Raw genomic sequence first — 288,358 nt, forward strand, 5'->3', positions numbered from 1 at the left:
CTTTTGAGTATAACATTTTTGTTGAAACTGCTCCAGAATTTTGTTGAAACTGTTTCGTTTTACGAAAAGAAAACACTCTCGCGGATGAGCATTCTAAATTAGTTATTAAATTTGCGTTTCGACTTCGTCTCATCAGAACCCGACAATAACTTAGTGATAGGACTAAGCTAGTGCCGGATTGACGCTAGCTCCAACAACGGAGATACAATTGGTGCTCCTTCCTTCTCCTTAGTGGTGAACAATTTTGGACAAAAACTATTTTGTCTGCATTAAGGAGAAAATTGTTTAAAAGCATCTCTGTGCGTGAAGAGCACAAAACCTATAGTTAAATTAGTTGGAGAATTTGCGTTTCGACTTTGTCTTATCTGAATCCTCATAAATCTTGCGGGACATCACGATTGACTAGGGGTTCGCTCAGGGACACAAATTGTGTCTCCGTTTTTTGGAGCTAGCGTCACTAAATTAGTATCGGGTTCTGATGAGACAAAGACGAAACGCAAATTCTATAACTAATTTAGTTATAGGTGTTGCGCTCTTCACGCGCAAAGAAGGTTTTTTAAACAATTTTCTCCTTAATGCAGTAAAAAAAGTTTTTACCAAAATTGTTCTTCACTAAGGAGAAATATAGCATAGAGCGTTCAAAGTATCATAAACAAACTGTCACAATTGTCGGAATATGTTATGCCTTACAACAGCGGACATCTCAACTCAACAATTAATTTTTACCTACGTGCTCTATTGTAAATAATCACAAATCTTTCAACTTTAAAAAATTGTGGAAAGTATATTGTTTGTATAGCTGTATTTAGCATACATTGATTGAAATATGTAGTTGATTTTGAGCTGGTATTACCGACGAACCACATGAGACAAAAAATGCTCCCGAGGTTGTCCTAATAGTTTAAATTGAACTATCTTGTTACACTAGTGGCATCTATAATGGTTCGCGTAATTGTCTACGCCGACAATACAACAGATCGTCAAATTCAAAGTGCTCTAAGTAACCACAAGCATTAAACCAATGCACAATACTGGCTATACATTTGCACTAATATTGCATTGAAATTCCATTGTGGCATTTACGATGCAATCAAGCTCTATATTAGCATTATGAGTGCATATTGGCTTAGTCGAAATATAGCATCGTCGCTTGCTCTATCTACGTATATAAAGCTAATATAACACATACATGCTTCAAAAATCTTTAATGCTTTACCTATGGATTTAGTGCTATTATACAGTCAATATCAAGCCAATATATTGCCATTGTTATGCTGTGGGTTTTTTAGTTATGCAAATTCTCTTGAAAATTATATTTGGAATATTTCATTACATTCGAACATATGCCAGAAAGCCTAGGTAGCAAAGGCAGCGCACATGCCGTGACTCGGAGATTTGCTAAGGGTAATTTTCGTAAAATATTATTCATATCTTGCGAGAACAAAATTTCGTTAGGGATATTCATTCAATGCACTCCCGTCTATGTCAATTACAGTTCAAAACAGAATTTTAATGTTTTTTCTGTATGTTCCTTATACCGAAAGGAAAAAATAAGAGAGAGCTGCAAAAGAAAATTGAAGAAATTGACAGCTAATTGAAGCTTTCCAATAGCATGACTAGTGCCGATTTGAGGCTTATAAATATGACACTTATTCATTAATGCTATATAGTAGCATTAGTGATGCGAAAGTCACTCTCTGTTAGGAAATAGCACTATATTTCGCCTTTTGGCATAATATCAGCATTGCACTAATGCTATTATATAGCATCAATGTATAAGTGTCACATTTGAAAGCCTAATATCGGAACTACTGAGAAAGCTTCAATTGGCTGTCAGTTTCCGTGATGTTTTTGCAGCGCTTTCTTATATTTCCCTCTCGGCATGACGAACAAAAACAAATATAGTTCTGTTAAGAACTTAATTGAATCCCTTCTAATGCATTGAATGAATATCTTTAACTGAATTTTGTTCTCACACGATAGGAATAATGTTTTACGAAAATTACCTTTAGTAGGGGTGACCGAGGATGGTTGAAACAGTTTTTTTTTTGTTTTTATTAGATAAATAAACAAAAACTGTCATTAGATGATTGCTTATTTTTTCATTTCTTATTTCTGTTTATGCTATATCAAATTACGTCAGATTAAATAGTGCAAATCACTATCAAAGCATCAATATATTGATTTTTATAATGGTGTTCTCTTTGTTTCAACTCTCCCCCTACCGAGGTAAGTTGAAACAGCAATCAATGCACAAAGTTTCTGAATATAAATTTAGCAGGAATTTTGAGATTTTACTAAAATTATACCACTTAGTCTTATTATGCCTTAGGAAAATTTTCGTAGTTTGTAAGCACCTTCTTTTTGTCAAAACAACAGTCAAGGTGGTTCTAATTTTATCAAAATCAAAAAGAATTCTTTTTAATTCTTCTAGATAGAGCCATACGATGTGTGCAGTTCGATGAAGACATATAAGCTCTATCTGTTGTATTCAAATAACTTTTTAGGTATTGATTTGAAACTGAAGTAGTCTTCAGACAACTTTAAGATTGTTTTAAAACGAATAATTTGTTTCATGGCACCACATATCTAACTATTATCGTTGAAAAGTTATGAGCACTTTTTCGTCAAAAAATTGGCTTCTTGGGAATACCTATATCATTCATTGGGGCAAACAAAAGATAACTCTTCTTCAACTACAAATGTGGTCATGATTCGAGATATAATTGAGTAAAAATGGCGTGTCCGATATTTTTCAAATTTCGCAAAATTGATTTCAAAATCAATTTTTGATATTATAGGGGAAAGTGGCCCAATTCGGACCAACAGCTGTTTCTCAGCTATGCTAAGGTATAGCTAAATATTTATATCTTTTGAATAATAGAAGCAAGAGTTTTGATGTGTTGGAACAAAATGTTCGTCTTTCAAAACTCTTGAAAATATCTAAAGGGATGTGTTATAAAAAATGTAAACTGCAGAAGTTACAGTAAAAATTTGGTTTTTCATGAATGAATTTCATGAATGTGATATGTTTCAATTAGTGTTACGGTGGAAAATATCAAATATATAGGTTCGTTTTCAAGCTAAAATGTTGCACTTTACAAGATTTTTCTGTTATTTATTATAGTGGATAGGGTGGTTCTAAATGTATGTAAATAAATCAGAAAATTTACTTTTTAATGCTTCGAGATAGTTTCAATGCCTTCCAGAAAATTGAAGAAAATACAATTTAAAAAACCTTGTCGAAAACGATGGAACTCTATGTCCTGTACTTTTCATTTTACAAGAAATTTACCGGAAAAATAAGGGCATTTCTTAAAAATTGGCTTTATTCACATAACTTTTTCAGAAATACTTTCAGATATGTTGAGGGAGAAGAGTGTGTCTTAATATACTGAACCTCTAGCTTCTTTCATTCTAAAGTTGTATATATTTTATTAAAAATGAACTATTTTTGAGTAAATATTGCAAGATATACAAAAATACCATATTTGCCGTTTTTTGTTGGCCTGAACTACAAAGCTTGAAATTTCTTATGACAGCAACGGTATTTAATGTTAAATACCCTAGTTGAAAATAATGGTATTTGAAAAAGTTTATTTTTTCATATAAAAGTCCTAACTTTAAAACGAAAAAAGTTTTGTAGTTGATGTATAAAAACACATTATTCGCACTAAAATAATTTTCAAGTTGTCGAAAGGGTGTTTTAGTGTAAAATAAAAACTTCAAAAGTTGTAGAAATAAAACCGTTTTTTAAGGAACACTCTAAAGCTTACATTTGGATTTGTCGTACAATAGAAAGTATAAAAGATACAGTATATGTTTCTTCAGCAAATTTTTCTAAAACGTGTTGTTCTACAACTTCATCGAAGACAGTCATGCTCTATATCGAAACGTTAAACAGTTCAATTCTAAATCTTACTAAAATTAGAACCAGTCTAGCTTCTGATTAACGGGTTATACATAAAGTTGTGGCGAAAAAGTGAACGATCGCGATTTTTTTAAGGATTCTTTGCAAATTTTTGGTTGAAAAAGCGAAAGACTATTAGTTGGTAGCACTATCGAAGATAGAAAAAACAAGTTGAATTAAAAAAAAATATTCAAGGTTGTTGGAGTTATGGCCCATCCCCCGAAGCATGTTTTTTGGCAGAAATTTGCGGTGAATGCTCTCCCAGCCGAACCGCTCAACTGAAATCCAAAAACTAAAAAGATTATTGAAGAAAACTTGGATGGATCCGGTTTCCCATAGAAATTTTTTTCTTGCAAAAAAATCATGTTGACCAAAAAATTGAATTTTGTGGTGCTCAAAATTTTAAACAAAAATACACTGCAAAGAATCGAAATTTTTAAAATAAAACCTGTTTTAATCCACCTAGAGGTGCAATTGTGCCTTTCTCATTGCTCCAAACTATGGTTTAGCTGGTTCGTACAATATAACATTATGGAAATGTCTTTCATTCTTATTACACTTAGTAAGTATATATAAGAGCACCTTTTTGCATTCATCGCGGTATCGGTTTGAATCGGAGTTTTCTATGTGATCGCACTCCACAACCCGTAACTCCGGAGCCGGAAGTCGGATCCACACAAAATTCAACAGCAGCTGATGGACCTTTCATTTAAAATCAAGTTTGTCAAAATCGGTTCAGAAAATTCCGAGAAACCGATGTGGACAAATCAACAAATTATGTTTTGCAACCATACTCTTCAACTCGTAATCCAGAACAAGATGTCGGTTGAAAATGAAATTCAATAGTAACCTATGGGAATATTATACCTTTCATTTGAATCTTAGTTTGTAAAAATTGGTTCAACCATCTCCGAAAAACCGATGTGAATATTTTGTTAACAAATCCGCACATACACACACACATACATACATACATACATACATACATACATACATACATACATACATACATACATACACACATACATACACACAGATATTTTGCGATCTCGACGAACTGAGTCGAATGTTATATGAGACTCGGCCCTCCGGTCCTCGGTTAGAAAGTCGGTTTTTGGAGCAATTGCGTAACCTTTCTATATGAGAAAGGCAAAAGAATAGTATTTAATTAGCTTAATCAGCATGAGTTCAATGTTATCTTCATGTGATTATATTTTGAAATGTTGGTGGAATGGGTTTGATAGAGGAGGGAATGGGGGGTTAGTAGAGTGGGAGTGAAGGATGCGTCAGAAATCCTTCATCTTATTTCGGTATACGGGGTTGATGAAGGAAATGCGGGCGTGAGGGTGGTCCAAGAGGAGGGGAGTGATGAAGGAGGGAGGTGTAAGGGCAAGACGGGGGGGGGGGGAGGGGCGGCGACGCAATACTCAACTGCATATTTTGCCTTCCATTTGAGACTTGGCTTGAGAAAATCGGTTCAGTCATCACCAAAGAACCGATGTGACTTTATTTGTGGAATATGCCCGGAATTCCGGACTTCCGGAATCGTCGATAGTGGACAATATATTCAAAGAATGTTTGATTGGCAATCAGTGATCTAGATTTGCGATTAGAAGTAATTTGGTGACCATTTCAATAGTTTTTAGCCTCTGAGGTATTACGATTGTACCGATTTATATGGGAAATTCCAGTGTATCCTTACTAACACCCCTGTAACTCCGAAAGCAAGAGTCAGAACAGAATGAAATTCAGTAGCAGTCAATGGCATTACTGTATCTTTCATTTGAAATCAAGTTTGTAAAAATCGGTAGAGAATTCGTTGGGGAATGGGTGTGATATAAGCTTAGGAACTTGGCGGGTTCCCCGGGGGTGTCATGAACTGTCATAGGTGGCCAATGTGGTCAAAGCTGCTTTGATTGATCATTAGTGATCCAGACCCGCAAACTAGAGTAATGTTACACCAATTTTAATATGTTTTACATCATTTGAACATCATGGTGGTACCAGTTTATATGGGAATTTGCTGTGTGACCGCACTCTTCAACCCGTAACTCCGGAACCGGAGGTCTGATCAACTAAAAATTCAATAGCAGCTTATGGGAGCGTTATACCCTTCAGATGAAACTAAGTTTGCGAAAATCGGTCCAGCCATCTCTGAGAAAATTGTGTGAGGTTAAATGACACACACACATACACACACACATACATACATACACACACACAGACATTTGCCGATCTCGACGAACCGAATCAAATGGTGTATGACACTCGGCCCTCCGGGCCTCGCTTAAAAAGTCGATTTTTACAGTGATTGCATAGCCTTTCTTTATATGAGAAAGGCAAAAAAGTGACCGTTCAAGTACACGAGAATGTAAATACAATCAATTCAAAAAAAATATGAAAATCGGATGAATAGTTTTTGAGATATCACGTTCGCCGCAACGGTTCAAAAAACTTCATTCCGGAAAAATTGCGTTTAATGTTTTGTGTTAACTTCATTCGTGGAAGAACCAGCGGACTGGAAACGGCTGTAATTTAAAATCCAATACTCCGATATTTTCAAAAGTATGAACTTTCATAATATTTAATAATTTTGTTTTCGATTTTTTGAGTTCCAACTTTGTATATAACTCCTTAAACGAAAAGTAGGGCCTTACAAAACACAACAACATTCCTAAACATATTATAAGGCTAAGTTATTTAGTTTTAGCCAAAAGCTAAACTTCCTGCTAAATTGACATTATGGAGCACTGTGCACTGCTTGAACCACCGAAATTACCAAATGAAAAATTGAAAAAAAAATCAATCCACTTATTGTTAAAAATCGGGCGGTTTCCTGTTATCATGGTGGTTTTAATGCTTAACTTTGAACATTTTTTAACTTTTAATGTTCATGCATATCTGATAACTAGTAGTGTCTCATATGATAATTCAAGACTGCAGGGTTTTTACAGTCAAAATCTTCCGCGTAGATAGTCTTTAGAACCGTCATTTTGTGTTATTTCTATTTTTTTTTCATGAGACCAAAACTATTTCTAAATATACGCAAGAAACAACAACATGTCGGTTTGTTGTTTTGTTCAAAAAATTACGTGGGTTCTGGGTTGAGTGGTCGCCTAAAGAGTAGTTTTCTCAATAGTGTACTAGGGACCATTCATAAATTACGTAATGCAAAAATTGCCCAAAATTGACTCCTCTCTCCCTCCATCTAACAAATTGTCACAAATTTGTCTATCCCCTCCTTCCCTATTACGTAACAAATTCCACGAAAAAAAATTGTCAGTTAGAACATGTTACGTAACGATCTAGCTAACTCCCCCTTCCCCATATGTCACAACATGTCGAAACTTCTCGTACCCCCTCCCTCCCCCCCGTTACGTAATTTATGAATGGTCCCCTAGCTGCGAAGTGTCTGCATAACTAAATCATGCTGAATCGACCAGTATGTTGAACACAACTCTCATTATATTCCATTTAATGTTAGTAATACGAGAATAACAAAAAAAAATCAAAGTTTGCAAATACTCAGCACCCTCCCCCTCGTAGTCAAACGAAGGCTTTTGCTATACTCCCTATGCCCCCCATGAGTATACGTGGTTTATGAACCTTTTTGGCGGCGATAGCATCGGGAGCGTGAATGTTTGCATTTTTTTTATCTTGCAGAATTAAACTAAAAGTCGCTCTAACTCGATCTGCACTTCATTCTGCTGTTCAAACTTGAAGAAATCTCTGCTGAAATAGAAAAAGCAGACCGAACGCCTTTAACATGGGGAAACTTATTTGTATTTAGGTGTAGAAAATACACATATACTGTGATCAGTGCTGACATACATGCTTGTAGAACAGCTCATGATTCGAAGAATGATAAACATTATTATTATTCATTTAACGAATTCACAAATATTGGTGCTTCTACTATAACTTCCTTTCATATTATTCACTTCAATCTTTTTGCCAACATCGATAAAAGTAGGCAAATTATCAGATGTGAGAGAGATTTTCCCATACATTGTGGAGAATTGCCTAAACCAACATGGTGTTGTCGCGCACGTGACATCTATAGCTAAATATTTTTGCATAGGCAAACCAATAGCTTACAATACAGTGCAAGTAACATGCCCACGATTCAATCTCAATTCCTTCATTATTTCTGCTGTTACCTATAATAACAACTACGCAAATGTTCCCTAAACTTAAACTATTTCTGGACATTCGACACTACTTTGCACTAAAATCCTCCTTTAACCAAACCACTGACCACGCACCTGTTCCCACTCATTCAACATTGACGCAAAAGACCGATGAGCAAAAGTAAAAAAAAAATAAAGATGAAAAGTAATTTAAGGAGGAAAATAAATTACTTTTAAATGATGACTCATTGCAGCCTGGCCCCGGCACCAACAATCACAAAGTCGGAAAGAAGAGTTCGCCTTCATTATAACTGGGACCGGCTTTCCCGCGACAAGGAAACTAGGTTGAACGCGAAAATTTTCGCGAACCTCCAGCGCAAAAAGTTTACAGACATCGCTATATGCTCTATAATGTATGTATGTCTAACCACCCACCTGCTATTCGGAACTCGCCCGTTTCGTTATTCTGAGTAATCGTCGTAGCCCCACTATTAACGAGTGCTCAATTTTTCCCTCTTCCGCCCATCGTTAGAAGGCGAAAAAAATGGAAATAAGTAGAAAAAAAATAACAAACTCATTCAGCAAACTCTATAGGCTACTCCTGTGCTCACTCAACTACTCAATTTGGGTTTGAAAAATTGCGTTTATTGGAAATTGATGACTCCCGCGTCTATATGGAACTGTGCTCACTGCACGCCATGCCATTAGATTGCCTCCTCCATTTCCCTAGCTGTTAGCACCAGTAGAATGACAGCGATTTTATTTTGGAACGGTAACAGATTGTCATTCATAGGCGAGGGGCGGTGATCGAGATGGAACTTGAGCTTTCGAAGCATTTTCTGTTTTTTTAGTTTAGACCTATGTAAAAAGTTGCAATTTTCCAATGGAGAAAATTTGAAGTACATAAGGTGTGTTTACATACTTGATAAACATTGATTTGTTCATTCCTTATAAATCTTATGTCATCATAATCTGTATTGCTATATGTCTGCCTCTCAGTCCAGCCCATAAAATTCAACCACCGGCCCGCATTCCATCATCACATGCTAATCTAGAAACGTATTTTTTATTGTTTCCTCGTTTCGCTCTATGACAACAATTACTATTTTCCGTCTAACTTGCTATCGGATCCTAAGCTGCGATAACGGGATACCTTCTAGGACGAAAAAATAGCCAAATAATGACACATCCCATCAATCTTCGGCTACTTTCCTTCGCTCTGCATACCACTGAATCGCATGCTCTGTCCTAAAACGGTCTTGAAAAAATGTTCGAACTAGCCGAAAAGCAATGGCCATAACGGCAAAAAAAAGATCCAGCCTATAACTTAGCCAGTAGCGGAGGCCTCATACAGCGGCGCCTCCCAGAAATCACTATTTCGTTCTAGACCTGTGGTGGACGTTCAAATCATTATCAATCACCATTATCACCCAATCCAGCGAACGGCCAACAGCAGCAAGTGCATGAAAATAAAAAGAAACGTCAAGCCCACCACCACTCGCCTAAATCACGGCGTAAAGCAAAAAGTGTATCATCCTCAATCATCCTCGTCCTTATCCGCAATCATCGCCACCATCATCAACAGCAGCCGCAATCGTAGTAAAGCAGCTATCAAGTGTAAAAAAGTGCTATCGCAAATGTCAATTATTTTAGATACGTTTTAATCGATTAATCGATGAAGCAGAAGGAAAGAGTTTTTTCACCATTATTTTGCTACTCCAACAAGAACCAGAACTATTAAAAAAACAACATAGGGCAACAGAGATGCGGCAAAACCAACAGATTTATCAAAGCTAAGAGAAAATATAAAACCAAAAAGAGCGATGCGAAATGAAACCAAGAAGGAAAAACTGGCTAGAGCCGACTTTCAATCAAGTGGATGTCTTTTTTGTTGCGGCCATTTACTACAGCCACCCACGAATTGGCGCCAGAGGGATGGCCAGAAAAAAAACTAGGGAAACAAAAAAAGAAAAACTCAAGCTGATAAGAATAACACCATCAAACGTGTAAGGTATAAGTAACCGACAGTTGCCAACTAGTTATTGAATGGGACATTGTTGCCAGAATTTCGGAGACCAGTGTTTTCATTTTTAGTGCCTAGTATTCTTTTGGCAATTTAAAAATTATTTTAGGGTGCATAATTTGTTATACATCAACTACTAAACTTTTTTTTCGTTTCAAAGTTATGAAAACTTTTACATAAAAAATATTACTTTTTTTCGATTATGGCATTTTACATTAAATGCCGTTGCTGTCATATGAAATATCATGCTTTGTAGTATAGATGACCAAAAAATGGCAAATACGATTTTGTTGTGTATCTTGCAACATTTACTCAAAAAATAGTTTCATTTTTATTAAAAAGTATATGAAACTTCACAACGAAAGAAGTTTCGGAGGTTCAGTATATTAAGACAAACTGTTCTCCTTGAAAACATCTGAAATTATTTCTAAAGTCATCTTAATGGAAAATCAAAACTGAAAAGGTTATACAAAATAAAACCATTTTTTGTTATGTTACTATGTTTTAATTGCCGCAAGGTTCTACTGTATCGATTTTGTTGGCTATTTTCGGCAAATTTGAGACTAAGAGAAACGAAAGCAATGAAATTGAAAGACGGATAGGTATTCTAGAGCGTATCAGTTATAAACTTAGAACGGAAAACTAGAACTAGGCAGGCTCATATGGGCATGATCGAAAGGAAATGTGAAGAATTCTTTGCCTTCTGCAGAGTAGGAGTTGAGCGTTGCATCCAAGTCTACTGCATGGTCTATGGCAGAACATAACTCATCATGATGTTTTACCCGCCGGCGTCGAAAATAGCCAACAAAATCGATACAGCAAAACCATTTTTTAAGAAACACCCTGATTTCCAATGGCTTCGACAAAGTTTTTTAAATCTTGATTTTCCTCAATTTTCTAGAAGACTGAAACTCTACCTCGAATCATAAAAAGTTAATGTTATTATTAATATTAGAACCACCCTACTTTAATACTTAGAATGATAGAAAAAATAATTTAATCATATTACCAATAGTCTATTCATGACAAACCAAAATTTTAATATTACTTTTGCCGTTTTCACTTTTTGCTTACATATCTGCTTTTTGCTTTAGATGGTTTTCATAGTTTTTGGAGACAATTTTTTTTCAAAGCTCTTGAACAAAACACTCTCGAAAACCAAAATCGATGACACACACACATATAAAATAGACTTTGTTAGTATTTCTGCTACTCACAAAGATTCCCTTTCCTCTACAACTCGCATTCGCCCATCAGGCACCTGAAACTTCTAGAAAACAAAATCTGGCAATCAAATAGTAGTTGATAGCCAGATTTGAATCTCCTAAAAACACCTCTTTACTATCCGTGCTATAACGAAACATATCCTTCAAGTCGGAAAATGGTATATATATAAAGGCTTCACACGCATGATGAATGAGACGATTTCGTGTGCCTCACCGCCACACAGTGGTCCCAAACCCAAAAACCTGTTTTAATCCACCTATCGGTTCAATTGTGCCTTTCTCATTAATCCAAACTACACGTAAAAAATCGTGAATGATGTGCCATGAATCCTGGAACAATCACGTTTTTACGTTATGACAACAGAACCATGAACAAAATCATGTGTTTTATAATTATGTTTAATTTCTCCTCAGTAACGCCCCCATAACGCTTATTTTGGTGGAACTATTTGTTTTTGTTTTGTGAACTTCAGTCATGGTTTCTGCCAAGTAACAAAACCAGCTCATCATTGTACAGCCACCCACGATTTGTGCAATCGCATATGCTATGCTATGCTATGCTTCAGTCACGGTTTCCGCCAAGTCATTTCTAATGCGATTTTCAGAACGCGTAATATTTCACAACTTTAAGAACTTTATTCATAAAACCAAAGGTTGACTCATAACGATTTTCATAGATATAGGAGCTTTAGTTCACAAAATCAAAATATTCTGGATATGTTCTCGTGAACTATTTCGCGAAATTCAAAATTGTATTCATGAATCCATTTAGTTCTCGTGAACTAATTCATGATCTCTAATATATTATGCTGGATCCAATATCCGTGCTCGTAAAATAGTTCACGAAATCATGAAATATAATTCATGTATTCGTGAACTGGTTCATGATATCTAGTATAAGTCACAACTCACGTTCATTTTTGTGAAATAGTGCGCGAAATCATTAAATATTATTCGTGAACTGGTTCATGATGCCTAGTACATGATTTACAATCTATTTTGCGTACTGGTGATTACATGCAGCATGATAATGAAATTTTCCCGTGAACTCTTTCACAAAATTTGGAGAATTATTCCTGGAATCATTTTTATTCTATGCACTGTTTTATAACATGTCCAGCTGCTAGTGACCATAGCAATAGACACGAGCATTAGATACATTGAAGTCTTTTTTATGCGGTTTTTATGCGACTTTTTTATGCGGATTTTCAAAGTTATGCGGTTTTTTATGCGGTACGGCACGCATAAAAAAAATTCAGTGTATAAAAAAACTATTAGGACCTCGAACATCGTTATTCGTTTGATAAGGTTAATGGTGATGTCTGGATAGGAACCGCCAAATGCGCTGAGAAACCCAAATAGTGTGCGTGATATAATTCACAGAACAAGATATCGCGAATCAGTCACATTTTTATGATCCAGTTCATATCGTCACGTTATTCCGAATATAAAACCAATAGTAACCAAAAAGTAATAGAACACATTTAGGCGAAGAAAATTTACGAACATCATGGTAAAACTGCTGATATCATGAACATTAGTCATATTGCTATTCGTGTCAAATTTGGAAGTAAGTTCTAAAATAAAACATTACGATAACATGAACAGAAATTACGAAAATCATGACTAAGATCCTGAAATTATGAACATGAATTACTCTATTAATAACTAAAATATTATGACAACATGAACAGCAGTTACAAAAATCATTACCTAGATCCTGAAATCATGAATACAAATCACACAACTCGTGATAAAAATATCTAAAATCGTGACTAAGATCCTGAAATCATGAACATGAATCACTCTACTCTTAACTAAAATATCACGATAACGTGAATAGAAGTTACAAAAATCGCGACAAAGATCCTGAACTCATGAATTTTAATCCCGCTAGTCTGACAGAAAAATGCGATAGTAAACTCATGAATAAGATAGCACAATAACGTGATGAGAAATCACAAGAATCGCGAATAAGCTCTTGAGATCATGAACATCATTTGACTGTTGGCTGTTTATTCCCAAATAATGAACTAGAATCACAACAAAAACTAAACATGTTCAGGGAACAACAACATTACCCTAATCTAACATTCTAATGTAACGCCATGTATATATTCGGGGCTAACTAGTTTTTTGAAAACACAGATAGTTGCATGAATTCGAGGTTTATTATTCATAATTTCAGGAACTTGGTCATGGTTTTCGTAAATTGTTCAGTTCGCGAAATCGTGACCTTTTGTTTTTTTTTTCGTGTACGATTCCATGGCTGGTTATGTTCAATATAATGGTGTAAATGTCCATTACATATTCAATACAATTTGCACATACATATAATGGATCGGCAGTCACGAACTTGAGAAGCTATGTGTCGAAGCTGAAACACTAGAAACCAGCAGCGGATCCACAGGAGGAGAGTTCGGGGGGTCCGAAAAAAAGTTTCAACTTGTTAACAAATTTTAAATCAGTTTCAATTTTAAAGTAGTTTGCTAACTCAAAATCATTTCAAACCCAATTTTTCACTGGTTTTACAGACCTAATAGGGAAATTTATTTTGGAGGAACTAGGAAATTTGCTTCGGGAAGGGGGGGGAATTGTTGTGGGAAGGTGGGTTTAGGGAAGGATGGTGTGTGATGGGGCGATAGACCGGGATTACGTTAACGATGTTCAAAGTAATTGCATAACCTTTCTATATGAGCAAGGCAAAACATTAAGGTGTACTTAAAAATACTGAACATCACATTTTTCGCTTAAACTAACATAACAAACTAACAAAACGCACCAGGGCTTCAAGATTTCGTATACTTCAACCCGTAACACAGGAACCAGAATTCCGACTCAAAGGAAATTTAAAAGCATTCAATAGGAATATTCTAGCATTCATTTGAGACTGATTTTGTGAAAATTAAGTCAGACATTTCTGAGAAGCAGATGTGAATTCAACTCAGGAACATAACCACTTTCCCGAAGCTTCCGGTCCCGCCGAAGTTGTCCAATGTGGTCAACGTGGATTTGATTGGGCATCAGTGAGCTGAATCTATAAATCCAAACATTTTCGAACACATTTTATGAAGTTTTGCATCTTTTAGATACCATGCTGATTCCGATTTATATGGGAATTTCATGTGTGACCCCACTCTTCAACCTGTAACTCCGGAACCAAAAGTCGAAATTAAATAAAACTCAATAGCAGCCTATGGGATGTTGTTCAGCTATTCCTGAGTAACCGATGTGCTTATTTTTGGCACATGCATACATACACAGTCACACACACATATGCACACATAGACATTTGCCGCGACAGACGCTCAAAAGTATTTATTGGCTTTAGATAACGGTTTCTAGCCTAGCTATCTTTAGCAAAGTCTCATGAAAAGTAATAACACATATAATTTTTTTCCATTAAACACTACAAAATATTCTTTGTTCCGCAACCATATACAGCTAATAATTTTGAGTAACTTTGCTGAAGATATTCAACATATATTTTACAGACGATAAAGGGGCAGGGGTACCTAAAAATCAGTATCTGTCGATTTCTCTTCATAATAAATTTGTATCTCTTAGATTTTTTCCAAACTGTTTTCGACATTAGCAGAATACATAACTTTCCTAAACACATCAGAACATTTGGATGTCAATTTTGGGATAGAAACGAAAATCTCAGTAAAAATGTTTTTGCAAGATAACTTTTTTCAAAACTGTGAAACTTTTTTAACCAAAAGCAAACGCGTTGTATTGTGAGCGAGCAAAGGCGCTTTAACTCAGGCCTATTAGCCAGGGTAAGGTGTAAATACCTCTGTCTCATCGCAAAGGACCAAAGGAGTGACATTAACCTTCTTAGCCAAGTCACACCCAACGATTTATTGTATACCTCTTAATGAAACGGTCGGTACGGTTGTCCTCGTTTCTTCCTTTATTAAGATTCAAAAAGATTTGTTAATTAAATAAATTCATTAAATTTAATTACCATATAATTTTGAATCGTTTCAAACCCAACTCTGCGCATTAGGCCTGACCGTTTTAATATTTGCGACATATGAAAATATGTTTCAAGTATTAATTTTGACAAGAAAACACTATAGAATAACTGTAGTGTTTTCCAGGATGCTTTTCAATACTGGTTGTGTAAGGGTTAGAATAGAATAGAAGAGAATAGCAAACGCGTTGTAATGTGTTGAATAAGCAGGTCAAAAATAACGATCGGGCCTTTTTGGGCTCTATCTCTTTTTGTTACAGTATTCTCAATATTCCAAATAAAAATTCGTTTATTTCCAAAGTTAGCCATCAAAATAAATTAGTTATTTCAGAAAAAAAATGTAATTCGGTAGTCACTTACATTTTCTAGGATATACCTAAACGATAGAAATACATTGTATAGTAAAATGTTAAAAAAACGAAGATTAAGGTACCTCTACCAACACATACGTGTAAAGCTAAATAAAATCTTCAGCAAAATTACTCCAAATTAACCAGTAAGCAAGGTTGAAAAAGAAAAAATATTTTTTTATTGTTAAACGAAGAACTTTTTTCTAAAAGTAAAAGTACCCCCTTAAACTGCCAATCAATTTTAATACGTAAGAGCATGTTCAGGAGTGTTTCAGTTCTAGATTCATAATTTTGACAGTTCTATAATATAAAACTGAAAATTTTAAAACTAGAACATGCTGTCCCCAGCAGAAGTTTTAGCGGATGTTCTATTCAGTTGAAAATTCATATCTCGCCATGTCTTCAGCGTTACTGCATTCAAATTTGTTTTTCCCAAGTCTATCGGGTCTAAGTGCCTGTGCTATAAAATTTGCATGTATTTAAAACACGGCGTCTTATAACAATTTTAAATTCTAAAACAAAACTGTTCGAAATTATAAGACAAAACGCTCTGCTGGGGATATGAATGTTTCAGTTCCAGTTCTACTTTGAAACTCCTATACAAAATAAAACGTACCTGAACATGGCCTAAGCAAATTTTTCACGAAACCTGCCAGTGGCTTTATCGCCAAACGTCATCGAAAGCCATAAAATACTTTTAACTTTCTTTTTAGTGCTTGGAACCACCCTGCTTAGCTTATATCTCCAAATTAATAATTATACAAGGTTGCAGAAGAAAAAATATTTGTTGCTGTTGCATGAAACAACAAGATTTTCGAAAATGGGAGTACCCCCTTAACACAAATTTAGTTGCTAACCGATTCAAATGCTTTATTAGTCCTTCGGAAACTGCTGAAGACACCTAACATCATCAAAAGCCAGTAAATACTTTTGATCGTCTTTTTTTAGGTTTGTGACCAATGTGCGCCGCCAAATTTTCAGCATCGTCATTGACCAGCGATGCCAGATTTACAGATATGTCTGTATTTTACAGACTTTTAATGGCCTCCTACAGAATTAATCAGAAATCCACAGACTTTTAAAAGAGTAACAGTGTTTAACAAAATTGCACTAGAACAATTGTATCCAAATTCGAGCGATTCCTTCACAATAGTTTTCTAATTTCAAGCTACTTTTAAAGTAATAACCTAGTGTAAATAGGATTTACACAACCATCTACAGACTTTTACAGACATTTTAATTATTCTGATACAGACATTTCACAAAAACATGTGGCGTCGCTGTCATTGACGCAGTTTGTTTTGTGCCAATTTCCTGCTGTTATGTGTAGATAGCATTGGTATGAGTTATTTAATTTGAACAGAGAATGGGCAAAAATCGAAAACGAAAAAAGCAGTTTTCTTCCTTACAGCGTGTTAGATCTTCATAAAAATTAATCAGCAGTACTGTAGCAACATTCTACATAAGCTGATTGATTTTTATGAAGATCTAACACACAGTAAGGAAGAAAACTACTTTTTTCGTTTTCGATTTTTGCCCATTCTCTATCAAACCTTAAGTTATATCTGCACAGTGTGGCCAACGGCATGTAGCTATGGGATTTGGTGTTGTTTATGAATTTTGTTGAACACCCTTCGAACTATTTGGAAACTTTGCACTCACAGTTCGAGAGCAGTAAAAACAGATGCATTTACGCACTAGAGGCTTTGTTTTAGGTGCGGTAAAACTACCTTTATATTTCTTACATGCTGCTCTCGGTCTTCTACCTGCATTATGTTGGTGCCTTTTTACGCATCTCCAATTGACTCACATCCATCATTGCTGCAACAATACATACAACCTCGATATTTAGAGAATGTAAACAATACACTTCAAATAGAATAGAGATGGGCAAAATGATTCAGTTTAGAGAGTGAATCGTGTCCGATTCACTCACTAAACGGAATCGACTCTTTTGATCGATTCAGTGATTCGTTTCAGAACTTTGAAAAAATGTTTGAGATGAAACGGGAAAATGTATTTATTAGGCGTTTAGGGAGGGCGAGTAAGGTTTTCATTTCAATTGCGATTTTTTTGTTGCAAATTGATCAAAACTTTTGTACATTACAATACACCATTTTAATAACATTATGTAATTTTTCTATGCAAGAATATCGACAAGCGACTCTGTGATGAAGCTTTTTATAGAATACCTCTGGAAAAACACGATTTGCAGTGTTAACTGTCATTCAAAAAGTACTTAACCGATTTATTCCAAACTTTGCATACACATTCTATGTATGAGATATCTAACCCCTAGGTTGAGTTTTCGAGATAATTATTCAATTGAGGGAGTTTTTTACTAATTTAAAGCGAAAAATTGCTATTTTTCACGAAAAATTCCGCAATTTTCAAGATTGGTTTTTTCCCTCGAAATTACAACTAATATCAAATTTAAATTAGTTATGAGTTGATATTTTATTCCGTGTAGACAAACATGTGTTCATCGTGTTTGTTTATTTTGTGATTCATGATCATGGCAAATTCATTCGGTTCTTTTTGGCTATCGTTGAGCTTATAATAAATTGTCACTCCTTCAGTGAATCGCAGCTCTTTAAGGTTGGAGAGAGAATCGGCAAAAATCAAAAACGAAAAAAGCAGTTTTTTCCACACCGAGTGTTAGATCTTCATAAAAATCAATCAGCAGTACTGTAACAACAGTTTACATAAGCTGATTGATTTTTATGAAGACCTAACACTAGGTGTGGAAAAATGCTTTTTTCGTTTGCGATTTTGGCCCATTCTCTCTCCAACCTTAAAAAAGAATCGCGATTCATGCGCTCTTTCTGAAGAGTCGATTCTTTTGATCGATTCGCGATTCATTCGCCCATCTCTAAAAGAGAAACTGTGTGAAATTTGATTAAATTGTGTTATGTGGGAAAAAGTTACAGTTGCAGAGAGTTAGTTTTGAGAAATGCAAATTTTGGTAAGATTCAATTGAATTATAATATTGGAAAAGGGGTATATCCCATATGACATGTGTTGTTCTATTATCCCAAATGCAAAATGTTATTCATTAATCAGTCTGCAACTATAAATATGTTGCCAAACCAAGTCTTTTGTCTAAAACTACTAATTATTTTACCCTTTACTCCTTCATTCCTATGATGTAACGATTTAGTTACAAATTCCTGAAACATTCCAAACCCCCAATCCTTCCTGTCCAATACTCACGAAGAAATAGTCCGAATTCATCGGATTGATTTACTGAGGTTAATTTAAAAGATTACACCATTAAACAGTTCATAACAGGAAATTCTGACAACTCTTGGTACCAGGAAATACCTACCACATGAAAAATAATAAACTAACGGTTGTAAGAGTTGATATACAGGTCGGACCGGAACCAGACCAGAGCAAAATCAAAAACATCAATTGTGAAATGCTGTAGCTATTATATTTGAGTGTAATCAAAATTCAATTACAATGATAACTCGAAGCAAAGTAATCACAAGATTGTAACAAAGCACCGAAGAAAGTTAAATGCGTATAAACTAGTATCTAGTTCACTTAAAGCAAGCAAATGAAATTTCAACTACAGAGTAGATCGAAGCAAAAGCAATACATACACATGCCCTTGTTCTAGTTTCAAGCATTAGAAGTACACCGTGGACGATACCTAATATATCATTTACCGCGCCAGTTTTAGCTGCAAATAAAATTAGGTCATGTATATAGCCCAAAATGAAGCTGACATGTAAGGATAATTAATAACCCATTACCCGGCAAGCACCGTGTTGTGGTCAAGGATCGGACACTTGACTCTGTTCCAAGCAAACGAGCTGGAGGACAGAGAAAAAAAATAGTTTCAAGTACCATTCAATTTTAATCCGCAACAACCAACAGCTGGTGTTAGTGTCGATCGGATACAGACAAAAAAAAATCTGTTGCAAGGGGTAGGTTCATGAGTGACACTTGCAGGCACCGAAAAGTGGCCACCACCAAACATGGTTTTGGTAAGATAAATGGTTCATATGTCCAGGTTGGATGCTGATTGACATGTGAAAAATGACATTCGAGGAAAAAATGGCAAAACAGGAAACGCGGTTCCTGACGTATCCCATAATTTGCGGGTTGTAGGAAATGTAGGCTAAATTGTAAAAAAAATGATCACCAAACTGTAATATAATAAGAACATGCAAAGGAGCAACGAAAACTTGAATAATATTCGCTGTTTGATTTTTGATTAGATTGGTTGAAATGTTTAAAACCTGGCTATTACTTAAGCTGCATTAGGGGCGACAAATGTAATCTATTTATTCTTATTACCGTAGGACATACTCAACGCAACTCAAGCAAATCTTCAAATACAAAACATGCAAAATACTCTTTACAGCCATAACTCCTAGAGAACTTAATGATAAATAGCTTTTATTTATAGGTTCAAAGATTGTAACAATTATTCGCTACTTTTTGCTGACAGATACAGCACACTTGACAGTTTAATATTTGGACTTTTATATACTCTTAACTATAGTAATTTATTATTATCTCTAGTCAATTGGGTACCTCCTAAAGGGTAAGGATTCGATGTGTTGAGCTGCTTGCGCAGAATATTGAAACATGTGTCAATTTACAGGTGAGTGGAGTTAATTTGTTTGCAATTAAATTTTTTTAATAACTAACAAAGACTTCAGAAAACATAAACTACTGGTATATGTTTATTATTATATAACAACATATATAACAAATTTTAGCTTCAATTTGAAGCTAAAACGGATAAACACTGTTCTCATTGTAAACGAGATTAGAATGTTTCCCAAAACAAAATCAGCAATGCGTTTTCGAAAAACCATTTTGATTGATCTATTTGACGGAACAAATTTACACAAGAGTGCCATTAAACCAATTCAGTCAATACAATCCAACCGGATGTCACCTGCTCCGGTGTCACTAATGATATTCGTTTCATCGAATCAACAGTTTTCCATTACCATATCCGATAATATTTAGATTGCGCGTTATAAGCTTAACGCGCTATCAAAAATTCAAACAGTCGAAACGATCCCAATGTCCGATTGCAATTCATGCAAAACGATGTGATATCTACATAACTGCTCCCAGCGCAGCCCACCGATTCCCGCTGACGAAGAGTTTGAAATTGGTTTTGAGTAATTTCCCCGCGACAACATACCGGCCGCCGTTTCCCTTTGACTCATTTCATGCAAACCGTTAGCCGATGGTCATCGCAGTGACCACTCGATTCAAATCCATCGGGGCAAAATTGATGATTTTTGTTATGGACACACGCAACAGCTTATCGGGATTGACTCTCCCCATTCCCCCTTATCACTCTCCCAGTTCCTGGTTGCTCATCTTTGGAGGGGATTCAACTGAATTGTGATTGCAGCTGTACCGTTCCGTAACAGGCTTTTAGTTTTCGCTGATAAAATAAACAACAAAGCGCAGTTGGGACATTCATTCATAGGAGACCGGTTTGTTTTTTTGTTGTTCCTGTTTTCAGTCCAATCGCTGTGATGTGTGCACTCAGTCGTGAGTACTTTTCATTTTATGCACCATTTTAGCCGATTTTTTTAGCGTACATTCTATCTACATATATTGCAATAGGAATGGGAAAAGCAGTTTGATGTTTTGTGTGCATAAAATACCCACGGCTGACTTTGCATCCCAATCAAATGCCTGGCCTTAGTGTGAAGGCTCGCGGCAGGAAGCTGAGTGTCAATTGACATTTGGCCCGTCAGGAGCAGATATCATTCGCTGAATTACTGACACGGAGTAGGGTTGGAGGATTGGTTGGTACTGTTGTATGTACTTGTACGTCAAGTTTGGGTTTGTATATTGAACTTAGATATCGTAATACATGTTAAACACGATTAGCCAAAATCGGATATTCTAATTATCCGGATGTTTTAATGCATTATCGGAATATTTATAACTTGTTCATAATTCGTAATTGTTCCAATTCAAAGAAAATTGACATTGAACGACGCCATCAACTCTTCATTTAAAGTTTCGACTGTCGGTGTAAAGCAGTCTAATGGGAAATGGAATATTTGAAAACTACTCGCACCAAGAGTATAAAAATCAGTGATTCTAACTCATTACAGTAACAGAAATTTTGAAATGTACATGCATAACACGTAAAGCCTGCATTTTAAATGCTGCTCGTTCCATTACAAGACTGCCTCTGTTATTCTTCCGTATTTCCCTGGGTCTAATTGGATTAAAAGCAACAATGTAATTGTTTTCCCACGAAATCACTACCCAGGAAAAGGCGTCGCTAAAGCAAGACAACACAGCGCCCGTTCCCATTTGACAATTTCTCAAGGGTAGCGCCTTCAAAGAAAGAACCTGGAAGAAGAACTGAAGGAGCATTCAACAATAGGTCGCTTCAGTACCGCGCGGGCCTTTCCCAACGCGGAAGCGTATCACAAGTAAAAACAGAATGAAGAGTTCTTTTGTTCCGCGCGTTTGTTCTGATGCTTCCGGCCAGAGCCATCATCCCCGCCAGGGAAATGGACCAAGTGCGCTACAAAAACGGGGTTATCCAACGGTTCCAGCAGAGCAGAAAGGGAAGGAAGTCAGTGCACTTTGAGGCGCCAATGAAGGAAAAGAAAGCCACACACCACGTGCACGTGTAGTTGAAAGGGAAAAAGTGCTGACGGATCCTTGTTTTTGGTCTGACCTTTCCCATAGAGCCCACGGCACGGGATACCAACAAGTGCCCTCTTTCAGAATGATTTTTTTTTGCATTTTACTTGGTGGCTTCTTCCGGTGTAGTCACTCGGTTGGGAATAGGAAGGTACACTCTGTTGCTTCGCTTTTCTTCCGTGGCAAAGACGACCACTTGCTGATCAGGCAGCTTGATATTATTTTTTAGATACCAATCTTGAACATAGTTTGGAGATACAGGCCACCGACGCATGGTGAATAGCTCATCAAAATAGTTTGTGTCATCGGCCTACTTTTGACCATGTCATATCAATGGTTTATATGGTTTAAATCAGAATTGGTATTTATTTAGATTTATATTTTTCATTTTTTATTTACGACTATGATTGAGTCATTTTTTTTCCTTTTATATTGAAAAGATATTCAATTAGCAAGGGGCTGGAAGGTGTGAAGTATTTTTTCAATATTAAGAGCCATAGTGCCAAAGGAAAAGCAAGAATGTGGAGGAAGAAAGTTTAGAAAGGTGTGGAATATGAGTAAGCTTAGCGTTTCCTGGCGACTTAACCCTTTGTCTTCTACCGCAGGAGCCAGGGACCTTTAGAATTTTTATCAAATACTAATCACCTGATTTAGGGGAGAGTGAGGACACTTGATCCTTGGGGATTTTTGATTCTCTGGCCATATCTCATAATCCATACATCAAAATTTACCACAATACAAAAAGTAAATGAAATATTTGGTCGTTTATGATGTTTAAAAAACAAATCCAACGTATATCATTTGGTTTGGAAAAGTTGTGCAATATTTTAGAAAATATGTGTTGATATCCATCTCGAAGATCTTTTTACAATTTTTTAAACGGGTGTCTGATATCGGCGAACTAATTATATATGAATATTTTCAAATACGATTACTTTCAAAGGACTTTTGTCTAGAATAAAAAAAAAGGTTTTTCGAATAAAAAATTTCAAAACACATACAAAAAAAATAAATTTTGCTCACCTCATACAATAGATATCTTTGATCCCTGTAACACTGGGTGCACTTGATCCCTATCATTAGCTCTCTCAAATACTTTCGAAATGTGTAGAAATATAAAAACATCATTTTCATAAAGTACCTGGCACTATTAATTGATCTAAAATGTTTTTTCCGTGAATAAATTATAATATAAGTTACTGAAGGTTGGAGAAGTCAGTTGAACAGCACTGATTTACCGCAAATGCTTGTCTTGACTTTCTACTGTGATTAAAGTTTGTCATGCATCTAAAAAGATAGTCTAATTAATTAATTTGTCAGGACAGGTGATTAGCTGAACATTCATATCTATTAGTCATAGTGTGCTTTGTTTCTTTAGCCCTAGTAGGCAGGGGATCAAGTTACCACACGTTTTTACAAAAACCTTGTTTTGATATGATTTTCAAAATTATTTATATTACTGACAGGGCGTAGTATTCGGATTTACATATTATTCATAGCTCTTACAAATCAAATTGACTACAAAATGGCGAGTTTTTCAAATTAAATTTTTATTTTATTGAAAAGTTATGAGAAAAAAACAAAAGTGGGATCAAGTGTACCCACTCTCCCCTATATATTTAGAAAATTTCATAACGCTGCAAAAAACATTGTGTATTTGTTTTATACCTCGCTTTTGAAATTTTTCTTAAGGGAAAATATCTTAATTTTTTTTAATTTTTTTACCTTTTTGTTTATTTGACACGGCTCAATGCGTTAGCATAACTGAGCCGCTGGTCTTTTATGGTTTTTACAATATGTAAAAATTAAAATTGACTTTCCACTGTCCATCGGGTTATGTTGACGCAGCTTGCTGCTGCGTGTTGAGATGCTCTTCCTTGGCGGTGTAACATTAGTTGCGTTTACTGCCGCACCTTGGGGGTCATTCGGTCCGTCTTCTCTCGCGTTTTCGTTCACGTCCGTATCCTCATCGGTGCTGCATTTATGATGCTCACGGTCGGATATTCTTGTTTTTTTCTTGTACTTACGGGTCGCTGTTGTAAATCCTTCTTCATCGGCATTTAATTCTTTATTGGTGTTGTTGGTTTGGAGGCATTTGGTGTAATCGTTGTTATTTCGCTGTTGGTAATGGGAGTTGGTTTAGTGGTACTGGGCCCGATCTTTGTTGAGCTGGTGTTTGATACTGCCCAGTTCGCAGTCGTTGGTTTAACCACTGGCCGTAGTTTTTTACAATGGAGAATGCAATTACGCACTTTCCCAGTACACGTACTTAGTAGTTGCCAAGCTACCACATGGAAGTGTACTGGCGTGTCGGGCTCGACCAGGGGGCCATACCGACTAAACTCCATTGGGCTCCGCCATCTTTCCTCCAGGAACTACCTTCCGGCATTACTTCCGGGGGGATGGCAGTATTTAACGTACTCACTCACTCTCACTTGATGTTCACACTCACGCACACCCTACATTCCTCTGCCACGCCACGAGGTATCAATAGCGGTACCAACAATCTACGCTAAGCTACGGCCCTTCCATCTCCGCATGGGCAGTCCATACGCAGTCTAATCACTCGCTCTTCCGCCATGCTTCGGCGTGGCTATCGCGGTTGCCATCGCTGTGCCACCCTTGCCTCAGCATGAGCAGATCATTCACTCACTTCTCCGCGCTCAACCATTTCCGCTCTAGCTAACCAATTTCAAGTTAGTCATGCATGTCATCTGCTGCTCGGCGCGCCATATTCCCTGCATCCTGCCGGCAATCTGAGTGGTTGCAGTCAAGATTGCGTTCCACTTCTCCACCGCTTGACACGTCCTCTGTATAAGGATATCCGTGGTTGTGTCCCAGCCGTAGACGTCTAGCATTGCTCTTCTTTCAACGACGAAACGAGGACATACGAACAGTACGTGTTCTGCAGTTTCGTCGACACCCGGGCAGTCAGGGCAGACTGGGGCCTCCGCGTGCCCAAACCTGTGGAGGTACTGTCGGAAACAGCCATGGCCTGACAGGAATTGTGTCAGATGGAAGTGAACTTCCCCATGGGGTCTACCCACCCAGCCCGATATGTTAGGTATCAGCCGGTGGGTCCACCTACCTCCCCCTCGCGCTGCCATCCGGAGTTATCCCACTCGCGCTGCCATCTGGCGACCGAGGCCACCCTGTTACGTCGCGGACTCCTCTATTGCCACGCAACTCAAAACACTCTTCGTCCTCCCGGATGACCAGCCCGACTGGCATCATGCTCGCTATTACGCAGGATGCATCGTGTGATACCGTGCGGTAGGCAGATGAGACACATCAAGCGGTAGGTGCTCTCCAGTTTCCGAAGGTAACTGGTTACTTTCAATGCTCTCGCCCAGAACGGGCCACCGTACCTAAGGATAAATACGACAACACCTGCCAGTAACCTACGTCTACTGGCGTACACCTTAGAGCTGTTGGACATCATCCTCGATAATGCCGCAACAGCCGTCGAAGTCTTCTTGCACGCATAGTCGACATGGCTGCCGAAGGTCAGCTTGTCATCTATGATGGCCCCAAGAATCTTCAGAGTCCGCTTCGAAGTTATCGCGACTTCTCCCACATGGATAACTGCATGTTGTACCGGCTTGCGGTTGTTGACGATAACCACCTCCGTCTTATGTTGGGCGAGTTCCAGGCCTCTCGCGCTCATCCATTCCGCCACAGTGCTAATTGCGTCTGCTGCAGTCAGTTCTACCTTGGGGATTGACTACCCGTAAACCGCCAAGGTTACATCATCGGCGAAGCCGACGATCTTCACACCAGGAGGGAACTTTAGTCTCGGGACCCCGTCGTACATAAGGTTCCGTAATACCGGGCCCATGATCGAGCATTGCGAGACTCCTGCAGTAATAGGAACGCTTCTCTGACCGGTATAGGTCTCGTATAATAGTACACGGTTCTGGAAGTAGTTTTCCAAGATCCGGTACAGGCCCACCGGCAGAATAAGCCAGTGTAACGAGAGCGCGATGGCATCCCAGCTTGCGCATCAAGTGTCACTAACGCACAGTATCGAATACCTTGCCTTTTACGTTGGTTCGCTATCTCGGCGGTCTTTACCACTGAGTTGATAGCGTTCACCGTGGACTTACCCTTTCGAAAACCAAACTGATTACTTGACAGGCCATCCGTACCTTCTGCGTACGAGGTTAACCTGTTGAGGATGATCCTCTCAAGCAATTTGCCCGTCGTGTCGATCAGACAGATTGGTCTGTACGCTGATGGGTCGGCCGGCGGCTTCCCGGCCTTCAGCGACAGTACATACTTCTGCCTTTTCCATCTATCAGGAAAACGGCACTCGTCAAAGCAGCTCTGCATACACTAAAGCTTTGTTCGTTGCTAATAGCCACTCCGAGTAGCTCTTCATTCGTCACCGGTGCCACCATTTCGGCCGCACCCACAGTGCCTTGCGGCGCAGGGGGCCAGGGACTTGTGGTTCGAGACGGGAAGAGTACTTCGGTAATCCTCGCCAACCGGTCCAGTGACCGTTCGAGGGATGAGGAGCCCCCTTTGGTCTTAGCCATCACGATCCTGTAGGCATCACCCCACGGATTCGCGTTGGCACCCTCACACAGGTTATCGAGACACGGTCTCTTGCTGCTCTTGATGACCTTATTAAGGGCCGATTTCGCAGCTCTAAACACTTCACATCGGTCCGCTCTTACCTCATCGCGAGCTCGTTGCGTCCTACATCTAGCATTGAGGCAGCCTGATCGTAGGGCAGCATTCCACCAATATACCGGGTGTCTACCATTTGTTTAGCGGGTTTTCTTCGGCATAGTGGCGTCACACACGCGTGATAGGACAGCTACCAGCACATAACCGCTTGTACTGTCGGTGTTGGCCTCCAGTCCCAGGGCCGCGGTGAAAACTTCGCGTACCTGGCAGGGATTACCCGCCCTCGGATGCTGCACACCATAGTTGATACTAAAGCGTATTGCTAAGTGATCACTATGGGTGTAGCCCTCGTCTACCCTCCAGTCCATGTCTGGAACCAACCCCGGGCTGACAAACGATACATCAATTCATGACTCCACCCCATTCCTACGGAATGTGCTAGTGGAACCCTCATTGACTAGCACTGTGTCGAGTTACACAAGCGCCTTGGCCCCTGTTATTTGTACAGCGGCTTCCCTACTCCACTGTGTCCCTCCTCACCACAGCGACGACACAACTTGCTCCTGTCTGGGCCCTTGCAGTCGTATGACTTGTGGCCTAACTCCAGACACCGATAACACCTGTCCACTGAAGACGGCCGGGGTATGCTTACTGGGCATACTGACCAGCGGATCTTCAGCTTCCCTTTTTCGGTTACATTTTTGGCTTCCGCAACCGGTAGCTTGAAATAGTAACCTCATCCAGTTGCTTGCACTGGAGGGTCACTTCCGCACCCAACGACCTCACCTGAGCGCCGTCTTTCACCAACAAGGCCTCTCCAACAAGGCCTCTCCAACAAGGCCTCTTCTCTGTCCTTGACCTTCTTCGCGGGTTGATGTGTGTTCGGCTTCCGCTTAGATCTACTGACCAGCAAAATGAGAAACCGTACCGTAGTTTTTTTATTAAGGACATTGTAACAAAATGTAGCGACCTGATCAAGATATACAGCTGTCATCAGGTAGAAATTGTGTGTAATTTTTTTTCTAATATTCCGAATGCATTAACTTAGACAAAAAAAACAATATTGGAGTTGATATTCCCGTATATACGCCTACACGATCTTGTCCCAAATTCATTAAATACAGACAACACCTAACACATGAGAATACATGAAGCTTCTTCTCAGGTATGCTTAACGGTCAAAATAGCAACTGCAAAGCGGCGTCAACCACCGCCATATAAACGGTATGACGGCCAACAGTGAGAAAGCTAATACCAATGATGGCGGGTTTACGCTCGTAATCCGCAAGTGCAAGAGGCAATGAATAGCATCTGATCGCGAACACCAAGCCAGCTTTAACCGTTATGTCACCAGATTTTAATACATGAAATTCCGATGCTCCTTTCCATGTTTCAAATTGATACTTAGTGATATCTTAGAATTTCCCAATCATAGCTTTCGGTGAAATAAAATTGACGATGCAGAAAGAGAGGACTCGAGGCTTCTGGAATTTTCGAGTACTACGATACAAATTGTAAATTTCAATATAATTCTAGGACTATGGGTGTCAAAATTCTAGGTTTTTCACAGACTTTATCCCTTCGGAATCGAAGACTAAACAACTGGTAAAAATTAGATCAAGGTGTCATTCTAGGAATCCGTTCCTTTCTTATGCGCTTAAGATATCAAGAATCGATTCCATAATTGAATTTTGGAAACGAGTTGAATTCTGGGTACTTTTTACCATGTGTAACTTTTTGTTAATGTTTTAAGATTATTGTTTAGCTTAAATGCCGAAGAAATATGACAATCGTATATGTATACAGTGAAGACCCGATTTTATCTACGCCCGATTTCATCAGCTTTTTGACCCGATTTTATCAACTTCATATGAAAATTGATAGTTGGTAGTTTGTAATCCTTTCTTGAGCATATTTTTCTTATTTTAGGAATCCAAAATATGCAAAAATATTTTTTTTTATTTTATTTTGCACTGTTAGACCCCCTTAAGGGAAGTTTAATCTATATAATCAGGAAAGGTTATGAAGCTATATCTAGGGACCAAAGAAGAATATGTTAAGAGCTTCGGTTTTTAAAAAAGAAAGAAAAGTATATGTCCCGATTTAATCAATCAGCCTAAAATTCACCAAGGGGCTGATAAAAACGGGTCTTCACTGTATTTCGTATAGGAAGCTCCCCGCACTAACCGGAATCTTTGAAACGACTTACTCCAGGCTTCAAATAGTCATCTACGGTAGACTTGATTCTGTGATCGCCAGGGTGGCCAACCCTACAGATTTTCCCGTAGATCTACGGATTTCTGTCCTTTTTACGTTTCTACGGACTAACTCGTGAAATCTACGGAATTTTCAAAATTTCTTCAGAATTCTACGGAAGTTGGTAAAAATAATACGCATTCGATTTTTCAATCACTTTTCATTTCATGACATCAAATAGAAAATCATGCATGATTTGGATTTCGAAACCGATCGAGCCGTAATTGGTTGATGCATTTGAGTAGGAATAGACAAGAATCCCGACTTATATTTCTGCAAAATTTGCTTGGTATTCAATCTAGAACATTTAAATTAAAGTTCGGTCATTTGGAGTACAGAGCAAAACGAATTCCTATAATGGACGATGAGGGCTTTCTCTCGTGAAGGCAAATGGGGAATACTATTGACACCTTTGAACCAATATTAACTCTGGGTTGAAAAGGTGGATAATTTATACGATGATAAACAAATTCATAAAACATCATCGGACCCTATAACTGAACTTCATCATATTTCTGACGTTAGTGTGACAGATCACCGATGAACTCAACAGATTATTCACTTCGAAATAGTCTGAAATAGTATTATAGGACAGAAGACTGAAGGTGAAACAAACATTGGGATATTTTGCGGAACCAGAAAATTTTGTTCAAATTTGTGCAGTTACTGAAACAAACTCCAAAAACTTTGAACATGTTCGAAGAAATTGCTAGGACATCTGTATTGAGTTATCTATCTATATTTATATCCGGAAATTTAATATTGAACTTTTTACACGAATACGAACCAATACAACAAAGTAGAGCAGTAGAAGAGGCTTTTGTGCCTTAGGTGAGTCTTTTTCGCTCAAAATTGGAATATAACCTTAGGCACAAATCGTCATGCCAACGAAACGATGAATTAATTTTTCGAACTAGAACACACGAGGTAGTTCGACGCGATAAACTTTAGACTTTGCAAGAAAGGTATGCCAGTAATCCGTTTATATACCGAAAATTGGGCGTGACATGTCTCCGAGGAACTACATAATTTACTCACATTTAACGATGAATTCCCAGATGCACTAGTGTCATGTGAAAATAATGGTCTTGACAGAATCAAACTCAATTTTTGAAGTATCTGCTGATCCGACAAAGAGTCGATAGCTGAATTAATACAACTGATTTCTGCAGTAGGGCATTGGTCCACAAGACAGGAGACAAGTAACATTGATTATTATTCATATATAACCAGCTTTCAACCACAATTCGTGTCGGTCGATTGCATTTCACGCCCAGATAATTGGATGAAGGTTAAAGGCTTGTTATCATAATTCAATTTGCCTTTCGCAAAAGCAAGGGTACGAATGATTTTCCTACGGCGAAAATTCAACTAGCCTAAGTTCTAAAGAGCAAGTGGTTTGTGTATTGGTGGCCAATAAGGGAGCATACGATTCTGTAGAAATTATTATCTCGAATAAACTTCACCGTTAATTCTAAGTAACTATTTGTACATTTTCGCATAATTTTAAATAACTATTTGTATAATTTGTTGTTTTCACAAGCCGTGGTTTCTGTCACATAGCTACAGATTTGCAAAAAAACAATGCAAGGTATCCTTGAATATGTTTGCACTCTGGCTGCAAATTCGCGTTTCGAGATATCCAAGAAGGAAATTGAGCTGGTTTTCAATGAAGCGTGGTCCAGCTCAACCTCAGCTTCTAATAAAGGATAGAATGATCACTGAAGTTTCGCATGAAAGTACCTGAAGGGTAGTTTGATTCATAATGCATTTGAAGAAGATACATCCGGACTCCGGTATCGTTAGACTAAATGTCAGCAAGGAATCAATTTTAATTGCACATTAATTTGATCTTGGCAGGGTGTTTACCAAGGAAACTTAAGAAGATTGTATCGAATAACTATACTCTCTGTAACTGAGAATGGTAGGTACTGTTTCGGTTCAGCCGCAAACACTCATATTATTAACGTGAAACGAATACAGTCGCGTTGTTTGCGTATTGCCCGAAATTGAATTCCATATCTGGAATATCCCTTCAGCCACGTGCGCAAGGTATTAATTCCTTTGCGTGTGTTTCTCTCACATTCAGATCACACGTTCTGCATAGAATATATGTTCATGAAAGAGAATTTTCGTAGGAGTCCGGATCATCTACGTTCGCTGTCTATACACATTATGCACATCTCTTTCGTATTGGGATCACTGATAGTGAACTACGCATGTATGGCAAGGGTTACCAAGACATCCAGCATGTTGTTTGGTCATAAGATTCCTTAAAAGTCCAAGCTAGATCTTTCACTGTCCGTATTCGAGATATCTTGGCCAGTTGAGGTCTGCCATACATGTCGCTGATCTATTATTTTTTAAAGATAGTAAATATGCTGATGAGAGTTCTTCCTAAAGTCAATTAATTCTCAGAAATTGAAACTTCATATTTTCGGTTTCTCGTATATACCAGCTATCGAGTTTCTACAGCACAGCTGTTCGTTTCGCATTCAGCGTAAGTTAATAATGCTTGCATGTTTCTCGCTTTCGCGCACCGATAAAAATTATGTTCTCTCCACTCGCCGGTTAAGTACGATAATGAGCCTACTTGCGCCATGTTTATATTCTCATCCCACCCATTTGAAACCGTTAGTAAGAGCAGCGTCCGCCATCTTTGTTCAATGCATTGAGTCAAATAGTAAGGCAACATTAGGGGCTCTCGATTCTAGTCTTCGTTGCGCTCATTCACGAACATTTCACCGTTTTTAAGGCCTTTGCGTTATTATCTTGGTTCTTAACAAGGAAGCAAAGCTGTTGATACTAATTTGTACACATTCCATCGATTGTAGACCAAGTAATTAATGAATTAGTGAGCACCCTCCTTAATATAGTGAAACTAGGCACAACATATAAAGAATTCTCTGTTAATTCTTTTGCGTGTAAAATATAATGTGCATATCTAATCACGACAATACAAAGAATTGTAACTGAACTTATCAAGAGAAGATTTTAACCATAATTATGTTGTTTCATATCTTGATAATTCAAATGAAAACAGAAAAACTGATTTATATTCCAAAGACAAAATGTCAACTATTTCATGATCTAAAACTGGAAAGTGAAGATACTGAAAAAAACACCCCAGGGCTCCAATTTAGCTCTTTATTATCACGAGAAAGTTAAAAACTAATTCTAAGATATTAAAATGCTACAGCAATTGGGATTTCAAAAGAATCCAAATTCACGTATGATATTTCCTCAAAAAAATTGGATTCTGGGGGGTAAACTCAAAATCTACGGATCTAACCTAATTGAAAAGTGGCCACATTGGTGATCGCTCCGTTAATATCCATGTCCGGTGACGGTACATATACGCTGTACTCTAGCGGAAAGATCTTGTTTCAAGCAAGTGTATTTGCTCACTTCTGGTTAGATAATACAAGGGATGGTATAATGGAATATTTTTCCACGGCTTTTCACTTCTTCTATCCTTATTATATTTTTGATTTGTTTCTCTGTTACAGTGCCTCAGTAGAAGATGTCTGGATGACTTAGCGTCAAAAACAAAAGCAGATAAAAATCACAGATCGAAGGAAATTCATTATTCACCAACAGAGCTATAATCTCACGAAATAGTGATGCAAACATTTAACATCGATTTATTTAAAATTAAGTCATGACACTTCGCATTAGATTTGGTATTTTGGAAATTTCAATACATGATATTACAATACAATACCGCGATCAAAATGCCTAGCAGTGAAAAATTCCCGCTTTTTTAAATTAAGATTTTCGATATATATTCATTCAAACTTTACAATGAAAAATAAAATTACTATTTCAATGATTACATTCGACAAAATAGTATAAAACCAAAACTAATTTGTTAGTATAACAGAAGTTATTTTCATTCAACTTTCCACACATCTTATTCTCGTATATTATAAATACTGGTCGCTATATTTAAAGGATGTATCTTTTCGCAAAAAAAAACATGATAATAAAACACACGTGTCCAGATTTTGCCAGTGTCCATTTTTTGTGATTCCCCGATATTTACTAATCGGTACACTACTGCATTGTTGTTCCCACACTTCAATTCATCTTCATCCCACTTCTAACCATGCTCTGTTCCACCAATCAAATACGCTACACTATTCGTAGCTACATCCACATCTCAAAACTACAGACACCCATGCCACCCCACCAGAACCCTTTAGTTCAGGAATCAGATTTTTCGTCGGTGTGAGCACTACTTCCATTCTTTTCGCTCTTGATTATAGAATCGCAATTTTGCTTCCACAGTCTGTTGCCCATGAAAGAGAGAAATTATGTAATTATGTTTAATTGAATTTGAGGAAAATGCTACTTCTGCGATGGTTTCTACCGCTTTTTTCTACACTTTAGCGCGAACGATTGCTTCGCCTGCCATCATACAAAGCCACCGGTTCCTCCGGCTGCACTTTCCCCCGAATCGAGTGGAAGGATTGGAAAGGCAAAAATAAGAACCACCCAACCACACCACCCATTGTCGGGAAATAATAACAATTGTTCCGCGGCGAAGGCGGGCAATTCGGATGGCCCCAATTTCAATTTCAAGAGCTTCGCTGGGGTCATTAAAAAGTGACTAAATGGTGTTTGGGTACTTTGCAAAGCGAAGAAGCAAACGGAATAGATATTAGATTGAAAGGGGTGCTTCGACGGAATTGCTAACAAGATCAACCGTCGCTGAGGGAAGTGCTTTATGGGTTGGTGATATACTCTCAAATAATAAAATTGGACTGAAAAGCGGACACCAGGCACATATCCTACTATTTTAGCCAATTCACAATAGAAGCCACGCACTCAATAGTAGCTCATACACAGGATAAACATTTCAGCACTACAAGTTTGCTTCAAAAAGCCAGTGCAATCGAATTCAACATTCATACGGAAATTGAATCCAGATATAATATTTCCGATCAAATGATGATTCAATTTGGAGTCCATATTCAGACGAGGCATATTCCTCCACGACGGGTGCTGGGACATATGATGTTAGCTAAAGCTGCTGTAGCTACTTTTGAACCGGTTTGCATTTAGTTTAATGTCCCCTTTCCATCCACGATTGTGTATTAGAAGAGTGGATAACGATTGCAACAGGAATACTTTGCCGGTTTACTGTTTTTGACTTTTCACAGAATAATAGGGCAAGATAGACGTAAATTTAATCTCGGGTATTTTTTAATTTGTTTGCTAGTCGCTGCATATCGTCGATTGCGTGTTAATAAGGCGCAGTTTTCAACCCTACACAGCAAATCGTTTCCATAATAGAAATCATAGATATTTTGGTACTGCATTATTAACGACAAAGCAACTTTTCAAAATTAAGAATTTCGAGTTCTGCCTCGACTCTTTTTGATCATTTCATTAAACTTCACGAAGGCTATTTACAGCAAGCGTACTTCGTCGCTGTTGTGCTATCTTATGACAAACGCCATTTTGGGGTAAACTGAGTTAGATATGCCACATTACTTGTTTGAAAAATCTCTACAAAGTGGCGTTTTCAGAATTTAGAAATTCTACTTGGTTACTTAGATATAGCTAGAAACATGATGAGAAATTGCGAGTTTTTTGCTTCAAATCACTATATCTAGGGATTGGCTCAAGTTATATTGAAGTTTTAGACGGTTTTATTTGTGAAAATGTCTGAGGAACACAATGGCATAAATATTTTCGAAAAAAATTATACGAGTTGTGAGAAAAACACAGTTTTAGTTTTGAACTGGAAATAAAAGATATTTGGCAACACTGTAATCAAGAATAACAATTTTTTCTAGATTCCCTGACTCATTTCCTTTAAGATGCATTTCACCGAATGTTTATAGACCATATGAACCCAAAGATATGAATAAAAGTTAAAAAGTGATGATTTTTTTCTATGGAAAATTTTCCATGCACGATTATGACACGTCATACAAATTTTGTCATCAATACACGGCTATGACACGTGTGAGTGCGACTTTTGTTTAGATTCATAGTAAAAACTCGCAACATAGTCAACCGATCTTCGTAATATTTGAGAGATTAATGCAGAATAGATAGAAGCATCAATTGTCTTCTTTGGATTGTTTATACCATTTATAAGTTTCAAGATATTCAATCTCAAACTTTAAAAATCGTTTTTCTCGAAATGTGCTAAATGGCGCTTGTCATAAGATAGCACAACAGCGACGACTTGTTGAGGGAGACAAAATAGTTACAAAGCATGGGTGTGAAGGGCCATGTGTCTCCATTGCGATAAAGGAAATCTGAAAATAGTGATGTAACCAAACAAAACTGTCTATTCATAGAGATGTGGAACGAGAGATCCTAGAGACCCTCTTGCATTCTGAAAAATGACTGTATGCTGTGGTTTGTAGGCGAATGCTATCTTGGGCCAATTTTTCTTCAAAAATAATGAAAGAACCAACGTCAACACCACTAGCGAACAACATCGAGACATGTTCGAAAACTGGTTGCTTCCCAATCTTATTAGACTGAACTACCATCGATTTATTGAGGACGATGTTTAATGTTTAGACAAATTCTATCGAAAAATGGTAGTGTCGACTGACACTGAGAAAAAAGAAAATTCAGCATCGAAATAAAATGTGAAACAAATTTGAAGTCATTGCACTTTCAGTCATCTATTTGTAAATAAACCGCCCTCTGCCAGCAGCACTGCTGACCTACTAATAAAGATGGTATCTCCTTCTTTCCCTAGCGCCTACCCCATGCGCTTAACCTAAGTAGTGCAATTCAAACTGAACACTAAGAAAGTTATTGCAACAGGGGCGGAAAATAACAACCAAAAACTCCCCGCTTTCACGACGATTTTAACGATTTTATTTTTAACGATTTTCGAAATGCCTGTGGTAATTATTTCTGAGCATGCAAAATGAAAACGAATTCGAAATAAGACGTACTCTTTTCGGTGGTAAAACTTTCACCGCAACAGGTTTAATGAAACTATTTACATAAGTATGGTTCTGGTGGGAAGAAATGTGAGTGACCGAAAATAGCTATCGGAAGGGCAGACCATGTTTCGAAAAGCGCTACAATTCTTTTAGAATGTAAAGGTCGGCTAAAAACTTGGGCTTAGGATCTTTGGTATAGGAATCCATGTTAGAACAATCCGTATACAATTACGTTGTCCATTAAAAGTCAGCCGAAAAGTATTCAGTAATGTCTCTTCCACTGCTCTGTGATCAACGCTAATGATGTTGATGCCGTTGGCGAAGACAAAAAGCATGTGAACACTACGATTCCTTTCCACCTCATACATAGATATCTAATGTCAAAAACGAGTGAGATGTCTCTCCGGCTAATTTGACCCATCATGTTGACCCATCCAATGGTAGATGAATCAGCTTAATCAGTTTGTCAGAACTCAATGTTTAAACATTATCTTCCATAGTTCATTTCGTTTCACTGAATCGCACAACGCCTTTAAAATCACAAATATTTGGTGAGCAAGTTGTTTTCCCGTATTGTATCCAGAATTTATCGCAATGTAAGCACCAAAAATTGTAGCAAGTACTAAAATTGACTTTATTCGGAACACCGCTCAATCGAATGGTGGTTGGCTCAAGAACCCCTAGCTAAATATAAACTTGCTTGATTACTTCTAAATTACTCACAAGAGTTTTAAAGTTTGTATGTGAAAATATATGAAATATCAGTAAGGGATATAAAAATTTCAGTGAAAAATGCCAGTGGCATGTTATTCGACCCAAAACTCTTAAATATATAGTTAGTAGTGTAAGGATCAACATTGCCGAAGACTGTAAATTGATCCAATTTCATTGTAAAAATATATTCCAATATAAAGTTATGCGTTGTCTCTCTTTCTTGCACATTAAACTGGCTTAATGTAGCATGGAAAAAAATAAAAATGATCCCACCGAATTAACAAGCACAGCACTTTTTGACTTATTTTTGTGGTCCCAAATGTAGTATGGGAAAATTGATTGCAGCTTCGCTTATACAGATCGCTATTTCACTCAAATTGAAATCTAATGCAATAAAAGAGTATTTCAAAATAAGTTTAACAAGTTTTCAGAAAACTATAACTTACTAGAATATTTTTCAAAAATGTTATAACAATTTTAAGATGGGGGGGTTAAAGTAATCGCAAAAATTTAGTAATTCTGTCAACACTGCAAATGTACCGTCAATACCTGCGTTTCACTCCTAAATATCTCAGAACCTGTTCATCGCAAATACTTGTAGTCCTCGAAGGAGTTTTTCGGAATAATTTTCTTAATTACATCAGGAATCAGAATATATTGGCTCAAATGGCACGTTCCCCGTACATAGTCGGGGATTTGTGCCTTGCCGCGTGTTTTCATCATTTCCTGAGTGGAAGGAAAGCACAAGGAGGTGTGGGGAAGTGGAATGGGAAGGGTGGGAAAAATAACAGCACAAAACAAAAATAAACAACAGGTAAGTTAAACTCACAAGTAGTTCAACTTGCCTGCGAATAAGCCTAAAGCTCTTTACCACATTGGATAAGAAACTTTAGTATGTCTCTGAGTTTCAGTCGTCCAAACATGGTTTCGTCTATATAAGGACGTCTATATAAGGACGGCTGAAGACTCGAAATCGCAATTGCGCTACCGCTGGAGTGGCCGGTGAAAGCCCTGGTCAGCATGCCGCAGTGAAGCTTCGAAAAATGTAAGAGATTTTTCGAAACCACTGGGCATGGTTGTTCTAGAAACGCCTTTGTTTGGCGACACGTTTGTAGATTTCTTCAATAATTGCTGTGCTCGGAAGAAGCCCAGGACCGTATTTTTTCCCTTATCCAACTTGTCGAAATTGGCAGCGCGGGCTCAGGACCAACGAAGTCAATCGTTGCACCTGCCCTGGCCAATTCGTCAACCCATTCATTTCCAGTAATACCGCAATGTCCGGGCACCCAGACAAGGTAGATAGTGTTGACAATGCTAAGTTCTTCGATTTGGGTTCGTCTGAGCTATGGGCCTTGATTGCAGCCTGACTATCGGAGCAGAAGTTTATAACTCTGCCGGACAAACTCAGTTGAAGGGCCGATTGCACCCCGCACATAATCGCAAAGATTTCTGCTTGGAATACAGTACTAGTGAGTGAGATTGTTCCAATCTAATTTCACGACAGTAGACACCAGCACCAGCACGTCCCTCCATCAGAGAACCGTCAGTGTAACAAACCACTTGCGTTTGTTGTTGTCTTTCCATAAAGCCAGACAACCACTCCTCTCGAGAGGGAATCTTCACATGGAATGTCCTGTAAGGAAAACCACAAGTGAGTGTAGTATCGCTGGGAGCAAGAATATCTTCACCCCATGTAACCATTTGTGACTACAATCGTGTATGACTGGTAGCAAGATCAACATGATTACTGTTCCAAAGCCCAGTAACCTGCAGTCTGTATGCACATGATAGTGCTTCTTGTATTAAGTGTATGTGTAATGGTTTGATATTTAGAAGTGCCTCAAGAACAGCAGTCGGAGTCGTGGTAAAAGCACCAGTCAACGCCATGAGCGCCATTCTTTGCAGATGGTTTAGCTTTAACTGGACTGTCACCACCTCTCCCCTCTGCCACCATACAAGGCATCCGTATGACAGTATTGGACGTACAATTGTCGTGTAAATCCAATAGATGTATTCAGGTTTGAGACCCCAGGTCTTTCCAAAAGTTCGTCTGCACTGCCCGAAGGCCATGCACGCTTTCTTGACTCTGAACTCAATGTGAGCAGACCAATTCAGTTTGGAATCCAATATGACTCCAACGTATTTGACTTGATCTGCACACAGTAGCTCAGAATCAAAGAACTGCAAGGGACGAACCCCGGTTGTTATTCGCTTCTTCGTGAAAAGAACCATTGAAGTTTTGCTTGGGCTAACTGATAGTTTAACTTGTCGACACCACTGTTCGACAGCTCTTAATGCCTGTTGCATTAAGTCAAAGATTGTTCCGATGCAAAATCCAGTAATTAGTATTTGGTAATCGTCAGCAAACCCGTAGGTTTGACATCCAAGCTCATTGAGTTTCTTCCACAAGCCGTCAGCTACCAAGTTTCATAACAAATGTGACAGAATGCCGCCCTGAGGACAACCGCAAATACTCAACTTCCGTATCTCAGCCTGTCGCAGTGACGAGCAAAGTATGCGGTTACTAAGCATTGCGTTTATCCAACCCGAGATTCATGCAGGTATCCCATGACCGCGCGTCGCTTCCAGAATAGACTGGAAAGACACATTGTCAAAAGCACCCTCAATATCTAGGAATACACCCAAGCTAGATTGCTTGAGGGAGAAGGACTTCTCAATAAACAACATCGTGAAGCAGAGTGATCGTGGATTTCCCACACTGATATGCATGTTGCATTTTGTGCAGTGGATATTCAACTAAACTAACGTTCCTGATGTGATGATCGATTATCCGTTCCAAAGCTTTCAGAAGAAAAGAACTTAAGCTGAGAGGGGGAATAAATCTAACAGTTATTTCTCGCCATGCTTTCGGGATATACCCGGTTTCGATACATGTTTAAGAATATCAAATCCCTTTTGCAGTAGCACGGGAAGTATTCCATCTTTTCCGGGTGATTTGTATGGAACAAAGCTGTCAACTGCCCACTTGACCAGAATGAGATCTGTGAACATTGCTCAACTCCGGATCGATACAACCTGGAAAGTGTGTGTCGAAGAGACAATTAAGAACATCTTTTTCGTCCGTCACATAAACACCATCTCTGGTTTTTAAGACGTTCATCTGAAAATCATTCGATTTGGAGAGAATTTTATTTAACCTGCTAGCCTCGTTCAGACTAGAGACATTAGTGCATAGGCTTTGCCAGCCAGCCCGTTCTGCAGATCTAAGACATTTCTTATATGCACTACAAGCTGACCTAAAAGCCCTGGAGTCATCACGCTGACGCCGGTTCCAAGCTCTTCTCATAACTTCCTTCATTCTTTCAAGCTCAGCCCTCCACCAAGGGGTTCCCCTAGTCGATTTAACAGTACGAAGTGGACAAGCTTCTTCTTCTTAGGATACTAATATGAATGAGTTTGTCGTATCCACGACGTCATCTAAGTCGTCTAGTTGACTAATTGTTGGAAAATATCCATGAAATTTAGTCGCCAAGTTTTCCAAAAAGAGGTCCCAGTTTGTAGATTTAGGATTACGATATGTTACCACATCGAAGGTGACATCAAAATGATCGAAAAATATATATTTATGATCGGATAGAGACGGTTCAGTTTCATTTGGAACCTACCAATTTCCCAGCTCACGCAAAATTCTATCAGAGCAAAGTGTTATGTCTAACACCTCCTCCCTCCCAGACCTCGCAAAAGTTTGTCGGTTTCCCACATTCAGAATATGGAGATTTGTACTACTTATGTACTCCATCAGTTCAGAGCATCTCAGATTGATGTCTGAGCTGCCCCAAATGATGTGATGAGCATTCGCATCACTGCCGATAATGAGTGGAAGGCCATTTCTGGTACAATATGATACAACGCTTTTGAAATCATCAGAAGGAGATGACTCGTTATGCGGTAGATATGCTGAACAATATATATATATATATATATATATATATATATATATATATATATATATATATATATATATATATATATATATATATATATATATATATATATATATATATATATATATATATATATATATATATATATATATATATATATATATATATATATATATATATATATATATATATATATATATATATATATATATATATATATATATATATATATATATATATATATATATATATATATATATATATATATATTGTCTACGTTTCCGACAGTCAGTGTAACTGTGACAAGACAGATATCGCGAGTTGTAAGCTCCGATATGAGAAACGCGTCAATAGCCTTATTTGCAAGAATGCAAGCACGAGGCATTTCACGTGGGTTAGTCATGCCTGTCTTGTTGTCAGCAATGAAGGCAGTGTTAAGTAACTTTCCAAAATAGAAGTTTCCTTTATGGAAATACGGTTCTTAAATCAATGCTATGGAAGCTTTACCTTCCTGCATGAGTCGAGATATATTCATAGTTGCTGTACGTTTATGCTGGAGATTGATTTGTGCTATTCTAACCATTGCTGATTAGAGAACTGTACATTTCATTTCCAACATAAATTGCACAACAACTAGAGGACACCAAGCGAGTTGGGATGTTAACGCATATAGCGAGCTATATCAGGTTTAAATGGGACACGATCATCTGATTCCCACGATTTGCGAAGAAAATAATGGTCCATTGTGTCAAAGATTCGCATAACACAGTAAGGGCAAAACCCAAAATGCTCCATGCGCGACTGGCATATTTTAGACCCTCCAGTCATGAAGTCCTCGGCACGGACCTACACCTTGACTTAGGGTCTACTACTTTCAGTCGCCTCCTACGACATGGGAGCAGGACCCCAGTGGCTCAATTCTTGGCCAGATACCACATGGCCTCTGGGCAGGTTCATCTGTACACATCGAAATTTGATATTCGAAACTCAACAAAACTTCACCGAACTACCATCAGCCGAGAGTCTCAGCAAACCCCCAGCTAACAAAAATTCGGCAAAATTAAGTGAATCATCGGTGAAAAAAAACTTCGGTGCGTAGAGTGAACGTTCCGCTGCGTAATGCAGCATACTGGGGAGTTCGCCCAACTCTTCCCAGGCTCCGTTCGCCATTGAGAATATTTTAAACCCCCTCAACAATTCTACCCATAGCACGGGTCGCATGACACTATGGAATTGGGGTTCCCTGTTTGGTGGGGTTTCACCACTGGAACAGGTAGTCCGTAGTGTAATTCTTAGCCGGTTGAAACAACCACTACCGATACTACACAGCTTATCTAGGCTGTTCGGTGAAAGAAGCTGACATGGAAGGACAGCTCCATAGATGGCCGAACAGCCGGAAAATCAGTGCAAAAATACGAGCTCGCCAAAAAACTGACCTACTTGACCCCACTCTGCTCTACATATGTGAAACAAGCACTATCTGTCAAATTGGCCCTGGGTTGCCTGCAGCACACTTATACATATAGGGGAAGATGGGATAAAACTCACCCCCGGGGGAAAAAAGCACCCCTTGCTTATATCGAAAACTGCTGAAAATTTCTAGAAAAGGGTAACACCAGTCGGAAGTCCGCCATTGTAAACATACTTTGTCAAAATTTGATAACCGTACGTCAATAGCAGCTCGAGAAATAAACAAAAGAGAATAACGTGCTCTTCTCATGTTATTATCGTGGCTCGTGCAACAAGGATTTCCAGCTCTTATAAATGTAATTTGTACTATTATATCAGTGCATTCCAGTTCTATTTATACCGTTGTTCATTATTCTGTCGCACTATATATGAAAAATCTACTAAATAATTCGTTTTTTGCTAAATTTATATCTCTGCTCCATCGAGGGCAAAATGCCCTCTTCTTTGATTTTGCCGAATCTTTAATCGAAAACAGAAAAATTGTTCTGAAAACCTACTAATTGCATAACCTAAGGCTTTTAATGGCACACTTTTGTGAAATCTCGTCAGCAAACAAAATTACTTTCTTGTTCACCGAGCTTGTTATGCCCCGTTGTTGTGGTGCATTTTACCCCCCGCACAGGTGCGTTTAGCCCCGCTTATTTTTCAAAAAGCAATTTTTAATGATTTTGAAGAATCGAAATTTTTTCATGTTTTTGATTATTTTGCAAAGCGTTATGGATGTGATTACAGAGGAAAATGTTGGCTAAACGATTTTATTAATTAAATTCTCCCAATCGATGTTCTATAGCTGAGTTATGATCATATTTCCTTGGGGGGGGGTGTTTTACCCCATCTTCCCCTACACGCTTCGTAGTTTGAGCTAAGAGTAAGTACGTGCTTACTATTTGGAGACGGAGGGGGGGGGGGGGGTGTTCAATTCGTGAATGATATTAATTTCGTTTAGTAACGCTGCATCGATATTTTTTTGTGTTTCGCGTCCTCATTGCAATATCACAACGTTTACTCGAACGTGGCGGAAGAGATCTCAATATGCGTGTGATAATACCTATAAGGGATTATTCATAAATTCTGCCATGCTATTAGCGGGAAGAGCTATGACAAATTGTGCCATAAAGGGGATGTTACACGCTTTGACGTAATCTGCCGTTTTACGCATGATTGTCCCATGTTTATAGGATATTCCGTTTTATGCAAAATTGTCCCATGTTTATAGGATATTCCGTTTTTCGCATGATTCTCCCATGGTTATAGGATATTCCATGGAACATAGGACACTAATGCGTATAGTGATAGTAATGTGCTTCTATAAAAACAGGAAAAAAAATCATTTCGTTCGTACTAGACCGAGGGGATAAAAAACGTGGAAACATAAAATATAAAATATAAGTATCTTTGCGTAGCATAATTTATGAATGGTCCACAATACCACATTATCAATTTTCTGAAATTTATATAGACTAACGCATTATTTATTGTTCATATTATATTATTGACAGCACTCCCGACGGCCGGCTGTCCGGAGTTCAGGTTGCTTTCGATGAAACATACACTCGATAACCGAGTTTGAACACCTTAGCATCTAGAATATTGACGTACCTGACAGTCAATAAACTATTCAAACTTCTTATGCACCAAAATATACTCTCAGTCGCATCGCTTGCTTGAAACGAAACCTGACTAACTACATACCCACTACCCAATCCATTGTACCTATGGAAGTGTCACCGAGTCGGGGACTTCCTTTGAGTAAGTATCTCAAGTTATGGTAAAGATGGCCGTGTCCCGCAATGGTGGTTCTCAGGCGAAGTTCTTGCTTGGGCTGAATAAATTGTTATTCCCAAATAATTTTCCTCAAGTAGTCTGGCAGGAAATGAGAGTAATCATTCTGCAATCTATGAATTATACCGCAACGCAAATTTGACCTATCCTATATTTTTTTATTTACTCGTTTCGTCATGTGTCAAAATATTAATTATATTCTAGATATATCATTTTTGTGGGTGTATGAGGAGGGACCATCATCAACAAACTAGTTAGCAGGTTCAATCTGTATACCGACGTAGACATACAATTCTGAAAGAAATCAATTTGTTAGTTGATTGGAAACAGGTAAGCAGTATAATGAAGTCTTTGTTAGTTTTTTCAGTAAGTTATTTAATAGTTGCTAATGTAATTTTTGTTTTTAATTCACTAAAAATAACATTTGCCAAGAGCAATACTACAAGTCAATTGCAGGCGAGCCGCGCCTCACAACAATCCTTAACCCGATGGAGCAAACCCTTCTAGTCCTTCTATTCCGTAGTGATTGGTGCTAGATGCACTTGTAAACTAAACAAGAAAAATTAATTGTTAGAGATTATCCTTAGAGACGTACAGAAGAACAACATATCATAAAAGACAATATTTAATGTTAATTTTAGGTTCGACAAACCGTGCTGAGAAACGTAACTCTACAAAATTATTCCAGTGCTATAAATTACTCAAGTAATCTACTACCGATTCCGGTTGGGAAGTTGAAGAACAACTCTTCGACCATTTTCATTCTTCAAATTAGCAGCAGTAGTTGGTAGAGGATAATAGCGCCGCAAAACTTTTCGATTGGTTGCCCAAAAACTGAAAAGCCCTCGCAGTACACATGCACTTCTGCTCCTGACGAATGATGAACAATGATTGCATTCCCCCAAAGTGAGTACGAGTATCCGAAAATATATTTCAAGTGATCACGCAAACAAAAGTTTTCCAGCTCTGGGAAAGTCTTGTTACATATATTAGGTGGATGGGTGGTGGTCGGTCTCGCTCCAAAAATGTGATGTGAAAATTATTAAATTGTTACAAACTGGTTCCTGGTGCCGCGGGGAGAAAAAAGGCACAAGAAGTGAACGAGCCAAACTTTTCGGGCCGAAGAGAGGGCACTTCGGCTAAAAGGGTAAAAGTGTTTTTGAGTGCGCTTTACATAAATCAAAACTCGTCTGCTTGCTGGCTGGCAGCTTCTTCGAACGGTAGTTTGAACAACTACTGGAAAAATTGTACGTTTTTCGGGACTGAGTGCAACTGGAAATGAAAATCTGAACGTATAGAGTGAGAAACAATCCGGAACAGCTTGATGGACACTTTTCGCTACAAGGAGGTAATTGGGATCCCCACTCCGCTGGCGTAGATTAAGGGGCAAATTCAGGCACTAACTGCATTCAACCACTAACAAACTCGGTCTAAGCTGTTGTAAAATTACGAAATTCAATTATCACACGCTCTTTCGTCCGAACAGTAATCATCATCATCGTCAATAGACCGGTTGCATGTAAAAGCTGCTTCTGTGGCAAGCTGAAAATAACAAAGTTTCAACTTGCATTATTGAATGCTGTTTACTCCTCCGTGGTAGGATACTGTTCGGACTTGTACTATATAGAAAAAAGACTTCGCATGGCATGACCCATGAACCGGGTGGCAACTGGCAACAACGACGACGACGACTAGAAAGGGACGACGTGGTAAGACAGACCAGATCCCATTTTATAGAAATTCCTTAAAAATTTTGCCGAGGTTATATGCAACCGACATGTCTTAAACGCCTAAAAGGTACATTTTTAAGGACATTTCTCTAGCATTAATTACGATCTGCCTTGCTCGGCTGAACTTTATAACCCCGTCTTCCCCTAAATCCAATCGAACAACGCTCGCTGGCAGTAACAACAACACCCAAACGAACAATCGAACCATGAACTGTGTCGGTAAACTCAGTCATCCCGAAACGGAATAGTTCCGTTGATTATGGTGCGGAGCGTTGAGAGCGATGGGTTGGGAGCAGAGCAAGTGACCCGTTCCTCCCTTTCTCCATCAAGCTGTATGTCCACTGACTGGCCAGTGCATTGTAATCTATTTGACCTCTTTGAAGCTGGAAAATTAAATTGCTTCTGGTGGTGGTAGATACTGCGAGTGATGGAGTTACCTGGTGGTTCATTGCCACAGAGCACCATGCGTCTCGTTTAGGCAGATTTTTTTTTACATTTTGGATTTATTTATTCTTATTTTTGTATTTTTTCATTCAACGTAATACGATAAAGGCATCTAAATCTAAATATTCTTGAGTACAAACCTTCACAGAAAAAAATATTTTGTAATTTTAAGTTTATTTTCATGCACATATTTGGAGCATGAATATAAATGTAAAATTAAGTTACACCAAAAATCCACACGACTTGTCGTGCTTTCTTCAACGAATTTTATTCTAATTCTACACGTGAATTGAAAATTACAGTTTCTTCAAACGGAAAACCAATGCACTTCAATGTATTTTTTACACGCTTTTTGCTGTAAAATGAATGACATGTAATATTACACGAATGCAAGTGTAAAATTGTATGCTTTTTGATTCTCCAATTGAGTGCATTGATTTTAACTTAATTTTCAATCAAAGTTTTGATTCAATCTTTGAATGTTTACATTCGTATTGATTTACATGTCGTTTAAATTTCATTATTTTTTGTGTGTTGTTCTTATCACATCTCGGGATAAATAGAAGTCAAATTAATGTGACACACGATTAAAAGGCGTTATAATTCCGTAATGGTAAACTTTGCTGCGTGATTGGACCACCGAAGATCTCAGGAGAATGATAATTCCTTCCGATTAAAGTGACGCTTGCTCCCATGTGCGACGCTCGTTTGAAAGTGGGCTTAGAATCCAGTACCACTCCAAGATTTACCACGGAACACTATCGGGAAATAGTAAGTTCTGATAAGATGTAATCAAAATAATGGAATCATTGTACTAGAAAGTGGTATCTCAGAACATTTTGTGCGATAATATTTGTCCCGTCATTGTCCCTTTAGTAAGCAATTCGTTAGCGTAAAATAAGAAGAAGAGTGGTTCACAATGGTTTCCTTGTGGGATGCCCGACGTAGCTGACAACGTTTCAAAGTAGTCGTTGCCTAATTTCATACTATGCTCTCAACTAATTAAATTCCATTGGAATTAAAGAAGGAGTGATCTGTTGAATCTAAATTTTGTTAATTTGGCGATAGCGATGCCGTGATTGATTTTGTCAAAAGCGACGGACTGATTGATTTATTATGCATCAATTTTCAAACCTTCCTTGAGTTCCTAAGGGATGAAAGAAGTGGACGATAATAATTCGTCATAATCGATCGATGGGGCATGAATCCATGTTCGTCTTATGAGATATATTGCTTGCATTGAAAGAACACCAGCTCCATCAAATCTTCTATGTTTGTGAAGTGATTTCGCCGAATTCGGAATAGCTTAAGCTTCTTTGTCCATAATGTTCTGAAAAAATATTATTTCGTTGGTAAATAAATCTTATAATATTGCAATAAAATAACTGAGCCTTCTTCTGTGTTTGAATTTAACAACTGCCACTAATTTCGCACATCGAATTTATTTGGCAAATAAAGGAATGCTTTTGTCAAAAACCCTTGCCAAACATGAAACACAATTCCCACCAGCTCCGAAAGGGCACAAGAAAACACTTCTTGTTTGCTATAAGTGATTTATTTATTGCATTCTCGATCTTGAATAATTGATTTATTTTTCGTGTGTCCTGGGTACCTATACCCTCTGCATCAGGAACAACTTGTTCACGGCTGGCCCAACACATCGATTGGGTTCCCCTGTGTGAAGAAACTATACCCACTACCTACCGTCTCATCGCCTTTGGTTTACGATATTTGTATTCGCCATTGTTGACATACCTAAATACACCCATCCCGTAGGATCCAACGCAGAGAAACAATATAGGAGAGTGCGTGCAGTATGCAGGCAGGGTGAACTGCATCCGCTACATAGAACTACCGGTGCTTGAAGAGTTCAAGTGTGTCTTGAGAGATTTTAGCACTCACGCCCTCGCGCCATGGTGAATGACGATTTTTATCAAAATATTCTATCACAGATAGATAGTGAAGGATCGAAAAAAAAAGATTTCGAAACTTTCAAAAAAAAATATATATGAATTTGAAAATTTGAGTTTTGTCGTTTTTGTTTTTGTTTTTGCATTTTACTACATAAGTTATTTTCCATAGTTTTTTATGCTTATTGGAAGTTAGATCACCTTTGCTATATTTCTCCTTCAGAAGAAGTACATATATCAAACCATTTAGTGCATGAAGGGTACATATAGTTCCATTAAAACTGCTAATGGTGAATACTTATCTGACGCAGATATAATCTTAGCTGTCTTATTCACACATCAAGCTTAGGAGTTTTTGTTCCTGATATTAAAGTTGATTTTAAGAACGTGTCTTTCGAATCCTTTTTGGAAGCAGCTGGTTGTCAAGAAGTACCTTTATATATCATGTAGTGGATATACGCAATGCTTAGCAACCGACGTGTTTTCCATTAAGACAAGTTGATATAAGGAAACTGAATAACTGCGGATGTCCTCAAGTTGGTGTGCTGCCACCACTTCTATGCAATCAAGATCAGGAATTGGTAGCGACTGGCTCAAACAGCGCGTTTTCCATATTGATCGGAGAATTGTGCCTAGCCGTGATTTATCTTTTCATCATTTTCCTGATGTGAAAGATTGGGGAAGTAGTATGATAGGGATAAGGAAAATAATGACACAGAGAACATAGACAATACGTAAGTATTCTTTACTCCCAAGGGAATAAAAGACACTTCTATATGAGCAGATATATCGAGATAACAGAACGACTACACTCTCGAAAAAATATTGTCATTCAAATTCGGCCTTAACCGGTTTAGGTTTTTGATCTTTCGCCGTGATTTTTTGGAAGCCATTAATTAGTTTATAACCCTTTCCCGCGTGAAATTCCATTCCATGATACTGCAAAAATAAAGCTGTATTTTCTCTATAATTAACGTAGCTATCAGAACTTCCCAGCAAACTGCCCACGTACAAGAATTATGGAAATCTAGCCTCATCAAAACTCTCCAAACATTCCTTGGGATTCCACGGAATGTAAAGGAATAGCTTATCTCCGCCAAGTTCTGTTTTACCCAGGTACAGCTTCATTATCTGAAGAGAACCAAACAATAACCAGGGGTTATATATGTTGGGATGCGGGAATAAACGGAAAAGTTTGAATTTTTGTGAAGGTATGTAGCCATATTTTTATGAATTACTTGTTATACGTCTAGCATAGTACAATGTCCAATTTGCAAAATCCACTTGAGAAAATAAAAATATTAATAATTGTCGAAGTTATAGTAATTTCCGCAAAACGCGTTTTTCAAAGAGGTTTGCCGTGACTACGATTCCAGTCCAACAGCTCAACTGAAAGCATAAAATAAAAAATCATTAGTATGTATATGCACCTGTGGTGTCCTTGAACGATTGATTAAAAAAAATCTTCTTTTTGGAAAAGGGGACGATTTTTCCAAAAAGTTTTGTTTTCGATTGAAAGCTTTTTCGGCAATGGTAGTCACCGTAAAGACGTTTTTGAGAAAGCATGATTTTGAAAAAATCGCGATTTAAGTTTCAAGTGCAACCCACGCCTCCGTAAGGGAACAAGATGAAAAACGCTTTAATTTTGCTTCTACTGCTCCGATCTCTAGAAAAATTTGAAATATCATTCTTAAGAAACTGAACTTTACGATAGAAGAAAAAAATCGATTTTTTGGCCGACCTCAACATATGTAACCCCTTAAGCCAAACCCACTGAAACTGGGGATGGAAGAGTTAGGAGGAATAAGAAAGAGACACCCGTGAAGATCTTTAAATAGATTATCCTTTAGCGTAATCGAAAAACGACCTTTCTCCAACCCTGTTTGCATTCGATAAGTATTGAGACTCGAAGACTCTATACAAACCGAAACATTGTTCGAGAGACAATCTCATCAATTTCTTTGATTTTTATCAAAAATTTTACCCATTTCTAAGGGGTTACGCTTCTCGGAACTGTCAGTATTCACACCTGAGTGCGATTTGACTCAATTCTCCAAAAATAAGTGGAAATAATCTACACGCATCAACGGTTAGCTAAAAAAGAGTGAGAATTTGCATTCTAGCAAAGTCCACACAAATTTATCCAATTTTGAATTAAATTTATTAAATTGAATCATAACACAGTAGGACCGCAATTGGGTGCTACATCTCAATGCTTGAATGATTAAAGACGATGTAATTATTATCAGATAACGATGGTTCGAACTCGTTGTGTTTGCCAATTCATACGTAATACCGTCAGAGCAGAGAGTTACATCTAACACCTTTTCTCTGCCCGATCGGGCAAATGTTGGTCGATTTCCCACATTAAGTATCTATATGTGCTACTTAAGTATTCCATCAATTTGGTACTTCTCAAATTGATATCTGAGCTACCATGTGATGGGTATTTTTATCACTGCCAATTATGAGTGGAAACCGATTTTTGCCACCCTTAAATTCATAAGAAGGTAGTGATTCATTATGCGACAAATAAGCTGAACAAAAGACATATTTCCTGTTTGTGTTTTCATATTGACCGTGACAGCACAAATATCACAGTTTGCGAGGTCGGATATAAGACATGCACTATTCGCAAGTATACATGCACGAGGCATTTCACGTGGAATTATAATGTCATTTTTGTTAAAAGCTGCAACGACGGGGTGAAGTAGTTTTCCAACATAGAAATTTCCTTCAAGGAAAAACGGCTCTTGAACTAAAGCTAGGGAAGCTTTTCGTCCCTGCAAAAGGTGGGATAGATTCATAGTTGCTGTCAGAGTTAAAAATAATCGAAGCACTTTTTTGACAGCTGAAAATGAACCTGACGCGACTCGCGGTGAATAGAAAAAAGTTAAAGGGTTGTGTACAGGACACGACCACGGTGACATTAAAAATATAGCTTTTTTATCTATCACACATATCGACACACGTTCTTGTTCACTCGCCTGTTTTCATATGTTACAATTTGCTATATACCCTCCCCATTAAAACATAATTTATTGAAGGTCTTTTAACGGTAATCTATCAATTAATCAAGTATCTCACTAGGTGATTGGCATTATTTGGCTGATCCATCTAGTAAAAATAGGCTGGTCTGTCCAGAAAATATATTCAAAAGAAAAGTTCCATATTGAGAGCTGTGATGAGGAAACCCACGCCCGCCAACGGAAATATACAGATTCTCCATAAATTATGAAATTTCATTTTCCATTTAAATTTTCAATAATGTACTAATGAACTTAAGTAAACAATCTTAAGTGTAAGTATTTCTTGATCGATTAGTGGTGGAAAAATGAAATTATTTGATAAATTACATTGTTATGCAACGTTCGCACTACCAGTTAAAACGGGTTTTTATGCTATCTTGGTGACATTTTTCTTGTTGCTAATTATTAAAACGTGTTATAACTCTGTAGTGTAAACGTTGTATTATTAAACCAATTCTGCAGCGTTTTATGTTATATAGGTGTTTTATGTGGTAATAGGACTGACATAATTATATCTTCAGTACAGCGGTTTGTTTCATAATTTAAAACAGATTTATTTTAAAATTTAAATTAGTATACCCAACCGTATTTGTTGTATACCTTAAAACGCAATTAGAACTGTGTTTTAAATACATAGGGTAGGACAGATATTCTGACTGGTTAAACTGGGAAAACAATTTTAAGTCCAGTAACGCTTAAGACATGGCTTGAATTTGAATCGAAAAAGAACACCCGCTTCAACTGCTGCTGGGACGGTAAGTTCTGTTTTAAAATTTTCCGTTGTGTGCAGTACGAAACAAAAGTGTTTGAAATTAGAAAACAAAAAGTTCTGCTGGGAATGTGATTGTTTCCGATGCAATTACACTCAGATTTTTCACGCAGGGGATACAGGCCATGTAAATGAAAACCGCGTAAATTTAAAAAAACACGTTAATGAAAACCGCGTAAATTTCAAAATCCGCGTAAAAAACCTGAGTGTACTTTCCTATATAAAATACTACGCTGCTGAACAGTGCAATAACTACAGAAGCACGTTGTCAGATGCCTTACTGATAAAAACATATAACCGAAATATGAAACATGAAAACCAATTGGCTCTTTACCCTACGCAGCTACAAAGCGCCGTAAACATGGATTAACAAGTTACAACGCACACGCATGCATAAAAATATATTTTTTTCAAACGCAACACTCTTAAGCAGCACACACCGTATTGAATTAAATCCAAACCACCCCGCCCACCCACTTTGCAAATCATTCTGTGACACCATGATGGTACCCGACAAATCCGCACACGGCCACCGCTGCCGAAAATGCATAGCGTCTACCGCTTATTGTAGTGCCCAGACGCTGCAGCCATGATCTTACCCGTTCGACATAAGAACAAAAACTGATTCAAACGGGTACGCGTCACCTCTATTTATAAACTAACCGTATATGGTTTAGTCACTTAGGTGCGAGTGTGTGCAAATGCCAACGTTACCGAAAATCGATAGCGCTTATTGCATCGCCCGGAGACGACGTTGCTCGTGTGGGATAAGAGCAACAACTGATTTAAACGGACATGCGTTGCTTCTATTTATGACTTTTCGTGTTTCATTGAGCAACTAAGCTGCCCTCTTTTGACGGCTGTGTCTGAGAAATCTGCCTCACGAATGGTAATTTTCCCGTTTTTCGTGAACTTTTTAATTTTACCAATTTCCAAAAGTCTACTTTTATTGGGGAGATATTAAATTATTACCAATATTTAAGTTAGGTGTTTCTGAATCGGTTGGTGTATGAATGATTAAAATCCATCTAGTAATATCGGAGTTATAAGCGTGCAAACCTTACATAGTTTCGTTACATGGGAGATAGTTTAGATTTTAGAATGACACCTAGCCCCAGATAGTGGAGTAAGACATTTTTAATGTCAAAAATATTCATTCAAATATCCATCCTTATTCATTCAGTTGAATATCGTACAATATATTCATTTCGTTAATTATCTAGGAAAATGTTTTCAAATGCCGGTAAAGCATACGAAACAACAATCATCATCGCTTACATTGTGCCAGGGCCTACTTTGATGCGTTTGATTCGTTGCTGCACGGTCGCTTCGTGTAATAATCGGAGACGAATGAAAATCTGCATGGATGAATGGGCGGTTTGTTCGTTTGACGTTTTCAGCTGCGTCACTGAATATTGAAAATGAATGCGGCTGAATATAATCAATCTTCATTCAATGAATTTGAATATTTTTAACTCTGGTTGCTGTACTACTCTAACCATACTCGATCACAGCACTACATACAGTAGCGCTCAAAAGTCTTTTGTGGGTGGCATTTCGTCAGTAATATTGGTATCTCTGTTATCGACAAAGGATTACAGAAAAGTCTAACGACGACAAAATCGCTTGCTATTGTTATAAGGAATCGCAAAAACTTTAGTTCTTAGCTCTAGATCTAAAATTAAGGGAGATAGATTTTCAGCCGTAAACGCTTACCAAAAAGAGGAGTCAACGGGAAACACAGCACATTTTGGTGGTCATGGAGTACCTTTATATATCATGAACTGGATACACGCAATGCTTAGCAACCGGCATCTGTGTTCAACATTAAGACAAGTTGAGATAAGGAAACTGAGTGTATCCTCCAGTTTATGTGCTGTCACCACTTCTACGGAACCTTTTCGCCGATGGCTTGTTGATTATCATTTAACCCATTCATGCCCGTGTTGTTTGTGGACAACAATGTTTTTAAACAGCTATAACTTTTGATTGAGGCCAGATTTCCTCACAAAAACAGATAAGGCTAATTAATGTGACTATTGCCTTTCATTTGAGTTATAGCATTTACATGGATCATCTCTAGAAGCGAAGTTATTGCAATTAGTTTAATTGTATTCCGATGGAGCAGTGCTGCCAGGGACAGTTTGCATTGACATCGAAAAATGATTTTTTCATATATCTTCGTTATGGTGCAATATTATTGAAAACTGATAAAACTTATCAATTGAGACTGTCTTTGGCTACGTTTTCCATGCAATTGGACTATTGTAAATATTCTAGGAGAATTGTATTGAGCATTGGAAGGTAAAAATTGAGCAGCTTCTAGCACTGCAAGGGAAGCACCTATCTTTATGAAAATAGACTTTTCGTGTTTCTTGATCTCACCGTTTTCAAGGAAAATTGTTTTGAAACCCTACATGCACTAGAAAAAAGTTGGGCATGAAAGGGTTAATGATCACCGGTATTTGAATAAACCCACTTTTTTATTTTATGCAGAAAGCATAAGTTCATAAGTTGTTGAGCAATGGTGTCTTCATGTTGAACTGTCAGTTAATCTAGCGTTTTCACGCAATGAAGGATTATAATCGAAGCTCGTCCATTGCAATTCATCGACAATTACTGTCGCAGATCAAGTTAATTACGTTGGGATAATTCTTGACTCAAAACTCAATTGGTTTGCTCACAACAGTTTCAGAATCAAGAGAGCTTACATGGCCTTCGGCAGAATAACCTTTCTGCAATACATGGGGACTCAAACACAAGTACGTTCAGGTGATCTACACAATAATTGTTAGTTTAATAACGTTATAGGAGTGCCGTGTGTGGTGGCAGAAAGGAAAATTCACAACAATTCAGTTAAAGTTAAATCTTCTTTAGAGGATAATCCCGATGGCGATGACGGGTGAGTTCACAACATCTACTGCTGCTCTAGACATAAAATCTCTCTTGGACATAAAATCGCTATTTCTGAAACAAGAAGCACTTTCTTATGCATACAGTCTTATGGTTACTGAGCTCTAGAACAGTAACTGAATATAGACCGCGCAACTAGCCACTCAGGATTGTGGCCCCAATTAATTACTTGGAATGAGCATATGCTTGTTTTTAGTGACCTTGCACTAGAGAAATTCTAGTCAGAGCACTGACTGCACATTGTAAACTCAATGGTTATGTCACCCCTACTATTCAGCGTGCTGAGTATTATTCGTGTGATCTTTGTGAATCCGATTACGGAGCTTCATATCATTTGATATGTAACTTCCCTGCAGTAATGCTATTGCTTATCCGGATTTTCAGTTCTCCATACATAGATGATAATTTGTGCAGGGAGTCAAAACTCAACACAGTGTGATAAATAGCTATAGACTTAATTAGTAAGGTTCATTATTCTTTCGGGAGTAAAAAATGCCGGCTTTTGTATTGTTTTGTATTTTGTTGTCATTTTTCATTTCCCTACCTGTTTTCTTTCAACTTCCTTTTCCTTCCCATCAGAAAAGTGATAAGATATCATAGTAAGGCACAACTCTCCGTATAACATGGGAAACTTGCCAATCCATCCAATGTATTCTGATTCCTGTCATCGAATTTTTAAGATTCCTGTAGAATGTTTTTCACCTTTTCATGAATCTGATTTCGGGATGCTGAAACATTGGAAGCAGGAGAATTCAACTTAGCTATACTCTTCCTTCAGAAGAAAATTTTATCGAACCGTTTTGTGCATGAAGGGCACAATACTTAACGACACTAAAACCAAAAATGTTTAAAAGCTTCCTACGTGACCAACCAAACAAGTGGTCACAAGTAACGCGCCGCAAATACAGAAGTTCTGTCTGCTGATAAATAGATTGGTTTCCGTGAACTATTTAGAAACAATTTTGTTTTTATTCTTCGGCTTTTCGGTCTTTCAAACCAGAACGGATATTGTATACTGCCCGACGTTTCGGCCATTGGTTTTGGCCATTTTCAAGGGAAGTATGTTATCGTTCTACGTTTCTACCGAAAAGCCGATGAATAAAAAACAAAATTATAAAACATTATCCGGTCGTATTTATATACTTTAGAAACAATGATTTCAACAGTATATAACATTTAATCGGGTTTAATCTGACAAACAGATTTTGTAGGTAATCCCAAATTATATCAGAATTATTTATAACACAGTTGTAGTAAGAAATGTTATACGGATTCAAACACAGGTTGAAATAAATACAAAATCTGTTCCATCTCTTTACATAAGGCAATTTTTGAGAAAACCAAAAATGTAATACTGAAAAATTACTTTTGTAGTCATGCGTAAAAGTATGTACATTGGAACAGCTTGATCTAAACAAAATCAAATTTTCACCAAAGAAATATTTTGAACAGTTGAGTACCTTTTTATGAACCCTAAATACTCAATATCTTTCTGTAAAAAAATATTTTATAGAAATCCTATTTCAATAAAAATCGCCTTCCGCCTTTGCGCGACCGGCTGCATTATTTTTCCCCGATGAGAGAAAGAAGCCGGCAACCAGTCAAGCGACCAAACGCTCGGCTTGTCTCCGGAGGGGCTGGCCAGGATGCAATAGCATCTGCACAGCAACACATGTGGCAGTATTGTTCTATAAGAGTGTACTCTTGCTCGACACTGCTAAAGCATATAGCGCGTCCCTTGAGAGAACCAGTATCCAAGGTGCTGGTCGATATTTAAGGCCGCCATGGATGAAGCTCAATTCTAGGCGGTAATTGGGTACTACCGTTGGATATCTGTGATGAGAAATGTAACCAAGACCAAAAGAGCAACATGTACCCTAAATACATGCGCGCAACTGTTTGTAACAACGGATAGCTGTTGATGGTGATTCCGAGAGAATAAGGCCAAGGCAATATACGAGACACCATCAATAAACGTCTTGCAATAGTGAAGTGCAGCACTCCTCCAGTTGAAAGGAAGAGGAAGTTTAACAATGTCAGAAGGGATTAATAATGCAACTGGTATAACAATCGATAAGAGTGTTAAAGCTATGAACGAGATTCAAATGGATACAAATCCACATTCGTAATATCAAAATATTTTCAAACTTTTTCAACATTTCGAATTCAAAATGTGCTCTAGCTAGAATTATTAATTTGATTATTGGATTTTAAACAAACCTCACACTATCGTATCGTCTAGAAGAAAATTCAATGAAACCTTCCTGCAACGGTACGGTACGCTTTGCATTTAATCCAATGTAAATTCCAAAATAGCCCCAAGCTATAAACAAGCAACGCATCAGTGTTTTGCAATTGAGCTACAACCTTACTGGTGACGACACTATGAATTATGCCAGAAGACGATGTATTATTACTGTATGTTTATTTTTGATCTCAAGGATTGACTCGTATCGGTTTTCTAATCCTAAGTATAAACATAAATTGACTGCCACCTTCCCTGAATTTAGACCTTGTCATGTCTTCTTATCATTTTACTGATAGATTTCAAGAGAGAAGGAGAAGTGCAAAAAATAAAACTCAAAGAGCGAGAAAAATAATGGAACAAACAGCAGATATTTCGGATTCCCGAGTACAATCGCATACGAGAAAGCTATTTCCTTGGTCCGCACACTGGCTTCGCCGTAAGAACTAGAGCAGTATAGAAGCCAGTAGCTTCACAAATATATGTGTGTACACAATCTAACACATACTCCATAGATGAGATCATTTTATTCCTAGAGATGGAAGGTAATAGCTCTATTGTTAATTTACAACCTGTCACACGAAGAACATCCACGTACTTACACGATCAACAATACTAGTTTTAATTTCTCGTGTGAATAGGGTAAATGTTTAAAAATCTCATTGTTTTTAGATTTTTCATATCTGATCTATTAAAATATCGTAAAATAAACCAGGTGATAATTAGCTCTACAAACCGTATGCAAAATACGAGCTTATTTCTATATCTCTAGCTCTCACAAGAGTTTAAATGTTTCTATGGTGAAATATATGGAAAATCGGAAATAAAAAATCAAAATTCAACAAAAACTTCCACAGTTACTTTGCATACCTCAAAGCCTCTGGTATTATAACTTTTTTAAAAACTTTGTTGAAAGTTTCATAATTGTTGAAAGTTACCGGACAAAGTTATTTAAATTCACACGTCGAAAGAATTTTTGAAAATGTCCTATTCTAAGCATGTGCGAGAAAGAGAGGCAGCATATACAATTATATTAAAATATCTTTTAACCACCAAATCGGATCAATTTGCGGTCTTCTGCAACGCTAATCCTTCTATCTTCAGCTACACATCTGAGGATTTTAGGATACATAAGGGGCCCTATTCTCACAGTCACGTCACTCAGTGACTAGAAGGAAATTTTCTTCTAGTCACTAGGTGACGTGACTGTGAGAATAGGGCCCAAGATGATACTGGCATTTTTTACTGAATTTATTATTTCCATTGTTGTCATTTCATAAAACCTTAAAAATTCTTGTGAGTAAACCAAAAGCATTCGAACAAGTTTGTATTTGGAATTGGGCTTCTGGGACCAATTACCATTAGATTGAGTGGTGTTAAAAAAAGGAATCTAATCGCTACAGTCGCGTACAACGACTATGACTAGATCAGTGTTAAGAAATAGTTGAGTAGCTTATCGAATGCATATTACAACCAATCTGTAGAAAACTGGAAATATACTATCAATTTTATTATGAATTTGGCATTCATTTATGCATGATTTTTAAATTATGGGATGTATGAAACTCCAAACTTGTTTTCGGGAGTACAGTATTTTTGGATGGCCTCAAGATCACACATTCCGCAGACACGCCTGAAAACAAGCCGAAAATCAATGCCAGACTTTACTTTTCACTAAACAGTTTATGGATTATCCGGTTGATTCTGATTCAATCTTTATTTGGAGATGTTCTAATATGATGAAAATCGAATTCGATAGATCTGAAATAGCGGAATCATTTTATCCAATATACAAGATGACCATTGAGAGTTCCTTGCGTTAAATCGACCAAATTCCATCGAATCACAATCGTGATTACCGCAAATAAGACTGTATATCCAAGCAAAATCATCCAAAAGAAGTTGACGTCGTATAAACGGAGTCACAAGTTACCAAATTATTCAATGATCTGTAGTCCACCAAACGGACATCGTCTGACAACTCGTTTTAGCAAGGAAAAATATGCTTACAATCAGCATTGAGAATTTTTCAACTAATAAGTTTTATTTCAAAAATACGATACGTTTTCAATTTTTGTCAGTATTCTCGGGATCCCGGATTTTTCGGGAAAAGACGTATTTATTTTCCGGATCCCGGGAAACTGAAAAGTGTCGCTCTAGTCAAGAGATTTTTATACACCTACTTTAATATAAAGTAAACCGCTCTCCGGAAACGATCGACTACATGATGGAAAATACAATATCTGGCGCTTACATTAATATAAGAATCGCTAACTCAACTTTCAAGAGTTCTGACAATGTACAAATAATGCAAGAAGCTTCCTTGCATGAAATGCAAGAAACAGAAAACATCATGTTTTATCGATATATGTAAATTGGTGACCAATATGCGTTTGAAAAAAGACCGCTGGCACTGAAAAACCAGCCCGCACGGGTAGATTACTAATCAGCACTTTATCCATCTAACCATGCTATCAGATAGTTATAATAAGTGTAAAAAAGTCATATATAAATATTTGGACGATATCACGTTGAAAGAGAAAAGTGACGGACGCAATTTGATTTGAACTTATGAGCTTGCACATCTTAGCACTGTTCTGCTCTTGCACATGAGAACAGAGTGTTAAAACTCATACAGTCAGCAAATCCGCAATTCGATGCTGTCTCGTGTGCGATTGTTGTTGTTCTTTTTTATTAACTACACTTTATGCCGCTGGTGAATTCGTGTCAAAAGAAAAAATCATTAGATTAGATTAGATTAAATTCTACATTCCGGCGTTCCGATCATTTCTGTCAAATATTCGGAAGCTCGGTGCACTATGGGAAGGTCAGCATTCTCCTCTGATGGCCAATTGGGCTACAGGTTCAAATATGCTGCTCGGTGCAGATGTGTGTCTGATCATGTTTTGATGACAGCACTAACGAGTCCGATGCCATACAAAAATCGTGAAGTAATAATTGCGGATCCGATCTGCAGTATAGAAGAGCCTTGACTACGAAGTAACTTGGCACCAATCATCTTCAGGATGTGCACTTCTCAGGTTCTACCGCGTTATCTGCAATTTCTGCAGTGTTCGTAAGATGCCATACCTCCAGGTGGGGTCGTAAGCCTTGGACAAGTCAAACAATGCTATTAGACAACTCTGCAAGGTATGTGTCAGTACGCCGACCGGTCGTTTGTAAAAACGCCCGCTCGATTCTAGCTCGACAGTCAACCGTCTGTTGACTATTCGTTCGAAAACCTTCGCCATACAGTTTGTTAAGGTGATTGGACGAAATACAGCTGGACCCGCGCCACTCGAGTTTGGCTCTGGAATTGGTATGACTATTCCAGTTCGCCAACAGGGTTGGATATTCTATTGAAGAGTTCCAACATGACAGCTTTCGCCGACAATGGTAGTCGCTGAAGCATTTGATAACCGATGCAGTCCGAGCCTGAAGAGCCACTTCGACCTCTATCGAGTGTCCACAGCAGCTCGTTCACAGTTTCGTTGGTATCTGGCGAGAAATTCACGTACTTTCGTGCGGCCCTTTTCTTCTCCTTTTGGAACAATGGCGAATAGTCGGAGGTTGCGTATCTTTCGCGGTAATGTTGTGCCGTTTAATAACAATTAGTCGATGTTCACATGTTCCTCTCAACCAGTTCACTGTCTCCCACATCTCCGCTGCAGTGGAACTTAGAGATATCTTCGCGACGAATTCCTCCCACGATCGTTGTTTGGCGTCATGGATCGACTTTCTTGCGGCTGCCCGTGCCTCTTGGAAGCGTTTTAGTGTATCAACGTTCCGTGGTTCTTCTGCCTGGATATGCCTTAGTGCTCCAAGTGTTTTTCTTCTTGTTCAGACGGCCGTTTTAATCTCCGGACACCACCATGGAACCGCTTTTAGACTGATTTTGTCGGTTGTACCGGCTATCGCAGTGTTTGCTACTTTAATCAAACGGTCAACGAAACAGTATGTAATGAATGAGCCGCAATATTGCATTTAACGATAATGATAAGGAGTGAATAAAAAACAAACTGAAAATAAAGACTCACCGTGCGTTACTATAACAACCAGCATAGGCACGAGAATATGATGGCAACGATTTGACAGTTGTGTTGAAGAGAAACGTATGTATAGAAAGGGATGAAATGATTTTATATAACACTAGCTAATACCTATCGTGCGTTGCTGCGGCTTTCAACGAAATAAGAGAAAAACACAATTCGTTCCGAAGCGCCATCTGGCGGCCAGAGAGTCCCTAACAAATAGCACACAAACACGCTTCATTACAAATACCTATTATGTATAATTTTTACGGCAATCGGTGAAGCCGTTTGGGAGTCCAAAAATCTATGTGAACATTGACATTGACATTGACTTTTATATATATGGATGGATTAATTGCAAGTGATTGTCGTTTTCATTTAATGCTAGAGACTTGTGTGTATAGCATTTTGGCGCAATGAGGCTGATTTTTTAATTCAGTACGATTCTTCCGGTTTTTTTAGTTCAAACTTTGAGCATGTAGAATGATCACCGCTACCAATTATACCAAAAATCTAGTTTCATGGTTTCCAAACAGGTTGGAAGTGTACTGTCACTACGGGGGCTACTATTAACTACTATTACCACTACTACTCCTGCAAAACTTGTTTTAAAATTATAAAATAATGGTTTACTGAGTGTACTTCCATAATTTTGCCGAAATCTATTTCTTACAACGTTGAAAGGTAATTTGACGAAGACAGATTCAAATTAAAAAATAAAACACAATTCAACCGTCGAGTTTACTGCATACAACGATTTTAGTAGCTAAGCGCAAATACACAGAAAGAAACACGACAACAACTTAAGCAATTATATGATGATTATATTTATATATACATTTAGATGCAAGCTCTGGTCATAGACAAAAGGAGATATAATAAAAGAGAAAAAATGATTAAAAGTTAGCACACAAATAAACACTTAGGAACAGCAAAAAGGAGTAAAAATAATGCAAAAACCATATGAGTGATAGCTGTTTCTGACAAAATATTATTATTGATGCAGTCGAAAAACAATGCTTAAATTAAACACGCGTGTATATTATAATATAGATACAAGAAGCCAGTAAAAAAAACTTTCAACTATTGCATTAAAACGTGATTTTAGCAAAAATCGGCACTTATATAAAATTACAGATGACAAAAAAAGGTTAAGTTCAAATCCTTCTGATGTAACGCCGCTTCTGTTTACAGGTGTGCAGCAGTGAAATTACCAGACATCAATACAAAAGTCCCAACAAGTTATCCTATTCTATTTACGACAATTTTTTAGGAGATGTATTTCTTTTATTTCCTTATTTGTGTTACATCATCAACTGTAGCTGTAAGAAAATGTAACCCAATATTCAATTATATCCCCAAAGAGACCGTGCTTTAATAAACCAAGCGGAACCCCTTCCATTTGAAAGCAATTGGCCCAAAATATGCAAATAAACACGAAAGCCTGGAAGCAATTAAACGATTTAATTCTCTCGTCTGCTCAGCAATTTAAATGAAACCCAGAACGTAAAAGCAATATTTCGCCACACTACTAGAGCTATAGTAAATCCTTTTCCGCAAACAATCGTGACCGAGAAAAAAAAGACACAGCAGAAAGCGAAACAACAAAACATCAAAATAACAAGAGGCCAGCCAGTCAAACAGTGGTACACAGGAAAAAGACATAATTACAATTTTTACTAAGCACCCACCCGGAAGGCATTGCCAATAAAAAAGGGTGACCGAATAAAATAAAATATTCAATTAGAGAAGGCATGGCTTTGATATTAGAATATTAGAACCGTAGATGATAGAGAAAACCAGCAGCAGCGTCAAATTAACGGAAAAGCAATTCCAAACCAATTATAATCAAATAAAAATTCAACAGACCAAACAATTGAGATGCCATTGGAGGCACTTGGTGCGTGACACGGTACCGCAGAAGGATAAAACTTAAGCTGATGGTATGCTAGTAGAGACATTGGCTCTGCAATGGGATAAACAACAATATTTACATCAGCCATTAAAAGTAGTGTTTAGAAACGTACATAACAAGTCAAACGGAAAGCAAATGCAACAAATTATTAAAAAAAAGTATATATAATGAAATAGGCCTTTTTGATAATTTTTCAAATATATTTACATTTACAGCCGGGAAGAAATAGCAACCATTTATTACGTAGGGTTTGGCAGATTTTGTAGTTTGTCATTAAGTCATTAAGATATAAACGAATACAGTCTAGAAAGTATTGTATAGTAGAATGCTTCTAAGTGGGAAACCAAAAAAAATGCATTAGTTTAACACAAGCAATACATAAACAAAGAATCAAGCAAAACAATGTTTAAGGCCCATTAACCAACTTTGAAACATGAATCCAACAGAATAAAACATTCCATCAAAACTTATAAGTTATTGCAAATGGTTTGTCCTACTATTTATTTGGAAACCGCGCACACACACACAACGCGGTAACGCTATGACTATATTACATAGCTATATACACTGAAAATATTGTAAAGCAGTAACGATTATATTATATTTACCCGAACAAAAAAAAACATGATAAATTAAACATTTAGAGCCATAAAACAACTGAGCAAAAGCTGAGCTAAAGAAGCAAAAAAATAGTGATTATAGCCTCGATAAGCAATAAAACATATTTTTTAGAAGTCATCGGCAGAGTTTTTGATTAGAAGAAACAAAAAGAAATATCTTACGTTTACGAGAAACGTGCCAATGGTAAGTATTTAAATTGTTTTTGAACTTCTGGCATTGTGTGATTAGATGATTGCGTTATCCCAATAGATTTTGTCTTGAAATGAACAACGCTGTGCTGTTTTAGAAATTAACTAAAAATCAAATTTATGTGCAGTATTCCATTACTTACATATTTCATTTAATTTCAATGGCTCAATCCATGTGAACGGAAGTTTACAAACATAACAACTCGTTCAACCACTCAACAGACACTTCAAAATGTGTACATATGATGGTCAGGATTGATATCACTTGTTTTCTCACTAGAGTCTGGCCATTAAGCCTGTGATATCACCGCCACTTGTCCACTATCAGAAAATTAAACATCGGCGTGGGGTGTTCTTTCGTAAACTTCAAACAAAGGTACAGTTAGTACCCCTTACTTATCAAGATGTGTTCCGACAGTATCTTGTCTTGTATCTCGCGCTTTGTGTAGCAGAAAGCTACTTCTTCGCAGCGAGACGGTCGACAGCTTCGGCAAAGTCGCTGAACTTATATAAAAGTTCTATTATAAATATAATCTTGCCGCGTATTGTACTCAGTAAAGGGAGAGTCGCGACATCGATAAGAAATGACGTTCTTAAAGGTACTATGTTTCGCGTTACTCTTCGTCGAAATTTACGGCCAGGATCCGGGTTGCCCGGAACAGGAACACGCAGCCCAAACGGTTCATCTGCCTCATCCGACGGACTGTGGAAAATTTCTAACATGTTTTTGGGGACAAACGATAGTGCAGAGCTGCCCAGCCAGTCTTCACTGGAACGATCACCTGAAGACGTGTGACTGGCCAGCAAATGCTGAATGTGCTACGGCTGTGGAGGAAGCAGTGGCATCGTGTGTTTCCGGTGCGCTTCTTTCTCACGAAGATTGCAACAAGTTCTACATATGTTTAAATGGTGGTCAGCTAGAACAGCGTTGTCCTCCGGGACTGCATTTCAATGCGCAGGTTAAAGTGTGCGACTTCCCTGCAAATGCAAACTGTGGGGTAAATCCAACTACCTTAGAATCGAGTAGTAAAACACCCACAACCGACAGTTTATCAACCGACACTGAAGAAGAATCAACGACTAATGGACAATCTGGATCAGAATCGATACCCACTAGCTCAACTGAATTGTTAAGTACAGAAACGCCAACTACAGCAGAAGAGGTGACCGATTCAGAAGAGGAAGTGACGACAACCAATAGCGACGAGGCACCTGGAGAAGATTCATTTACAACATCCGATAAAACAACTACAACTGATGAGACAACCACAGCTGACGAAGCAACTACGCCAGAAGTCGAAACTACAACAGAAGAAGAAACAACTACAACAGAAGAGGAAACTACAACAGAAGAAGAAACAACTATAACAGAAGAGGCAACTACAACGGCAGAGACAACTACAATAGAATGGACAACTACAACAGAAGAAGAAACAACTACAACGGAAGAAGCCAGTACGACTGAAGAGGCTACTGCAACAGAAGAAGAAATAACTACAACAGAAGAGGCAGCTACAACAGAAGAAGTTACTACAACAGAAGAAGCTACTACAACAGAAGAAGAAACAACTACAACAGAAGAGGCAATTACGACAGAAGAGGTAACTACAACAGTAGAAGAAACAACTACAACAGAAGAGGCAACTACAACAGAAGAAGAAATAACTATAACAGAAGAGGCAAATACAACAGAGGAGGCAACTACGACTGAAGAAGAAACAACTACAACAGAAGAAGCAACTACAGCAGAAGAAACAACTACAATAGAATGGACAACTACAACAGAAGAAGAAACAACTACAACGGAAGAAGCCAGTACGACTGAAGAGGCTACTGCAACAGAAGAAGAAATAACTACAACAGAAGAGGCAGCTACAACAGAAGAAGTTACTACAACAGAAGAAGAAACAACTACAACAGAAGAGGCAACTACGACAGAAGAGGTAACTACAACAGTAGAAGAAACAACTACAACAGAAGAGACAACTACAGCAGAAGAAGAAATAACTATAACGGAAGAGGCAAATACAACAGAGGAGGCAACAACGACTAAAGAAGAAACAACTACAACAGAAGAAGCAACTACAGCAGAAGATACAACTACAATAGAATGGACAACTACAACAGAAGAAGAAACAACTACAACGGAAGAAGCAACTTCGACAGAAGAGGTTACTACAACAGAAGAAGAATCAACAACAACAGAAGAGGCTACTACAACAGAAGAAGAAACAACTACAACAGAAGAGGCAGCTACAATAGAAGAAGTTACTACAACAGAAGAAGAAACAACTACAACAGAAGAGGCAACTACGACAGAAGAAATAACTACAACAGTAGAAGAAACAACTACATCAGACGAGACAACTACAACAGAAGAAGAAACAACTATAACAGAAGAGTCAAATACAACAGAAAAAGCAACTACAACTGATGAAGAAACAACTACAACAGAAGAGGCAACTACAACAGAAGAGACAACTACAATAGAGTGGATAACTACAACAGAAGAAGAAACAACTACAACGGAAGAGGCAATTTCGACAGAGGAGGTTACTACAACAGAAGAAGAATCAACAACAACAGAAGAGGCAACTATAGCAGAAGAGACAACTACAATAGAATGGACAACTACAACAGAAGAAGAAACAACTACAACGGAAGAGGCACCTACGACTGAAGAGGCTACTACAACAGAAGAAGAAACAACTACAACAGAAGAGGCAACTACAACAGAAGAAGAAACATCTATAACAGAAGAGGCAAATACAACAGGGGAGGCAACTACAACTGAAGAAGAAACAACTATAACAGAAGAGGTAAATACAACAGAAGAAGAAACAACTAAAACAGAAGAGACAACTACAATAGAATGGAAAACTACAACAGAAGAAGAAATAACTACAACAGAAGAAGAAACAACTACAACAGAAGAGGCAACTACGACAGAAGAGGTAACTACAACAGTAGAAGAAACAACTACAACAGAAGAGGCAATTACAACAGAAGAAGAAACAACTATAACAGAAGAGGTAAATACAACAGAGGAGGTAACTACAACTGAAGAAGAAACAACTTTAACAGAAGAGGCTACTACAACAGAAGAGACAAATACAATAGAATGGACAACAACAACAGAAGAAGATTCAACTACAACGGAAGAAACAACTACGACAGAAGATGTGACTACAACAGAACAAGAAACAACTACAACAGAAGACGCTACTACAACAGAAGAAGAAACAACTGCAACAGAAGAGACTACTACAACAGAAGAAGAAACAACTATACCAGAAGAGGCAACTACAACAGAAGAAGCGACTATGACAGAACAGACAACTACAACATTAGAAACAACTACAACTGAAGAAGGAGCAACTGCGACAGATGAAGCAAATACAACAGAGGAGGCAACTACAGCAGAAGAAGAAACAACTACAACAGAAGAGGCAACTACAACAGAAGATGCAACTACAACAGAAGAAGAAACAGCTACAACGGAAGAGGCGGATACCGCAGAGGAGGCAGTTACAACTGAAAATGAAACAACTACAACAGAAGAGGCAACTACAGCAGAAGAGACAACTACAATAGGATGGACAACTACAACAGAAGAAGAAACAACTACAACGGAAGAAACAACTACAACAGAAGATGCAACTACGACAGAAGAGACAACTACAACCGTAAACGCTACTACAACTGCAGAGGCAATACTTGTAGTATAAATATAGAACAGAAGAAGACATAGCAACAACATCTGCTAAATCTACAAGTATCGAACCGTACACTACAACAACTGAAATAATTCATAAGGGTCAACTAGAAGAAGCAAGCTCTGATGAATCGATCTCTAACAGAAATGATTGGACAAAGTGTTACTGTTACATTTCAATAGTAATCGCATGATTCTATTTTGCAATCGCTGTTACCTCAATATTCGAGTTTAATAATTTTTGGTATGGGTTTGACGAGTTGATAAAGTATATCAATGTCTGGCGCTATTTTAAATTCCGGGGATGACGGGTAGATGACGGAATTCGATGCCTGATGCCATTTCAAACTGCAAAAGGGCAATTTGCGGTTGAACTAAAATGAATTAGACGATTAAATAGCGGACAGCGATGTGTAACCGATGTTTCATCTCAATTTCGACCAACCTTCACTCATAAACAAGGCAAAGTACGATCATCTGAATAAACAATTTAAACGCCTTCCAGCTATCCAGCAGTGTGCTGGGAAAAAATCATGGCGTTGAAGAAATAGGAAGCAGAAAATGTTATTAAATTTCATATAAATTAAATAAAAAAAGCAAATGATGCAATAGTCAATGCAATTGTTTATATATTGGATATTGTAGATATCTTACTTCCAGAGTACTAAAAAAGAAATACTAAATAATAAATTCATTATTTATTTTTATTCAAAGGGAAAAGAAAAACTACGTGCTCGCTTACGTAATTAGAAATGTGCATAACAGCAATGGAAAGATTTGCAATTCTCGATTCACAACAACAAAGCTTTTTTTGCCTCTGACGCCTTACTTATTGAAGATAAAACCGAAATATATTTGAAAAAAAAGTTGGAAAGTTATGTTCTCTCCAAACCATCATTTTTACAAATTCAGTAGAAAAATGATAACAAAGATAAATTTTACCTAATTGGCCATTCGAACAATGTACGAATTTTGTCCAATTTGTGAGTTAATAGTATAACATCGTTTTTTGATTTGTTTCCAAAGGAACATCTTGATTTTTTTTCCTAATTTGTAGATTTTAAAATTAAAATACTGTGAAGAAACGAGAAGCCAATATGCTTTGATCGACAGCAGCAGCTTGAGACAATAACCTCGTCGCTTGTTTGGTGTATATACTGTATATCTTATTTTAATGGAATAATGGATGCAATAAATTTACGTTATGCAACCAAGTCGAAACGACTTTTTCATAAAATCTAGTATACAAAAAAAACCCTTCGTTTCGAAATGAGGAATGTCACGCCCGATCTCGTGTAAACTACTGTTTGAATGAGAACTCGAAAGATGGTGTTAAAATCGTCAAAATTAGGGCATTGAATGTGACAGTCTTTGGTATAATATTAAAATACTTAATCAGCAGCAACTTAAAACAATTGCTTAGTGAGATGCCCATGTTTTATATCGGAATACTCCTCTTCTTCACTTCTGTTTGGCTTGTTTGTAAAACGAAGCTGGATAATTAGCTTATTCAAGAAGAAAAATCGAATTATCTTAGCTCTAGGCGAAAACCAACGTTGAAACTCTTACCGAAAGTCGATTTCTCGAAATACTCTACAATATATTAGATTATATGTGCTTTGCATATATTTTATTTTAACAAAACAATCGCTACAAATTACATACACCCTGCTCTTACACGAGAAATAAAAAAAAAAAAAATACATCAATCCTAACCAAAACATACCATCTATCAAAATTGTATTGTCAATATTCCAGCTCGAGTGGGATACGCTACAGATTATTATACGCTATGTACGCGAACCGAGATCGAACGCATTCACCAAACAACGCGGACCGAGTTGAGCACACGTTGTTTGAATATGAATGGGGCTGGTGATAATTTTCCGTCGAAAAGAACCGCAAAACTCATGCTGCGAGTAAAGATTCGAAAAGCACAAATATGATCCCGACATGCATCATTCATATCCGCCTCTCAGATGCAATGTTCATAATAATTTTATTTATCCACCGCACAGATTTATCCCAACGGCACGTGCGAAATGTTCCATTTTCCATCGGGATGATATTTGGGGAGTAAAAAAGCGTATCAACTCGACATAGGTAAATGGGGTTAAAACAAACCTGCAAGTACAAAAAAATTTAGTAAGTAAGAGATTTTAACGGAATCGTTAGTCTTTAATATAGGTATAGCATCAGCCCGATGGGAAAGGGGGAGCACAACTTCTCGGCGAAATATACCTTAGAGATTGTTTTGGAAATTGGAATTTCCAATTTAGAAAACGTTTTCTTGGCATAAGTTTAGAGAGGCGAGAAATCTGGTTAATCCTACAGTTCACGAAATCAAATATTTCGCTAGAAAGAATTATCAATTTATTACATCTTGTTCTTAAAATGATGTTTTCGAACGATTATTCTTCCTATGAATAGTATCTTGAACCATCCTCATTTTCTATTACAAAATCTTTAAGCAATAATCTTTCGAAAGCAGTGTAATGATCCCATCCCTGGTTCTGGATATATAGATCGGTTCCTGATGATCAGAGAGATCCAATTCCACCTATTTTTTTAACTGAACCGGTGATGTATTCATATGGCCAGACTAATGAGAATCGCTGGGTTAATAGTACCCAGGTAATGGCTTGAAATGACAACGAATCGACGCAATTTATTTCGATTTTACTGAGTGGTATTACAACGCAGGATGTAACATTGCTGTACTGAAGCGTAAACCACTAGAGATTATCTAGTTATTGACCGGTTGATAACTTTACCCTAAAGCGAACCATCTTCACTAGAGTTAATATAACACACTCAATCTTATATAAAATTACTTAAGGTGTTCCTCAAGGAAGCCACTAAGAACCACTAATATTTGTTTTCTACGTCAACTATATTGGTTCAATGTGTTACAATGTACTAAATAAAAAGTTACAATTCCGAAAGTTTTGCAAAAACAAGTAATCACGTAATGCCTTTCTACGATAACATTTTCCCTGGAGCCGCAAGTGAGCATTACAATATTCCAATATTTCAAAGAGAAACTTACAATTAATGGGAATCTTGCATACTCAAATTACCAGGGCGTGTAGAGGTTTTGTTCAGGGTGATGGAGTCTTTTCTGTGTCGTTTAGCAACGCATTAAAAAAAATTCATGCGATTATACTGGCATGCAGTGGTGGGTCTACCGGAGAATCATAGGCTCCTATACAGAAAAAATGACAGCCCTATCAGTTAGTTTACGGCAGAAATGGCGAAAGCAGTGAAGCAACTACGTTCGATAGTTTGTTATTGCCGCTGGCTTTACCCCGGAGTCCGTCATCGTGACGCACTTTGTGTTAGCTGGATACATCCAAGTGCCCATAAATAAGATCCTGGCGCTCCTGGACGAAGGTAAGAGCAACGAGCAAATGAAGCGGAAGACGGAAAACAATGTGCTGAAATCCTTCCATGCCTTGGGCCGGGAGGTCGGTGCGACCAGCCGGCGATCAACCGAAGAATGATGTCGTGTTCTGGCCAAATCTGACTTCGGCGCATTACGTGAAACGGTTGCAGGAGGAGTTCAGCAGAAGATATCTCAATCTTTAAATTTTTAGAGTGGAAGTCTCTAGTAATAGTCAGTAGTTCTTCTTCAACTGATTCGAATAAATTACAGAGTTTCATTCAAAGAAAATGATGAAGCATCACATCACAGAGATAATTACTGCATACAGTATTTCAATTTAACCCTCCGGGATTCGCACCAAATTTTGTAACACGAGCACTCGCGCGTTGTACTTTGTACAACACAGATAATCTTTAGAATAACTCGTGATCCGTATCATTTGGAGCACTACTTTCTTCTGCAAACTTGAGCAGTAGATAATGGCGTTTCGGATAGACAACTGAATATGACGGAATTCTACTGCAATGCGGTGCTAGTGAGCATTAATTTTTTCGATCTACTGTATCAAAAGTGTCTGATTTTTGAGCAGATGTTTCTCTGGTGATCAAAACCTACGAGATGGTATGCGAAATAGTTAGATATTCTGCCACTAAGTGGCGCTAGTGACCATGCCATTTTGGGTCTACTGTATCTCTAATTCCTGATTTGTTAGTTGCACAAGAGATAAAAACCTACGAAGTGATTAGTCCAGGTGTTTGCGTTTCGACTTCGTCTCTGCAGAACCACGGCACTTAACCAATGCACCGGGCTGACGCTCAGACCAAAATTGGAAACACTACTTGCGAACATACTAAACGACTTCTACCTTACGATATCCCGTAGGTGAAGAGGTACTGTTTGCTGATGAGACCTACTGAAATCGAACCTTGTTTTCAGCTAAGCAGGCGAAACAGAACGTCTTCACCAACGGGACATCATAAGGTAGAAGTCGTTTAGTGTGTTCACAAGTAGTTTTTTCTAATTTTGGACTTAGCGTCAGCCCGGTGCATTGGTCAAGTGCCGTGGTTCTGAAGAGACGAAGTCGAAACGCAAACACCTGGACTAACTATAGTTAGGTATTGTGCCCTTCATGCATAAAGACGGTTTTAAACCAATCTTCTCCTTCGGGAGTAATATAGCACCAACGAAATGATACACTGAATAGTTTAGGATTCTGCCACTAGGTAGCGCTAGTGAAAATGCACATTCATGATTTCTGAATCTCAAAATTGCAACTATTTAGAAGTGCAGTGTATTTGCCAGAGTTGTTGATTCAAGAATTTTTAAATATCACCGCGAACCGGATCCTTCTTGACAATTTCCATTAACTACGTAGTCCTAGTATCCTAACTACATCCAAAGCGCCGTATGAAAATATTTTGGGATATTTTATTCAATACAGATAAAATTGTTTTATTCGATAGTCTTTAACCCATTTCCCACGAGAGTCGAACGAAAAAAACATGTGTTTTTCTCAGGATTTCTATGATTACAACAAGATTAGTATCATTTAAATTGAAAATGTCATCAAGTTGAGTTAACGCAAACTTCAGGTGAAGTCACAGAACTAGTAAAAGAAGCAAGACGCCTGCTCATGCAAAGAAGAGTTGAATCTATTTTCCGCATCTACAAATCGTCTGCCTGATCAGAAGACTTAAAGCAAATTTCGACAGTCACTTTGTTCGGACATACTTTGCAACGGTAAACTTGGATTTCACACTGATACATTCCTATCCATGGAGATAAACTTGACGTTGGTTTCGTTCTCCATCACGGCGGAACACGATTTGATTAGCAAACACCTTGTAAACGTAATCTTGAATACGTAGCATTTTCAAGCACCTCAAAGTATTTACTCAAAGTACTCTTGAATATTCATTTTTGTAACTACACTGATAAAAAATAACAGAAATTTAACACCATTTTCAAGTGCACTTGCAATCCACATAACATTTATGTAAAAAACATATAGTGCATAACCATATGTAAAACAATTGATTTTGCCGATTCTTCTACCCATTAAATCTATAGGTAAAACTAATCGATATTCACGTGTAATTCATTTGGAAATCTCAGTCTATACCATTGATTTGATGTTTATGTGACTTTCACATAATGTTCGCAAGAATTCCACTTGAAAATCACATTGTCCACACACTATATTCAAATGGTAAACGTATCCTTTTCATGTTTTTACAATTGAATCAATTCAAGTGTTTTCCACATGATGTTACCGTGTCTAGTTTTTTCAGTGTAGAGAAAATTGTAACTTGTAAATTAATAATAATAATCAAATTCGTCGATGCACTATAGCCTAAAGATAGCATATTTTCAGGATTTTTGGTGTCTACTGTCTTAGTTTTGGAACTGTTTTCACTAAGAACTTTCCATAATTACATTCAGTTTCCAGTAACTATTCCAAGCTATCAGAATTAATGCATGTATGCATTATTGATTTTTAAAGGCCCTCCCGAAACAAAATCCTGACTACGGACCTATGTTTAGTTATGTTTATGTTTATTACCTTCACCAACAGGCCCCTTGGCCCCAATGGTGGTTGCTTAAACTAATTACATTTTAAATCGACACAAATTCGGTTGATGGTTCGTCCTGGAGAAGGAGTTAAATTAGCGGCGGCAGCGACTTGTTGTGGTGGCAGGCGCTCGTTGAAAAAAACGCTTGAAAATTTGTCGGAGAACAGTTGGCAAATTTCCTTAGTGTCGGTACCTAAAACTCCATAAAACGACATACAAGATGGCAAACCGGATTCTTTTCGCTGCTCGTTAACATACTTCCAGAACGACTTGGGCTTGGATTTCAGTTGACGGTCGATGTTTCGCTGGTGTCTAAAAAAGGCGTGTCTACTTTGTTGTTTGTATTCGTGGTTGAGTTGGAAGTAGTGATTTCGTAATGCAAGTGTCTTATGCTTCGAGATTTTTTTAAATGCAGCTCGTTTGGCAGATTTTAAACGTCTAAGGACGGTTGATTGCCAGGGAGGGTGTTCATCGGTACTAATTGTTCGTTTTGGTACATGGCGGTCGATAAGGTAGTTAAGAATTGAGTTCTACAAGATGACGACACGAATGAACTCATGGTGAATAAAGTTCATGTTTGACAATTCTCGGTGGTTTGTTTACCTTGTCAGTTGCGTGAGTGCGAGTGCAACGGGTGCTCATCCATTACATTCGAGCTCACGTAACTTCCATGTAAACAAACCACCGAGAATTATCAAACGAAGTTCATTCGGCTCACTTTGTGGGGTTACGTCGGTTGGTGTAAAACCTAATACTAGAAAACGTCATCGCTGCTTCGTTCGCGTCGTCATTGTTAATATTTTCGTCCCAGTTTATATCCAACAGCGTGCTAATGATGCTGTCGTAGTCAGCGTTTTTAAAATCGTAGACGATAGAGCTTGAGACGTCTTCAAAATTCACTCCTAGGTTACCAGCGAATACAAGATGTAGTGGGGGATGATGACGCACCTGCTTGACTAAAGGAGTCAGTGCAGTGCAGCAGTACGGAGCGCAGTCCCGGACACTTACAAAGCAGAGGTCCAATGTACGTCCATTCTCGTTGGTGACATTATTATTTTGCCGAAGAGTTGCGCTGCTGTAGTTGTCCAAAATACAACTGGCATTGTTAATAAGCGCAGATTTTTCGATATCCAATCGTAGAAAACCATTACTTGCTTGGCACCACGTCAAGCCAGGTAAGTTGAAGTCGCCCAGTATAACGATATCATCAGACGGGGCGGCGATCGAGGCGATAAAAGAAACGGAGGAAAGATGTACATCGATCAGGCTGGAATCACGAATTCTGTCAGGTGGAAAATACACAACACACAGGAACAGATTGCGATCGGCAAGTTTCACTGATATCCACACTTGATCGGAGCTCGCCCACCGGTCATCGTTGATCACTCGGGCTTTTAGACCACGGCGAACGGCGATAAGCACACCACCGCCTGATGTCTTGTGGCTGTTGAGGGCATTGCGGTCACAGCAGTAGACATCGAATGTTGAACCAAAGACCTGGCGAGACAGAGTACGGTTGTCGAGCCACGTCTCGGTCAAGGCGATAACGTCGTAACAGCAACCCGTGGTCGCGAGCAAATAGCTGTCCGTTGATGAATTTAAGCCACCAACATTCTGGTAGTAAACCTCGATGTTGTTGGAGGACGGATCGGGTACAGCAGAGAGCGAAGCCATGTTGCCGTGTAGGAAGATCCTTTCGTCAATCCCACGAACAGTATCGGAACGGTTCACGGTCGCCTGGTCGACTGTGGTGAGGGATTCGAGGCATCCCGAATCAACTGCGTCGCGCCCCAAAATACGACTATCGTCGTCGTCGAGAGAAAAGGTTGGCATCTGATAACAAGATGTCGGAGCAAAAGGCAAAAAACTGGAAGCGAAGAATACATCAGCGCTTGAAGTGTTCGGAACAGATGTATACTTGCCATTTGCGGCAGGTTGGAAGACCCTTTCACCCATCCCACACACAGGACCGGGACGACTGATGATCGCTGGCTGCAAGTGCTCGACTGTAGCGGGGGGATCGAGGGCTTCCATAGTGTCAACTGCGGTGCGTCCCAGTATGCGTTGGAACCCGATGGCGGAATGCGGAGAACAGGAACGGGGTGGTAGCAGCTTGCGGCGAGAGTCGTACGATGAGCTAGAAGCGTGAATCGGTTCAACCGTTGTATCGTTACAATTTTTATAATACTTGCCGAGAAAGGCGGCTTGGAAGACTCTTTCCCCACCCACACATTCAGGACCGGGACGACCGATGAACGCTGGCGGCAAGGGCTCGACTGTAGCGGGGGGATCGAGGGCTTCCATAGTACCAACTGCGTTGCATCCCAGTATGCGATCGGCATCGATACTCCTTCACAAGGGCGGTGTGGCTTGGTATAGTGGCATAGCCAATCGTTGCGGAGTCCTCTGCAGGACCATTGATGGGCCGGGTTGCATTAGAGAGGTACATGCTTCTTCTGGAGGCGGTGGAAAATCAGTCGGCGGGCTCCAAATGTTCTGGGTACGGCTGTCTTCAAATTCCCTGAACAGTATGCCTTGCGGCCATGTGTCAGGATTAAGAGCTGCATCACGGTACTTTGGGTGAACTCCAACTTTGAAGGATATGAAGTTCAACGTACTGACGTCTATGCCTTTTTTAACAAGCGGAATAACCTTTATCTCCTCGTTACAATTTAGTCCTTCTTTAGACATTTTTTCGACAGTCTCTTTGCTAACGCTAGGATGAAAGCGGGAAAGATACACCCAGAGCAACGGCGCGGGAGGTGGAACCGTAACAATGTTGCTATTATCGACTAGCTTTCGACCACCAACAAGAATATTGCTCGGATCAGGGCCATCCTCGCGACGACGTTTCTGAGGTGGTCGAGAGGTACCGGAGTTTGGCCGTACTGGAGTAGCTGTTGAAACCTTTCTAGCCAGGCGCGAAATTTGCTGGTTATTTTTGGATAACTCGGCCTTTAGTTCAGCACAGACGTCATCCGTTTTCCCAGCGATAGCAGCGATAACACATCCAAGTGCAGAAACGGTATCGCGAAAGCGAGCAAACTTCATCAGCTTGACACATTCACATCCAAAATAAGTTTGGGTTTTCCGCAAGTTTTTTCTAAAACGGCTTGTTAAGTTGTTTTCCACATTGCATATGTACCACATTTTTGCAAAAACCCATACATTCAATAAAGTCGTCATCCGATTTGACGGTTTTCGCGCAGTGATCGCATGCACTTGCCATAATGCGTGCCGATCTGAGAATGCGAATAATGAAATATAGATGGCGCTGCGTTCGGTGGAAAGTTTTGGTGGTTAAGTCACAGAAGTTCACTCAGTTACGTTCTTCGCTGATTTTTTCCCAACACAAAAGCAAACAGGAGACACTTTCACACTGCACAATAACAATGTTAAAAACAAAATACTGAGTCGATTAACACGACAAACAACGATAAAAACTTCACAAATCTCGTCAAAAAGTAAAAATAGTTGGAGCAATTCATGTAAACAACTAATCGGTAGGAATACACTGAACCAAAAAAACTATGGCATTGCTACTATGATCAGTATTGCACCACAGCGGTTATTTCGAAAGTGAATTTTTCGCCTTAAGAGTTCTTGCGCGAGAAGCCCTGATATGAGAAAAGTTGAATAGCATTTTGCATTTCACATCATTTCTTACAAAACTACATACCTTAGTATATCGTTGGAAAGGTCTATTATTTCTTTCCAGAACTGTTGAAAAATCAAAAAATGAAATGAAAAATGACAACGTAGCTAATTTTGTATACCGAAAGTCCTAGAAAATGTTTATCGTATAAATCAAGACACAGAGAACATATACAGACATATAAGCTATAACAAACTTTCCTGAAAAACCTGTGTAAGCATTTAATTGAAAATATGCACGATCACCATCGCATACAGTTTCGCATGCATGAATCTCCTTTGTATCCAAGTTTGCACGCAACGCCCGAATAGCGTTTGCTTACCGATTGTAGCGCCAGCTAGTGGCAAGTTGGTACTTGCTAGTGACATTTAAAAACGACAGTTTTATTCCTTACACACATTGAAAACATGATTTATATGTCAGTTCTCAATGATCAAGATTTTGAGGGTAATTAAACTGTTCAAAAGTCATTTTGTGTTGTATTTTAATGAACCTACAACCCATACTAGATCACATGACAAGTTCTTTGAATTCTTGTTTTTTGTAGCTCCGTGTAATATGATTTCCATTAGAAGTTATTCGAAAAATAGTGTGGACCGCTGCCAATCGGTGAAAGCAAGGCTAATCACCCTACGTGTACGATAATGCAAGACAGACGGATTGACCCCCAAAAAGGTGGACAGTGCAGCTTATGCTGGGCCGCCAAAAAAGGATCTCAACACGCAGCAGCAAGTTGCGTTACTAGGATCCAACAGACAGGAATTGAATTTAGTTGTTTTTTTTTATTAAAAGATTAACGACTGATCCATGTTATCGCATTCAGCCGTATCAAATGAACTAATTATAAAACCTATTTTAATCCACCTAGCGGTGCAATCGTGCCTTTCTCAATCATGAATCACGAGAATGTGTGCGTTGTTTATATTCATTAAAAGCTTTTAAATGCATATATTACATTTTATTATTGTACATCACATGACAACTATATACAGAAAAATAAAAAATTCTTCGAGTTCTAAAATTTTGAAGAAGAAAAAACAGCCACGGTAATATTGAACTGAAAAAAGGTGCGAAATCGGCAAAGTCCCAAAAAGTCGATTTTTACAAAGAAAATTTTTTTCGAGATAACATAAAATCTCGACGTTTCATGCATTTTAAAGATGTTTGGCATCAAAAATACGAATTCGATTTCTGAAATTTCATGGGGCCCCCCCTTTGAAAAAAAAATTGAGTTCCGGCTTATATGGGAATTTCATATGTGACCGGACGATTTAGTCTATATTTCCGGCCCCATATAAGCGATCCGTACGAAATTTTATAAACATCTGTGGGGATATTATAGCTATCATTTGGGACTAAGTTTGTGAAAATCGGCCCAACCATTTCCAGGAAACTGATGTGAGTTCGTAAATTTTGAAAGATGGCCGCTTTTCCCGGGCACTTCCGGAACCGTCTATGGTGGTCAATGTAGTGAACGAAAGTTTGGTTGGCCGTCGGTGACCTAGAACAGCAAATTTAAGTTGTTTGAGAGACATTTTAGCCAAATTTTTACCTTTTTTGCTTTCATCGGAGTATCGGTTTGAATCACAATTTGCTATGTGATCGCACGCCACAACCTACAAATCCGGAACCGGAAGTCGGATCGGGATGAAATTAAATAGCCATTTACGGGGACGCAATACTTTTCATTTGAGGCCAAGTTTAGTCGAATCGGTCTAGCCATCTCCGAGAAAACGATGTGACTGTTATTCTGAATTTAGATACTTCCGCCGGGGCTTCCGGAACCGATGATGGCGGCCAATGTGGCCAAATAGACTTTGAATGGATGTTAGTGACCTAATACTACAAATCGAAGCAGTTGTGGTCATATTTTCGAAAAAATTTCACCTTTATGCATTCATTGCAGAATTTATTAAAATCGACATTTTCTGCGTGTTCGTACTCATCACCCTGTAATTCCGGAACCGGAAGTCGGATCCATTAGAAATTCAATAGCAGCTTATGGGAGCGTTATACCTTTCATATGAAACTAAGTTTGCGAAAATCGGTTCAGCCATCTCTGAGAAATTTGTGTGAGTTTAAATGACACACACACACACACATACATGACACTCGGCCTTCCGGGCCTCCGTTAAAAAGTCGATTTTTACAGTGATTGCATAGCCTTTCTTTATATGAGATAGGCAAAAACTTTGAACTGCTATCAAATAGAAAGACTACGCCCACTGAACATTCAAGAGTAACATTTATTGTCAAATAAAGAACAATTATTCAAATGACCACTTTTGCCTTTCTCATATAAAGAAAGGCTATGCAATCACTGTAAAAATCGACTTTTTAACCGAGGCCCGGAGGGCCGAGTATCATACACCATTCGATTCAGTTCGTCGAGATCGGCAAATGTCTGTGTGTGTATGTATGTGTGTGTGTGTATGTGTGTGTGTATGTGTGTGTGTGTCATTTAAACTCACACAATTTTCTCAGAGATGGCTGAACCGATTTTCGCAAACTTAGTTTCATCTGAAAGGTATAACGCTCCCATAAGCTGCTATTGAATTTTTAGTTGATCCGACTTCCGGTTCCGGAGTTACGGGTTGAAGAGTGCGGTCACACAGCAAATTCCCATATAAACTGGTACCACCATAATGTTCAAATGATGTAAAACATATTAAAATTGATGTAACATTACTCTAGTTTGCGGGTCTGGATCACTAATGATCAATCAAAGCAGCTTTGACCACATTGGCCACCTATGACGGTTCATGACGCCCTCGGGGAACCCGCCAAGTTCCTAAGCTAATATCACACCCATTCCACAACAAATTCTCTACCGATTTTTACGAACTTAATTTCAAATGAAAGATACAGTAATGCCATTGACTGCTGCTGAATTTCATTCGGTTCTGACTCTTGCTTCCGGAGTTACAGGGGTGTTAGTAAGGATACACTGGAATTTCCCATATAAATCGGTACAATCGTAATACCTCAGAGGCTAAAAACTATTGAAATGGTCACCAAATTACTTCTAATCGTAGATTTAGATCACTGATTGCCAATCAAACATTCTTTGAATATATTGTCCACTATCGATGATTCCGGAAGTCCGGAATTCCGGGCATATTCCACAATTAAAGTCACACCGGTTCATCGGTGATGACTGAACCGATTTTCTCAAACCAAGTCTCAAATGGAAGGCAAAATATGCAGTTGAGTATTGCGTAGCCGCCCCTTACCCCCCCCCCTCCCCACCTTGCCCTTACACCTCCCTCCTTCATCACTCCCCTCTTCTTGGATCACCCTCACGCCCAGATTTCCTTCATCCACCCCGTATACCGAAATAAGATGAAGGATTTCTGACGCATCCTCCACACCCACTCTACTAAACCCCCATTCCCTACACGTTCAAACGCATTCCACCAACCTTTGCAAATTATAATCACATGAAGATAACATTGAACTCATGCTTGTTAAGCTAATTAAATATTATTCTTTTGCCTTTCTTATATAGAAAGGTTATGCAATTGCTCCAAAAACCGACTTTCTAAACGAGGCCCGGAGGGCCGAGTCTCATATAACATTCGACTCAGTTCGCCGAGATCGCAAAATATCTGTGTGTATGTATGTGTGTATGTATGTATGTGTGTATGTGTATGTGTGTATGTATGTGTGTGTATGTGCGGATTTGTTAACAAAATGTCCACATCGGTTACTCGGAGATGGCTGAACCGATTTTTACAAACTAAGATTCAAATGAAAGGTATAATATTCCCATAGGTTGCTATTGAATTTCATTTTCAACCGACATCTTGTTCCGAATTACGAGTTGAAGAGTATGGTTACAAAACAAAATTTGTTGATTTTTCCAAATCGGTTTCTCGGAATTTTCTGAACCGATTTTGACAAACTTAATTTTAAATGAAAGGTCCATCAGCTGCTGTTGAATTTTGTGTGGATCCGAGTTCTGGTTCCTGAATTTCAGGGTGATACGTACGATCACGCAGCAAATCCCGATTCTAACGAATTCTGCGATGAATGTAAAAAGGTGATTTTTTTTTCAAAATGTAATGTAGATCTAGGTCCCCAACAGTCATTCAAAGTCTCTTTGGCCACACTGGCCACCATCGACGGATCCGGAAGCATCCAAAGTCAGAATAACGGTTATATTGGTTTCTCGAAAATGGCTAGATTTGCTCAACTTAGTCTCAAATGAAAGGTGTTGCGTCCCCAGAAACTGATATTAAATTCCATCTCCATCCGACTTCCAGCACCGGAGTTACGGGTTGTGGAGGTCGATCACATAGAAAACTCCGATTCAAACCGATACCGCGATGAATGCAAAAAGGTGCTCTTATATATACTTACCAAGTGTAATAAGAATGAAAGACATTTCCATAAAGTTATATTGTACGAACCAGCTATTAAATCATAGTTTGGAGAAATGAGAAAGGCACAATTGCACCTCTAGGTGGATTAAAACAGGTTTTTTAACTTGAATATGTAGCAATAATATACTTGTTTGTGGTCTATTTAAAACAAAGTATGAGCGAAAGGCGTATTTTGCTTCTACAACAAAACAATATATTTACTAGAGTACTGTTCGATATCAAACATTCAACAAAATTGGTAAAATTTGTTGTTCAATATTTTACATTTACTGCTTGGGGAGCGTCCCAATTTTTTACTAGCTAATATCAACAGGATGAATGCGTTCCGATACATATTTGAATTTCAATTTTGTTTTCTCTAACGTAATTAGCTCACCTGTTCAACGTTTTGCCCTTTTCAGGCCAAAAATGGCACTCGGTTACCTACCGCCCGCGAATCTCCACAATGGACGGACCACTGCACATCGATGGGCTATAATTTATCGAAATTATTAAATCTGTGTGTTGATGAATTTGACATCCATTATGTTTATTAATTTATAGCGCATTCACCACGACGCAACAGCGACGTGCTTTACAGGGCAGTAAAAAACAGCGCCAGTAATGCATGGCAGAAAATTTCGGTCCATTTCGCTGGTGCGGGTACACATCAGCAAGGAACGGCTTGCCAACGACTGTTAGCGACGGACAGAAGGGTCCTATTGGGAAACATGCTGTATGTGTTTATCTCAGTTTGATTAATGAATTCGGAGCGCAGCCAACCGATTTTGTTTGGAATATTATGCGCTGTTCAATTGTGAAAACTTGTGGTAAACATACAGTACTGATTGATAGATCATGGTAATATGTCGATCAAAGGTAATATGTTTTTATGAATTCTTATATCTGTAGCTGTTCTGCTTTTTTTCTATATATTTAATTTTGTATTTGATTATATTGTGTAGTTTACATTTACATTTCTAATCCAATATATTGGGTAATCAGCCACAAGCGGTGACTTATCATCCCTATATATTGCTTACATAATTCGGTTAATTACTATTAACATATACATACGGCATATAAACAATATTTAGCACCCCCCCCCCCCGTCACAAAATCAGTATTTATTCAAGATTCAAGACAAAATCGTAATTTCAATTACTTCATCTCCACTTTACACCAACAGATCCTAAAAATAGTAACACCCACGGAAAACCCCGAGTTTTTAGGGGTTTGCCCCATTGGACATAATATACGTTAAGCATAATGGACGTTAGGCATAATGGACGATTGGCATAATGGATGTTTGACATAAATTATTATGTTCAAGTATCACTTCAAGGAACTTATTGTTTGGCTGTAATAGCCTGGGGTGGTGGGAGTGTGAATGTTTGAACTTGTTTGCCTTTCTCATATAAAGAAAGGCCATGCAATCACTGAAAAAATCGACTTTTCAACCGAGGCCCGGAGGGCTGAGTGTCATATACCATTCGATTCAGTTCGTCGAGATCGGCAAATGTCTGTGTGTGTATGTGTGTATGTGTGAGTGTCATTTAAATTCACACAAATTTCTCAGAGTTGGCTGAACCGATTTTCACAAACTTAGTTTCATGTGAAAGGTATAACGCTCCCATAATGCTATTGAATTTTTAGTTGATCCGACTTCCGATTCCGGAGATACGGGTTTAATGGTGCGATCACACAGCAAATTCCCATATAAACTGGTACAACCATGATGTCCAAATGACGTAAAACATATTAAAATGGGTTCAAAATTACTCTAGTTTGCGGGTCTGGATCCCTAATGATAAATCAAAGCAGCTTTGACCACATTGGGCACCTATGACGGTTCATGATGGCTCCGGGGAACTCGCCAAGTTCCTAAACAAATATCACACCTATTACCCAGCGAATTCTCCACCGATTTTTACAAACTTTATTTCAAATGAAAGATACAGTAATGCCATTGACAGCTGCCGAATTTCATTCGGTTCTGGCTCTTAGTTCCGGAGTTACAGGGTGGTTAGTAAGCTTACACTGGAATTTCCCATATAAATCGGTACAATCGTAACACAGCAGAGGCAACAAACTATTGAAATGGTCATAAAATTACTTCGATTCGCACCTCTAGTCCACTGATTGCCAATCAAACATTCTTTGGATATATTGTCCACTATTGACGATTCCGGCAGTCCTGGATTCCGGGCATATTCCACAATTTAAGTCACATCGCTTCTTCGGTGATGACTGAACCGATGTTCTCAAACCATGTATCAAATGAAAGGCAACATTTGCGGTTGAGTATTGTGTCACCACTCAGTAGACCCCCCACCCTTGCCCTCACACCTCGCTCCTTCATCACACATATCCCTTTGGACCACCCTCACATTCGCATTTCCTTCATCTACCCCGTATACCGAAATAAGATGAAAGATTTCTGACGCATCCTCCACTCCCACTCTACTAAACCCCACCCCGCTCCACTTCCAAACCCATTCCACCAACATTTCAAAATATAATCACATGAAGATAACATTGAACTTATGTTGATTAAGTTAATTAAATATTAGGGGAGCCCGGGCTATTTGGTGGTTGGGGTAAGTTGGCGGAATCCCTTTGTCTTTGTTTCTATTAGACATATAGCGCTGCCTCTCATTGTGTAGCTCAAGTTATGTGAAACCCATTATCCAATGTGTTTTCGTTAAAAAACATTTTATTTTGTAAAAGTTGTGGGCGATATTGTGTTTTCGAGCATACCATGCAACTTTTTTAAATTTTTAAGCATTTTCTCAATTGATTTTATTTTTCGATACTGCGTAAAAAGAGCTTTCAGTACCCGTATAGATATTAAATGAGGGTTGCCACCCCTACGGGTTTGACCCGGAGACTCCGGTTTTCGTGAGCGATCTCCGGGTCAATTTCTCCGGGTTTGGTGGGAAAAAGCATAGTTTAAATTTTTTTGGGTTTAATTGATTCTTTACAAAATATTTAAAAAGTCTAAATTAACTATTACTCTGGTTCAGATTTATTTTTCCCGACTAACCCTTCGTTTCAAGGTGACGAAGAGTTCACCAAATATTGCTAATTTCTTTCAGAAAGCAATGAAAATGAAAAACTAATAAAATTTACTACAAATTAACCTTCCGGAAGTCGCACTAGTGCACGCTGCTCTGAAAATCTAGCGAAATCGTAAGCCATATGCGCGACTTCCGGAGGGTTAAGGAAAGTAATATTTCGCTATGTGCTACACTTGAAATGTTGCATTCCACTAAGTCGCTCAAAATGGTGTAAAAAAGTTATTTTACTGCAATTTTACCAAATCATTTCACTCTTAGTGGTGCTTATCACCAGCTGCACTAAGGTCTGGCAGATTTGTTCTAATTCAACTGACTAGGTCAACATCAAACGAGTTCTTGCGGTGTTATTGCTACTCCAGCAGCGATCCTTAACTGAGCTAGGGAGGTGAGTTTTGCCCCTTTGTTGCGAAATTAAAATTTGTTGGTGACGAATAACCGACACCACATAGTGTGATGTCGCAGCTCTGCCTCCTTTGCTCTCCTTCTCCTGTTAGTTGTGGAGGAGAGCAATGCTTGTTCGACCTCCACAGTGAGAGTAGCTGGTGCTTTTGTATTCTTGGCACTTAGTCGGGGAAGTGAAATACTAAATATGCTTTTGAATATGAAATACGCGTCAAAGTAAAATGCTGGGGTATTGAGACTGAAATATATTGGCAATTGTTGGTTCATACACAATTTTATTGAAAAGACATTCAGCACGAACCTTTGATATAATTGAATCTCCATTTTCTGGCGTATTCATACATACCGCCAACTTAACTCGGGGCCGGGGTAAATTGGTGGGATTTCCGAGTCACACATTTTGTCTATGAAAACAAAAACAATGCATCAAACACTTTGATAAAATTCAGGGACGTTGACTAAAGCCGCATGTTCTATTTTGCAAGATCTATGGACATCAAAGCGGTTTAAAATGGAAACTGAAAACACCGCAAACTAGCCCCGGTCTCCCCTATACATTTTTGTTTAAAGTGAGTCTGCGTCTGCTGCGTGCTAAGTGAAATAAGAATGTAATAGACATTTCCACAATTCTACTGAACAAAACCAGCTAATGAATCATAGTTTGGATAAATAAGAAAGGCGCAATTGCACCACTAGGTGGATTAAAACAGATTTTTTATTTTGCAAAATTACTCTGGAAATTTATGAAACTTGATCAACATGCGCACTGTGAAATTCTATAATTATATCTTCTGTTAATTTTTACAATTTTTACTTCAAAGATTACACACATACTTTTGAATGTATACGCAATCGAGCAAAAAATAGATTTTTTTTTAATTGTGTATGTGACCGTCCCCTTAAAATTTCACGAGAGCAAGTTTTTGATTTAGGAAAAATTGAATAACTTTGGCACTTTTAAACCGATTTTGATGATAAATAATTCGTTAAATACAGAATTACCGTGAGAACCGGGTAAAGAAAAACAAGTCTGTCTCTGCCGTGGGACATGTTGGTAGACTTGAGTGATTCGTAGTAACACTGTCTCAGCTCGACTCCTACCATCAGCAGACAAAAGACATCGATGAATCAAACTTCGTGCAACAATTTTAACATGTAACAAAAAAGTGGAATACTTCCTTATTTGAAAGGCTTTTCTGCACAGGATAGACTATTACGGTGATTGAAAGTTGAAATTTGAAATATTTTAATCATTTTTGCATTTCTTACAAAAGAAATGTATAGGATTCGCTCCAACTTTAAAAACGTTTTCAGAGGCCCGGAGGTCCTCCTTCATGTACCAATCGATTCGATTCAGCTCGACAAATTGAGACAATGTCTGCATGTATGTATGTATATATGTGCACTAATGTCATGTAATTATCTCAGCAACTTCTGAACCGATCTTAACAAAATTCGTTTGAAATGAAAGCCAAAACACAGCATGTTTTAAGCAAATAACATTCAAATAAAGCCATTTAGTAGCGCTAGATGCATATAACAGGAAAACATTTAAAAATACCTTTCTAACAAGCCATAGGTCTGATTCCATTCACGAAAGGCGAAGATATTAAACATTGCTAGACCAACTTGAGAAAAGGACGGAATGCCAAATGAGAGTCTCTGTTCGTTTACTCTCTCTCTCTCTCTCTCTCTCTTTCGTCAATAACTCGGCCGCTTCTACGTTTGCTCCTTAACTCTTAGCATAATGTGCTAGACGACATCAGAGTCTTTCAATATTTATTGAAACAATGTTGGAAAGTTTTATGTTGACGCCATAATAATCGAAAGAGAAAGCAAACACATAGAGACTCTCATTTGGACTTCCGCCCATTTCACATGTTGGTCTAGATTTTATATTTTTATTCCTCGCGTACCAAATTTTCAATAACTAAAAATAAAATCGTTATATAAAAAATGTTGCTTTACTGGTGTTTTAGGGACAACACTAAACCAATTTTGAATATCGGGGTATGAAAACACACCATCGAGAGCATCTGTATTTTCAATCCCAAAATTCTAGTGAAAATTTGACTTCTTTTGCAAAATTTTTGGCGTTATGTCGTATAAATTACCAGTTACATTATTTATAATAAGGACCCAAGGAATCAAACTATCGCCCAAAACACAAAAATAATCACAGTTCTAATCATCATTTACCATTCCTCACACGTCCACTCCCTCTCTCCTCGTGTTCGTTACCCTTCCTAGGATACATCCTTTCCTCGCAGGGATTAAGAATTTATCCCGAGAAGGTAAGGCCCATCGTGGAGTACGACCGTCCTAACTCTATAACCAAACTCCGCCGCTTTCTCGGTATGTCGAACTACTACCGACGTTTTATCGCGAATTACAGTGAGACTACCGCAGCCCTTTCTGAACTTCTTAAATCGAAGTCTAAATCATTGAAATGGACTGTAGAGGCGGAGGAAGCGTTTCAAACAATAAAAGAAAGACTGATAACAGCTCCGATATTGTCCAGCCCTGACTTTGACAGTGAGTTTATCATACATACTGACGCAAGCGACTACGCCATTGCTGGTGTGCTAACCCAGAAGGTTGAGGGGGAGGAACGAGTCATTGAATACTTCTCAAGAAAGCTAACCACGCCAGAGCGATCATACCACGCGACAGAAAAAGAAGGACTAGCAGCATTGAACTCGACCGAACATTTTCGCGGGTACGTGGAGGGTAGTCACTTTGTGCTAGTGACTGTCAACTCACATCTATCCTGCCATTGTTCCCATTTCTAAGTTGTGTCATAAGATCTTCAACTAATCTGAAATATTTGTTAACACCCAAGCTAATATGATGTTTGCGATGAAATTGTGAAGATTTTAGAACACAAAACTAGTTTTATCTGCTATTCCTATAGTTTACATTCCACTTGAAAAAGAAGTACTGACAAAATTTGAAAATATTTGTATTATGAGAAAACTATAACTAATGTATGTTCAAACCCTGTTTTTCCATGAAGATGAAGGGTTATTCCTTCGAAACGTTGCACTATGGAGAGTTATGTGACCAAAAAGTCTAAAATAGGTAGTCGACGGTTTTGAAGGTACTCCTTGTGGTAAGGTAATCCTGGTTGTGTTCCGCGTCAAGCCAAAAAATAAATCCTGGTCAATTATAATTTGGTTGTTCTGCGTCGTTAAGAGCATGTTTAAAATGTTTAAATCTAATGTGGCAATCGTAAGTTTTTTTACTTCGATTATGGAGGTCCTTAAGGTCATTCGCCTCTTCGGGTTAGAAAAATCTCTTATGAAAAACTTCTAACCCTATGTGCGAGGTTGGGACTCGAACCCAGGTGCGCTGCGTATAGGGCCATCGATTTACCAACTACGCTACGCCCACCCCCCAAACGTAAGTTCATGAAGCGATGTATTTTAGGAAATCAAGCAAAGCTCATTGTAATTTTATACCAAAAAGAGTATTACATCTTTACTGATTGCTAAATACTGAAGCAGCTCGATAGAATGCAAAGTCGTCAAAATCAGTTTAAAAACCTTTAATCGATGTTCGGGAAAACTGCCTAATTATGATACTTTTTAATAACTGCCATTACCGACAGAACTGATTAGATATGCATACCAATTTCAATCAAGATTTTAATTGCGATTACTATTCTCCCGCACTGCGTAATATGGCTCTGAAACAATCTACAACACCATACTCTGGCATCGCATTTTAGGTGCCCGTAAAATTTGATGAAAGTATCAACTAATCTCTCAATCATTGCCATCATTAGCATCGACAAGGCAGCAACAAACAGTTCTCAGTTGGCAGAACCTATTTCGAAGCTCTCGGTACCACTGCTATCCAGAATAGGGACCCAGCAACAGAGCCTGCGATGAAGGTTTGCCAACCACCAGACCACAGCAGACTGTAATTATTCAAAATCATAAATTAATTAAAATTTAATGCCAAAATTAAATTGACCTGATACTTCCTCCACGACGCCCGCGCACGCCCACGCACAAACACCACATGTTCCGATCGAAGAGTGGGAAATTGGATGGAAAATGATTTTTACTAGCTGCAAATTTGGCCATTTGTTTTAAGTGTCTTCATCAAATGACTCTCTCCGGTTTAGCATGTCCCTTGTCCCGGGAGGATGTTGGTTGGCCAATCCGGTCGTCCAGCTGCTTCACTAGCCAACTGACTCCGAATGCTATTATAATATTTAATAATCATACGGTACATGTACTTCCTATTCTGCTTGTGGCCGATGGCGTGACTAGTGAGGGGAATGCGTTTCCAATACTGAAGTCACGACAAATAGTCAGATCATATGGCAAGTAAGGACAATAGATTTGTTCCGGATACTGTTTAAAATAACTATTTGAAATTTTTCAATTCATTCGATCCCGGTGCGGTATTTCAGTTTCCTATTTCGACAGTTTTGGCGGTCGAACAATGAAGTCTTCTTTTTTTTCTTTTTTAACAACTATGACTAATATGTGTTTTTCTTTTTGTATTTCTCTATAGAAAGGTATAGCAATGGCTCTGAAAACCGACTTATTCACCGAGGCCCGGAGAGCCGAATGTCATATACCACTCGATTCAGTTGGTCGAGTACAGCAACTGTATGTATGTATGTTTGTATGTATGCGTGTATATTAGACCGGCAACAATTTTGACGTTTTATCAGAACACTGTTAAATCAAATGGTAATTGACTTCACATAGCATTTTTCCGAAAACTCTGGTTCACTCACAATGGTTTTGAAGTTTGTGTGTGAAAATTTATGAAAAATATGCAATAGAAACAATAAATTCAGTACAAAATACCAGTGTCATCTTAGGCATCCCAAAATCTGCAGATATATAGCTTAAGGTATAAGGATCAACATTGCCGAAAACTGCAAACTGATCCGATTTTGCAGTAAAAAGATATTGTCAGGGCCGCCGAGAGGGGGGGGGGGCGGGGTGTTGTCCCCCAGGCCCAGAGCTCTGAAAGGGGCCCGGATTTTTAACAGAAACTAAAATTTTGACAAATAGTTTTTCGACAACAATTTATTTGAGAATGCAATTTAAAATTCATTAACTTGTGTATGAGGTAACTAGAATAATGAAAATTCTAAACTACTGCATATTTGATATCAACTATGTTTATACCAACCTAATTCTCGCATCGAAACAAGATCAGACTCGAGTGGGCATAGAAATTTGTATATTGAATGCCATGTACGCAGCTCATCTGCGTTCGAATCCCAACCCCACACACAAGAATAGAGATGTTCTATAGGAAAATTCCTAACCTGAATGAAGAAGCGAATAACCTTAAGGTTAAAATGTCTATAATCGAAACAAAAATATGATAAGACTTGTAAGGGAAACAATTAAATGGTTTGATTAGAAGTCATGAGGTAGTCTTAAAATTTTGCTAATATGAAATCGTTTTTTTTTTATTTATTGAATTTCCAATCTTCGAAAGCGCTGTAGTATCGAAAGTAATTATTGAAAGAAAAAACCCTGCTTATGGTTGCCACACCGGTTTTTGGAGGCGAATTCCGTGTTTTCGTTCAGGTAAATCTGAATTTCCCCGGAAGAATCCATTGGATTATTTTGCAATTTTGCGTTGCCCTTTTCTTTATCAGGAATCGTCCAGCACGCAGTCCTCATAAACACATCCTCGGGTTGCAGGCCCTAAATGTTAAGGAGAGCCCCTCTCGGCGTTGACAAATATTATTTTAAAAGTGCCATTTGGGTTTACTTTACCCCATTGAACCTTCGCTCCAATGGATCAATGTTCCTTACAAAGATTCTCGAAAGAAACTGAAGTGTGATTTCACACCCCGTGTTTGTATACTGAGGAGCAGAGCAAAACTTGCTCGGGTTATCCTTCACAGCGATAGTGGCTGGTGCTTTTAGATTCTTTGTGAATATTCGAGGAAGCGAAGTATGACACCCAACTAAATCAACAAAACTGTTCACAAATACGAAAAAAATAAAACTAAATGTGAACTGCACAGTGCTATACCAAAACATTACACTCTACGATGAATGTGAAGAAAATAAGATATTTTTCCTCCTAGTGCTACGCGCTACATAAGAAATAAAACAGGGCATATTTATTTGTTTTAAGCGTTTTATACAATAAAAAGCAATGTAAGCGCTCCAAAATTCTGTCGAGTGATCACTTGAATTCAAAATTCTTATTGATTTCAACGCATACCCATGTGTAGTCTTTCCCCTGCTCAGTAAAATTCTGCTGGTCAAAGTACCACTAGAGGCGGTAACCCTACCTCTATTTGCGAGCTCAATTGGTCAAATGAGTCATCAAAAATTCTCGATATGCCAAAAGAATTCGAAATTCATCCAATAATTTTAATTTAAAATTTAATATATTTGGTTTGCCGTCCATTTTACAAAATCCATAAAAAATCATATTCAGATACGAGATGATACCGAAACTTTTTTGTCAAGGGGTCATACTCCAATGACGTAGCTTTTTTCGGCGATTTTCGACTACCAATCCCCCCTTGCAAAGCGGCCAGGGATGCACAAAAAATAAATACGTTTTACAATTCTTTCAAATACGGCCTTTTATCAACATTTTCATTATAACAGCAAATTGCGTACATAACAAGCCCCTTTCATGACGAATATAGTTTGTTTGGAATTTTTTATGTCATGGAGCATGAAGAAAAAATCTCTCAATTCACAATCCTGCAGCTGCCAATGATGAACCATACGTTCAACTAAATTACTAAATTGTGTTTGATTGATTTCGAAGAGAAAATTTAACTCTGTTACCAAACAAAATCAACTAGTTAGCAAGATTAGCTAACTAATGTAGCAAGTTAAATCCGCATACAAATTTTTTTCGATTTGGAGGAGTGAGCGTGAGGTTTTGAACGTCGCTTCCTGAACGTAACGATTTTATTTTTATTTTTGAACTATTTACTAGAAATCAGTTACAACATTCTTGTAAAATATTTTAACGTGTGCTAACACACCAACACAAATAAAAGAATAATTCATGTTTTTATAGGATTATGAATGTTTTCGAAACTAGCATAGCGTAAAATCCAACGACAACCCTTATTTGAAATTTGATCCATGTTTCTCTTTTTTTTATTCCTACGTGGATTTTTTTTATTTTGTTAAAATTTCATTGATCTATTTTTTTCAAGTTGTGGATTGTATTTGTATTTGTACCATTTTAAGATTCTGCCTTTTTTATATATTTCCATACTTTTATTTTATCCATCTTTCTACGTTCCTTACTTTTGTTTTTTTTTCTATTGCTCTCACTATCACTTATGTTAATTTATAGTTTTTTCTCTGTTATTTTATTTTATTCGCAATTTTTCGAAAAATTCTCCTTTCTTTATTTTATTTTTCTTATCGTTTCATATTTTAATACCCTGCTTTTTTATTTGTTTCTTTTGTCATTCCATCTAATTTTTAGAATTTGTCTATTTACATTTATTTTTATCAAAGCCTTTTTCTATTTCCTTTTTTCATATTTTTTGCATTTCCAAAAGTAAAACTTCATTCCAATTTGTCTTATTGTTTAATTTTTTACCTTTCTCCTATTTTCTTCCTTATTTTCTAAATTGTGAAGATTTTAGAACACAAAACTAGTTTTATCTGCTATTCCTATAGTTTACATTCCACTTGAAAAAGAAGTACTGACAAAATTTGAAAATATTTGTATTATGAGAAAACTATAACTAATGTATGTTCAAACCCTGTTTTTCCATGAAGATGAAGGGTTATTCCTTCGAAACGTTGCACTATGGAGAGTTATGTGACCAAAAAGTCTAAAATAGGTAGTCGACGGTTTTGAAGGTACTCCTTGTGGTAAGGTAATCCTGGTTGTGTTCCGCGTCAAGCCAAAAAATAAATCCTGGTCAATTATAATTTGGTTGTTCTGCGTCGTTAAGAGCATGTTTAAAATGTTTAAATCTAATGTGGCAATCGTAAGTTTTTTTACTTCGATTATGGAGGTCCTTAAGGTCATTCGCCTCTTCGGGTTAGAAAAATCTCTTATGAAAAACTTCTAACCCTATGTGCGAGGTTGGGACTCGAACCCAGGTGCGCTGCGTATAGGGCCATCGATTTACCAACTACGCTACGCCCACCCCCCAAACGTAAGTTCATGAAGCGATGTATTTTAGGAAATCAAGCAAAGCTCATTGTAATTTTATACCAAAAAGAGTATTACATCTTTACTGATTGCTAAATACTGAAGCAGCTCGATAGAATGCAAAGTCGTCAAAATCAGTTTAAAAACCTTTAATCGATGTTCGGGAAAACTGCCTAATTATGATACTTTTTAATAACTGCCATTACCGACAGAACTGATTAGATATGCATACCAATTTCAATCAAGATTTTAATTGCGATTACTATTCTCCCGCACTGCGTAATATGGCTCTGAAACAATCTACAACACCATACTCTGGCATCGCATTTTAGGTGCCCGTAAAATTTGATGAAAGTATCAACTAATCTCTCAATCATTGCCATCATTAGCATCGACAAGGCAGCAACAAACAGTTCTCAGTTGGCAGAACCTATTTCGAAGCTCTCGGTACCACTGCTATCCAGAATAGGGACCCAGCAACAGAGCCTGCGATGAAGGTTTGCCAACCACCAGACCACAGCAGACTGTAATTATTCAAAATCATAAATTAATTAAAATTTAATGCCAAAATTAAATTGACCTGATACTTCCTCCACGACGCCCGCGCACGCCCACGCACAAACACCACATGTTCCGATCGAAGAGTGGGAAATTGGATGGAAAATGATTTTTACTAGCTGCAAATTTGGCCATTTGTTTTAAGTGTCTTCATCAAATGACTCTCTCCGGTTTAGCATGTCCCTTGTCCCGGGAGGATGTTGGTTGGCCAATCCGGTCGTCCAGCTGCTTCACTAGCCAACTGACTCCGAATGCTATTATAATATTTAATAATCATACGGTACATGTACTTCCTATTCTGCTTGTGGCCGATGGCGTGACTAGTGAGGGGAATGCGTTTCCAATACTGAAGTCACGACAAATAGTCAGATCATATGGCAAGTAAGGACAATAGATTTGTTCCGGATACTGTTTAAAATAACTATTTGAAATTTTTCAATTCATTCGATCCCGGTGCGGTATTTCAGTTTCCTATTTCGACAGTTTTGGCGGTCGAACAATGAAGTCTTCTTTTTTTTCTTTTTTAACAACTATGACTAATATGTGTTTTTCTTTTTGTATTTCTCTATAGAAAGGTATAGCAATGGCTCTGAAAACCGACTTATTCACCGAGGCCCGGAGAGCCGAATGTCATATACCACTCGATTCAGTTGGTCGAGTACAGCAACTGTATGTATGTATGTTTGTATGTATGCGTGTATATTAGACCGGCAACAATTTTGACGTTTTATCAGAACACTGTTAAATCAAATGGTAATTGACTTCACATAGCATTTTTCCGAAAACTCTGGTTCACTCACAATGGTTTTGAAGTTTGTGTGTGAAAATTTATGAAAAATATGCAATAGAAACAATAAATTCAGTACAAAATACCAGTGTCATCTTAGGCATCCCAAAATCTGCAGATATATAGCTTAAGGTATAAGGATCAACATTGCCGAAAACTGCAAACTGATCCGATTTTGCAGTAAAAAGATATTGTCAGGGCCGCCGAGAGGGGGGGGGGGCGGGGTGTTGTCCCCCAGGCCCAGAGCTCTGAAAGGGGCCCGGATTTTTAACAGAAACTAAAATTTTGACAAATAGTTTTTCGACAACAATTTATTTGAGAATGCAATTTAAAATTCATTAACTTGTGTATGAGGTAACTAGAATAATGAAAATTCTAAACTACTGCATATTTGATATCAACTATGTTTATACCAACCTAATTCTCGCATCGAAACAAGATCAGACTCGAGTGGGCATAGAAATTTGTATATTGAATGCCATGTACGCAGCTCATCTGCGTTCGAATCCCAACCCCACACACAAGAATAGAGATGTTCTATAGGAAAATTCCTAACCTGAATGAAGAAGCGAATAACCTTAAGGTTAAAATGTCTATAATCGAAACAAAAATATGATAAGACTTGTAAGGGAAACAATTAAATGGTTTGATTAGAAGTCATGAGGTAGTCTTAAAATTTTGCTAATATGAAATCGTTTTTTTTTTATTTATTGAATTTCCAATCTTCGAAAGCGCTGTAGTATCGAAAGTAATTATTGAAAGAAAAAACCCTGCTTATGGTTGCCACACCGGTTTTTGGAGGCGAATTCCGTGTTTTCGTTCAGGTAAATCTGAATTTCCCCGGAAGAATCCATTGGATTATTTTGCAATTTTGCGTTGCCCTTTTCTTTATCAGGAATCGTCCAGCACGCAGTCCTCATAAACACATCCTCGGGTTGCAGGCCCTAAATGTTAAGGAGAGCCCCTCTCGGCGTTGACAAATATTATTTTAAAAGTGCCATTTGGGTTTACTTTACCCCATTGAACCTTCGCTCCAATGGATCAATGTTCCTTACAAAGATTCTCGAAAGAAACTGAAGTGTGATTTCACACCCCGTGTTTGTATACTGAGGAGCAGAGCAAAACTTGCTCGGGTTATCCTTCACAGCGATAGTGGCTGGTGCTTTTAGATTCTTTGTGAATATTCGAGGAAGCGAAGTATGACACCCAACTAAATCAACAAAACTGTTCACAAATACGAAAAAAATAAAACTAAATGTGAACTGCACAGTGCTATACCAAAACATTACACTCTACGATGAATGTGAAGAAAATAAGATATTTTTCCTCCTAGTGCTACGCGCTACATAAGAAATAAAACAGGGCATATTTATTTGTTTTAAGCGTTTTATACAATAAAAAGCAATGTAAGCGCTCCAAAATTCTGTCGAGTGATCACTTGAATTCAAAATTCTTATTGATTTCAACGCATACCCATGTGTAGTCTTTCCCCTGCTCAGTAAAATTCTGCTGGTCAAAGTACCACTAGAGGCGGTAACCCTACCTCTATTTGCGAGCTCAATTGGTCAAATGAGTCATCAAAAATTCTCGATATGCCAAAAGAATTCGAAATTCATCCAATAATTTTAATTTAAAATTTAATATATTTGGTTTGCCGTCCATTTTACAAAATCCATAAAAAATCATATTCAGATACGAGATGATACCGAAACTTTTTTGTCAAGGGGTCATACTCCAATGACGTAGCTTTTTTCGGCGATTTTCGACTACCAATCCCCCCTTGCAAAGCGGCCAGGGATGCACAAAAAATAAATACGTTTTACAATTCTTTCAAATACGGCCTTTTATCAACATTTTCATTATAACAGCAAATTGCGTACATAACAAGCCCCTTTCATGACGAATATAGTTTGTTTGGAATTTTTTATGTCATGGAGCATGAAGAAAAAATCTCTCAATTCACAATCCTGCAGCTGCCAATGATGAACCATACGTTCAACTAAATTACTAAATTGTGTTTGATTGATTTCGAAGAGAAAATTTAACTCTGTTACCAAACAAAATCAACTAGTTAGCAAGATTAGCTAACTAATGTAGCAAGTTAAATCCGCATACAAATTTTTTTCGATTTGGAGGAGTGAGCGTGAGGTTTTGAACGTCGCTTCCTGAACGTAACGATTTTATTTTTATTTTTGAACTATTTACTAGAAATCAGTTACAACATTCTTGTAAAATATTTTAACGTGTGCTAACACACCAACACAAATAAAAGAATAATTCATGTTTTTATAGGATTATGAATGTTTTCGAAACTAGCATAGCGTAAAATCCAACGACAACCCTTATTTGAAATTTGATCCATGTTTCTCTTTTTTTTATTCCTACGTGGATTTTTTTTATTTTGTTAAAATTTCATTGATCTATTTTTTTCAAGTTGTGGATTGTATTTGTATTTGTACCATTTTAAGATTCTGCCTTTTTTATATATTTCCATACTTTTATTTTATCCATCTTTCTACGTTCCTTACTTTTGTTTTTTTTTCTATTGCTCTCACTATCACTTATGTTAATTTATAGTTTTTTCTCTGTTATTTTATTTTATTCGCAATTTTTCGAAAAATTCTCCTTTCTTTATTTTATTTTTCTTATCGTTTCATATTTTAATACCCTGCTTTTTTATTTGTTTCTTTTGTCATTCCATCTAATTTTTAGAATTTGTCTATTTACATTTATTTTTATCAAAGCCTTTTTCTATTTCCTTTTTTCATATTTTTTGCATTTCCAAAAGTAAAACTTCATTCCAATTTGTCTTATTGTTTAATTTTTTACCTTTCTCCTATTTTCTTCCTTATTTTCTAAATTTTTGCTTTCCGTGTTTCGTAGTTTTATTTTTTCTCATTGTTGATTTAATATAATTTTATTTATTTTTTATACCTTTTTCTTAAGATTTAATTCGTTATTGTTGTTTCTTCATTGTTTCCATTTGAAAGTACTATTTCTGTTGACCATTTTCCTATTTTGAAAGTACTATTTCTGTTGACCATTTTCCTATACGTTTACATTGATTTTTTTTTTATTTTCCTAAAAAACATGCGATTTTTCTTTTTTGACACTATGCGCACTTCTTCTTAATTTTACGTTTAGTTCGTTGTTTGAATTTATTTCAAATTTCATTTCTAGTGTTTTTTTATTCTTTAAATAATTTAATACATTTTATTCATTTTCTTCGCGTTAATTTCTCCATTTTTTGTTTTTATATAGTACACCATGTTGGCTTTTTTATACTATTTTTTGTTTTCCATTTTGTCTGTTTGCTCTGTTTTTGTTCAATACTTCCAATTTTCTTTACTTATTCGTCTTATCATCATTCCAATCTTTCAGCTTTTCAAAATTTTCTTGTTCGTCCATTTTTTTAATTTCTCTATGGTTATTATATTCTTGTCTTTTATATATACTCCTCTAATTTTTTGCATTCTTAACGTTTTATTTAGTTTTTCCATTGCTTTAAATATGTCTTGTTTTTAATCTTAAATAAATTTAATTATTCTTGATTTATCGAGTTTTTCAGTTTTATGCATTATTTATATTAATGTTTGTATTATTTTTAGTAGTTTTTTCATTTTCATTGATTCTTAAAATTTCTCCTATTTTCCTATCAATTTTTCATTATTTTCACCTATTGTTCAATAATGTTCGACTTCTTTAATCTTCGCAATATGTTTTTCTAGTTTCCTGTTTTCTTTTATCAACTTTTTATAGCTTTTGTTTTGGTTTTTCTCGATTTATCATTTTTTGACAATTGACATTAATTTGTTTATTTGGTTGATTTTGTTGTTTCTATCTCTTTTGTACATTCTTTTAATATTTAGTTTTACTATTGTTCTTTTATCTTTTGCCGTTGATCGCCGTTTAGATATCTTTAATTTTTGTAATTACTACATTTTTAATCTTTCCATTTCCTTACTTTTACAAATACTATTGACAAAAATGGCGCTTTTCAAAGTCACCAAAACTGTTGAAGAGGTATTAAAAAACTCCCAAAGTATAAAAGCTCTACGTTTTTTTTCCTTCATTGGCACTACAAACAACTAGAGCAAAAAACTGGTACATAAATTTAAAATATCAGTGTACTATACATAATATCAGTGAACTCCAATGGATTTCAAACATTAACTTTATTGTACTCAGGCAATACACAGTGGTGGGGGCCCGTACGTTGGACCCCCTGGGCCCGTATTTTCTCTCTACGGCCCTGGATATTGTCATATAAAGTTATGCATTGCCTCTCTTTCTCGTACATGCTTAGAATGGGAACATTCAAAAAAATCGGTTGGTCTTCAACGTTAAATAACTTTATCCGCGAACCTCCTATCAATATGCAATCTTCAGCAAAGCTGCTCGTTATAAAATAAGCTACGCGACCATAAGTTTTGTGGTATGCAGAGTTACTGTGGAATTTTTTATTGGATTTTAAGTTTGTATTTCCGAGTTTTCATATATAGGGTAGACGAGCCCTTATTCATCTCATTAGTCAGGATATCACACTATTTCGTTGATAACTCGACTTAGAGTTAGTGGATTGCGCTTAAATAGGTATCATCATCTTTGCTTCGTTCCTAAGAAGCAGTACAGTTTAAAAAAATTTCCTGGGAAATGTAAAATACTCGCGTTTGAGCGAAGCGAAAAGTCGAGCTCAACGTACCCTTATTCATCCTACCATTTGAGCTAATGCGTTGAATAGAGATAGCAGATACTGCTCTAACTAATGTGTTCAAATGGGTGAGATGAATAGAGGTGCTAAGATGAATTAGGGAGCAGTTACCCTATTACTATAAAAACTTAAAACCTCTTGTGGGTAAACTAGAGCTATCGGAAAAAGCTCACATTTAGCATATGATCTGATCTGTGCATCCAATTACCATTTGAGGTAGCAGTGTTCCGAAAAGTCAAAATTGTTACCAAAGTTAATTTTCTTGTTATTAACATAATAAGTCATGGGGTCATCAGTGTCCTGTCAATCATCTTCTTCGTCATTGGATGAACAAGGTATTAATCAAACCGATTATTCTAAGCAATGAAATACCTTGTTCATCCAATTAGGAAGAAAACGATTGGCAAAACACTAATGATTTATGAGCATGTTAATAACAAAAACAAATAACTTTGAATGTGGGATTATATGGAATGGACTATAATATTTCAAATGTTTAATAATTTCGCATAATGGTTTATGCTTCATAATACAAATAATTTATTGAAACGCCAGTCTATGTTATTCGACATTGTTCTACGGGTCCCTTTAGAGCACCCTAAGACTTATATATGTATCACCAGGGCATTTCTTGCTGAACAACAAATAAATAAATTTAGCTACTACCTGCTACACTACAAACAGTAGCTTAAAGTTAGCCCAAAACAACCAAAAAAACAGGCATACATCCTAAAAACGAAGAGATTGCGAGTTGGTCTATTCTGAAAAAAGGTGTGTTTTGAAAGCATCTACAGCTTTCTAGAATATCGAAAAACTGCAAAAAATCGAATAAAAAAATTACATGTACTTCAATTTCACCCAATAACTTTTTTCGCTTAACAGATAGCCATTTCCCTATCTTAAAAAAGTTTCATAAAATAACTTCATGTACAAACTTTTCATACATGACTATCAATTTTGGCAACAACTTGAAAAGTTTTTTTTGTATCTGCGTATATACTCCCTTAAATAAAAATTTTGCAACATTATATTAAATTACTTAAAAAATAAAGAAACCTTTCCGAAGACATCAAAGTGTCATAACCAATAGTTTCGACGCAAATATCAATGTCCGGCTTTTTTTGATTCCGTCCCACTGAGCGCCGGTGGTTGAGTGATAAGCGCGACCGCCACCCATCCCAGTTGGTCTGGGTTCAAACCCAGCCGAGATCGTTGAGATTTTTCTGAGGTGAAAAAAATCTAAGGTCATGCCTTCCTTCGGAAGGGAAGTAAAGCCGTTGGTCCCCGGTCTATGAGTTGATGAGTCGATATCTAGTCCAGATAGTGGGAGTGTCCCCTCGCTGGCATTGGTGTTTGGCCTCGTATCGGAAATAGGCCGACAGAAAATAATTAGAACTAGAAGAAGAAAAAAAGATTAGGATCGGAGACATTCCTGACTTGCAATCGATTTTTTGCCTCAAAACAATATTATATCTTTATCCTCAAGAAATTGTGTAAAAAAGCTGACAGGCGATAACAGATAAAAATGACTTAAATAAGGGCAACGTTTTTCTTTACAATGTCACCAGTCCACAATTGCTCAATGCAGTCAGTATACAGCTTTTTACGTGCCATAATGGCGGTCTAAATTATTGGGTTCGTAATACGTTTGATTGTACCTTTTTGACAATAATCGCTTACGCCAGCTTGACAGCAATGGACTAACGTAGGATGATTTTTTTCTCACTGGGCGGATTACGTAAACGATTATTTCAAAAAAGGACAATTAAACGTATTGCAAAATAAACAATTTAGACCGCCATTATGGCACGTAAAAACTGGATACTGCATTTAACTTAATTTCTAGTCCTAATTTAAACAACTTTAAAATTTTATCTCCGGCCCTGACACGAATTATATCAATTTTTTATCTATACTAATATTGAATTAGTAATTTTCATTCAGTAAAAACTTGTTACGTTGCAGCCAACCCCTGCTGTCATACGCTAGCAATTGTCACCATTATCCCTTCTATCCCCCTTTCCAACATAAATTACATAATGTAAACACGACCTCTATACATGCAAATGTTAGGATTAGGGGAGACCGGGGCTTGTTGGTTTTCAGTTTTAATTTTTCACCGCTTTGGTTAGTACGTTCAAAATAAAACATTCACATTTCATAAAAATGTCCTCATTTGTATTCATTGACCCGGATTCCGAAACGGTTTTTGATTTTGAGCCAGAATTCTACCAGAAATCAATCAGTCGTTCCTATTTATCTGCTAGCTGGAGCTGAGAGTTTCCCGACGGCGGAATTTCTCTCGATACCAAAGCCCGTTTTCGTGAGCCATTTAGTTCTCAGCTAATCCGACGGACATATCACCAGCGATGAAATTTTTCCTAGACAATCTCAACCCGATTGCTGCGGACTTCGTGTTGTTCGTACGTTTGTTTTCAACCTTAGCAGCTGTTGCTAACTCATTGACCGATATTTTCTGTGTAACAGTCTCTTCACAACTGTTACTAATTTCGAAACTTACCGAGACGTGAATCGATCACCACTGAAAACCTGTCGACGATTAGCATCAATCAATGATGATTGGTGCTGTTCGTCTCTGTTTGCCTTTCGAATGCCGGGATAGATTTTTATTAGACTATTGTCACAGTGCTTTAGAGATGCCAGATTTGCAGACAAGTCTATTGCTAATGCTCTATTAATAAAATATCAAAATTCCTCAATCAATGCATTGTGGTGGGAAAACTGAATTTTCCTTAGGGGGGTTATATATTGCGCTGAGCCAAAAAAAAACGAATTTTTTTGAATCGACCAAGTTTATACTTTACTCAAATTTTCAACGCGACTGAGAACTAAGAAATAAAATTGCAGCTCCTGATATCACACTACCTCTGAAGTGCATGCGTGCATAGTTTAAACTTTACTTCGGCATCGACTTTTTCTAAAAGTGACTTCCCAGTCCTTGATTTGAATTATAATCCTAATGCCAAAGAACAAATAAAAACCTCTCGAAATAAAACCGTTTGGGAAATCATTACTGGAATTTTCATTTTCACGAAACTTTTCTATAACCTTCCGTCACTTGTGTTAATGGACTGGGTGCACAGGGCTCTGAAAATCTAGCGAAATCGTCTTAGGACACCAGCGGGTCTAATTCAGAGCCATCTGCGCGGCGAGTTAAATCTGTTAAATCAATTCGAGAGATCGTGCTCACCGCAAAACATGCAAAATAAACTGCGTTATGAAGCGAGGTTATTAAAAAATCACGGTTTAATAAAAAATAAAACTATTAAAAATTTCAACTAGTTTATAATTTTAACAAATTTATGAGGGTAAAATGTTTAATAAGCTTTTGTAATATTGTGTAGGAAAAAGCTGAAAATTTCAGTATTTTCTCCATCTGCAACATATAAACCCTTAAGTGTAGCAATTAATACGAATATACGAATTGAAATGGGTTCGCCAAATTTTGGAAGAAGTCGATAAAATAACCCCTTGAAAACTTCCTAAAAATTGTTGTAGTTCGATACAATAAAAAAAACCCCAAAAATGGAATGTACCTATTAATTTGGGACACAGTGAATAATACATACAATAAAGACCCGTTTTTATCAGTCTCATGGTGTATTTTAGGCTGGCAAAATAGGGACATTGACTAAATTTTTTTTCTTTATACTAAACTGAAGCTGTTAAAATATTCTTCCCGTCCCTTGGTGTAGTCTGATAACTAATTCTGATTATTTAATATAAATTTCATTTAAAGGAGTTTTCTAGCGTTAAATTTAAAAAAAATGAACTTTTTATTTTTGCATATTTCCATCTTCATGATAAGCAAAACATGCTCAATTCAGTCTTGTTCGTCTGCTAGAGCCCATCAAACATATGTTCATATGTGGCTAATAAAATCGGGTTTTCAGTGTATTATAATAGATATTCAGTATTCGAAGGAGTTTCTTGTGAACGAGTGTAGAACGACTTTGTTTCTACTTACTTGAAGTCAGCAGCGTAGCCAGAAATTCGGTTTGGTGGGGGTTTGGCGCAAACCGAACTTACTGTCCAAACGGCATAATTTCGAAACCGTAATTTTTCAAGTTTTAAAATTATGCAGAATTATTTTTTTAGAAAATAGTAACAGAGTTCGCGTCTTTAGCGAATTTGTTGAGACTTTATTGTAGACATGAATATTAACCTGAGTAAATTCGCCATAAATACTTCTTGGACGATATAACGTCAAAATTATTTTATTAAATGATGTGCTGTTTAACGTTTGTTAAGCTCATCAAAGATACAAAGGTTTCAAAATGATGCTATCTTGACCTTAAATTACTGTTCTTGAACATTTGACTCATCAAAATCGATCAGGACCTGCTAGAGTCGAACGGAAAACACCATTTTTCATAAAATTCTCTCTACATTCGAAAAATGTTATCCTCGTTATTAATCATATTACGTTTTCGTCTCAACTCGACGCATTCCCACAATAAAAACCTGTTTTAATCCACCTAGTGGTGCAATTGTGCCTTTCTCATTTGTCCAGACTACAATTCTGGTTATGTTTAATACAATGGTGGAAATGTATATTATATATTCAGTAGGGGAGACTGAGGAGACTTGATCCCCGGGGAGACTTGATCCCATCATGGTAACTCAAAGGCGGATCAGAATACATTAATCGAATATACTATAAAGTTGCGTAGTTTTATCTAAACATAAATTTCATTAACACAGAAAAAAGAAATTGGACTTTTGTGTAACCGAATTTTTACCGATTTAAAAAAAAGTCTCAGAAGAACTGAAGAATATTTATTTTTCAAATTTTCAAACTTTTATAAAATTGATAAAATCACCCACTACATACTCTACTTTTGCATACAGAATTACAGGAGAATGTCAATTATATGAATACGTTATGATTGAGCTGATTCTTTTGTTCAACTATATTTTTACTAAAATTTGCTGAAATAGATGCTATGGGTTCACTTGATCCCTTCAAATTCGTGGAGATTTGATTCCCTTCGCCATACTTCATACACACCACTGAAAATAACCAAATTCACACCAGAACAATTGAAGTCATTGTTGTCATAAAAAATGTCAAAAATGAACGCTTCATCGTAAAGAAACATAACTGTAATTGTTTACTACAGTATACGCAGCAACCATTCATCCCACATTTGACGTTCCTCAACCATAATAAAGACAGCTTTCAAATAATTGAACGGAGATTTGGGGAATTCGTAAAACAATCAGGTGAGAGATGCGTAATATGTAGTAACAAAAATAACAATACCTAATCATAACAATTTAATCAATACTACAATCCACTTGATAAAATTGAATGGGGTAATGTATCCGTTTTTGTCCTATTAAGAAGGGTACCACATCATTACTACAATAATTTTATTATTTCAGCTTCTTTGATTTGTTATTAAGGTCCATTTTTTTGTTTCGATTATAGAGGTTTTAACGTTAAGGTCATTCGTCTCTTATTAAGAGCCAATATAATAACAAAATTGTTTTGAGAATGATGAAAATCTTCTGTTTGAGCGCAGCAAAATCTCTAATCGAGTACCCCCATTATCGCAATACCATTTGAGTCAATGCGTTGAGCAAATATGGCAGACGCTGCTCTAACCAAAGGCTTCAGATGGGTAGGATGATAGTAGAAACAGGGCAAAAATAGGCTTATTACCCTACATGCTCTTTTAAACACGTTTTCATAAAGGAATCAAGTGTCCCCAAATTAGGGATCGAGTCTCCAGTAATCTAAGAATTTTCCATTTTTTTGTTGTTTTCCAGAAATGCTCTTAGCTCATGTCCAGTATAATATTTCCATGTAATTTTTTTATGATTATTAGTCATCCCTAGAAACAATATAAAACTACAAAAAAATACATACATCACTTGAAACCAGTGGCGGATCATGGAGGAAGATCCGGGAGTTGTGGGCCCTGTCGAAAATTTTCAACTTGTTTAATTTTAATTTTAAAGTAGCAACCCCTCACTGCATACTCCCTCCGGGCCGGTATGATTGACGATTTTTAGCGTGATTGCATAACCTTTCGATATGAGAAAGGCAAAAATGTGCCAAAGTCCAAAAAAGTCAATTTTTGTCAAAAAAATTTGTTTTCGATATTACTTCAAATCTCAATGTTTCATGCATTTTAAAGTCATTTGACATCAAAAATACAAATTTGATTTTGAAATTTTCCCTCACTCCCCCTTTGAGAATTTTTAATTTCAATTTATATAGGAATTTGCTGTGTGGTCGCCAGGGATGCCAACAGTACCAATAAACTACATTTTTTTCGGTATACAGGTCGGACTCGATTATCCGGGGATTCGATTATTCGTGATTCGATTATCCGGGGAAAATGATTCGATTATCCGGGCGCTTTGAAAAAAAATCAAATTTCAACTATAATGTCTTATTATAATGCTAATTTGATTATTTCTGTTAATGGAACATTTTTTCGAACAATTGGGGGGTCTAGGATTAACCTCCTCTCAAATTTTGACCTACCTCAAAAATAGCTTATATACGGGTTACTCCGCGCAAAGTGACCTAAAAAAACCAAAACTTGGAATCGACCTTCATGGATTGGAACCAGTTTTGAAGAAATTATTCATTTAGAGCCAATATATAATAACCTAAATTGTTGTGTCGTTTGAACAGCCCTTCAGTCCATTAACAAATTGATAAAAAAATAGTTTTTCTTCGGATTATATCTCTGGTACTGTTTGCATTAGGATCAATCAGCGAAATAATTTTTCAAATTTTTTAAGGTCAGTATTGCCAAATATCTAACTTTTTAATTTTACACTAAAAGTACATTTTCTCGTAATACACATATCGGTTACTGCAGGCCACATAAAATATCATTATATCTATATTGCTCGGTTGGTTTCTGGCTATCTAGAATTCCGCTGAAGGTAATGATTTATTCCAGATACTGATAGAATCATGGTCCTATTTTCATTGAAATCCGGTGTAAATATCCTGCTCTGAATTCCAGTGGACTTTGACACAATATTGCTCTTCTCCCATTATCCCCTTCAACAATTGAATCCTGCTCAGAGTTCCAATGGCATCTTTAACCCCCTCATACCCTCCTTGTTGATAAACAACCACGTTTCTAAATTACTATAACTTTTGGTTTACACAACGACAAGTAAGGCTAATAAAAGCGACTAAGATCTTTCATTTGAGCACTAAAAGTTATCAATATTATCAGTAGAACAGAAGTTATTACAATTAATCTGATTGGGTTCCGCTGAAGCAGTGCAGCCAGGGATAGTTTCAGTTAATGGTGAAAATGAAATTTTGGAATATTTTCTCAGCCTGGCAATATTATTGAAAACTGCTAAAACATTCTAATTTAGATTTCCCTCAATTACCTTTTTCATGCAGTTGAACTAGATCGGAAGGTAAATATTTCGATAGGTGCTTCAAGCAGTGCAAAAAAAGCACCTATCCTTATTAAACCAGGTTTTTCGTGTTTCTTGACGCCAACAGTTCTAAGGAAAAATAGTTTTGGGACCCTATACGCGGTAGAAAAAAGTTGGACAAGAAATGGTTAACGAAATTCTGAAAAGAGTCCCGGCCGTCACTGGAGGTGATTTCAATTCTTGAGTAGCTCAAGCAAAGATGGATGATAGGCTATGTAAAGAGGCCACCAGCAGTACTTCTCGCTGAGGTGGCCGGGAACCCATCATCTACGTAACTTGGTAGTCCTTCGCTAGTGACAAGTATAAGTGAGAGAGTTTGCGAAGACGACACGCGTAGTAATTACCTGATAATTCGGTACGACATTGGTCAACTAAAAGATGCTACAAGGACAAGGATCTCTTTGTGGGGGCGCAACACGCACTCTTCTAACTAGAGGGAGGGTTAAAAACATGTTAGCAATATGTAACACCACCACGCAAATTAAACTGGAGCTAAGAAACAGACGACCCCCAGTTTACTTACTAACTTTATTTTTCTGGTACTCGAGTAATCGAATCATTTACTTTGGAAAAATGAAGCTCCGAGTAATCGAGTTTGAACTGTATTGCAAAAGACAAAGTATATGTAAGAATTCTTACACAAATAGCTATAAACAACTGATACATACTGTTAACTCGTTACCAATATGAATAATTAATGAAAACCAACTGAAAATACAAATCACACCCTGAAAGTCTGAAAAATCCACTAGGGCCAAAATAGGTACATTTCCATTTACCATAATAGGAAGATTTACCCTGACCATTTTATTTCCAATTTCTCCACGAATGAAGCTTAAATTAATAAAATAACGCAAAAAAACGTTTGATTCGATTATCCGGGTTGAGATTTTTTTGAAATCCCCGGATAATCGAGTCCGACCTGTATATCGATTTCGCACATACCTTTTTGCAATTTGTAGTAGTACATAAAAATTATCTGTCACGCATAGATATATGTGAAAACTAATGAAATTAGAATAGCATGCCACAAAGAAATTTAGTAGACATCATATCATTTTTTCTGTTTGTCTATCGTTTATTCCGCTGTAAATTTTATGCATTGGACATTTTCGGTGTTGAAGGCATAAAAATCACAGCAGAATAAACGAGACTGAAATGAAAAAGGTAAACTCTGCATTTTACTAATTTGAAGTTCAACTAAACGGCAGGCCATATTTTTCTGCGTGTACCAAAAGTGCGCACCAAAGACTTTTACTAGAGAGACTTTCGATACTTTGACAGATATATACCGAAAGCAAAACAAATATGTTGCAAGACGAAAACAATGGGAACGCCAGCGACAATCCTAATCTAGTGTTCTGTATCTACTTTTTTAACATTTCGAGGGATTCAACACGCAGTTTTTCAGCAGCTGAAAATTAAAATCATCCAACTATATAGTTATACTGTACAATATGTTGATACGAACATTATGTCAATCGCTTCCAAAGCTAAAAACACTAAAGAAGAGCTGCTTTTCTTTAGTGTTTTTAGCTTTGGAAGCGATTGACATAATGTTCGTATCAACATATTGTACAGTATAACCACAGACTAACAGACATAACACTATGAGGGAAATCCCTCAAAAAACATCGATCCGACAATTTTCCCAGAACACTAGCTCCACCTTTTATTCACAGTCCCAAACACTCATTTACTGGTGGGTTACCCCTCAGGTTTGCGAACAATTTTTCACTAGTGGTCTATCCCCCGTATGCTAGTTCATATGTCAGTGGCGCCATAATTTCAAATGTGGCCACAGTCCCAATTACAAATATATTTAAAATGACCGTTAAAGCGGGCGAAGCTTTGTTTTTGAGTGTTATGTCTGTTAGTCTGTGGTATAACTATATAGTTGGATGATTTTAATTTGATAACCTAAGAATTGGAAAGAAACCTAAGAAAAAAGCTCACATATGAGCTGGTACTCAGATGATTCTGCTGTTTGGCGATATAAATTATTAATTTCAAGTAACCTATCGTTAATTAAGAAAATGTTAGCCAAATGGTGAACTTCGATGGTGCTCGTGTCGATTGGAAGATTGAGAATCATTTTTAAATATTTGTTCTGGAGTGTCAGGATTTTACGCCGATGCGTTGCAGCACAGTTCATCCATACTGGTGCAGCGTATAGCAGCATGGGTTGCACAATCTGCTTGTAAACAGCAAGGCGATTTGTTATGGATAGCTTAGATTTTCGATTAATCAAAGGATTCAGTTTTCTAAGCATGACTAGGCTCCGTTGAACGGTACCATCGATGTGCTGTCTGTAGAGCAATTTAGAGTCCATATTCAGTCCCAGGTAGAGTACAACCACAGACTAACAGACATAACACTATGAGGGAATTCCCTCAAAAAGCATCGATCCGACAATTTTCCCAGAACACTAGCTCCATCTTTTATTCACAGTCCCAAACACTCATTTACTGGTGGGTTCCCCTCAGGTTTGGGAACAATTTTTCACTAGTGGTCTATCCCCCGTATGCTTGTTCATATGTCAGTGGCGCCATAATTTCAAATGTGGCCACAGTCCCAACTACAAATATATTTAAAATGACAGTTAAAGCGGGCGAAGCTTTGTTTTTGAGTGTTATGTCTGTTAGTCTGTGGTACAACTCCTGACCATCGGCCCTATTCTGCGCAGCGTGTGACGGGAGACGACTAATCTCACCTCACTTTCCGTGACTTTTCTCACCCGATTCTGAGAGTCGACTCGGGTGAGGTGAGATTCCCCATTGCGGTTAAATGGGCGTCCCACGTCACCCGAAGTGACTCTTCATAATTGGGTGAGAAAAGTCACGGAAAGTGAGGTGAGATTAGTCGTCTCACGTCACACGCCGCGCAGAATAGGGCCGCATATGTTCACTCCGCGCATTTGAACGGTTTTTGCCGGATTCAGCAACCGCTGGGAATTCCGATGAGGGAAGATCACGACTTGCGTTTTTGAAGCATTTACGTAGATTTTCCAGTCTGTTAGGTAGCTGATGAAACAATCGTGGCCCTTTTACAGGTTACCAACAAGATGGTTGATGCTTCTACCGGCGTAGGGAATTGATGAGTCGTCGGCGAAAAAAGACAACTTTCCGCCACCCGGAAGCAGTGGGACATCAGCCGGCCTTATTCTGCGCGGCGTGTGGCGTGAGACGACTAAACTCACCTCATTTTTGTGTGACTTTTCTCACCCGATTCTGAGAGTCGACTCGGGTGAGGTGAGATTCCCCATTGCAGTTAAATGGGCGTCTCACGTCACCCGAAGTGGCTCTTCAGAATTGGATGAGAAAAGTCACGTAGAGTGAGGTGAGATTAGTCGTCTCACGTCACACGCCGCGCAGAATAGGGCCGAGCGTTTCACCGCTGTATATTGTACACAGAGTCGAAAAATGTTTATTTCGTTTACCAAAATCCGACGAAAATGGCGAGCGAACGATGCTACTTTCTAAACCACTAGAACATTACGAAACCGAAAATGAGACAGCGGCCTACGACAAAGCATGCGGGTAAATTCAATTTCATTATTTCCTCCACACATTCGTCTTCGCTTCGAAATTGAGAACGACATTAGTCTCTTCGATATTGCACATATCGCTGGCCAAACGAAAAGAAACTAGTAACGATATTTATTTGTCGTTATTCGATTTGGGAGAATAACAAGCTAGCGATGATATTGGACGACAGAGGGGGCAGTGGTGTGCGTATTTCCTGTGTTTGCGGCGTTCTAGTTGCATTTTATGATGCACATTGCTATAATTTCATTTAATGAAAATTAAAATAAAAATCAAAATTACTGATTTGAAATTAAAACGAGATTGAATTTTCGTATTGTCATAGGAAAACGAAAGTCACTACTTCTGCTACTCGCATCCATAGAATCGAAAGAAGAAGGGGCGTTGTCTTTATTGTTTCGCTTTGTGTGAATTTAGTAACGAAGGAGGCAGCGAAAAGACGAAGGTGAATTCAGTGAATTTCATCGTTCATTGAATGGGTATGAGAATTTTAGGCCCTGATTGTACAGGATGGGTCCCAATATGCTGCCCTGTGGAACTCCAGCTGGAGACTACATTTCGTTCAAAATTGGCCTTGGGTGGCAACACAAGACCGCATTAAAGGAATCAACATGGCCTAAAGGAATGCGCTTCAGAGTATTTGAACAACGATTGCAGTAACCATGGCAGCCGTAATACTTTTCGTAGAAAATTCTGAATATGTTTGCTTTATTAATGTTTTATATGCTCACGGTAAATTCGATGTATGTACCTTGTAAAAATGAACCGTATATAATCATTTAGCTGTTAAGTTAATATTCAATAAGACAATGTCAGTTGAATTTTTTTAAATACAAATAAAATTTCAAATTCCAAATTTATTTTCAAAGCATAATAGGTATTTCCAAAACAAATTTAGCGAGCAGGTGCAGTTTTGTAGTATTGATTTTCGAGGAAATGATACATTCTGGGAAATGGTATTCTCGGAAATGACGCATATTTTATTTCAATGTGTTTGTTTTCACGTACCGCATGAGGGATTTCGAGTCCAATTTTTAACGTAACCATAAAGGTACAATGTCATTATTGAGGAACTGATTTTAAAGGAACACAGAATGATGAGTTTAGCATGGAAGATAGTATAAAACAGTTTAAAACAAAAACAGGCCCAAGTAAACCCGCAAATCGTAAGGTGTCCATATCAGAGATTTCTAGTATCTACCGGAAACATAATGAGTACTTTTCAGCTAATATTCAACATTTAATCATCATCATCAGAAAGATATATGACTTTAGAGACCTTTCTGCCGCTTTTGCGACATTCAGGCTTTGCAGTACTGGTAAGAAATGAGTCAATTTTACTTGTAGAACTACTAGAAGCAGTTTTTCCACGTCCTCTGCCCCGGCTTGCCGAGCTGCTATTATTGGCCGCCCGAGAACCTCTGCCACCTCGGCTACCGCGACCACCACGGGTGGTAGCAGTTGGAGCAGCAAATGTTGTTACCGATGAAATGTTCGGTTTATTTTCACTGTCGTCGTTGTCATCCTCATCCAACAAACGTTCGCTGGGATCGGACCGTTTGTGACTGCGCGAGTCTAGCATCTGTAATATCTCAATGTATCAAAAATTCGCAAATGAAAAACAAAATAGTACATCGCTTACCTTAAGCATTTCGTTGTGGACTTCCTGCTCTTTGGCATGGAAATTAGCTAGGGCTTCATCAATGTTATCCTCATTTACCGTACATTTTTCCAGAAATAGCATAGCCTGTTTCTCGCAAAATTTGATAATGTTTTCAGCAGCATCATCATCCCCGTAGTCAACCATTCGTCGCGTCAGCTCCGTCATGCTTTTAGACGACAGTATTTCTAGTTGCTTATCCTCGTTTGCTTCTTTAAAGTAACGTTCCACCACCTCCTCCGCTCGTTTCGCAGCTGTCTCCCGTTGATTCTGATACGCCTCATTCAAGGCTTCCCTATCCAACGGTTTAATCTCATCCTTCGACCGTGTAACCCTTCTCTTGAAAGTTATCATATCCTGCGGATTCGCAACCCGGCCGCTGTACTGCTGGCCAAAACGAATTGCATTAAACTGCTGATCAACTTCGGTCACTTCCAACCGCAGACGTATCAAAGGCAACTTTGGCTGCCTCAGATTCCCAGTTAGCTTTCCCTTCGCTCTCTCAATCATCGCTTCCACTTTTTCCGCAGCAAAAGCTTGCACTTTTTGCTGAACATCTCCTTCGTCCAACTGTAGCTCATCGGAAACATGCGCCAAGTTGACGGACTCAAAGATGAAAGGCCGCACCGTTTGCAAGGGAATTGGATCCAACCGAAATTGGCTCTTATAGATGCTGATAATTCCACAGCACTTGTCGATTGCTTCTCCCTCTGCCAGCGAAGTGGCAACCGTCGATCCAGGCTGACTGACGTAAAATTTCTTTGTTGGGTTCTCCTCAGGCACGATACGGCAGTCATGCTCGTGGCCCCAAATGACGAGATCCAGGAAACCTGTATGTTAAACAATGCAGATACAAGAAATTCAATTACAGCGATAGTTATATTACCTGGAAGACACTTTTCCGGCAGATAATTCTTTGGTCCACGATCCGCTCTATTCTGGTGCAGTACCATAATATTGAACCAACCAGAGGTCTCGGGTTTCTCCAAAACCACCTTCGCTTCGTTGAAGAGCCGTGCCAGTCTTGGATCACTGATATAACTGAGTCCATACAAAGCCAGCTTTGTTTCGCCTTTCTTCAGCAAAATTGGATTAATGCTGATTTTGGTTAGGTCAGTCCATTTGCCAAAATAGTTAACGTAGCCATTGGTATTCAGCAGATCCAGCGAACTGATTTGACCGAATCCACTCGGATCGTCATGATTTCCATGAATGGAAAACACTGGAATGGCAATGTTCATATTCGGATCCTCATAGTTGACTGTATTGTTAAGCGATGCCAGAAAGTTCTCATTCTGATCACTAAGGAACTCTAGTTTGATAGACTTATCACCAAGCATATATGTTTTCAGCAACCGAGTGCACCGGTTCAGAGTGTTGGTCGAAGGGTTGGCAATGTGGAATAAATCGCCCCCCAGGATGACCGCATCCACATCGTTCTCCAGTGCGTGCTGAAGAACTTCTTCAAAGGCAATAAAACTATCTTCACCTGTAAAGAAAAATCCTAGAATGTTACATTAATGAAAACGAATGTTCAAACCTCTAATAATATCCTTCTCATTATAACCGAGATGAATATCACTGGCCACTAAAATCTTGATAACATCCTCTGGATCAATGGTACAATTCTCAGTTCCTTCAGACATCGTCACAGTAGCACTAGCAATCAAAATAGGATTGATATATTTAATTCTAATGAATGTGATTTAAATGGTTATTCAAGTCACGAAAAATCGCGAATGACGGCTGGTAATTGAAGAATTTTAAACAAACACGTTTTTGTTTACAACCAAATTTTGATTAAAAACCGGCATTCCGCTTTTATTGTCCCGCGCGTTACGCCAGCATATGCATACTGAAAAATATCTTGCAACGTGCAACAGATTTTGAAATAATTCAATGTGACGCACTATGGTCGATCATGTGTTACAAATTTGTATTTTTTTCGCGTTATGTGTAAATTATGTGTGTGCAGTTGGAATATAAAGCGTACACACTCAAAGAGAATAGTGAAAGAGACGCAGAGTGAAAATCAGTCAAAACGGCAACACTCCCTTTACGATGATTTCAACACTAGAATTTGGAAACCGTTTCCAAAGGCAGCACTTTAAATGACTCCTATTATATTTTGAAAACAAACCTTTTGTCGATCGTTGAATTTGTTTATCAAACGATGTGCATTTCGAAACAAAGAGATGAAATAATTCTAAAACTTGTTTTTACTCATACATAGACTCTAGAATGCACCTTACAATCACGATTGCACTAAATTCTGACGAAAATTCAAATTTTTTTTTGATAAATTTACAATACTTATCTCCTCCAACTCAGGCATGAGTAATGTTTATTTACATTGCACGATTGGTCTGCTCAATAAGGTATTTTTGGCTTCACACTATTCGTCTCTTTTCCTATTCTCTTTGTACACACTCAATTCAGTTCGGTAATTTCCACACAGCTAAACAGTCAGTAAAATTTTTCAACTGATAGCTCAGCAAAGTGGCGTTAATTTACTGATTTTCAGCGATATATTTACCGAGTTTATTCAAAACAAACGTCACTTGTACTGATATCTCGGTAAAAGCTTTGTTAGCTGAGTGCTCGGCTGTGCAAAACTCGGTAAAAGTAGCGAAAAAAGCTGGGATTCGGTAGAACAAGATTAAGTGTGTATGCGCGCGCTTGGTAACTTTAATATTTCTACTAAATATAAAGTTCAAGCACATATAACAGACCTTTATGCTCGATTCGGAATATGTGTAAGCACACGATACTGGAATTTAGAATAAATCAGACGTCTGAAGCACATTTGGCAAACGTTTATACACGCAGAAGAATCAGGCCTTTTTGAAACAACATAACGTTTAGCTGAATTTAAAACTTGACAAATGGCTGTTTCAAACTGAAATGGGCAATTCTCGAAAGCATGTCTTTGGTTTAGTTCATCAAATACTTCTGTTTGCCTTATAAGTAGAAACATTGTTGAACCAAAATTTGTCTAGCTGATCCCTTTGTTAAAAACCAACAGAATCTTTATTTGATTTCATCTAAATTTGAGTTGTTCTCTCCTTTGGTTAATACAAAAGATTTTTTTAGTTTAGTCGAATTAGTTTGGTCGGTTAAACTTATCATGATTTTGTTGTTTCAAACAAAATATTTGTTGAAACTATTGAAAAGCCAATAAATGAATTTGTTACTAATTTCATGTCAAACAACAGTATTGATTAAATCAAGCATGAATCTTGTAAGATAATTCTATATCAAACTGGAAAATTGTTAATTAAAGCCATTTGTTTATTCTTACTGATTTTTTTCTGCGTGTAGATATCGCATTGCAATGCAAAAACGTGTAGCAAACAGCTACGTAGATGGCAATAGTGAAACACTGATTTCCACCGCGTATCAATTTGAAAGTTTACGCTGGTTTCCAAATAAATTTTGTTCCAGTCTAAATGTCTGTTATCTGTGATTTAAGTATGTGAAATAAATAGAATCAACAGTAAATTTTTTATCAGTGCACGTAGCATTTGCATATTTTTTAGTGCCAAATTTCCCAAAAAAAAGGATCCTTTATGTTATTTTTTTAATGTTGAAATTACATTTAATTACCCCTTAGAAAATCCTCCCGATTTTCCCACCGGCTAAATCGGTTTGTATCGGCACAATCGGCCGACTGTGGAAGCAGATTTACACAGATTAAATCTGGCGATTAATATGGTGTCAAAAATTGTTCACCAAAGAAACCTAGCTTAGTCGCTTAATTAATCGGTCGACCTCGAAGCACCCGATTTCGTTGGTCGACTGGGAAATTTATCAAGTGTCAATTTTTCTATGGGGTAGCAAGAGACTGGAAGGATTAAAATATTTTTCAATAGCCCTAGTACTTAAAGAAGAGCAAGAAGTTGAAAGAAGAATGTTTTGAAAAGCGTGTAATAGGTTTATATGAGCAAGCTTAGAGTTTCTCGGCGACTTAACCTTTTGTCTTCTACCGCAGGAGTTATAATATCGTGGCATTTTAAATGCGAATCACCTGAGTCTACGGCATGTCCGGACAAGCGTAAAGTCACTTAGTCACATCAACCACATGTAAGTAGGGGTTTGCCCACTACTCGGGTTCTCAATTTGCCCGGCGTACCTTTCTTTTCAGGGCGGCCTAGGTGCCTCTACAGAATTTCGGATTTTCGTCACAACAAAAAAAAAGGGTAAACAAAACAAATAAATTTAATTTTACCGTGTTTATTCGCCTACTCTCCCTTGTGGCTGTTCGTGGTCACTACTGATCCGATACTGCTGATGCTGGCAGGAAGGCGATGGTTTCATCCGACCGGCCGGGACTACAACGGCCGAGTTCTCCCGTTTTCCGTTGGCTGCTCCGGCAGCGGTCCTTGGCGTTTAGCTAGGGAGGTGAGCTTGGCTCCTTTGTTGGAACCTCCCTAGCGACTTTGGCGATAAATCGCCGGACCGTTTACTCGCCGTAACCGATCCCGGAAGTCACCGCAGTATACTTCCCAGGGGGAACCTTTGTCCGCCCTGCTTCGTTCTCCTTGGCTATTAGCTATAGAGGAGAGCTAGGCTCGTTCGACTTATCCTCTATAGCGAGAACGGTCGATGTCACGGTTCCTTTTTGTTTAGCCAGGGAAGCGAATACACTCCTTAACTGTTAGCTTACCCCTGTTGGCGAACCGACACCGTAATTTTCACTGTGCCCGAACCACGGGCCGGCACTTTCGACGGGAATCTGTTCCGTCACACACGCGCACTTCGCTCACAAGCTATTGTGGCGGTAAACTTTTTCGAAAATAATCGACGTCTGTCTTTAACCGTGGTTCGTCACTTTCCACTCTTTTACGATGGCCGCCTTCCGCACTCGACCACAACAAACAAGCACCAAAAAAACGCACCGCCGCATAGCTGTCATCGCTATAGCACAGCATAGTCAGACCACTTTTGCAGCGAAAGGAGAGCGGTAACCTAACTAAACCCTATGCTATTTATTTACAAATACACAAAAAAAATTACTACACCTATCTGGACTAATAACAACGTTCATGGACTATTATTTAAACGAAATTTACATCAAAAACATGAACGAGCATAATGAGCAGCGGTGAGTTATGTTGCAATAACAATACACTCTACGGAGAGAGTACGCACAAATAGGTATATTTCCACCCAGTGCTAAATTGTTACCCTGACGGGTTACACACATAAGCTATCTATGCAATAATTCAAGATTTTGAGAGCGCTCGTTATTTTTCAAATATTGATTTATGTTGCATTTGATGGGACCTTCAAGTTCAAACTTTCAAATCACTGTAGCCCTGTGGTATCCCTCTCTCACAGTCGCAACTATCAAAATGGTGTGCTTGCAGAAATATCAGAAAAATCGTCACAAAAGATTGCATTAATGGCACAAACAGTTCTCGAAAGGAAAATCATTATAATTTGCTCCATCAGTACGGAACTCAATTGCAGAATATTTTTTTCCTTTAGGTATTTTCCATTGTGTCCATTTCCATTGGGTGAAAAAAGTTCAACGTGAATTGAATTTATTGTACAAGTTTCAGTAGTAATGCTGCAACCGTTACGAAAATAGAGTCGGAAAAACATCAACGGCGTAAACGAATTTTGTGCACGTACCTAGAAAATCCGGATCTATCTCACTGTGCCATTAGCAAGAATCTGGGAATGGTCCAAGCTACGGTAAGTCGAGTTTTGAAACATTACAACGAACGTTTGACCGTCAATAGAAAAGAAAACAGTGTATAAAGTGAGAAAAAATGGTAGAATACAGAGAAGAAATCGGGAAAGCTTTACACTCAGCTGTTGACGAAACCGCATTGTCTCGTCATGTCTGACGAGACTTACGGGAAAGCAGATTACCAGCAGCTTCCTGGACTCCTTTCTTTATTGCCCGTGATTTATTTAACGTCCCTGAGGAAATCTGAAGCGGAAGATGTCTAAGTTTACCAAAAAATACATGATTTGCTAGGAAAGTTGCTTGTGTGGAAAGTGGAACCATCCTAAGGAAGGAAGTGAACCTGGAAGCAGATATGAGAACAACTAGGATATTAAATTAAAAAACAAGTTGGCCTAAATTTTCTACAAAACCTTATGAATTGTGTTGCGAGAAAGGTACATGCATGCACATATGGCTAAGAAAGTGAAATCAGCATGTAAAATGAGTAATACATTTTTTTATTCCCTGAAACTTTGAATACGATCGGTTGAATGGGTAAATTTTGACAGACCTTCTCTTGTGCTGCAATTTGATTCCATACACCCTTTACAACAATATATTTCCCGACCAAAAGTAGTAGTATTTGATAATATTTTTTGAACTCACACGAAAATATGCGAAGCGACGTTGATTAGAATACGATTTCAATGAACACTTCGGTGCTTTCGGAATTCAGCACCGACCCAGTATAGATAAATTATCTCACTCTACAATTGATCGTTTCGTCAACGGCACAACCTGAAACTTCGTGAAACCTTTTGAAGAAAAAGTGTCCGAGTAGTTTACCGCCAGGGACAGTGGTGCTCAACTACATTTCACGCCAAATTTATTATTCTGTTTCTCTACGTCATTTCAACGCTCAATATTTTCGCGACACCCTCGCATCATCAATACGCATGCTTCTAGTTTCATCCACTTGAGATGCCGAAAAATGAAAAGGAGCACAGCACCGCGATGCTCTCGCCCGCATAATGTGTACCGTATGTCAACCATTGCATCAAACGTTTCAAAACCATTTTCAATATGGTTTGTTCAACAATAGATTAACCATTGCCTGGTACAATATCGAACAGAACCAGTGTCGTTGTTTCATACTCGACCATACAAACAACGGGTTGTTAAGAACAGTCACTATACCAAAATGTGCTGTTTTCCATATACATTTTGACAACATACCATTCAATAACCATACAGATTATGGTGACTTGCATATACTAGATCTAGCGATGCATAAAATTTTAGGTGGAGAAAAAAACCTCTTCCCCATCTCATTTCAATTCTATCGATTGATGAGTTTTATTTTGTTACACTCCATTTTACGTTGACGCTAAGTGGACTGACGCTTTATCCGATTGAGCTGTCGCCGTAATATTGTAAGACGAGGATTTTTGACCATGTTAAACTACAGATTACTGGATCAGCGTAAACAGATATAACAAAGACCACCACAGCAATATTAACCTCTGGTACAAAAGTACAATGTAGTATACAAATCTTCAATATAGGATGCACGGAAGATATTGGAAATGGTCACTAAAATGAGTATGGTAGTATAATAGTTGAAGTATAATATGCATGAGATTTAAAAAAAAATTAGGCAAGGATAGGTGCAAATTGAAATAAATTAGCAAAATTTCTAATTTTACTGTTTGTTGGCCCTTTTCAAAAAACGGCATGATATCATAATCGGTCCAGTTTTGTTGTTGTTGCGCTGAAATGTTTCACAGCCGTTGACGCCTCACTTTAACCTGTCAAATGCTTGGAAACGGATCTAAGCGTTATGAACAGCGTTGTCAGATTGTTTTATATAATATTGCTTTAAATAAAAAATCGGCATTTTTATCGATATGAAGTTCATAACCATGGTGAAAATGCATAAACACTAAAAATTGCCTGAGTTATTGATGGTAAGCTATCGTTCTTTCTAGTTCTTGCTTTCGGAATCAGTTGTCGAATTCCAACAACAATCTTTTCGTTGGATTATTCTTATTTTCATAGTGATTGCTAAAAATCATGAAGGCTTATTCATCATTTCATAACTATATATTTTTCCATTAGGAAACCCATAAAAATTGTACGAAATGTATAAGTGACTTGTGAATTCGTGTTTTTGTATTTTTTTATGTTAGGAAAATTTCATGAATTTGCTAGCCAATTTCTTCGGCATTGAGGTTCAAACAACGTTGGTTCAAAACTGATATTATGTCAATAGATCGGAATATCTGGCAACTCTGGCTGATTAGGAATTTTACATTTTCACAAGAGGAATTACCGCATTCAGTTGAGGATTGATTTGAAACTGCTTTTTTCGTGTGAATTTACGGATTTTTCGAGCGAAATAAGTGATTCCGCAGTGTAGTATCTGTTGCCCATCAATGTGAAGTGGTAATTATCCTGTTCGATTTGTACAACTTTGATTTTATGAGGCTATATTGACCGCAACTGGCGTAAGGAATTTTTGCATCTTGTAAGCTGCATTCGTGTTAGTTTAGGTGCGTTGCTGTCGGAAGAAAAAAGACCCCAAACTTCAATTTCATTGGACAGAACTTTTTTTTTTGGTAAATAAATAGTTATCCAGGGGTTCCGCTATATTGTCCATGAATGATGAGTTATTCCAGAAGCCAACAATATTACGAGGTAAAGAATTGAATTTTCTGCTTGATTGAGTTACTTAATGTATTTTTTTTTCAACAGCAAAGCTCACGATCCCGTAGTCGCGATCGGAAATATCGCCGGGAGTACAAAGAAGAAGGCGAAAGGTAAGAAAACTAATTTTAAAACCAATCAATTTTAAAATCTTGCGCGTTTGCAGGTATGTCTCGTCCTACAGAAACTACGACTACAGTGGAAGTAGCTCCGGACGTTATGAGCGTCGCGCCCCCCGGCAACCTCCCTATGTTACCAGCCAGAGAAACGACCCATCGTCCACACCTAGCAGCGTCGTCCTCGCGGTGTTTAACATCAGTATTTACACCACCGAGGCAGAACTGTACGACGTTTTCTCCAAGTTTGGTCCCGTGAAGAAGGCAACCGTGGTGCTCGATGCCAAGGTAGGCTAGGCCATAATTGTCTCTATGTTCAACAGAAGGCCACGATTCCAAGTTATGGTGCGTTTTCGTGAAAGTTTAAGGAAAACGAACCTGCGTGCTTTGGATACAGCAGAACGTGTTTCGTTTCGGAAGATTAATGGATGAAATGTGTGCAAGATTGAGACATTTCTTCAAAGGCTCTTCCGAACAGCATACTGCATAGTTGAATGTCGGTTTGCGATGTACTTGTTTGTGTCCGACAAATGCTGTGTATAGCAGACGGTATTCGTCGAATATTCAAGGTGCTTGATGATCGAAGAAAAAGATTCGTAATTAACACGTTTTTTATGACTAACCTTTTATTTATTTTAATGACTGGAGTGTTTAAGGGATACACTATTTGACTTACAATATTTCATATGCGGATGCTTTTCAAGATTAGGTGAGTTTCAACGTGGGTCATATTGTTGATGTATTATTGTAAATCGAGCGAAGAAAGAAGATAGTTCCATCAATTTGTGGTTGAAGCGTTGGGATTATTCGGTGCCTCCCTAAATTTCAAGTTCCTTTGATTTTTCCCAACAATACAAATAAGCTCTGAAGAAAAGTTCCTATAGCCGACTTTATTCTTGATTGAGTGAAAATAATACACCAAAGAAGAAAAGCTATACCAAAGAGTTTATATAACTAAGTCTGGTTATCGGAAACTACTTTCAATCGACAGAATCGATTATGCACACAATTAGAAAGAAGAAAAACTTTTGCTGGAACCGGTGACGAAGAAAGAAGACATCCGATTTGGCAAGTCAACTGACATCATTGAAAAGATATTGTGTGACAGCGACGAAAAGATGAGTGTCGAAGAAATTCTAATTCTATACAAGCACCCTTTTCTACATGTGTGTAAATCCAAAAAAATGATCACTCGATGAAGATTTGAAGATGAGAAAATGAAGAAAGAAGAAGGAATCTTTAAGAGTGGAGCAAAATCGAGAAGAAGATAGGCTTAGCGAATGATAAATGAAGATGCTACAGAAAAAGAAGAGAAGTGTGAAAACGGAAAATTGTAAGAAAAAAATATGGTAACGAATAGAAGAAGTGATCACATGAAAGGGAATTCCGAAGGTAAGATGTTACAAACACACCAAAAGTTTGGTAATTACTCGAACCTGTAATTGCTTATAAATATCTGCAATTTATCACATCTAACTCAATTTCTGCAATATTTTCGTTTTATATTTTGAATAGCATGTGTCTAGTTATTGATACAAGCAACAAAACAGGTTGTTTCAGGCAATGTTATTTACCTCTATGGCCTATGATCTGCCACACCTATTTATACCACATGTAATTGATCACCTTTGTCCTTACAAAACCATAATGAAGGTTACGTGGTAAAAACTATCGAGTGGGTGTTGACAAAAGCGTTGGCTGTAGTTGTTTCAAAAATTTTAAACTTTTAAGGGTTAAAGAAGTGAAACGACTTCAAGCCTTTCAAACTATTTACTAAGATGCGAGGTATCCGCGTTATTTTAAGACTTTTTTACACGATTCCCTGATACGGTTTAACACGCTTTCTTTACCCGTTTGTCCGTTCAATAGCAACGTCCTTCCACTTAGGTGCGATGTGTCGATAGATTCCAGTTTTGGTTGTTAATCATGGTGCTCCTCCTCCTCGTATTTTTGTCGTTTTGTAAAACTTTCCCGTATCTATGCTGACAAAGCTTCCCTCTGCTTTAGCGAGTACCTTTTCGTCATACCCACACTGCTTAAGCCGATGTTGTATCGGATAGCCCCAACTTATCGTATCGTTCGCCTTTCTGGCGCGTAGCTGCTGCAAACCAGTTTCTGACCTGTTTTTTTGTATATTGCCGTTTGGCACTCAGCATCGAGCCAGTCGTTCCGTTGATTTATATATGTGGTACCATACACTATTGTGGCTACTGTACTGACCGCCTGATGAGCTTGCGGTGTTCAGAGTATCCCTAAATGTCCGTTCTTCGATGCGTCCGTCGATCTAATGAGCAGTCACATTGTTCTCATACGCCTGAGGCCAGTTGTTATACTGGACAGTTTTGTGCGAATCTTACACCCCCACCAGATGATGGTCAGATTCAATCAATTCTAGCTACAGCTCTGTCGATGTTCACTCTTAAGCTGTACATATAAAATATTACCCTACCTACCGTGTGAATGAGGTGTCACAGCAAAATCTAGCCCCACTGCGGGTGAATTGTATTGCCATTGATTTTTCGAAGCATCCTGTAAGGTCAGCTATTCGGCTATACAGTCATTCATGTCAAGGAACAACATGCAGCACACCGCTGAATGCGGCAACGTTAAAATCAGCATCCCCGTGTATATAGACAACGACTCTATAGAGGTACGCTCACATGATTTAACTCCGTTCACCCCTGATATCGTGATTAAAAATATTATTTCAAGATAGGGAGAAGTGGCTTCCGTCACAGAGTATCAACCGAAAATGAAATATTAAATCAGACACAAACAGGATCATTCAACCGCGAACAGCAAGAAAGCAGTACCGATGATGGCATGGATGTGAACGATAACAGAAAGAAGGTAGACTGATTGAGCCCCCTTGCAGTGCAGGTTCGCTCCTCGGAAAAAATCGTCGACCGTCTGTCAATACATGGTCAATTTGGAGGCAAATTGCGCCATTTGGGTATTTCTAGGTGCGCTTCCACATATACTTTCGTGCAAAATCCAAGCTGATTTTCAGTCCAGAAACCATCAAGAAATTTTCGATTGCGAGGATGTCAATACGAAAGCTGAACTAGTGACGATTGAGATGCAGTTTCTCCTGGAACGGCATGCTCCGCAAACAACAAGATTTGTCCGCGACAAGCGTACACCGTGGACAGGAGGTAGCACTCAAAGATCTTGCGTGCAAGCTTTACTCGAGGAACCCGAACAGAATGAGGGGAGATTGTTAGGGCTACTGCGTAAAACGCAACCGAGCGAGCACTACGGTTACTGTGGGTCAGAAACGTTATGCAGACATGAATTTCTCTCCTGAACTGCCTGCCAAGAGGTTATGGAATATTCTCTAAAGGGAAGGAATCCACAACTCGTAGCAGACGATGCTCACATCGACGCCGATCGCCTGAATCAGTCTTTTCCGGAGAGTTGTGCAGCTAATTTAGCATGTAGATTAACAACATTCCTTCAACGCTCAAATGTGAATGTCAGATTTACATGTCTGGCCCCATTGAACATATTGATAGGTTGGTGCACGCTATCAATGACGATCTTGCTTCAATCGCTACCTGGGCAACGGAAAACGGACTGTTTCCTAACCCAAAGAAAACCCAAGCGGTAATATTCTGCAAGGAAGGCCAGGTTATCCCGAGTGTAGATATTAAATTTTGTGGTGAGACGATTGCTTTAAGTTTCAAAGTCACAAACCTTGGACTTCTGCTGGATACCAACCTGAAATGGAAAGAACTTGTTAACGGAATCACCATGAAGGCGGGCAACAGTCTGCGAACATTCCGCCGCCTTGGATCGGTCCTGTCTCAACCAAGCCTCAAGTTGGTGCCGGCCGTGATAGTGCCCATTCTCACTTATTGCGACATTGTGTACTACCCCGGTCTTAGTGTCGCGCTGAGGGGACAACTGCACAGGTGCTTCAAATCATCCATCCGATTTGGGTTCAAGATGAGAAGGTACGACACGACTGAAGCGGTTCGCAATGCAGTGCTCGGACACGACCTACAGGATAACTATCGCCAAAGGATATGCTGCTTTCTATACAAAGTTTGGAACAGGCATCGTCCGGAATATATTCTGGAGCATCTACAGCGAGGGCAAATGGTACGGTGTAGCACTTACCTGGTACCGAACCACACAACGAGTAAGAAAAAGAGCATCCTTGTCTACGGAATTCCATTCTGGAACCAGCTACCTGCCGACGTCAAAAGCAAGCCTTCATTCGCCTCATTTAAGCAATCGCTTTGGAGAATCTGATCGGTAGAGACTAGATTAAGGGCGTACTTGAAATTTGATTAATTTTCCTCTATATTCTAACAAAGTTTATCTTCCTTAAATTGTAACTAATAGGCCCTCGTATAATTAATAAATTACAATTGCAATTATAAAATACGAGCTATGGCTCTGGTTGTAGTGAGATTTATCAACCTGAGGCCGTTGTCGTTGGTGGTTGCGAGGAGGTTCTCCTTTCTAATCACTGGACGAAAAACTTCTTCTCTTCCGAACAGTATATTTGCGCAATCGATGCTGAGTTTTACGTCGTGGTTTGGACGCTTATACAATTGGTCGGTGTTAAGTCAGACCGAACTAAGTCGCAATATATCAAAAAGTGAGATAATGATAGCACTGGATACAGAATTTCTTCGTCTGCAGTCCACTTTTAGTAGCTTCGTGATACGTTACAATAAGCATGAATTATGGCAAAAATTATTTTCAAACTTTAAACTCGTTTTTCTCGAAATAAAATGTCAGTCCGGTCTGATTTGACACCATCTTTTACATCATCGGATCTTTCGTTTGTCAACGCGTACGCGCTGACCAGCCATACGTAGTTCAAGAACTTTCTCTTTATCCTGGCTACAACCACCGCAATCTGACGACCCGATGCTGCTGCTTACTAAGCCGGGTTCCGGTTTTTTAAATTTTAAATTTCGAATTCAGGCAGTTTTGAATTTTTCAAATTTGAAATTCTCGGGTTCATGCCGAGCCCTGGTTGGGGTCGAGTTAGAGTTCCGAAAGAAACAAAATCAACAATTTCTTGACGATGTTTACTTTTGTACAACTGATCGCTTTTTAGAGTCAATTAACTTTTCCTCGTGATACAAATTGATAACATAAAACCATACTAAATTGTCTACTATTGAATCGCCTGAATTGATCATCTTTTCTGATTTCATATTGTGTTTTTTTATTCATTTTTAACATTTTTTTTTGTGATGATTAACAAATTGCTTAATTTTATTTTTTTAACGATCATTTAGCAAACAATGCTTTCAACCCAACGATATTTCAGTTTTTTGCGTACTTTTAATACTCGCCTCCTCTCTCGTGGTGTTTTATCTCATGATAGGGTCGTTGCATCAAACAATCCTTCTCTCAAATATTTACAAGTGTTATAAGGGGTTACATAACTATAAAAAAAATAGGCATATTTCAGAAATTTTTCTTGACGCAATGAAAATATTAATCGAGATCCTGTAAAATGGGGTTTGTACTACTCATTGTCATGTACTGAGAATAATGTTTTCAAGTAATTTTATTACAAGATGGCGACCGTGATTTTTCGCGAAATAGCTCACTTTTTAAATAAAAGCGCTCAAAATGTCATGATAAGCGATAGCAAACTGTTTATTTGAAAAAATACAATAGCGAACTCCGCAATTTTGAATATACTGTTGAAATTACAGAACTATTAACAATCATTTGCTCGAGTTACATCAACAACAACAACATTTATATATTTTTGTCACTTTCCATATTTTGACAGATCATTTTTAAGGTCCTAAAGCGCATTTCAGGCCAATAGTGGATGAATGGAGAAAAGTGAGTCTAGTTATGTACGATATGCAACCTAGGCTCGATGGCGGATCCAAAACATCTTCAATCATATACATTGGGAGCAGCATCATACGTTGTATCAAGCTGTTCTCAACTCCTACTCGGCAGTTTTCACGACGCCACCCACACTACAACTATCAGCTCATTGAGTTTCCTCCACAAGCCATCACCAAACATGTTCCATAACAAAGGTGACCAAACTCCATTCTTCGGACAACCACAAATACTCAACTTCCTTATCTGCCTGTCTCAGGGACGAACGAAGAATGCGGTTTCTAAGCATTGCGTGAATCCAACCCGAGATACACTCCATGACCGCTTATCGCTTTCCCAGTAGAAATGCTGAAAAGCACGCTCTGTATTTAGGAATACCCTCAAGCATTGGTTGAGATAGATCATTTTTGCGGTACGTTTATGCTGGAGATTAATTTGTGCTATTCTAACGATTGTTTTGTTAGAATAATGATAATACATATAGTTGAGGATAATTATGTTGTCTATTGTTTAAAGTAGGCAACTCTATTTTGCGATCTTCCTCCCTGGGCTTGGGTGATGAGCCTAATGGGCGCGTACTCTTGCTTGATCGATAAGAGTGGGAGATCCGAGCGAGTGCTGGTTCATTGACCTCTGAATCTCATGACTAATAATCATTCGATCGAGTGTTTTGGCGGGCGGCTGATATGGATGTTTCTACTTTCAAATGGGGGAACATGCTGGTTCGGTTGTTCGGGGACTCATTTGATCTTGAGCATAGTGATCGAGTCATTCGATTCGGATCGATGGACTTTCATCTATAAGAGATGATCAGACTGAATGTGGGTGTTTTTATCTCTTAAATCGCTCTGTCGCTCTGGCTCGTGAAGATGGCGAGTAACACTCGTTTATAACGAATCGGATTTGCTGTTTTCAGAAACAGAGATGACAATCTCTTATGGATGGAACCTTCTCTTAAACATACTGTTCAGCCACTAGTTAATGCTCAACTAGATCAACTTAATAAACTGAAACACGTAGTTTTTGAAGAAATCCAATCCACGTGAACCACATCACCAAACACCTAAAAGTAGTTTAGATGCATGGAATATCTATTTCTGTGTTATCTATTATCTTATCTATTCTATTATCTATTAATATCTATTTCTTTATCCCTCTCGCAGGAGGATTGACGGTATTGTAAACATCATCAGGCCACAATAGACTAAATAGAATTATCTAAATATAAGGATCCTTCGCTCTTTTTGGTTTCTATTTGCACCAAGTGCTACTACTAGAGGTTAATTAGTTCTTATGTCAATAATCCACCAATCATTATGACGCAAGATTTTATTTTTATAAGAAGCCCGCTTCAAGATGTTAATTACAATACGCCTCGATAGTGGTGTATCGAGGAGGCCGGGAGGGCTGATAGGAGCCTTTTTTCTGTTCTTTATCTTTCTTCTATTCACCCGCTCATAAACAACAATCAACTAGTAACAAATAGATAATTGAGAAAGGATGTGCTATGTGTGGTGGTTGGGTATTCAAGTATTAGTAGTGTTTGAAGTACTAATGTATGTCTTTCATGTTATGATCATAACTTTAGCTGTATCTTGTACCTGTTTTATCTATTGCGTCTCTCATATATTGTCTTTTATCTCTTCTTTTCGAATCCTATACTGCCATTCTACTCTCGCCTTCAGCTGGGTCAGCAAAGATGGTGATAGCCAACATCTTAACACTCACACATTCTCAAACGCGGTCTCAAGCGGGAACCTACAAAAATGCCCTCGCGCGCGATTACGAATCGGTCACGTCCGGAGGTCTACCATTGATCCCAGAAGCCTGGGTCCATGCCTTCAGCTGGACCAATTGGGCAAATACGCTCATACCTATTCGGCGGCACGTCTCATGGCGACATAACCGGGAAGCTTATCGATATAAGGGATCCCACTCTCTGCCAGAATTCTGGCCGCACACCGAAAACTTAATATCAGACTCACGGTTCGCGCGACCATTCAAGAACACACAACACACGCAAATATGTTAGAAAATCACGTTAGCGTACAAACGTTAGAACCCCTCGCGATTTTCTAAACAACCTACGCCCACCAACTCGCAAGCATGATTATACCCCGGTGATAAGGTTAACGTCTCAGCGCTCATAAACTTACCAACGCGATCTCAAGCGTTAATCTACAAACTCCCGCGTTCGCGCCATCATGAATCGGAATCGTCCGGAAGTCTCTATCCTCGGTACCAACAATCTAGGTCCATGTTAATTTAAAAAAAAAATTGAAGAATTAAGAAAAAAATTGCTCCCATATCCATTAGACAAAACGTTCCATGGTGACATGACCGGGAACTCTAGTGATATGGGATAACACACTCCCTGTCAGAATGTGATCCGTACACCAAACTAAATATCAGAATGACGGTCCGCGAATATATGAATGGCCGCAGGGTTTCAAAATCGAATTTATACACGCGAAGTCACATACACGCGAGCACACGCGACAAACACGTCAACATACGAACGCTTAAGCCCTTCGCGATCATCTACGCACACCTATGCCCGCTATCGCGCAAACTTGATAACACTCCGGTAATTATGTGAACGTTTTAGTACTTACGAAGTTACGAACGCGAATCCGCAAACGCGCGCGATCATGAATCGGTCACGTCCGGAAATCTTTAGCCTTCATTCTAGTAATTTAGGTCCATACATTCAGTTGGACCAATCAAAAAAAAATAAAGCTCATATCCACTGGACCACACGCTCTACGGCGACATCGCCGGGAACTCGTAATATGGAAGATCTCACTTTCATTTAGCATCTGAGCCGTACACCAAATATAAAGTATTAGATTCACGGTCCGCGCACGATTATCCAACGAACACACGCGAATATGCGAAATGCACACGGTTATAAAATAGATTTTATATACGCGAGGTTACATACACGTTAGCACACGCGACATACAAACGCACACGCGATCGAACACGTTAACGTACAAATGCTCGAACCCTTCGCGATGATACATGCGATCGCGAGTCCCTACGTCCGCACATACCTGAACCGTACAATGAATATGACATTCAGAATCATGGCCCGCTACAATTGGCCTAATGCAGTGTTTTATTGGGCGACATTGCCTGTCTCGTCTGCAAATTGTAGTATGTGATTCCGACGGGGAGCCCTTCCGAGAACCTAGCTCTACAGCTCCAGTAGGACAACTCTCGAAAAAAAAACTCTATTTTGCGATCTTCCTAATGAAAATTATTGATGAAACGTCTACCTGTTCAATAATGAAAAAATAATAAGAGTCGGTCAACAAACCATTGAGATATGACCTTTTGAAGTAAACATTCTAACCTTCATCAATTTTTTTAATTTACATATATTTAACGCTAGGTAGACAACCCTATTTTCTTATTTTTTCAGTACACCATATAAATAACACCTTTTGTACATTATATTCATGTAATTAAATGGTAAGGTTTTCCTTTAGTCAATACACAAACATGGATTATAGTAATAGTCAATGGACAAACATGGATTCACGCTTGAAGTCTGGTAGAAAACCCATATATGACCGCACACCACATTAAAACCGTTAAAACTTTCGATTCCATTAATAAAATATTTTATAGACAAATATTTTTTTGTTATTAAAAATCAAACCAAACCTGTGGGCGTTTGCTGGTAGCCTTATGAAACATGTCATAAAACTTCAAATCGCCATATCTCTCGAATCTCTCGATGGATCATTTTGAAATTCACTGATAAGATGCGTGGATACTGTATCTTTCGAATGCCGTATGCCAAATTAATGGTCATTTTTTGTTAATAACGGTTTTATGCACACCGTGACTGCTTAAGGCCAATTGCAGTAGGCCGTGATTGTGACATTCATTGTACGGTTCAGACATGTGTAGACGTAAGGACTTCTCGATCGCGTGTATCGTCGAGGGGGGGTCGAGCGTTTGTGTGCAAACGGGTTCAACCCCGTGGGCGTTTGTATGTCGCGTGTGCTAGCGTGTATGTGTATGGCGTGTATAAATTCTATTTTATAACCGTGGGTCCTTTCTCGTATTCGCGTGTGTTCATTGATTATCGTGAACCGTGAATCTGGTACTGTTGTCTACTGAATATGAGCGTCACTTTTTATTGGTCCAGCTGAAGGCATGAGTCTTTAGCCTATAGGCTGTTAGGACCGAGGGTAGAGACTTGCGGATGTGACCGATTTACGATCGTGCGAGCGGTGGGTGGATGCTTGAGACCGCGTTTGTAATTTTAACACGATCGCTTAATTACCGAGGTGTTTTAGTATTGACGAGATTGTGGGCGTAAGTATGGGATGAGTACATGATTGCAATTGCGCCTTCGTGATCAGGTATGTGCTATAGCGAAAAAAAAATTCGACCGAAGATGCCCAGATGTTTTTCGCAAAACTTTGGTTTTAAACTGTGAAGGCCCGTTCGAATTTTTTTCAAAAATTTCTTCGCAATGATTTAGTGGGAACCCTAAATACTTGCTATTTTTGTCCCTAGCCCAGTTCGGTGGGAAATTCGATACAAGATGTCCATTTTCACCTAAAAATGTTATTTTTTCCCCAAGCCCAGTTAGTTTGGAAAATTCGATCAAAAATACACATTTTCATCTAAAAGATATATTTTTTTTAAATTTCACGAAACTTTGGTTTTAAACTGTGAAGTCCTGTTCCAATTTTTTCCAAAAAATTCTTCACGTTGCGTTGCGTTGTGACGATGATTTTGGCGGATGACACACTGACTTCATGTTTGACTGCTGATTATCTAATGAGAGTTGCTTAGGAAATGGTAAGTAAGAATTCACACCAATCCGTCTCATATTAAAACCTCAACACATGATAGCCATCATTGCCGGCCGCCCCCATCTCCATCGTTCACGGGGAAGGATAAAGGATAAGGCAGACGAGAAGTGTTGATGCTCCACCTACTTAACGGAAGGACGACAATTCATCAGATTCTTCCATAGGTGTCGAGGAATTGGTACTTTGGAAGGGTATAAGGCTCCAAGCATGCGATGTGACCTGTAAAGCATATTTTATTAGGTAGTTCTTTAATTAGTCTTCGAGTAAACGATCACTCGAAAAAGGAAAAAATCTTGTTTAGTTTTTGGTTCTTTTTAAACTCTGGCAGCCGGCTACCGAGAGTAACCTATGTTCTCTAAACAAAAGCAATTTGAACTCCACACAGCCGACCGTGTATTGCCTAGAGAAGCTAATCTTATCTGCGGGCCGGATCACTATTTATTGCAGCAGTATTTAGACAGAATTCGCTACTTTTTCTCTACGATATATTTATTGGGTTGAAAACTACCGAGTTATAACACATTATACAGGCAAAGATAGCGCGAGATGTTATTAATCAAGGAAAGTATTTCTTATGTTCCATATCGGATTGTTTGAGGAACAGAAGTATACGAGCGATAATAACGAACACTGAAGGGAAATATAAAGGATTGTTAACCTGATGCACGGGTTTGTTAGCAATAACGGAGTTTGAAATGAGGTTCATAATGTGTATTTGTTCTGCTTCCAAGCCCAGTTCGTTGGGATTTTTTTTTTGAAATCGTAAGGCATTACAATAATATGCTTGATTTTCGAATTTTTTTTTCAAAAATTTCTAAGCCCTTGGAACTAAAAAAAATTAAACTTGTTTTTAGCGGTTTTCTTTTGTGTTGACACTAGATGCTGATGTTTCATGCTACTTTTAGACATATTTCGACAAAATATTTTGAATATTTCATATACTCTTCCCCTTTGGATTTTTTTCGAATATTATGAAATCAATATTCACACGTTGCACCCCCTTGATAATTTCCGATTGAGCTAAAAAATGTATAGTTTACTTTTTCGATGTTATAAGCATTTTTTGAAAGACTATGCGAAAATTTAAGAGGACCATTTTCGTTGATATCTTTTCTCTTGAACACTCCTAGTTCTCCACACAAACTTTGGTTTTAAACTGTGAAACTCCCCTCTTATGGTTAAAAGACATGGCTCTACAAATGTCAAAAGTAAAATAAAATAAATAAAAGTTCGTCTGTTAGAAAATATTGAAAAACTAAAGTGTGCAAAGTAGCCTCACCTATCCAAAATAGCCCCGCATGACGGTACGCTACTATAAGTCCAAGGTTCTACAACTGAATGGCTGGCGGCCGAAAATGGAAATCCCTCATTTCTTTTTCCGAAATCGACGTTTTTCCATTTTTTGATAGTTCTAAATAATCCACGTGTACTGCGATTTAAGAGCTTTCAAAAAAAATTGTTTTTTTGCTATTAGCAGTCAAATTGACCATACTAGCTGACGTCCAAAAGGGCCTAATCTCACATTGTGTTTTAAGGAAATTCGAGTTTTCTCATTCCATTCCTCGGAGGTTTTAAGAAAAGTAGTTGATCGATTCGCAATCAGTAAATTTTATGTTGTAGCTCACATATGATACCGTTTTCAGTTGGATTGCATCGTACATTGACGTTTCGGCCCAACCAGTCGTTCCTGAAGGTGAGGGCCGCTCACACACTTGCTATGTATGGCTATTTTCTAACTAATATATATTTCTTGCACAAATGTATATTATTGAGCATATTTTTTCGAAAATACTAGTTAAAGTGTCAAGTTGACCGACAATAAGGGATTAAGAGAAAAACGGTATATTGCGGTCGGAAAGTTAAAAACGGTTTTAATCCACCTAACAGTGTGATGAGACATTTCTTATAACTCTTATCACTCTCTTCGGATATTATATCGTTTGAGAACATTTAGAACCTGATGCTTCGCGATGTTTTTGATAACACATACTACATGGGATAGTGGCAGGACTCAGAGAATCGCTCAAATCAGCATAGGACAACATCAGTACTAGAAATCTCAAACCAAATCAACGGGAAAGCGAAAAAATGGCCCATAAAATAGACATACCAACGAATTATTGCTAATGCTCTGTTAACAAAATATCTAAATTCCTCAATCAATGCATTGTGGTGGGAAAACTGAATTTTCCTAAAGGGGTTATGTATATTGTACTGAGCCAAAAAAATCGAATTTTTTTTTAATCGATTTGAAGTTTATACTTTACTCAAATTTCCAGCGCGACTGAGAACTAAGAAATCAACGTTTTTTCTTGAAAAGGGCGATACTAGCAGTGATACCATTCAAAGAAAATCAACAGTGAATATTTCCAGACTTGGTTTTATTTCATATTTAAGAACTATTGTATTTTTACATCCTAGATTGCATGATTCAGTGATCGAAACCCAAAACTTCATAAAGTATTTGAAATTATTAAATTAAAATTTGTTTTTGCTATTGAAATTGACAAAATGATAGTATCGCCCCTTTGGCAATTGTTTACTTTTTCGGTCCCACCTATCAGCATTAAAGTATCGCCCTTATGGTTTTTTGCAATAACTACCGTTCTACACCACCGATTTCGTCCGGGTTTTTTCAATAGCGATCATTGTTTCTATTTACAGCTGGTATCAGCTTGATAATCCTACAAAAATACAAAAAAAACAGTTTCGCCTCTAAACTGCTAGCAAAAAAGTATCGCCCTGTTTGTTTACATGGAGCGTTGAGGGCGAAACTTTAAATAAACAAACAGTTTCGCCCGTTGTATTTTTTGCTGTACTTTAAGAAAGCAATATCGAAGAATCCAAATTTTTACTTTAATTTGTTGCGTTTCAAAGCCCTCATTCGCATGTATGAAAAAAGCATTATGTTTACATTTGAAAGCATCGCCCTTTTTTACAAAAAAGCGTTGAAATGAAATCGCAGCTCTTGATATCACGCTATCTCTGAAGTGCATGCGTGCATAGTTCCAAATTTTACTTCGGCATCGACTTTTTCTAAAGGTGATTTCCCAGTAGTATCCTTGATTTGAATTATTATCGCTAATCGTAATGTCAAAGAACAAATAAAAACCTCTCGAAAACGAACCGTTTGGGAAAATCATCATCATTACTGGAACTTTCATTTTCACGAAACTTTTCGATAACCTTCCGTCACTTGCGTTAATGCACTGGGTGCACAGTGCTCTGAAAATCTAGCGAAATCGTCTTAGGGCACCAGCGGGTCTAATTCAGAGCTATCTGCGCGACGAGTTAATTCTGTAAAGAATACTAAAAATTAATTTCTATTCCATAATTTTCAGTTCAGCAATTCGAGAGATCGTGCTCACCGCAAGCCACGAAAAATAGACTACGTTGTGAAGCGATGGTCACTATTTATTAAAAATCACGGTTAAATAAAAAATTAAACTATTAAAAAATTTCAAATAGTTTATAATTTTCACAAACTTACTAGGAAAAATTGTTTAATAAGCTTTCGTAATATTGTGTAGGAAAAAAGCTGAAAATTTCGGTACAAGTACACCAATTAATTGGTATACGAATTGGAATAGGTTCGCCAAATATTGGAAGAAGTCTATAAAATATCCCCTTGAAAGCTACCTAAAAATTGTTGTAGTTCGATACAATAAAAAAATCCCCAAAATGAAATGTACCTATTAATGTGAAACACAGTGAATAATACATACAATAAAGACCCATTTTTATCAATCTCATGGTGTATTTTAGGCTGACAAAATGGGGACATTGACTAAACCGGGCACTTTTTTTTTCTTTATAATAAACTGAAGCTGTTAAAATATTCTTCCCGTCCCTTGATGTAGTCTGATAATTATTTCTGATTATGATGAACATTTTATTTTTGCATATTTCCATCTTCATGATAAGGAAAACATGCTCAAGAAAGGATTTACTCGAATTCAGTCTTGTTCGTCTGCTAGAGCCTATCAAACATATGTTCACATTTGGCTGATAAAATCGGGTCAGCGGCGTAGCCAGAAATTCAGTTTGGTGAAAATCGATCATACTGTCCAAACTGCATAATTCCGAAACCGTAATTTTTGAAGTTTTAAAATTATGCAGAATTATTTTTTCAGAAAATAGTAACAGAGTTCGTGTCTTTAGCGAATTTGTTGAGACTTTATTGTAGTCATGAATATTAACCTGAGAAAATTCCATTAATACTTCTTGGACGATATACCGTCAAAATTATTTTATCAAATGATGCGCTGTTTAACGTTTGTAAAACTCATCGAAGATACTAAACCTCCGAAATTGGCGGTTTCAAAATGATGTTATCTTGACCTTAAATTACTGTTTTTGAACATTTGACCTATACATATAATTGGTCATATAACAAAAATTAAATGCTCATCAAAATCGATCAGGAACTGCTAGAGTCGAATGGAAATCGTCATTTTTCATAAATTTCTCTCTACATTCGGAAAGTGTTATCCTCGTTATTAATCATATTACGTTTTCGTCTCAACTCGACGCATTCCCAAAATAAAAACCTGCTTTAATCCACCTAGTGGTGCAATTGTGCTTGTCTCATTTGTCCAGACTACGATTCCATGGCTGGTTATGTTCAATACAATGGTGGAAATGAATATTACATGTTCAGTACGATTTGCACATACATACAATGGATCGACAGCCACGATCTTGAGATACTATGTGATACTGAAACATCGCTTGAAACCAGCGGCGGATCATGGAAAAAGATCCGGGAGGTCCAAGTCCTACCGAAATTTTTCAACTTGTTAAAAAAATTTTAAACTAGTTTTAATTTTAAAGTAGCAACCCCTCACTGCATACCCCCCTCGGGCCGGCATGATTGAAGATTTTTAGAGTGATTGCATAACCTTTCTATATGAGAAAGGCAAAAATGTACCAAAGTCTAAAAAAGTCAATTTTTGTCAAACATCTCAATGTTTCATGCATTTTAAAGTCCTTTGGCATCAAAAATACAAATTTGACTTTGAAAATTTTTCATTTCAGTTTATATGGGAATTTGCTGCGTGATTGCACTCTTCAACTCGTAACTCCGAAACCGGAAGTCCAATCAATAAAAAAAATTCAATAGCAGCCGATGGGAAGGTTGTACCTTTCATTTGAGACTAACTTTGTGCAAATCGGTCCAGCCATCTCTGAGAAACAGAGGTCACATTTTTTCCCACATACACACACATACACACACAGACATTTTCCGATCTCGACGAACTCAGTCGATTGGCATATGACACTCGGCCCTCCGGGTCGGGATTGGATTGACGAATTTTAGAGTGAATGAGAAAGTCAAAAACATTTTTAGCAAATGTTGAAAGTTATGCATTTTTTGGTGAGCAGTTCTATGTTTCATAGACATTAAATCAATTTTAACTTCGCTTCCTATTAAATAAAGACCCTTATTACAGTACATTTCTACAAAAACGAGCTCAATTTGAAAATAAATCTGAGGATTATGATTGATTACAGAACTCTGCAATTTTCTATTGGAATGTTTTCAGACAGGAATTTGATATTGATGCTATTAGACAACTGTGAAATCAAGACCAATAGATCAGTTACATATTAGGACCCCATTCCGACAATTTATCAAAAGTCCTAATGTTGTTAACAACACCAGGTTATCAATCAACGGATCAGATAATTATTATTGTAATATTGAATTAAATCAGTCTGCATCAATAAATTTTCAACTTCAATCCAATATTTTTTTGGGAGTTGCGGGGGGGGGGGGGGGGGGTTGTATGCTGTTAAACCCCAAAACCTTCTCTTGGCTACGCCGTTGCTTGGAGTTATTTTTTTTTGCTTTTCATTTTCCGATATGTTTCAGATCGATCCGATGGTTATAAGTTAGAAAAATTGCAGTCAGAAGGTTCGCACAAATGAACATTTTTGTACTGATAAGTTATCAAGTTCCTTCCAGACAACTTGGAAGTGTTCGGTGATTATTTCTAGCTGTTGTAGATAGAAAAATGAAATACAAAATTCGTTTTATCAAAATAATGTTTGGCTTATTTCAATGGATTATTACTATATTGAACAATAAATAGGCGACAAAGAGTAATCAACAAACAACAAGCCATAACTTTTAAAGTATTCAAAATAGATATTTAAAGTCTTTAGTAAAGTTATTCGCAAAAGTAAGAACTACAAATTTGCTGAAGACATCATTTCGATATAATCACTTCCAAGAAAATTTGTGAAAATATCTCAATCATAGGGCGATTATTCAGCAAAAGCACAATATTAAAAGAAAGGGCATATTACCTCCATTAAATTCTCCGAAGATACTATTGACCTAAAATAAGCCGTTTTGGCGTTAATAATAGATTACATGTTTTTGGTCATATTTCTGGCAATGGGAAATGATAAAAATCTTTCGTCCGCATTTAATGTTGATTATCTCTTTTTATAATAGTCCGATTTCAACAATCTATAGCTTGTTCGAAAGGTATTCGTTAAAGCTGTCTAAAAACATATAAATTGTTAATCTATATTATCAATTTCGGCAGATAATTTAAAAAAAACTGCAAAAAACTCCATTTTTACGAATTCAAACATTCATATCAGGAAACTAAACATCAGAATCAAAAACAAATTAATAGCGTTCATACTGTTTTTTAGTTCTTTCATTTAAAATTGGTTTGGATAAGATCGGTTCAGCCATTGCTGAGAAACACGAATGAGAATTTGTCCGTTACATACACACACACACACACACACCACACACACAGAGAGATTGTCCCAAATCGTCGAGCTGAGTCGATTGGTATATAAGACACGGCCCTCCGGGCCTCGGAAAAAATCTTGAAAGTTTGAGCGAATTCTTTACATTTCTTTTATAAGAAATGTAAAACGTGAAAATTACTATCTTTCGTTAGGACAGTTATAGTGTCTTCGGAAGAGTTGCTGTATGGCACTTAGTGTTTTATTTGGTTGAATCATACTAGTTCGTAATTCAGTCGCTAGGGCGGCGCTGTTATCATCTTTTTAATAAAGCTAGATAGAAATGTGGTGTTCTCGAGCTGTAGGTCTTATAATTTTGAACATATCTTCTGAAGATTCAAACTTTGTAGGTCCCGTATGTTTCGAAATAGAGAAGGTTTTAGTTAAAACATTTACTTATAGATAATGTTTTTAAAAATGCCCCATATTTCAAAACTTGTAGGACCTACATAGTTGGTATCTTCAGAAGATATATTTATAATTACCTGACATACAACTTTGCCGTAGACACCATCTTTCTATCTCGTTCCATTAAAAAGTTGATAACATCCCTAGCGAACTTTGCCAAAGACACCGTAACTCTAACACGAATGTGTGAATTGTGGGTTAGCCCCTTTTGGGCGCTAGGTACCCCCAGGTACCCCCTTCGAGCTACAAAAATGCTCGTGAATTGAAAAGTAGTACATTTAATGATCCTATTTTGAACTACTAATAAAATCGTGTATTTTTACAAGAAAAACAATGCTAATTTGTAAATGCGGAATTTTTTTTTAAATTTCCTGTAAAAATGCAAAATATGGGTTAGCACCAGCCATTCAACTATAATTTGCAGTGACATACTTAATCAAATCTAAGGTAAAGCTAGGTTTGATACGTGTGGACACTTTCACAAGGGCATTTTATTTTCTTTTGACCAATCTTCGTAAAACCTCAAAAAATTACTTTTGGACGCTTCCATGGGGATTTGCCCGTCGACAAACTCAAAGAAATAAATATTCTGCCACATCATCCGCAGGTTTCCTGGTTGGTTGCCTAGGGTCCGGTCCGGTGCCTTCTAAACTTTGTGTACAAAGTGTACCAAAAGTTTTATTGTTGTTTGTTTAAAATAATTGAAACTTGAATCGAAATGTTAGATTGACGTTTGAATTGGTTCAATGGTCATACAGTGCCTTGTTTGCTGCCGCTGCTCTTTAAACATTTTGATCACCTGGGATACCGTGCAATGTGCGATTTCGAGCTGCTTAGTATCTATTGTCACCAATACGCTAAAAAGTAATGAACAATTGAGTGCGACTTTCCTTTGAAATATAGTCTATAGAATGGTTTTATATTCATCATTCATCCTGTGCCCATGCATAAAGACGGTATTTGGCAAAACATGAAGATGAGTTATGCTCTAGAAACGTCCGTAGATATACGATTTCAACGAACTCATGCGAATAAACAGAATTAGGGCATCAAATCATGCGGCACCATGTAATTTCCAACAGATAAACAAAATTTTATTTAACCTTGCGCAAATGGTGACGCGGCGTTAGTCGTCAGAAAATATATTCCATCTACTCCCCGACCTTGATTGGACGGTTCTCCGCCCATGTTTGCATCAGCACCACTAGGAGTACATAAACCTTCCAAAATCTCATCATAGCTTGCACACCGTGTAGCTCGGAACGGAACCGATGTACCGATTGATTCGATGAAATACGTTGGAGCTCGCACATGCGCACAACCTCCGCCAGTATCAGGGCCACAGCCGGGTTGCGTTCTTCCTCCATTCGGGTAAAAATTAGCTTGCCCAACAGGCCAATCTATTCCCACTTGCCCAGCATTAGTCATAATAGTTTCAACATATACTCCGTCCTGTGGAGACACTGAATCTTCCTGTCCAGGATGGAACAGTGGACCCGCCGGATCCAACGCAATAATGGAATTCAACTGCCCATTCAGATGTTTACCAGCGTTCCCCGCTACGTGTGCACCGAAACTGAAACCGATAACGTTCATGTCATTCGGATTAGCATTCGCGTGTTCAATTAGTTGATCGATCAGTCGTCCAAGTCCGAATCCAGCAGGTCCCACTTGTTGCCGAGCTACGGCATAATCTGGACTCGCAGCACCAATACTCCAGTCGACATAGATAACATTGTATTCCCCCATGGCAAGCAGTCGATCACGAATAGCCGAATTCATGCCATCATTAGCACTGCTCCCCCAGCCATGAATGGTGAAGCGAGTTGGATGCGCTGGGTTGAAGTTCGAGCCGGCTATCGATGCCGGGTTTCCAATCACTAAAAACTGTGCAGAACTTGGATTATTTCTGGTGAAGAGATGAAAACTCATGTCATTCTCCGGATCAAACAGCGGATCGGGATCGCTACGAACACTTTCTTTCGACAGTTGATCCGGTTCGATGTTGACCAAGTGAAAAGTTCCTTCTGTGTTTTGAATCAAATGCCAAACCGGTTGCTTCATCGGAAGTGCAATGACTGAAAATTGTACTACATTAAATTCGTAGTCTTTAAATATTTTGAAGATGCTTACCGGCTGTTAAAAAACCCACAAAAGCAATTTTACAAACAATCATTTTGAAAATATTTACTAACTGTTCACCACACAGTGGCACCAACTGGCAGTTGATCTTAGACTTTTATAACTTTATCTCTACAAGACGCATTCCATATCTATAATGTGCGAAATCGATAAGAAAACGCTCTGATTTATGACCATTTGTAATTTCCATTTATGACGCAGAGCTTTGTTAAAGAAAACGATAAAATATTTGTATAAGTGATTAATTTATGAATGTAAACATTGTCAAAATTTATTTTGGGGGTATTTTTTCTCTATCCGCGCTATCTACATACATACATGTTTGTGTATAAGTGTCCTCAGAATATAGATTTAAAATATAACAAACAGCTTTCCTGACAAAGGTTTTTTATCAAGAATACTTATCAAAAGCTAATACTGATCTAGATCAGTTGCAAGTTATCTATCTAGTTTATATAATGAAAACATCATATTTTGAACTATTTAGTAAAATTTTGAAGTAATTTATTTTCAGCAGGATACTTCTGCAATTCCACTGTGGAACAGTGTTCGAATCGGTGAATTCACGGCGCACGTTTCAGAGTGCACCGTGGTGAATTTATCTGTGTGTTTCATCTGGCAAGCGGTAGTGCGGGTGCGATTGACGATTTGATAAACACTGGTTATTTCGTTGTGTGAAGGAGAAGGTGTTGGCTTATTGGATGCTGATATTAGAATATTAGGAAAAGAGGGGTGAAACGCGTTACCTAAGGATATATGACCATAACTTAGCTATAGAACATTAACCAGGATAATTTAATTAATGATATCTTTTAACCAACATGAAACATGAAAAATATGCAATGTTTCAAAATCATTATAAATTAAAATTTGAAAAATGGGCAGGCAAAATGCACTTGTGCGGGGGTAAACTACACCACAACAAGGGGCCATAATTCACTACAGCAACGGGACAGAAAGCTCGTTGGACAAACACTTAATTTTGTTTTCTGTCGGGATTTCACGAAAGTGTAGCTTTAAATTGCCTTAGGTTATGCAATTATTAGGTTTCCGAAACAATTTTTCTAGTTTAGATTAAAATAATGAGTAGATAATGTCAGAGACATAACCGAAATGAAGTAGCATACACTTTAGGCATTTAATACGATTGCTGCAATTTTGTACTAATTTCTGAAAGGTTTTATTGAAATAAGTTATTTCGGTATTTCTAAAAATACCGAAATAATGGTACAAGTATATCCAATTTTCTGCTGTTGCCAAAACAATTGTTTCACTCTCATTAAATCTTTTCAGGGTTACCATATGAGGATACATACTTTTGAATATTTTAGATTTCTATGTACGTGTACCAATATGTCAGTGTTTCCATAACAAATAACGAAATAATTGGTATTAATACAACCTACCAGAAGATAGTGAAAATTGTAGCATTCGTGTTAACAGCCTAAAATGTATTCTACTTCACTCCGGTTATGTCTCTGACATTACCCACCCATCTTTTTTTTTCGCCTATGATCGGCATAATTTTGCCGAATTTTTGTTGGCTGGGTGTTTGCTGAGACTCTCCGTTGATGGTAGCTCGGTGAAGCTTTGCTGAGTTTCGACTATCAAATTTCGGTGTGTACAGACGAACCTGCTCAGAGGCCGTGTTGCATCTGACCAAGAATTGAACCACTGGGTTCCTGCTACAATGTCGTAGGAGTCAACTGAAAACAGAAGTCCCTACGTCAAGGTGTAGTTCCGTGCCGAGGACTTGATGGCTGAACGGTCTGAAAATATGCCAGTCACGCACGAAGCATTCTGAGTTTCGCCCTTACTGTGCTATGCGAATCTCTGACACAGTGGACCATTATTTTCTTCGAAAATCGTGGGAATCTAATGATCATGGCCCATTTAAAACTGTTATGGCTCACTACATGCGTTAACATCCCAACTTGCTTGTTGTCCTCTAGTTCTTGCGAAATTTATGTTGGAAATGAAATATACAGTTCTCTAATCAACAATGGTTAGGATAAAAAAATTCAATCTCCAGCATAAATGTACAGCAACTATGAATTTATCTCGACTTATGCAGGAAAGTGAAGCTTCCATAGCATTGGTTAAAGAACCGTATTTCCATTAGGGAAACTTCTATATTGGAAAGTTACTTAACACTGCCTTCATTGCTTACAACAAGACAGGCATGACTAACCCACGTGAAATGCCCCGTGCTTGCATTCTTGCAAATAGGGCTATTGACGCATGTCTCATTTCGGAGCTCACAACTCGCGATATCTGTGTATTCACAGTTAAACTGACTGTAGGTAACATAGACAAAAAGTATATATATATATATATATATTGTTCAGCACATTTACCGCATAACGAGGCATCTCTTTCTGATGATTTCAAAAGCGTTGTTTCATATTGTAGCAGAAATAGGCTTCCCGCTTATTATCGGCAGTGATGCAAATGCTAATCACATCATTTGAGGCAGCTTTGCTCTGATGGAATTTTGCATGAGCTGGGAAATTGGCAGGTTCCAAATGAAACTGAACCGTCTCTATCCGATCATAAATATATATTTTTCGATCATTTTGATGTCACCTTCAATGTTATAACATATCGTAATCCTAAATCCTCTTTTTAGAAAACTTGGCGACTAAATTTCATGGATATTTTCCAACAATTAGTCAGCTAGACGACTTAGATGACGTCGTGGATACGACAAATTCATTCATAGAAGCATCCTACGAAGAAGCTTGTCCACTTCGTACTGTTCAATCGACTAGGGGAGCCCCTTGGTGGAGCGCTGAGCTTGAAAGAATGAAGAAAGATATGAGAAGAGCTTAGAACCGACGTCAGCGTGATGACTCCAAGGCTTTCAGGTCACCTCGTAGTGCATATAAGAAATGTCTTAGGTCTGCAGACCAGGCTAGCTGGCAAAACCTATGTACTAATGTCTCTAGCAGGGTTGTTAATGCGATACATTTTTCACGATAATTTATTGGCGTTACTCGTTAACGATAATGTATCGTCATCGGAAACTCCGTTAACGATAATGTATCATCGCCTTCATCGTCATCGTCGATAATTGTATCGTCGCTTTCATCGTCATCGTCGGTTCATCGGTTATCGCGATACATTTTGCGTTACTTTCCCGTTTATTGCAGTTGAAGTTGATGCGGTTAACTTTCAATTGTTTAGAAATAAATAACTATTGAAGGACATGTTGTTGGCAGTTGAAAATCAATAGTTTTGGACATTTTCTATGCACAGCGGGGTCTGACGATGCGTCAAAATGAAATTATTTCAAATTTTCGGGAAAATGTATTATGATGAAGGGCAAGTTGTTGGCAATTGAAAATCAATAATTTTGGACATTTCAATACGCAGAAGGGTCCGACGATGTGTCAAAATTGAATTTTTTCAACTTTTCTAGTAAGTTGGTGCACAGAAGAGTCCCAGGTGCACAGTGTTTCCAAGCGGCAAAAAGGTGACCAAAATTGTTTTGACCATGAAGAAAACAAATTTTGAGCTATTGTGAAATTAGTATTTTTAGCACGCAAAAACATATATTGAAAAAACTAATAAACCACTATTATTAGGCCATTCACAAATTACACTAATTTAAGTCGTGTGGTGATTAACAGATTTTATTATAATTTTAATTTAAACCAGAAGATTTCGGATTTTAAAAAGGAGAATATACATACATATTTCCAACGTTTGATTTCCTTTTCTAGTTAGGAAGCATTTAGCCCCCTCCTCCGTTTCTTCTCTCCACTATGTAACAAGATGCTTCATGCTTCCTTCTTTTACCCTTAAATATGTAGTGTAATTTATGTACGGCGTCATAATAGAGTTTTATTCGTTTTTTGAATACAGTGAAGACCCGTTTTTATCAGCCCCTTGGCGAATTATAGGCTGATAAAACGATGACATTGACAAAATCGGCACATATTTTTTCTGGTTCTGAAGAGACGAAGTCGAAATGCAAACACCTGGACTAACATTTTTTCTTTCTTTTTAATAAACCGGAGCGGTTAAAATATTTTTCTTTAGTTTCTCGACAAAGCCTCATAACCCGTTCTGATCATTTAGTAAAAATTTCCCTTAAGGAGGTCTTACAGTACAGTATTAGTATTTTTTATATTTTGCATCTCTAAGATAAGAAAAATATGCTAAAGAAGGAATTTACTCGAATTTGACTTGAACGTAAACTAGAGCCCACCAAACGATTTTGATAGTGTTTGTTTTACAGATTCGTATTGGTATTCGTCTGCGGAAATTTGCGGCTTCCGCACCAAAATATTGCTTTTTGGGCATTAAAAATTAAAAATTTGGGCATTAAAAATTCTGTATTTTCTTATGCTCAACAACATCTTGGCACATTTTGAAATTCTACAAAATTACCAGGAAAAGTATTCTGAAAAAAGCAATTTTCAGGGGTATATCAAAGAAATCTCCACAAATGTGAATTACAATCGATAGATAGACACATATTCTCTTCAGCGAAGTTAATACTTAAGATATTCTCAACAACTTTACCAAAGATTTTTTTTTTAATTTTCATAAACATAAGCAAAAAACTTTCTTCTCAGCTTTAGAGGGATTAATCACCCAACTAATACTTTTTAAATGCAAAAAAATATAAATAAACTTTGCTGAAGGCACTATAACTAAAAATGTTTTTCGTGGTTCAAAGAATTTCATTCACTTTTTGCCAATTTGGATCCTCGTGTGAATTGAAAATGTCCAAAACTATCGATTTTCAACTGCCAACAACCTGCCCTTCAATATAAAAAGTTCGCGAAAAGTTGAAAAAAATTCTATTTTGATGCACCGACGGTACATTGCAAATACCCAAAACTATTGATTTTCACTTACCAATAACTTCTTCAATATAACAAACTTTCCTCAAAAGTTGAAAAAATTCATTTTGACACATCGTCGAACCCCCTGTGTATTGAAAATGTCCAAAACTATTGATTGTCAACTGCCAATAACTTGCCCTTCAATATAAAACTCTCCCGAAAAGTTGACAAAAAATTCCATTTTGACACATCGTCGGACCCCCCCCCCCTGTGCATAGAAAATGTCCAAAACTATTGATTTTCAACTGCCAACAACATGTCCTTCAATAGTTATTTATTTCTAAACAATTGAAAGTTAACCGCATCAACTTCAACCCCAATAAACGGGAAAGTAACGCAAAATGTATCGCGATAACCGATGAACCGACGATGACGATGAAAACGACGATACAATTATCGACGATGACGATGAAGGCGCCGATAAATTATCGTTAACGGAGTTTCCGATGACGTTGACGGGTGGTTAACGTTATCGACGATGACGATTAATTATCGATTAACAACCCTGGTCTCTAGTTTGAACGAGGCTAGTAGGTTTAATGAAATTCTCTCGAAATCAAAAGAGATGGTGTTTATGCGACGGACGAAAAAGATGTTCTTAATTGTCTCTTCGACGCACAGTTTGTATCGATCCGGAGCTGAACAATGTTCGCAGATCTCATTCTGGTAATTCGGACCCGTGATGGACATTGGTTATCACTGAATAAGTCAAGTGAGCAGTTGGCAGATTTGCTCCATACAAATTGCGTGGTAAAGATGCAATCTTTCCCGTGCTGCTGCAAAAAAGATTTGATATTCTCAAACATGTCTTTAAAATGATTATGCTTTCCAGTCTTGCTACCGGGTACATCCCCAAAACATGGCGAGAAATAACTGTTAGATTTATTCCTAAAGGGGGTGCTCAAGCTATGAAGAAGCCAAGAGTTTTAGGCCTATCCGCTTAAGCTCTTTTCTTCTGAAAGCTTTGGAACGGAAAATCGATCATCACATCAGGAACGTTAATTTAGTTGAATATCTACTGCACAAAATGCCACATCCATATCAGTGTGGGAAGTCCACGATCTCTCTCCTTCACGATATTGTTTACAACATTGAGAAGGCTTTCTCGCACTAGCAGTCTAGCTTGGGTATGCTCCTAGATATTGAAGATGCTTTTGACAATGTGTCCCTCCAGTTTATGCCGGAAACGACGCGCAGTCATGGAGTATCTGCATGTATCTCTGGTTGGATAAACGCAATGCTTAGTAACCGCATTCTTTGCTCGTCACTAAGACAGGCAGAGATACGGAAGTTGATTATTAGCAGTTATCCTCAGGGTAGCGTTCTGTCACCTTTTTTATGGAACTTGGTTGCCGACGGCTTGTTGAAGAAACTCAATGAGTTTGGATTTCCAACCCACGGGTTTGCTGACGATTACCAAATACTAATTACTGGATTTTGCATCGGAACAAGCTTTGACTTAATGCAACAAGCATTAAGAGCTGTCGAACAGTTAAATTATCAGTTAACCCAAACAAACCTTCAATGGTTCATTTCACGAAGAACCAATAACTACCGGGGTTCGTCCCTTGCAGTTCTTTGATTCTGAGCTACTGTGTGCAATTGAATTAATCTGCTCATATTGAGTTCAGAGTCAAGAAAGCGTGCATAGCCTTCGGGCAGTGCAGACGTACTTTTGGAAAGACCTGGGATCTCAAACCTAAATAAGTCTATTGGATTTAAACGACAATTGTACGCCTACTGCTGTCATAAGGATGCCTTTGTTTGGTGGTAGAGGAGAGAGCTGATGGCGGTCCTGTAAAAACTAAACCATCTGCAAAGAATGGTGCTTATGGCGTTGACTGGTGCTTTCACCACAACTCCGAATGCTGCTCTTGAGGCACTTCTAAACATCAAACCATTACACATACACCTCAAACAAGAAGCACAATGAGGTACATACAGACAGCAGGTTACTGGACTTTGGAACAGTAACCATGTTGATCTTGCTACTAGTCGTACACGATTGTGGTCACAAATGGTTACATGGGGTGAAGATATTTTTGCTCCCAGCGATATTACACTGTAGTTTTGTTTACAGGACATGGGGTTGTCTGGATATATGGAGGGATAAAAATAAACGCAAGTGGTATGGCTGACGGTTCTCTGATGGAGGGACATGCTGGTGCTGGTATTTACTGTCGTGAAATGAGATTGCAACACTCTCACTCACTAGGTTGATACTGTACTGTATTCAAAGCGAAAATATTCGCGAATATGTGCGGAGTATAATCGGCCCTTCAACATAGCTTGTCCGGCAAAGTTATAAACTTCCGCTCCGATGATAATCAGGCCGCAATTAAGGTCCTTAGCTCAGACAAATCACGGTCCAAACTAGTGATCACGTGCCGAGCCCAAATCGAAGAACTAAATATTGTCAACACTATCTACCTTGTCTGGATGCCCGGACATTCCGGTATTACTGGAAACGAATGGGCTGACCAATTGGCTAGGGCGGGTTCAGCAATTGACTTCGTTGGCCCTGAGCCCGCTTTGCCAATTTCGACAAGCTGGATAAGAGAAAAAATGCGGTCCAAAATCCCAGTCTTCCCAAATATACATCGTACACAATGTTCGCTCTGGTTTTGTGCTCATATTAAACCCACATTTCGTACCAAAACACATGTTCGCCTGTACAACCGAACCCCGGGGGATAGGCATAGCGTAGTTGGTAAATCAATTACCTTTTACGCAGCTCACCTGGGTTCGATTTCCAACTCCGCACATAGGGTTAGAGATTTTTCCAAAGGAGATTTCTCTAAACCGAAAAGAGGCGAATGACCCTTTGATTAAAACCTCTATAATCAAAATATAAAAAACAACGGTGTGCGTACACATTGGCTCGTGGCACAATTTTCTCTTTCTCATTCTCATCATCACTATCGTTGACTCTTTTTGCCTTGTGTGAATCGTCGTGTACGCACCTGGTGTACGTACGCGGATGTTTGAACTAGAGTTTGTATATCGTTCGCAAGGGTTCGAGGTTCGGGGCGAACCTGTACATCGAGACGAAGCATGTTCGAAGTTGAATGTGTGCACGAAATATGTACACAGACACAAACTTGTCGATTTCATTTCATGTTCATTTTCAGCCGTCAAAATAGAGCTTCGATTATTTGTAACTCTGCTCAAAACCATATATGTAGGCCCGGACTCCAACAAAATGGTTTTTCAAAAAAAAACTACTTTAGTGGAAATCGGGGATCTTTGGTCGTATGCTGACAGGGGAACCGAAGATCTTTTGTTCGCCATGTTAGCAGCGGCTCGAAAGAGCGTATCATCTGTTCATAAATTTCAAGGCAGAGCACGATTCAGTAAAACGAAATTAACTGTAGGCGGATAATAGGCATTTATTAATGTGTGTATCAAATTTGGGGTGAACGTCATATTTGAATGTATTTGTAGCCGAAAAAATCAAAGAGTGCACAGAAAGCGAAATTTATTACGTAATAAAGTTACAAAAGTCGATCGAACGAACAATAGCATTACCACCCCTCCACCACATTGGACGATTATTAACGCTAGAACGAGCAAAGTGCGCTCCTAACATTACACTGGTTGGAAAAATATTTTGCCCTTACATTACCTCATTTGTGGGACCTTCAATGTCCCGATTACATACCGGCTTACAATGCTAGAGCAAACCAGATCATCCGATCAGTGAATTCAGGGAGATATAGCATTCATCTAAAACATCTAATTTGTTTTGTAGAACATTTATAAAAATACAGTTAATATATCAAGAATGTATACTTACTTAGTGGTTCAGTAGCTAAATTCATACGTGTTTGATGATGTTTGTATTACCACCCAACCCTTCTACAATGAAGAGGGATTAGGAATTGTTTTTCCCATTTGCTACTTCATTCGTGAATTATTACTAATCTACGTTTCTGTTGACTTCTCCTTCTATAGACCGGACGCTCCCGTGGTTTTGGCTTCGTGTACTTCGATAGCGTCGAGGATGCTAAGGTGGCTCATGCTCAATCCAACGGCATTGAAATTGGAGACCGTCGGATACGGGTGGATTTTTCTGCTACACAGAAACCGCATGACCCAACACCCGGAGTTTATTACGGCAAGGTTAGCTACCCGAAGGGCAGTTCCTACGGTCCCCCTGCTCCTGTTTCTAACAATATGGGAGCACCAGTCTCCAGCAGTGGAGGATACTACCATTGTCGGGCATGCGAAATTGAAGCTCGGGAACGGGAGAGATGGGAACGTGAAACACGGCGATACAACAATGGGTGAGTAATTATCCAGAATATCGTTTTTTCATTCACCCCTAATTATTGTATTTCCACGCAGAGATCAATACTACTATCAGGAAAAGTATGCTACTCACGATTCTCGCCCTCGAGATCGAGCAGCCATGCCAAGATCAAGAAGTGAATATTACCGAGGAGGTGCCAATATTCGCTGACAGTGGCCTCCAATGGCTGTCGTTGTTCCGCCGGGCGGCTACCATACGATGATGTAGACATACCCCGTTAGCGTTTCCTCTTCCAAGCCTGCTTTCCAAAACATTGTTGGTCATTATGGAATGCCTAGATAGATACTTTAACAATGTTCTGATATTTTCTGAAGAGCTGTGTGTTGCTTTACCGCAATAATATACACTGTGAGTGAATGCATGCTCACATAAAAGCAGGTCACTCGACCATTTATTGCTATTGTCACATATTTAATTGGCATTCAAACTTTCTTACGCATATAACAATATTAATAGATTAAAAACGATCGTCTCAGATTTGAACTGTTTAATAAATATACAATTTAAGTGAATACGTCAAATCTAGATCTTTTTTCCAAAAAAGCATGTTAAACACCAACAACTAGCGGAGACAAATGCTTTTTAGTATTGATTAACAAAGCAAATAAAAGGCTATATATTAGACCATTACATCTACCTATATAAAATGCACGATAGTTTAAATATAAATAACTGATATGTTTGTTTGGTGTATTTTAGTCACTCGATTCATTTCAAACGTTGCAAGTGTTTTCGAGTATTTCGAGATATCGGTTATTTGTAGTATAAACGTAGTACATATTTCTTTTCAATTGTAAATACAACCAATCCAATATGTTTCAACTACTGTTAGGTACTACAGACTTTTTTATGTGCTGTGGGTAACAATGACGACTGTCTCAAAATATAACTTATCATGTTCATTACATTCCGGTTCGCCACGAAAGGCGCACTACCATCTGCGCTTGTTGTTGTTATAGCGCCAAATGAACTGTTTTGTGTGAAACATGAATGAATCTGTGCTCTACAATTCATTTTAAAATAGAGCTTCTAAGTGGGTAATTTTTGAGATGATCGCTCATTGAAGCAATGTTTGTTGTAGGAAGCAGCGATTATCAAAATGCAGCACAAGCAATGAAAAAGTCCCACAAACGGCTTAACCGATTGGTTGGGGATTATCTGCCCGCCAGATGGCGCTTCGGGACAAATTGTTTTTTTTCGCCTCTTCGGGTTAGAAAAATCTCTTATGAAAAATTTCTAACCCTATGTGCGAGGTCGGGATTCGAACCCAGGTGCGCAGCGTACAAGGCAATCGTTTTACCAACTACGCTACACCCACCCCAAACAAATTGTTTTTTCCTTCTATTTCGTTGAAAGTCGCTGCAACACGCTATAAGTATTAGCTAGTTTATTATAATAATGAGAACAGTAACATTGTGCGTAGGTATTTTTGTCTAAAATTTCACGTCAATGGAAAAACACTATGGTTTCCGCATTCTCCACTATCTTCATGAACTGACTTGTAAGGGACAGTCCACTATACTGCATTCAACGTTCGAAATCCCCAGATTGCTTTCGAAAACCATTCTAAGAATCGTTGACACCCCATAACTCACATTGTTCAGTTGCCGGTGCAAAATCATCTGCCTATTTACTCAGAATTCGGCTACTAACCCACAAAATAATTGTTGTACAACTACAAACGCCTTGAAAAGCAGCAATCTTCGAAAATGAAAAAGCAGTTATTTTCGCTATACTTTTCCTGCTATTGAACAGTTTGACTTGTAGACGTGGTCTGAAAATATACTTATCACTGCTATATATCCGAAAGTCCTAGACAAATTAAAACAAGCATCGTTTTACATATTGTCTGTAATTGTACTATAATAATGAATTCATAACAATTTTGATTCATACATCTAAACAGATTTATAAAAAAAAGCTAGGTTCATGTGTCACCTACTAAATAACAGCAGTCAAACTATCCTAGTGACTAGTGCGGCTTAGGTTTATGTCCATCAACGTAGAAATTCCGTGTGGCTAGTGGCAACTGCAGTTCCATACCTTCCATTTCCTTGGTTAACACAATCTGACAACCTAGGCGTGAGTTCTCCTTCAAAAACGGTGCCATATCCAGCAGGTCATCCTCTTTTTCCTCGGAAGCCGGTAGCTTATCGCCGTAGTCACCCAAAACGTACACATGGCAGGTGGTGCAGGCCAGAGAAGCTTCACATGCACCCTCCATTTCCACGCCGTACCGATGAGCTAGATAAAGAGCATTATCGCCCACCTTACCACGAACCGTCATTCTATTACCATCTTTATCGATGTACGTTATGTTGACTCTGTGGAAGCAAATGAAACGAGATTGTTAGCGGCATAAACTCTGCGCTCAATTTACAGCTATAAAAGAGCTACATACACCTCAGCGTCGCTTTTAGGATCTTGCCACTCGTACTCTCCATGTCGAAGACCTTAAATATTAAGATAATGTTTAAAAACCAACCACAATTTAAAAAAAGACTTACTTCGTGAAGAGTGAAGGTTGCGTGATAACAGCAAACATTGCCAACTGTTTACGAAATTCTGAGCTAAATGTCGTACATTACTAGAGATTGACATTGTTAAATGTGATGTGATAAAAGCCGATTGCATATAGAACTGTAGTAGGTAGGTATCAGTAGACGATTTTAAATTTAACAATAAATAATTACCGATCAATCCAATGTACCGAACTAAAACAAAACTTTTCATTTGACCAAAAACCAAAGGCGATGACATGCACATGACAGATTTGTTGAAAACAAACAAATATTCGTTCAATATCGCCCAATTCTATTCACGAAGCCATCATATCCAGAGCTGCCATTTATACAGATTTATCTGTATTATACAGATTTTTAAGGACAGAAACAGACCTGGTACAGAATACAGATTTAATACAGATATTCAATACACAATACAGATGAACACAGATTTTTAGAATTTTCAATTGGCGGACCCTTTCTGAAATCATTTTCATTAACTTTGGCAGTTTCTTCAATAAATAATTGTCAAATGAACCATAACACTTTTAAAAAATTAAAAACTTGAGTTAGGAAATGTACAGATTGCTTTAAAGTACAAAATTTAAATTCCGGTTTAATGCTTAAATTTATAGTAGACAATACCTGAGGCTTATAAATGGGAATCAATTATCAAAATTCTTTTTCTTTATTCAATACAGACAAAAACAGAGTTTTTGTAACGAGGATACAGATTTTCAAAAAAATAATCTGGCAGCTCTGATCATATCTCGAGTAACCAGGGTGGCCAGACCTACCGATTTAACGGTAGTCCTACCGATTTTGGTTTTCCCTACCGATTCACAGACGACCAAGGGAAAATTACCAATATTTTGTTATCCCTACCGAAAACTACCGATTTTTATTGATTTTGGACACATTCTACTCCACATTCATTTTTGGGTTGGGTTTGATCTGAGATCTGGGTTTACAGTATTTTACAATTCTATGTCAACACTACGTTTTTGGGACAACAACCCGGCCTACCGATAAACTTCTAGTGACCCTACCGATATTAGGGAATTCTATCTGGCCACCCTGCGAGAAACATAATATGCAATTAACAACAAATTGATCGGTGATTTGGTGTTTAAAAGTTATTTTTACCAACGGTTACAGAAAATATATGCACTATGCCAGAACAGAATCTAATCAGCAACACTTTGCTTCCAGCGCTATCTGTGAGCGGTTTCAACGTAGAATCGCCAATACATTTTAACAATTGGCCCTGGGACGGGACATGCGGATAGAACAAAAACGAATGTCAAATTGATTCAACTCTGAAACGTCACTTTGAACCAGTGTGAGCCAGAATGAGAAAGCATGTGAGCGATTCGTGAATCAGAATGAGGACGTATGGAGCAGAATTGGAAACGAAGAATGAAAAATGGAAAAGAAAACATCTATCCGCATGTCCCGTCCCAGAATTGGCCTTTACCATATTATGCTAAAGGCCAATTGTTAAAATGTATTGGCGATTCTACGTTGAAACCGCTCACAGATAGCGCTGGAAGCAAAGTGTTGCTGATTAAATTCTGTTCTGTCATAGTGCATATATTTTCTGTAAACATTGGTAAAAATAACTTTTAAACACCAAATTACCGATCAATTTGTTGATAATTGTTTATGAAAATGAAGAAAAACCATCATTTTATAAGATTATGAGTAAACATCTTGCGAAAAGTATGAAAAACATAGTGGTATCTAATATTATTCGCAGAGCTATATGTTTGCTGTTCCGAAATGTAATTTGTTGAGCACCGTAGCCCCCGCAACATAATTTCCCGTTCCTCCTAAGTTAAGTTAAACTTTCATGAGATGGTGTAAATTCATGAAACTCGGCAGATCACGCGATGAAAGAATATATCCTGCTAATAGGAAAGTGTCAACTTTGTATCATACACAGCCGATCCTTCTCTCTGATAGTCTTCACTGAATCTCCAACGTAGTCCAAAATATGAAAGATTTTGACATTGGTACTGATTGGGTCTCGGTTTCGAGTTGGAACTTCATTTATGGAACGATTTTTTATAACCACACTAATGCCCCGATAACGTAGCGAAGAAATGTATGAGCCAAATAGTTGCAAATGGCTGTAATTTCAGAATAATTGCAAATAAAACTTTCATTCATATTTTGGCAGTGGTAAGCTTTTTTCGAGAAGAAAATGAAGTTTTTGTTGTAAGCTACGACTCACTTGCGGGTGAAAAAGGCAATCTGTATCACTTTACTGGCTCATGAGCTGAATCATAGATGTAGCATGACTAATTTTGGTTTTGCTGCAAATCGCCAATAGAGTACCTTCCAATATGTGACTGTATTAGTGTAATCAGCGATTTGTATACCTCCACCTGTCATAAGGTTCTGATATGTGGAGTAAAACGAATCGGAAATAGCTTTTCGATCGGATTAAACCTGAACAACCGGGATTGTGCGGTTCAAATTTAATAGTAAGATTTAAAAAGCTTCAAAAGCCACTGTGTGAGACTCACATTCGTGCCTAACCACTACAAAACACTCCTTACTTTTTACACCCTTCTTCCCATCAATGCGAATCGCGTCAAGGTATTACTTCATGGAAAAGACTCTCAAGCAGGGATACTACATTCGAATCTGTGTTTCGGCCAAAAAAAATCTTTTTACCATCTGTGATGACTAAACCAGGAAAAAATCTGTGAAAATTTGTGTTAAATTTCCGAAAAATCTGTAAAAAATCACAATATTCCCAAAAATCTGTAAAATTTTCATCAAAATGCCAAAAAATTGTAACATTACAGAAAAATCTGTCAATATGGTAACCAAATACAAATATGTTAATACGGAATGCTCTGATGATTTTTCGAGGACACGTTTTAAGCTACCCTGTACCTGGAACGGTACAGTGTCAAAGTGACAGTGTACTTTGATGAAATAATGCTAAAACTGGCATCGCTGAGAACCAAAAAACGAGTTTCCATAGATACTGTTTATTATGTTGAAAATTTGAAGAATACACCAAGGGGGAAATATACCTATTTCTTCAATATTTTTAAAATTAATACTTTTATATTATTTTAAGGCACCGAAACCTACTCCTGATGTCGAAATGGAAGAATTCGTGCCAGCACTATGTTTGTGAACCTGTAGCAGAAGTTTCTAGGATATTCTGGATTGATTCCTTGGTGTTTTCCGATGGTTCAATTTGCTAGTGATGGGAAAATCATTCACTACTCGTTGAGTTCCTATCTGGCGCATATTTACAGGCTAAAGTCGCACAAATACAAAATCTGGCATAGGTTCTCTTTGAAATAATTACGTGATATAGTACCGTAAGTACTATGGGTGGATCGGTGACAAGTGATAGTAGAACTGGGGCAAAATTGTAGAAAGAACTGATCCTCAAATATTTGTATTTGTTATCATCTCAAATTGTAAATGTGTTCTCCCTTCACACAAATAATGACAAGGGTGCTCGAGTATTATATAATTTTTCACCCGATTCTGTGCTGGTACGAAGTAAACCTGATGTTTTTCTATCGCGGGCCACTTGTCGCACGGCATGTAGTTATTGGCGGTGGTAAGACTAGATGCGATTTCTGGTGTTACATTAGAATCAGCAACAAAATAGAGGTAGATTCAGGGGGATGCTGTCTAGCAAGTATCTCGTACCCAACATCAGGTGGACCGGACTTGATAATCACGGTTAAACAGTAATAAATAATACCTAATACAAATATGTCAATGACTAGTACACGAAACATGCGAAACCGCTTACCCTATATTCTCTTTTTGAGGTGAAGTAACCAAAAAACGGGGTCCAAAGTGCTGGACCGAGGCGAGATGTTGGGTACGCGCAAAATATATGTGATTTGACAACCACTGCCTACCCCTGGGTAGATTAGTAATTTGCAAGCGTGATATGTTTGATGCTAGACACATATTCAACCGCTGGAATTCGTATCCATGCTACAGTGTAATTTGGATGTCCTGAATGGAACCGCACGGAATTTGTCTCGGGATCGATTTGGGCAGAAGTCTAAGAACATTCATATCTGGTTCACGCGCTTTATTTGGTATGGAAGTTGATTTCGGGAGTTAACATCGTCTATCGTTACGGGTTTGTTGGTTATATTCAATATATCATGATATCTTGCTGAACGACATTCACGTTAAACTGAATTGTACGCATGCATGAATCCAATCCCTATCTGAACAAAGTACGAGTTGTGAATGCCATTGGGCGGCGTTCAAGGAACCGTGCTGTGCTAACTATAATATGTTAACATATTGATGCAAATAACTAAAGACAGTTTTCATATCGGATGCATTATCAAATGGTTTAAAGCAGTTGCAAGTTTCATCTGTTTGCACTACTGATGCTACTACAAGTACCAACATTATTATTTTGCATTTAGTTACTTTTCCGACCATGCGTTTGAAAATATATGATGAATCATGGGTCGAAGATAGTTCAGCTTACGCTCCAAAGAATCGATTCCGTATTAGATGAATACGAGAAAAACTTGGAACACCGTTACCCATCCAATCGATTCGGAATCTTGTAAGAATTCCAGTTAAAATGCAACGACCGTCTCTGAAACCGATTGAGTCGGAATTAATTTTTGCATTTGAGTTGGAATCCATATATAATCTATTCGGGATTCTGAAACCGTTCCGGAATGGGTCTCACCGGATAGTTTTTCTGGAATTTTGTTTTATAGGCACTGAAAGGAATTTCAATTTCATATTCTGGCTGGACTTTACTGGGTTAGCATACAAATATCGAGCGAGTAAATGCAGTCATTAGAATTAATGTATTGTGCAAACCGCTTCGTCGTCATCGTTGTCCGGTATACCATTTGCGGTTTTCCTGGCTGTCCCAGAAAAGACCAGCAATGCACCCAATCGTATATGATATTGCAACTCTTTGCTGGATTATCACTGCAAAGAGAATTTTAGATGCTTATAATTCACTATTAAATAGATAAATTAGATACAATAATTTATTATATTTCTCACCCTGGATACCCACGAAGGATACCGAACGTTGCTTAGTTTTATAAACAAACGGAAAACAGCATGCTTCAATCAGGTAGCGTTGCCAGTTCCGTTATTTTGAGACCATTCTAATCTGTCAAGGCGAATCTGATGAATTGGGTAGACTAATTTGGTTTTTCGGTGAGCCAAAAAGTGATGACTCATTTATATGGGACCTTGGCGTATTTAATTTGTATTTGATGGTAACCCTGCCTTCAAATAGTGTGAGTAGAATGATTTCCATAGAACTCTGGAAAGTACACCGGAGCGAAAACTGGTACACTGAAAAATAAATAAATAGTGATATCCTGCATAATTAAAAACCATTTGTGACATAGTCCGAAAAATAAATCTGTACTATGGGATATAGTAACCATTAGAAGTGATGCTATTGTATTGTTCCTACAATATGAACCTAAATTTTATTCAATGTATATATTCGTTGAATAAAATCTAAATTCGTATTGCAGAAACAATACAAAAGCATTACTTCAAATGGTTACTGTATCCCATAGCACAGGTTTATTGTTATACAGCGCAGGTTCGCTAGTTGGGTCGATTGATAGATGTCAAAAACTGTCAAAAGAGAATGCTGGAGTGTAGAATGCACCTATTACATATTGCCTGCTTAATTGTCGAAGTAAATTTGACATAAGATTTTGACATCCAGTTACCATTTAGTTGGGGGCCCGTCCCAATTAACGAACACCCAACGAACGAATTCCTCATCTATATAACAATACTTCTACAATATCCCCAATAGTAAGATTGAATCAAAGATGATAAGGTACAAGATATCCCACTGGCAAATTCCACGAACAAACCTACGACAACATCATTTGAACTCGTTCGATAGCGTTACTGATCTGAAAACTGAATTTTGTCAAAGTGAACAGGGTCTGATTGAATTGAATGGTTAAATTATAGAGGAACAATATCCATTACTGTAACCAAAAACAAATATGTGTTTGTTGTAACCATATGTGATGTACATGTCGACACTCATGCTAATGGTTCGAATGTCAAACAATTAATATCTGACATGGTTTCGCTAATGAACAAAATAGTAAATAGACATGTGGAATTTAATGTACTAGGAATACTACTTGTATATATTAAGAACATAAAGTTTATTATTTCTATTATTTGCATAAGTACTCAGTACTCTAAATACAATGTCAGATAACAGTGCAATCCCAGGAAATACGTAATTTACTCAATCTGCAATCATATTTCGGGAAGCCATTTGCAAATGATAGCAATAGAAATAAGCTTTATATTCTAAATATTTAAGAGAGAATGTCTTAGTAAATTATAATATATTTCAACAATTCCACATAATGTCTATTCACTGTTTTGCTCATTAGCGAAACCATGTCAGATATTGTTTGTTAAATATTCGAACCATTAACATGAACATCAACATATACAATATCACATATGGTTACAGTACTGGTTATTGTTTCACTATAATTCTCGACAAACATATGATTACGGCCTAAAAGCAAACTGTCAAAATCCACTTTGAATGGAAATTCCAGACAAACCGTTACTAGTCGAACACAGTTCACAACAGTTTATGAAAGAGAAAACTTTTCTCTTTAATTTACTACCAACATCTGTGATTGGCGTGTAACGGTTTGTCCGGAATTTCCATTCAAAGTGGATTTTGACAGTTGGCTTTTAGGCCGTAATCATATGTTTGTCGAGAATTTGACTATTCAATTCGACGTACTCTTATGACCAATTCCTTCACTTGGATGAAAACCAGTTTTCGCTGATTGACGTTGCTCTCCAGCTAACCGAAAACTAGTTTTCAGCAAAAACCGGTTTTCATTCAGTGATAAATTGCCCGTTAGGGATATTATATAGCTATTGTTATACGCCTTGAATAAAATCTTACTTCATGTTGTAGGAACACTACAAAAGCAACACCTCTAATGGTTATTAAATACTAACGCCATTGGTTTCAGCAAATACAAATATGGCTCCATCCATAAATTACGTAGCATTTTTGAGTGACCTTTAACACCCCCTCCCCCGAGTATGTATTTTTCGAGAATTAGCAAAGAGAAAAATGTCATTTTGAACTGCGCACATGTTCGAGAATTTTTGATTGGAATTAGAAAACTTGAGTTTCGAAAAAAAATAAATAAAAAATTAAGCATGAACCATACAGTAACCAACAAAATACAGTAACCAAAAAAATTTACTCAAGCTATAATTTTGGAATCATATACAAGAAAACGGCTACGAATGGAAAATTGGCTTCTTTCAAATCAACTCCTATTCCCTCTTAAAAAAGCTACGTAGCATGACATGAACTCCAAACTCCCTGTCGCCAGACATCATCACAAAATACAAAACTCCCACCTCTCCCATATAATGCTACGTCATTTATTGATGACCCTATATCAGTGCTGAGCTCCCTCACGGTACTGATGGCAAACCAGCTAGACAAAAGAGAATGAAACGGTTAGCAGTTAAAGCAGTAAGCGATGCTTTTTTGAGTTACGGTTCTCATTCCAATGAATTGACAACAGTCAGACGGTTCTCTTCTGAATCTCTCACTCATTGGAATCATTATTGAGAGGAAGGGAAATTGACTGTTGTTTTATTAACAATATAAATACGGTTATGACGGTCATCTCATTACAAACAACGAGCTAGAATTAACAAATAGGCGGTTTCACATAAAAAGCTATGCATAAAAGAAACTGAAAGGTGGAGAAAAAATCAACAAAGCACCGCATGCTGCCTGAATACAGTACATTGATAATATTTAGTTTACCATACCAATCCAAAACAAATGGTACTCAATCTGTCTATCATTTCAATGCGTTCTTTCTCGCACGGCTTCTGTGAGAGATAGTTAACTGAAACACTATCCGAGGAAAATGGAAATGAAATAACGGTCATTTTTGTGGTGATACGGTCACTTCATATTTACCGTCCCAATTCAAAGACCATCGTGAGATTGCACAGCACTGCCCTATATAATAACCTGACAAAGGCTTACGCTAATAGGTTGTCGTTGCAAATAAACATACAAAATACAAAAATAATTTGTATTTGATTTCAGTGTATACAATCAAATCAACTGCAAAATGATGAGCACAGCTCTATGTAGAACCTTCGTCAAGCTTTTGACATTCCTCCATTCTTCATGTGGATCGACATTTTTCCATTTTGTTTTCCATGTTTACTTCTGTCCTGAACGTCAACGCGGTAGGAGGTGTTCTGTCTGTGTAAGGTGTAATAATTAATTATCATCCAGTAAATTAATTGCTTCCTAGCTTCCCGATCGAATTCGTCGCGTAAACGTGTACATTTCTGGTGAAAAAGCTGATCTGGTTAGTGAAAGTGTTATGTCTCACGAAATAATGCAACAGCCCGTGTCGATCAAATCAGAGCCAGATTGGAATGATCTGCTGCTGCCGGAGCCGGATACTCGTCAATATGCTCTTCAGCAGCAACAGCAAATGCATTATAATCAACAGCTGCAACAACAGCACCTTCCGCAGCAACATCCTAATCATCAGCAACAAATGCAACAGCAATCTCAGCAGCAACAGCAAATGAGAAATGGAAATCATCCAGTAGGAATCCAACAGCAGCCGCAGCAACAGCAAATTTCGAATGATCCAGTGGACAACGAACCACTGGACATCATAGAAACGATCGATTCCGACGATAATGACTTTGCCGAGGCCGAGTCATTGACCTTGCAGCAATATAAGGTTAGTGCAGATCCATGTGGACCCTTTGAAAGACCTTCCAATATGAACATTTACTTTCATAGCGAAAAATCTTCAGTCACTAATATAGGGTGAAATTAATTATCCTTCCCTGTCTGTCGTACGCATGCTCCTTACCAAGCTTATGTGATGGTTGTTTCACTCACACAGATGTGTAAACAAAAAATGCTAATACCGACGCTGCTGGTCGAACGTGTTTTATTTACATTACATCTAAATTATACGGGCGGGGATAGGGGATAGCCGTCGTAATGCCTTCGGAACATTACGAGCACGCCTAATCAGTAAAGTTAGAAGAAAAAAAATTAATATCCGCACTTTCGGAATAAGTTTTATTTTCACTTTTGGATTTGTTAACTTTAGTATCGTTTTTGTAATATTACCCAGCAATTTTTGGTCTAATTAACAGTGTGCTTTGGCAGGGTGTCATTTAACAAATTAATAAAACAATGTAGGTTTTTAGAAGCATTACATTAGTGTTCATAATTGACAGAATTTTAGAAGTCGATGTTACACAAAAAACGTACTATGTGCTAGTTTGTTATTTATTAATTAAATGAAAATATGATAAATTAATCAATGCTTCTTCTTACATCGACTTGTATATGCTTCGATATTGTTTGACTGCGATTCGTATGTGTTGCAATGCCTGCATAGTTAAATTGTATATGACTGTTTGTTATTACATGCGTGTTGATGTATGTGTTCGTGGAGATGTGTGAATGTTCTGTTACATGTGTGCACTTGAGTAATGTAGGAGCGTGATTGTCAAACAGATCGCTGTTGTCATTAACGCCATTGATATTATCATCAGTACGTCAATTTCGTTTGAATGCAAAATATCAATTTATTTTTTGTCTCAAGCGGACCCAGCACGAGCAGAAATATTAACAATAGATCAATATATTGATTATGTAAGAGAATCTTAAAAATATTGATTCCATAGAATTTAAATGAGATGCACATATCGAAGCAGCTTTGTCAATATTTTTATTTCGGCGGTGATGCAAATGCCCACCACATAGTTTAGGGCAGCTTAGATATCAATTTGAGAGACACCGAATTGATGGAATACGTAGATGGCACAAATCTGCACATATTTAATGTAAGAAGTCGATCAACATTTGCACGATCTGGCAGAGAAGAGGTGTTAGATGTAACTCTCTGTTCTGACAGTATTAAATTCGTAAAGTGGCAAACTAGCTCGCTCTTAACGTGCTCAAATCGTCGTTATCTGATCATAAGTACATCGACTTTGATCATTTGAACGTCTAGATGTAGCACACTCTTGCGGTTTTACTGCGTAATAATTCAATTTTGAAGGTTTTAAAAGATTTTGACGGATATCTCTTTTCAATCCCTCTTAACTCTTTCATCCCCAGTTTTAGTAAGTTTGGCTTAAGGTATGGCTTTGTTTGGTTTTCTCTAGATAACTAACTAAACTGTTACTGGCGTTTTTGGCAACAATATTTTTTTTCAGTTGCCAAAACAGGAACCGTACCAAAAATGGAACCTTACTTTAAAAGCTTTTATTTGTTACAACAACAGTAATTATATAAGAATATGTGATATGAAATGAAATGATAGAAGAAAATCAGCAAATATAATTTTATTTGCTATGCCTGTCCCCATAAAATGTTGCCAAAAACGGAACATTTTTGTTGCCAGAAATGGAGCATGCCAAAAACGGAACGTGCCAAAAACGGAATCTTACTGTATTTACTCATCCTAGGGTGTCTTTTATTGCCTTGGGAGTGATAAATACTTCCATATTGTCTATCATCTCTGTGTCGTTCTTTTCCTTATCCCTAATCTTACTACATCCCCTATCCGACCAAGGTCGTTCGTAGTATTTTGATTTCGAACTGCTAGAAAGTATTCTCTAGAGTCGATTGCTCATCAGTGTTTCTCTCGTTAAACAATCAACAAACCGGTGCCAGTGATCGTTTTTTTGCGTCTGAAACCGTGTACCGTTCAAAAATTTGAAATGAATTCTCGAAAACGTTTCGTCCAAAGATTTGTTCCGTTCTACTAGGATATTGCGAAAATTAAATGTCATAGAAATGGATAACATCACTGGACCATCTCTTCTTGGTGCAAAATAATGCTGATCCAAAACTATCAATTGTATCTTCTAAGGATCATCACTATCATCGTGACCGGGTGTGTTTCTAGAGTTCTTCGGCAGCTTTTTCCTCGAGTGTGGGATCTGCGCCAAAGCCGATTTTCCAGATTTTCTGCTGAACATTACATAAGCTGGTCTCCTTTCTGACATTAGCGCTGCATGCTTATCCCTCTGAGTTCTGATGTTCTTTATCGACCTTGTGACGGCAGCATATTTGTACAGTTGGTACTTCTCGTGGTTTATGTGTCTATGCCATTCTTCGATGTGCCGCCGAGTACTGAGAGCTGAGTTTTTCTCTCAAACACTTCGAACACTCGATAGTTTGTAACCTTCAACGACCACGCTTCATGGTCGTACAGAGCAACAGGGAGTATCAGCGTTCTATATGGAGCAAGTTATGTGGACGTCCGTAGGCTACGAACTTCAACTGACAAGGCAAACCGTAGAAAATCCTATTAGCAGCTGTCCAATGCTGTTGATGTCGTCCAGAAGCATATTATAAAAATTCTGTACCTTTGAACAGCACATCATTGTATCGCACCTTCATGCGATATGTTGAACTGCAAATTAGGAAGTGCACACTTTGTTTTGTTGCACGGAATACACTGCCTTGAAACCCAAAAACAGATGAAGCAGGCTTTATGTCCGAAATTTCTTCAGGATATGAATCCCAAAAAAAAATTGAAATCGAGAGCCATGAATTTGTTGTATTCATCTTCATACGTCCGTCATTGGTTCGTATCTGTGAGGAAGAAGGTACTATAATGAATATATGTGGAAGGTGCTATAGTGAACAATTTAATTCTCATCTATTGGCACTAAACTGGTATGTTTTGTAGTGCGTTACTGAATTGTACACCGAATACCTTGAACATTTTTGAAGAAGTTGTCAGAATATCATCTACATTTAAAGTATGGTTTTTTAGTGTTTCGGATTAGATAAATCCAAACCAGCACCAAATTGGCGCTAGTTAGACACTAGTAAAAACGAAAAGTTTTCGAGTATAAATTTAATGTCACTACGTACTTATCATGTTTTCGCCCTTTCTACAATAGATCATTTACATGAAAATCCGAAAATTCGTTTAAAATAAACCGAACTCCATGCAAAATGTTAAATTACTCACCATCGCGCCGATACGCGCTTTGATTTCATAATTATGTCTCAAATCTCGCTTACACTATCTGAAACCCCGGATTTCCTCTGCATAATCGGTCAAATTATTAAACTAGCTCTTGTTATACTCATATTTCTTCTCGCTATAGTTTTATTTAATATTTTCCGTTCCCCTTTTGTTCATCATAATAATGTTTCTTTTCTTTCTCCTATGCTGTGAAAGTTCACCCTCCAGGTCCGCCTTTAGTGAACACTCCCTCGACATCCCTCGTATGCTATCCAAAAATAGTCGTGTCAGTGTTCAACGCATACACTGAACAGTGAACAACCAGCCGTTCGCCTGATATTGTTATTATTTCTGGTTTTACTTGAGCACAAGTTTTTTTTTGCGTAGTCAGGGCTACCGCTGGTATAATAAGTGTGGTTTCAGTAATTATTATATTTTTCCTTCGCTTTTCGTTATTTTCTGTTTTTCATTTATTTTTATTTTTACTGTTATTGCTGCTGTTACTGTAGGGTCGACCCTATGGCGGGATGACTGGGCGAGGGGCGCTGAGCTGGCAGATTTATTTTTCAAATGACTGGAATTTTTATTACCTCGTTCACGAATCGTTGCCGCGATGGTGTTGGTTAATGGTCTTATATATTTATATTTTTATTAGAGTTTATATTAGACTCGATACATAAAAGTTATTTTACTTCAGAGGAAGGCTCGATCATGGAGACTATGTGGATGGCTTGGTACTACATTCCGTCCCGGAACTTGATCATATTTTTTTAAAATCTACTACAGCACTACTCGATACAAGCATTAGTACTTTCAATTCAGTTCGTAAATTTCCGCACAGTCGTGTAGTCAGCAATTCCTTTTATTCAGTTCGTTTATTTGATAAGGCACGTTTACGTTAACTTGAAGGTACCAATTTCTTAAAACTAGGAAATTACGCATTGAAACTAATAGATTTAAAGCTAGGGGTATATATCGATATGCATGATGGGATAATAACATTTTATTAAGATTAGTGGAATTCAATTAGTGTTATTTTTATGACTAGTAATATAGTTTGGTATTTTTAGCAAGAAAATTATTTAGAATAGGGCTTAAGTAACAATGAGACTTTCTCTTTGGGGTCTTTCTCTTCTGCTAATTACTCTGTCGTTTCAACATTTACTACTCAACTCTTTGCATAATATTTTAGTAATAACCATCGGCTTTCGATATGTACTGGTAAATTAGTGCAAAGTGTTATAGTTAGGGGAGCCCGGGGCTAGTTGGTGGTTGGGGTAAGTTGGCGGAATCCCTTTTTCTCTGTTTCTATTAGACATATAGCGCTGCCTCTTCTTGTGTACCTCAAGTTATGTGAAACCCGTTATCCAATGTGGTTTTGTTGCAAAACGGTTTGTTTGGTGGAAGTTGTAAGTGATATTGTGTTTTCGAGCATATTAAGTAAATTTTCTAAATTTTAAATACTTTGCGTTATTTAGGGTGATTTTCAATTTATTTCCCGAATGATTATCTTTTTCGATTTTGCGCGTGGAAAGAGCTTTCAGTATCCGTATAGATATTACATCTATCCACAAAAAAAGTTATTTTTTAAATAGGTTTTAATAAAATATGCGGTTGGGGTAAGTTGGCGGTGCTGCACGCGGGGCAAGTTGGCGGTCTTATTTACAGTGCAAAAAAGTCATCAAAAATTTTGATTTCTGAAATTCACTCCAAAGTAAGAAAATCTTTTTCTTGTGTATCTCGCCAATTTAGGAGACATTTATTCCAACTGATTGCATGAAGAATTTCGAAAATTTGCTTTTGAATAGGGAGTACGCGTCAAAGTCAAAATGCCGGGGTATTGAAACTGAAATATAATAGCAAATGTCGATTAATATACAGTTTTCTCGAAAAGACATTCAGCACCTTCCAAAAGGACCCTTGAAGTAATTGAATCTCCATTTGATTGCTTAGTTTTTGGCGTATAGTCACATACCGCCAACTTGTCAAACAACTATGTGTATTTGTATCTGTATTTATATTAATTAGTTCTAAGAAATTCCAATAAGACACTCCGTCAGTTGAAAAAATCAATAAAATCAAATCAAACTCACCCCGGGGCCGCGGTAAGTAGGGGGGTTTTCCGCGTCACATATTTTTGTCTAAAAATGCAGACAATGCATCAAACACTTTAAAAAAAATCAGAGATGTTGCCAACAGTCTGTTCTTTCATGCCGCGTGTTCTATTTTGCAAGATCTACCTATATCAAAACGATAAAAAATGAAAACTGAAAACACCGCCAACTAGCCCCGGTCTCCCCTACGTCGTAATAATCGAAAGAGAAAGTAAACAAAGAGAGACTCTCAATGTTACTTAAACCCTATTCTAAATTTTCTCCAGAATTAATTGTGTTAAACTAAGAGAAACAATGCTCCTACCCATCTTAAAACTAGTAATACCGTTCGATATACTAGGGGGGTGGCGGTGAGGAGGATATTTGTGTGATTGAATTTCGTTAAGATTAAGAGATACTTTTATGAGCAATACAGTTGGGCTTTTTAACGAGATTATTGAATTTAACAATCAACACTAGATAAACACAGGAAGGCCAAATATGCTTCGACAAAATATTCAGGAAAGGGAAGGGTGGGGTCCTGAATGCCTACATTTGAGTATCGAAGACAAATGAGAGAGGTTGGACAATGATGACAGGAAGAAACAATAGGAACTTTCAATTTCGGGGAAACGGAAGATCAACAGCATCAATTATATATTCGGTGGGCCTTCATCAGGAAACTTCATGACGCCGGGTAGTCCTCCTCGAACCGACAGGGGTTTCCTTCAGACGATTTCGTAGTACGGCTCAACGGTGGGTCGGTAACACACCGAGTTACATGTGTGATGTTTGTGCTATAGATTCCGTGTTTGTTAACTCTTTCGACAGAGATATTTCGTGTCACCTTGAAGTCGCATCAAACCATCGATGGTATACGGTGCAGGCGGAAGAGGACACTTCTGAGAATGATAAGACAAATAAAAGGGGCAGTTAAATCTATATATTAATGGTATTTAGGAAGATGTGTACGATGGACATATAGAGGAGATCGTGGTTTGTTAGTACATCCCAAACCGGGACATTGGGTGATCTTCATCATCCGAAGTGAGCACAATAGTTGAGATCTGGCGGAACAAAACTCGGCCAGACAATATGTTCTATATCGTGATAACTGTCGCCACAAGTTCACGAGCCTAATGCGTCGGAGATGAGCGTCTAACGTGTACTGATTAGACATGAGCCGAAACCTTACACAAATGAAGTCGTCGTTTCTCCGAACCAAGGTTCCGTTAAAAACCTAAACTAAAGTCCCAACTCTCCATTACTCCAACAAGTCTGCCAACTTTCAGACGAGAGATATTGAAAAATTTATTGAAGCAGATTGGTCTTTTGTAGATGTCACCTTCTAAAACGCCCGCATTAGATAAAGAGTCCGTTTCTTTGTTACCCAGGATGGAGCAATGCTGTAGAACCCAAACTAAAGAAATCTTGTACCATCTTACAGACAAGGCACAAACGAGCATTCATATTTTTCCCAGGAAATACGGAATGTTCTCTCTGGGTTTCACAAAACGAAGATCCTCTATTAAGCTGAGGCTGTCCGAAACTATGAAGTAATGATCGGTGGGAAAAGTTTCAGTAATCGCAAAGGTATACTGAATGGCAGCTAGTTCTGCGACGTAAACTGAAGCTGGATCATTGAATTTGATTGAAGCGGTTAGGTTTTGATCGAATATACCGAAGCCAGGGGAGCTGCCGAGACTTGACCCGGCGGTGTAAAACATCTTGTTGCAATCGACTTCTCGACATTTACTATGAAAGATGTTTGGGATCACTTGCGGTCGTATGTGATCTAGGATTCTACGAATATCATCTTTCATGGATGAGTCGAAGAGTACAATTGGATCAGAAGCATGATGGAGAAGGAAACGATTGAGATAATTCGAAGAAGACTAGGTTTTGTGCCATGTAATCGATGTATGTTATTTATGTCAAGGACATAAATCGGCCATGGGAATCGAGCTCGACAGTCCTCTCGAAATTATTACTAACGGGTTCAAGATATCGCATCGAATGAGCATTCGATATGAGAGGTCCCAAAATCACCAGCACTTCTAGACTCATCGTATGAGTCGAGTACATGCAACCCAAAGCAATACGTAAACACAATGCTGGATTCGCTCCTGTTTGATAAAGTATATTTTCGCAGCGGAGCGTAATCAGAAACTCTCGTCCTCCAATACCGACAATATCGTTGTTTTGTGTAGCCAGAAAGAATCACGGCCCGCGCGCGATCATACCAGAACACACGCGAATATGCGAAAGGCACACGATTATAAAATAGAATTGATACCCAAGTAGCACGCTTTGTTACTGTATAGTATTTGTAACTCTCTTGGTAACAACTATGTTATGGAAAAAGCGCACTTTGTTTGTATGTTGTGCAACATGTTCCTAATTGTAGCAAAATAATGAAAACAATAGCTGTGCCATTTGTCGAGCACTGGGTAGTTGGACAGTTCTGTTTTAGGGAGAAATGGCAAACAAAGAGGATTTGCAACTTGTTAGACTGTTTGTGCAAGTTAGCAAAGTTTCTGATTAGTTTCACAACTGTTATTGATTTTTGCATACTCAACACTATTGGCCAGCTCTATAGTTACATAGTTGCACAATCATTTTAAAAAGCCGTGGAAATTCTTTTCAAATATATCCAACAATAAAAAATATTGTGTTGCAGTTGTACAACATCTAAAACTTTCAACATGTTGCAATTGCTACTTGGGTACACGCAAAGTTACATACACATTAGCACACGCGACATACAAACGCTCAACGATCGAATACGTTAACGTACAAATGCTCGAGCCCGATGATACATGCGATCGCGAACTCCCTACGCCCGCACATACCTGAACCGTACAATGAATATCACATTCAGAATCACGGCCCGCTACAATTGGCCTTAAGCAGTGTTTTAGTGCGCGACATTGCCTGTCTCATTTGCAATTGTAGTGTGATTCTGATGGGGTGCTTTTCCGAGAACCTAGCTCTACAACTCCAGTAGCACAACTTTCCGAAAAATCGAATATTTGTTATATGCTTACAAATCCTTTCACTATACCTAGCATGTACCCCCTTTATACAAATTTAAAAAAAAATGTTTATTAGGTTGTGAAACTACGGAAGAAAGCTTTTAAAACTTTGGTTTGTTGAAAAGAACGAAAAACTATTCCCGATTTTGACAGTCTCCCTCGATATTGTCAGCCTAAAATCACCACGGGACTGATAAAATCAGGTCGGCTAGTAATGCCTAACGTGACAGCTATTTTCGCAATGTTGGAGTTTTATCTATTTGTCTATTTTTATGTCTATCTGGCGAAAATTGCAAAACATTATATCAATAAAAAATGTGAGCATTTTTATAATAGTATTGACGAATTTCAACTCGAACAAATGTTGGCAGCACTCTCTTCGATTTTAATGAAACTTTCTGTACAGGAAAATATTGTCACAAAAAGCCACTTTGCATACTTTGTTTATCTAAAAATAATCTAGACTGTCTTTTGAAAGGGGCAAACTTTTTTTTACCATTTTTTTTTTCAAATGGCTATAGTCTAAAAATGACGAATCCTACAAAAAAGTTGTTAGAGTGATTTTCACAAAACTAGTCAAATTTTTTAATAAAAATATTGAAAAAACTCTTCATCTGCTTCTGCACAACAAAATCGATTTTAAAAATTTAACGTCGATTTACCAAAAAAACCCATCTTTGCATTGGATGAAATTTTGTTCCAAGATAGGTAATTATGTTCCCTACCTACCGTCAAAAAAATTTAAGTTGGGCACTTTTAAGGAAAAAAAGCCATTTAAAAAAAATTTCCTTGTTCAAACTGACTTTTTTTTCAGTGCATTTTTATCTAAAACTAAACCAATGACAGTCATAATCAAATTTCCCAACTGCTAGTTGCCTGATACATGCAAAAAGTATGAGTAACAAATATGGTATAGCATCTCGGACTGGACTGAATCGAGGCCCAAGGGATTCGTTTAACGGAGATCTAGTACTAGAATACTTAGCGCACGACCAGACAACATGTTTAATATCGCGATAACCGCCACCGCAAGCGCAGAAATCGCTCTCCACGACCTCAATACGCCGGAGATGGGCCTTCTACGTATAATGATTGTCCATGACCCGAGATATCACCCGAATGAAGTCATGACCGTCATCCATTCTCTTGGACCAAGGTTTGTTAATACATTTGGGATTCCTAAACTTCCATCGCTCCACGAAATTTGCCAATTTTCAAGCGTTCTCTGAGAAGATGTATTTCAAAACTTTTAATGCCAAAATGTCCACCTTCTTATTCGAGAAAAAATTCAAACTAAGGTAATCTGCAATGATTTTTCAGATAAAGTACTCAAAAACTCCCATGTTTTCCCCAGGAAATACAAAGTGCTTTCCATGCACCATCAAACGGAGAGTCTCCTGTAACTGTAACGATGTGGGCATGGTCGTTGGTACGTAAATATAAAACCATCAATTTTGTGGGGAGAATGTTGGCAGCGCAGCCTCTTTTATGATTGCACTTACCACTACTATCATAATAATTAGCATAAAAGCGATGCATAGCTATCATCATATGACGAACGTTCCATGTATTTCAATCACAGGATGAATCGAATACACAAGGTAAGCTCTAGCCACCAGACGAAACATTGTTTCTCTGATGATCTGTCTGTTAATCCGTCGACGAACCGGTGCCAATAATCGCGTTTTTCAGCTTTCATCAAGTTTTTCATTTGCATTTGTAGCGTCGCGTATATTGAGCAAAATTCGGGCGATCCGACTTTCAAAAGTCCCTTTCACGTATAATTCTAAGCAATCTCTGTCCACCACGAGGTAAGAGACTGTTCACGGTTGTTCGCGTCGGGTACTCGTTTCGTCTAGCCTTTAATCGCAATGCAAATGCATCGTGTAAAACTTGGGGGGAAATGTAGGGTCTGATATATAAGGACACTTGGGGTTTTTGATGTCTCATGTGGAAATTCCTGCTAGTTTCTAAGATTACCGAAATCAGAAACCACTTACTTCGGTTTTGTAGCAGCACCCTCTCAGGCCTTTACGAGGAAGCTTAGGAGAAAAAACTGCTTTTCCTCTTTCGGAAATTTATAGGCTTATTAGAAGATGTTCCCACAATGGGATGGTCAGACTCTCGCTCTTTCGTGCACAAGGAAACGAAGAAATTAGTCGTTGTCGGTGGCGTAGCGTTCTTTGGCATTGTCGGAGCGTTCCATAAAAGAATGCTTCATTTTGTCCTCACCTAATTTATATGCATTTTCCACAGCGTGCCTTGTTTCTACAATAAATTGCTATAGGCCCCATTGTTTGCTACAACGGAGGTTCATAGCTCGCGCCACAAAAAAGCGAACAGGTAGGCTAGCCCCGCCCAAAAGATCAAAGTTTGGAAGAGCATATTCGGCGAAAGGTGCGAAATCAGGCTGATGGAAAATAAGTTGTTTCCAAATACTCCTTGACTTTTTCCTGAACCCAATTGCTTGCGAACCAGAATGTTCACTGGCTGAAACAAAGGGTTCTTGAAAGAGCGAACCTCATACTTCGAAATTAAGGAGACTACTCCATCAATCTCTACTTCCCTGGCGGGTACATAGACAAGATACTTATTCGTACACGGCCAAGTGGTATTTAGTTAAATCTCGCGTATATCGATGGTGTTAAACGGCTCTTATATTATCTTATTCAAGTTTGTTTCGAATATAAACTAAATTCGTTACTGATACTGTTTGCATGTATCAGGCAACTAGCAGTTGGGAAATTGGATCCTGAGATGATTATGACTTTCATTGGTTTAGTTTTCGATAAAAATACATTGAAAAAATAAATTCCGTTTGGACAAGGAAAAGTTTTTTTTTAATATTTTTTTTCCTTAAAATTTCCCAACTTGAATTTTTGACGGTAGATAGGGAACACAATTACCTATCTTGGATCAAAATTTCGTCCAAATCAAAGGTGGGGTTTTTTGTAAATCGACTTTAAATTTTTAAAATCGATTTTTTCAGTGTAGGAGTCTATGAAGATTTTTTTCAATATTTCAATCAAAAATCTAACTAATTTTGTGAAAATCACTCCTACAACATTTTTTGTAGGATTTGTCATTTTTGGACTATATATAGCCATTTGAAAAAAAATTGGTTAATAAAGTTTGACCCGTTTCAAAAGACAGTCTAGATCATTTTTGAAAAAACCAAGTATGCAAAGTAGCTTTTTGTGACAAAGTTTTCACGCACAGAAAGTTTCAATAAAATCTGAGAGAGTGCTGCCAACTCTGAATACTAAATCGTATTGGCGCGAAATTGGTCTATTTTTATTTTTTTTCGTGAAAAATAGATGTTATTTCAATATAAAACTTCAATCGTTTTGGGACACGTGTTAATATGGTCCATTTTTTCTCAAATATAGCCCATTTTTTGACACCTTGATTCATTTCATTATTGGCGAGAGACAAAATTCCAAAATCCAACATCAAACTGTCACCCTAGTAATGGCTCATTACTTTTTAATTAATAGAACTAATCAATTAATTTTTATTCGATTAGTTGCATACCGTTTATCCATTAATCGATTAACAGGCCTCGATTATTGATCAATTATTTTACTTTTTATTGACAATTAACGAACAATCAACAGCGTCTTTTTAATAGCAAATTTATTATTTCACTCTGTGTCATGTTATCACTGATCATAGCATTAAAAACCGCGAAGAGTGCCATTTTATGGATACAATCACGATGAAAAGTGACAAAGGGAGAGCTGCTTATCTACCTTTCTGGCCATCACATAATATAATAGGTATACTTTAAATTTATAATTATGAATGCGATGTGGTACCCGTTGTTAAAAACGCAGAGACACAGACAACAACCATAGGCAAATTACCATATTTATGCGATTTTTTCATGAAATAATGGTTCCGCATTTTTCCGAAGGCATATCCTTTTTCTAATGATATTTCGAAAAAAAAACATTTCATTCCGCAACCAAAGGCATGTAAATCATCAAAACGGTCGAAAAATGGCGGGGTGATTCAATTTTATCTAAATTAGGAATTGTTTTCCATGACTCTTCAAGGGTTCCTGAGCAGAGTCTGATATCAAATTGAGAACTAAACTTGATGTTGTGATGTAGTAGGTAATGATTGCTTAAGTTATTATCGTTTTGGTCGTTTTAACGGTTAAAATATCAAAATCGAAAGCAGAAAAATTGTCCTATGACATCAAATGACGAATTTCGCGCTAAATCGTATTCAGAGTTGGCAGCACCCGCTCAGATTCTAATGAAACTTTCTGTACATGAAAACTTTGTCATAAAAAGCCACTTTGCATATTTTGTTTTTTCCGAAACTGATCTAGACTGTCTTTTGAAAAGAGCCAAACTTTTTTTATAATTTTTTTTCAAATGGCTATAGTCTAAAAATGACAAATCCTACAAAAAAAATTGTAAGAGTGGTTTTCACAAAATTAGTTAAATTTTCGAATAAAAATATTGAAAAAAATCTTTACGCTGAAAAAAATCGGTTTTAAAAATTTAAAGTCGATTTAAAAAAAAACCATTTTTGAATTGGGATGAAATTTTGTTTCAAGATAGATAATTATGTTCCCTACCTACCGTCAAAAATTGAAGTTGGGCACTTTTAAGGAAGAAAAGTTATTTGAAAAAAACTTCCTTGTCCAAACTGAATTTTTTTCTTCAGTGTATTTTTATCGAAAACTAAACCAATGAAAGTCATAATCATCTCACAATCTAATAAAACTCAGTTTGTGATATGAAATTGTCTAATTTAGCAACTAAGCATATTTTTATTACTTTTTAATTTTTCATGGATTTGAATTTTTTTTTTGCTTTATCTGAAAGTACAACTCCTTGAGAATGTTTTCCCAAATTTTTATAGAGATCCGAGAAATAGATCGAAAGTTACAGCGCTTCCAAGCGCGCTTCGTCTAGCAAGAGCAGAGGTAATTTGAAATTTTAAACTCGATTACTCGAAATGTCGTTTTACTAAAAATGGTTTTCCGTGATCACGATTGCCGAAAAACTACTCAATCGATTTTCTTAATTTTTTTTAATTGATCGTAGCTAATTTTGCTCGTACTTTAACGATTCCTTTTTTATTCATAAATTTTTGTTTCATGGATAGGAATTTTTTAATACAATTTTTAGAGCTTAAAACAGCGATTTTTTTACTGAAAACGTTCTCGAATGCAGGAAAAAAATATTATTTATTCAACTAATCGTTAAGATACGAGGAATACTGATATACTAATGGAATTTTTTGAGTTTTGGGATTTTAGATGATCCATTGGTCTCCAATCGTGATCATCGCAAACCTCTTAAATAAAAAAGGGTCTCGAGGAAAAAGCCATAACTCCGCCAATTATCAATTTATTTTTATACACTTATGCTTGTTTATTTTACTGAAAAATGTGCTACCAAAATATCATAAGTTTGATGTAATGAAATCATTGCTTTATTCCTTTACTCAAATTTAAACTTTCTTGACATTTTTATCACTAAAAGGTATGTAGCCCCTTAATCAAGAGTCCCATTGAAAAGAGTTTATGTCGTTAAACAAATATTCCATTATTACTTTTTTATTTTTTTATTTTCTTGTTTAGTGCTGAGGAAGAATCAGAGAGAGAGAGAGAGAGAGAGAGAGAGAGAGAGAGAGAGAGAGAGAGAGAGAGAGAGAGAGAGAGAGAAATAATCACCACAACATCATATTTTTTATTTATTTTTTATATTACATTTTTTTTTTTATTCATTTCGTTTATTTGATAGGCACAAATGCGTTAGCTTGGCGGTGCCAAATGCTTTTGTTTTTACATTTTGGATATCTTAAAACTAGGAGGTTACAATGTTGAAATATTTTTTTTTACAAAGGAAAAGAAAGTTTACAGCTATCTTAAGACTAGAAATAAGATTCAATATACAAAAGAGGGCCAAAAGATTTTTTTATGAAAAAAATTTAAAACAAGGGATTCACTTTGATATACAAGAGGGGGAGTAATAGTATTTTACGAAATATTTTACGGTTATCTTAAAACTAACAATATAGTTTAGTACACAAAAGGGGGAACAAATATTTATGAGAAATTTCACAGAAATCTTAAAACTAGGGATTCAATTCTATTTACAAGATGGAGGACAAGAGTTTCAATAAAGAGTAAAAATTATAGCTATCTTAAAACTAGGAATACAGAATACTAATTTGAATTTTTTAACTAAAACTTATGCTTGGTCAAGATATTCAAAGGGTGGCTTATTTCCGCATCAGTGTAGCAGCAGTTGTATCAAAGACAGGGGAGAGACAGGGAAAGAAGAGCAAAACTTGCAACTTTCGCTCGAACGGCGGGGGGGGGAGGGAGATCAGCGTATCAAATTTGCGCCTCAGTCTAGTAAGTCGTCGAGTACCGGATTGGCGGATGGTATTCTTCGGACCCGCGGGGAATCCTTCAAAAGTCATCGGACCTCGAGTCGCTCTCGCTTCAGTTTCCTTCTATGCAGGCGTAGTGGTAAGGGCGACGGCGGTTACATAGTGGCACTTTGGAGCTGATCGGTTCCACAAGGCAGGAGGAAACTCTAAAAACGAGAAATAAAAGAGAGGGGCTAAATTGGGATATTTATCGTTTTTTTGAAGGTATAAATAAGGGACATATAGGGGAAATCACGAGTTGCCAGCATATCTCGGACTGGTACATTGGGTGGTCTACCTCGGGCCCAAAGGGATTCCTTTAACTGAGACCTGGCGTCACAATACCCGGCGCACACCCAGACAACGTGTTCGATGTCGTGATAGCCCTCGTCACAAGCGCACAGACTACTCTCCGCAAGCCCAATACGCCGCAAATGCGCATCCATGGTGTAGTGATTGGACATAAGTCGGGACATTACACGAATAAAATCCCGACCCACATCCATCCCCCCGAACCAAGGCTTCGTTGATACCTTTGGGATAATCGAATGTAGCCATCGTCCAAGTTCCCCATTGCTCCACGAGGTTTGCCAACTGTTGAGCGTCCTCTGACGACAAATACTAAAAAATTCATTGAAGCAGATTGGTCTTTCGTATATGTCACCATTTAATGCGCCCACCTTTGCTAATGAGTCGGCCTTTTCATTGCCCGGGATAGAGCAATGAGAGGGGACCCAAACAAAGGTAATCTTATAAGATTTTTCAGATAACGTACACAAGGACTCCTGTATCTTCCCCAGAAAATACGGTAATTGCTTTTTAGGCTTCACCGCACGAAGAGCCTCGATAGAGCTGAGGCTGTCCGAAACGATGAAGTAGTGATCTGTGGGCAGAGTGTCGATGATCCCAAGGGTGTACTGAATTGCAGCTAACTCTGCGACGTAAACTGAAGCGGGATCATTGAGCTTGAATGAAGCGGTGATAGTATTGTTGAAGATACCGAAGCCAGTGGACCCATCGAGATTTGATCCGTCAGTGTAAAACATTTTGTCGCAGTCGACTTCTCGGAATTTATTATAAAATATATTGGGGATCACCTGCGGGCGTATATGGTCCGGGATTCCACGAATCTCTTCCTTCATGGATGTGTCGAAGAATACAGTAGAATCAGAAGTATCTAGCAAACGAACACGGTTGGGAGTATATGCAGAAGGATTAATGCTCTGTGCCATGTAGTCGAAGTACAAGGCCATAAATCGGGTTTGAGAATTAAGCTCGACGAGCCTCTCGAAGTTTTCAATTACCAACGGGTTCAGAATGTCGCATCGGATGAGCAATCGATATGAGAGTTCCCAAAATCGATTTTTTAGCGGAAGAACGCCCGCCAGCACTTCGAGACTCATCGTATGGGTCGAGTGCATGCAACCCAAGGCAATGCGCAAGCAACGATACTGGATTCTCTCTAGTTTGATGAAGTGTATGTTCGCAGCGGAGCGGAAACAGAAACACCCGTACTCCATCACCGACAATATCGTTGTTTGGTACAACCTGATCAGGTCTCCTGGGTGAGCACCCCACCATGTTCCAGTTATTGTTCGGAGAAAATTGATCCTTTGTTGGCATTTCTGTTTCAGATACCTAATGTGACATCCCCAGGTACCTTTAGAGTCGAACCAGACCCCGAGATATTTAAATGTGAAAACCTGGTTGATCGTTGCACCCATTATTAAAAGCTGGAGTTGCGCCGGCTCACGTTTCCTAGAAAAAACAACCAACTCAGTTTTCTCCGTGGAGAACTCAATACCCAGCTGAAGAGCCCAAGCAGACAAATTGTCCAAGGTATTTTGTAATGGTCCTTGCAAGTCGGCAGCTTTGGGCCCTGTAACAGAGACCACCCCGTCGTCTGCAAGTTGCCTTAGCGTGCATGAATTGGCAAGACAATCGTCAATGTCATTCACGTAGAAATTGTAGAGCAGGGGACTTAGACATGAGCCCTGGGGAAGACCCATGTAGCTAAATCGCGATGTTGTTAAATCGCCATGCGAAAAGTGCATGTGCTTTTCAGACAACAGGTTTAGCAAAAAGTTATTTAAAATTGGCGAAAGACCATGCTGGTGCAGCTTCTCTGACAGAGTGTTGATAGAAACTGAGTCAAAAGCCCCCTTAATATCCAAGAAGACTGATGCCATCTGCTCTTTGTTAGCATAGGCCATTTGGATTTCTGTAGAAAGCAACGCAAGGCAATCGTTCGTCCCTTTGCCTTTGCGGAAGCCAAATTGTGTATCTGACAGTAAGCCATTTGCTTCAACCCAATTGTCGAGGCGAAACATGATCATTTTCTCGAACAACTTCCGAATACAGGACAGCATTGCAATCGGCCGATACGAGTTGTGGTCGGAGGCTGGTTTTCCTTGTTTTTGGATGGCGATGACCTTCACTTGCCTCCATTCATAAGGGACAATGTTACCCTCAAGAAACTTGTTAAATAAATTCAACAGGCGCCTTTTTGCAGTGTCAGGCAGATTCTTCAGCAAGTTGAATTTGATTCTGTCTAACCCTGGGGCGTTATTGTTGCACGATAAGAGAGCAAGTGAGAACTCCACCATCGAAAACGGTGTTTCGTTCGCGGTATCGTGAGAAGACGCGGCGCGGTACGTTTTCTGTACCGGGACAGAGTCCGGACAGATCTTCTTGGCGAAAGCGAATATCCAACGGTTTGAATATTCCACGTTCTCGTTGGTACTATTATGATTACGCATACGTCGAGCCGTACCCCAAAGAGTGCTCATCGCTGTTTCTCTCGTTAACCCGTCGACGAACCGGCGCCAATAACTGCGTTTTTTGGCTTTCATTAGACTCTTCATTCGCCTTTCTAACGACGCGTACTGTTGATAGCTAGCGGGTAACCCGTCTTCCCGGAAGGCCTTATATGCAGTGGACTTTTCCGCGTACAGCTCTGAGCACTCTTTATCCCACCACAGGGTGAGAGACCGTCCATGGGTATTCGCGCTGGGTACTGGTTTAGTCTGAGCTTGATTCGCACTGTCGAGAATCAAGCCAGCCAAAAACCTGTACTCTTCCTCCGGAGGAAGTTCTTGAGTGGATTCGATTTTAACGGATATCGCGGTCGCGTAACTCTTCCAATCAATGTTCCGTGTGAGGTCATACGAGACATTGATTGTTTTCGATGGTCTTGAACCGTTAGCAATTGAAATCACGATAGGCAAATGATCGCTACCGTGGGGATCAGGGATCACCTTCCACATGCAATCTAACTGTAGCGATGTCGAGCAAAGCGATAAATCCAACGCGCTTGCGCGTGCTGGTGGTGTAGGAATCCGCGTCATTTCTCCCGTGTTTAAGATGGTCATGTTGAAATTATCGCAAAGATCTTGGATTAATGTTGATCTATTATCATCATGAAGACAGCCCCATACCGTACCGTGCGAGTTAAAGTCTCCCAGAACTAGCCGCGGTGCCGGTAAGGATTCCGTGATATTACAAAGCGTTCGGTGCCCTACCGAGGCTCTAGGAGGAATGTAGATGGAAGCAATGCAAAGGTCTTTACCTTTGATTAAAACTTGACAAGCGACAATTTCAATGCCTGGTGTCGAAGGGAGGTTAATTCGGTTGAAAGAATAGCACTTTTTGATCCCCAAAAGTACTCCTCCATAGGGGTTTTCTCGATCCAGACGAATTATATTAAAGTCGTGGAAGTTGAGATTTATATCGGAAGTTAACCAAGTTTCACATAATGCGAAAGCATCACATTTTAAACTATTTAGTAAAAATTTAAAGGAATCGATTTTCGGGAGGATACTTCTGCTGTTCCACTGTAGAACAGTGATCGAATCGGTGACCTCGTTCGATGACTTAGCCATCGAAGGATACGATCGCTGCAAGGAGGGGCCATTTAGTAGTCAACTGCTTCAAAAATGTTTGCACTATAGGGAGAAAACGTATCAGAAGGCTTTTAAGAGGATCAGTAACATTGAAAGCTGTGAAAATTAAGTCCACTATGTCAGAAAATTTCATTAGTCCGCTACTGGACTGAGTATCTGTTTGAAAAAAGGGGACACTTGGGGTTTTGGATGTCCCTGGAAGTGGTGGGTACTCCTTGTTAGAATTAATATTTCCAAGTCCTGGAGCAAATTGCTTCGGCTTTTGTGCATCACTTCCGTTGGATTTATTGGTTGTAGATGGCGCACTCTGAGTGGACGACACCTTGGCACCCTTACGAGGCAATGTAGGGGAGGCTGGATTTCTCCTCTTCCTGGATTCCCCTGGGTTAACCAAAGATGTTCCCTCTCGTGGGTCGTCAGATTCTTGCTCAACGTTAGCCAAACCAGCATAGGGATTTTCGGACAGGACAGATGGCGAAGCATTCTTTAGCATTTCTGCATAAGAACGCCTTGAGCGTTCCTTAAGGGAGCGCTTAATTTTATCCCCGCGCTGCTTGTACGCAGGACATGATTTAAGAGCATGTGAAGGGCCCCCGCAGCAAATACACTTTTCAGTTTCTTTGTCGCAAGAGTCATCCTCATGCTCTCCTTCGCATTTGCCGCATCGTTTCTTATTTCCACAATATGTGGCTGTGTGGCCCAACTGCTTGCAATTGCTGCAGCTCATGACCCGCGGTACAAACAGGCGAACTGGTAGGCGAACCCTGTCAAGGAGGATGTAGTTGGGAAGAGAGGACCCGGCGAATGTCACCCGAAGCGAGCCTGATAGAGAGTAGGTAGTCTTACCTCCCTCGGTGTTTGCGGTATACAATTGTTTGCATTCTAAGATCTTAATCTGTTCAAGAGAGGGGTCCTTAAAGCAGCCAACCCCGTGCTCCAACAGTTCTTCGCATTTCAGGCCCGGTTCGGACACTACCCCATCGATTTCACAGGCCACACAAGGCACGTACGCTTTAAATTCCCGCGTAAAGCGCTCACAGCAAGCAATCGCGTTTGCCTGGCCGAGATCACTCACTAGAACACGTATCTTGTTTGCCCGAACACGTGTTATCTGAGTTACGGCCGGGTAATTAGCAGTCAGATCTCGAGAAAGTTTTAATATATTAACCGGTTTCTCTCCGGTCCGAAAATATACCACCCATGGCCCAGAGGAACCTTCTGGGTACTGCTTTATACGGGGAGCAATGCGAGTATTAGGGGGATCAGGGACTTCCATGATTGCATCAGATGGTATTTCGCCCTCGGCCATTTAAGCACGAGGGCAGAGCGTTATATAAACGGGAATGTGTCTTATTATTTGATTACAAGGTAGAGTAAAAGTAGGGAAAAGGAAAGAAAGCAAACGAGGAAAAAAAATAAAGCAAAACTTATCTGCAAACAACGTCGATTGTTCCGCACCAGCGAAAACAATGTACTGGATTTACTGTCGGCACCAGCAGAACGGCTGCTAACGAACGAACAAAGGATGACCTTGACTCACTAAAATTTACACACCGAGCACCACTGTGAAATATAACGATCCGTTCCGTTCAAAGGTTGGGAGACGTATGCTATATTACATTTTCTTAAAACTATCTTCATGCATGTTATTTTGTATTATTTCTATACAAGGAAAATATTGTCGGTTCATCTTCTGAAATAAAATACATTTTCGTCTGTACTTTGCCCCTAAGAGTAGGCACAAAAATGTGGAATTTTTGAGTTCCAGATATTGTTTTGGGCGTTATTATACAGCTCTTAGAGTTCTTCTGACATTTTGTTGTACTGTTGAATGAATATGTAGCAGAAAATTAATTTTGTGATATTTTAACAGTTTGTTCAACTGCCCAGTTATATAACTATCGGGGACTTGTTATGGTATTTCCATAGTCGCGAGTAAGATTGACTTCTTTTGCCATTCGCTTGAGAGTGCCACCAATAGCATCACAGGGTCCTTTTCAATGGGATGCTGCAACAAAATGCAATTCTGCGCTTAACTCATACTTTGACTGGAATCTACAAAGTTTTTCTTATTTTTGTATGCTGCTCCATTAGACATAAAATAAATTTTAGAAAAGTTCGTCAATTGTTTCATAAAATTTATCAGTTTTGAGAGGAACAAATGAACTACAGTCTTCCAATCTTCCAGTCTTTCGATCCTCCAGTCTTCATTCAAGTTTGTTATGAATATATACCAAATTCGTTACTGATACTTTTTGCATGTATCAGGCAACTAGCAGTTGGGAAAATGGATTCTTAGATGATTATGACTTTCATTGGTTTAGTTATCGATAAAAATACACTGAAAAAAATTCAGTTTGGACAAGGAAACGTTTTTTCAAATAACTTGTTTTCCTTGAAAGTGCCCAACTTGAATTTTTAACGGAAGGTAGGGGACATAATTACCTATCTTGCAACAAAATTTCATCCAAGTCAAAAATGGTTTTTTTTGTAAATCGACTTTAAATTTTTAAAATCGATTTTTTTCAGTGTAGGAGTCAATGAAGAATTTTTTCAATATTTTTAATCAAAAATTTGACTAATTTTGTGTAAATCACTCCTACAACATTTTTTGGATTTGTTATTTTTAGACTATAGCCATTTGAAAAAAAAAATCGGTAAAAAAGTTTAGCCTCTTTCAAAAGACAGTCTAGATCATTTTTGAAAAAACAAAATATGCAAAGTGGCTTTTTGTGACAAAGTTCTCATGTACAGAAAGTTGCATTAAAATCTCAGAGGGTACTGCCAACATTTGTTCGAGTTGGCGCGAAATTCGTCTAATATAAAACTATTTGTGTTATCAGTAAAAGCAAATTGAAAATTTATCGAGATGTTGAAAAATTTCAATGATAACAAAATAAGCAATCAATTTGATATTTGCTAAAGAAATAGAAACGTTTTTTTCTAAAAATCTTAAAGTATGTAAGCACATTAGAATGAAATCAAAATATGATATCATATCTGAAAAAGTTTAAACCGATATCAAAATAAGATTTCAATTTGATGGCTGATTTCAAAATATGATGTCTGCTTGCTGTAATTTTGATGTTTGACTTTGCCCTGGTTTACGTAGCATTCGTTCTATGATCAGTATTGCACCATACCGGTTATTTCGAAAGTGCATTTTTCGCCACGAGTCCAAGCGCGTGGATCACCAATTTAGGAAAAATTGATTAATTCGAATGGTAATACAAATAGTCAATGTCAATCAATTATTGATAAGGTTCTTCGTCATTGTATCGACTTTAGACATTGTGTGATAATTCTCTAGAAATTACCTATCTGTGTCCGTCTCTACGCTTTGTTGGTAATATACTAGATATTTGTTGGTACTTAAATATTTTCAACCGACTAACAGCGACAGCCAAGGATACTGAACAACCATCTCCTCTAACTCATCGAAAAATGGCTGATAACAAAAATCGCCATTAAAATTTACGATTTCATTATACCATTGCGTTATTTACTCGTAAGTGGATAATAAAATTCAATATCGTTCATGTTGTTCGGATATATGCGAATAAAATAGGTCAGTCCTCCGCTACCTCATACCTATTATTTATGATTATATGTAAAATAAATGATAAATTTAACAGACTCACCCACAAGCACAGGGAATGCGGAATAAATTTTTTTTTCAAATTATGCTATATATACCATCGCTGTTGTTTTCAGTTCTAGAGAATACTAATCATTTGCGGTCGTTATTCGTATAACAGTGACTAAATCAGTTCGTTTAATTTATGGTATTGATTTTTTATCAACATTATATACACTACGTAAACAACACTTCTCGTATTACACCTTTCTGTAAGTTTTCGTAGCGAATACGTATTTCTCAAGAAAGCAACTGTTTCGGCATTATGTAAAGAAAAAGGTTTTGCAGAAAATAATAAGCAAACATTTATTTCACAATATATGTGACAAATTATGACAAGGTGTGCTAGTTGGGATATGTGACAAACGTGCTGAAACATGAACATCAAGTCATCTTTAACTATATAATGAGACATGCAGTCAATCTGCTGACAGTAACTACATTTAATCCTTTTACAACATTTTGTATATTTCAAAACTTTACTCGGCAAACTCTGTCTTAAAATAGAATAAGTTAGTACCGTTTGCAGCGAAATTAGCACTGAAATTGAATTCTACAAGTAATAACCCCTGTCAAGAAAAAAACTTTGTGTTGGTGGTAAGACTGCAGTTCAGAAGTCGAAGGTTGGGATAGTTAAAAGGGGAACAAAGTTTGTCCGGACAGCGAAGTGTTAGTTTTAAACAACTTTCCCTTCACGATTGATGATGGTCTTCTAGAGTAGCATATTCTCGCACTGTGGGGAAAGTTAGGAACTAATCTCCACAGGTGAATAGCAAAACAGGTCAAGAAAGAACACGACGAGGAAGGGCTTATGCGGTCGGATGGTCACCATATCGATTTCCTATTCTGCAAGTAGATAAGGTTCTAGAGACCTCGATGTCTTTTTATGCACTTGAAAGCATATTTTATTTTTCAACACACTTTTCATTGTAACGTATATGATATATTGTCCGAATAAAGGAAATAGGTTTGAAGATTTGTGAACATATTTTTAAATCGTATTTGGGAACAAAAAAGTTTTAACTTAAACACATGCAAAGCTTTGTTTAAAAAACGAAAACAATTTTGATACATATATTTGAAGTAAATATCCGCAACAGTGTTTACTCAGATCTGAGCACTAGAACTGAAACAACAGCTCTTAATAGCACGCTACCTGTGATGTCTGAAATGTGAAACATAGTGCCCATCGGAACAACGGGTCGTTTGCTGGTAACACTAGTTACGGTATATTTCCGGACACCTGCTTCAAACTTCAATTTATACGTGCTTCATAGTATGCACAATTTTATCATGAGAAGCTTGTTTAATAAATGTTGCTATTTTGATTTTTTTTAATTTTTATCTCGACATATGTAGGCACACTTTCTTATTTTACTTTTTAACGTCATTCAATTAGCTAGAGATTACTAAGCAGGGAAAATTATGAAAATTATGCAGCCATACTGCTCAAGAGTTTAAAATCTTGCGGACTAATCTTTTGTCTTCTGCTGGCAGGAGTCGAGCTTAGGCAGTGTTACTACGAATCGCTTATACCGAGGGGCCATCCATATACCACGTGGACAATTTAGAGGAGGGTATGGGTAACGAAAAAGTTCATGCATGTCCATGGGGAGGGGGATAGGGGTATTGAAAATGTCCACGTGGACCTTTCATTATGTTTTTGTCTTTCATAAAAAAATGAAATAATTTGTATTATAATAGCATAGCGTGTGATGGTACCAATCATCAGAAATCAGAAGAAATCGCGCGAAACAAAAACCCGAGAAAAAATTTCTGTCTGACTCGTTTAATTCATTCCCGTGACTTGGTCAAATACCATTAATTTTGGATTTAAAATCTTGTGGTTCAAATTACGGGGCAATTCAAGGATCCATAGGTTATTTCAAGTTTATATTATTATGAAGAGTCTTAAAAACGTAAATATAAAAAATCATAATGTCGTTCAGAAAGGAGATATTTCCATGAAAATTTCACAAAAGGCTAAAGAAGCGTATGATATTCTGTGGTTGAAGCTTGAACGATTTTCGTCAAAAAAATTACAGAATGTTACTGAAATGATACATTATAATGCACAAAAGTTTTGGTCAATTCGCTTCACCCAAAGTTCTAAAAAAATCGTAAAGATTGTGATTTTTTTTCTTGCTGAAATCCTTCGCCACAGTAGTTTAACACGGAGGAAAATTTTCTGAGAACACATTTTTTATTAAACGAAACCCGAATTTTTTTTTTTGGAGGTCTACGTGGACATCGTAGGGAGGGGGAAGGGGTACTGGAGTTGTCCACGGAGGTGGAGTTAAAAACGAAGGTCTTTTGTCCACATGGTATATGAACGGCCCCTAATGTGTCTAACGGCAAAGACAGACTTGTCCCTCTTTACCACGATAACCGACGAAAGGGAAGTCACGTAAGATCGTAACTCAAATTCCGGAGTAGATTTTTCTATTGCCATTGCTCTTACAGTGGTATGTGTAAATTGGTGTCGGTGCCAACAGCGGCTACTCAACGCTGCCGATGGATTCCAATCAATTCCTTTTTCTTTTTTAATTTTTTTTCGACTTATGTAGTTAGTTTTCATATTTCACATCCTTGCTCTCACTTGAGCACTATGTCTTTAAAATTTTCATAACTTTCCCTACTTAGTAATCTCTAACTAATTGAATGTCGTTAAAGTTATTTTGGGTAGATAAATTGATGGAAATGTTTAAAATTTCTCAATTCTATCAATCCATAGATTACGTAACGTTTTTTGAGGGAGGGGGGGGGGGGGGTTCGACAATGTGCGACATAGCTTGACATATAAGGGAGAGGAGTAAGCTAGCACGTCCCGTAACATGTTTTTAGTGGAGAAAAATCTTTTTTATGGAATTGTTACGTAATAGAGGAGGGTGTTGCAATAAATAGTGATCCGGCCCATTACGCAGATAAGATTAGCTTTCCTATGCAATACTCCCACGGTCGGCTGTGTGGAGTTCAAATTGCTTCTGTTTAGGGAACATAGGTTACTGTCGGTAGCCGGTTGTCTAGAGTTTAAAAAGAACCAAAAAGTAAACAAGATCTTTTCTTATTCAGAAAAACGTGATCAAAAAGAAATCTTTCAATTTCAATACAAATTTAACATTTCGATTTCGTAATGACTGATTAAGGTCCACCAATAAAGTAGATGCACCAGATAATCTTAAACGACGCCGTCAAGAAAAGAAAAACGAAAACGAAAATGTGAAAACAAAAAAATAATGGGTACACTAGAAAGGGAATAGTATATTAATTAGCCATTTTCCAAATAATGGCATTTTCACAAACATTTCAGAACATTCTGAAACAAAGGTTCTCAGATTCGTAGAATTTGATTTATTCTTTTACTTTATTTCAATATTTATTTTCAAATTTCATTCTGTACTAATTTTTTACAGTTCATTTATTTCATGGATTTTATTCGTTTTGTTTATTTCATTGATTTTCACTATTTGACTAATTTTAAATATACGATCATGTCATATTGTTCGTTTTTGCCTTTCTCCTGTAGAAAGGTTATGCTATCACTCTGAACATTGGCAGCACAATCCCGGCCCGGAGGGCCGTCTGTCACATACCATTCAACTCAGTTCGTCGAATTCGGCAAATGTCTCTGTGTGTGCGTGCGTATGTATATGTATGTATGTATGTATGAGACCAAAAGTATGCACATCGGTTACTCGGAGATGGCTGAAGCGATTTCATCAAACGTAGTCTCAAATGAAACGTTCCCATAGGCTACTATTGAATTTCATTAAATTCCTAGTTCCGGTTCCGAAGTTACAAGTTTAAGAGTACGGACACACAGCAAATTCACATTCTCGTATAGAAAGGTTATGCAATCACTCTGAACATCGTCAACTTAATCCCGGCCAATTTTTTTTACTTACGTAGGTTTTCTGTATTTTAACAGGGTCGTAGTTAGGCGGATACGGTGAGCCCCCCCCCCCCCCCCCCCCACATCACTCACCACCCTTCCCTAAACCGCCCTTCCCTCATCAAGTACCCCTCTACGCGAATAAAATCTTCTAATTCGCCTAGAATAAATTTTCCTAGTGGGTTTGAAAAACCAGGGCAAAATTTGGTTTGAAATAATTTTGAGTTGGCGGGGTCCAAATCCCCGAACCCTCCTTCTGAATTCGCCGCTGGTTTCAAGTGTTTCAGCGTCGACATATAGCGACTCAAGTTCGTAGCTGTCGATTCATTGTACGTATGTGTAAATCGCACTGAATATTTAATAGACAATTCCACCATTATATTAAACATAACCTATTATATTAAACATAGCCATGGAATCGTAGTTTGGATAAATGAGAAAGGCACAATTGCACCACTAGGTGGATTAAAACGGTTTTTTTCATTCAGCTTTCTTTTTATTCATTTTGTTCATTTGAGCTCATTCATTTAACTTATTTTATTCACTTTTTTCAAGATATATTTTATTCACTTTCTTTATTTTATATAATACTAGCTTATACCCATCGCGCGTTGCTGCGATATTCAACGAAATAGGAGGAAAACACAATTTGTTCCAAAGCGCCATCTGGCAAGCAAACCAATATCACACAAACAAATACCTACTGTGTATAAATTTTTAAGGAAATCAGTTAAGCCGTTTAGATTATTTAGACACAATTAATTTTTTCTTTTAATTTTATAACTTTTTTAATATCGTTTAATTTTTTTATTTTATTCTGCGCATTGTTTTAAATTTTTATTCATTTGATCATTTATTTTTTATTCTGTTCATTTTATTCATTCTATTAGTTTTATTGATTTTTAACCCCTGCATGCCTATGTTGTGAGAAAATATTTCATAACAACAACAAGTAAGGCTACTATACCTAGAATCTTTTATTTAAGCGATAACAGTTAAAAGAATTATCCGTAGAACTGAAGTTATTGCAATTTTTCTCACTGGATTCAACTGGAGCAGTGCTACCAGATACATCTTCAGTTATCGGTGAAAAAATGTGTTTTGATATATTTTCGTTGGTTTAAATATGATTGAAAACTGATAATTCTTTTCAATCTAGACTGTCATAAAAAAATAATAAAGTACAAGACACCCCACTGTCAAATTCCACGAACAAACCTTCGACAACATCATTTTGGTGATTCCAACACCATCTTTCAAGTTTTCATTGAACCAGCAGAACGCACAAATTTCTTTCAGCATGCAATTGAAAACGATGAAATCCACTTGTATTTGATCGGAGCTAAATTCGGAAAGCACCTATACAGCTTGCGTTTGTGAAAATCGTATTATAATCAACGATATCTCGAATATTATATTCATGTATTGTTGAGTGCAATAATTACGATTTCCATATACTACTAGTTGTTTGGGAAATATACAGGGTGTTTGGTTCATGGTTAAGAACCTCTCGAGGGATGATTGACTATCATATTTGGATAAAAAAAAATCGTTCTACACATACCATCAAATCTCAACCGTTACTAAGTTATTGAACTTTTCGTTGTTAAAACTTAGTTGTCTTAAAATAGCTCTAACTCAAAAAATATACTTCGTATTTCATTTTTTTTTAGATTCATTGGATAGGTGAGAAAATTTCCCATTGAAAAATTTCCTCAAATGTCTCAACTAATGAGGTTAAGTAACCTTTTCCGCACTGGTAATAGCGATATAAAGCATATTTTTTAGATTAGAGTCTTTTAAGAGCTTGCAAGTCGATTACAGGAAAAGTTTAGAAGTGAAATTACAAGGAAACAAGAATAGGTAGGAATATTATGTTGAAAAACAAATTATGAATCGTCCTCAAACCCAACTTTTGGATAATAGATATTGCTATAATCATAATTCATTATTTTGAGAAAATTAACAAAAACCTCATCAAAGACACTAACTTTTAACTACTTTACAACTAAACGGAAATAAAAACTAATTAACTGAAAGATATGAGAACACCATTGAATAGAAAAATTTCCCACCTTTCCAATGGAACTAAAAGATTTAAAATACGAGGTATACTTCTCGAGTTTTTACGTATTTTAAGATAAATAAGTTTTTTTTACACAGTTCAATAACTTTGTAACGGTTGAAATTTGATGGTATGTGTAGAACGATTTTTTTCTCCAAATATGACAGTAAATCACCCCTCGAGAGATTCTTAATCATGAACCAAACACCCTGTATAATACTAATGAAGCAAATTATAATGATTTTCGTTTGGAGAATTCATGAAATCTTCGAAGGAAATTAAATCCGAAAAAGACCAAGTAGTTTTTTTTATTCAATTCATTTATTTGATAAGGCACGTTTGCATTAGCTTAAAGGTGCCAATTTTGTTTTGTTTTACATTTTAAATTACTTAAAACTATGGCATTATATATTGATTTTTTTAAATAAAACTAAGGAGATTTTTTAGCTATCTTATACATATTCACAAGAGGATAATTAAATTTTCGTAAGATTAGTTTTTATGGCATATGGTTTGACATTTTAAGCAGGGAAATTATTAGAGCAAATAATTTTTTACTAAGGGGGACAATTTTACAACTATCTTAAAAGTAGGAGTAACTAGAGGGCGTGATTGAATTTTGTAAAGATTCGGGGAGATTAATTAGAGTTAGTTTTATGTGGTAGTAGAGTTGGGCATTTTCAACTAGATTATGTAATATAATAGTTAAAACTAGAAGAGACAGGAAGAGCAAAATGTTTCGGGAAAATATTTGGGGCGGAGGGAGGTAGGGGTATACTTCTGGGTATAATAGTCAGAGGAGGGGGGGGGGGTGCACAAAGATGACAGGGGGAGAAAATTATAAACTAGTTTCAGACATCGGGAGATCAATGGCATGGATTACAGACTCGGGTGGACTTCATCAGGAAGAATCATGTACTGGGACATTGGGTGGTCCTCCTCAAGACGGCAGAGGTTTCGATTTCGTAGTACGGCTTAGATGTGGATTGGCAACACTTCGAGTTGCACGTGTGATGTTTGTGCTGTAGGTCCAGTGTTTGTTGGCTCATTCGACAGAGATGTTTTGTGTCGCCTTTACCGCTTAGCTAATGCGCTTCAGAAGGTATGCTCTTTTCTCTTTGATGATTTCGTTTTATCTGTCATTCTCTTCGCTCTCATGTCGGTGCGAACTGCGAACATAACGGTATTCTCAAATGCGCCTCTGTAGTAGTGTAGGTGTGTGATATGGGTAGTTGCTTAGTTCTATGTGAACTCGTACGATAGCGTTACTGAACTGAAGACTGAATTTTGTGAAAGTGAACAAGGTCTGCTGTCGTCAGTATCTGCTACGCCGCCATGTTTTGAAAGCCAAGATCTAAAACGTCAAGTCAAGGACATCCTGAACAGAGTCACAAGCTGGCAGTTAAAATGGCTGCTGTCGTTACTGCTTCTTCCTTTCATTTCATCGTCAAAATCAAAACATTGCATTGGCGCGCAAATCGTTTGTAACTGTAACTTGTAACTTGTATCACTGTATTGCTTTAGCACATGCAGATGAATTGATTCTCTTCACGGAATTCTGATTCGTTTGGGAAATTTGTACATTTTTGTTTTGCAAAACAAATGAAACATGTGGTAAAAAATTCAACCAGCTGATTGCTGAACGATACGCTTGTGTGCGTGCTATCTCCTATCGGTATAGTACGTTCTAGCTGCACACAGATGTTGTAACGTAAGCCGAATATAGCCGAACATTACCGAACGTTTGTTGTGATGTTGGCATCGCTTCACCTTAAAGTCGCTCTACAATGAACGGAATCGATTATATACGAGTCGGTTATTTGATGTTCGAATTCCATATCAACATTTGAATAGGGCTAATCAGATTTGTAAACAAACTTTTGTTTTGCTGATTTCTCTTAATTTGCTATAATATCAACACAGAAAACATTTGAAATTGATTCTACCGAGGGTAAAGATGTCGATTCATGTGTATTTTTCATGAAATTCAACTCGGCTGTGGAATAATGAGCGAAATAAGTTTATTTACTAGAAATATCATTAGCCCTTTTGAAGAATTAATATTGAGTTCGTTTTATTATCGATATATCATGTGTAAGTGTTTGTCACTCACCAACATTACGATCTTCCATTTATTATCCAATGTGCATATTTTGATACCCTATAACTCTTTCTCGGATACTTTTGCTGTTCAAAATAAGGTAATCGAACTTTTTTTTGAAAATGATATGCAAAAACTTTTACGCCATTTTAAAAAATTGCTCTTAAGTCACATTGATCTGGTTGACTGTGGACAATGTTTGGTCTTCCATGCTGGTGAAACGTGTCAAGCTTCATCAGAATCGAAGATGTCTGGTTTCGGTGGTTTATTTGGTTTTTTTTTCACAAATATTGAAAATTATGGATTTAAAATCAACGTTAGTCTAGCCTTGTACTATTACAAAAAAATACACTAAAAGCAAGTTTATTTTGATTTTTTCCATATCTCGAAACGAGTGTAATCGGTCTATTCTGAGGTTCTGCACATAATTGTCCTATGTGTATAGAACATGGGACAGTTATGCGTATAGCGGCAGTATTCTTCTACTGAAACAGTAAATGTAAATGTCCGATAGATCGTAGTATAGAAATTCAATCCAATTGGTCGTCTAAACTCAGAATTCGCCTCATAATAACGAATGATATAAGCATGTGCCCCTTATTTCAGTTACTCAATCGGCAAATAATTTAATGCTACCCTATAGAAAATAACCCTCCAACAATAAAAGCCTCTCTAAATTGCTGTAGAATAAATTATAGGTTCGTTTGTTATTGTCTCTATATTTTTCCTATACTAGCTCTCATAGTCACATATTTCTCCGTTTTGCATCTGTTCCTACTTGAACGCTCTTTCTAATACAGCTGTACGTTGTTTGTAACTATATATGGTTGCACAATTAATAATTGAGCTTTAAGTTGTTATCTGGCATGTTACAAATAAGCACCACTGGACAGAGATAAAACGCAATCGAATTTTCTTCACTGACTATGTATATGATATGCTTGTACTGCTTGGAACTTTGCTGGTGACGCCGACTTGCTCAGCAGAAAATATAAGCGAAAACGAATCAAAATAATTTATTTTAGTGAAAAAATAACGTCTCGTTGTGTGCGTCGTAATGTGTTTTATTTCCTTTTTATGGCACACACTTAACCAATATTTACTGAAAGATGACTGTTCGCATCTGATAGTGAAGATTCAATTCACGATGGAAACAAATTCCATTATATTGTCTCAGAGCAGTAGTTCCACATACGACAATGTTACGTAAATGCTTCTGTCATTAAACCACATTGCCATTAATTTAAGAACAACAAATTAAATCAAGAAATGCCATTATTCATTATTCATCGGCAAAAGCCATCCATATCTATCAGCATTATTTATTATTTTCTCTTTATATTATCGCCAACAAACTAAGCCATAAGCAGCAAAACCACATAGAAGTAGCTTTCCAAGATAGCATAATGTAATTTCATATATCTTTGCTGAATATAAATTCGAATTGTCACACAAAGTTCAGGTCAGAGTAACCGCAATTTTATGACTTTGTACGAAGGAGAATTAAATCTTTCTTATACATCGCACCTCCGTGGTTGCATAGAAACCATGTTCGATACATTACATTAGATTAGACTTACTACAATAACATTCTTTATTGCTGTAATACTCAATCGCAACGAACCTATGAAAGCACAGGCAAACATTTATTACCGTAGTGGAAGGTTTACTGTCCGGGTCGCTGAATTGAATATCTTATTGTTACAACTCTTAGCTTTTCGAGTAATTGTCATGATTTATGGTGGTGCTTCATATCGAAATGTTTTAATTATTACATATTAATTTCTTGTATTTTACACAGAAAAAAATATTTGGTAATTTTACATTTATTTTCATGCACATATTTGCAGCATGAATATAAATGTTAAATTAAATTCCACCACAAATACACACGACTTATCATGCTTTCTTCAACGAATTTTATTGTAATTTTACACTCAATCAATGCATTTTAATGTATTTTTATTCCAATACTGCCGTAAAATAAATGACATGTAATGTCACATGAATTAAAGTGTAAAATTATGCGCTTTTTGATGCTCCAATTGAGTGCTTTGATTTTAAATTAATTTTCAATCAATTTTCGATTCGAGCTTTGAATGTTTACATTCTTATTGATTTACATGTCGTTTAAATTTTATTATTTTTTGGTGTTTATCTTTCAATCATCGCTATTATTGTTCAGTTTGAACATTATATGGACATTAATACGAAAAATAGCGTTCCAAATAAATTTTCATGAAGTAACCTCAAGCAATTATCAGGCTAATAGTACTCATGCATATTTTCAACGCTTCTACTGGTACTAAGAATTATTTCTGATTGGAACTGGGATGAAGATTCGATCTAACTGTTAGGAGAAGTATATCGATTTTGAAAATTTTTAGCTACGTTTACTGAATTCACTGAATCATTCTATATAATTCTTTTAAAGATATCGAGCCTCTGAGTGCTGTCAACCACCAAGACAAACAATTAAATCTACCCGCGTATCACTTTGTCAACTCTCTAGAAGCAAAATATCGTTGGCCTCAGAGCGACCGACAATCGTTTCAAATTGTACCATTTTGTTTTTCCGAAAATGATCTAGACTGCCTTTTGAAACTTTTTTTACCATTTTTTTTCAAGTGGCTGGAGTCTGAAAATGACAAATCCTACAAAAAATGTTGTACGAGTGATTTTCGTGAAATTAGTCAAATTTTTTAGTAAAAATCTTGAACAAATTCCTCATCGACTCCTACACTGAAAAAAGTCGGTTTTAAAAATTTAAAGTCGATTTACAAAAAAACAATCTTTAATTTAAATGAAATATTGTTCCAAGATAGGTAATTATGTTCCCTACCTACCATCAAAAATTCAAGTTGGGCACTTTCAAGGAAAAATAATTATTCAAAAAAAATAACTGAATTTTTTTCAGTGTATTTTTGTCGAAAACTAATGGCGATTTCGCTTGAAACTGAAACTGAGTCAGGTTCTAACCCCAACCGCTGTCAGTTCATACATTTTGACAGCAGTTGGGGTTAGGAACTGACTCAGTTTCGCCTCAAACAAAAACCACATAAACCAACGAACCCTCCTCCTGGAATCGTAGTTTAGACAAATGAGAACAAAATTGTCGACCGCTTGTGGTTCAGGTTTGTTTTGGATTGTTTAGCCGTAGGCGAGTTGATAACTAGTTGTGATGCATTCGTCACAGCATCTTCCGCACCGACAAGGTTTTCTATAGTGCGCCGTCTCATTACACGTAGGAGTCTGTCCTTCATGGGTGCAAAGCGTGGTTTGTTCAGTTTTAGTTCCGCGAGTTTTTAATTATTTAGTAAAGTAGGAAGGAATAGGTCTTTCCATCCGCTTCGTTACCACTAAAACGCTTTTTAAAATATCCAGGAAAAGTTTCTCCAAGTATAAGGTGTAACGGATTATACTTCTACGTAATACGACATGTATTTTGCAATTGGTTCACAGGAGGTACGTGGTGCCAGATCATATAGTCTCACCTTCATTTTGTCATGTTCTATATACACTAGAGTGGGATACTGCTATATGAAAAAAATAAAATTTTGCTCCGAGCAACTTTTTGTGTTCCATTTGGGTTCTAGAATAACTGCAAATTTTTAAGCTCGATCGGAGAAACTATATTTTTGAGCCCACGGTTTAAAGTTTACATGGGATTTCGTATGGGAAAATTGACTTATGCAAAATGATTCTTCCAAGAGTCGCTCATTGCATCCTAAAAATAAATCGATGCGATGATTTTTATAGGAAATTTGTAAACGAAATGAAGTCTCGAAGACCGCGAAACGATCAGACACTTGTGAAAAAAGTTATGAAGCAAAAACAAACTAATGCTCTGAAGGTTGATAAAAATTTAAATATTACATGGGTGCGTTTCGACTTCGTCTCATCAGAAACCGACACTAACTTTTCGTCGGAATAGATTAGCGCCGGCTTGACGCAAATCCCTAAAACTAAAACACATTTTGTATTTCAATTGAACGACTGATCAAACGTGATGTCCCGTCCGAGCAAAAGTTCTGTTTATGCCGATAAGACACAGTGAAGCCGAAACTTGTCTTGGCTTAGCAAGCCTATGCGAAAGCACTATGCTATATTTTACCCTAATGAGAAAAATTGGGTAAACACCAAAATTTTTCACCAAGGCGAAATTTTTTTTGGTAAAACCAGTCAAGTACAGACATTTTCGCCCTGCTGAGAAATTTTGGTGTTTTTCTTCTTAGGGTGAAATATAGCATAGTGAAAAATTTAAATTTTCATAGCATCACTGCTGCTAACGGGCGAATGATATACAATTTTTTTTTAATTTCCTATTATTATGTACAAAAGAAATCTTAATTTATCCCTCAAAACTCTTATGAAGTGACCAAACAATTGGGATCATTGATTTGGACACAATATGAGAAGGCCAAAACGAAATTGCATATAATTGGACGGACAGCCAAGAGCAGTGGTGCTAGTAAAAAATGAATGTTTTATCAATCGTAAGAACATCAATAGGTTTCTGCTTATTAACTTTTTCCACAAGTGTCAGATCGTGTCGTGCTCTTCGAGACTTTGTTTCTTTGTTAAATTTCTCATAAAAAGCACATAACGATTTATTTTTAGGAGGTAACGAGCGACTTCTAGAGGAATTATTTTGTGAAAGTTAATTTTCCCATACGAAATCCCATGTACACTTTAAGTAGCGGGCGCAAAAATATAGTTTCACTTATCGAGCTAAGAATTTGCACAGTTGTTCTAGGTCCCAAATGGTACCCAAAAAGTTGCTCGGAGCAAGAATCTAATTTTTGTCCCATCCTAATATACAAAAGATTTAACTTTAGTTTAAAATTTCTACTTTCAACTACATGTTTTAGATTGTGTTTCTGTTTGGCTAACGTGTTGAATGATTTTTAGTACTGAATTGAGCAGATGATTGAACTTTATATATAATATTTACTAGATAGTACAGTTGGAAAAAACTCCTGAAAAAATAAACAGATAACTGTTTCGGAGTAACTGGCGTAGCTCACAATTTACACTATTTTTACTTCTTTTACAAACACATAAGAAGCCATAACTAATTTCTATAACACTTTAACAATATGCTTAAAAATAACGCGAGAATATTGAAGTTTACTGTGTATGGATACAACCGTAGTGAAGACTACTTCTTTGTTGAATAGAACAGGTGTTAAACTTGCCAGAGTTAACCAATAAAATCATCGTTTTGAGATTTCACTCTACAGCATTTCTTGATTTCTTTGGAAAAAAATTATGTGAACTTCTGGAATGTTCTGCTAACTTTAGAGAAATCGCCGGTAAGTCCTAGAAACTCCAACAATATCCTACGGATTCTTCGGAAACCGTAAAAACTGCAGTTTTGATTCAATTAATTTTAGGAAGTCTAATTTTAATGAATTTTGGGAGTCAGTCGAACTCGAGAAATTTCAATTGCTACTCTTACAGAAAATAGCGCAGCTATGGTATATACTTCTGTGAAATTATGGAAAAATATAATGTTTCTAACAAACTGTGTTATTAATTTCTAATCCAACATGTGAAAAGGGCTTAAGTGCAAATGAGAGTCTCTCTTTGTTTACTTTCTATTCCGTCAATTACTCGACCGCATTTATCTTTACTGCTTAACTCTTAGCATAGCACGCTAGGCGAAATCAAAGTCTTTCGTAATATACTGAAAAAATGTTGGGAAGTTTTATGATGAAGCAATAATAATCGAAAGAGAAAGTAGAGGCTCTCATTTGCACTTACGCCCTTTTCATCTGTTTGTCTAGATTTATTCTCGTAAGCATATCATAGCATAGCAGAGCAAAAACGACCGCACTCATCATGAGTGGCTGATACAGTGAAATCTTTTAAAACAATAATATAGTTCACTGCACACCTGGCCATGTCCTTCCGATCGCCAAAGGGAAGGATATGTTAGTTGAATACCTACTTAAGAATATGCGGGGAGCCCATGCAATATCCACAGGTATTACGGATGTTAGAATTGGTTAGTAGGGAAGGAAAACGGGATGTGGGTTTGGAGTGATTTATATAAGATGTATATACCGTTTTGTTACTTTTTCCGAGTATTCCGCTTAGATTAGATACCGCATCAATAAAAAATCTGAGATGAAGTTGACGAAGAAGGCATCGATGATGATCCGGGTGGCTGGTCTAACTGCAAACCACTAACGGACCGATGCCGATGCTGACGTTTTCACTAAGCTGAGTAGGGTAAAAGAGTATAATACGCCCCACCGGGGCAAAATGCCCCTCTTCGATTCTCAGTATTCCTGAATTATCTAAAAAGTAAAAATGACTGATAACAGTATCGTTTCATGAAATCAACGTACTAAGTTAGTTTGGTATTTTTAATATGTTGCAAAACAACAATATACACAAAAGTTTCAAAAGAGCTACTTTAATGTAAGCTCCCACTTTTTCCAAGAGCATTACAACCAATTAGAAACAGTCGGATTCGATAGAACTATTTCAAGTAGCTTGCTAGAATATTATAGTTACTATCTTAGTTTTTAGGTTGGCTTAAAACTATGTGTGTGTAGAATTATTCATGTATTCACAACAGCTCATCACCGGCCAAAACGCCCCACCCATTGTTGTGGGGCATACTCACCGATTCCTGTGGGGCATTCTCACCGATTGCTGTGGGGCATACCGTCCTCTTGTTGTGGGACATATTACACTTTCACCGGGGGCATTTTGCCCTGGGTGAAAGAAAAAACTAGAATTTAGGCATCTTTGAAAAATGTTTAATAGGACTTGTATCAGGATGTTTTTAATAAAAAATGAAAGGGGTACTAATTTCTAACTAATATAACAATAAATTAGAGTAGTTAGTGAGTGTGTGTGAGTTAGTCGAATGGTGAAATATAGCTATTTTTGCTTAAGGGGGGCGTATTAGATCTGTTTACCCTATATTATTTTGCAGGACAGTTAAACACAACAGATTCAAGTGTGCTAGAATATCTCGCACTTTTCAAGTTTCCTCGCGAGATAAAAGCCGAAAATTGCAGCACCAAGAACTTTTTTAAGAAATTAAGATTAAGAAATCGCGACCATCTTTGGTCAAATCCTACAATTCCGTGTTGGTCTACACGCCACCGAAAAACTACCTAAAATTTAGTACTTTTGACTCAATCTCGTGGTATCGTGCAGGAAGGTAAAATTAGGTAAAACGCGTTGAAGGTAATTTCCATTTAACTAAGGCAAAAATCAGAACTCAACGTTGAGTTTAATTTACTTAAATTTAAGTTGAATTTTCCTAAGTTTGAGTATACCCAAACAACTTAAAATTACCTTACTTGCACGGAAGACATCGACTGAGTCGAATCTTTCGTTTTGTTTTTGACAACACTAATAAGTGTGAAAGCGACGCACAACTCAAAAGTACCTAAATTTAAGTGAAAAGAACTTATTCTGTGGGTTCTTTTATTTTTGCGTGTAGATTTATTCTCGTAATTAGTTAAAATAGCGGAAAATTGTAACAAGTAAATATAGTTTTGATAAATTTTTGCTGTGATCTTTTTATCGGAAATACACAGAGTTCCGTCTTGCACATCAGTCCACTTGACCCAAATTTAAAAAAAAAAAAACAAAGAATAATTTCAAATACTATTTTGAAACAATTCTCACCCTTTTTTGTAGTTAGTAATATCCAATTTTGACCTCAAATCGTGCAGATTTCTTGTGGGCGTCGAAATGCCATCGCATACTGTAACTTTGTAGCTCATGCAACTCAAATACCTATTCTAAAAAAAATCAAAACAGAAATACAAACTCAGAGCGCATACAGATATCCGAGCGAAAACCACTGGCAGCATGTTGTTGCCTTTATTGCTGCTGTTTTGTACAGAGTTCGTCGTGTCGTGGTGTGTCTTTGCATGTCATACACGATTGTGATTAGTTTCATTCATACCAGTGTTGAATCTGGACGCGTTTCCGACACTGGCTCGAATGGTTCATCGTATCCATCCTAGTCTTAGTAGCCCTGTCAGCTGCACTGCTAGTGTTGGTGGTAGTGTTTATTGTTGATAGCGCGGCTCCATCGAATCATTCAACCGCCCAACGTGGTATATTAGGCGCAAACTTTTTCGCCGCTTCGTCAATGCTACTGCAGCGTATAAGCCGCCGCGAGACGTCGTCGCGGTCGAAGAAAAATAGCGCCAATTCGCAGATGATAAAAAACGCAACCGGTAAAATTTGACGTCTGCGCATACGAGACAAACATCTCACCGTTGGATTGTAAATTATTTCTTACATCAAAGAACAAAAAATGCAATTGATTGTACAATACATGTTAACGACTGATCGAGAGTTTGTTGAGCTCTTGCTCGTTAACCTTGTGCCAGTGTGGTCGATTTGTGCGTTCAGTGTGCTTGAAGAAATTGAATAATTGATTTCGAGTTTGAACTTTGTAGCATAACCAAGAAAAAGTGCTTACTTGTACTGTTCCAACAATTGGTATACGACGTAAACTAAAATATTATCATAAAACATTCGTCAACATAAGTTTCCTCCTTAAACTAACAATGTAATCTGGAGAAGAGCGAGAAGGTGAATAAAAAGACACACATGCAAGAAACGAAAACCATCCAAAGTTGAGTGCGTTGATGATCGTTAAATGCGAACAACAGAACTGGGACGAGTACTCACGAATAATAATGGAATTCAGTCGTATGGTAAATATTGATTTTATTATGTTCGTAACAATAATAATATAAACTATGAAAGCGTACACAGCAATTTGAAGCTATATGTAGGCAATGAATAGCCTCTACTAGTGGCGTGTAACAGCGACAATAGCGAAGTAATATAATAGAAGATATGGCCATTATAGCAAGCAAGTAAACTTAATGGAAAGACAGAAACGACACGTCTTATCATAAACTATCGTTGAAGTGCTCCGTTTGGAATGTGCATATCTAGCACATTCATTCTAGTATTATACTGGAAACTGGATAGTGTGTGATGAAAAGCATATATTCAAATTAGAAGCACATAATAACGGCACCTTTCCGCTCATTCACCCGCGACAGTCTTTAACTTTAATAGAAACGGGCGAGACACAGACTCGAATTACATATGCTATATAAAGGCTGTTATTTGTTGGAATAGATTTGAATGATTTAAAGATAAGTTAATCTTTAAAGTCATTAATCAACACACACAATCAACGCTGATTGAATGTTCGGTTTTGACGTTAGAGAAATAGGTATGTGCATGAAAATTTCATTACGTTCTACATACTTGGTTTTGCCCATGTTTATTTTTGTATTTCAGTTAAACATATGTTTGCACTTCAGATTCACTTTGGATGGTCAACTTTCATGCAACATGCGTTACGAAATTAGTCAATAATTATTATGAGCAATATGTGGAATTGAGATCTTTCTGTGACATATTATGTTACTGTGTTATTGAATGATTCACAGTATGTGAATCCCATTTGGTCGATCGTATTTTTAGTGGGACCTTTAGGCACAAAACCCCGACTAGACATAGCTATAACGCTGCTACTTGGAGCAATTTATTCTGTTGGAGCGTATGCCAAAACTTCGGATCTTTCTAACAAAGAGAGTACGATATACTAATTTTCAACGACAATAAACAAAAAAAAAACAATTTAATCCACCTATCAGTGAGATGAGACATTTCTTACACGTATCACTGTTGTATTATTCATTAGTTTGCCACGTTAAGTTTACAAGCAACTGGATGTGAGATAAGCACAGTTTCGAATCCTGCACGAATAACACTTCGAATAAACTGAATAAATTAAAGAAAAATTTAAAATGAATATGAAGCTAAAGAATTAAAAAAGAAATTCATAAAATGGATAGAATAATTAACATAAATCAAATTAATAAAATAAATAAATCAAATTAGCTCAAATGAAAATTACACAATATTAAAAAAGTTATGAAATTAAGAGAGCAAATTAAATTGTTTCAAGATAACAAACTAACATACAATAACAAAGAGAACTGACTAAACCGAATTAATAAAATGAAGAAAATGAATAAAATATGTGAACTGGGAAAAACTAACCATTTAATAAAATGACTAAAATAAATAATATGAATAAAACCATAAAATTGGAAAAATAAGATAAATAATATGAATAATATTAACTCTTTCATACCTAATATTTTTCTAGCACATACAGGGTTCCAAAACCGCTTTTCTTAAAAAGTGTTAGAGTAAAGAAACACAAAACACCTGTTTTGATCAAGATAGATGCTTCTCTAGCAGTGTTAGAAGCTGCTGAATTTTTACATACCAATCGTTAATACACATCTCCTGCAAAGTTTTCAATAGTTCGAATGGGCGGAAAAGGTAGCTGAAAGCAGTCCAAATTGATAAGATTTGTCAGTTTACAAAAATATTTGAAGAAAACGAAGATATATCAAAATATATTTTTTCACCGATTACTGAGAATGTCTTTGGCAGCACTGCTCCAGTAGTATCCAATCAGAGCAATTACAATGGCTTCAGTTCTACGAATATTTCTTGTAACTATTAGCGCTCAAATAAACGGTGATAGTCACAATTATTAGTTTTACTTTTTTGTGAAGAAATCTTGTCTAACCTCAAAGTTATAGCTTTTTGAGAACAATGTTCATAAATAACGGGATAAACAGATGGTTAATAAAATCAATAAAATGAATGGAATGGATAAAATAAACAAAATGAAGAATTTGTATGTTTTCATTTTGTTTGTTTTTAAGCAGTTAAATTATTAAAATGAAAAAATCAGCAGTATTAATAAGTAATAGAATTTACAGAAGAAATTATATTGTGTTTAATTAATGTTCTAGATGAAATGAATAAAGTGAATGACTGAACAAAATTAGTCAGATTATTAACATGAAAAAAGTGTGAGCCGGAAAAATATTATAAAATTGTATAACACGTAAAAAAAAGTGAATAAGTTAAATGAATGATTCGAATAAGATGCATGAGATAATAAACTGATCGGAATGCATACAAAGAATGAAATGAATACAATAGATAAAATTGGGTCAAATAAACAAAATGAATAAAAACAATGCTAAATGAAAAAAAACATTAAAATGAAATTATCATATATTTAAAATTAGTGAAATATTTTAAATGTAAAAAATAAACAAAACGAATAAAATCTATTTTTACCATTTTTTGTTACCCACCTATTGAGTCAATTTGTCAACAGTTGTTACGGCATTTAATTAGCAAGGGACTGGAAGGTGAAGTATATTTTTCAATATTTAGAGCCATAGTACTCAAGGGAGAGCCAGGAGTTGAAGGGAGAAAGTTTAGAAAAGCGTGGAAGGATCATATATGCAAGCTTAGCGGTTCCGACAGCATGAAGTAACAAGTTACTTTACGCTTGTCCGGACATGCCGTAGACTCAGGTGATTCGCATTTCTAATGCCAAAAGACCCTGACTCCTACGGTAGCAGACAAAAGGTTAAGTCGCCGGTGAGCTCTAAGCTTGCATATATGATCCTTCCACGCTTTTCTAAACTTTCTCCCTTCAACTCTTTGCTCTCCCTTGAGTACTATGGCTCTAAATATTGAAAAATATACTTCACCTTCCAATCCCTTGCTAATTAAATGCCGTAACAACTGTTGACGAATAAAATCCACGAAACAAACAAACTGTAAAAATGAGTATATAAAATAAAATTTTAAGAAAGTTATTTAAATGAAGTTAATGAATAAAACGAATTTCACGAATTCCAAAACCATTGTTTCAGAATATTCTGAAATGTTTGTCATAATTGCTTTGCAAAGAGCACGTTCTCGTTCTTCTTTTCTTGACGGCGTTTTTAGGATTATCGGGTGTTTCTACTTTATTGATAGGCCTTAATTAGTCATCAGGAAATCTAAAAATCAGGAATTTGTAAAGATATCTGTTTGGTCACAGATATCTGAAAAATTATTTTTGTACAGATTAGAATTTTCAGGGCCAATATTTTAACGCGGCACAAATCCCCAACTGCATACGGGGAACGTTCCATTTAAACCAATTTATTTCGATTCCTGATTCCACCTGAAAATAGTATTCATTTGCATTGAAATATCTAGAAAAGAGTGGCAAGTGTCCAGGCTATGTTGGCAATTATATTATTGTCGATGGCACAAAAGCCGTACATTCAGTCGATTACAATGCAGTCTCTTTCCACCCATCCTTATTACTTGCGAGTTGTTTCGTTCGGAATTCTCGTTCTGGAGATATGGGTTAATGAGTCCTATACCAATGCACAGTGGTCCAGATCGCTAATTTAGGAGGAATTTTTACTTTCTGACAAACCTGTATAATTTAGCCGTATCATGTCTTAGGATGAATTTGTGTACTTTAGAAGATGCTTCTTTTTATTGGAATAGTTATTAGGGTGGTTCTAATTTATCTAAAATACGAAAGTAAACTTTTTACTGATGAAAGATAGAGCTCCACAGTCTTCCACAAAGTTGTAAAGTAACTTATTTTGAATAAATTTGTTGAACATATTAAAGCTCTATCTCTTTTAGTTTTTGTTATACAAAAAATTTAAAAAAAGATTAGGGTGTTCCTGAAAAAAACGTTTTTTTAGTATAACTTTCGTATCTTTTACTTTTTGTTAACACAACCTTTGAACAGCTTATTGAAAACTTCAAGCCGAGTATTTTTCTCCAAGACACCGAAGGTCTAACTTTTTTCTTTAAAAAGTTATGGACACTTTTCGTTAAAAAATAGCCTAATTCTGTTCCACCACATGAAAGACCATACTTATTAGTATATTTGAGCAAAAATTGGCGAATACGATATTTTTTTAAAATTTGCAATTTAGATTTAAAGTTTGTAGTTTTGCAGGTTCAACGCATTAAAGCATTTACACACATATCGTTGTATTATGAAAAAAGCCACTTTCAAATATCATTCTCTCATCGCAGCAAGCTTTGCATAAGTGAAACGACTGTCAAAAAAGGTTTCTGATTTTATTCGTTTGAAATAAAACTAGTAAATATGGATATTAGTCGAAGAGAGTTGGCGAATTTGCTTATTGCTGGTAAAAAGACAGATGAACTGCTTAAGTTCATTACAAGTAGTAATCCAAATGTAAAATTGAGACTTGTTAGTGCTCGGAAGAAAATAAAAATCTTCATGTTGGAATCCACCGGATAGTTTATATGTTTTTTCACCTTTACATGCATTAATACGAGCAATGGAGTTACTATTGAATATTGCTTACCGTTTAGCTCTAGCAAAACCGCGTTGGCGCGTAGGCAAAAATACCAGCGAGCTTAAGGAACGACAAATAAAAATTCGACAAGCGTTACGTGACCGTTTAGGTCTTCGTATTAGCGAACCTTTGCCAGGTGGCGGAAATTCTAACGATGGTAACACAGCTCGAAAATTTTTCAGAAACCGAGATGTCGTTGCAGAAGAAACCGGGTTGGACGAAATGTTGCTAGAACGTATGTATGTGCTATTAACAATCATCAACAGCAAATTGGGAATTAACGCGGATGCTTACCGGAGTTACGCCGAAGATACACGATTGCTTTATGTACGCCTGTATGGTTGGTACGCTCTCTCACCAACCGTGCATAAACTCCTGGTCCATGGAGGAAGCATTATTCAACATAACATGCTGCCAGTAGGTATGTGCAGTGAAGAAGTTCAAGAAACCAGGAATAAAAGTATTCGCAGATTCCGAGAATTCCACGCACGCAAATTCGATCGACTCGTCAATCTTGATGACGTTTTCAAGAGACTTCTTGTTTCATCAGATCCTATAATTTCTCTTAAATGTAAACGTCGAATTCAACGAGCACCGCTGGATATACCTGAAAATGCAATGCATCTACTTTTGAATTAATTGGCATTGAATAAATTCTCCTTATATAAATCATAAATTGTTGTCATAGCCAAATTATTTTTAATGAACACATTCTGTATTGTTGATATGTAAGCAAAACAGAAAAGGAAATACAAAGGCTTTAGGCAATTTCTTTTATGTCGCTATGCGATAAAATTTAAAACTTTGGTTAGTAAATTTAAAATTACATGCTTAAAAAAAATAATATTTTCCAATTTTTGCTCAAATATACTTAAAAGTATGTTCTTTTCTATGGTTCAATCCGAACTTACTTTTATTTGCCCCAATCAGAGATAATGACATTTGAAAAAGGGCTATTTATGAGCGAAAAGTTTCCATAACTTTTGAAAGTATAAAGTTAGACTTTCAGAGTTATGAAAAAACGTGGATTGAAGTTTTCTAAAAGCTGTTCAAAGGTTGTTTTAACAAAATATAAAATTTCTTTCGAACATTAACAAGTCTCAATTTTACATTTGGATTACTACTTGTAATGAACTTAAGCAGTTCATCTGTATTTTTACCAGCAATAAGCAAATTCGCCAACTCTCTTCGACTAATATCCATATTTACTAGTTTTATTTAAAACGAATAAAATCAGAAACCTTTTTTGACAGTCGTTTCACTTATGCAAAGCTTGCTGCGATGAGAGAATGATATTTGAAAGTGGCTTTTTTCATAATACAACGATATGTGTGTAAATGCTTTAATGCGTTGAACCTGCAAAACTACAAACTTTAAATCTAAATTGCAAATTTTAAAAAAATATCGTATTCGCCAATTTTTGCTCAAATATACAAATAAGTATGGTCTTTCATGTGGTGGAAACAGAATTCAATTTTAGGTGCCCGCATCAGCGATATTGAGCCTTGAAATAGGCTATTTTTTTAACGAAAAGTGTCCATAACTTTTTAAAAAAAAAAGTTAGACCTTCGGTGTCTTGGAGAAAAATACTCGGCTTGAAGTTTTCAATAAGCTGTTCAAAGGTTGTGTTAACAAAAAGTAAAAGATACGAAAGTTATACTAAAAAAACGTTTTTTCAGGAACACCCTAATCTTTTTTTTTAAATTTCTTGTATAACAAAAACTAAAAGAGATAGAGCTTTAATATGTTCAACAAATTTATTCAAAATAAGTTACTTTACAACTTTGTGGAAGACTGTGGAGCTCTGTCTTTCATCAGTAAAAAGTTTATTTTCGTATTTTAGATAAATTAGAACCACCCTAATAACTATTCCAATAAAAAGAAGCATCTTCTAAAGTACACAAATTCATCCTAAGACATGATACGGCTAAATTATACAGGTTTGTCAGAAAGTAAAAATTCCTCCTAAATTAGCGATCTGGACCACTGTGCAATGACATTGCAAAGAAATGGTTCAAACTACCAGAATAAGCATTTACAGTAATCAAAAAGCCAGTTAGTATTGAAAGTGACCCTGCTTTGAGACACGAACATTCTTGAAATTACATGTCGTATTTTTTCGCAAATAAATATGCTTTTAGTCACATTGATTATGAAAAATGTATATTGGGCTTTGAGTACAACTCAGTGTCATTTGTAGTTATACAGTAATATGTGTGACAAGAATTCAGTGAGATCAACTATCTGTCCAGCTGAGCTTGAGCTTGTGTGACCACCCCTGGGCTGCCACTCCGTTATCGATCTGAACTAGCTGAAGTTGCACAGGGAATCAGTAGATAATTATTCTTGGGAGTAGCGCGAAACATCTTTAAATGTGCAACTCCTGGTAATCCTAAAGTGTTTATTGATCAATACCGGCGCCGGCCAGGCCCGAACGTAGATCGCGGAAGGAAAGGGTAAGGAATTGTTTGTCCGATACTTGCTTTTGCTAGAGGCCGTATATACTACTGCGCACTCCACAAGTATCATGGAAGGAGGATATTTGTTAGTAAGTATAGAAGTTGGATTTCTACTTCTTCTTTACCGACGCCAGAGAAGTGACTCCACTATCTGGACGAGATATCGATCCATCAACTCATGAGCCGGGGACCAACGGCTTTACTTCCCTTCTGAAGGAAAACGTGACCACAGATTTTTTCACCTCAGAAAAATCTCAACGACCTCGGCTGGAATTGAACCCAGGCCAACTGGAATGAGTGGCGGTCACGCTTACCACTCAACCACCGGCACCGTCTCAGTGAGATCAACTATCTGTCCAATGCATAAACTCTGATTGTAATCCTCGCTAATTTACGTGTAGAATTCGCAATACTCAAACGAAACGCCCATTGAATTATCCAATGCCTCTAGTAATTCTGGCATTGAAGCTTCAATTGAAGCGTTCTTAGCATTAGTCAAATTTGGGCAATTGAAACCATCGCTATAAGTCAGCTTAAGCTACCGAAGAATTGAAATTGCCGCCGGTGACTGCCGGGTCTCTTATCAGAATCTTGTTAACCCTTTCTTGACCAATTTTTTTCTACCGCATGTAGGGTTCCAAAACTATTTTTCCTTAAAACTGTTAGTGTCACGAAACATGAAAAACCTGGTTTAATAAAAATAGGTGCTTCTTTCGCAGTGCTATAAGCTGCTCAATATTTATCTTCCGATCTAGTCCAATTGCATGAAGACAGTCTATATTAGAACGTTCTATCAGTTGTCAATAGTATTGCCAGGCGACGAAAATATTACAAAACTTCATTTTCACCATTAATAGAAACTATCCCTGGCAGCACTGCTTCAGTGGAACCCAATCAGATTAATTGTAATAACTTCTGTTCTACTGATAATATTTGTAACTATTATTGCTTAAGAGAAAGATATTAGTACCAGTTATTAGCCTTACTTGTCATTGTAAAAATATGCCCTGTAAACCAAAAGTTATAGTCGTTTAGAAACGTGATTGTTTATCAACAACATGGGCATGAAAAGGTTAAAGCTGCCATTTGAATTCTGAGCAGGAATCAATTGTTGAAGGAGATAATGGGAGAAGAGCAATATTGTGTCAAAGTCCAATGGAACTCAGAGTAGGATACTCAGAATTTTACACCGGAATTCATTAAAAATAGGAGCATGATTCTATCAACATCTTGAATAAATCATAATCTTCAGCAGAATTCTATCTTGAGGATATCACCAGACCTAGACTTTTTCTCTAGAATCCTGCATAAAAATTCAGAGAAAAAACCATTGATGTACGGATAACGATTCAATCGAAATTCTGAAATAGATTCCATTGGAATGCTAAGAAAACTTTGATCAGAATCCTGGAAAGTATCCAAATAGAATCCTGAGAAGCATGTCATCATTTTCACAAGAGAGTGCCAGAAACCGACCGACCGGCAGTGTAGGTATAATGACATTTTATGTGTTAAAAAGGCCTGCAGTAACTGATATGTGTATTACGAGAAAAATGAATTATCGAGATAAAAACTGAAAATGAATTTGAGACGTACTAGGTTGAGCGTGAGTAATAAAACTGACAAGTTGCAATGTGCTTGAAGGGGAAAGGTATTTTAGATTATTTTCTTTGTTATGCGAGACATTGTTTATGAATGGCCCCCAAACAAACAATGTTCCATAAAGAATATCACGTAACATCGATGTCAGAGCAGTGGGATCAAGGCCAAGTTCCCTCCGGTTCGTGCTAAATTGAGAAGCAACATCTGTTTCGGCACCGAGAACAGACGTACAGTGTAAACGTAACAGTTGAGAAAAAAAATTACGGTTCATCAAAAAAAATTGTGATGGTACCGTTGTTCCATTTAGTGCGTGAGTTTCACTGAATTGACAGCTGACCACACAATTGATGCCCAAAGTGACTATCACAATTATACTGGATTATGCCAATATGATGACCGTAGTGGTCTAGCGGAGATTAGTTCAAATAGCAAAACAAGTATTTTAAACTTGTTTGTTCGACACCTGGGTGTCTGTATCTTCCTAATTGAATCGAGCTGATCTTCCTAATTGAATCGAGTAAGCAGATAGTATAGCCGGCGGGAGAGGCATTTAACAAGGTTAGGAAAACTAGGAGTGAGGACGAGAGGACGTCTGATGAGGAGGATCACACCTAACAATATCAACTATATTAAACAAGCATAGTGATGTTACAACAGAATAATTCACTCTGATGCAACAATCATTTAAATAATCATTAATACACACTAGAACAGAAAGAATAACTGGTAGAATAGCTGGAGGGAATTTAGTATTCGTGGACATTACGGTTCACAGCGTTCTCTGATTTACTAATAGTCGATTGATTCGCTTCAGACCTAGGGGACCCAAGAGGAAATCAGGAAGAAAACAGAGGCGAAATCAATGCGAAGTTTTAATTGCCCCACAGACGACTTAGCATGTGTTGTTAGGAGCAGGATAACAAACAAAACTCTTAATTTCAGGAACTGTACGAGATAGTGCTGGGCCTGTGGCCTTCGATTGGCATGGTCCATTCTCATTGGTTTGGAAGTCTTCTTGGCTGGTTTTGGTAGATGTGTGCTCCTACTTGCAAGTTGATTAATTCGCTTGTGGCATGTGGATCCTACCAGTTGTCCACTCTTTTGACCGTGGGTATGAGACTAGTTCCGGAAAGGAGTGCAGGACTGGCACCTAAGAGATAGTTCAATATTCAGGACTTTTTCTTACGAATATTTAACTAGATCAAGCACACCGGCTCTCAGAAATGATAACCAGCCCTTTGGGGTCGGAGTGGTCTGTTCGATTCGAACCAGGCGGACAATCGGTTCGAGCAAACTTTGTTGGGAATAGTGGATAAATAATTCTGATGTCCTTTATGGGCAGAGCTTCTTTTTGTGAAACCCTAAAATGCCTTGACTCGTTTAGCTACTCAGGATAATAATAATGGGAAAAATTGAGGGTTTGCTGGTTCATAATGTAATGAATACGTACATTGCCTAGAAAAGGGATAATCGAATTTTGATTTATGATAGAGATGAAGTAGCACAGTTGTAGGAAAAAGTATTTGAGAGTAAGGACTAATACTGCTAGTAAGTTTACCGTATCAATTAATAGACGATTGATCCACTTCGGACCTAGGAGACAAAAAGGAGATTAGGAAGAGACAGAAGCGGATTCAATGCGAAATTTGCCAATATGACGTAGACCTCAAGGCGATGCTAGGATGATTTTCCATAGGATTACACAGACTAGATGACACGATGTTACACGCAATAAAATTGAGTATGTATGAATGTAAGCCCGTATGCATGCCTGTATGCATGGATCTGTATGGAAGCAATGTATCCCTGAGCAACGTAGAAGGACAGCCTCTGAGCCGCCAAAACGCTCATGGGAACCGGGTGTGTGGTCGGAGGTGTGACCATAAAGCACTGCACACACTGTCAAGTGCAACGGTGAGACGGTAGGTAAACAATTAATGCACATAGGTTGCAGAAATAGGTAGACAGCCCGATTGCACACTGATAAATAACAATAATAACAAAAACAATAACACTTCTTAGTGCGAAATATGGTCAATAAGCTATTAGAGTGTATCTTTTTGAAAAGTGCCATAACCATCATATGAATGGCTGGCGTCCAAAATATTCTATATCAGTTGTATTGTAATTCTTTGAAAGACAAACTCGCAATATCATATTGCCGTACAAAAGATTACTCTCTATGTAATGATCTCATTCTAGTTATTGAAAATTGGTAAGTGAGGAATAAACAAATAAAATGTGCAATATCTCCGCCGTTCATGAACCCCTCCTCAAGGTTGAGGGGTATTGCAAACATCATCAGGCATATTGCGTGCATCAGCGCTAAAGAACAACGGCTTTAAGATGGTTATTGCACTACGCCTCGATAGTGGTACATCGAGGAGACCGAGAGGGCTTATGCGCGTTTTTATGTTCTTTGTTTCTTCATACTCTGCACCTGCGCATACAAACGCTCAACCACTGGTCTGTGCGCGGTGATGTGGCCGACTGGCGGGTCGACGTGCATTGACTTTTGCTGTGTGCCGTGTTAAGTAAATTCAATAATTAAATTAATTTAATAATTGAATTAATTTAATAAATACATAAGTAGAAAACTATTAGTTGTCGCTTTGTAATAATCGTAGTTTTTCGTATTAGTGTACAATTTTTATGTGCTAGTCGTATGTCTATCTATGTACGTGTTCGTCTGAGTATTTGTGGCAGTTGGGTCAGGGAATGGATGTAGAACTGGCGTATATGATAGAATAGTGGCTAATACTTCTGGTGATCAATTTGTGCATTTGGTTCTATTTATTCGGGAAAGTCGGATTGGATAAATTAGGGCACAATAAATTTACCGACGCACGTGAGTCATCCATTCCTGGCCAGCATAGCATGATGAAAGTCTAACAGCATGCAATTGTCGTTAATGGTAAATATACAACATTTGCTGCATTTAGACGAGTTTGATTGCATGTTACATGTGTTTTTCTATTCTACTTCATTAGTCTACTTAGTACATTAGTCGTACTTTTTCACGTATATTAGTTTGCTTTTCCATTACTGATGTATACCAAATCGGTCAATTTATTCACTTCTAATCAAGCTCTCTGAATCTTTTTTTTTCTTTATTCGCCATTTTATTACTTTTATTGTTATATCTCTACTATACGCTATCTATACTCATATAGGTACAAGAGCTCGTGGCCTTCGCGATAACACAAACCTGGCCTCAAACGCATCCATGCAATTGCAATAATCCACACATACTTACGCCCGCGATTTCGAATACATGAAAAAACTCCGGTAGTTAAGTAAACGTAGCATCTTTAAACTTCAAAACGCGGTCTCAAACATTAACCCACCACTCGCGCGATCATGAAATGGTCACGTCCGGATGTCTTACCGCGGTCTTAGCAGTCCGTACTAATGCCTTCAGTTGAACCAATCAAAAAAGTGACGCTCATATTCACTAAACACGTTCCATGGTGACATTACCTGGAACTCTAGTGATATGAAACGGACTCTCTTCTACCATCTGTACCATGCACTAAAAATTAAGCATCAGATTCACGGTTCGCGCGCGATCAACCAAGAATACACGCTACATCATTATAAAATCGAAATTATACACGCGAAGTCACATACACGTGACAAACACGTTAATATACAAAGGCTTAAGCCCTTCGCGACCTTCACGGCACGTACACCCGCGATCTCGTAAACATGATAACATTCCGGTGATAAAGTGAATGTCTCAGCTCCTAAATATTTTCAAACGCGGTCTCAAGCGTGAACCTAAAAACTCCCGCGGTCGCACGATCATGAATCGGTCACTTCCGGATGTTTCTATCTTTGATATCAGCTGACTAGGTCCATGCCTTCGATTGGACCAATTGAAAAAAGATAGCTCTCACATCCACTGAACACCACGTTATATGGCGACATGACTCTAGTGATATGGGCTAACTTACTCCCTGTCAGAATGTGAATTGTATTCCGAAAACTAACTATCAGAATGAAGGTTCACGTGACCATCCAAGAACGCACGCGTATATAGGAATGGCCACACGGTTACAACAAAATACAGTTTTGTACACGCGAAGTCACATGAACGCGAACACACGTGACAAACGCGTTAACATACTAACGCTTAAGCCCTTCGCGATTAACGACGCACACCTACGTTCGCGATCGCGCCAACTTAATAACACCCCGCTAATAAGGAGAACGTTTTTGCACTTATGACGTTTCAAACGCTGTCTCAAACGCGAACCTACAAACGTCCGTTTTCGCGCGCTTATGAATCGGTCACGTCCGGAAACCATTACTCTCTGTCCCAATAACATAGGTCCATACATTCAGTAGGACCAATCAAAAAATAAAGTTCATATCCACTAGACAACACATTCCACCGGGAACTCTAGTGATATGGAAGATCTCACTCTCTTTTAGCATCTGAGCCGTACACCAAAAATAAAGTATTAGATACACGGTCCGCGCACGATTATCCAAGAACACACGCGAATATGCGAATTGTACACGGTTATAAAATAGAATTAATACACGCGAAGTGTACATACACGTTAGCACACGCGACATACAAACGCACACGCGATCGAACACGTTAACGTATAAATGCTCGAGCCCTTCGCGATGATACACGCGATCGCCAGTCCCTACGCCCGCACATACCTGAACCGTACAATGAATATCACATTCAAAATGACGGCCCGCTACAATTGGCCTAAAGCAGTTTTTTTGGTGACCGTCATTGCCTGTCTCGTCGGCAAATTGTAGTATGTGACTCTGACGGGGAGCTCTTCCGAGAACCTAGCTCTACAGGTCCAGTAGGACAACTCTCGAAAAAAAATATCTCCGCCGTTCGTGAACGGATTTGGACGATCTATGGCTTGTTCGAACAGTATTTTATAAGCTTTCTATTTACATGCACTTAGTGCGACCTTGTTGCCTTTGCCTTTAAACATGTCGCGTTTTGACAAAATCACCTGTATCTCAGAAAGTAAACAACATATCCAAAAACAAAACCAAGCCGTTGCTGAGATAATTACATGACAAATACACACACGTACAAACAGACATTGTGCCATTTTTTTGGTATATGAGACAACGTTTTCAAAGTTTGAGCGAATTCTATAATTTTTTATAAGAAATGAAAACTTGCAACAGGACAAAAGTTATTTGAGTGCTTCAACACGAAATGATGCTAACTGGACTGTCCTCCATATACTTGCGCATATGTCAGTGGTGCCATCATCGCGTATACAACGACTGTCCCAACCAAAATATATTTTTAAATTGGCCGTTGAATAGTGCAAATGTTGAAAAAAAATTATTACAAAATATATATTCCACACCTTGCAAAAATCGTGTAAATTTACATCTCCTGACCCTGACATATACGAGCATCAAAAATGACTTAATTTTACGTTTGATTTTAATTTTACATGACGTTGAATTTCATAAATCACCTAATTTTACTCCACATACAGCGTTTGTTCTGAATGGCTGTAAGTGTAATTTTATGTCATTTCGCATGTAAAGTATACGTTTCATGTAAAATTAAACGGAACACGATAATGTTTCGTCATTTCGTAAATTACGGTTTGTTAAATTGTGTCATGTTTGCAATTAGGTCAACGATAAAATTCATATATTTTTAGGTGTGTCACTTTGATGTTTTACCAAAGCAATATAAACATAGAAAATTCTTCTAAGAAACAAGGATAGCAAAGTGAGATTAAAATTTGATGTTTATTTATTTGATGTCATATGTAAAAAATCTAGAGCTGATAGCAAAAAAAGATTTCAATTTGATGCTATTATCAAAATATGCATTCTATTTGTTGTAATTTTGATGTTCGACTTTGCTCGGGTTACCCGGCACTAATAAACAACTTAATCGTTCAAATCAACCGATTCATGTGCATTGATCTCAGTCGATTTAATAGAAGTAAACATCCTTTCCAAAGAACCCCGCTCCCCATGCGCTGCTTTCCGTTGTGCGGTCTACCTGCGCCAGCATCCTAGGTGATACGCATAAAAACACCCACCCCGTCTCTCGCTATCCAAGGAGTTTTTTTCCACACTCTCGTTAAAAGTTGCTCCTACACAGATGGTTCTGTATTAAAACCCTCGAGAACAACCAACTCGCTCTAGTAGTATAATGTATAACGTTGAATATAATAGCAATAAAATAGAAATAAATTTATAAATTAATAAAAAATCTGCGCAGTCGCTGTCGGCAATCGTCAAACCCCGGACAAGTGTGCAGAGATTTCCGCTGGAGAAATAACCGACCACCAGCAGAAGAAGCATTCAACTCTGGAAAGCTCTTGCACTCAGCTCTCGAAAAGAGGTGCTAAAGATGTAATGCTGGTTCCTTCCCCTAGGCTAGAATATTATAGATATAGAAGAAAAACGATAGTCATAAAACTGGGAAAGATAACAGTTTTTGGACTAACATCAAACACCAAGCTGCTTTGCGAGTTACTAGAAAATTATCAAATTAAATACAATATACATGCTTGTTTCATCGGTATTAGTGCTGGCCTACTTTGGTACAAGCAAGACAGACTGAAATTTATTATTCAAACGGTTTCTAAATATTATTTCATCAAATCGCTGCGTAGCTTAACATTCTGCTTTCGTTAACTAACTCAATAGACAGCATATTTGTACGAACACACTGAAGGGGATAGAAAATAAAATCTTTTCATTATTTTTTTTATTTCGTACCCATACGTGCACATGTCAGCCATTTATGGCATTATCAGGCTACGCAGTATGCATGCAGTGAGGGTTGAAAAAGTACAAGCAAAGTATAATAACAAACGAACAGAAATAGAAGAAGGAAAAAAAGATTAAACAAACAATAAAATTCAAAAGACCGAGCGAGCGAGAAGCGGTAAAATGTAGTAGAAGAAGAGTGCAGAGACTCTTTTATTATTATTATAATATTATACCGACGAAGCGAATACAAAACTCGGAGTGCTCACAGATTGAACCGAGAACCGGTAAGGAGCGTGGCATGGCCAGGTCGGGTGGGGCTGGGTCACCCAGGAATATAAACTTCTCAGTCTACTTCTAGTCTTTGAAAAGTGTCGAACAAATATAGGAGAAGTTGCTAACTGAAATAATATTATCGATCGGAAAAATAAAATCGTGGTACATGAGAGAATAGATAGAGAAGTCGCACACATATCTAGTTGTTTGTTATAGATGTTTACATGTAGCTCTACTACAGGCTCTCCTCTAGCTATAATGGGATTCGAGTGAAAGCGTACCATTTTAGTTCGCTTATTTTCGATTCCGATGCTAGATCTAGATTAGAAGCGAAGGAAGTTGAACAGTTTCGTACAATTACGCAACTTGAATGAACTTTACATTTGAAGTGCCTATACGTACATAGTTGGTAGTTTAATTGAGGTGTGTTACGGTGCCGAACTATCGCGCGACAGAACGGTTACGGTGTTGCCACGCCGTTGAAGATTGTTGACGTCGCGCGCGTGGATTGTTTAAAAGTGCTATAAAAAGAGTCTCATTCTCGCAACACGACTCACGGGGCAATATTTTATACAAACTAACCTACAAACGCAAATGCTAATGTTTTTCCTTTCTGGCTTCTCTTATTTAATTAAACCAAGCAAGAAATAATTTCCATTTGTTTGCTTTTTCGTTTCTTTACTTTGTTGTGTGTATGCGCGCGCCTTCATCGAATGGTACCCCAAACTCGGAAACTTTTGCGTTTAATTTTTAGTACTAAACTGTTCACCTCCCGGGGCGTATAGTGTGCAACGACGTGGTCGACTGTTTGAACGTGTTATTGACACGTTTTTTACCATTTGTTATAATTCAACTGTTTAGACACTTGAACATTTTATGAACACACCAAACACACGATGGAATACCCAGTTGCTTTTATGGAACAGCAGCTTGTAACAAATTTCGCTGAGCTTATCAAACTACCCAAAGAAGATTTTTCCTACATTGACGTATTGGAGGTGCTGGTTCTCATTTTACCTAATTACTAAACGAAGACATCTATGCCTCAACAAGCTCTTATCTTTTCCCTATTGCAGAAAGATGAAAAACTGTGCGAATACTACCGCCGGATGCCAGTGTTGTACGACAAGAGCCATCCGCACTACAAATTCCAGTCGAAAAAGGAGAAGGCCTGGCGGGAGCTGGGTCGGCTGTGTGAGATGAACGTCGACCAGTGCAAAAAACGGATGACGTACTTCCGCTGTCGGTTTACCGTGGAACGGCGAATCATGAAGAATGGGGTGAACTGTAGCGAGTGGCCCCTGCTGGAAAAGCTCAAGTTCCTTAACAAGCACATCAAGATCCGGAGACCACGGGCGCCGAACGGAGATGTCGACCCTGATACGTGAGTGTTGATTTGGAAAAATAGTGACTAATTTGCACAAGCCCATGGTTGTATAGAGAACCTAAAAATCGCTGCTCGCCATAAATCCGACTCGAACCAAACCTAAAAATTTTATATTTTGAAGGTGCGAACCAATGGTTTCGGATTTGGAAACCTCTGTTTGTTCTATTGCGCGTAGAGTCCATAAATTACGTAACACGTTTGATGGAAAGGGAGATGGGAGGTATAACAAAATGTTATATTTTGTTACATATGGCAGAGGGGGGGGGGGGGCACGGTGTGTTTGGTAGAACAATTTAATTCGATAAAAATCGGCATCGCTAAAACTTGAACATGCGATAGAATGGGCTTTTCCCTTTCATTTAAAAGTAAAATTAAAATATTCTGCTCCAGAAGAACTTTTTATTTTAAAGGTTCTTTGTTTGAAAACTTGGGGTTTTCAATGAAACTGGTTCACATTTTTGCCCCTAGGTAGTACTTTAGACATTCAAATATTACCAAAAGTGAGAATCTGATGGACAATTTCATTGTGTACAACTTTGTAGAAAACTACATCGCGATCTAAAATCGCCAGAGAAAGCTATTAAATTTTTCTAGATTCGCATGGGGCCTATTGGTTAAGAAGCTTTATACCAAAAACATTTTTATTTGTAAAAAAAATGGATTGCCTTATTTTAACAGTGTTCTTAGAAGAACCTGAATGCTAGCAAAGTCCTACCCTTAAGCGCAAAAAGCATAATTCCAGATTCCACCGTTTTATGCGCATCAATGATATTTTTGATAAAATTTGAACGAAATTAAGACTCTTTAGAAAGATGCTGGGTAATGTAGAAGAATGAAACAGTTTTTTCTGTAACAGATATATTTGTGTCATCTTTTTTTCTTCACTCATTCTGGAGTATGCTTGATATAATCTTGAGTCAACCTGTTTGCTCGTTACTATCTTGTGGGATATATTTGGCCTAAATTTTAAATTTATATTTGATCAAACTCGATTAGATATTCAGTCATTTGATTTGATTTCGATTGAGAATCCTGATTCACAGTTTAATGAAGGATAGAAAAATAATTCGATGCGATTTATGTTCAAGTTTGTTAACTTTTGGTAATGGCTGTACATTGAACAGAAATCGCAATAGTAAATAAGAAATAAAGGTTTTGTCTATTGTACGAAGATAGCGATCTCAATATAAAAGTAGATATAGAAAGTATCACCTTTACCCGAAAGACGTGTTGTTGTTAATGTCTTCAGATTCTGAACTGAATTGGCAACTCTGTCTTCTTGGTATGTTGTCTTTGCTCTTATCCCATATTATGAGGGAAATCTTCAATAAACAGACTTGTATTACTTTGAAAATTTACTGAATGTATGGTCCAGCCTGATGTTTTCTCTAGTGATCCGTGTTCAACGAGTAACGACTCCGGAATTTTTTCTTAAATAAAATTATGAAACTTGGTTTTGTTCTTTTTTCTGAGATTATGTGAAGTGTATTCGATTTGGAAATAAAATTTGAGGACAAGCAAAAATCTGCATTTATAAATTCTGATAAAATGAATTTACCCCAAAAGATAACAAAGATGGATCCAAAACATGAAGAGCTTTTTTTCTTTTTCAATCATCTTTCTTTTAATGTTGATAAAGACAAACAGGATTCTCAACCCAAAATTGCAATAAAATCCGTCGTTTATTACAATGACTCGAACTGACTACTTTAGTTCATTCAAATATAGAGCTTTGAATTTAAGCCAATTGTATTTTACCAGGCAGGCTAGAATCAGGAAGAAGGGTCATTCTAGTTTACATTAGCTATCCCCTAGAGCGAGAAAAGAAATGAAAAAGACATGATAAAATCTGTTACTACATTAATCAACAAGATGTAGGATTATTGAATACAATACAATGTATTCAATGAATTATTGAATACATTTGGAAAGGTGTTGCCACACCTCCTTGTTCATAAAGTGTCATTTTCGCCCAAGACCCGGAGAAATCTAAAAATATATTTTTTCTGCTGAGAATGGGACTTTGTATACATTGAAATTTATCTGAATTTACTGTTCATTTAAACCCAACAACAGCCAACACACCTAAAAACTGATAAAATTTTAATAACTTTCTCGGGTGATTTTATATGGATTTATAGCATTCTACGAAGTTGTAGGCAATTGGATTGTTCATCAGATTCTCACTTTTAGTATTTTTTTAATGTCTATAGTACCAATTAGTAGCAAAAATGCGAATTAATTTCATTAAAACACTTAAGTTTTCAATCAAAAAACTTTAAAATAAAAAGTTGTTCTAGAACCCCCCGACAAAATATTTTCATTTGACTTTCAAATGAAAGGGAAAAGTCTATTTTTTCATATCCCGAAATTTTACAGATGCCGAATTTTTTTGAATAAAGTTCGATAAAGACACCGTGAGGGGCGGGGGCAGAAAGTAACGTTACACATTTTACTGTACAAAAAAATTAAACTAACCCGTTACGTACTAGGGGAGTACGGCAGGGTATAAAGAAGTTTGTGACATAGTAGGACAGGGTAGTTCATTTTGAGCAAGTGTTGCGTTACGTTAGGGTAATTGGCTTATTTTCGCTATGTTTCTATCATTACTCGAACCATTTGAAGCCGTTGGCTAGGGTCGAGTTTTCCGTCTTTGTTGAACGCATTGGCTTAAATGCTAATATGATAGGACACTCGATTAGAGTTTTAGTTGTGCTCAAACACTATTATTTCACAATGTTTCAGGCTGAGTAATTACTTGAACAGTGTGGCATCTCCTTTAATAGGGACAAAACAGGCACGTTACCCTACAGTGAAACTAGATTTTGTATATATTCGATTTTATCAACTATTTGATACTATTTTGTCAGCCTTTATACGTACATGATTAAGGATTTTGCTAGAGAAGATAATTTCACATTCGAAGAAAAAATTATTTTGCATATTCATATTCCACATCAGATTTACAACCAAAATTTTAATTCCTGCCAAAAGATTTTCTTGCATTTTTTAGCTAAAAATAATTGACACGTTTTTTTTTTGTTTTGGCTGAATATGATATTTTTTTCAAGTTACTAGTTTTTGAACTTTTGTAGTTTACAAAATTGGACAATTTTCAATCATTGATAACACGGAAACAATTCGATATAAGGAAAAAATACTAAATAAAATAAAAAAGTTGCGTTTTCAAATAAGCTTACCGAAAAAAAATATTTTTGTTATACAACATATTAAATATACAATTATTATAAACAAATTGATTTTTTTAAAAGCCAATTTTTTTGTCTTAATATTTTCTTTAAATATTAAGAATTATGTAAATTTGAGAGTGGATAGCAAAATACTTTGCGAGATATTACAATTATAAACTTAAAACAAGGCAAATTTACACCATACGTTCAGTGGTATGCTTGTTATAATTGAAAAATCTCGTGAACAGTTCGTGTTCCATTCTGAAATGTTCACACAATGTCCTCGATATAATTTTAAATTATTTAAAAAAGCAAAAAAAATGTTTTTTGGCTCAACCTTAAAAAAATTATTTATTTGTAACATTTACAGAACATATGTATTTCTCCACAAATCTAATAGTTTCTGAGTTAGCAGTGACTAAAAATGTTCAATTTATAAAATTTTTAAAAATATTTTATAAAGTTCAAAAGCTTATAGCTTGAAAGAATATCATATTCAGCCAACGCAAAAAAATTCGTGTCAATAATGTTTAGCTGAACAATGCGAACTAAAATTTTAATTAATTTAATTAATCTGACGTGGAATGACCGGCATTCTGCAAATGTTAGAAGCATTTAATTTTTTTACAGTCGGCCCGAAAACAATTTTTTTTTTGATAACATAATTATATTAAAATTGTGTGAAAATTTCAGAATGGAACTGGAGATATTTCAATTGTAACAGGAATATCATTGGGAGTTTAGAGTAAAATTGCCTTTTTTAAGTTTATGATTGTAATATCTCGCAAAGTATATTATTATCCACTGCCAAATTTTTACATAATCTTTTTAACATGATTCTTAATATTTAAGAAAAATAATAAGTTAAACAAAATCTGTCCAGCTTTCAAAAAAATCAATTTGTTTCTAATACTTGCAGATTTTATAAGTTATAGCTATAGCTATAAAATTTTTTTCGATGAACTTTTTGAAAAAGCAAATATTACGATTGAATAGACGCTGTGATTGGTTCTGGCGCAAGGGATTCTTAAAAATGAATAAAATCTAAGACTACGACGATGGAGGACTGTTACGGTCGCGCAGATTAGGCGGCCATACATTAATTACGTAAGGGAATATGGGGGGGGAGTTTCAAAATATCTTACAAATTCTTATCTAAGGGGGAGGGAGGGTTTATCCTTTCTTACGTAATACCATAAAACAAGTATGACAAAAATGACATCAATAATAAAAACCTGTTTTAATCCACCTAGCGGTGCAATTGTGCCTTTCTCATTTCTCTAAACTATGGCACGGAGGCTTTTTATGTTCAACATAATTGTGGAAATGTCCATTACATTCTTAGTACACTTTGCACTTATACACAATGGCATGCCAGCCACGAACTTGATGAGCTACGTGTCGACGGTGAAACACTTGAAACAAAAAAATATCATACTCCATTAGCCTAATCATCATTAGATCAATGTTATCTGCTTGCTAACTCATTTTGTCATGCGGGGCTGGGTATGTGAAGAGGGCGAAAGTCCCATGAACGAACGACTCCCCAGCTTAAATTGGTATGCTTTGTGATACAGTGGTGGTTTAAAGATGATGGGGTTGAAAGGGAAGGGTATGAGGGCTGGATGGGGTGGTGGTCTGAGGGGTGATTTAAGGAGATTTTTAAAGGAGGGGCGCGAACAGTAGAGGGGGGGGGTGTAACCCCTCTCCGTAAACCATCAACTACGCCCCTGTTAAAATCCAGAAACCCTAAACGAGTCGAAAAAAACCCGGGATTAGGTTGACGTTTTTCAGAGTGATTGCATAACCTTTCTATATGAGAAAGGCAAAAATGTGCCAAAATCCAAAAAAGTGAATCGTAGTCAAATTTTTTTTCGAGTTTGCATCAAATCTCGACGTTTCATGCACCTTGAACACATTGAGCATCAAAAATAAAAATTCTATTTTTAATTTTTCCTATAGTTTATATGAGAAATTTCTGTGTGGCCGCACTCTGAAACCCGTAATTCCGGAACCAGAATTCCGATCGATCCAAAATTCAATAGCAGCCGATGGGAAGGTTGCACCTTTCATTTGAGACTAAGTTTGGGCAAATCGGTCCAGCCATCTCTGAGAAAAATGAGTGACATTATTTGACACATACGCACATACATACACACACACACATACACACACACATACACACACATACACACACACATACATACATACACACACACATACAGACTTTTTCCGATCTCGACGAACTGAGTCGAATGGGATATGACACTCGGCCCTCCGGGCCGGGATTAGGTTGACGTTTTTCAGAGTGATTGCATAACCTTTCTATATGAGAAAGGCAAAATATCATTTTCATATTAGAAAAGGCTCCTATTTCTTATTTCTGCCATTAAAACGTTGTAGATCAATCAAAACGAGCACATATTGTACTTCATTGAAGTGCTTTGCTGTGGTAGGATATGATTGTTTAATTAATTATAGAATTTTGTTGATTGATGCCAACGTGAGGAGCGGTTTAATTGTCGATGGCGTTGGTATAGATAGACGTGTCCATATTTACCGTGACAACCGACAAAAATGAAGCCACGCATGATCACCACTGAAAACCTTGCTTGATGATCTTACGTGGCTTAATTTTTGTCGGTTGTCACGGTAAAGATGGACACGTCTATCTATACCAGGACACATGCTAGTGAACTCGGGTAATTCGTAGTTATGCTGCCTAAGCTTGACCCTCATTAGCAGAAGACAAAGATTAAGCCTGTTCTAATGACCTTGCCACTTCTAGTTTTCCGATCTGTTTACTTCATATCCTTGCTCTCACTTGAGTACTGTGGCTCTAACTTTCATAACATTCCCTACCCAGTAATCTCTAGCTAATTGAATGTCGTTAAAATGTAAAAAAGAAAATGTGATTAACATAGTCGAAATAAAGGAAAAAAAAGCAAAATTACACGAATTGTTAGAAAAATGCAGTTTAAGTTTTAAACTGGAAATATACCATATTTGGCAACACTGTAACCAAAAATAACTATTTTTTCTTGATTCCCTGACTGTTTTCCTTCAAAATGCATCTCACCGATTGTTTATAGACCAAATGAGGCCAAAGATATGAATAAAAGTTAATAATTAATGATTTTTTTCTATGATAAATTTTCCATGCACGATTATGACACGCCATACAAATTTTGTCATCAATACACACCTATGACACGTGTTAACGCGACTTTTGTTTACATTTATAGTAAAAACTCGCGACATAGTCAACCGATTTTTCCAATACTTGAGAGACTAACACAGGATAGATAGAAGTATCAATTGTCTTCTTTGAATTGTTTATACAATTTATAATTTTGCTAAATGGCGCTTGTCATAAGATAGCACAACAGCGACGAAATATTGTGTTGTACACAGTACACTTCGAATTATGCGTATTCGGAAAGATTTCCGATTGTGACGACAAAAAGGGGCGATTTATTAGGCGATAAGGCGGGTGTGGGGATACGAGGGACGTTAGGGCTTCAGCGTGAAAAAAAACACTTTTTTGTGATTTTTTTTAGAAATTTGGGTGAAGCGAACTTTTATATATTATAATATATAAAGTATAATGTATTTTGTAGAATGTCTCTGGAAAAAACACGATATGCGGTGTTAACTGGGATTCAAAACTACTTAACCGATTTATTTCAAACGTTGCACACATTCGTCGTATGACATACCTAACCCCTACGTTGAATTTTTGAGATAATTTTTCAATTAAGATTGGTTTCTTTCTCGAAATTACAACTATTATTAAATTTAAATTAGGTATGAGTTAATATTTTATTTCGTGTAGACAGAGCTCATGTGTTCATTGTGTTTGTTTATTTTAGAGTGATTCATAATCATAACAAACTCATTCGGTTCTTTTTGGTTCTCGTTGAGTTTATAATAAATTGTCACTCCTTCAGTGAAATGCAGCTCTTTAAAAAAGAATCGCGATTCATTCACTCTTTTTGAAAAGTCGATTCTTTTTATCTATTGGCGATTCATTCGCCCATCTCATTATACAATCAATTATGAAAGGTATCTCTTAGACTAATTTTGTTTCGGAACTTTCACTAATTTATCAAACCTGCATTAAGTTTAAGCATTTTCGAAATATCAACAATTTTCATAACCCTAGATGTATCTCGAATTGAGACATAAACGGTTCAGATATGCGATTTTGAATTGAAATCATTCTCCGAAATACGCATCCGATGCATGAATTAACGTTCCATTCTCCATTTCCTTTCAGCGATGATGAATCTAATCCATTACACGCCCTTCGAAAGCGTCAGATGGAGGAATCGAAAGATGATCTTCATGCATATCTGGACCTGCAGCAGGTCGCGGCCGCTGCAGCTGCTCAGAATCCGCAGGCTCAACTGCACTATCAAGCACAGCAAGCGAAGCTACATCAGCAGTATCCACACGCACAACACCAAGGACCGCCTGGATTCCATCCTGGGCAGGACATGGGTTTACATCACCTTCAGTCACCTCATACGCCTGGTCAGCAGGTACACGCAGCAGCTCTCCATGGGAACCGAGAAAATCACCATCCAGCTCATATGGGTGCTAATCCAATGTCTGCCTCACATGGATATCGCGCGGGACTATCACAGCCCACTCCAGTCGAATCGCCCATACCGGCTTCCAACGTGGAAGTATCCTACAACGTACCAAAGCGACAACGGCTCAACTATGACAACAACATGGACGAGGTAGCGTCCGTCTCCAACTTTAACATAAACCGCACGATCAAATACCAAAACAATCTTGAACATGCAGTCAGTCTCGATGAGCACGGTGCTTTCGGATTGTATGTTGGAGAAATTCTAAGAAAACTGCCCGAACGGTTGGGTTCCTTCACATCGCTGAAAATTATGCAGGCATTGCATGAGGCCCAAATCCAATCATTCGACATGGTCCCAGGCAATAGTAGCAATGGAAAGAAAGCAAGTTCCCCGAATAGTTCCCCCGATAGCGAGGAACGCAAGTCGACCGATAGCAATGAAGACATCTCCAAGGAGTAAACATCTTCGAGATGTTATTCGATTCTTATTTGCAAATGCTCGCCAGTTTCGCTAATCGTTTTGAAGACATCAAAACTTGTGTATTTATTAAACACTTTTTATTAGAATTAATAACGTATGAGCGGTACTTTACGTTCAAATGAATATTTAACAGCAGGTTTGTTTATTTAAAAATCCATCCCATAAAATTAATGAGAAGCATTTTTAATTGAGTATTAGTTTTTATATGATGCCTATACTGCCGGTCTACGCATAACTATCCCATGTGTACTGGGAATTCCATAGAACATGGCAGACGGCAGTATGGTAAGAGCTTTTAATATTGTCGGTAAATCATAAGATAGTTTTTTTTGCCAAGCGCTTCATTAAATAAACAAAACCGTTGTCTTTAATATTCCTCAGTTAGTTTTGTAGGGTTAAGAAAGTAGAAAAGGAAAATTAAATAATCATTTGACAGAACCTATATACAAAGATTATAACAAAAATAATCCCAATAAATGTGAACTATGTTAACAAAGGAGTTATTCAGTTTTATTTGCAATTCAAAAAATGCCTGTCTTACAAAATGACAGTGAAAACACTGAGAACTGACATACAAGTAAAGTTTTCAACTTGAGTAAGAAATAAAACAGTCGCCTTGAAATGACAACAGCTAGTAGCAACTTGCCAATAGCCGGCGCTTCAATCGGCCACCAATCGCTGTACGGGACTTGTGTGCGAACTTCGATACAATGGTGATTCACGCATGTGAACCTGTATGCGATGGTGACTTTCAACGAATTTTCATTTAAATGTTTGTTCTAGCTTATACCTCTGTGTGTTCTCTGTGGTGAAAGGAATGCTGCCGTTATAAGCATATCTGTCCCATGTTCTATGGGATTCCCTATATACATGGGACAATTATGCATAGAACGGCAGAATGGACATTGAAAACTGCACTTTTTACCATTGTTTTTTCCCTTCCAATTCTCGCCCCATTAGAAAATTTAATGCTCCCGCTATCTAGACTTTTTCCTTGTCTAAAATTGAGTAGTTTATGTTGTTTCTGCTTACGATATATGATAGGGTGCGCTTTTCCATATTTTGAACATCTTGCGGCAATATAAATCTAGAGCTTCTTCATGACGGCACATAGATGTCCGCGCCATAAAATAACCTCATCCCAATAAATTACATCCGGAATAAAATTCAGAATATGGGCTGATTGTTGGAATTCCAACCGAATGCAGCAACCCATCCTGAATGAATCGGTTGTTACATTTGCGCTTAAATTCTAAAAGTAAACATTCCGATTGTGATGTGTTGGGAATCTGCTGTCAAAACGTATGAAACAGAGAATTGTGAGAGAAAGAGTTTCAACTTTTCTTGGTGGAAACTAATGGGTAAAATATATAGGCGCAAAGAGTCTCTAGATTTTATTAGAAAATTTTCAAGTAAGTATCTAAATAAACTTCTACAAACTGTTTCCATATTTTTTCTGCATAAAATGTATATACATTTAGAACTACAATATTATAGTTTCTCCAAAATCCCAAGTTTTAATAACTTTCCCATACATTTAAATTGACGTTAGCCACCACCAAAGCAGCGCCGTCTCTTAAATATTTTCATGGAAGTATTACCTAATTGTATTAAAAATCTCATTTCATCGTCAATAAATTTTGCCCTGCGTTCGCTTCTGTCGTGTTCTCATTTTAAGTCCCCTAGGTCTGAAGATCAATCAAATGATTATATACAATTTAGATTGAGTAAAGGGTAATCTATCATGCTTGAAAAAGGCACTAGAAGCAACCGTATCAGAAACAAGAGAGAGAATGGACAACGATAACAGGAAAAAAATTCAGGTCAACTTAAAGTTTTTTTTTTTTTGCTGTTGTTTTTGGCTCGGCTTAGACCTTTGTAGATCCATCTCGCCGTCGTTTAGGCTGGAATTTTTGTTTTTCGATGTTGTGTTGTCTGATTATGTTCCAGATTATATTCGTATTTTGCATTCCGTGAGGTATTTGGTTATCATTTTGTATTCTTTTTCGATGCTATCCTTGAGTATATCTTTTAGTGGTTTCCGGTTATTTAGTATGTCGTATTTTGTTCTTATGGTGTTGTATTTCGCACAGTGAAACAGGATGTGTTCGATGTCCTCTTTCATGCGGCAGGTTTCGCAATTTTCATTATCAATCCATTTCCATGTGTATTTGCGATCTTTTGTTAGACAATGGCCAGTTCTGATTCTTGATAATGTTTTCTCGTGCGTGTTAAGGTTCATGTTGCTACACCAAACGCTGGTTTCCGGTTCATTATTTAGTTGGAATCGATATTTTCCTTTTTCGTGTGACATTTCTTGATACAGCCGTGTCCACTTAGCCCACATCGCTTTTTTGGCCAACCGTAGTGTGTCCCCCAGTGTTAGACTTTCGAACATGTCTTGTATTTGTTTCGTTGCCTGAACTGCTGCTCGGTCTGCTAGTTCATTTCCTCGTACTTCTATGTGGCTTGGGATCCATTGAATTTTAATTCTACGGTCTTGTAAATGGTTTCTCATTTTGTTTATGTCGAAAATTAGAAAGTTGTCGTTAGCTTTTTCTTGGTTGAGGATGCCTTCGCACGCGCTTTTCGAATCCGTTATGATTACCACTTCGCATAGCTGTTCGTTTTGTACGTATTTTAGCGCTTCTCGGATAGCTAGTAGTTCTGCATTCGTTATGCTGTAGTTTTCGTTGATTTTTCGGTACACTGTGGTGTTTTTTTCCATGTCAATAAATGCAATTGCTGTTCCACTAGCAGTTTTTGAGGCGTCCGTGTAGATTTTGTAGTGGTTATTATATTTTGTTTGTAGCATTTCGAGAACTTGTGTTCGTAGTGTTTGTTTGCTTGAGTCCGCCTTTTTGTGTTTTATTTGTTGATAATACCGTAAGAAAACTCGAAGTATTTCTGTAGGTTGGTTTGAGATAACTTTATTTGATTCTTGTTCGTCAAGTTATATAATGCTAACATAGTTCGATATCGATTGATATTTCATGCACTGTTTATCACAGTCCCTTATTGACTGCCATACCCTGTCATACCCTCTGCCTATAGTAAACAACACATCCATGCGCGGCGTCCATATGCAAAAGCTCAAGTTACCCACTTGAAGCTTTTGTCACATGACGTTCTGTCAGATGACATCTCAGAGCTTTTTATAGCACGTTCCGTATGACAGTTCTTACTGTCAACTGCCGTCCCGTGAATGGCAAATTGTTTATATACAAAGAATATTTCGTACGTATATCACTGCGAAATATTCTTTTTCAACACTTCCCCACAATTTGCACATTCAATACACCGAATAACTTTCTGTGTATATTTTTAGGTAACCCCTTAGTGAAGGCATCTGCAGGTTGATCGACGCTTGGGATGAACTGTAGTTTTACTCTACCATTTTTGATGAGATCCCGGATGAAAAGGTATTTGATATCCAAGTGTTTCATCCGTTGATGTGATCTTGGCTCCTGTGCTATGTTGATACATGGGATGCTATCTTCCATTATGATGAATGGTGTTATGTTTACATCCAATTCATTGAGAAGTTGTGTTAACCACACTCCTTCTTTCGTAGCAGCGCAAAGTGCTATCAGTTCTGCTTCACTTGTTGATAAGCTTACAGTCGGTTGTCGTTTCGTTGACCACGAAATAAGATTACCGTATAGTAGAAATGCGTATCCTGAAACTGATTTCCTATCATCAGGATCATTTGCAAAATCTGCATCGGCAAATCCTACTAAAGCTGGATATTCGGTATTTGATGAATACATTATTTTTGTGTTGCTCGTTCCCCTCAAATATCGCAATATTCGTTTTAATCCTGACCAGTGCCAATCGGTGGCGCAGTTAGCATATTTGCTTAGGGTGTTTACCGCAGAGCAAATATCAGGTCTAGAAGTTAGTGAAAGATATTGTAAGCATCCCAGCAGTTCTCTGTATGGCTCTTCAGTGATTTTTACCTCAGATTTTGACCATTTCGTGTTGATATCCAATGGTGTCCCCACTGGTTTACAATCAGCCATCCCAAATCTACTAAGAAGTTTCTCCACGTATATTGTTTGAGAAATTTCAATAGTCTGGCTTTCCAAATCACGATTTATCTCCATTCCCAGGAAGTGCCTAATCTCTAACATGTCTTTCATTTGGAATAACCTTCCAAGTTTCTTTTTAATCCACGTAATTGCTTCGATGTTTTTGGCAAGTAGTAAAATGTCGTCTACATATAGTATTACTATAATGCCTCTAGATTTTGACTTATAGATGCAGTTGTCATTTTTGAGAGGGACAAAACCTAGTGTTTTCATTGCATCATCAAAATGTTTATTCCAAGATCTGCTTGCCTGTTTCAATCCATACAAACATTTGTGTAGACGAACAGTTTGTCTTTGCCCATTTACGTTTGGTGGAAGTTTCATGTATATTTCTTCTTCTAACTTCCCATGTAGAAATGCAGTTTTGACATCCATTAGATGTACTAACAATTTATTCTCGTTAGCAAGGGCTAGCGCTAACCGAACACTCTCTAGTTTGGCGACTGGTGCAAATGTTTCACAGTAATCGAATCCAGGACGCTGTGAACACCCTTTTGCCACTAATCGTGCTTTATATCTTCCATCTTCTTTCATTGAGAAAACCCATTTTGAGTTAATCGGTTTAACTCCTTTTGGCAAACAGTTAACCACTGTCCAAGTGCCATTTTGATGTAATGCATCAAACTCTTCTTGAATAGCATGCTTCCATTCTTGCCAATCAGAAACTTTCTTCAATTCCTCAATAGTTTGCGGAATCTCTTCGTTGAAAATCATTGCTGTTTTTGCTGTATAATCGGAATACCAACCCGGTATCTTTCTCTCCCTCTTGCTTCGACGCAATGATTGACCATCATCGACGTCCTCTCTTTCGTCTGTTGGATTTTCATTTGTACTTTCATAGTCAGTTTCGCCAACTGATTCTTCAAGTGAATCTAGATTATCTTGCTCTGTTTCGAGTGTGCATTCTTCATGCTGTTCTTCATCAGAAGGATGTATAGCAGCATCCTCGTCTTCGTTCTGTTCTCCTTGGTTTAAGCGTGTACATCTAATTAAATCTTGACCAGATGATTCTACGAAATCCATGTTTGTGTGGTCAATATCTTGATTGGCTCTGGTAGATTCATTGAATACTACATTTCTGCCAATTTCTATTGAACGCGTATCCTTGTTCCATAATCTAAAACCATTATTTGCGTACCCCACAAATATCAAAGGTTTTGTTTTGAAATCTAATTTCTGACGCCTCTCTTTAGGTATTTGTTTAAATGCTTTACACCCAAAAACTCTTAAATGATTCAAGTTTGGTCGCTTTTTGAACCATTTTTCATACGGAGTTTTGTCCTCTTCTATCCCACTTGTTGGAGATCTATTGATTAGATATGTTGCTGCATATAATGCTTCTCCCCACATATCTTTCGCTAATCCACTTTCGTAAAGCAAAGCTCTGACCTTTTCCATTAAAGATCTGTTCATACGTTCACTTACACCATTTTGCTGCGGTGTGTATGGAACAGTGAACGTCATTCTAACACCATTTCTTTTGCAATGAGCTTGAAATTCGTTACTTGTATATTCCCCTCCATTATCACACCTTAGCATTGAAATACGTCTTTCGAAGAATGCTGTCGCCATTGCTTCGAATTCTTTAAATTTCTCGAAAACCTCCGATTTCTGTTTCATGAGGTAAACCACGAGAAAGTGCGTATAATCATCTATAAAGGTTACAAAGTAACGATAGCCATCATAGGTTTCCTGCTCCATGCTTCCACAAACATCCGAATGTATGAGTTCCAGTGGTCGTTTTGATCTTGGCAGCTGCAATTGTTTAAATTTGGATGCAGCCTGCTTCCCCGCCATACAACCATCACATACATTTGTTTCACTAATATTTCCAGAAGTTAGATTGATACCCTCAACCATTCCCTTCTTAATTAGTTTCTCCAAACTCGTATCACTGATATGGCCAAGTCTTTTATGCCATGTTTCCAAACTCACCTTCTTTCCGAACAATGCTAAGTTTGTTCCATCTTCCGCCGACTTTTCTTCCCGAAATAGATCAAGGTGGAATAAACCATCAACGATTCCTGAAGCAATTACTTCATCTTCAAATTCAAAGATAACCTCTTCATCCGTAAAAGTAACCCTTTTACCAGTTTTGCTAACCCTTCTAACCGAAAGGAGATTTGCTTCAAGACCCGGAGTAAAAAGAACGTTGTACAATTTCAATTCTTTTATTGTATTGTTACCCACAACACTCTTTAATCGCATTTTTCCAACTTTTGTTGCCCGTAAATTCTGGCCCGCTTTCGCCGTCGAAATGGTGATTGGCTTCTCTAATTCTTGGACATCTTCCAGCAGCTTCTCGTCATTAACCATATGGTCGCTTGCTCCTGAGTCAATTACGAATCTGACTCTCCTACCACGATCCGCTTTGGTCATCATTGCAAAGCTCTTTTTAGGCTCCATCTTTTGCTGCTTCTTGAACTTATCTTTCTCCTTCGCGTTAAACTTTTTCATTAGTGGGCATTTATTTTTAAAATGCCCAGTTTCGTTGCAACCGAAGCATCGGGTTACCTCTCTCCTTGGCTTGTACTTTGAAGACAGCGCAACGTTTTTCGTTTCTGTCTGCTTCTCTTCCCCAGCTTCAGCATCAATAAACATTCGTTTGATCTCCATGATCGGCTTGGCACACAGTTCTTCATTCGTCAGTACCATCAGAGCGCCTTTGACGTGTCGGTACTTGTCTGGCATGGAGATCAGTAGAGCATGAACTTTTTCCGATGCTGTCATTTTTGAACCCATACGATCTAGCTCGCGAATAATCAGATCGTACTCATCAAAAATCATGGACAATTTGTCGTGATGTCTTTGTTTGATGGTATACAACCGGTCCCGCATATTAACCATAGCGGCTGTACCGCCCTTTTGGTACGTTCTGACCAGAGTATCCATGGCTTCTTTCGCATAGTTGAGCCCAATGAGTTTATTCAAAACATCATTGTTGACCATCATGACAATCTCGTCCAATGCTTCGACGTCGTCATCAAGCCGTTTTCTGAGCTTAGCCTTCCTGGCTGTTTCTAGCTCTTCCGAGGCACCTACTACTGGTTCGTAGAAGTCCTCTTCTTCGGGCGTTCGTAGCAACGTGTGCTGGAGTTTCATCTTTATAAGATGATGTTCCATTCGCCATTTCCAGGCTGGGAACCGCAACTCCGAACCGTCGAATATCGATTCGCGGTTGACGCTACCGAAGTATGCCGTCGTCGGCACGGTGCGCTCGAGAGTTCCCCTCTCGTAGCCACCACCTCTTCTGTCCTCGAGAGTAACCCTCTCGGCAGATCCTCCAGCTTGCTGCTGGGTTGCCATCCTCTCGGCAGATCCTCCAGCTTGCTGCTGGGTCGCCATCCTCTGCTTGCTCCCGAAACGCTGGTGCTCGCTGGATGCCGTTTCTTCCCGAAACGCTGGTCCTCGCCGGATGTCGCTTCTGTCCGAAACGATGGTTCTCGCTGGCCGTTTCTACCCGAAACGCTGGTCCTCGCCGGATGCCGTTTCTGCCCGAAACGCTGGTCGTCTCTGGATGCCGCTGCTACCGGAACGATGGTTCTCGCCGGCCGTTTCTACCCGAAACGTGTATCTTCCAAAACAACTATTTTACAATAGTCCAGGTGGCTAGTTCCAGTTAACTACTGGGCCCATAACCTGTTGATAATACCGTAAGAAAACTCGAAGTATTTCTGTAGGTTGGTTTGAGATAACTTTATTTGATTCTTGTTCGTCAAGTTATATAATGCTAACATAGTTCGATATCGATTGATATTTCATGCACTGTTTATCACAGTCCCTTATTGACTGCCATACCCTGTCATACCCACTGCCTATAGTAAACAACACATCCATGCGCGGCGTCCATATGCAAAAGCTCAAGTTACCCACTTGAAGCTTTTGTCACATGACGTTCTGTCAGATGACATCTCAGAGCTTTTTATAGCACGTTCCGTATGACAGTTCTTACTGTCAACTGCCGTCCCGTGAATGGCAAATTGTTTATATACAAAGAATATTTCGTACGTATATCACTGCGAAATATTCTTTTTCAACATTATTTGTTCCACTTCGGTGCAAACATCTTGCCGTTTCAGTGTCCATTCGCTGATTTCTTGTTTGCTGTCTATATTTCTGCTTTTAATCTGGTCTAAGACGTCATTATGAAGATTCATCGTTTCCGTGAGATAGCTGCCATTTGCGTTGAATTGCTTGTTGGGATCTTGGTAGTACTTTATTCTTATGGCCTCCCTTAACGCCAACCATTCTGCCCTTAGCGTCATCGTTGTTCTTCCGCTTTCCGCCAATAATGTATTTACCGGTGTCGATTTGATGTATCTCATTGCTGATCTGATATATGCATTTAGCGTGGTTTCGATTTTACTCAAGTTGGTTTTTGCAGCTTTCCCGTAAATGGATGCTCCGTATTCGAGTTTGGATCTTATCAGGGCATCACCAATTTTTAGGATTGTCTCTGGGTTTGCTGGACTTCTTTTGGTGGCTATCATTTTGACTACGTTCAGACTTTTTTCCGCTTTTTCTTTAACATATTCGATGTGCCTTCTATGTCTCAGTGATCTGTCTACTACATATCCTAGATATTTATGTACGTTTACTAGTTCGATGTCTTCTGTTCCAATTTTTATCCTTATTTTTGCATCCGGTGTTTTTCCAAAGTTAATTACGGCACATTTTGTTGGGTTTAGTTCGAGGTTTAAGTTGTCCAGCTCTGTTTTCAATCGCTTCATAAAGTTGTTCGCCTTGGCTACCACTTCAGTTTCGTCTCCTGTGATGATCGCTGCAAAGTCGTCTGCGAACTGCGGTAAGAATATGCCATCGTCGTTGAGTTTGTGGATGTCTTTCGTGTACAGGTTGAAGAGCACTGGAGATAGCGGACATCCTTGCGGTAGTCCTTGGCTGGTTATGATGCGTTCTTGACCGTTTGTCGTGTTAACGATTATTTCTCGCCGTCTTAGGTATTCGTATATCCATCGAACTATATCTCCTGGGAACTTGTTTGCGATTAGTAGCTGGATGAGTTTTGAGGTGTTCACCTTATCGAAGGCTTTGCTTAGGTCCACGAATATCACGATGCATCCCTTTTTTTCCTGTTTCGCTTTTAGGACTGCATTGACCATAAAGTTTACACATCCAATCGCCGAGTGGTTTTTTCGGAATCCGAATGATAGTTCTGGTAGCAGTTTATTTGCTTCTGCGTATTCGTAGATTCTTTCCTTTATTACTCCGTTAATACTTTTGAGGAAGACATTCAATAGAGCTATTCCTCTGTTTCCTTGTATTCCTGTAAGACCGTTCGCTTTCTGAATGAGGATCAGTTTCACCTCTCGCCATTTTTCCGGTATTTTCTTAGTTCGCCATACGGTGTTTAGCTTTTCGTAGATCTCTATCAGTATTTCTCGTTTCAGGTTCTTCAGCATTCGATAGGAAATATTATCCATTCCCGGAGTGGAGTAGTCTTTCTTGTTCATAATGGCGTTGTCGAATTCTTTTGTAGTAATTGGGGCATCGTATTTAGAATGATCCATCAGTTTTTGCCATCTTGGTGTTGTTATATCTGTTTCTCGATTTTCGTATGTTATTTCCAGGAATTCCTTAGCTAATTCTTGTTGCACCACGTGTTTAGCTCCTTTCGTTTTACCTGTGAGCGCAACGTCTGCTCCTCTGATGATGTTCCACAGTTGTGCTGTTGGCGTGTCCTTGTCAATTTGCGCTCTAAGTTCGTGTATGTCTTTTCGTTTGGCCGATCTGATCAGTTTTTTGAGCTTTGCTTGTGCTTTTTGAAAGTTCAGTTGGCTTAGAAGATTTTTTTCTTTATTGAATGTTTTTAGAGCAGCTCTCTTGTCATTATACGCCTGCTGGATTTCTTGGTTCCACCATCTTTTTAAATAGTTGGCCTTTTTGTTGCTAATTACGTAGCTTGATTTTTCTATTGCCTCCTCGAATATGAGTTGCATTTCATCGACGTCGTATATGTATTGTGGTTGTATTTGGTTTAGCTCTTTAATTGCTTTGTCTACGTTGACTTTTTTAACTGTCATTTCGGCTATTGGCATACTGATCTGTATTTCCGTTATCAACGTCATGTGTGATCCTCCAAACGTATGCTCCTGGACTTCCCATGTGGATTTTTCCGCTATTCTTTTTGACGTGATGGTTAAGTCTATCGCTGACGGTCTCGCATCCATTCTTGGAATTGTCGTCATTGCTCCGTCATTCAGTACGATCAGCCTGGAGTTTTCCATCGCTGTTGCAATCGATTTGCCTTTGGAGCAGGCTTGTCTCGTGTCGTCCCAGATTGGGTGGTGTGCGTTGAAGTCGCCGATTATGATGACCTCTTCTTGTCGTCTGTCGACCCATTCCAAGAATTCCGATAGTTTGTTTTCTACATCTTTTGATAAATTCGTGTCCGGTGGCGCGTATACCGAGAATACTAACATTGGGAATTGCATGTTTGTTACTTTAACTCCAATCACTTCCAACGGCAGGAGTGGGCCGGTTATAAGTTCCTCGTATTCGACGTCTGCTCTCAGAAGTATTCCTACTCCTCCATATCCTTCTACTCGACGCTTGCTTACAAAATTGTACCCTTTAATTCTAAAATTTTCATCCGGTTTCAACCATATTTCTTGAACACCTGCTATTTCTATCTGTTCTTTGTTTAGGAAAAACGTTAGCTCTTCTCTCTTATCTGTTGGTCTAATTGATTGAATGTTTGATTGCAGTATTTTAATTCTCTTCATTGTTGTTTTCTTCGTATTCTTCTGGGCTTTGGTATTCATTTTCTATATTTTCTCCTATTTCGCTAACTATCTCCTTCAATACTGTACTGATCTTTATGACCAGCCCTTCCAGCGACATCTGGTCATTCTCCAATCGCAACTGTTCGTCGACTGCACTTTGTAATCTGATAAGCTTCCCGGTCGTCTTCCAGCTTTTTTCCATTTTGTTCATCCTTATCGTTAATGCTTTTATCTCTGTATTGTGTTTCGTTCCGTTACATTCGGGATACTGTACTCTGGTATCGTCTGTTCTGACATGAATTTCTTTCCGGGTTGACCTGATAGCCTGTTTACTGTCGTTCTTCAATTGATTACTTCTGTTTTTTTGCGTATGTCCTTGGTATGTGTCCATTTCATCTACACTGTAGTTGCTGCTGGCCTCCAGCTCGGGGAATTCGTCCATCCTGGCTAGTAACGCGAACCTGTTACTTTCTTTCGGAAACTTTTCCATCGCTTCCTTCATGGTTATGCGTTCCATTTGCATCGCATTCTTGAGTTTTCGTTGTCGTATTCTTTCGGGGCACTCTCGATCGTTCGCCGCGTGTTGTCCTTTGCAGTTTATGCATTTTGTTCGGCCTTGACATTCTAGTTGATCATGCTCACCTCCGCATCCTCCACATTTTTTTGGTTTTTTACAGTCGGCCGTTTTGTGATTGTACATCCAGCAATTTATGCATTGTTTAATGGGAAATAAGTATATTTCTACTTTAAAGGGGCATCCGTATACCCACATTTCTTCCGGGAGCTCTTTTCCCCTAAATGTGATCTTCACTTGGTCTGTTACTCTGAGCTCGTTATCTCTTCCTTTGCGTTTTACTCGTTCTACCCGTACTACTTCCTGATTTGTTTCCGTCTGTTCCATAATCTCCTGTTCACTAAAGGTTCTCGGAACACTCTTTATTATACCAATGATTTCGTTCTTCACTATCGGCGTGTATTTCTTCAGGCCCGTGCCTTGTAGTTTTTTATCATTCACTTTGTTCGCTTCTCCTGCTGAGCCGAATGATATTCTGAATCGAAATCTTCCTACGTTCCGGATGTCTCTGTACCCGGTTATGCCACTGTTTGATAAAATTCTTCCTATTTCCGCTGGATGTTTGAACACCGTTTGTTCGACATTCGTGGGCTCCACGAAAACTGTAATCGTACTCGGTTCATTTTGAGTGCTTGATGGTTTGATTTTTTCACTTCGATTTTCTTCTTGTTCTTTTGCTGTTGGTACTTTTGTTTTTGCATTCCGGGTTCTGCCGGATGCTCCGTCGCTGGATTTACTGTATTTATTTCTCGTAACTATTTGAGATTTTTTTCCGTTTCCGCTCATGTTTGCGTTTTCACTTTAATTTAATTTTCTGTGTAGGGTTAGGTTTTTAATTTTAAATTGTGTATTATTTTTTTTTTTTTCTCTCTGCAGGTTTTAATTAATTTTCTTATTTTCTCTTCTTAAAATCTATTTATTTTATATCCGCAATAAAGCTTTTGAGTTGGGTTATGTAGGTTCAAAAGGTTTTTTGTATTAATTCTCGGCTAATTTAAATTTTTTCTGCGCTGCGTTGATTTTTGCACTCGTCTCTTTTCACTGATGGCGTCGTTTTTCATTACTGTATTTTGTTTACGTTCTGTTGATTGAACTTAAAGTTTTTTTGGTGACAAAAGAACAACGACATCAATAACACAGCCTCGAACTGTCAAGACATCGTGAACCGGACGTCAGGTGGTCCTTCTCGGACCGACAGAGAGTTTGTGATCTCTCGTAGTAGGGCTTTGATGCGAGTCGGCATAATTGTCACCACAAACGCAGGGACTGCTGTTCACAAGCCTCATTTGCCACTTTGCCACAGATAGTATGGACCACATCGATTTTGTATAATTTTGGAAAAAACCCAAGGTTTTTCCCAGCTAGAACGGTTTTTTTTTTCATGGAAAGATTGGGTTTTTTGCATTTTTTTTTAAATTTTAATAGCTGAACATTTGTGTATTGTTTACCAAACTTTTTGTTTATTTACGAACATTATTGTCATTAAGTTTTGCTTAAATCTGAAAAATCTGATACATTTTGGTCAATTTAATCATTGTCTAATCACTGATGCCACATTTATTTACAAATTTTGTAGTTAAATAAGGGACGATCCATAAATGACGTAGCATTTTTTAGTGATTTTTAACACCCCCCTCCCCCATCGTAGCATTTCATCACAAACCTCTAAATACCCCCCTGGTAATTCTCCCCCCCCCCTTGTGCCCGCAAAATTAAAAAAAAATAAAAAGCTATGTTAGTTATTCCCCTTTAAAAAAGCTACGTAGCATGACATGACCCCCTACCCCCCCCCCCCCCCCGTCGTCACACATCATCACAAAATACAAAACTCCCCCTCCCCCATATAATGCTACGTCATTTATGGATGACCCCTAAGTGATATGCTAGTTGTTCAACATGTTTGAGTGAATACCTACCTAATTTCGTTAAAAGTGGAACAGACCCTAAAATGAGAAACAAGACGGCAAAAGTGACTTGGGCGCTTTATTCTGATCTTCACTAGTCAGGGTAACTATGACTACCCAAGTAACAATTGAAGTTTTATAGCACGCTACAAGCACAAAGAACAGATAGGTAAGATAGAACAAACTTTCCTGAAAAACTTGTGTAAACATTTAAATAAAAATGCGTTGAAAATCACCATACAGGTTCGCATGCATGAATCACGATTGTATCCAAGTTTGCACACAACGCCCATATAGCGTTTTCTAGCCGATCATAGCGCCGGCTAGTGTCAAGTTGCTACTTGCTGGTGGCATTTCAAAACGACAGTTTTATTTCTTACACACATTGAAAACTTGTATGTCAGTTCTCAGTGCTACAAGTGAATCTAATGGCATTTTCGTTCTTGACAGTGCACTGCATCGGTGTAACCGGTGCTACACTCATTCAAACTTGGGTGTAATCAGTCTATCTCTTTATTTGCACTACACCGGTGTAGCACAAAGAAAAAACGAAAACGCTATAAGTTTTATGAGTGGCTATAAAACCACCATAAAACCTCAATTATTGCTAGGGTATTGTTCGCTATATAAAATTGATCTGCGGACTAAATGAGACACCGAAAGTATAGAACATCCGTCGTAAGACCTGTTTTAAATATATTAGAATGAAAAATAGGATATAAACTTAAAGCGTAAAAATCGGGCAGGAGCTCTTCGATATAAGAGTTGATTAAAAAAACCTTCAGTATAAAAACCCTACCAAAATATAACCGATTCTTACAAAAGACTTTTCTTTATTCGACTTTTAATATTGAAGGTAACTTTTTACGGATTTCCTGCGAGAGGGGATAACTTTCTAAGCGATTCTTATACTGAAGGACCGCTGTCCGATTTTTACTTTGGATTTTTATATTCGATTTTTACATTTTAAGATATTTTTGCAAACCATCATTGCGACTTTTGTTCGGTTATTCGAATGTAAATGCTAGGTTTTTAAAAATGTTAAATGAACCTCATAAAATTTTCAAAGGTTTTCTTCCATTTAATTCCACTATGTTTTTTATAGTTAAATGCACTTGCACTTCACTATTTAACAGATACCGGTATTTCGATTAGTACTTGTAATCTTCTTCAGTGTTTGTAGAAGATTACAAGTGCATTTAACTATAAAAACAGTGGAATTAAATGGAAGAAAACCTTTGAAATATTACACTAAGACCTCCGTTCGCGTATATTATATTGGGCTCATAAAATCGATAAAACGAAAAAAATCCATTTGGGAAAAACCCGGTTAAAACCCGGGAAGATGGAAATTTTCCCAGCCAGACAGATCACTGCTGGCTTCACATGTGATATTTAGCAGACAATCCTATTTATTTATTTATAATTAATATCAACAGACACAGTGTGGTCCTAATGATAATTTCTTAATCTATTTAAAAAGTCAAATTGTAATCTGCTACGTGGAATGCGAAGATCAAACTCGGGTAACACTCTGTTGAAGGTCCGCTGCGAAGAGGTAATCGGAGGAATAAATTATTGCGAAGGGCGCGAGGGCGAACGTTCATATTTATCGCACTGAGAAGTTCGGGGCAGTCAATTCGATCGCGCAAAATATCCGAAATCGTTATAGCATGGAATAGATCCCGCCGCACTTGCAATGTATCGAGTCCTATAAGCAAACCCTGGCTTTCGTAACTTGGCAGCTGGTGAGGGTTGCTCCAAGGCAATCGACGAAGGCCAAACCGAACAAATCTGCGCTGTACTATCTCAATTCGATGGACACCGTTGAGATAATGAGGGTTCCATACAACTGAACAATATTCCAGAGTTGATCCAACGAGTGAGCAGTAGAGAGATTTCAAGCAGTAAATATCTGAAAAGTGCTTAGATATTCTCATTATGAACCCCAAACAGCGTGATGCTTTTGCGACAATATAGCTGATATTCTGTTTAAACGTCAGTTGTTCATCGAGAAAAACTCCGAGATCTTTGACACAATTCGCTCTTTCAATCGAGGATTCAGCTAGACAGTAATCGAATAGAATTGGCGTTTTTTCCTCGAGAACGTAATGACCGTACATTTCTTGGGGTTTAGGGTCATTCGGTCGATCTCGCACCATTCCGCAAATGTTACCAGTTGGCGTTGAAGGAAAGCTGCACCATCAGTATTCCGGATTCTATGGTATAACTTGAGGTCGTCGACGAAGGACAACCGTGGTCCTTCTAAACAAAAGTTGACGTCGTTGAAATACAGAAGAAAAATCAATGGACCGGGATGGCTGCCTTGCGGAATACCAGATGAAGCGAAGAACTCTTCGGATACACAATCACCTATCTTGACTGCTAGACGACGATCACTGAGATACGATTACATCCAACGAAGAATATTAGTACAAAAGCCAAGTCTATCCAACTTTGCCACTGCAATAGCGTGATTAATCTTGTCAAAAGCAGCTGAAAGGTCCGTGTAGATAACGTCACACGGAAACGGAAAACTACCTAAAATTGAGTTCCTTTGACTCAATCTCGTGGTATCGTGGGGGAAGTTAAAATTAGGTAAACCGTGTTGAAAGTAGTTTCCATTTAACCACGGCAAAAATTACAACTCATTGATAGGTTTTTTATACTCAAATTTAAGTTGAATTTACCTAATTTTGAGTATACCCCAAACAACTCAAAAGTACCTTCCTCCACGGAAGACCTCGACTGAGACGAATCTCTCGTTTTGTTTTTGACAACACTAATAAGTGCGAAAGCGACGCACAACTCAAAAGTAAGTTAAAAGAACTTATTTTTCAGGTTGTTTTATTTAACCATGCAGTTTGAAGGCTGTCCGACATGGCATCTGTCACATATGTTGTGAACGACAGAAGATTTGTAGATGTTGAACATTTCTGCATAAATCCATGCTGAGTTTCGGAGATAATATACTGTTTTCAGTGGCTGGAGATGAGTTCCAACACAGCTATTTCAAACAGCTTAGGAACGGCGCGTCAGTTTCTCGTTGGAGAAAACACTCGCGAACTTTTCAGAGAATAGTTGGCAAATCTCCTGTAAACTAGAGCTCATACGTCATCCATAGCTCATCGTTGAAGGCAACCCGGATTCCTTTCTTTGCTCGTTCACATGCTTCCAGAATGTTTTACGTAGCACGTTTCGCAAGTAAGGGGCCATACACTAATTACGTAAGGGAATATGGGGGGAGGGGGAGTGTCAAAAAATCTTACAAATTCTTTTCTAAGGGGGAGGGGGGGTTTGTCCTTTCTTACGTAATATCAAAAAACAAGTATGAAAAATGAAATCTATAAGAAAAATATTCTTTTCATTAGCAAAGGGTACTACTTCTTATTTCTGCCATGAACATGATGTAGATCACACAAAACGAGCACATATTGAACATCATAGTCAAGGAAGGGCGGACCTCGAATTGAAGTGTTCTACGGCAGGATATAATTGCTAGATTAGTTATGGAATTTTGTTAAATTTCTGCTTCCGCTAGGTATCCGGAAAATGTTCTATCAAGCGATTGTCAAAGATTTTGTAGACCGAATATTTTCAGAGTGTGAACTGACTTCAAGAAAATTTAAAGATGGCCATGTCGGAGCTACGCGTACGATAAGCGTCACAGTTGGAACTCAGAATAAATTCACGTCAGAAGAGGTTTTACATCACAAGGAAATAGATTCAAACGAAGTGGATTATAGCGAAGCAGACTATATGGACCAAATTAGAGTTTCTGAATGTCTCCCAACAGTTATTCTGAAATTTCTACTGTGAAAAATTAAGATGCAAAAAAAATTACTGCTGAAGATTACAGTTAAATTTTGTCAAAAATTTCACATTGATCACTCGGAGATGGCCGAACCAATTTTCTCTAAATTAGTCTTAAATGAAAGATACAACCCTCCCAAAGGCTGTTATTGAATTTCATTTAATTCCGACTTCCGCTTCCGGATTTATGGGTTGAAGAGTGTAGCCACACAGCAAATTCAAATTTTTGCCTTTCTCCTATAGAAAGGTTATGCATCTTGTAGTAATGTTATTAGTATCGTTTTTGCTATTTTATTATTTAATTAATTAACAATGATTTTTTAATTCCGAAAATCACAATAAGATCTTATGTAGGGGGGAGGGGGAGTTCACCTAAATCTTACGAACTCTTATCTGGGAGGGGAGGGGGAGGTTGAAAAGTTCTAAAAAAGCCTTACGTAATTAGTGCACGGCCCCTAATCGGCATAGCAACGCTTCGATGTCTTTTTATAGACTTGGTTAACATGAACGTAGTGTTGTTGCAGCACGTAGCCCCCAAACTTGGAGTACTTCTTCAGAGCGGCTCTTTTAGTCGCTTTTAACCGTCTCACCTCGGCAGTGTGCCACGCTGGGTGCTAAGATTGAAGGCCACTTCTTTTGGGTACATAGCGATCGATAGCATAGCTCATAAAATTGGAGAAGGTCTGCACTGCAACGTTGACATCATCATTGTCGAGAATTTCAGTCCAGTGGACATTCGAAAAGGAAGTCAATAATGCTATTATAGTCGGCTTTTCCAAAGTTATAGCTGACGGTGTCAGAAGCATTGCAGTCATGCTTCACTCGAATCACTTCAAGCACTATATGCAGGGGAGGGTGGTGTCTAACAATCTTTACCAGGGGGAACGGTGCTGCGGTAACTTTTGGCGCGTAGTCAGTTTTGCTCGAAAAACAGAGATCAAGGATTCTGTTGTTCTCGTTCACCACATTATTCGTTTGGCGCAACAGATTTAGACTGCAGCAGTCAAGCATACTGGTGATACCAGCATGAAAAGATGACAGTTCGGGATCAGCGAACATAAATCCGTCAGAAGCAGAGCGCCATTTTAATCCGGAGAAATTGAAATTACCAACAATCAGGATCTCATCAACCGGGCTTGCTTGAGCGGGAATCCGTTCCTGTGACTTAGTATGTGAATCAATCAATGTCAAATCGCGAGTGCAGTCCGGTGGAAGATAAACCACGCAAAGAAAAAGTGCGTAGCCAGCCAGTTTGACTCGCACCCACACCTGCTCGACACAGACCCCCAAAGTATTCTCAATCAGTTGCGCTTTCAATCGACGATGGATAGCACCAAGTACCCCGCCGCCGGTAGCTTTGAGACTGTTGCGTGAGCTGCGATCAGTACAGAAAACATCGTAGTTGGCACCAAATTCTTGCACTGACAGAGTGTTATCGCTAAGCCACTTCTCTGTGAAGGCGATTATGTGTAGCGATACTAGCAACACGGCTTCTATAAACTTTAGAGTTAATCTTATCATTTGCGCATAACAGTGTATTTTCTCTTTCATGTATCTCTTTTTTCTACTTCCTGTATCACTCTGAACAAAAGCATAAGAATAAAAGCCGAGTCTTAACTGTACCGCGTGTGTAATACGTTTATTCTGATTTTTCGCCGAATTCCGTACGATTGTGCGTGTCTGATTGAAAAATCCCACAGGTTATGGGCTCAGCGCACTGAAGTCGCGAGTATTTATTCGGAAATTGGTGGCTTATTCGCAAAGTTCTTCCGTGGAATACTTATCGCGCAACTTTCCTAATCTTTTTATTTTGGCTCTGCGACATATTTCGGAAAATGGTTTCCTCTTTCGGCTTTTACCTTTACCTTCGACTTCGAATCTTAGCTTTCCTTCAAGCCACACAAAATTTTCCAGCTCAAACCGAATTTGCGTGCGCTTACTCCGAATCCACAACCTTCTAAATTCCAACATGAAGATTTTTATTTTCTTCCGAGCACTAACAAGTCTCAATTTTACATTTGGATTACTACTTGTAATGAACTTAAGCAGTTCATCTGTCTTTTTACCAGCAATAAGCAAATTCGCCAACTCTCTTCGACTAATATCCATATTTACTAGTTTTATTTAAAACGAATAAAATCAGAAACCTTTTTTGACAGTCGTTTCACTTATGCAAAGCTTGCTGCGATGAGAGAATGATATTTGAAAGTGGCTTTTTTCATAATACAACGATATGTGTGTAAATGCTTTAATGCGTTGAACCTGCAAAACTACAAACTTTAAATCTAAATTGCAAATTTTAAAAAAATATCGTATTCGCCAATTTTTGCTCAAATATACTAATAAGTATGGTCTTTCATGTGGTGGAAACAGAATTCAATTTTAGGTGCCCGCATCAGCGATATTGAGCCTTGAAATAGGCTATTTTTTAACGAAAAGTGTCCATAACTTTTTAAAGAAAAAAGTTAGACCTTCGGTATCTTGGAGAAAAATACTCGGCTTGAAGTTTTCAATAAGCTGTTCAAAGGTTGTGTTAACAAAAAGTAAAAGATACGAAAGTTATACTAAAAAACGTTTTTTTCAGGAACACCCTAATCTTTTTTTTTAAATTTCTTGTATAACAAAAACTAAAAGAGATAGAGCTTTAATATGTTCAACAAATTTATTCAAAATAAGTTACTTTACAACTTTGTGGAAGACTGTGGAGCTCTATCTTTCATCAGTAAAAAGTTTATTTTCGTATTTTAGATAAATTAGAACCACCCTAATAACTATTCCAATAAAAAGAAGCATCTTCTAAAGTACACAAATTCATCCTAAGACATGATACGGCTAAATTATACAGGTTTGTCAGAAAGTAAAAATTCCTCCTAAATTAGCGATCTGGACCACTGTGAAATGGTGCGACTATCAGCCGAAACGGGACAGTTGGTGCAGTGACCGAACTTTGGAATAATTTATTCGTAATGAAATTGCTGAATGAAACGGTATCGCTGGTGACCGAGACCACCGAGTGCATTCATGAATGGCACCGCAAACTTGGACATAGAGACAGTGACGCACTAAAGAAGCTCCCATTAATGGTATCGGGTATGAAGATTAAAGAATGCAACTGTTCGGAAGAGTGTGAAGTGTGTATTCGTGGAAAAATGCACCGAGTGCCGTTCCCAAAAGCGTCCAACAGCAAATCGTCGGGCGTTTTGGATCTGATCCACACGGATATTTGCGGACCTATGCGTACAGCAACGTTGAGCGGGAGGCGCTATTTTTTACGTTTGTGGATGACTTTAGCAAGTATACAGTTGTCTATATTCTGAAGCGAAAGTCGAAGATACTGGAGAAACTGCGCGAGTATGTTGAGATGATTACCACAATGTTTAGTAGGAGGCCTAAGATACTTCGCTCGGATAACGGTGGAGAGTACACTGGGGAAGATTTTCGTCAATTTTTGAAGCAGAATGGCATAATTGGTCCGTTCACCGCACCGTATTCTCCTCAACAAAATGGCATTGCGGAGCGTAAAAACCGGTATCTTGTAGAAATGACCCGTTGCATCTTGATTCAGGCAGGGCTTGATGACCGGTTCTGGGGTGAAGCCATAGTAACAGCAAACTATCTTCAAAATCGTCTTCCTTCTCGTACAATTCCAGTAACGCCGTATGAACGTTGGCATGGAGTAAAGCCGACTCTCAGTCACGTGCATCCATTTGGCGTTGACGTGTACTGCTACATTCCGCAAGAAAAAAGGGGCAAGCTAGACGACAAGGCGAGAAAGCTTAAGTTTATGGGTTTTAGCGAGGTTTCAAAAGCATATCGTCTGATCGACGTTTCGACTGGAAGGATCACGATTAGTCGGGATGTGAAATTTTTGAATAGTTTTGTGTCTGAAGCAGAAGATCAGTTACCATGCAGCAAAGTTGTTGTACCCTTATCGAAAACTGCGGCAGATATTCCAGCTGTGATTGAGCAAAATGGAGAAGCTGTGGTAGATCCAGAAGAACCAGACGTCTGGGAGGATGCGACGACTGCTAATGATGAAGATATACTGAGAAGGTCAACCAGGACAACCAAGGGTCAATTACCAACTCGGTATGCTTGTTCGGCGGAAGTTGCAGTTCAGCAGGAGCCCCGAACACTAAAGGAAGCGCTGTCAGGTGCGGATAGTGTAAACTGGAAGAAAACGATGCTGGATGAACTCGAATCGATTAGTAGCTGTGATGCCTGGGAGTTGGTCGATGCCCCACAAGGAAAGCGAATATTGGGGTGCAAGTGGATATTTAAACACAAGCGCACTGCGGACGAGAAGATTGCCAGATTCAAGGCCAGGCTCGTAGCGCAAGGCTACAACCAGCAATATGGAAGTGAGTATGACGAAGTGTTCGCACCCGTTGTTCGTCAGACTACTTTTAGAACTCTCATGTCTGTGGCAGCGAAGCGAGGAATGGTCGTTAAACAGTATGACATCAAGACTGCATTTCTAAACGGCGACCTTGAGGAGGAGTTGTTAATGCGTCAGCCTCCGGGGTTTGTCGTCAAGGATGCTGAACGCAAGGTCTGCCGTTTGAAACGTAGCATATACGGATTAAAGCAAAGTGCTCGTTCGTGGAACATAAAACTTCATCATGTACTTGAAGGTGGCGGTTTCAAGAGAAGCAACGCGGATCCGTGTTTGTATAGCAAAATGGTGAATGATAAACGCTGTTATATTTTGCTGTTATATTTTGGTTTACGTTGATGATCTGATCATCGCCAGTGAGGAGGAAGAAATCATTACATTGATTAGCAAGACACTAGCTCGTAACTTTGAAATCGTCAGTCTTGGAGAAGTTCGTAATTATGTCGGCATTGAAGTAGAACGCGATAGTTTCGGTGATTTCCACATCTCGCAGCAAAAGTACATAGCGGATATCATTATGTCAGCTGGCTTATACGATTCCAAATCATCTAAGATTCCCATTGATGTTGGTTATTTCAAACAGGACACCGAAGCTAAACCTCTTGCAGATAACTCGGAATATCAACGGTTAGTGGGGAAGTTGCTGTTTGTTGCAGTGAATAGCCGACCTGATATAGCAGCTCCTGTGTCGATTCTTAGCCGAAGACTTTCAAATCCTACACAGCGAGACTGGACTGAATTGCGAAGAATTGTGCGTTATCTTAAGGGGTCGATCAATCTAAAACTTCGACTGAGTCGTCGTGAAGATAAATAGGTAGGTCATGCTGACGCTGATTGGGCTGAATGTCGAATGGATCGCAAATCAAACAGTGGATTTCTGTTCAAGTTTTGTGGCGGTACAATATCATGGGCGTGCCGCAAACAGACCTGTGTATCCTTATCCACAGCGGAGGCCGAATTCGTAGCCTTGTCTGAGGCATCGCAAGAAGCGATTTGGCTTCAGCGACTTTTACGTGATTTGGGTGAGGACGTTCACACGGTTCAGCTGTATGAGGATAACCAATCTTGTTTAAAAATGATACAGTCGGAAAAATTTAGCAACCGGACGAAGCACATCGATACGAAGTACAATTTCGTCAAGGATTTGAATACAACTGGAGCTATCAAGTACGTGTACTGCCCATCAGAACAAATGGTAGCTGATCTGCTCACCAAGCCAGTGGCACGTATACGAGTTGAACAACTTCGACGATTGAGTGACCTGGAGAATTAGGAAGCCAGTGTTGAGGAGGAGTGTAGCGATACTAGCAACACGGTTTAAATAAACTTTAGAGTTAATCTTATCATTTGCGCATAACAGTGTATTTTGTCTTTCATGTATCTCTTTTTTCTACTTCCTGTATCACTCTGAACAAAAGCATAAGAATAAAAGCCGAGTCTTAACTGTACCGCGTGTGTAATACGTTTATTCTGATTTTTCGCCGAATTCCGTACGATTGTGTGTGTCTGATTGAAAAATCCCACATTATGTCGAAGCATTCATCCGAACTTGCTACCAAATAATCGACGATTCCTGAATTCATACCGCCGGCATTCTGGTAATATATTTGTAGGCTTGAATGCCGCGATTGACTGGAAGCCACGAGCTGATCAATGCTTGCATTAACAAAATCAGGTTCGTACTTGCCGTTGGTATCGATTTGGAAGACCCCTTCACCACTTCTGCACACAGGATCGGGACGACTGGTGAACGCTGGCTGCAATGGCTCGACTGTGGCAGGGGGATCAAGGGCTTCCATAGTGCTAGCTGCAGTGCGTCCCAGGGTGCGATGAGTCATACCAGCATAGCATAGAGTGCTTAGTCCTTCTGTGATCGTTGTAGAGCCGAATGTGCTATGAAGAGACGTGCTCGTTACGATCCTATGAAAGAAGATTGCCGGGTACTTAGTGCACTTTCTGCACCGGGTATCATATCGCATTTGTAAATACACATATTAAGTGTACCTTCTATACGATATGATGACCGCAAGGATAGATAAGCAACCTAAGCCACAAATTATACAAAAAGGTAAAAGAATTTACTTCAATTTCTATTGCTCATTGCCATAAAACTACCAGAATAGGCATGGTCAAATTTTTGCAAGCTAGAAAGTAACACTACTAGGGTGACCATACGTCCTGGTTTCCCAGGACATGTCCTGGTTTTTCACTGACTGTCCTGGTGTCCTGGGAAGTCAAGGAAAACGCTTGATTTGTCCTGGTTTTTGCCCTGTACGCCTAAAATATTTTTCTTTACTGAGTCTTCGTTTTATTTTCTCTGGTTCAGATCGCTGTTATGACCGATCGCAACCATAATTGCAACGTAAATTCACCCTCAAGCAACATACGACAAACAAAATTTTAAATACTCGAATCCCTCAATTGTACCATCCGATGTCTTTTTTAATCTCTCAACTTTCTTCTCTTACGTGGAAAATGAAAAGAAAAACATGAGGTGTTCGTACATAACATGTGAATGACCTGTACTACCGTGATAAGCATAACAGTCCCATATGTATAGAAAATCGATAGTAAATGGGACTCTTATGCGTATCACTGCAGTGTGAGCCGTTTTCAAGGAAATTTGGCAGCCGAACAAATCGAAATGGTTCCAGTTGTAGACCAATCTCTGGCCGATGAAACAATGATAACTAGAGTTTCTTCCCGGCTTAAATTGCCTTTCAATCCAGGATCCAAAGAATTCCTTTTGGCGCCTCTGATAATAAAAAATAGAACAAATAGAAGACGTTTTGATGGCTTTGCTTTTACTTGGGTTCTCTTTCCAGTGGCATTTTTTCGTCTTACTGGATTTTTTTCCAATCCATGAAAAGGGAAATGACGAAACATCAATAACTATAGTGAGATAATTTCATTGAGTGCTTTCTCCAGCTGGTGATTATGGAACCACTTCAGGGCCAATGTTAGCAGTACCTAATCCACGATTGACATGGCTTTACTGGACACTGAACAGCGACTATCCTGCCGAGTCTAGCATCCTAACATAACAGGGAGAATGGAAGGTCGCGCTCGAACTGATATTATTTACACCAACCAATCCGCTATTTTTCATATAACTATTGATAAACTGGAGGAATTTCTAATCAATGGTAGTTTTTGCAGCTGTTTCGATCATAGTTCTCAGATCGAGAGATAATGATTGTCATTGGAGATTGCCAGCTACTTAACTTAAAATCAAGAATGGTGTAGGGAAGCTACTTTGGACCGTTGATGTTCCTACTTTACTTCAATGACCCCTCGCCGGTGCTGCACAGATGATTTCAGAATAGTTCGTATCATCCGCTAAATTGATGATAGCCGATGTATCCAACAACATTATGTTACATTTGCTGATGGTAATGTAACAAGAACTGCGTGTGTGTAAATCCGAAAAAAGAGCTCGGTGATCGAATCCTCATGCAAGACTTTTTGGCTGAGCTATGCCTGTAAGACCCCAGAACTCTTTTACTGCCGAATAGAACGTTTTAGCTGCCGAATACGTGGGGGAGAAGGTACAATCGATTAAGAGGTGATGGAGGGTGGTAGTCCCTTTTGGACTGTCCTGGTTTTTCACTCGCTTGATATGGTCACCCTAAACACTACTTACTTAAAAGCATAATTTAATCGCATAGTGTTATTGCACGGGTTCTTTTGTCTAGCTAATTCAAGTCTTTTTTTTTTGATCGCGTAGGTTAAAATAATGCATTTAAATATACACTGCCAAGAGTTATAGTAGTTTAACCAATCTAATATTTACTTGATGAACTATCGCTGTATGTACATGAAATGCACTGTGAAATGTCGAAACAGAAGGTCAAGTTCCGCAACGGAATGTAGTAACTTTGCTTTTTTGTCCCAATGGAACGAATCATAGATTCAACCAGTTAGAAATCAGTTTTTATCCATGCATCAAGTGTTTAACTTTTCACTCATGAACAAGGAAAAAAGTGAAAATACAGGAGCCCACATAGTTTCCAGTATTTGATATGCATTCATTGCACAAGAACAAAACGTTACACGGTATTCACTGCGTGAGTGACGTGTGCACCAACCCTTGAACTTGACGGTTTATTATGCTCTTCAACATAATGCTCCCTTGGTTGCAGAAAAATCGGTTATAAACATAATGTTCTTCATATCCGTCGTCAGTATTCGAATGACCGCTTTGCCGCCAAAACACAAGATGCTCAATTTCATTAATGGTTCAGGAGTGACTCTGTTCATCGTAGGCCTTCTACCGAGTGTAATTGTGAACCTTTCTACTAACTATCTTCGAGAGCGAGGACAAGATGTGTCAGAAAGTCGTATTTTAACTGGAAATAACGATATGTATCAAATCGAATCACCACTGCACAATCGACATCTAGACGAGTTGAGTGATAATGACATAGCACTAGTTCAGGACAACAAACGTTACCAGCTGATTGGTGGATCAGACTATCATTCAAACACTGGTAAGTTTGTAACCAACCCGAGTTCTAGCCAATCGCGAGCCAATTCGGACAAACGCCTTTGGTTGAAGAAATCATTTGGTAAAACTTCAAAAAGTACACAAAATACTGATCTGAACCATTATTTCACTCCGAGGAAAACAGTGTCTGTGTTCGACGAGAAGGAACATTTTTTGGATGATCATGGTTATAAAGGTGAGCACAAAAATACAAACCAGGATGACCGGAAGGCATCCATGAGCACCGTTGACGATTACCGATCAGGCATTTATTACGATAACTACGGTGATTGGCACCAGACTGACGACCACGGAGGTAATAGTGGTGGTGTTTGGCCTGGAAGCTTATTTGGCAACGGCCACGGTAACAATCATGCTGTTACCAATGCACATTCGCATAATTATGGAGTAGGGGGGTTGCATTTGCTGAACCCGTTGATTTTGGTTGCGACGTTGTCCTTCATTATAAGTTTGATTAATGCTGTGCTTGGAGTTGTGGACAAACTTAGACTACCGGTCGTTAGAGCACGTGATGGCTCCGATTTTTTCACTACTGAACATGCTCGCAGCATTGATGATAACTTTTTGGAAGAGCTCTATGATTTTATTAACAATTTCAATAAAGGTAAAAACAACACGTATAATATAGCTTAGCAAGTCGAGTTATTCCAACATCAGGATGTGAATTATACTACCAATACATACAGTTACTTAGATTACTTTTTTATTTGCTAACTTCGAACAACAGCCTTCAAAATTCTAAACTATTTCGCTAGGTCCAAAAGGGATAACGTTTGCTCTTTATACTTTGATAAATTGTATTCATTTTCGCCGTCATTAAACAACTGTTCTACTGAGCTTGCATAGCTAAGTGGAGCATTTAACCGGACGTCTCCCTCAGCCTTCCCCCAGTTTAAAATGGATTCCGAGCTTACCTTTGATCGATTGCGTTGAAAATCGTAATACTCCATATCCGCCTCCGATTTGGTTTCCTCCCAGGATTCTACTACGTTGGATTCATGGAACAGAGCCGTTAGTAAATACATAGCATAATCGTAATTTTGCTTTTTCAGTGGACACCGGTCAGTCACCAGGGTCAGCACATCCGTATCAGCATTGTGTCTGTCACCAACCAAACGCAGGAACTTGTCCCGCGCATGTTTGTCTAGCTTCAAAGATTCCAACTTTAACTGAATAGTCACGATGCGCGATAGAGGGTTTCTTATTGTCGGTAGTGCATGACAGTAATCCGATGTTATAAAATCCAGAGGGAAATGTTTCTTCATTTTTTCCTCCGTTTCCAGTCCCTTCGGCCAAGGGGTGCAAAATTGCTTCAAAGCTTCACATTGCCTTTTGATTACCGGTGGCGTTAGATGTAAAAAGTTGGGAATCTTCATCAGCTCGGCATTTGCAAATTTTCCCGGCGGAGTCTGGTGCTTTTTTGATACGTAGCCCTGACGCAGCGGTAGCGGGACAACCGAAGGATTGAATGATTTGGGGCCAGGCCACACGGCACCCCAATCCTGGTCTGTGGCCATTTGCTGAGTTCTGTTGAAAAAAACAAAAAAAAAATGTGGTTTTGCTTGAAATAACGGGGTGTTTGGTTTATCAATAGGAATCTCTTGAGTAATGATAGAAGCTTGATTGTTATTTTGTTATTTATCTGTGTGCATTCGGGAGCTACGAAGACTAGTGACCTCCCTCCTCATACCCGTCTTCCAACCAGAAAGCGTTTGTACAAAACAATGTTTTTATTATCACTGTTTTGCCAATCTTTCGATATATTTAAAATATATTTATGTTCAATACATTGAACATATTATCATTGTTAAAATGACCCCTTGTTGTGATATTCTTCAAACCTTTGCCAAATGGTTTGCCGCTCTCATGGTATGCTAGGAAAAACAATTCCAAATTGGTAGACTCTTTACTATTGGACTGCAGCCACTTATAAATAAAACTTATTTTAACTCAAAAAGTATAACTTTAATTTTGTTCTTTAGTACCGTTGGTAAGCTTGGTAAGTTTTTTACCTGATAATGCCCTTATAACATTCGATTAATAAAATTAAGCGACATTTTAGAAATGTTAAATAATCAACAGATGTTTTAAAATTTCAGGAAGCATTTAAAAGTAGTGCAAAGTTAGTGTTTTCGTAGTTTTGTAAGTTCATAGACAATATGGTCCTCTCTTTTCCCACGAGATTAAAAATGAAGAGAACTTGTATACTTATAAAAAATACGAACCTTGGTGGGGGCACTTCGGGTCTTATAATTTTCCGTCGAGCTACCCGTTGGGATCTGACCTGTTTGAAATTAAGGACAGGAAACTCTGAAAAAAAACTTCATGTTATTTCCATGGAGTAGAACATAATCAGACTCACGTTCATCGTCGAGGTGTTTTCTGGAATCCAGTTCACGCTCTGTAGATCGATACCGGCTACCAATCACTCGAACGGAAAATTTAACAGTACATCTACCAGCGATTAGCGTTATTAAAGCCATATTAGCTTCAAATATTTAAACGTTTCAATGGAAATAGTTGAAAAATTAATCCAATGTTTTGATTTACATCATGCCGCGAGTACTGCAGTTAGTTCACTGACAGCAGAACCTTACAAATGTAGGTTCTGCTGTCAGTGAATGACAGAAATCAGCACCACTGGGCAGCGATCGTCGATAAGGAGGATCTTAACGAAAGTTTCAAACACAATGAGCCATCTTGGAAATGTGTTGTATTCTCTCCCTTTCTCTTTTACCCTCATTGAAAATGCAGCAGTCGGCAAACGACATCGAAATTAAAATCCCGCTGTCGCCGTATGCGCATCAGTCAGAGTAAAGCAGTGAAAGCAAAACAAGCTGTAAACGGTCGTTTGAGCACCCTCGTATGAAAAGTGTAACTGCCACGGATAAAATCACAGCGCGGTGTTTTGTATTTTTGAAAATTTTCAATGTTTTCTTTCCTGTCGGAACATGTCTTGCATCTTCTGATGTTAGAGTAAAACTTTAAATTCGGTAATAAAAACTAAATCATAGGAAGCGGTGCTGTGGCCTAAAAAAGTGAACGGATTTTATGTTGTGCATTGAATCAAAAAGATACTGATTATGGATCACAAAAACATTCGAGTGGCGGTTCGTGTTCGTCCTTTCAACCGCAGAGAATTGGAACAAAACCAGCGAAACATCATTAAGGTTAGTGTTTAATAACGGCCGCTAGAAACCTGCACGAATTTTGAACGCATTCTATAATCAGACAGGCTTGATCGAAATAGGGTGACCAGCGGTTGACCTTTTGTTTAGTAAACAAGGGCTGTGAACAAATTACGTTTCGAACCATCTTTTAAAAAGAATGTTCTAGTAACTAGAGCACTCTAGAGAGTGTGTGGCCATGAGGACGAATACGACTTATGACATGATAACGAGCATGAAATTTGACATTTCAATATTAAATTTGCCTAAGGGCGAATAAGATTTGTAAACAAACTTATTTTTGTGGTTTCTCTTATTTTTACCATTTTTTTTTGTTAACCATTTTTGTTAACGACCTATTGAGTCAATTTGTCAACAGTTGTTACGGCATTTAATTAGCAAGGGACTGGAAGGTGAAGTATATTTTTCAATATTTAGAGCCATAGTACTCAAGGGAGAGCAAGGAATTGAAGGGAGAAAGTTTAGAAAAGCGTGGAAGGATCATATATGCAAGCTTAGAGCTCACCGGCGACTTAACCTTTTGTCTGCTACCGTAGGAGTCAGGGTCTTTTTGCATTAGAAATGCGAATCACCTGAGTCTACGGCATGTCCGGACAAGCGTAAAGTAACTTGTTACTTCATGCTGTCGGAACCGACAGCGACCTCTTAATTTACTATAATTTCAAAGCAGAAAACAATTGAAATTCTACGAAGGGTAAACATTTACATTAACGCATATTTTTCATGAAATTCCACTCTGCAGCAGACTAGTGAGCGAAACAAATTTGTTTACAAAAAACACTTTCGCCCTTTTGACGAATTAATATTGATTTTATGCTTGTTTGGATACGTCATGTGTCTTCTTCCTCATGGCCACACTCTAACTAGAGTGCTCTACTATTAATCCCTTCATACCCATGTTGTTTATGAACAACAATGTCCTAAAACAGCTATAACTTGATTTAGATAAGATACTAGGTTTAAACCAACGGAATATCGTATTCAATAAAATTACAATTGCAGTTCCTAAAACAGGTTAGGCTAGTAAATTTGACTATTACCTTTCATGTGAGCACTAACAGTTACAAGTTACAGCTCTAGAACTGAAGTTATTGCAATTAGTCTGGTTGGCTGCCAGGGACAGTTTGCGTTGACGACGAAAAATGAAATTTTCATATACCTTCGTTATGTTGCAATATTGTTGAAAATTGGCAAAGCTTGTCAAGTTAGACTTCTTCAACTACGTTTTTCATACAATTAGACTATTGTAAATGTTCTAGGAAAATTGTACTGAGCATTGGAAGGTAGAACCACAGATAATAGACATTTGGATGAAACAAAATTTCTACAAAAAACTGTAAACGTTCAAAATTGATAAACGTTGGAAATCAATGTTTCACTATTGCCATCTACGCAACTGGTTGCTACACGTGTATGACAGCTGCACTCCATCTGTATTGGATCGATCACTGCGCCGCCCACAAAAGTCAAAGGTGTTTTTGACGTCTAATTTATTCGGAATTTCAGTAGCGGGTATTTACACACATTTCGAATCGAGCTCAAACGTCTGTTATCTGTGGTAAAACCTTGCGCAGCCTCTACCACTGCGAGGGAGGTACCTATTTATATGAAAAAAGATTTTTCGTGGTTATTGACCCCACCGTTTACAAGAAAAAATAATTTTGAAATTCTTTGAGCACTAGGAAAAAGTCGGGCATGAAAGGGTGAATCTCGATTTTGCTTCAGGCAAAACTGAGCCAAGATCTAAGCCTGCTATAAAAAATTACGAATTGCAGTGGAGACTCGTTTTTTATCAGCCCCTTGGTGAATTTAAGGACATTATACATCCGAGCCACAACATAGCTGCTACGCTGCACACACCCCTCTCCCCTGCCTAACCATGTATCTGACATGAGCAAATATAAAAATACGTTTTTCAACACACTAACCTTGCTGATGTGCCACGAAACTGCTACTTAAGGAAGCTAGAACATTTTCCTATACAATCAATCCGAGTTTTTGACGGAATGCCATCTGTAGCTTCTATTTTGTGCGAAAATATCACCCCTCTTCACTTGGGGTTTCTTTTCGAAATACTCTTATTTTTCTCCTTCTCGTTTTCATTGCACTTTTTCAAATGCACTTTATTCACACACCACTGCAAAAACACTCGCGAAACTTTAATCGTTTACTAACAAAACATCAAATTTTCTGCCAATGTGCAGATGACCAAAGGAAAATGTTCGGAAATTCTCATTTGTGCGTTTGAATTTTCACTTCAGATTTCAGTTTTTCTCAATGTAAACAAGAGAGTTGGTGCCTAGCAACGTGGCTTCCACATATCTTCACCTTAACGCTGATAAAACGGGGAAATTGAGAAAATCAGGACATATATTTTTCTTTCTTTTTAATAAACAGAAGCTCTTATATTATTCTTTAGATAAAAAAATATGTTTGCATATTTCGGTTCTCTAAGATAAGAAAAGTATGATCAAGGAAGGTTTACTCGAATTCAACTTGGTCTTGGCATAGCGTAGTTGGTAAATCGATTCCTTGCTACGTAGCTTACCTGGGTTCGGTTACCAACACGCACATAGGGATAGAAATTTTCCCAAAGATTTTCCTAACCTGAAAAAGTGGCGAATTATCCTAATGTTAAAAACTTTATAATTAAAAATTAAAATAAGAAAACGAATTAGAAAATAGAAACCTTATGTAATAAAAAGGCTAATTTAATGTCTGAAATAACGTAGCAAAATAATTATATAAATATTTTTCTTCAAAGATAAAGCAAACATGAAAAAACAAGTTTGCTGCATTTTAATTTTTCACATTGTTCTACACTGATGAAGGGGAGTACACTAAGATCAATCCTGGCCCTTGTACTGCTTTAGTACTCATATCTTTCCTGGTCAGTTTGATTATATTATTGATATTAAGTGTTGACTTAACTCCTCAACATAAAATCCAACAGGAGTATGTTCACAAGGACACTCATAGTGAAAGTAAGAAACTGACCTGAGCAAAACAGCAGAATATTCGAAAAACTACATACAACAAATCTAATCTTGGTAACTGGCAGCGCAGGCTTATCGGTTTTATTCCACTTATACCCAGTTAAACTCATTCCGGAACCGGTTCGGATTTCTGAATGGAGTCATTATGGATTCCAAATCAAATGCAACAACCGATTCCGACTCAGAATCGGTTGTTGCATTTGAATTGGAATCCATAATGACTCCATTCAGGATTCCGACTCAAATTCCGAATGGTTTGACCGGGTACTCATGCTTTTAAATGTAGGAGTGTTTTCTCGCATCTACCTACTAGCTTGAGGTTCAGCTCATTTACCCGTGCCTGGTCTGTGAGTATTCTTAGATTCATAATTCAGCGATGACGTTTTCTAATATTCTTCACTATCTAATCGACCGTCCAACGAACGAACAATTAGTACCAATCAACAGAAAGCACGACGATTGGCATAAGTTCGTTTGGCATAATATTCGTTTGACGTAATGGTCATATGGTATAATGTTCATTTGACATAATAATCATTTGGCATAATGGTTGTTTGGCATAACTATGAATACGCGTGTATATTATTATTAAGCATCGAATGTGTGTGCTATAATTATAGGGTTCCATAACATTCACCCGAATGACCTTCGCTCGAAAACAGTTTACTCGAATGTCATGAAACAGAATGGACAAACCCGATTGCCATAAACCCGAGTAGACCACGCCCGAATGTCAATAACCCGAATACCGCATTCACTCAAACATAATACAAAATCAAATGCAAAGGAAGGTAACCCTATACCAATAAGATAATTTAATATTGTTACAATTCCAACAAAAAGATACCACAATGTCCGTCACAGTGTCTGCTGTGGTTTCCCATTTGCTGTCGACTGAGAGCAAAAGACCACATTCCGTCATCTTTGGAACAACATTTGTTAGGCCATCAACGTCAACAGTCGTTTGTCAGAAACATAAGGGTTGATTCCTTCTTTCAAACATGAGCAGCTCTTTGAATATGCATGCCAAATAGTTCGCAGGCAATCTGTTGATTTGCTCGTTTGCCCGGTTTACTTAAACATAAAGATTCACATAACACATAACCGAGATCAAAGATCCGATGTGCGCAAAGCCGCTGAGGATCCGGTGGGTGATGTGGCTGTCGACTTGCCGTCGGAAGCGGCCGCCGCTCGCAAGCAAACCTGTGTTCCGCTCATTTGCCCGGATTACGCAAACATAGAGGCGACGTCGAACAGCACCAAACTTAAAGCAATGTGGCGTAGCCACATTAGACGTCAACGCATAATATCACAGAATTTAGTATACATTTCAAATTATGCCAAAGATCGCTATGCCTCATTAATTTATGCCAAACAATCCCCAATAAACATCCTACCTGGCAATCAACCATCCTTAGACAATTAAAAAGTGCCAAACGAGCTGCATTTAAATTTTTTTCGAAATATGAAACGCTTGCATTACGAAATCACTACTTTCATCTCAACCACGAATACAAACGGTTGTACGACTTTCCCCCGAAAACCATTCCCCAGAAACTAAAACACCGAAGTTTTTTCCCCAGAAAGAACCATTCTCCAGAAAACCCTTCCGTCGAAAGTACCAATCACCAGAAAACCTTTTCCCAGAAAGTATTTTTGCCCAGAAAACCGTTACCCAGAATGAACAAATACCCAGAAGTTCATACCTCAGAAAAAACCATTTCCCGGAAATTGAGGTATTTTAACTGAAGATAACTTATTTATTAATATTAATATTCAGGTTTGGTTTTGTAATATAAGATCTATTGATAAAATGGTATCTTTTAATGTTGTACCATCTTCCTGGTCGGCAATTAGAACTTCTTTTAATTTTTTGTCACTTCTACCTGTTTTTTTACAGAGACGTCGGTTTATCATATCTCCTTGCAGATATCGCATATATTCCGCCTACGTGGACTGCTCGTCCTCTTTGAATGCTTTCACAACCGCATAAAGTTTAAGGTCACTGGTACCTTTTAAGAGTGCATTTAATTGGTTGTGATACCCTTCTATTGCGTTTGAGGTTCTGGGTATGTCATTGAGGGTGTTGTATCGCATGGTCCATAATTCAAAGGAAAATTTGGCCTGTGCGCAGTGTTTTCCAACCCTTCGCTTCCCCAAAACGTATTTTTTATGTAATCGAAGTACGGGGACATTTATTCCGGAGCTGAAGCACGGACAATACCCAAGCCTTCAGGCACATCTTGAGGTTTCAAAAAGTCCAAGGCCTGGGTTTGTCTGAAAGAGATCTGCATTTGCATGCTTTTCAAATAAATTCCAGATAATCCCAATTTTTGGATCCGTTTCCACCTATGTTTCGTTAGGTGGAAAAAGCAACCATATCACAAAGAATTGGGAACAATCCTTGCTATAGCGTTTATCTCAGCGGTTTCAAAACCTGTCAATACAATCGACGGATTAATTATAATATTGTTGTTGGCTGCTATGGTTTTTATCAGTTCTAGAGCTTTTCTACAGTTAAATTCTGATTTATCTGGAAGGAGCATGTGTACTAAGGGCAGGAACGTTCGTTCAATGCTCTATGTTCCGATTGACCCGTGGATGGCAATTTATGTAGCAGATGAATCAATAAGGGCTGTGATCAACACGTATGCTCGGTTTATTCGAACATAGGAGTTGACTCCTTCTTTTAAACATGAGCAATTCTTTGAATATGTATGCCAAATAGCCCTCGGAATGAAACTTGTTATCCACTCGTCTGACCGGTTTTCTCAAACATAGGGGTTGATTCATTCTTTCCTGCACACTAAGGAATAGCTGGAGCAAAAAGTTGGCTAAGATAGGAAAATCATATTTGAACTATCATATTAAAGATTTTTTATAATATTCTTTGATGTTTGTTGCATCATGTACCATCGAAATTTCAAGGGGGTCCTCTACTCTCGAGGCCTAAAATTGAGGTGTTTTTTGGGAATAATTTGCGAAAGATCTACTGAATGGATCTTGTTTTTTTAATTTTGAAGATACATGTTTCGGCTTTTTAATTTAACATTAAACGACGAAAACAAATATCTCTGCGACCTTGAAACGTCATTTGTGACATTGATGTTTAAATTACATGGGAGTAAAGTTTCGGCTAATGGGGTTTTCGTCTTCAAAAGTGAAATTAGAAAGCCATTACCAAAAAAATGTTTCATTTCTTCTAAAAACTGTTCGTATGCAACAGTTTTTATTAAATTGAAACTATGCAATCGATGAAGTAGTATTAAGCTAGAAAACGTTATTAATCTATGCTAAGTACTCTGTTGTTGGAAATATCGAGTTACAAGGGGTTACATTACTAGAATTTTCAAAAAATCGAAAAAAAATTCGATGGCTGAAAATGTGCTTAAATAGTTTTGAAAATGATGTGTCGCCGAAGCGCCTCTTATGTATGGGGTGAGCGTACTGAAAACTTTAAACACTATTTTTTTTCGAAACCACTTTTTAGATGGTCGGAAATGTAAGTCAAACAACTCTTTTTGGATCGTTTTGAAATTTGCACAGTGTATTCAGAATTGCTATCTGCAGCGACGTACGTATAGGATTTTATATTTTTATCAGATAGTTTTCTTTTAAATTTGCGTCGATTTTAATGACTTTTACAGCACTTTTTCATTAACAAGTGCATCATTTCACAAAATCCTACGTCGCTTGCCATTGTACCAAGAAATCGAAAAAAAAAATTTTTAGCTCTAGGCAGCCAAAGCTTTGTGCTCAATCATTAACCGTCAATGGCACGCAAAGCGATAGAGATTTGAGATGTCCTATTAGGTATTTAACCTAATGGAGTTCTTTTTATGTTTCTAGATCTTCAGGTAATATTACATGTGTTTGCAACTCAAATGTATTATAGAGTTTTGGGATATTTCCGCGGCGTGATGCCGCAAATATCGAAAATCGACGATTGGTGAATATTTAACAAACAATAGGGTGGGTGCTCCAATAGCCGCGGTGTACTACTAGTTGCAGTAGTAAGCTTAACGCTTGATTAAAATGCCAACCGCCGTTAATTTTTTTTTTGATTTGTAGTTCGCACTAAACTCGCAAGGTAACACAAGTTTTATTAAAGAAATTTGCTAAAAAACAACTGAAATAGTGAGTTTTCCTTGATTTTTGAGCTCCTTTGCAGCTATAGTGGGCCAAATGTACCTAGAGTTGCATGCTCCAAAAGTAATCAATGGGTTTTGCATCTATAGGAACCGGAATTAGCAATTGCGTCACTATTGCCTCATGCGGAGCAAGCGGTTTTAAATGCAAAAATCAATTCAAAACCAATTATAATACTTTTTCTATGAAATAGGAATCGAAAGCTTTCATTTTACATATAATCATTACCCGTAGATCTTTCCATCTTTTTAATGCGATTAAATTTAAGCACAATGCGTAAATATTAAAAAAAAATACTGTGAATAGCAAACTTATAACAAGTATTTAAGTACACATGATCTAAATGTAACGAAATTTTCGGTAAAATAATTTTCTGGGTTTTGGTACTTTCTGCGGAACAGTTTTCTGGGTTATGGTTCTTTCTGGGTGAAAGTTTTCTGGGCTTTGGTACTTTCTGGGAATCAGTTTTCTGGGAATTAGTGCTTTCTGGAATATGTGTTTCTGGGGAAAAAGCTTCGGTATTTTTTCTTCTGGGGAATGGTTTTCGGGGGAATGTTATACAATCATACAAACAGAGTAGCAGGCGCGCTTTTTCAGACACCAACAAAGCGTCGAGCGTCAACTGAAATCTTCCAAGTCGTTGTGGAAGTATGTGAACGAGCAGCGAAAGGAATCTGTTTTACCATCTTGTATGTCATTCAATGGTGTTTTGAGCATTGACACTAAAAAATTTGCAAACTTCGACAAAATTTCAAGCGTTTTTTCGATGCTTCCCTAGGACAAACCATCTTGGGCTTTTTGGACCTCTTCGGAGAGTTTTCCTGCTGGAAAGCAGCCCATATGTTTCCAGTTCACAAAACGAGAACAAATCGAACATTAAAAATTATCGGGGAATCTCGTGTTTGAGTACCGTATCAAAACTATTTCGACATAGATTTTTCATTAGGGCTTAAATCGCAAATGTAAACAAACTCCGTTTTCGCTATTACGACATTATGCAACAAAAATACTACAAGATTGAGGTGAAAATTAGTTAAAATGGTTTTTAGTTCGATGTATAATTAAAGAAAACAAAACGGCGAAACATGCATTTTCTTCGAGATTTCGACTTAGGCCCTTCTTCTCATATGGAATATAAAGGCCAAACTTACATTCTTAGACAGAAGCGGGCGTACGGTTATTATTCACAAATAAAAGAATAAACGGCGGTTCTGTTATATAAATGATAAGCAATATCTACTATGATCATGTCTACTCGATAGTTGTTGCACATAAACATTCGAATATTTCGATATTTTCATGAAATTTGAAGAAAAGATTCACGCGCCCTTTCTTTTACATTGGGTTTCTATGCGCCCATTTGCTGGGCCCTATTAAAAAGTATACTGTCAAGCTCGCCCATTTACCCAGCCCTACCCAGCAAGACAGAGTCAGTTTAGCCCATTTACCGCGCCCTTCTGAAAATTATGTACACGGTTTAGCCCTTCCGCTAATGGTGGTTGCTGAAGGGCGAAATCACGACTGGGATGCAAATTGGGCGTAAGCATTTTTTTAGTTTCTACCCACTAAAAGCACATAGGAATTGAATTCTTTGTTATATTGTCATAAGGTTTAACGAAAAATGCTTCCGAAAAAACACGGTCACAAAGTAATTTATACCTACAATAAAAACTACATTTAGAAAACCTTCGCCGAATATTGAAACTGATTTTTCTCCATTTGAGTACATTGCGACTTAGGCCCTAATGAAAGATCTGTGTCGATTTGTTCGGTATCAAGCCAACAAAAACTAGTACCACTTATTACCACCGACTCTATAAAAGGAGAACCCCTAGCAAGCTTAAGTTTAGTTTGGTTTCCACCTCTAACCTGTAAGCATCTTCAGAAAATAAACAGTTAGCAGTATAAGTGTTCTAGTCTTCATTACACCACCAACCAGCCAGGTGTGAGCATTGTCGAAAGGGTCCTTTTCAGGACCATAAGAATTAAATTAAATTTTCCTACGGCGATTGCTCATTATCATCCAGGACGAAGCATCCACTGGACAATTTCTACCAACCGGAACGTTTCCCAAGTTGGAACACTATTCAAACTGGATATTTTTGATCCTATTTTCTTTCACTGCAATCACTACAATGCCGATGGCGGTTTTATGCCTAAACGATCGACAACGGCCAACCTGCTCTCGTTCACAATATATGGTCGGTGTTAAGTCAGACCGGACTAAGTCGCAAAACATCAAAAAATGAAATAATGATAACACTGGGTAAAGAATTTCTTCAGCTACATTTGACTTTTGTAAGATTTGAAATATGTCACCATAAACAAGAATTATGGCAAAAAAATATTTTCCAATTATAACCTAAAGGATGCTGCGATTCAAACTTTAAACCTCTTTTTCTCGATATCAATATTTTGTCATTTAGTCCGGTCTGACTTAACACCGACCATATGTACTTAATGGATTCGCTGACGGATTGCAAACCGTACTATTTACATGGATCCATCTGATGCCAAAATAAACCATAATATCGCAATAGCGAAACTGGACAACCTCTGTATTCTGGTTTCGTTCCTAACTCAGTGGATGGAAACTCCAAATTAGGACTGAAATCTGCCTGCACTATTCCTTGCTATATCCAGCATCCCGCAAGGAAGCCATCTCGGCCCAGTAATATTCCTCCTCTACGTTAATGACGCCAATATCAAATTACAAACACCCCGTCCTTCATTCGCCAACAACATGAACTTTTTTTTCAAATACAACCGAAGCCGAGTTTCTGCAGAGTCAACTGGAGAACTTTAGTACGTGATCCGATTTAAAAAGAATAGTTTTTAAACCCGAGTAAATTCTCAATCGTCACGTTCATGCGGAAACGCCATCCGATTCAGTTTAGCTAACATTTGTTCGACTTGAGCATTCCAAAACACTCTCACGTCAAGGATCTCGGAGTCAAGGATTTGGCTCGAGCGTCTAAACCGAGTTGTTCTTCATACATCGTTGATAAGCATCAACATCAAACTTGGAATCATCTTCCGAATCGCGAAAAACTTTGAGGACCTATACTGTCTAAAATCGCTCTATTGTCCGTTAGTTCGTGCAACACTAGAATATTGTTCTGTTGTTCGAAATCCCTACTACCAAAATGACGTTATCCAACGTCGGTTCATACGCTTTGCACTCCGACGTCTTCCTTGGCGAAACAGATTTCGGAAACAGACGTCGTTGTTTCAGCTGCAGAGCTACGAAACCCGTTGTCAGTTAATACCAGCCCCCTGTCAAGAACGACGTCTCTGTACAGCCAGCATCACTGCCATGAAAGGCAAAACATTGATTTTGAACCGAATGATTAGAAGCTGTATTTAGTTACAAAATGTCGATTTTCTGAATGATATGATATTAAATCATCCCACAAGATGCAAAACGTCGTGTGGAATGCTTGAATATCGAGCATAGTGCCGAACATAATTCTTTGTTTGGGGCTTTATAGCTATAACGCCCCATATATGTCGGTCGCTGTCAAACTCCATATGATGGTATAGGGTTGCCAGGAGGCTGGTTAATACAATTCGTTACTCTAGGCATCCGAAAAGGGACTGGTCTCGAGCCCTGTTCATCTGTAAAAAAAGACTACATTCAAGTTTCAATAAGCATCGCCAACTACATTTATATAGTGCTGCAATATCAAAAAATAAAAATTGAAGTTTCTGGAATGAAATAAATAAAATATATTTTTGACACATTGCAGGTTCTGGATCGCACCACGCTGATGTTCGATCCGGACGAGGACGAAGACGAATTCTTTTTCCATGGAATGAAGCAAACGCACCGGGACATTACTAAACGAATCAAAAAGAAACTCGCCATGGAATACGACGATGTATTTGATGCGGAATCTACGAACACGGACATCTTCGAGAACTGCACTAAACCGCTAGTACAGTCCGTGATGGATGGATATAACTGTTCTGTTTTTGTTTACGGCGCGACTGGAGCCGGCAAGACCTTTACCATGCTTGGGAGCGAAGACTGTCCAGGTATAACGTTCCTTACCATGAAGGATCTGTTCCATCAGATTGATGAGCTGAGCAGTGTGCGTAAATTTGACATTGGAATTTCATATCTGGAAGTGTACAACGAGTTGGTTATGAATTTACTGACGAAATCGGGACCGCTGAAACTAAGAGAAGATAGCAGTGGTGTGGTGGTCAGTGGATTGGTGTTGAAACAGATTCACAATGCGGAAGAACTACTGAACTTATTAGCTCTGGGCAATCAAAACCGAACGCAGCATCCGACCGATGCGAATGCCGAAAGTAGTCGCAGTCACGCAATTTTTCAGGTACACATTCGAATGGTTGATAAAGCCACTGGACAGAAGAAAACGGTCAAACTGTCTATGATTGATCTGGCTGGAAGTGAACGAGCCGCCAGTACTAGAGGAATCGGAATAAGATTCAAAGAAGGTGCCAATATTAATAAAAGTCTCCTTGCTTTAGGAAACTGCATCAACAAACTAGCGGACGGTTTGAAACACATTCCCTACCGAGACTCAAATTTGACCCGTATCCTTAAAGACAGCCTCGGGGGAAATTGCCAAACATTGATGATTGCCAATGTTTCACCTTCCTCACTTACCTATGATGATACGTACAACACGCTGAAATACGCTTCAAGAGCTAAGAAGATCCGAACTACCCTGAAACAGAACATTGTACAGTCCAACGTGCCGAAAGAGTATCTCGTTAAAAAAGTCAACGAACAAGCAACTGAGATTGATCGTTTGAAAGCCAAACTCAAGGAGCTTGAGGAATATAAGGCAGCAGCTGCCGTGAAATTACTTGCTCCGCCTCCTGCCGATCCTGTCATGCCAAATGAAACGTTGCTCAACACTTGGCGATCGCGAATAGACAATTGTTTTTCGACTGTTAAAAAAGCACAAGAACACTATTTCAATTTGCAAAGCAAGGAGAAGATATTGAATTTGCGATCCAAGTTAAAAGAGCAAGCGGAATCAATAAAAAAGATTATCACGCTGGACGGAAGGCATTTGAATGGGGTAAGTCAACTAATGCTTATTGTTGGATATTAGAATTTTATTTAACATTCACTAATTCAACTTGGTCGTATTTCATAGCTTATCTCCTAATAATTCAGCTTGCTTTATTTCCATCATTTTTTCCGCTTCCTTTATATACTCGTTGGCAACTGCAGTGACTTGAGCTTGCACTTGGAAGTTCAGATCTTCCGATATATCGGTTTGCTTTTTTAACTTCTTGATCGTTTGATTCTGTGCATCCTTGATCGTATCGCGACACTTTATGAACAAAGATTTGGCATTCTTCGCCAAACCCTCACGGTGCTCACGGGTAACTTTTGGTACCGGTATATATAACGTCGTTCCATCCTGTTGTGGGTTTAAATTCATACCGCTTTTTTGAATGGCTTGCAACACCGCCGGTATTGTTTGCGGGAAAGATATCAAATTTATCACGACGGTTTTCGGATTTTTTCTCACAACTTGACCGAGTTCCTGCAGTTGATAGTCCTTCCCTTCGTATTCAACCTTCAACGTTTCAATAGCTCCTGTCGCAGAGCGAAGTGAAAGATTTTTTATGTAATCTTCCTTCATAGTGTTGATACCTTTTTCCATCTGTGTCCGCAGAGCGCGTAGATTGATTACTTCGGACAGTTGATCTTCATTGATGTGAACCTTTACCGGTGCACCTTTCTTTTCTTTTTTCCTGTCCTTACTTTTGGCATAGTTACGAATTTGTTGTTGAAGCACAGGCAGTGAGAGGATTCTTGCACTTTCTGAGCTACTAGGAACATGTTCTAGCGTAACTGTGAACAGTGATCGGGTGTTTTTAGCGAGTACACTGATAGTGTTTCGTATCATTTTAAAAGTTCTACACTTGAAACACAAATTGATTATTAATATTATGCCATCTGAAAATTGAGACGTCTAAACAACAAATCGGTCTGACATAATAATAGAACATAACCCCACTTTCTGAATTTTAGATTGGTTCGTTCCTGATTCAAAATATTTGAAAGGTTTCGTCAAATTGAACGAACTTTTTAAATAATAATTTGCAATTGCACGCTGGTTCAAAATACTTCAAAAGTGGGTGACCGATCACTCAATGTGATCAATAAACATAACTGAGGTGTAATAAAAATTGAAGCAGTTGTCCCATTGATCTAAAATGAATGTATACAAAGCGGTGTGCATTAAAGCGAAAGTCTAGATCAGATAGGTTAATAAAATAAAAAAAAATATGTTTATTCATGCCCTTAATGACGCATGAAAGTATCGCACGGAAAAAAAAATCTTTTTCATACCGTAATGCCGGATTGGCCAGGCTGCATTACTGTGCAACACGAGGCCAAACTTTGTCACCATTCACTGCTGATACAGTACTCCTATCTCTTACCTTCCTGCAGTGCCACCGGGATACAGAACACCTTATTTCCTTTTTTCATGAACCTGTGGTTGGGTTCTTTCTCCAACCTCGGCCACTTTATTCATTTAAAAAGATTGACGGGTTTGAGCCTGGCTTAGTTTCGTCTCAAGCGGAAGTGGCATTAGTGAAGATCGGCTGGGATTTACGGTCGTATGCTGACAGGGAAGATGATCAAACAACATGCACGTGAAACTTCTGGTGTATCCTTAATACAAACAGGGCCGGCGGAAAGCGTGGGTAGTATGGGTAGTACTACCCACTCGAAAATAACCGAGTGGGTAATTACCCACTCGAAATTTCGAACCATTTCCAAAAATTTAGATGTGTGACGCATGTATCTCGCACTACATACATTTGAAACCATCGATGTACCACAATTCCATTTGCATAAACGAACGTGATTTAATGTGAATGTAATGTAAGCGTGTGCATTGCGAAAAGGGAGAAAATCCTTACTAATGGACCCCTCACCCTATGCTTTCTACCCACTCGGGCGTAAAGTGTTTCGCCGCCCCTGAATACAAAGCTAATATTTCTGTATAGTTAATGGTTATTTTGGGCCACTCAAAATTATTTCAGTTTTATATTGCTGGTTCGGTTTACTTACAAACATCGAATAATCTTTTCGAGGCTATTTTGTGCTTTTCTCTTTAGTGCTTTTGTAAAAATATAAAAAAAATATTGAGACATTTGTAGGTTCGATGTGTCAATTTATGTATTTAAAACTGCTTATAGGAACACATGTACCGATAGTACTGCAATTACTAATTTTGGCTCCCATTGTTGCAAATCCCTTTGCTTTCTTATGACATGCAACTATAAAAACATTAGCGCAAGTATAGTTGACGTATATTTGAGCAAATTTCTAGGATAAAACTTTTCCTTAATTTTAGTACCTAGCGACTTTAGTGCTGAGATCATATTGTCTATCAGAACATACCTCCTAATCTTTTCACATTTGTACTAACACAATACCTTTCCTGTAATGTCTCGGTCCCTATCACCAGTGAGTGTCGAACTAATATTCCTTTCCTTCCCCAGTAGAACAGTGTTGGTCGTTGTTGGCGTCGTTATTGATCATTTTATGAAAACGTTGAGTCAGTGAAACATGCACAGTGAGAATGATTTGCTCCTCCCAAGAATCATTTTTTGGTTCATTGAGCATTTTCACTCAATTCAGTCAATCATGAAATGCAACACCAAGCAGTCTATCTAGGCTAAGCCAAACAGATACCTTTTAATATATCTGTATAGAGTCCTATTTTATTTATGTTTTATAATTGTTCATTTTTTTCTAAATCATAAAAACATTTTTCTAAACAACATTTTCAAATTTAAAATTTCCTATTGGTATTATCAAGACATCAACACATATAACAAAATCCAATAAATTCACTGGTTGAATTGAATCATTCTTGCATGGAGCTTTTCATTTTCGCCTCGATGTTCACAAACAAAACACGAAGTTTAAACTTTAGAAACTTATTTTTCATTCAATTTTCTGTGGATAAATTAATAACTTTAAAAAAATCATTAATCATTTTAGGATATCGCTCGATTGGAGGCTTCAATCGATCGCTATGGCAAGCAGGTGGCTCGGCAAAAAGATGAGTTAAATCGATGGGCTAAGCGATACAAGGAAGCCCTCAAAAACTTGGAAACGTTGCGCATTGATGTGCGAACGTCAGATATTGCCAACATTCTGCAATATCATGTTAAGGCAAAAGAACACGAGCTCGATGCGGCAAAGTCTTACCTAAAAAAGAGCCACGTTATGAAAATCAATCTTATTTATATTGACGAGAACAGGCAGTGGGAGAAGATTACACGACTGAGTGGAGATATAATTCAACAGAATTATTTACTGTTAAGAAGCATGGACCGGTTGGACCATGTTTCACTAGAAAAAATGGAAAGACTTGCGCGGTTGGACCATTGTCAGCGAGGCGTAAAATTCAGTGATGATGATGATCAAGGTGAATTGTTGAAGGAAGCTAACATCACGGATACAAGCATTGATGATATAACAAACCTTTCCGACTACGCTGACGGAGTCGATCTCTCTGAAGACGCCGATCTGGGAGTTAAGCGATTGAAGACAGACGAGGAAGTAGATGATGAAGTAGTACCCAAAAACTTTAAAAATGAGATGAACTCAGTGGAATTCAAAAAACCTAGATCTATTCGACCCCTGAATTTCAAAACGCAAAGTTTGAGTGTGAAAACTACTGTAACGCGAAAAACTCCTACTAAGGCGCAGAAAACTACCACGATAACTCAATTCAAGGTCCCAAAGCTAGTCCTAAGTGGCACACACAAGCCATCCAGTGCAAAGAAACGACCTAAATTATCTAACTCTTCTACCTCGTCGAACGATGCTAGTGATTGCTCTGACGGTCCCGACGAAAATTGTGGAAATGGGAACAGTACCTTCTGCATTGATTCTTCGAAGAATTCTGCCAGTTCATTGTTTTCAAATGTATTGGTTGAAAGCAACGTCGACCCTAAAGTGCTTAACAAAGGTAACCATTAAATATTCCCTCATGTTGCATTACATATTAATTATGACTATTCGTATTTACAACAGTACTCCGCCGGGCGTCTACGAAAGGCAACGTGATTTCTAAGGTTACTTTAACTCTCAACAAGGAAAATAGAAAAATTAGTCCAAAACGGGTAGGCAAAAGCCCGAGACCCTTAGTGAGAACAAACAGTCGATGTAAGTAACATTCATATGTCGCGATACAGTTTAACTTGACAATTTGTTTTACGATAATACTATTCGAACAGCCCACACCACAGCAGCCAGTGTGATCAATCGCTACAGGATGATGAAAAGCGGAGCCACTGCAAGCACATCTTCTGCGGGAAAGTTGCTGAACAACTACGCACCTTCGAGTGCAACGAAACAAACCTACGATAGTGATGGCGAACGGAAAGCTCGAAGCGGAAAAAAATAAACTGAAAAATCCTTTCGTTTTATCATTTTGTATATTTTTTTGCAAATGTAACTGTATTTATGAGGTTATTTTTGTATTGTCAGATGTCATTGCGTAGGGGTGGAAATGTTGATCGTATTCATCTTTTTAAACGCCATTATAATAAAGATTATTGATTTTATTTAACTGTAATTTTCTTATGATAGAATTTTTTTTATATATGCTGTACATATTACCACTGCATATAATAGTACCGAGATGTAATCTAAATATACCGCAGAAAACAATTTATTTAAATAAATTTAAATGTACATATGTTAATTTCCCATATATTATTTATAAATGACGTTTGCGTTTTCGTCTACATCCGAAAAAATGCATATAATTTCAATAATCATCCGTCATTGGTGAATAATTTGGATGCTCCTTCTTTCTTCAACATCCATGCATCATGACCGTCCCATCTCAATTCAAAAATATTCTTTGTATCACAAGGGGATTTTTGAACACTTCACCAGGTGCCCTATTCTCACAGTCATGTCACTTGGTGACTAGAAGGAAATTTTCTTCTAGTCACTAGGTGACGTGACTTTGAGAATAGGGCCCCTATCTCGACGCTTCATGACATTGTTTTTCTATCGCGCTCGAATTTTGCATAGGGACTTTTTTCGAGGTACCAATACTTTTGAGGTGTGTCCGATTTGGAATTTCGGGAGGACTATAAATATTAGCATTCTAGTATATTAAGTCTGATCTTCTTTTGGATCAAAGGTATTCCGCGATGTATTCTAATATTCCGCAAGACGCAGAAATATTCAGCTGTGCCAGATATCTCGAAAGTTCGCTTAGATAAGCTCAGGATTGTGATATTTTGTCTAAAGCAAACAAATGACGTTACTGGCGACAAGACTTTCATGAAGAACTAACGCGTTTACATGCCCACTCACAAAGTTGAGATCGATAGTGTAGTTATCGATTCGAACTTGGCATGCGTGGATCTACTGAAGGACGGGAGTGTCTGTTTCAATGACCCCTTGCTCCAGTGAGCGAAGATTTTTAGTGACAATCGCACCGTACTTTCAAACTAGTGTCGGGTGACCATCGAGACTGCTTTGCGTATTCTTCGACAAGGATCGTCTGCATGATCGATTGTTTGTGCCGCGCGTTATGCCTGCATTGTATTGCACTAATTACAACCAAATGAGTTTTCGTAACAATTATACCAGAAACAAAAAGCACTACCACAAATCCGAAGCAAACAGCACCTGGTCAACTCTGAAGAAACAAAGAGTTTCCAACGCTTCCAGGAACACTAAAAAACATGTGACATTTGGTAATTGTTCCGAATCGCGGCTTTTTCGACAAGAGGGTTAATTTCTTTTGGAAATGGTTCTAAATGACTGACAACATTTTATTTTTGTAAATAAATACTATCCTATTGTTACTAAATAAAACATTGTTAATGCCTAATGTGGCTACACCACATCGCTTCTTGCCATGCTGTCCGACTTCGCGGCCGCTCAGTCGGACTTAAACTATGGATAGCCCCTATGTTTGTGTATACCGGGCAAACGAGCGGATTACAGGTTTGATTGCACCCTTCGATAGCAAGATCAAAACCACCTCGTCTGTCGGTTTCTCAGCGGCTTTGCGCCGCTTCGAATCCTTGGACTCGACTATGCGGTAAAGCCGCATCACACTCCCTTCACCCTTAACGTCACTTTCTCATGAGCAATGCCATTGTTAGAAAGGTAAGTGGGAACAACTTATTTTTCCAGTTTAAACTACTTTAAAGCTTCCCCCCTCCCCCCCCCGATTTTTTTTTCATTGCTTGTTATAAAATAGACCATTAAGAACCATTTCCAAAAGAAATTAACCCTCTTTTCGAAAAAGCCGCGATTCGGAACAATTACCCCTTCTGGCATCGAGGAGACTTCAATTTTAATGGTGCGGCATAGGGTTATCTACTCGATGATAATTGATCTAACCTACTTTACGATCTTTGCTAGAGCTTTAAAAAGGTGGCCTGTTCAATTGGAGATGACCACATTTCCGTTCCCCTTGTTCCTATGAAACTGGAGAAAACTTTGCAATATTTTCGCTATTTTTGTTGAAATTTGAAGCCTTTGTCTTGTTGTTTATTCTGGACTAAGAGGACCGTAGCGAAGTCTTCTGACGTCTTTGGTATAGTTTCAGTTAGGCGCCTTTTAGCTGTCTGCTTTGGCTTTCTTTTTCAGTTAGGCATTTAAATAATAATTTTGTGTGTACCTGGGAATGATAGTCCTATCCTGACTAATTTCATGACTTATTTTAAAAAGTAGATCAAGCTTTTAGCGCCCCTAAGGCTGGCGCCCTTGGCGGGGACCAACCGCACGCTACGGCCAAATACAAATATGTTACTACCCTATAGGTACCGCGTAGGTACATTGTCAAAGTGAGTGTACTTTGATGAAAAAGCGCCAAAACTGGCTTCCCAATAGAAATTGTTGTTAGTTTTTTGACAGTTTGAAAACTTTTTTCGGAATCGTTCAGACTGTGGAAACCAGCCCCCTGTCAAGGACGACGTCTCTGTACAGCCAGCATCACTGCCATGAAAGGCAAAACATTGATTTTGAACCGAATGATTAGAAGCTGTATTTAGTTACAAAATGTCGATTTTCTGAATGATATGGTATTAAATCATCCCACAAGATGCAAAACGTCGTGTGGAATGCTTGAATATCGAGCATAGTGCCGAACATAATTCTTTGTTTGGGGCTTTATAGCTATAACGCCCCATATATGTCGGTCGCTGTCAAACTCCATATGATGGTATAGGGTTGCCAGGAGGCTGGTGGAAACCAAGTTAATACACTCAAAAAAAATGTAAACGTTATGCCTATTGATTTTACACATAGATTTTTGCAATTAGCGGAGACAGATAGACACTATTTGCTGGTAGGGGAAAGTGAGGCAATATGAGCACCCTAAGGTTGAAGGCAAATATATCAGCATCAAAACATACAAATAATCCCAAAATGCCCTCTTTTGGTAGAATAGAACATATTCTTCACATGCAGTTATTAAACGTGCCGTAGAAAATTCAAAATCTTTGAAAATAATCGTTGTTTGTAATGATAGATTTTTTGGCTTGGTAAAACCCATGTGGGGCAAAATGAGCAATATTAAGGGGTATCATGTCGCAAAAAATTGCATTTTATCACAAAATTTAAAATTTATTTCACTTATACTTAATAAGAATCATATTTTCATTGATTCACTGACATTTAGTTGGCAATGAAATTTATTTTATAGTTTTTTAACAGTATTTTCGGAACTGTGAGATACAAATGTCGATTTTGTTTTAATAATAACTTTGCGAGTAATTTTCTCGAGCAAAATATTATTTATCGTTCGCAGTAACTCCAGGTATAAAATGTTTACATAGGGATAACTTTACGAGATTTAATGCATAAACTCATATGAGATTTGCGTGGTGCTCGTTTTGCCCCATGCTATAAAGCCATTTTCGCAGATTTTTTGTGGAAACTATAAAGTCTTGTTCAATTATTCTTATGTTTGAATTGGTAGATGGACGTTAAATAACACGGAGATGCATGCATTTTTCAATTACCGCGCACATACGTCATGCGAATGCTTATTTCATATAGCTTGAATCTTATAACATTTTCAGTTCTTTGACATCCCGTCAGATTTTTATATTTTTTGTTATTAAAGATTTGTTTTACATTGCAATTGAAATATTACATAATCTGATAGTGATTGACGGAGCATTCGTGCAAACAAAAAAGTCGAAAATTGTTCATAGATTCTTTGAAAACGGGGGTGCTCAACTCTCCCCACATGGCGATATTGCCTCACTTTCCCCTACATAAACCTAATTTGTGTATTTACAAGACATATTAATCTTACATTCACATTTCATAGCTATAAGGTAGAGCACTTTAGTTAGAGTGTGGCCAAGATGCCATGACGTATCCAAACGAACATGGAATTTGACGTAAACACAATAGAAATACGTCGAATTTCATGTTCGTTTGGATACGTCATGGCCTCTTGGCCACACTCTAAGTAGAGTGCTCTACTATAAGGCACATGAAACCCGATTATATAACAATACGCACATATAACTTATAGGTGCGCATACATAGTTTATACAGTTGACACATAAAAGGTATGCGTGCGCATGATAACATCAGCATTTTTTCTTCATATGGATTTTAAGTGGTTTGAGGCAAATAGAACTAACGTTTGTTTTTTTAGTGTAAGCGCATTTAACCGGTTGTTCTCTAATTTATATTTGCTACGGCTCTGTATATTCGCGTCATCGAAGGTACGGTGTCGCCATCTACAAAAGTTGTGCCTGTGGGTGATGCAAATGATGTTAATTTTTCGTCAGTTTTCAAAGGACCATTTTCAAATTTTTAAGAATATTGAGTTAATTAAATCAGTGAAAGGGATCTAATAGACTTCCGCTAAACCTTTCTACTAAGCCACCAAACCTTTGTCAAAGCATTTTCGCAGAAAAAATGGAATAGGAATTTCACGTTTTAGCATAGGTTTCGTCTTGGTTAATTGCAAATTGTGATTTTAATATACAAATATATTAAAACGTAATTTTAATGGTATAGGCCAATAGAGCATCAGCCCAATAAAGCATGACGTATATAGTTTGGTAGTTTTTTGCTAGAGAACGTGATGAAAAGTTTTTATAAACTGGTCGAATTTCACAGAAAGTATAACTATCAAAAACACTCGTGGTTCTGAAAAGAAGTATGGAAATTCGGAATCCACCGAATTTTGACCGGTGTGTATTGCTATTTATGACAAGCGGAAACATCTGCCCAGCCAAAAACTATCTTGATAGCGTTCAACTGCTCAAAACCCACCCGTGTTTCTTTAAAGCAAACTATATGCAAGTATATAGTCCTAAAATCTTATTCCCCTATGTTGTGATATCCTCTTCGTGGTTAAAGACATCTGCGTGGTTGAAAACTGCAGATAACCTGCACATCAGTATATTTTTTATTTTGTTCCATATGGACGGTGTTAGGTCAGACCGGAGTAAGTGACAGTGCATTGATTTCGAGAAAAACGCGTTTAAAGTTTGAATCGCAGCATCCTTTACATTATAATTGGAAAATATTTTTTACCATAATTCTTGTTTATTGTTTCATATTTCAAATCTGGTAAAAGTGGAATGTAGATGAAGAAATTCTTTATCCAGTGCTATCATTAACTCATTTTTTGATGTTTTGCGACTTGGTCCGGTCTGACTTAACACCGACCATATACATTGATAGCTCCTGGCGGTATAAATATGTCCAACGAAAAATACACATTTCTCCATAACAAACTAATTGTATTGAGAGAAATTTTTTCCATAAGTTGGATACATATCGCTTTTCAATCTGTAAATAATATTTTGGGCGAAAAGGTGAATTTTCAATACTTTTTATCATTTTGAAAACTTATTTGTTTTTTGCTTCACAAAAATGCGTTATGTTGAGGACGCAAAATAAATATGTTCTACGACTTTTTTACTTGTTTCTTTACCAAATTAGTTCGTTTGATGATTTTTGCTTTGATTGGTACTAACAATTTTATGTATTTATGAAAAAACCGTCGAAAACGGCACATTTAAAATTATTCATTTTCCATCATCCATTTGTTTACATGAACTTCACGCACACAAGCTGTCAAACTCAGCTTCGTAGTCGCGAATTGCAGACATTAATTTAATCAACAAGAATCCATTTTCATTACTAAAAGTAGTAACACTGTTCGGAAGATTTCGGCAGGGTTGCGCGTAAAGAAGAACGTTGGAGGAAAAATAAGAAGCCGATTGTCACGTCTTGTCTTACACGAGAAACTTGCATTACCTAGCAGTAGGTAATCTGAAATCTGTACATCCTACTTCCTCCAACAAAAAAAAAAAAACGAAAGAGAGGGAGTCCACCCAAGCAACCAGAAGTTCGGATAATACTTAAAAAGCACACTTTAAAGTTCACATAAAGTTCTTAGCGAACTTTCAAGCTGCTTAAGCTTTAATGGAACTTGAAAGCTGCTTAAGCCGCTATTAGTACACAAAACGTATCGCAAAATTACTTAAAACGGGAAGCTTATGCAGCTTCCTTATACGCACTTTTGGTTGCTTGGGCAAATTTACTAAAAAATAATGAGATATTCCCCAAAGCCGACTAAACATTATCCCATTAATTTTAAGTAAAAAAATCATTCCCTCTCGCTTGTTTTCCAGCAGTGAAATCAAGACAGCAAATTTAAATTACCTACTGGTAGGTAATGGATTTTAAGTGTGTAAATTTACTTGTTACCTCTTAAGGCTAGTTTAAAATTCGGGAAATGGATCACGGGATTTAACACGGGATTTGCGTCAGGATTTGATCAGGGAAAATTTCCCGCCGAGATCTCTCCACACTGCTAAACCAAAAACTCTGCTGCTTCTTAAAAATACAAGCAGTATCAAACTTGCAGCGAATTGCAAACTTTACAAAAATACTATTTTCCCCGTCGGAAACAATAGGGATCTTTAATTTGGAAAAATTGTGCCAGTTTTTCTTATGTATTGATAGCGGGTGTCCTTACGAGCACACTCATATCATTCTTAAACCTTAATTATTCTTTTATGATTTTTAAATTAAAAAAACCAAACTAAATTCAACCAGCAAACTGACAGTTGTCCTACTGAATGGCGTATCTGCAAATATCTCGTTCGCCTCATTGTTAACCGGGACAGCACCCCACACAGCATGATCTGGTACTTTTTCAATCTGCTAGCAGCCTGCCATCCCAAGTTTCATCTGCAAACTATGGTAGATCTGATAAGGCAACCTATAGAGTCGTGCAAGTCGCATGTGTTTGGATGTGTTATTGTCCTAAAAGAAAACAAACTAAAAAATGTTTTTTTCAATAGTTTCGGGCCAAAAAATTGAAAAAGGACTGAGATATTAACTCACGGTACTAATCTGCATCAGAATATGCATTAACCCGCACACTCCTGAAGATCCCTGTTTGTGTTGAATTGTTCCCGGCCGCATTTCTACGTGGAGAGTTTTAAAATCCCGTGATGTTTCCCGCGGTTGGATTTACACTTCAGGAAAACTCATTTTTGTGGAGACTCGTTTCCCGTCACGGGATTTGAAATCTCGAGCTCCATTTAAAACATACAGGGACCCAGGGGGGACGTTTTCCAAACTGTAAATTAGCCTTTACCTGAGACGGGACGTGCGAATACGAAAAAAACCTAACGCCAAATGCAGCCAGTCCATTTAAAATCTGTAAGGCAAAAAGAGAGGCTATACGAGACGACAAAATGAGCAGAAAAAAACGAAGACACGTAAGTAATTTAAATCAAAGAATATAAAAAATAAACAATTATTCTACTAATTATTCTCGAATCAAACTAAATTTTCCTAAAATATAAAGCTTTCCTATTAAAAAAAAGTAAAACAAAGCAGGGTAGACGAGCCCTTATTCATCTCATTAGTCAGGATGTTACATTTTTTCGATTGTAACTCGCCTTACAGTGAGTCAATTTGGTCATTACGCCAAATCCTGTTTTTTCCGATGCAGCTGACGTTAAAGATACGCAATCGATTTTTTTTCACTTTTTGTACGCAAAATAACAAGTAAAAATGATTTTTTTTAAATTGAATTATAACAACTACACCTTGCATTGAGCTACCTTGATCCCTACCCTTTTACTGGGATAAATGTCATAAATGCTAACCCCTGTGGGTAAATTCACTGTCAAGGTATGTCGATAGTGTCAAATGAGGACGTGTTTACATTTTTTTAGAACATCTATTAAAAATCATTTTGAAGTTTTGGAGGTTGGTATATTTGGTATATTTAGAAACATGAGCTCTATCGGTTTGTTAACCCTTGTGAAGGCAAGCTAAAATCCTAACATTAAAGGGCAAGCCGGGCCTCTAAGGCCCGTCTAAATTCAAGCTCCTTTTTTGCCGTTCTCATATAGAAAGGTTATGCAATCGGTCGAAATTTCGACTTTTTAACCGAGACCCGCAGGGCCAAATCTCTTATACCATTCGACTCAGTTCATCGAGATCGTAAAATGTCTGTATGTGTGTGTATGTATGTATGTATGTATGGATGTATGTATGTGGCAAACAATCTCACCGATTTTTCTCTGAGGTAGCTGGACCGATTTGTACAAATTTAGTCTCAAATGAAAGGTGCAGCCTTCCCATCGGTCGCTATTGATTTTTTTTATTGATCCGACTTTTGGTTCTGGAGTTAGGTGTTGAAGAGTACAATCACACAGCAAATTTCCATAGAAACTGATACCACCATGATGTCCAAATGATGCAATATATATTAAAATATGTGCAACATTACTTGGCTTTGCATGTCTAGATCATTAATGACCCACCGAGGGTACTTCGACCACATTGGCCAGCTATGGCGGTTTTTGATGCCCCGGGGGAACTTACCAAGTTCCTAAGATAAAGTCATACCTATCTCTCAGCGAATTCTTTTCCGATTTTTACAAACTTGGTTTCAAATGAAAGGTACAGCATTCCCATTGGCTGCTGTTGAATTTCTAATTGATCCGACTTCCGGTTCCGGAATTACAGGATGATGAGTACGAACACGCAGTAAATCCCGATTTCAGCGTATAAGGCGATGAATGTAAAAAGCTCAATTTTTTTTCCAAAAGGGTAGTACTCGGAAGATCACGTCGACTGTCGATTGGTTCTAAGCTCCATTTCGTTTGAACACGACCAATAAATGTTTCTGGGTTGCTATCAATTTCTTCTGATGCATAACCGGAGTACATATTCATATTTTTCTACATCAGATTCATCATCGGAAGCAATATCATTCACATCTTCTTCCTCGCTTTGCAAATCAGTTTCGGAATCGTCTGCTGTTGAATTTGCTCGAATTTCTTCCATTACTTCAGATTCTTTGAGACGATTGAAAACATGGGCATATCGTCTTATAGCCATTTCAATTTTTTGTTGTTTTTAGATCCTACAATTTGAATTATTACGAAAACTATAACAGAAAGAATAGACAACAAATAGACAATAACGACAGAGTTAGGTTATGTTGTATCCAAATAATTGTCAAGTAGACCACAGTGAGTGAAATAAAAGTATTTACCCAAAAAAATATGACACACGTCATTATCGTATGCTATTTCTACATTTCTTATAAAAGAAATGTATAGAATTCGCTCAAACTTTCAAGATTTTTTTCTTAAAAGAAAAGGTAAAAAGATAAAATCAATCAAAACATGAAAAAATTCCTGCTAATATGACGATGAACTCATCCAAATGTTTTTTTCAGATAAATATTAATGTATAAAACCCGTGGTATTCCTAGTAGTAGTAGTAGCCTAGTATTGCATGCACACCGGGCCTGCCAGACCCGGCTTGCCTTTTTGTGCATGTAAAAAATTCAAACATAGCTGCGCATCACTCCATAGATGAAAATTTCACAATTCTTTATTTTTGTTATAGATTTCAAAGCTACTTATCAAAATTTCCATGCCCAAGCTTATACTGCATACACATTTTTTTGTAACTAAAAAATTGTTATGTGCCGGGCCTCTTAGACCCGGTTGCCTTTTTGAGGGTTAAATAAAAGGAGGATTTTATTCTTCATCTAATGACGCAATTGCGCTTAAATAGGTATCAGCATGCTTGCTTCGTTTTTAAGAAGCAGTAACACAAAGAATCTGGTTTGGAAAATGTAAAATACTCGCGTTTGAGCGAAGTGAAAAGTCTAGTACAACGCACCCTTACTCATCCTATCATTTCACCTAATGCGTAGAATAGATATAGCAGACGCTGCTCTAACTAATGTATTCAAGTAGGTGGGATGAATACAGGAGCTAAGATGAATCAGGGGACAGTAACCCTACTTTTCTCCGCATTTTCAATTAAAAAATAAAACTGGGTTGAGAAGTACCCATTGTTGACGTATATAGGTACCCATTACTTTTATAGCTGAGACGAGGAATTTGTAAATTCGACATGCGAATAGCAGAAAACGTCAGATGCAGCCATGTGAGTCAGAAAGAGTGATTATGCGAGACGAAAAATAAAATTAACTGAAAAAATATAAGAAAACATCTATCCGCAGGTCCCCTCCCAGTTTTACTGCAAGCGGCAAGTTGCGGTGGGTAGCCAGGAACAAAATTTCAATAGCTTACCTATCGCCAGCATTTAGTTTAACCCGCATTTTCGTTTACTGGGTAGGTATAGCACCCATTATTTAGAAAGTGTTTACCCAGTTTTGTAGGGGGTAGTATAACCGTATTTGCCTCCATCATGAGTTTATTCGTCAACTTTACTTCCTCATAGGGCATAGAAACTAAATATTTGGTCGGTAAAGTGGAGACATTTGTAGTGTGCTGTCGATATAATATTTTAACTGTCAAACATTCCGAACATCATAATCAGCAGAGCAGGTTAGCGTCAAGCAGCATAAGCTTTCCATCATCAAAACTACCGACCGAACAGGTAGTGGAAAATATAAACAAGGAGCATAAACCGCTTTGATTGCATTTATCAAACGATGCCGGATTCGTTGCAAGTATAGTTTTGCGCAGAGCGAAAAACCTAATTTATTTCAAATACTTTGGTTTGTCGAAATTCATAGTAAAGTCGTGTGAAAAAACAATGAAAATTGCAGTTGAAGGTTGTGCTCATGGTGAGTTGGAGAAAATTTATGAACTGGTTGAGTCCATTCAGGTTCAAGAGGGATATAAGATTGACCTTTTGATCTGTTGTGGTGATTTCCAATCAACCAGGAATCTGGAGGATTTGCAGTGCATGGCGGTACCCAAAAAGCATCTGGATATCGGAACATTTTATAAGTAAGTTTCTACATGTTGGATAGTTTTTTTATTGAAAATTAAAAAAATGTTTTATAGGTATTACAGCGGGGAAAAAATAGCTCCGGTTTTAACGATTTTCATTGGAGGAAATCACGAGGCATCAAACTACCTTCAGGAATTACCATATGGAGGATGGGTTGCACCGAACATATACTACCTCGGTTATGCTGGGGTAGTTAATATAAATGGAATACGAATAGGTGGAGTTTCTGGTATTTACAAAGGACACGATTACCTGAAAGGAAGATTTGAGTTCAGCCCGTATAATGAATCTACCAAACGTAGCGTGTATCACATTCGCCAAATTGACGTGTTTCGTTTGAAACAGCTTACGCCTAAGGTAGACATTTTATTGTCCCACGATTGGCCACGAGGCGTTACCAATTTTGGAAACAAGAACCAGTTGATCCGATTTAAACCGGCCTTTAGAGAGGAAATCGAGGAAAACAAGCTGGGAAGTCCACCGTGCGAGGATTTGCTGAAAGCACTAAGACCTCCGTATTGGTTTTCGGCCCATCTTCACTGTAAGTTTTCCGCCGTAATTTCGCATGAAGGTGGAGAGAGCACGAAGTTTTTGGCATTAGATAAGTGCCTACCCAAAAGGAGATTTTTGCAAGTACTAGACTTACCAACGTCCGATGCGTCTAGGAGAATCGAGTTAAATTATGATTTAGAATGGCTAACTATCCTGCATTTGACCAACCATCTCATCAGCGTCCGGGGTAGCAACGGTTACATGCCAGGAGAGGGTAGCTCCGAACGGTTCAATTTTACACCCAGTGAAGAGGAGAAAAAGGCAGTCTTAGAGCGATTTCAAAATAATTTACAAATTCCTCGGAATTTTTCTCGAATATCGGAGCCTTATAATTCTGCGGCGGGTATAGCTATGGATTTGATTGATCAACCCAAGGCGTTCCTAAATCCTCAAACAACGGAATTTTGTGATAGGCTAAATATAGATGACCCTTTACAATTGGCTATGCTGATGACTGGACACAGTCTCAACACTTCAACGTATATCGATCAAAGTCCGCTTGATGTCTCAAATAATTCAGATCGAAACGAGGACGAACTTGTGCTAGATGAGGATTCCTCTTCCAACGGAGATGACCAGGCAGAGGGCGGTCTTCTTTTACCACGGGCCCCACTGGCGTCGATTCTGCCAAAGCCAAAATGGAGACATGATTCAAGCACGGATACATCAACCATGGACGATTCTTCCCTATCTACTTCAAACCGCAGTGTGTTAAGTTTACCGACACCACAAAAGCAGGATTCCAATTTGTCGGATAACTTCACCATCGACGAGTTGCATCTGTCGAGTCCGAAAGTTTCCGCTGTAAGAGAATGTGTCATAGCGCAGCCCTTTGACGAGAAAAAGATAGATTGTACGGAAGAGAAGCCACCGATGAAAAAATTTAAGCGAAGGAATCAGGCAATCTATGCTAAGGAGGATAGTGATTGAAGTTATATTTAGCCAGCCAGTCGATTGTGAACAAAAGCAGGTATGGGTGAGTATCAACTAATTTAGCTGTCATTTGTTTATATAGAAAAATATGTAACTTTGATAAAATCTTTTTGTAAGCGTAACGATTAGAAACGCCATTAAGAAAGGAACATTTTTAAATATTAAAACTCTAGCAATGATTTGCGTACTAATAATTTAGTTTTGAGATCCACATCACCATAAACTGGATAGTGATGTTGTCAATTCAATAAATGCGTTAAAATCAATTTCTGTGTCTTATCTAAGACTATCCGTAATCTTTCATACCATCACTAGAATTGCATCAAGCACGTTATTTAGCTACAAGTTCACACTTTCGATGATAACTAATTTCATCTGCACCGAACAATATGACGCTGTTAACTCAATCACAGTTTTCGCAACGTATGCTCACGCAAGATGCCACAAACGGCTAGCATTTGGAAAAATTTTACAAATGAAACATGTGAAGATATCACCTGTACCAGTTTATTTTTATACTAATAACAATGTTTTCCTCCGGGCAACTCTTTGCCCGAAGCAAAAGATGAAATCAAGCATGATTTTTGAAAACAGCGAAACTCGCACTTGACCCAAACAGAGAAAACGGCGATGACATTTTCGAAGTTTTGTTTTAAATGCTATTTAAAAACCATACCGATTTTTACACCAAATATTCATCCAAAATGCTCACCAAAGACGCCTTTCCATTGAATGGAACGAACATTCGCGATCAAGACATTTAAAAGAGCGGATTGAAGAAAAAATAAAGTTACGATGTTATTAGTACCACGCTCACAGTTTCGTCGTTTTACTTTCGTTGGTTTGGTATCTTTGTTGCACTTACGTTATTTCAGTTTCGTCAATTGTGGTGACTAATCTTATCATTTTTTAATCAATTCTATGACTGAACTGTTCCGCCGAGGCAGTATGCCAATGAGGACAACCAACATTTGTAGTTTGTCACTTCTGAGCAGTGTGTTGAAGACAAATAAAGGTTACGTTATTCTGAGCATCACTCTTACACTTTCGACATTTTTCAATTAGTCGATTTTAGTGTCTCATTTTTGCTCGCATTGTCACAAGTATTTAGATTTGATCTACTGTAGGATAGATTTAGATAATCAAAAATAAAAATGTGCTGAAAGTGCATTAGTGGTGCTTAGAATAACATTACTTGCATTCTTTTTCTCTAAAATATTTGCTAGAATTAAGGAACTGCGTGCTCTTGTTCCCCTTATAGAAACATTACCTATATTGAGCATTTTAGTAGAAAAATTGTAGTATATTTTAATGATTTAGTTACAAAAACCGATTAAATTAAAATAACGTATGTGTTACAGCAGTACCAAACCTAACGTAACTAACATGACGAAACTGTATTTATGCACTGTTGACGTGTCAGTTGTTTGTACGTCATTATTTCGATTGCGCATTTTTCAGCTGCATTACCGAATAATGAAACGAATGTTTGTCAGCATGTACATTAAGATGCGTAGAATGCGGGGGAGTGATAATCTCAGTTTGTTTACATTTGTTAGTTACGGTGTTTTCAAAAATCATGCTTGAAATAGTCAATTAGCCCTACGTACAACTATGTTATTTCGCCATGATAATTTTGAAAGTTGCAATAAACTATATAAACCTTGTAAAAATCTTCATTCACCTGAAGAAAACCGTTTTTTTGTCTTTGGAGTTTTCTAGTACTTTCATCATGGGTCCTATTCTCAGAGTCACGTCGCCTGGTGGCTAGATGAAACTTTCCTTTTAGTGACTAAGTGACGTGACTATGAAAATAGGGCCCAAGGGGAACGGTAGCAAAACTAGAAATACTTGACTCAGAAATCGTACAAAAAGAATTATCAGTTCAAACTTTCATAGACCTTTTCTGTGATTACTTCACATAGTGATTTTTGCCAAACTAGTATTAAATATCATCAAAACAAGTGCTAAATTACTATTCTTCATATACAACCGTAGAAAGAAGCTAGATGCAAGTGGACATAGCGTTGGTGGATGAGCTCCGCCTACTTCATGTCAGTTATAATACAAATGCAATTATATCGATTAGTTAGTAAAACTTCAGTAGGTATATTAAACAATAATTTAGTCTACAGCTTGTTTCAATTTTAATCATTTGCTCGGCAATGGATAATGCCCTAATTTTTCAGCATGTTGAGTCAAACTTCTATTCACTAGCAGCGCTGGCGAACATAAATTCAGGCATTTTGAAATTTTCCGTATCACAGTAGTAATGGTCCGGCGTAGGAATCCTCTCTAATACCATTCGTTTGCGGCCATCGTTGGTGACACCATCTCCAGGCAGTAGCAGCTTCCGGTAAAATGAGCAAGTCCTTCTTCCGTAGATCGGTATATCCGCATTGTACGGTGGACTGAGAATGTCAAAGAAAGCGGCTGGTCCTCCAACGGCTGTTATCTCATGAAAGTTACGTTCCGTCGGTGTTAGCATGGCACAATCACCTTTATCGGAGCCGACTACCTTCGCTTGTTCCACATTGACAAGCACATGCCGCAGTTCGTTGCCGTCTCTAGTGCTTTCTCGGCGATCGATCTCTGTGTAACTTTGAATCTTGACGGAGCCGGTCACTACTCGCAGAAGACCATGCATTAGGGGATGATCGTGCAGGGGCATAGTATAGTTTTCCCTCAGGACAAAAATAGACATCGTAAAACTGCTATTTTCGAAGATATCAATAAAAGTACACGGTGCCTTCGTTGGTTGTTGGAAAGTTTCATGGGCCACAACTGCCGGATCAAGATTCAGATCAGCCATTGTAAGCTGTTCTACCATGATCCGAAGATTCTGTAGATTACTCAAAAATCGCTCAGCATTTGTCTGCTCAAAGGTAATTTTTGCCTGGCGAAATACCCGTGCAAATAGGGTAGTCATTGCGCGATTATTTTTCTACTTTCTAGCAAAACGATTTGATACGGCAATTTATAACATGCATATGCTACGATGCTCGTAATATTATTTACAGCTGCCCTTAGCAGCACATTTTATCAATAGTTTGCAACACTGAATCTTATCACTGAGCGTTCCGGTAAAAACTGATCCAAACGCAAAATTTTACTTTCTCTTGCTTTTTATTTTCTTTCCACTGAGGTAATAATAATTATTATGCTTATGATAAAGCTGTCACTGGCAATTGCCGGCCACAGGGTGACGCGCAAGTACGATATACACTGATAAAATTGGCTATATTGAATCTATTGATTTCACACAAGATTCTTTGCAGTTTGTATCAGCACATAAAAATTATCTGTCAAACATAAATATCATGTAAAAACAATTGAAATTCGTGTGCGTACATCAAAATTATAATAGTTTGCCACATAGAAATTTGTTTCATAGCAGATTTCACATCAAATATATATGCAAGATTAATACAATTTATATTTTTAGCACAATTTTGCGTATATGCATCATGTGGGTGACGTCAATATTTCATAAGGCATTAAATACAATTGACTAATCCATTTGCAGTTGTGTTAGTGCGAGATTGAGGTTAAATCGGGTGGAATTTCGGCCAAATGAGTTTAAATCAGATGGCGAATTGAAAACATCCCGTTATATGTATGTTGTCTTTACACATTGCAACGGTGTTGGTGCCCTAGACGTCAAATAAGTCAATATGCTCATATTGAGAAAATGAGAAATACCTCATACTGAGAAAATGAGAAATACCTCATACTTTAAATTCCCATTAATGAACAGGAGCTTGATATAAGGACCAAACAACGTAATACCGTATTAAATTAACCATTTTTTCCGAATAATATACCAGATATAATAAAAAAAATATTTTGAACGATTTTAGCAGATAAATGTCTTGGTTCCTTTTGAAACATCGCACTGGTTTTGTGCCTCCTCCCATAAACCCTTTCCGTACATGCTTATAGTTCATGCGGGTGAACCCTTTTGTTTACAGCAAATGATTATGTGATGTTTGTTTTGATCCCTTTCTCGGGGTTGGGATGTTTTTGGACCATTTTCAAGTATAGTCTTTTTCATTAAGAAAGGGGCCCATAAACAATTTTTTCCGCTTTGTTGTTTGGTGTATATGAACCGTTAATTTTTGAGGGAAAGTGATAAGTCGATTTTTTCTCGAACAGCCAGGTTTCAGAATCGACTTATTTAAGGCGTGTATAAAGCTTTGTTAGTGTCCATTTGAAGTAATACTATTAACAGGAATTGTTTACCTTTTATGTATCCATTTGAAATGTTCTCGTCGAAATATGTTTGGATTTTTAGCAGTGTAGTGGTAACTTTGATTCATGTATCGTTTAGCGTAATCAAAATACACACGCATTTGCTTACGCACCGGTGCTGATCAAGACGGATACAGGTGTGCACATTTTTTTCTGTGTGGGTGCGGTTGTCATTTTTCTTTGATGAAGCCGAAAAAACAAGAGGATATGAAGAAGAAAAGCACAAACAGTTGACGTAGCGGGCCCTTCTGTTGCCATAAGTTTTGTTTCGATTCGGTCAGTTAATTTTATCGGTTTTTTTCGAGGTAAAATGTGTCCATGAGTGTTCTAATCGATAGATCCGAAGTGAAGCTCGGCCTTTTCTCACTTTTCATCGTGCGCCAATGTTTAATGTTTACTTCAAGGGCCCCGGCCGCCATGCTTAATTTTGCAAGTATAATACTAATACACTCAAAAGTGTCAAATGTTCCCACCTTTCTCTCCATCTTGGGTGCTGATAGTCTCAAAAGCCCCAATAGTTCTGCCTTTACTGTGGTCGTTTGTTTTCTTTATTTTATGCTTTACGGCGAAATTACTTGCATGCTATGCTATGCTCAAAGAAACGTCAAATTTAGATTCAAAACAAATCGAGCTCTGCAGTTATTTTGAAAAGTTAATGAAAAATAAGTTATTCACTGTGATGTAACACTAAAATCCTCGTTCTAAGTTACCAAAAAAAATTCTTGTTATGGACCGTGCAAAGGATGATCGAGTCAGCTATGCTGGTCTTGCCGGAGGACTTACAGGATGCATCACACGCTTCATCTGCCAGCCTCTCGACGTGCTCAAGATTCGTCTGCAGTTACAGGTGGAACCGATCAGTGCTGGTTCAGCGGTTTCCAAATACCGGTCAATAGCCCAAACAATGACATG

The 288,358-nt window shown here is 37.8% G+C and overlaps 13 protein-coding genes and 1 long non-coding RNA gene across 22 annotated transcripts in view; 6 read left to right on the top strand and 8 right to left on the bottom strand.

The window, feature by feature from the left end:
* The first annotated feature begins 64,162 nt into the window (after window positions 1–64,162).
* On the top strand, window positions 64,163–68,077 carry LOC131690995 (mucin-2-like). 2 transcript variants are annotated; one of them, XM_058977116.1, is made up of 2 exons: window positions 64,163–66,430; window positions 66,470–68,077. In XM_058977116.1, exons 1-2 carry the CDS (start codon window positions 64,331–64,333, stop codon window positions 67,472–67,474), a joined length of 3,105 nt encoding a protein of 1,034 aa, XP_058833099.1. In that variant the 5' UTR covers window positions 64,163–64,330; the 3' UTR covers window positions 67,475–68,077. The 2 variants fall into 2 exon arrangements, with proteins under 2 accessions (XP_058833099.1, XP_058833098.1); XM_058977115.1 differs by having other exon boundaries at window positions 64,164–68,077.
* Window positions 68,078–111,322: 43,245 nt separating this feature from the next.
* On the bottom strand, window positions 111,323–113,580 carry LOC131690996 (double-strand break repair protein MRE11). Its single transcript, XM_058977117.1, has 4 exons — window positions 113,304–113,580; window positions 112,650–113,252; window positions 111,746–112,593; window positions 111,323–111,685 (listed from the first exon to the last, which is right to left on the bottom strand). The coding sequence occupies exons 1-4, from the start codon at window positions 113,407–113,409 to the stop codon at window positions 111,344–111,346; spliced, it is 1,899 nt and encodes a 632-aa protein (XP_058833100.1). The 5' UTR covers window positions 113,410–113,580; the 3' UTR covers window positions 111,323–111,343.
* A 6,168-nt stretch (window positions 113,581–119,748) lies between these two features.
* On the top strand, window positions 119,749–150,068 carry LOC131690999 (transformer-2 protein homolog alpha-like). 2 transcript variants are annotated; one of them, XM_058977120.1, is made up of 6 exons: window positions 119,749–119,992; window positions 120,071–120,137; window positions 120,195–120,259; window positions 120,313–120,550; window positions 149,064–149,395; window positions 149,457–150,068. In XM_058977120.1, the coding sequence occupies exons 2-6, from the start codon at window positions 120,102–120,104 to the stop codon at window positions 149,569–149,571; spliced, it is 786 nt and encodes a 261-aa protein (XP_058833103.1). In that variant the 5' UTR covers window positions 119,749–119,992; window positions 120,071–120,101; the 3' UTR covers window positions 149,572–150,068. The 2 variants fall into 2 exon arrangements, with proteins under 2 accessions (XP_058833103.1, XP_058833102.1); XM_058977119.1 differs by having other exon boundaries at window positions 119,749–120,137.
* Window positions 139,210–140,324, bottom strand: LOC131690998 (pancreatic lipase-related protein 2-like). The gene is made up of 2 exons (XM_058977118.1): window positions 140,245–140,324; window positions 139,210–140,189 (listed from the first exon to the last, which is right to left on the bottom strand). The coding sequence occupies exons 1-2, from the start codon at window positions 140,285–140,287 to the stop codon at window positions 139,210–139,212; spliced, it is 1,023 nt and encodes a 340-aa protein (XP_058833101.1). The 5' UTR covers window positions 140,288–140,324.
* A 1,186-nt stretch (window positions 150,069–151,254) lies between the features above and the next one.
* LOC131689701 (adrenodoxin-like protein 1, mitochondrial) lies at window positions 151,255–152,191 on the bottom strand. 3 transcript variants are annotated; one of them, XM_058974963.1, is made up of 4 exons: window positions 152,132–152,191; window positions 151,929–152,061; window positions 151,823–151,874; window positions 151,255–151,745 (listed from the first exon to the last, which is right to left on the bottom strand). In XM_058974963.1, exons 2-4 carry the CDS (start codon window positions 152,053–152,055, stop codon window positions 151,394–151,396), a joined length of 531 nt encoding a protein of 176 aa, XP_058830946.1. In that variant the 5' UTR covers window positions 152,056–152,061; window positions 152,132–152,191; the 3' UTR covers window positions 151,255–151,393. The 3 variants fall into 3 exon arrangements, with proteins under 3 accessions (XP_058830946.1, XP_058830944.1, XP_058830943.1); XM_058974961.1 differs by having other exon boundaries at window positions 152,115–152,177; XM_058974960.1 differs by having other exon boundaries at window positions 151,929–152,178.
* A 3,813-nt stretch (window positions 152,192–156,004) lies between these two features.
* Window positions 156,005–157,052, bottom strand: LOC131690380 (uncharacterized). The gene is made up of 3 exons (XR_009305572.1): window positions 156,963–157,052; window positions 156,634–156,884; window positions 156,005–156,537 (listed from the first exon to the last, which is right to left on the bottom strand). It is a non-coding gene; the product is annotated as an uncharacterized LOC131690380 (long non-coding RNA).
* A 3,142-nt stretch (window positions 157,053–160,194) lies between these two features.
* Window positions 160,195–225,567, top strand: LOC131689723 (putative mediator of RNA polymerase II transcription subunit 12). 3 transcript variants are annotated; one of them, XM_058975012.1, is made up of 4 exons: window positions 215,494–215,571; window positions 216,271–216,407; window positions 216,486–216,793; window positions 224,267–225,567. In XM_058975012.1, exons 2-4 carry the CDS (start codon window positions 216,306–216,308, stop codon window positions 225,045–225,047), a joined length of 1,191 nt encoding a protein of 396 aa, XP_058830995.1. In that variant the 5' UTR covers window positions 215,494–215,571; window positions 216,271–216,305; the 3' UTR covers window positions 225,048–225,567. The 3 variants fall into 3 exon arrangements, with proteins under 3 accessions (XP_058830993.1, XP_058830995.1, XP_058830994.1); XM_058975011.1 differs by lacking the exon at window positions 215,494–215,571 and adding an exon at window positions 215,719–215,832; XM_058975010.1 differs by lacking the exons at window positions 215,494–215,571; window positions 216,271–216,407 and adding an exon at window positions 160,195–160,720.
* A 1,452-nt stretch (window positions 225,568–227,019) lies between these two features.
* LOC131687996 (uncharacterized) lies at window positions 227,020–227,796 on the bottom strand. The gene has a single exon (XM_058972119.1). It carries the CDS (start codon window positions 227,794–227,796, stop codon window positions 227,020–227,022), a length of 777 nt encoding a protein of 258 aa, XP_058828102.1.
* Window positions 227,797–251,786: 23,990 nt separating this feature from the next.
* LOC131692037 (small ribosomal subunit protein mS35) lies at window positions 251,787–253,666 on the bottom strand. The gene is made up of 3 exons (XM_058978865.1): window positions 253,459–253,666; window positions 253,322–253,406; window positions 251,787–252,623 (listed from the first exon to the last, which is right to left on the bottom strand). The coding sequence occupies exons 1-3, from the start codon at window positions 253,577–253,579 to the stop codon at window positions 251,840–251,842; spliced, it is 990 nt and encodes a 329-aa protein (XP_058834848.1). The 5' UTR covers window positions 253,580–253,666; the 3' UTR covers window positions 251,787–251,839.
* Window positions 253,667–253,866: 200 nt separating this feature from the next.
* On the top strand, window positions 253,867–271,017 carry LOC131690498 (kinesin-like protein KIF18A). Its single transcript, XM_058976326.1, has 5 exons — window positions 253,867–254,266; window positions 265,179–266,489; window positions 269,444–270,419; window positions 270,485–270,616; window positions 270,688–271,017. Exons 1-5 carry the CDS (start codon window positions 254,180–254,182, stop codon window positions 270,855–270,857), a joined length of 2,676 nt encoding a protein of 891 aa, XP_058832309.1. The 5' UTR covers window positions 253,867–254,179; the 3' UTR covers window positions 270,858–271,017.
* LOC131690499 (ribosome-recycling factor, mitochondrial) lies at window positions 266,506–267,434 on the bottom strand. Its single transcript, XM_058976327.1, has one exon. It carries the CDS (start codon window positions 267,327–267,329, stop codon window positions 266,562–266,564), a length of 768 nt encoding a protein of 255 aa, XP_058832310.1. The 5' UTR covers window positions 267,330–267,434; the 3' UTR covers window positions 266,506–266,561.
* Window positions 271,018–281,285: 10,268 nt separating the features above from the next.
* LOC131690276 (lariat debranching enzyme) lies at window positions 281,286–283,461 on the top strand. Of its 3 annotated transcripts, none has more exons than XM_058975925.1 (3): window positions 281,286–281,540; window positions 281,641–281,706; window positions 281,764–283,461. In XM_058975925.1, the coding sequence occupies exons 2-3, from the start codon at window positions 281,663–281,665 to the stop codon at window positions 283,190–283,192; spliced, it is 1,473 nt and encodes a 490-aa protein (XP_058831908.1). In that variant the 5' UTR covers window positions 281,286–281,540; window positions 281,641–281,662; the 3' UTR covers window positions 283,193–283,461. The 3 variants fall into 3 exon arrangements, with proteins under 3 accessions (XP_058831908.1, XP_058831907.1, XP_058831906.1); XM_058975924.1 differs by having other exon boundaries at window positions 281,286–281,423; window positions 281,490–281,706; XM_058975923.1 differs by having other exon boundaries at window positions 281,286–281,706.
* A 1,324-nt stretch (window positions 283,462–284,785) lies between these two features.
* On the bottom strand, window positions 284,786–286,367 carry LOC131690277 (2-aminoethanethiol dioxygenase). The gene has a single exon (XM_058975926.1). It carries the CDS (start codon window positions 286,122–286,124, stop codon window positions 285,402–285,404), a length of 723 nt encoding a protein of 240 aa, XP_058831909.1. The 5' UTR covers window positions 286,125–286,367; the 3' UTR covers window positions 284,786–285,401.
* Window positions 286,368–288,048: 1,681 nt separating this feature from the next.
* The window catches only part of LOC131689645 (mitochondrial thiamine pyrophosphate carrier-like), a 1,180-nt gene continuing 870 nt past the window's right edge, over window positions 288,049–288,358 (top strand). Inside the window, exon 1 of the mRNA XM_058974883.1 lies at window positions 288,049–288,358. This exon is cut by the window's right edge and continues 870 nt beyond it. Within this exon, the coding sequence (XP_058830866.1) occupies window positions 288,174–288,358 (185 nt within the window). The 5' untranslated portion in view covers window positions 288,049–288,173.

This window comes from Topomyia yanbarensis, chromosome 3 (genome assembly GCF_030247195.1).
Source record: "Topomyia yanbarensis strain Yona2022 chromosome 3, ASM3024719v1, whole genome shotgun sequence".
Lineage (NCBI taxonomy): Eukaryota > Metazoa > Arthropoda > Insecta > Diptera > Culicidae > Topomyia > Topomyia yanbarensis.

What these genes read in the sequence shown, in the direction of transcription:
- LOC131690995 (XM_058977115.1), top strand. Translation starts at nt 64,331, where the DNA reads ATGACGTTCTTAAAGGTACTATGTTTCGCGTTACTCTTCGTCGAAATT.
- LOC131690996 (XM_058977117.1), bottom strand. Translation starts at nt 113,409, where the DNA reads ATGTCTGAAGGAACTGAGAATTGTACCATTGATCCAGAGGATGTTATC. An exon ending in TGAGAAGGATATTATTAGAG is followed by an intron (nt 113,253 to 113,303) that starts GTTTGAACATTC and finishes TTTTCTTTACAG; the next exon opens with GTGAAGATAGTTTTATTGCC. An exon ending in TCCACAACGAAATGCTTAAG is followed by an intron (nt 111,686 to 111,745) that starts GTAAGCGATGTA and finishes GAGATATTACAG; the next exon opens with ATGCTAGACTCGCGCAGTCA.
- LOC131690999 (XM_058977119.1), top strand. Translation starts at nt 120,102, where the DNA reads ATGATGAGTTATTCCAGAAGCCAACAATATTACGAG. An exon ending in GAAGCCAACAATATTACGAG is followed by an intron (nt 120,138 to 120,194) that starts GTAAAGAATTGA and finishes TTTTTTCAACAG; the next exon opens with CAAAGCTCACGATCCCGTAG. An exon ending in ACACGGCGATACAACAATGG is followed by an intron (nt 149,396 to 149,456) that starts GTGAGTAATTAT and finishes ATTTCCACGCAG; the next exon opens with AGATCAATACTACTATCAGG.
- LOC131690998 (XM_058977118.1), bottom strand. Translation starts at nt 140,287, where the DNA reads ATGATTGTTTGTAAAATTGCTTTTGTGGGTTTTTTAACAGCCG. An exon ending in TGTGGGTTTTTTAACAGCCG is followed by an intron (nt 140,190 to 140,244) that starts GTAAGCATCTTC and finishes TACAATTTTCAG; the next exon opens with TCATTGCACTTCCGATGAAG.
- LOC131689701 (XM_058974960.1), bottom strand. Translation starts at nt 152,154, where the DNA reads ATGAAAAGTTTTGTTTTAGTTCGGTACATTGGATTGATCGGTAATTAT. An exon ending in CAACCTTCACTCTTCACGAA is followed by an intron (nt 151,875 to 151,928) that starts GTAAGTCTTTTT and finishes TTAATATTTAAG; the next exon opens with GTCTTCGACATGGAGAGTAC. An exon ending in CCTAAAAGCGACGCTGAGGT is followed by an intron (nt 151,746 to 151,822) that starts GTATGTAGCTCT and finishes TTGCTTCCACAG; the next exon opens with AGTCAACATAACGTACATCG.
- LOC131689723 (XM_058975010.1), top strand. Translation starts at nt 160,349, where the DNA reads ATGTCTCACGAAATAATGCAACAGCCCGTGTCGATCAAATCAGAGCCA. An exon ending in TGACCTTGCAGCAATATAAG is followed by an intron (nt 160,721 to 216,485) that starts GTTAGTGCAGAT and finishes TCCCTATTGCAG; the next exon opens with AAAGATGAAAAACTGTGCGA. An exon ending in GGAGATGTCGACCCTGATAC is followed by an intron (nt 216,794 to 224,266) that starts GTGAGTGTTGAT and finishes ATTTCCTTTCAG; the next exon opens with CGATGATGAATCTAATCCAT.
- LOC131687996 (XM_058972119.1), bottom strand. Translation starts at nt 227,796, where the DNA reads ATGGAAAAAAACACCACAGTGTACCGAAAAATCAACGAAAACTACAGC.
- LOC131692037 (XM_058978865.1), bottom strand. Translation starts at nt 253,579, where the DNA reads ATGGCTTTAATAACGCTAATCGCTGGTAGATGTACTGTTAAATTTTCC. An exon ending in AAAACACCTCGACGATGAAC is followed by an intron (nt 253,407 to 253,458) that starts GTGAGTCTGATT and finishes GTTTTTTTTCAG; the next exon opens with AGTTTCCTGTCCTTAATTTC. An exon ending in CCCGAAGTGCCCCCACCAAG is followed by an intron (nt 252,624 to 253,321) that starts GTTCGTATTTTT and finishes TTTTTTCAACAG; the next exon opens with AACTCAGCAAATGGCCACAG.
- LOC131690498 (XM_058976326.1), top strand. Translation starts at nt 254,180, where the DNA reads ATGGATCACAAAAACATTCGAGTGGCGGTTCGTGTTCGTCCTTTCAAC. An exon ending in ACCAGCGAAACATCATTAAG is followed by an intron (nt 254,267 to 265,178) that starts GTTAGTGTTTAA and finishes GACACATTGCAG; the next exon opens with GTTCTGGATCGCACCACGCT. An exon ending in CCCTAAAGTGCTTAACAAAG is followed by an intron (nt 270,420 to 270,484) that starts GTAACCATTAAA and finishes TATTTACAACAG; the next exon opens with TACTCCGCCGGGCGTCTACG.
- LOC131690499 (XM_058976327.1), bottom strand. Translation starts at nt 267,329, where the DNA reads ATGATACGAAACACTATCAGTGTACTCGCTAAAAACACCCGATCACTG.
- LOC131690276 (XM_058975923.1), top strand. Translation starts at nt 281,510, where the DNA reads ATGAAAATTGCAGTTGAAGGTTGTGCTCATGGTGAGTTGGAGAAAATT. An exon ending in GATATCGGAACATTTTATAA is followed by an intron (nt 281,707 to 281,763) that starts GTAAGTTTCTAC and finishes AATGTTTTATAG; the next exon opens with GTATTACAGCGGGGAAAAAA.
- LOC131690277 (XM_058975926.1), bottom strand. Translation starts at nt 286,124, where the DNA reads ATGACTACCCTATTTGCACGGGTATTTCGCCAGGCAAAAATTACCTTT.